The following is a 285,836-nucleotide window of genomic DNA, read 5'->3' on the forward strand; positions in this document are numbered from 1 at the left end:
CTGGATCATAAAGAGAGCTTTCTAATATTTGGATGTCATGTCAGGCTCAAGGCTCTTCTTTCTGATTGTATTTCCTGAATTGAATCATTTCTGCTTAGTCTGTGCAGCTGAGTGTTTTTCTATGTGGGGTTGGAATGATTTATTGTTTTTGTTTGTTTGTATTAATCTGTTCAGCACTTTGAGCTGCTTTGAGTGTGAAGGGTGCTTTATAAATAAGGTTGGTTGGTTGGTTGGTGTTACCAGTTGTCAGGATGCTTTGGGATATCTCAGTGGAACACAGATACTTTGGAGAAGAGAACTTAGTGAGAAAAAGAAGCAGATAAACTTAGTAAAATATTTGTTAATGTGTGAGTGTAAATAATGGGAAACAAACAAAGACTTATAAACGAGATATAAATGTCTGATTTAGAGTCCAACCATATATCATTCAAACTCCCAGAATATCTGCTCCTTAGTGAATTATTTACAGAAAAACGAGTCCTTTGTTTTATTGTCTATTTTCCATGTCTTTTATCTGATTTGCTGTACATGTTTGTGACTTGTCAGTTGTATCTTATTGCATAACCCTGTGAAGAACTTTGGTCTCCATGGGTGTGTAAAGTGATCTATAAATGAAGGTTGGTGATTGTTTTTCCCCTAATAACCATGTTCTTGGAAGATATAGTCTTTCTTCTCCTTAATAAACTTCTAACATCATTCATATAGAACTTTTCCAAAAACTCCTGTTTTTTTTCCAGTTATTCTTAAATTCACACGTTTTACCTCCACTTCCTCTGACGCATCATTTCCTGACACGTGACCGTGGACGAGCAGCTTGGCGCTCACAAATCCCGGTTGAATGGTGGGTCGGTTCAGGTGGACTGTAGAGGATTCCGGACTGAATGACAACGCAAACATCTAGGAAAGTAAGTACTTTTTATCAGCCTGGTCTGGTATAAGAACTTGACGTGTCCTAGTCACATCATTTAGAACTAAACAGGTAACACTTCAGTACGCCATCGGGAAAGCTCCACTGAAGTTTTCTTTTTCTCCCCAAGTGTTTATTAAGTGTTTATTGGAAATTGTGGGCAACCCCTGAACAGCGTCCATTGTGGATGAGAGCTGAATTTATCTCAAAGCTCAACTTGATCGTGCTTTGCTGAGCCTTGCTGAGCTTTTACCGGGTTTTCGGGGAATTCTAGACTCCCACCGGTTCTCCTTCAGAACTGACGGTTTTTATTTAAGGTAAGCTCATTGGTTGTCCTTCTTGTACAAATTTTGAAAGTAATGAAACTCCTATAATAACGCCGCGTTACAAATTAACGTATTTTCATATTAACTGCTGAGCAATTTCTGTCGGCAGATGTTAATGAACTGAAGGACCCTGTTTAGCTGCCCTCGTCGATGCCAATCTGTTCTGATATAAATAAAATAATTTATATCTGATATTGGGTTTTGTGTTTTGGTAACTGATGTAAAACGGTTTGGTAAACGTTGTGCTTTTAGGAGGAGTTTCAATGCAGGCTTGATCACCACAGTAATTTACAACTTTGATGTTATTCATCCTATGCTTCTCAAATATGCGGAAAGTTGCACAATAACTCCACTGAGTCTAATAAAAGGGATAAAATTGTCACGCAGTGACTACGTCTTAAGTGGAAACAAACTGGAATGTATTAATCTGAAAAATGGCGAAAGAACTCAGAAAAGCGGCTATCTAACCTGATGTTTATTCCAGTGACAGGATGTCCATGAGTTATACAGGTGAGGTGGGAGGTATGGCGGCATACCACTAGTCTAATGGTTTTATCAGCTCCATTATTAGGCCCGAGCAGCTAAGCGCTGCGAAGGCTTATTGTAATCGTGCTGTTTATTATTATTATTGTTATATTATAGTTCTTGTGCCAAATGAATTGGCTTTTTGGGGGCCCCGCCCCCTCAGAACAGGAAGTGCCTGTTTTTGACTTGTAAAGCTCCATCTATGGCTCTCTCAACCTAATCAAGATGATTCTGTGTTGGATGACAGATAACATGTTGGTCTCACTTGCTTTAAAGCGCCAAGAGTTTTCAGTAATGGGCGTGGCCGTGGCAGCGCGGCAAAGCAGAGGGAACGCCGCCGACATACGTTTGGCTCTAGATTCCACATGTTTCAGCCCAGCTGCACCAAACTCACTAGGATGCATCCTTATTCATCCCCGAACAGGAATCCATAACAGTCGTTGATGGGCGTGGCCTAGTTGCTCTACAGCGCCCCCTAGAATTTTTTAAATAATCAGCCCCAAGCCATTCTTTAACCTAGAATTATGAAACTTGGTACACATGTGTATAATGTCAGGACCTACAAAAAAGTCTCTTGGAGCCATGGTGCAAACCCAACAGGAAGTCGGCCATTTTGGATGAAAATCCGCCATTTCCTCTGTTTCATAGATGTCACATCTGATCTATCTCCTCCTACAGCTTTCAAGATACAGACTTCAAACTCAGTCAGCAGAGAGTTGAGACATTAAAGGTCCAAAGTTATCAGAGGAATTTTTGTATGTTAAAGCATGTGGGCGTGGCTTAGTCCCAAACTTTGACTATTCACCATTAATCATCAAAGTGACATAACATGCACATAAAAGGTCACAGCTGCATCAGACTTTCTATGTCTCATTATAAACCAGCCCTCATAACAGTTAGGTGGTCGATTGATGACATCACCTTAGCCCCGCCCACTTCCGACAGGAAGTCACCTGTTTTTTCTACTGTATGTCTTAGAGAAACACCTTTATTTCAAGATTTTTATGAGTCACAGTAAGGGGTGGTGCTCCTTCTGTCCAGCTTCCAATAGCAGCTGATGTGAAAATAATGCGACTCTTTTTAATTATGAGAAGAAACATTTTTAACACAATATTACAGCTAGAGGTCAAGCCTGGTTATGTGATTTTATATTTTTATTAAATTAGCAAAAAGTCTCAAACCTTTTTTCCACTTTATCATAATGGTGTATTTGTGTGTTTGATTTTTAGGAAAGAGATTCATGTAATACAATGAATGTTACAGACGTATTTGGAATAAGTCTAACAAAATGTATTGGAAAAGTGAAGCTCTCAGTCCTTTTCAGTTGCACAATACAATATTCAAGACAAACCCTATCATAAAAATCATTTATTTCAGTGTATTGTAATAATGCATAGTTGTTAATAATAACAATAATTCACTCCTTAAAACTAATTTTTATTGTTTGGCTTTTCATAAGGCCTGACATTGTAATTTACCTGTCTGTGTTTTATTCTTATGTCTTCTTTTAGTCTGTGGTTTATGAATACTGCAGAGCACTTTGGTGCAGTTAATAAAAGTGCTTTATAATAAAATTGACACTGACAATTCCATTGCATCAAAATGTGAATATTTTATTAAGGGTTTTCATTGTCAAACAAAGTAATTAAAATGTAAACTGTATTATAATATCAACAGCAGTCTTAGATCATATTGTAATTTTTGATGTAAATTCCTTTATAGATGTATTTTTACTGTTTTTTTTTATCGTCTAATTCAATCAAATTTGCCATTAAAAAATAACATATCAATGAATGTGATTTTTAGAAAAACAATGTAGCAGCAATTACAGGTAGCTGTGATCCCAATGGCTTCAAAAGTCACTTAACTCCTTACCTGCCATAAGGACACAGGGCCTCAAGGACCCATTGGATAACATGGAAGTGTTTTAACTTAAAGTGTTTTTTTAACAACAGTATTTCAGAATTCATCTTAAAAGGTTTTCACTGTTTTTTTTTTTTTTGCAGGCTTATCTGCGTCTAAGTGTTTGTTGTCCCTGAGTTACCATTTAATATACCAATATATTGGATGTATTAATGTCTGTTCCAGCAGAGCAGAATGAAGTGCTTTCATTTGAACACCTTATTAAAAAGGACTGGTACTGGTTTATATTTCAGACAGGTTGAAGTCTGGATGACCGAATGTGACTGGAGAAAGTGAAGGACAGTGGAGTATCTCCACTATTCAGTTGTAGGTGAATAAAAGGGGACTGGTTCAGATAAATGGATCCAAAACTCAAACACGGACCCTCAGACAGAAGGTGAGAAACTTCTAACCAAAATCCATTTTTATGCTACAAAACTTTCTGATTCTGTCTTTAAAGCCTCTGAAATTGTACAACACAAGTACACAACCTTTGTTTCCATCAGTTTCTTTATCAGTAACTGGTGGGATCTAGAAAGCAACATATTTGTGTTTCAGAGTGCAGAACCATGGCTGTTCCACAGGATCCATCAGTGTTTCTATGAAGAGTGACGTGTCCAAACGATCAAACCCATACTTCAGTAACGAACATGGACCATCAGACCCAAAGTAAGAAACCTGCCAACAAGAACACTGTCTGAATATCTGCAGCTGTTTCTCTATAGAGCTTTTTAAATGGTTTCCATCAGGGATGTGCAACTGTTTGATGTTGTAGTGTTTATTAGGGCTATTACACATTATCTAGGGTTTTCTGAAAACTTGCTTGTTTTTGAATGATTTATTTTTTTCCTATTAAACTATTTTTAATTTAATGAATCCAGGAGTTTTACTTCAGTGTTGTGATTAATTGACCATTGTATATGAGGAAAAATCAGACTGAGCTGCTAAATTAATTGTTTAAATCTATAATGTATCAAACTTACAGTTGAGTCCAGATGTTTCAGCTGTAAAAGATATAAACATTTAATTGCCACTGCCTTAAATTGGATCAGACCAAACATGTCTTATTTTAGGTTGGTTAGAATCATCAGAATTATTTCTATCTGCTAAATGCCAAATTATTATTATTTATTAATATTTTCAAACATATGATTCCTCCGTATTTAGCAGCATTGCTTTTCAACTATATGAACTATATCATTTATATCTTTGTGTCATATGTTAGCTCTGAGTGGGATGATGATAAAAAAAAGTAAGTCTTTGTCTCAAAAAGTGTGGGCACCCCTGACCTAGAAGGTTATACAGTGGGGAGAACAAGTATTTGATACACTGTTGATTTTTCAGGTTTTCCCACTTGCAAAGCTTGTAGAAGGACTGTAATTTTTATCATAGGTACTCTTCAGCTGTGAGTGATGGAATCTAAAACAAAAATCCAGAAAAATACAATGTATGATTTTAATAATACAATAACAAGGAAATGGCTTAATGGGGACCCATCAGCACTGTGGTCAGCCACAGTAAAAGAAATATATGAAATGAAAATGCTTAGTTTTCATTTCCAGGCTCCCAGAACTTAAAACCCCAAACCAAACTCAAACAACCCCATATCATAACAATATGAAGTAATTTCCTTGTTTTTTAATTCTGTCTTCATTTAATATTCTGTGTGGTAAATGTAGTTTGGTGTTGGGAAAATGGCAGAACTGATTGTGAGTCAAGTAGGTCATTGCCACCTTTTACCTTCCTGATAATTGAGTTCGTTAATCCATGTTAGAAGGATGGTCCCAAGGGACGCCTTCCCAGTCCTAATTTGTACTGATAGACCAACATCGGGGGTCCTTGTACTGAAAGCAAGTGTGTTTGAGCCAATGCCCCATCTCCTTCAGCATCTTAGCATTTTATCAAGGTTTATTGTAACCTGTTGCATTTCAGGGTTTTACTTTTTTTGATGCATCACCGTCTCCCTCTCTCAGTGACCCATGTGTTTGCTGTTCGACTAACTTCTATGTTGTGTTTTTCACAGTAATATAAAACTTTGATCAGTAAAGTTAAAAAAATAAATAGTTTTGTTAAATATAACTGACCTAAAACAAAAGAAACTTGATCCAATTTAACTTCAGACAGTGACAAAATATTTGTTTATTTTAATTCAGTGTATAATTATCTGGTTTCAAATGTATCTAAATATCAGTCTATTTTTGTTCCAGTATTCATAACCACAAACTTTCCCAAGGATCCAGCAGTCTTTCTATGAAGAGTGACTTATCCAAAGATGCTCCTCCAGACTTAAGTACCGACCAGGAACCATCAGAACAAAAGTAAGAAACCAGCACCTGATTTATTCCCCTGATCTTCATTGATTTTGCTGTTCATCAGGTCATTTCTATGCATTTCATTTCTTACAAACTTCACTTTTGTCTCGTTTCTTCTTTTGTTTTACTTAATTATTTTTAGGACCTTGGAGTGTTCAATTTTCTCTCTTCTAACTTGGTTGGTCAAAAATCCAAACTTGTTTTCCCCCAAGCATAAGTTATTACACGAACATTTGATATTTGTCTTTCACTTCTGGTATTTATGAAGTTATCTCAGTCATTTAACATTTTATTCACCATCCAGACACCAGCTATGTTATTGGAGAAATTGAGCAAATGTAATATGTCCTCTATTAGAAATGCAGATGGGCATGTGCTAAGAAAATCAATCTTAAATTGTTAATATTGAATTTCATCTCTTTAGTGTCAGGACTGACTGAGCTACCAGCTATTTTCATAAGGACTTTTTGCACTGCAGAACCCGGCCTTGGTCAGTCTGGCTGCCATTTTGTGCTCAGGATGTGTTTGCCTTGAGCAGATTGCCACATCAAAAGTAGCTGATGATGGCCATCAAAAACAAATTCCTTCTGAAGCTGCCAATGTTATCTTCTCAGAGACCAGAAAAGAATGACCTCACCTTTCCCAATAACTGAATGAACAAAAAAATTTCTTCTGAGCCGGGGTTGGTAACGGAACATTTTCAGTCTTTGACCGTTTTTTAAATGGTATGGAAAAGTCTGAAGCCCAGCTGTCACTTTAATGGATTACACATCAAACAGAACACATGGCGCAGATGCGCAGACATTTTCGACTTGCACATAGGGCAACATGGAGTTAACTAAATAAATCAATATAAAAGATTCCCATCTGAGTCTCATCTCTGAACTGGGCAATGAACTCCATGCATTCCCTCCTACCCTGAGGGTCAAATGAAACAATCACTGAAATCTGTCAGGTCCAGTTACGACCAAGAAGGAAGCACAGGATAAGTGCTCCTACGTCAAGATTTTAAAACCTTTCCTGCAAAATATTGAAGTCGCTCACTGACCTTACAGCAGCATGGCAAATGCAGGACAAGATGGAAATACGAGAGAGAAGCAAGAAATATTCTCCAGATATGAAGATATTGACAAAGCAAACCAAAGAATTAAAAAAAATCAAAGAGGGAATTTGCAGCGGAAACTAAGCTAGACATGATCAAGATAATTGTGAGAAACATGCTAAAAACCCAAATTCAAAACAAAGACAAACTGGTTGACCAAGAAGCAAGGAAGAATATACAGATTTTTAATGTACCGGAGAATGAGGAACAAGGCAAATCGATGAATGAATATGCTGACAAACGCAGAGAAACTGGACATTCCTGACTCCTGTGAACTCGGCATACAAATAACACAGATCAGGGGTCCCCAAGGTCAGTCCTCGAGGGCCGGCATCCTGCATGTTTTAGTTCCCTCCCTGGTTTTACACACCTGCATCAAATGATGGCTCATTAGAAGGCCTAAGAACATTGACTTGCTGAGGACGTTACTACTACCACTAGGGAGAGAACTAAAATATGCAGGTTGCCTCCAGGACCGACCTTGGGCACCACTGGCATATAACCCGAAACCAACAGGAGCAGCAAAACACAGATTGATTGAAGCCCAGTTCTTGCGGTACCGTACAGATTTACACCCCCCCGCGCACATTCACATCTCCGCAGATGCTCTGCGTGCTTTGATTGAGTTGGCAATTTTTCAAGATGGCTTCGGTCCTGAAAGGTTTCAAATGCAACAGTTCTGAAAATAAATGTACTGTTGGACCCAGTGTGAGCCAGCATCCTTTATTAATGTTCAATCAGCTAAACCAGGGTTTCCCCCAGTGAACCATACCACAAAGATGAAACCTTACCTGAATTTCTTTTATTTCTTTTTTTTTACATACGGCAACTGCAATTGTCTTTGCTGCGCTGAGCATTTTACTGGCAGAGCAGAATTGGAATCCTGACAGACGGGTTTGTAATGGATGCACTGAACAGGCATGAAGCTGGGAGCGTGCACCAATCATACCTCTGACCTCTGCGCTTTGGCCGCCTAACCACAAAACCTGAAATGGAAAATGACTTTAAAGCAGCACAAATTCTGTGGTGTGATCCAGAGTACGTTGCAAAGCAGAAGGAGATTAAATGCAGTATGTTTACAAACATTCCATTACAGGGAATAATGAGATGCTATTGTGGACCTGGACAATTATTGTTAAGTCTATTCTAACAGCATGGAAAGAAGCTGTAAAAACAAACCCTATAAAGAAATCAAGGTTCTAAGCTGGTTATGACGAAACCATACCACAGAAGCTTTCTGCATTTTCCAAAATGTAAAAGATAATAAAATGGAAAACTTCAATACATTACAAAAAAGGTATAATTTAGAAAAGGTTTTTTTTTTTATGTTTATTTTGACTACAAATAAGAAATTATTGTATCCGTGAAGTGAAACAAAACACAACCAATATAATCCACTGATTAAACTAAGATCTTATAAATCAAAACTCTCAGGAAAAATAATTTAGAAAATTATAAAACTTTAATACCTATTCATCACAATATAAATGACAGATAAATGGGAGTCTTATTATAACTTAGAAAAATGGGAACAAATATGTACATCACAAAGGAGGTCCACAGAATCTTATATTTGGAAATAATTTGGAAAAATACATAATGTTATTTCATCACTCCACATCAAAGTGCCCATAGCAGATGCTGGAGAAATTGTGGATGTCAGAATGCACATAATTACCATATTTTCTGGGAATGTCATATTCTCAGAAAATATTGGAATGATACAACCTATGAGGTTAACCATATCTTTCACGTCTATTTTCAGTCAACTTTCAAAACCATGTTTCTGGGTTTTAAAATCCACAAAATGCAATCAACAGATGGATACCTTTGGGATAAACTAGTAGTGGCTGGAAAACTACAGCTGCAAAAAAATAGATGGTACAACCGCCCAACAATGGGTTCATTCTTTGGATAGAAGCAGATATTTCCAAAATGGAAGAAGTAACCTTCATATTCAGCTAAAGATAAACTAAAGGTAGAGGAGACATTTGAGGCATTGTTGCACTGCAGAACATCTTGGGCGATCACAAAGCAAACACAGCTCCTCCTCCACAGGCCAAGCCACCAGCCCACTAATGCTCTGGCCCACTATGAAAGACAGGCACAGGGTTTCCCCCAGAAAATCTGCTAAGTCCTATGGTCGGGGCGCTAGGACAGTTCACCAGCAGCCCACGGTATTTTTGTATAAAAGAATGTTATGTTGATAGGAAATTTGTAAATATTACTGGGTAATTATGCTACTGGAGGACATTGTTGACAGTACTTAAACATACACCTATGATCTTAAAAACAACAAACAAAAAATAAAACTGTTCTTAACATTCTAGAGATTCTAACTATCTCTAGCTATTTCAACCTTTCACTCAGAAACTCTGTGTCAAGAAGAGTTGAATGGTTGGAAGCAACAATTTTCAGAAATCTAGACTTGGATTAAATTTTATCGGGATTATGGGTTTGCGACTCCTTCCTGTGGTAATTAAGAGGCATTGGTGCGTGTACCTTAATACTTCCACTCAATGTTAAAACTGTTTAGGGAATCATAAGGAACAATAAAATGTGGGTTCTTTTTTTGTGAATTTGATTCTTTAGATTGCCTCTAGTGGAGGAATTTCTCATCATCATCCAGTAGGAGTTATTTTACATGTAATCTGATTGTGTTGATCAGATCAACCTATTCCAAGTATTGTTGATCATAAAATTTCTTCACAGATGTAGGAAGAGAACTGGTGTCTGTGATAAAAAGGCACTTTCATGTTTTAGTTTGTTTCAGGAGGTCACAAAAGATCTTGTCAAAAACAACTGTGGACACTGGAACCAGTTTGCTGCATCAGGACCCTCCTCCTGTGTCCAGTGTGGAAAACGACCCAGAACCACATTTTTACAAGGTGAGATTTTTCTGTCCTTCTGTTTTAATTCAGAAATATGGTTATGTCGGTGTGCTGTGGTGGTGCAGGGGTTCAGCACAACCCACATATGGAGGCCTTAGTCCTCGACGCAGCTGTCGCAGGTTTGATTCCCTGCCTTGGCGACCTTTGCTGCATGTCTTCCCCCTTCTCTCATTACCCACTTTCCTGTAAATTAACTATCAAATAAAGGCCACTAGGGCCAAAAAAAAACTTAAAAAAAAGAAATATGGTTATCAATCAATCAATCAAATTTTATTTGTATAGCACATTTCAGCAGCAAGGCATTTCAAAGTGCTTTACATAATTTTAAACAATGAGAAAGAAAAAGAAAGTAATAAAAAGATAAAAAGAAAAGATAAAATCACAGCCTAACAGGACAAGGCCTCCAGCCTTGCAGCACCAGGCTCCGTCCGCCTGTTTCGCGAAAATTTTGCGCTAGGACTTTCGCTGTCCTACGCGGATTTTGTACATTAATTGGTTACCTGTTAGTCTAGAATTTACAGGGTTAAACAGTGAGAAAGAAAAAGAAAGTAATAAAAAGATAAAAAGAAAAGATAAAATCACAGCCTAACAGGACAAGGCCTCCAGCCTTGCAGCACCAGGCTCCGTCCGCCTGTTTCGCGAAAATTTTGCGCTAGGACTTTCGCTGTCCTACGCGGATTTTGTGCATTAATTGGTTACCTGTTAGTCTAGAATTTACAGGGTTTTATATACGCGCAATGACTCCCAGTCACTCGCAAATACATAGAAGGCATCAATTGCCATAAGCAACTGTAAACAGGTGGGTTTTAAGTTGAGATTTAAAGGCACCCAGTGTTTCAGCTGTTTTACAGTTTTCTGGAAGTTTGTTCCAAATCCGTGGTGCATAGAAACTGAATGCTGCTTCTCCTCGTTTGGTTCTGGTTCTGGGGATGCAGAGCAGACCAGAACCAGAAGATCTGAGGTGTCTAGACGGTTGGTACAGCAATAACAGATCTTTAATGTATTGTGGTGCTAAACCGTTCAGTGATTTATAAACTAACAACAGTATTTTAAAGTCTATTCTTTGAGCTACAGGGAGCCAGTGTAGGGACTTTAGAACTGGTGTTATGTGCTCTATCTTCCTGGTTCTAGGAAGATAGAGCATTTAATCTGTCAAGCAGATTAAATATTTCAGTTCATTATGAATATTTTCTTTAATTACCAACAAAAATGTTAGTTTTTGCTGCAGTATTCAGACATGCTCTGTGTCGTATCTTGATTTTTCTTTTTAACCTGTTTGGATTTCAGACAAAACCAAAAGGAAAGTATTGTCTTACTGCTAAAATTGGTGCAGTTTTAAAACACATAATCATTAAGACGCATCACATAATGGAGATTGCGATAACATTCTTTAGGAGATATTTTTATTCAAAGGCACTGTTATGTTCAAACCATATACAAATATAATAATAAGAGCACATTGCCAGGCCTCAGAGAATCGGTTACAAAAACATAGTTCCTTCAATGTCATGAATTAGTCATGATTGCAAAAATCACTGTTACGAAAATGACAGTGTCTAGTGTCTTAAGCTGAGTTCAATTGATCTTTTTTTACAGTCTTAAGGACCGAAAAATAATGTTAAAGAAAATGATCACATATCCAGGCTTCTTGGTATTGTTAAAGACAAAAAATAACAAAAATTAACCATGGCCACAGTAGCGCTTGAAAACTAGTAATAGTTTACATTTTAAAACCCTGTTTAGGACAACACAACATGGGATTCAGCACTTATTATCCAACAGTCAAAGTGGCACTTAAGTTTTAAGATGCACGGGAAGGTACAGTCGAGCTTTGAAAAATCTAAGAAAATATCAATTAGACCTAAATGATTTGGAAACAGAATTATTTCAAACAAACAAATGACATGAACTAACCTGAAATGACACTAAAAGTACATTAGGCTTTTGATTAGGGGAGAAACATGTGGATTCACTGGCTGCAGTTTCTTTTGGATCATTTTTCTGGACACCACCTTTCCATTGCTGGTCTTTGTGCCCCTTTCTAGGTTAATCTTAATGAAGAGCCTAAACAACACAATCCAACATAATAAAGACTTGTGGAAAACAGTCTGGCAATTTGAAGGCAGCAGATAAACGTAATATAAAAGTGTTCTTTACCTGATATGGAGAAATTATGCCATTTTTTAATATACAAGGATAAGAAGTCAATAAATTTACTGTTAATTATTATATACTTTATAGCTCTTAAATCTTATTGTATTTTACACATTGTAAAATGTGTCGTGACTGTCTCATCTCGATTTTGGGTGTTGAATAAGTAGAAAGTGGCAAATGCTGATGCAAATCTTGTTACAAATGTTGGCTGGACGCCCTCAAAGGTTACATGGCTTTCAACGCTGGCTATCCATCCAACTATAAGTATCTCATTCCCCTAAAGGCAGAGAGAGGTGTTCTGTTGTATTTTTCCTCAAACATTTTATAGACTATACTTTGACTCATCAAAGCTGAATAAATTTAAGGTCAACATGACAAAGCTATTCTATAATTGCTTTGTAATTATAGTAAGCAGAGTGCCTTCTTTAGCGGGCCGTGTTCTGGCCAGGTCATTATTTGTGTTGGGCAATGCTCTCACTTCTGCTCTAGTTTAAAAACCTACAAAAATTCAGTGCTTCAAACCTGGACAAAATTATTATTCACTAATAGCATGCCATTTAAAGCCTACTTTGTGAACCATAAAACCTTTATTTAATTTGTGAAAGTTTCTTAAAAGGTCATATTTTAAAAGGTCTGTATTTTTGCTCCTACACGTCACAGCTCCAGTCTGAAGAGCTGTCAAACTTTACCATCAACCTCATCAGCAGATGTCTGATTCTGGCTCAAAGTCACACTTTTAATTGTACTTATTTACACAAACGACTATTCAATCTCACATTCGCCAAGATATTGCTTCTGTAAAATAAAAAAACAACAACAACAATTTACAGTGGAAATATTAAAAACCCAAAATCATGCAATATATGGTCAATTAGCATTTTCAAGGAAAAATATAATGTGGTCTCAAAGATTAAGGTTACCACTCGGCTCTAAAACTGTGATTTCTAAGCCTTGACAAGTTTTCATCATAAAATGAAATACAATTTGATTAATATTAATAATTTCTATGAAACATAACTTTTGTTAGTATTTCAAAGATATTAAAGAATGCAGTTGTCTAAACTTCCTTTATGAGCAGGATAAATCTTGGTCACAAAGTACTGCATTTTAAACATCTCTACCTCTTGAATAAGTTTATCAGTGGAGCAGCAGCTGGCCCTTTGGCCAATGCTCTAGCCTATTGGGGGGGAATTCATGAGAAAACACACTGACCTTAAGTGTGGATATCTGTACAGCAGGCGTAATCACTTCTAGTCCTCAAGGACCAGTATCCTGCAACTTCTAAATGTGTCTCTACTTCAGCCTCATTCAACTATTACTACTGCTGATACTGAAGAGACAATTGTTGATTCAGGGACATGTATAAAAGTTTTTGACACCAGGCCTTAAGGACTGGAACTGATGTGGGCAGGAAGAATCAGTGACATGGCACAGAGTGCGACAGGGTTACATAAATATAAGAAGAGTAAATGATGACTGAAAACAGATTTACTTTTTCTGAAAACAAGGTGACTGTTTTTATGTTTTTGTGTGTTTCAGCAGATGTTGGTCTGCAGCAGGTTCTAGAGGAACACAAGATCAGTCTGAGGAGGAGATGTGAATGTGTGACTGAAGGAAGTGATGAAACAGGAAGTAGAACCCTGCTCAACAGGATCTACACTGATCTCTACATCACAGAGGGATGGAGTGAAGAGGTTAATACCCAACATGAGGTGAAGCAGCTGGAGAGAGCTTCCAAGATCCAGAACCTCCATGACTCTCCAATCAGGTGCCATGACATCTTTAAATCCTTCCCTGACCAACATGGAGCCATCAGAGTGGTTCTGACCAACGGCGTTGCTGGCGTTGGAAAAACCTTCTCAGTGCAGAAGTTCACTCTGGACTGGGCCGAGGGCTTGGAGAACCAGGATGTCAGTGTGGTGGTTCTGCTGTCGTTCAGGGAGCTGAACCTGATCAGAGATCAGCAGCACAGTCTTCTCTCGCTGCTCCATGTTTTCCATCCAACACTCCAGAAGCTCCCAGCAGAGCAGCTGGCTGTCTGCAAACTGCTCTTCATCTTTGATGGCCTGGATGAAAGCAGACTTTCACTGGACTTCAGCAGCAGTCAGCTGGTTTCTGCCGTCACACAGAAGTCATCAGTCAACGTTCTGCTGACAAACCTCATCAAGGGGAACCTGCTTCCCTCGGCTCTCATCTGGATAACTACCAGACCTGCTGCGGCCAATCAGATCCCTCCTTCCTGTGTTTCCAGGGCAACAGAAGTACGAGGCTTCACCGACGCCCAGAAGGAGGAGTACTTCAGGAGGAGGGTCGGTGATGAAAAGCTGTCCAGCAGAATCATCTCCCACATCCAGACCTGCAGGAGCCTCCACATCATGTGTGGAATCCCAGTCTTCTGCTGGATCACTGCTACGGTTCTGGAGAACATGTTGACCTCAGAGCAGAGAGGAGAGCTGCCCAAGACCATGACTGACATGTACTCACACTTCCTGCTGGTCCAGACAAAGAGGAAGAACAACAAGTACCATGGAGGACATGCAAGGACCTCACAGGAACTGACGAAGGCTGATAAGGAAGTTCTTCTGAAGCTGGGGAGGCTGGCATTTGAACATCTGGTGAAAGGAAACATCATGTTCTACCAAGAAGACCTGGAGCAGTGTGGTCTGGATGTCATAGAGGCCTCAGTTTACTCAGGAGTTTGTACAGAGATCTTCAAAAGAGAGAATCTGATCTTCCAGCAACCAGTTTACTGCTTTGTTCACCTGAGCATCCAGGAGTTTCTGGCTGCAGTTTACTGTTACACCCAAAGGAACACTGAGTTGCTAAGAAGCTTTCTGGGAAAAAACAAATCCAAATCTCTGGATGACTTCCTGAACCAAATCATGGTGAAATCCCTCAGCAGTAAAAATGGCCACCTGGACCTGTTTGTTCGCTTCCTTCATGGCCTCACTGTGGAGTCCAACCAGAACCTTCTAGGATCCCTGGTGGGTCAGAGAAAGACTGGTCCAACAACTCGTCAGAAAATCATAAAAAATCTGAAGGAGATGAACACTGATAAAATCTCTCCTGACAGAAGCATCAACATCTTCCACTGTCTGGTGGAGATAAATGATCTCTCAGTTTATCAGGAGATCCAAAAGTTTCTGAAATCCAAGAAGAAATCAGAGAAGAAGCTCTCAGAGATCCAGTGTTCAGCTCTCGCCTACATGCTACAGATGTCAGAGGAGATTATGGATGAGTTGGATCTGAAAAAGTACAGTACATCAAACGAGGGGCGTCTGAGACTGATCCCAGCTGTAAGGAACTGCAGAAAGGCTCGGTGAGTCCATATTTATCCATCTACTAAATCTGTTGGAGGTTAGAAGATCAGTTTTTAAAAATTTGTTATAAATCATAAATATCAAGCTCCCGGCTGTGAATCACATCTATCCCACTATAGCACAGCATAATTTGAAAATTTAGTTATTAATGACTCCCAGTAGGCAAGAAAGTACTCAAAACAGATGCTCACTCCTTTTTCGTAGACTCCATTGCACCCGGCCCGGTTCACCAGTGTTTCCACAATGTTCCCATACTGCACAAATATGGGAAGTGTGGAAGCCCCTACTGTATCAAATCGATATAGGAATAACAGAGTTGACCACTTAAGGTAACAACAAACAGCTTCCCGTCCAGGGGGGGCACAGCTGATTGTGGCAATACCCGCCCATGCCGCTGGGCCTGCGTTCCTTAGATCTGATGTAATCCAGTTATGAGGGTCGACAATATAAGAGAAGCTATAAAAACTGGGTATATTAAAAAAAATCTTTTATAGGCAGTACTGTCAAATAAACATGAGAGAGAGCAGGATAAGCTGTTCCTCCTTCAGGTGACAGAGTAAAAACCAACCACCATTAAAACAAAGAAGAAGCTGGTCACCTGGAGTGAATTTCACAGAATGATCAGATATCTGTGAGAAGGGAAGGATATACAGTAGTGTTTTGGACGCTGCAGCACCTGTATCCGTCATTTCATGGTTTTGCTCAGCAAAAAAAAAGATTTGAGCCATTGTTTTTAGTAAGCTGATTATATTTGTTTGGCCAAATCCAAAAAGGAGAAAGCTTTTAAGCAATTGTTTTATATCATTGGCATTTTGGTGTCATGAGTTGTGGTTGATGAGATGGTGAGAATGAACGCTGTGAACCTAGAAGATGAAGATGATGATTTAATGGTGAGAACAGCTCATACAGTTCAGGAGCAGGCAGCACAGTGAGCGGAGAATAATGCAAACACTGGTAGCGACTGACTTGAGAGCTGCAGCCAACACAGGACTTAACCAGTTCAACTGTGACAAACAAATTAATAATTGACTGACACACGACATGCAACAGTCAGACTTACGATAACAATCAACAAGGATCCGACAAGAGACAACAGGTGGACTTAAATACACATGGGGATAATCACAGGAACTAGACACACCTGGAACAATCAAGGGAGGATGGCACAGAGACTCACAGAAAATAGAACCTAGAAAATAAACACAGAAAACTAAAATCCCCACATTTGGTTTATATGACCAGTAAGATCTTTTATTGAATCATGTCTAGCCTTCGTCAGGGATTTCAATGTTAGTTGAACTTGATCAGATGCCATCTCCCCCACATGGGGGCACTCTGCCTTGAGCCAAAACATCCACAAACAATTGTAGTTCGACTGAAATTGGTCAGGTTCAAGTGTAAAGTAACTGTCCACTGTCATTTTGAAAATAAATTAAAGTCATGGCTGCTGACCGAAAACTACAAATTACTACAGGCAAAATAGTGGTGTCAAGCCACTGGATAATATTTCCAAATTAACTTAATTTTACTGATAAAGTATTGACATTTCAAAAAAGTATTTCCAGAGTTCACTGCTAATCAGTTTGTCCAATCCAGCAAAATAAGTGCTATCAAACACAGATTTAAAAAATAAGTAATCATATCCATTCAATCATTCTATGATTTTTGTCTAATTTAATGTCACCTAAATACCATTTTTCCGTAATTACAGATTTGTCAGATGTGAATTATCAGACACCCATTGTGAGGTTGTGGCTTCATCTTTGAGGGCCAACCCCTCCCATCTGACTGAACTAGACCTAAGTTGCAACAAACTGGGAGACTGTGGAGTGAAGCTTCTGTGTGATGGACTGGAGAGTTCAAACTGTAAGCTAGAAATCTTGAGGTCAGTACAGCTGTCTTTTGTTTTTCAGTTTGTATTGTACCTGATATTTTTTCAGCACTGATACTTTAAAATATGTTTTAATTATTTATTTTAATAACTATTCCTTAACTTGTGTATGGGTATGGTATTTTATTTGCCTCATAATTTTGACTGACATTTCATCCTCTGAATTTTGATGTGACCTGAAACCTGCCATTCATTCATTGTTACTCACTCATTTCTAAGTTGGGTTGTTCTGAAACAACAAATGGTGGTATTGATATCTTGCATTGTACGCAAGAGTTTCACAGTTTAAAATTTCAGGTTCATATCAGTGCTGTTGTAAACGATTATTTTATTAATTAATAAATCTATTAATTATTCTGATGATTAATTGAGTAATTGAATAAAAAATTGATAAATTAAAATACTAGTAAATACTGCCATAAATGCAGTAGGGGTATCAAGATCAGCCCAAATTCTTATATTTGAGCATCCCCAACAATTATTTTTCTGCAGTTTAGGAAATTAATCTGGGCTGAGTCGGAGTGAATGGCAGCAAAGAATCAGAAGTTATATTCAATTTAATAATAAATAAGCAGACTCACAGAAACACTTATAATAAACTGTATATACTCCAGTTTTTAATTTATGTATTCATCTTCAGTCAATTTAATAGATGAACTCTCACTTTGCCCAGCCATTTACAGCTTTTGTGTTTTGGCACCTTTGTCACAAACACAACCACATCTGCCAACTGTGTACCACCATGGAGCGCTCTGCAACCAAATGGTAGTAAACCTATTTTCACATTTGTCTGTAAACCTGTGCTAAGCAACAGGTACAGCACCCTGCTGTGTTCATTCTATATCTGCATGAGTCTCCACCCAACCCGTATGCATACACACGTCGCACCAACCCAGCCACTGGGTTGGTGCGACCAGGAGAAAGGCTTTCATATCCCCTGCATCGCGCCAGTCAATTTAATGCCTATTGGTCCCCAAAAAATTATAAAAACCTGGATGTTGTTATTAATCAGTGAAATCTCTCTTGATGCTCCAGACCGAACTTGAAAATTTGATTTGCTGTTAGAAATAAAGTTGTGCAACACATATAATTACCCAGCTGGAACAGTCAGGGGCGCTGCCAGGAATCTTAGGCCCCCTGACAAAAAATTACCCCCCCCCCCCCACACGCAGCTGCTGTTACAATTTCTTGAGTCTATCTGACCCATAAAAAGCGTCACAATTTTAACGGCTTGCAACTGCCTTGCTTTCTTTGGTTCAATACTGATAACTAGCACAATATTTACTGCTCATGAATTTAACATCCAACAGTCCACATCCAATATGCAAGTAGGTTGCTGAAATTTTTTCTACTAGCTTTAGATACTGAAATGTCTCTCCCTATGAGGAACAGTTATGTATATTTTGCAACATGCAAAATATACATAAAGCAATCCAGACTTCTCAAAAAATGCCATGTAGTTGCATTTTATTCAAGCTGCAGTATAACTTTAATAAAAAATGTTTTCTCCATATTTGTTAAAGCTGTCACCATGTTGTGACAGTTTATGAGACAGATAATCTGTGAAAACAATCTATCTCCTGCACCTTGTCCCTGAATTACTATTACTGGCTAAAGTAATGCACCGTTCTGACCAAAACAACCTATCAGAACCAAGAGGAGGGTCTTAACGGTGTCCATCAACCTCATTCACTCACTGCTAAATGTGCTAATGGTGGAGAAACAACTTATTGTTACAGGTAAATCATTTATCTGCTATCACTGGTAGCTATGCTAACTAGACTAAGCATTTACAACAGGCTATGCTAGCTGCAGAATAGCACAGAGCAAGGGGGAGGAAGGATGAGCCACATGAGATGGTGATTGACAGCACTAAACCTCTCCTGCCACTGACTGGTTGTTTCTAGCACTGGGAGAAGGCAGAGGAAATAGACTTTTCACAGATTACCTCTCATACCGTACTGTCACAACATAATGACAGTTTTAACAAATATGTGGAAAAAAATATATTTATATAAAAGTTACATACTGCAGTTTTCGTTTCACTTAGGAGAGGGCAGGCCAGGAGGGACGTGGGTTAGAGCTGCTTCTTACTGACTCATCTGTTGTTAAATGATAAAAGGTACATGGACAAGTTAAATATAGGAATATGTTTTTTCCCTTAATTTATTAAATGCTAGTGAAATGGAGGTAATCAGTAGTCTGTAGCTAAGCTAATTATGCCAAATGGTTGATAATCTCATACAGTCTACCCACGTCTCGGAGAAAAACTGAGCTATAACTTGTCACTCTTGCCTTTTTCTCTCTCCCTCTCTCTCCTTTTTTTTTTTGAAAACCTGATTTTATAACTTTTCTTAGCAGCATAGTAACTGTCACAGTCGTTCATGTCTTCCACTGACTGCTGCTAACAACGTCAATCTGAAGCGCTCCAAGCAGGAATTAACCATTTAACGAAGGGGGTCCAGGGCAAATATGGATGTGTGTTTTTTGGTCTGGGAGTGGGAACATTAAATTTTTACTGCTAAAAACAATCTTCGAAAATACAATATGATTAATTTTGTTATTGACAGGACCCCAATTTTTTTTAATTTTATTTCTATGAACAATAAATAAATTGTGGAGGGCCTCCTGTTGGTAAGGGCCCCTAGAATTGTCATCACTTTACCCTCTATACCGCGCCCCTGGGAACAAGATGCGCTAAATTATAAGACAGTTTAATGAAGCTTCAAGGCAGATCACTTCCCTCAAGGAATTTTGATAATCGAGGTACTCAAATCATTCAAGGAATCTAATGAAGAATATATTTAATACAAGGTTAAAAGTTGTTTTCAAAAGGCACATTTAATGATAAATGAGCCTCATCAGAAGCTGTATTGTAATTTATTGAATAGTACTCTAAATGTTGATATGAGTTAGAGATTTATACAGCATGGCATTAATATAACATTATGTGATTATTTAATGGAAAATGAATGGCATCTTCCTGGTGTTTTGCAAATAGCAGCAGAAGTAACTGTTATTACTGCTGTTATTAAAAGAAAATAGCAGTGCACACATTGCAGTTTTCAGGCTGATCACCAATATTTAAGAAGCCTGATTGATTTTGTCTTACACTGACTTATTTCTATACTACTTGTAGCAGAAAAGTTTCAAAGTTGGCAATAGTAAGACGACTATTGTTAAAAGCATCTCTCTCTCTCTCAGTGCCTTGTGGTGGTAGAAGAGATTGGTGGACAAGATTAGTTTCACATGTAACTATCAACAGATTGTTGATCATCCTAAATTGAAGAAATCGGGGCCAATCAATCTGAACACTCCTAAAAATTTGACCCTTTCTCCTTCAAAATTAAAGTCCATCACATTGGGCATTTATGGCAAAGGATTCTGTGCTGCAAGCTGGCCTCCTTCAGTCACTACTGTTAGTAGACAATATATCAAACACTTTACATTTGAGCAGATCAGATGCATTTTGTGTGGTCAGCTGTTTGAGGATGGTGGAAGTATTTCATACATTCATTGTGATTAAAGCTCTGCACATGTTAGAAGTTGGACCTAGTATTGTCTTTTCTGTAAAATGTACACCATACTTTGGAGTGCTTCTGCCACAATGGCACAGGGTTTCCCCTAGAAAACTTGCTAAGCCCGGTGGTCAGGGCGCCAGAGCGCCGTGTTGAGATGTTAAGTTGACAGGAATGATAAAGTATTACTGGGTAATTATATTTTACTGGAAAACACATAAAAACCCACAGTTCTCCTGCAGTGTTGGTTCTGTTGGACCTCAGTGTTGATCAGGACATTTTACTGAATCGACTGAAGAGTCGGGTCGGACTCTCTGGTCCAGTGCTCAACTGGTTTGAATCTTACATAAAGAACAGGGATTACTTTGTTTCAATCGGAAACTTCTCATTGGAGAGGTCAAAGGTCACATGTGGGGTACCCCAAGGTTCAATCCTAGGACCCCTTCTTTTCAATATCTATATGCTCCCACTGGCTCAGGTTATAACAGGAAATAATATTAGCTACCATAACTACATGGATGATACACCTGTAGTGTATCATCTATGTTACAATGTCACACTTTCTCCAGCTGAACAGAAACTAAACTGAAGTTATCTTTGCCCCTAAAGAGGAGCGATCTAGAGTCATATATCTAAAGTCATAGATCTAGAGTTATAGATCTAGAATCAATGCTCAGCTTCAGTTATTACAGCTGAAAACCAGCGATCAGCCTGAAACCTGGGAGTAGTGATGACCTCTGACCTGAACCTTCAGAGCCACATTAAGACAGTCACAAAGTCGGCCTTCTATCACCTGAAGAACATCTCCAGGATTAGAGGACTGATGTCTCACCAGGATCTAGAGAAACTCATCCATGCGTTTATCTTTAGCCGCATTGATTCCTGCAACATCGTCTTCACAGGTCTGACTAATAAATCAATCCTCCAGCTGCAGCTGATCCAGAAGCTGCTGCTGCTGTTCTCACTAAAACCAGGAAGATAGAGACATAACACCAGTTTTAAAGTCCCTACACTGGCTCCCTGTAGCTCAGAGGATAGACTTTAAAATACTGTTGTTAGTTTATAAAATTTGATTTGTTGACAATACTTAAACAGGAAAATAGCCTGAAAAACAACAAACAAAAATATGAACATATACTTTTTTGCACTTCTGTTAAATCCCAATTAAGACTGTAGTAAGTAACTTATAAAAAGTATTTTTTGCATATTTGTTGAAACTGTCACTATGTTGTGACAGTCTGTGTCAATCACATCTTTGTGCGGCGCTGCTCATCCCTCCTCCTATAGCGCTTTTGCTCTCTGGTACTGCTGCAGCTTTCGGCTGTCAGCAGGTTCTGTTGTGAATGCTATACCAGTTAGCATAAACTTTTATCAATTTTTAGCACAGACAGGGCCACACACTGGGCAGTGTGTTTGAGATGCCACACATAATTTATCTTTATCTTTTTATTCAAAAAGATAAAGGTAGAGTTTGCATGTCCTCCCCATGCATACATTGTTTTTATTTTTATAGTATACAAAACTTGCATGTGAGGTTACTTGGTCTCCCTAAAATAGACCTTAGGCTTGATTGTGTGTGTGAATAATTGTTTTTCCTGTTTCTGTGTTGCCCTGTCATTGACCAGCAACCTGTATGGTGTACTTAGTAACCAACGACTGTTGGAATAGGAGTCATAGATTTATAGGTGGTTTTCCATGTGATTTTTACTTGCATCGCTTTGGCTTTGGCTCATATGTTTCACTTTTTGTTTAGATTGGCAGACTGCAGTTTGTCTGAGACCAGTTGTGTTTCTCTGGTCTCGTCTATGAAGTCCAGCCCCTCCTATCTGACAGAATTGGATATAAGCAAGAACAAATTAACTGATGATGTTGTGAAGAAGCTTTGCAATTTCCTGAAGAACACTACCTACAAGCTGAAGACTCTTAGGTAAGACACACTTTTCTGGTTTTATGCTTAAAATAAGTTGATGCAAATTAGACCTTACTCTCAAATATTTTAACCACCCATCAATATTTTTGATATCTTTAGAATTAAAAAAAATAATCATGTTTTATTTTTATGTAGACTGTGGGGCTGCAGTTTGTCAGAGCGCAGCTGTACTCTTCTCGGTTCAGCTCTAAAGTCGAACCCATCACACCTGACAGAACTGGATCTGAGTCAGAACAAAGACCTGGGAAACGCTGGAGCGGATGAGCTGTTTGGCTTTCTAAAGAGTCCACTCTGTAAACTAAGCATATTAAAGTAAGACACCATTCTATGAATTTGCTCTGATATTAATATGAGGTGTGGTACAGTTAACACTAACCTGCTGACACATGGGCAATGATATTTTTATTGACAAATAGGATCTTCACTGTAGTTCAGTTTGTTTTCCTACTTAACATTTCATTGCTATTATTTTATACAGGTTTATTTTCACATGGGTTAATTCTAATAAGGTTGATTGGCAGTTTTGGTGTACAAGGTAGCCTTTTCTGCTGATGAAATTAAAAAAGTACTACTAAAATTGCTTAACACAACTAATACCAAAATGTTTTTTCCAAGTTCTGAGTAGCACTTGTTGACTCCTGTTTTTATGTTATTCAATTTCCTTAATGGATGACAAGTTTAGTATATGGCCTGATTTTATGTTATGATTTCATTTAAACATGATTTAAAGGCAGAAACCACCTTCTTACACCGTTCCAGACAAAACTTAAGTCCAATCCTCATGGGAAAATGTTTCCACCTTACCTGTATCCTTGTTTTTGTGTTTTGTAGCTGTCCTGTTTTGTTTTAGGTTTTGAAACATTGAGCATGGATAATGGCATTAATCTCTTTTTCTTACCAGAATCATAACTCTTAGTCCTTGACACTAAAAACATGGTATTGAAAATGAAAGGTTGTTAGATTGTCTGTAGGTTTTTTGACTACTTGGGTTTACTAGTCCAGGAACTCAACTGTCTGAAAAATAAGCGCAAGGGCTTTAATACCTGGATAACCACTTTACTACTAACATTACACTAAAAGAGAGGTGAGGCCAAAGAGTTGTATTAATTTAAAACAGAATGAAATAGATTGGTATAACTGAAGTTGAAATGTTGAAAGCCAAATGTATGAGCATAAAACTGTAAAACACTTCTGGCTACAGATGGGATTAATGTGTGGTGCTCATTCAGTAAAACAATAGGATGTCATAAAATGCATTTACAGGGTCATGAACAATAACATATAACCTATTGCAAAAACCCTGGGGAGCAACTCTAGGACACGTTATGTCCAGCATTCTTTCATTTACATGCGTTGGCCGGAGTCCGATTTTTATTTTATTTTTTTAAAGGTCATTCATACCAGTAATTTTATGGGACCAAAGTCAAACTTCTGTTTCACCAGTTTATGACTTCAAAGTGACCTGTATGTGTAGAAGGACGTAGACGTCCCACAGCAGTGCAGTTTATGGAAATAATTGATCCAGTGTCTTTGGATCAATTTTAAAGTTATTCAGTTTTACTGTTGCTAAATATTCCATTCCTGCATTGTACTCTGGAGAAAGCATGCAACTGCACAATAGTGTGGAGAATTCTCTTTTCTTTTATAGTATGTAACCTGACAGTAAATGTTATCTCCTTGTCAAGTATAGACCATTTGGTTGGGACCCATAAATGGACCTGGGCCAGGGATTTTATACCCAATGGGTCGTTACTGGTTTAAGTGGGGTAACGTGATGGTGATAAGTGGTTATGTGTTTCTTCAAAACCTTTATCTTACGGACCAAAACCAATAACAAAAACTGGTGAATAGTCATTAAGGCTATGATAATCAGCTGTCAGTTTCCTTTACATCTGGAAAAAGCTCAAATTTACTAATAAGATGAAATCAAAGACAAATTTACCATTTTAAAACTTCCCAAACTGGTATTTAAAGCAGTTTCAGAAGTTTTAATAGTGGTTTCCATATTACTTCAACTTATATAATTTTCAAAAAGCCAAAGTATTTTTGTCAGAAATGGGTGATTTTCTCTTGAATTGCTCTTACAGTCTCAGCATTTATATTGATGGAGCTGCAAGAGATTGACTGTAGTCAGCAGCCCTTAATTAAAGGAGCACCATGTTGTTATTGATGACTTTGCATTTGAAATGCCTTGTTGCTGAAAGGTGCTATACAGTACAGATAAAATTTAATTTTTAAAAATATTTTTACATGCTTTTTCTTAGTGTTTTGACCTGCACCCAGTTGACTTTACCCTCAGATATTTTAATATTTTTCTTTAGATTGAGGGGCTGCAGGTTGTCAGAGATCAGCTGTTCTTCTCTGGCCTCAGCTCTGAAGTCCAACCAACATCTGACTCAACTGGACCTGAGTGACAACAAAGACCTGAAAGATTCTGGAGTGAAGGAGCTCTGTGGTTTTCTACAAATGTCTGTCTGCAAACTACAGACATTGAAGTAAGAAACTATGCAGGATTTCTTCCAGTGTATTTATAAGCCTAACAGGGGGCTGGGCTTTATTTGCCCCCAACCAGCCAAATCACTGCCTGTTTTAGGAAAAAAAAGAAAAAGTTCATAATAGTTTTTTAATACACCAAGCCTGCCTGCATGTGTCTTTGCTGCACTGAGCATTTCATGGGAAGAGCAGAATTATTCCTTAAAGACGAGGTTCATAGTTGATGCATTGAACAAGGCACCCATCACACCGCTGGTACCTCTGCACGTTGGCCTCGCCTAGATGGCTGCTGCATCTCTCAAGTTTACCTCGGGGCGGTTTGCACCCTTCCTTTCATGAACCTGGACAATTTGGAAGGTGTTTCTGGAGAAAAGTTTCACCAGTATTGGGGTTTACATAAATGAGTGATGATTGCAAATTGCTGAGATAACAAAATATATACTCACCAATATATTAGATTTTTAAACAAACAGCTAAATTCAAATTCACACTTTTACAAAGTAACCTTGCCAGCTCCTTAAAATCTGAACTTTAAATACTATACAAAAAAAAGTTACATCTCTCCTTTCGGTCATAATACAATATTTAGTAAAACTTGTTCATGGACACACCGTCTGCTGTCAGAGAGCTGCTCAGTGCAGAGGATCGTAATTATGAGTTTAATTAGGGAAGCGAAAGGAACAAGATCGTTAAGTTTTGTAACGGAGTGAATTAGCAGCGCTGCTAGCAGCTCGTTTCTCTGAAGAGCTGAAAGGAATAAAGAGAAAAGCAGAGAAGCTGCTCAGAGTCTGAGCTGCTGTTTGCGCTGACGGTGTAAAACACCAGAACTACATAATATCAGCTGGTGTGATGTGAATTTTATTTTTCGTTTGAATTTAATTCATTGAATTCATTATGAGTGGGCCTGGAACATTTATTTATAAGACAAAATCAAAAATCTGGGATTATTTAGTCCATCACAACCAGAACCTCGAGGTTCTCCGTTGCTGAGTGTCGCTGCAAATCAGCGGAGAAATAACCGCAGCTGCTGCGCTCCAGACCGTAATACGGAGAATCTCCCCACTGGACCAGAACCGAACCGAATCACACATTAACCTGTCATAGACAGCAACTTACCACTGGAAAGAGCCGTAAGATGCCCTTGTGGAGCTCGGGGACTGTTGCACTGTTCGTGGCTGTTCTCTAATAATCAGATAAAGTTTAGTTTGTGGCAACATGTGTGTTTTGAACGAGCTCCCACAACAAAAGCGGTAGTTTTCATCGCCTACCGACAAAACAAAAGAACAAAAGAGAGATCCCAAAGTGCTTTATCAAGCATCATATCATTGAGTGAACAAAAAGCCACACGATGGCTTTTGCAACTGATTCAGTGAAGTAGCTAAATATGCTAGTGCGGGTTATTTGCGGCCATTTCTTCAAGTCGCCATCCCTCCCCGCATTAGCTGTAGGTAGCGGTAAAACAATATTGCCACATTTAAGATGTGATGGGTGGAATTCCCACATATTTTATAGCCTAAAACCTCTGAGGAAAGCCAGTTAGCGAGTTGCTAACATGTAAACAAATGGCGTTTCCGGTTAGCGGCGGAAGTCGCGCCCATAATTCACGCAAAGCCTCATGGGGGTTCGGAATAAGGTGGATACATTTTTGAAGTAATTAGGAGTTTTTGTGTACCAAAACAGCATTTTTTAGTTAATAGGCAACAGCCTCAGGAGTACTTAAGCCATCGCACCAGTCAATTTAAGAATACTTATCGTTTCCCCCAAAACGATAAAAACCTGGAAATTGTGATAATAAATACCCCTGTATTTTCCAGACCAAACCCAGAGGAAGTACTTACATTGTGCAACATATATAATTACCCAGCTGGATTATTTACTAAATAACAAAACATAATTTAATAAAGCTTTGAGGCAGATGATTTGCCTCAAGAAATTTTAATATTTGAGGTACTCAAATCTATCGAGGAATTGCAACAGTCCTAATTTAATATTTTCTTAACAAAAACATTTGATCAGTTCTCTACCTTAGATACAGGATATGGTGAATGACCTCTACTTGTTTAGTGCTTTATCAAGTCCTGAGGACTCTGGTGACACCATGAACAGTGTGTGTTGGGGCAGAATGACAATAGCTTGGCTGACATTCAGTCAGAGCTGCTTAGCCTTCTGATCGTTCCCAGCATGTAAAGGCTGGGAATGATCAGCCTACAACGCTGACGTGATGGAAAAGAGAATTTTTAACTTGCAACAGTATCAACCAATACCTTTTTTGCATTTCCACCCTTGTGTAAATAGTTCAGAAAATTCAGCTTAATAAAAATGTTTATAAGTTTATCTATAGACTGAGAACCAATATGAAGATTTCACCCTCTTTTGGATCTTTTTCACCAAACTGGTTACTTGGTACCAGTTCTGTGTGTGCAGCGCTGATGTTATCTGAAATGCAGGAAGCTGCACAAGTGTGGAGTAAACAGACAACTTCTCTCAAATATACAAGTTTTTTTTAAACAAAATGAGCTGTTAATAGTTAAAAGATTTTGTTCAACTAACTCGCTAAGCTAGTTACAAACAACTAAAAGTACTGAGAAAAAGATAAAATGATATTTTATCTGCAGTAAAATGATGCAGTGATGTAATAGTTCAGTATGAATTGTGACTATTGAGTACCCATATTTACTTCATGAGTAAGTTGGTTTGTTTTAATTTGTTTCAACTCATTCAGGTTTGTTTCTCAATTGCTTTTTGTTGTGGCCCCTCAGGGATCATACATTTTTTTTCTTGCCCTCTCCCGAACTGAAATAGCATTGCAAATCTGATAATATTTAATCATTTGTCTGTACAAACAACTGGCTCCAACATTGTATGACCTGATTACCAAAACAGCTGTTTTATTGTTCAAAGTCTCAAAACAATTTCCAGGTTCAATTTATTAACTCAATCAGTAACATTTAATCAAGACTACTCTAAAGAGAAAAAGTACAAATGATTCAGCGGGATTTTTAGACTTAACAGTAAAACTGTAAAACTTAGTTAGTAGCCAGGTGCTTATTGTTTAGAATGAATGAATAAAGAGAATTATAAAGTCCTGCTTCTCGGCTTTTGAGAAGTACTTTAGACCAACATTTATCTTCATACTTTTATCATCAGAGCAAAACTGAGAGAAACTCCTGTTTACTTAGCAACCCAGAACAAGAACCAACATTTGGCTTTATATTTAGCTTTAACTGGGTTAAGTTCTAGTAATTACTAAGAACTGGAACCAACATTTAGTTTTATACTTCTTGCCTTTCTTTCATTCTTTTGGTTTTGTTGTTTTGTTTGTATTTCCCTCTAATTTGAGTAAAGCACTTTCAGCTGCCTTGTTGCTGAAAATGTGCTATATAAATAAAGTTACCTTAACATCTTCTGTTTCATAGTTTCATGTTCAGTGACTGTTGCTCACATTTTGTTTTCTCAGATTGTGGGGCTGCAGGTTGTCAGAGATCAGCTGTTCTTCTCTGGCCTCAGCTCTGAAGTCCAACCAACATCTGACTCAACTGGACCTGAGTCAGAACAACCTGGAGGATCCAGATGTTCACCAGCTGAAGGATCTTGTAAAGACTTTAAAGTGAGTAGATGGTTGGAGTCCAACATGCATCCACATATTTGAATAAGACGATACTGTTCTGGGTAGCTTTGGAGAGGACGGGGCTGAGGACACAGCCTTGGGGCAAACCTGTGCTGAGTGTGACTACGGAGAAGGTAAGGGAGTCGATTTGGACCTTCTGGGGTCTGTTGGTTTAAAAATCTCTGATCCACCAGCACAGTCCTCCTCCTAGTACCAGGGACTCTAGCCTCTCCACCAACTTGTTAGGAGTTGATGGAGTTTAAAGCTGAGCTGTAATCCACATCCAGCATCCTTACAGAGGTGTTAAGTAATGTCAGCATACCTGTCAGGATAAGTCTTGCCATCACCTTTTAGTTTTTGAACAAGTTTCATTCCACCAATGATCCATGCAGACTTCTTCAATATCACCAACTGCTGACCCTGATTTCTCCAACTCTCTTGCAAGACAAACTTGTTCTGCAGTGAGTAAAAAACGAACAACATGAGACAAATAGACCAAGTGTATGACCCAACCTCTTTAATTTGAAGGTCTGTTCTTTGTTAAACTATTATGATACACCTGAGAAGATATTTATGTGCTTTCAAGGTGGATTTCTGAAGCTTGATAATGTCTTCAGGTTCTATTTTTTAAATTGTGTCATGGAGTGTTGTTGATGAGCCTTTTTCTAAATGCTCTCTTCTGAACTTTTTATAAGCTTCCTCTTTAGTATGGTGAGCTTGCAGCAAATCACTGGCTGTGTTTAGTGATGCAATGAATCCGGTGGACAGACTGATGCTGACTTAGAGCTTTTCTCCATAAGTTCTACATCTGCCCTGTTTCAGACTTCTGTGGATCGTAATGTCTCATACCTTCTGTTGGCTTGTTGTCCATCTTGTTCCTACGTTACCTTACATACTGAACTGGTTTTCAAAATGAAACCTTTGGTTCCTCCAGTTGTTTTACTTATCCTTATTTACAGACTCTTCAGTTGTTTGGTCCACTGGAATATTTCCAAATGGATTGAAGATTCTCAGCTGGTGAAGAACCTCATTTACGGTTGACAACTATATATCATTTGAAAATAGAATACAAGAAGTCAATCCCAATTCAAGGACTGCAACCCTAATTTCTAATGGTAAACTTTGCCTTAAGTAAATGGAAAATATTGAATGTTTAGGGCAAGGCTGTTCAACTAAAAGATCTGCAGTCATGGCCAAAAGTTTTGAGAATGACACAAATATTATATTTTCTCATGATCTGCTGCCCTCTGGTTTTCATGTGTGCGTCAGATGTTTTCATCACATACAGAAATACAATTGCAATCATATTATGAGTAACAAAAGCTTTTATTGACAGAATGAGTTAATGCAGCAAGTCAATATTTGCAGTGTTGACCCCTCGTCTTCAGGACCTCTGCAGTTCTCCCTGACATGCTCTCAGTCAACTTCTGGGCCAAATCCTGACTGACAGCAGTCCATTCTTGCACAATCAATGCTGCATTTTGTCAGAATTCCCTGGTTTTTGTTTGTCGACCCGTTTCTTGATGATTGACCACAAGTTTTCAATAGGATTAAGATCTGGGGAGTTTCCAGGCCATGGACCCAAAATCTCTATGTTTTGTTCCCTGAGCCAGTTAGTTATCACCTTTGCTTTATGGCAAGATGTTCCATCATGCTGGAAAAGGCATTGCTCATCACCAAACTGCTCTCGGACGGTTAGGAGAAGTTGCTCTCGGATGACATTCTGGTACCGTTCTTTATTCATGGCTGTGTTTTTAGGCCAGAGAGCCAACTCCCTTGGCTGAGAAGCAACCCCACAAATGAATGGTTTCAGGATGCTCTACAGTTGGCATGAGACAAGACTGGTGGCAGCGCTCACCTCGTCTTCTCTGAACAAGCTGTTTTCCAGATGTCCCAAACAATCGGAAAGGGGATTCATCAGAGAAAATGACTTTACCCCAGTCCTCAGCAGTCCACTCCCTGCACCTTTTGCAGAATATCAGTCTGTCCCTGATGTTTTTCCTGGAGAGAAGTGGCTTCTTTGCTGCCCTCCTTGAGACCAGGCCTTGCTCCAAGAGTCTCCGCCTCACAGTGCGTCCAGATGCACTCACACCTGCCTGCTGCCATTCCTGAGCAAGCTCTGCACTGCTGGTAGCCCGATCCCACAGCTGAAACACTTTTAAGAGACGGTCCTGGCGCTTGCTGGTCTTTCTTGGCACCCTGGAGCCTTTTTGGCAACAAGGGAACCTCTCCTTGAAGTTCTTGATGATGCGATAAATTGTTGACTGAGGTGAACAATCAAAACAAAAGCTGAAGCAGTAGACTTTGTAAAAATTAACATTTGAATCGTTCTCAAAACTTTTGGCCATGACTGTAGCCACCAAAGGGAGAAAATGAACAGCATACAAACAAAGGCAGTTCAACGCTTCTGTAAAATAGCAAATGACAAACATACATTTCCAAACCATTCTTAACTAGGAAATGTCATAATCATACCTGGTCATTTGCTCAAGTAAACAACTTTACATGTAGAAAGGAATAGTGGGATTCAATATTATAATGTGAATCTGACAGAGTGTTCACTCGTTACTCTTTCTTTGTTCCACATTTTAACAATATTCGTACAGAACAAACCTGGCAACAAATCTAGATTAAATATGAGAACATTTTGCAGTGTGTGGGAAGTATGTGGATAAAATGTTGACAACAATGTGTTAGTTTTACGCTTAACTTCCAATAATAATTTCCTGTTTAACTGTTAGTGCAAAGGCAGCTTAGTGGCAGCGAGAATTCAAAAGATAACAGGTAACGGAGCTCATAAAATGTATTTTGTTATTGACATCCCCTTTGATAGAGACACAAGGTGTGTTATACTGTAAATAAATGCATGTTTTAAATATGGTGACTTAAACTGTGCATTTATTTACTTTTATTCCAAAACAAAAGTTCTTTTAAGTTGTAAATGTTTTTTATGGCATTAAAAACCTACAAATTCCTCCTTAAATTGTCATCTTTCATTCAGAGGAGTATGCAAGAACTTACACGGCCTATTTGATTACAACACATCTGCTTCTTTATCTGCCATTTCTCTAATCCCCACAACAGACGCAATAGTCCTTTAAAGGTCTTTCTATCAAACTTATAACAGCAGTCTTCAGAAACATAAACAGGAATAATGCCCACATGGATAATTATGACATTTCTAATGGTATGTTCTACCCTCATAATATTGAAATAATAGTGGACTGAATAATAAAATTAATGGTATTTTAGTTAAGGGGTCTGCTTTTGTGAAATCGAGTCCAGGCTTAACCAGGAAATGTGGAAAATCCCTGCTTCATGAGCTTTCCTAGTTTTGTGAAACGGCCCTCAGGAAGCAGAGCTGATTCCAGCGTCCAGCCTTCCAACATGTCTACAGACAGTGTTCCTCATTCATGAAGCAGGGGTAGCATCAGATCTCATCTCAGTGTTTTTCTTTCAGTTCAATAGGAAACGACTGATCAGATTTTTGTTACAGCTCTAATCAGTCTGACTGCAGCTACCCTTTTTCAGAAAGCAAGGTTAACATCTCTGAATAGAATGTGGATACCCGGAGTAAACCTACTCACCTCTGATACTCAGGTTTTGGTTTCAGAACTGCAGGTATCTCCAAGGTTACTTGATTCTGAGTCAAGTCAACATGAGTTACGCTGAGGTGAGGCTGGGGACAGTTGGTGAAGGCTAGACCTGTCCGAATTCACAGCTTTTCTCTTCCGGTCATCGTTTATTCGCGGACTGTGAAGGACCCGTCCTGTGTAGACGGGTCCTTCACAGGATGCAGACTCTGAATACGGACACAGCTCCTGAGTTAAGCATGAGTGTTAGTATATAAAAATAGAAAAGAAGGCAGATAACATAAATCACCATGGCAATGGGAGAAAATGAGAAGCTAAAAGTGGCAACAGTTGATGCTGCAAAATGGCTAGAGTGGCAGAGACCAAGAAGTGAAAAGAAGCTGGCTCCACCCCATAGCTGCTGATGTCCTTCATGTTGTCTGGTGCTGATGGAGAGGCTGGAAACAATCACTGATCTCCTCTGTTGCTTCTTTTCATCTATGCAGGAAATGATCTTTGACAAAGACAGAAGTTGAGGCGTGTCCTGATGATCAGAGGCCGATACTGCAGCAGTTTGAAAATATGAAAAATGTTATATCTGTGGATTGGTCTGAAATTATTGAAGATATATGGTGGTGAAAGGGAAAAAAAGTTCAATGCTTATTAGAAACATATCAATCCATGAATATGAATGATGGACAGAAGAGTACAAAGTAAATTCTTTGGAGACGGGATGTAATCATCTCTGGCTATCACCAAGGCCAAATTCACTCATATATTGTTTAATTATTTCTGATGATTTCAGGGTTGATCTATAATTAGATCTTGTTTTCTTATCAAGAGATGGGTTTAGTACTGTATTAAAGTTCCCACCTATTATTATTTGACAATCTGAAAATTCTGAAAGAATTGTAAATAAATGTTTAAAAAATAATGGGCTATCTGTGTATATAGTATATATTTTTCTTTGTTGTTTTGATTTCTGTGTTGTTTTTGTTGGTTTATTGTTTTCTGTTTTTAATTTATGTATTTTTTTTATTGCTTTACATATTCATGATGTCGTTTATATTACAATTTCTGCTCACAAACTCGTATTCACACACATGCATACACAGTTAATGATACTTTCTGCAGCACCATACCCTCTGGTTTTTCTCTTTGTTAGCTCCGTTATGTTATTTTCCTTTCCTTATGTAATGTATTACACCATTTTTTTATTTTGATATTAAATAAATTTATTTAAATTTTAAAAAATTAAATCTGAAAAACTTTATATCTACTGTTTGGTATAATGTTGAAAAGATCAGCATTGTATGGTGAAAGTGGAACCAAATTAGACATTAGCTTTTTATTACAGTTTTTAGGAGGTACAATTTGGGACTTAAAAATAAAAAAAATGTATAATCATTTTAACTTTGACAAGCATCAAAGAGTGGGACTCTGAACTCTGAGTTGAAACATCCTGTTTATTTTCTCATGTCTGTCATTTAGTCTAATATTGTTTTTCTCTTCGGATCAATAAAGATTTTTCTAAGATTAATTCTAAGATCCCTTTAGTGAAGTTTTGATCGGAACTTGTTTCAACTGTAAAGTTGATCTTTTTTTCCTCATTGATTCATTTTCATTTTGTAACCAAGAAATATGAAATAAAGCTCAATTCAACAGTTTCTGGGCTGCATCTTTGCTTCAGTCTGATTCAGTTTTTGCATGTTTTGATAACATTTTAGATGTTAATGCAAATGTTCCATAAACTCGTCATTTTATCTGCTGCTGCTGCTAACAGCTCAGTGAGTTAATGAGGATTTGTTCAGTTAGAGAATTAAACTTTTTGGTAATTTTAAATAAAATATTTTTATTTCATTCTTCATAAAAGTTAAAATCTAAAACTCAGTAAAGAAAGTTTTATGTGCTCCAGAATCTCCCTTTTGTGAAAATGGCAAACACTTTTTAGAGCAGGTCCTGAAAGTGATTTTGATAAATTATGATAATGACTGATGATGATAAATGAGAAAAATAATGACCCTAAGTATAAATTCAACATAGGGACAATAGATTATCTTTGAAAATGATTTAAGTATCAAGTAGTTTGTCAATTGAGAAAACAAAGTCATTAGTATAACACTTTCATTTTGGCAGGCCTAAATTCGTGTGGCTTTTCTGTTACATTATTTAAATGTATTTTATAGCAGCTTTTGAAAACATGTATTAAATTGTTAAACTGCAGCTGATATTTAATATTAAAATATGTGAAAACAGCTTCAGATAATCCACCAACGGCTCAACGTTAATATTCTTCTTCTGTCAGGAGGAACCTTTGACAGGCGGAGAGAAGCCGCTGTTTCCGTCGAACTGTATTAAGGAACGGACCAAACACGGACTCCCTCCTGAATTTAAACCAGTGGAGTTAAAATCCCTCAAACTTTTTATTTTCAGGTTAAAATGAAGTTTCGGGGGAAAATAACCGACATCGCCTGTTTGAACCACTTCACTAGTGAGTCCGTTTAAACTGTTAGCATATTAGCTTGATGAAATGCTAATGAGTTAACTTGTTAGTGTGATAAGATGTGATAAAATTAACTTTCGATGAATAAAACGCGATTCAGCTCCGAGTTTATTCTCTAAAATATATATCTTGAACTAAAATGCTTCAAGTTGCTAAATATGATTATTAACTAATAAACCTCCGTGGGAAACAGATTCAGTTGCTCAATCCATTTAAGTTCAGTTGATTTTTGTTCAGAAATGTAACTCACCGTTTTTCAGTCTGTCTGGTTCGTTGGTTAGTGAACCTTAATGAATAAAACTGTTATTTAAATCCAACAGCAGTGGCTTTGTGTGAATTTTATCTGTGAAATAATTCCAGAGAATCTTCCCAGACATAAATACTGAATCCTTCAGGTTTCAGCATTTAGCCTGATCCTGAAATCAGCTGTGTGTCTGCGGATAAGGGCCTAACTAAAGCCTGGTCCTCTGTTCAGGAGTGGTGACCACCATCTCCAAGCTCACCAAGACCTGCGTCCTGCGGCTGACTCCGGACCATCTGTTCTTCATCCTGCCGGGAAAAGTGACCAACGGAGGAGTCGGCATGTGGTGCCAGCTGCTGCAGGTCCGATGGTTTTCATCCCGGATCATCTTCAGGCACAAACCGCTGCGTTAGTCTTTAGTCTCTGGCTGGAGGGAGTTTTTCCATCTGATGCAGGAAAATCTGGTGTTTCTGAAGATGATGCCTGATTCTGTGGCAGGACTTTGAACATAAAATAGGTTTAATCTGACTCTCTGTAATTAGATATCTAAAGTACAGTTTCATTAGTTACAACTACATTTTGACTAGTAAGAATAATAATTCAAGATATCTTCAGTTACATCTTGACAAGTCAAAATTCCTTTCAATATTATAATCCCAGATATCTAATTAAGCTTTGACTTATTATTTGATTTCATTATATCTGCTATTTAATTTTCACTAGTAAAATTTAACTACTATTTAAAAATACAAAAAGCGAGATATCTGGAACTTTCTTTATAACTAGTCATAATTTAATTGTCTGTATTTGAAATAGGTGTTTAAGATGATTGTAATTCATTGTGGATATAAAACTCAATGGTAAATCTGACCTCATTTATACTAGTCAGAATGTAATTAGAGAAATCTCAAAGATGTTTTGTCTATTCAGATTATTCACCAACTAATCAGAGATATATTAATTCTCTAATAAATCTAGTCATAAACCGGTTCCACTTACCTGGAATGTAAGTTTGTTGAAACTGATTTTATGCTAAAACTGCTTGCCATACCAATGGGACAAATAAAATCAGATTCTGACTCCAACCAGAGGAACCGCAGAGCTTTGAGCTGAACACGACCAGCAGATCATCAGAGTCTGGAAGGTTCTGGTAGAAACAACTGGGTCAGAGGCTTTCATCAGAGGTCAGAGGTCAAAGCTAAACAGTAAAGCTAAAGTTTTCTCCAAAGGATCAGAAACTGAGAGAAAACCTCGCACAGCCTGAAGCTGTTGACCGAGACGCTTCAGTGACCGGTTCTGTTCTGCTGCAGGCCAACTTCTTCCAGGAGTACCAGATGGAGGGTGTGACCTCTGAGGTCCAGGAGATCTGCCTGGAGGTGAGTCCAGAACCCTGGAGCCGGGCCCTGAAGACGGTCCAGTCCGCCAAGTCAGTGAAGCTGAAGCTGACCAGGAAGCACTGCGCCTGTCTGACCGTCGCTGCCGAGCTGGTGAGCAGAACTCTGGTTCAGTTCTGATGTTCTATGAGCATTTAGAGCCATCCAGAACCAGAACCAGAACCCCACAGGGACCCGTCAGCTGTCACTTCCTGCTCCTCAGGAACCCAATCATCTTCTAACTCTGGATTCAGCTTCTGACTGGCAGAGGTTCTGTGATGCTGCGGGCCAGAGGCTGGGGTAGACCCGACTCTGGGTCAGAAGTTAGTGCACCCCTCCTCTGTAGGTCAGAAGTTAGTGCACCCCTCCTCTGTAGGTCAGAAGTTAGTGCACCCCTCCTCTGTAGGTCAGAAGTTAGTGCACCCCTCCTCTGTAGGTCAGAAGTTAGTGCACCCCTCCTCTGTAGGTCAGAAGTTAGTGCACCCCTCCTCTGTAGGTCAGAAGTTAGTGCACCCCTCCTCTGTAGGTCAGAAGTTAGTGCACCCCTCCTCTGTTGGTCAGAAGTTAGTGCACCCCTCCTCTGTAGGTCAGAAGTTAGTGCACCCCTCCTCTGTTGGTCAGAAGTTAGTGCACCCCTCCTCTGTTGGTCAGAAGTTAGTGCACCCCTCCTCTGTTGGTCAGAAGTTAGTGCACCCCTCCTCTGTAGGTCAGAAGTTAGTGCACCCCTCCTCTGTAAGTCAGAAGTTAGTGCACCCCTCCTCTGTAGGTCAGAAGTTAGTGCACCCCTCCTCTGTAAGTCAGAAGTTAGTGCACCCCTCCTCTGTAGGTCAGAAGTTAGTGCACCCCTCCTCTGTTGGTCAGAAGTTAGTGCACCCCTCCTCTGTTGGTCAGAAGTTAGTGCACCCCTCCTCTGTAGGTCAGAAGTTAGTGCACCCCTCCTCTGTTGGTCAGAAGTTAGTGCACCCCTCCTCTGTTGGTCAGAAGTTAGTGCACCCCTCCTCTGTTGGTCAGAAGTTAGTGCACCCCTCCTCTGTAGGTCAGAAGTTAGTGCACCCCTCCTCTGTTGGTCAGAAGTTAGTGCACCCCTCCTCTGTTGGTCAGAAGTTAGTGCACCCCTCCTCTGTTGGTCAGAAGTTAGTGCACCCCTCCTCTGTTGGTCAGAAGTTAGTGCACCCCTCCTCTGTAAGTCAGAAGTTAGTGCACCCCTCCTCTGTTGGTCAGAAGTTAGTGCACCCCTCCTCTGTTGGTCAGAAGTTAGTGCACCCCTCCTCTGTAAGTCAGAAGTTAGTGCACCCCTCCTCTGTTGGTCAGAAGTTAGTGCACCCCTCCTCTGTAGGTCAGAAGTTAGTGCACCCCTCCTCTGTAAGTCAGAAGTTAGTGCACCCCTCCTCTGTTGGTCAGAAGTTAGTGCACCCCTCCTCTGTAAGTCAGAAGTTAGTGCACCCCTCCTCTGTTGGTCAGAAGTTAGTGCACCCCTCCTCTGTTGGTCAGAAGTTAGTGCACCCCTCCTCTGTAGGTCAGAAGTTAGTGCACCCCTCCTCTGTTGGTCAGAAGTTAGTGCACCCCTCCTCTGTTGGTCAGAAGTTAGTGCACCCCTCCTCTGTAGGTCAGAAGTTAGTGCACCCCTCCTCTGTAGGTCAGAAGTTAGTGCACCCCTCCTCTGTTGGTCAGAAGTTAGTGCACCCCTCCTCTGTTGGTCAGAAGTTAGTGCACCCCTCCTCTGTAGGTCAGAAGTTAGTGCACCCCTCCTCTGTTGGTCAGAAGTTAGTGCACCCCTCCTCTGTTGGTCAGAAGTTAGTGCACCCCTCCTCTGTAGGTCAGAAGTTAGTGCACCCCTCCTCTGTAGGTCAGAAGTTAGTGCACCCCTCCTCTGTTGGTCAGAAGTTAGTGCACCCCTCCTCTGTTGGTCAGAAGTTAGTGCACCCCTCCTCTGTAGGTCAGAAGTTAGTGCACCCCTCCTCTGTTGGTCAGAAGTTAGTGCACCCCTCCTCTGTTGGTCAGAAGTTAGTGCACCCCTCCTCTGTTGGTCAGAAGTTAGTGCACCCCTCCTCTGTTGGTCAGAAGTTAGTGCACCCCTCCTCTGTAAGTCAGAAGTTAGTGCACCCCTCCTCTGTTGGTCAGAAGTTAGTGCACCCCTCCTCTGTAAGTCAGAAGTTAGTGCACCCCTCCTCTGTTGGTCAGAAGTTAGTGCACCCCTCCTCTGTTGGTCAGAAGTTAGTGCACCCCTCCTCTGTAGGTCAGAAGTTAGTGCACCCCTCCTCTGTTGGTCAGAAGTTAGTGCACCCCTCCTCTGTTGGTCAGAAGTTAGTGCACCCCTCCTCTGTAGGTCAGAAGTTAGTGCACCCCTCCTCTGTAGGTCAGAAGTTAGTGCACCCCTCCTCTGTTGGTCAGAAGTTAGTGCACCCCTCCTCTGTTGGTCAGAAGTTAGTGCACCCCTCCTCTGTTGGTCAGAAGTTAGTGCACCCCTCCTCTGTTGGTCAGAAGTTAGTGCACCCCTCCTCTGTAGGTCAGAAGTTAGTGCACCCCTCCTCTGTAGGTCAGAAGTTAGTGCACCCCTCCTCTGTTGGTCAGAAGTTAGTGCACCCCTCCTCTGTTGGTCAGAAGTTAGTGCACCCCTCCTCTGTTGGTCAGAAGTTAGTGCACCCCTCCTCTGTTGGTCAGAAGTTAGTGCACCCCTCCTCTGTTGGTCAGAAGTTAGTGCACCCCTCCTCTGTTGGTCAGAAGTTAGTGCACCCCTCCTCTGTTGGTCAGAAGTTAGTGCACCCCTCCTCTGTTGGTCAGAAGTTAGTGCACCCCTCCTCTGTAGGTCAGAAGTTAGTGCACCCCTCCTCTGTTGGTCAGAAGTTAGTGCACCCCTCCTCTGTTGGTCAGAAGTTAGTGCACCCCTCCTCTGTTGGTCAGAAGTTAGTGCACCCCTCCTCTGTTGGTCAGAAGTTAGTGCACCCCTCCTCTGTTGGTCAGAAGTTAGTGCACCCCTCTGTAGGTCAGAAGTTAGTGCACCCCTCCTCTGTTGGTCAGAAGTTAGTGCACCCCTCCTCTGTTGGTCAGAAGTTAGTGCACCCCTCCTCTGTTGGTCAGAAGTTAGTGCACCCCTCCTCTGTTGGTCAGAAGTTAGTGCACCCCTCCTCTGTAGGTCAGAAGTTAGTGCACCCCTCCTCTGTAGGTCAGAAGTTAGTGCACCCCTCCTCTGTTGGTCAGAAGTTAGTGCACCCCTCCTCTGTCTCTTTCTTTGTAATTTGATGAATTGTTTCTTCAGAGTGAATGAAGTTCAGTGTTTTGTCCAATGACCTCTGACCCCTGACCTCCATGTATCCCATCAGCCCACCCTGTCCAGCGTCAGCAGAGTCGTCACTCACGACATTCCCGTCGACGTGATTCCTCGAAGGCTCTGGCAGGAATTCCAGGAAGCCGGCGTTCCGGACTTTGATGTGAGGATCTTGTGGGTCGTCTTTCAGTCCCAACGTCGTTGTTGTTGTTGTTGTTGTTCTTCTTCTTCTTCTTCTTCTTCTTCTTCTTCTTCTTCTTCGTGTGAGAGGAGGGTGAGTGGAGAGCGGAAGAAGAGCGAAAGAGAGAGCGAGTGATTAACTTCTATTTTTGGCTTTTTTCTTACTGTTTTTTCACTGGGTGTTTATGTTAATTGTTTAGTTGTATTTTTGTGTTAGTTTTGTCACGTTTTTAGGGGTTTTTGTTTGGGTTCGGGTGTGGCCGTCAGGCGTGCCTGACTGGCCGGCGTCTGACGACGCCATGGTTGTTGGTGGTGGGGCTTTCTCCGCGCTGACACGGAAGAACGGCGTCAAGGTGGGCGCTGGTTCTCCGTGCAGCGTGGAGGAAGTTTGTTTGGCTGTCGGTGAGGTGGTTGGACATGGGTCCATTAGATCGGCAGCTCGAATGAATGGAGCTGTTGTATTGTTCGTGGAGAAGGTCGAGCAGGCTCAACGGTTGGTAGAGGTGGGCGTTTCTGTGAACGGTTTGTTCCTTCAGGTGACGCCGCTAACATCGCCTGCTACTAAGGTAACACTTTCAAACGTACCTCCGTTTATCAGTGACGAGTTTTTGATTAGAGAATTGTCTCGACACGGTAAAGTGGTGTCACCGATGAGAAAAGTGCTGTCTGGGTGCAAGTCGCCACTGTTAAAACATGTTGTCTCCCATAGGAGACAACTGTTTATGATATTAAATCGACGTGACGAGGAGCTAAACTTGCGTTTTCATGTTAGAATAGATGATTTTGATTACATCTTGTTTGCTACATCCTCTAACATGAAGTGTTTTGGTTGTGGTCAGGAGGGGCACATTGTAAAAATGTGCCCCGACAGGGCCGGGCTGGAGCAGCGGAGGACCCCGCTGCCGCGGCGGGGGAGCCCGCTGTGGCGGTGGAGGAGCCCGCTGCAGAGGAGCAGGCGGAAGGTACTGTTGAGGTGTCAGGAGTGAAAAGTGTGGAAATGAGTGTAGATGTAGGAAAGGATGAGAGCACAGTGTTGTGTGGTGATGGGGTGAATGTCGGTGGTGATGGTATTAATGGTGGTGGTGATGGGGTGAATGGTGGTGAGGGTGAAAGTGAAGTGAGGGAGAGAGATGGTGTGCAGGGAGAGCAGCAGGTGGAGGTGAGGGGCGATGAAGAGCATTTAGGGTGTGGGGATCAGGGAGAGAAAGGAGAGGTGCAGGTGGAGGAACAGAACGGTGCAGAGTTGGTTTTTGGAACTGGAGTGGCAGGAGAGACAGAGGAGGTGATGGAGCTGGAGGCTTCAGCCCCGTTAAAGAGGCGAAGCAAAAGGAGGAATGTGGTGGCTGCTGTGGAGGCCAGCAAGCAGGCTTGCAAGCTGGCTGCAGAGAGGAAGGAGGTGTCGGACAGCAGCGACAATGAGAGCTGGTTCTCTGACAGCAGCGAAATATCTGTCAGTCAAACAAGTTGCAAAACACCAAGATACCCTGTAGAGTCTTTTAGAACTTTTTTAAAAGAAACTAAAGGATTCAGAGGAATAAAGATTGAAAGTTTCTTTCCTGATTTAAAACTGTTTTATTTCTCAGCAAGATATCACATCAGGAACAAAGAGGTATCAGGTTTTGCAGAAACAGAAGTTTTTAGATTAAAGAAAATAATGACTAAAGTTAGAAAACAACTTTGATTTTAAATGATGCACAGTAGTATTTTATTTCTTTTTATAGTCTTTTGGTATTTTGGTTTTAGCTTCTTACCCGACATGGATTCTTTTAAAATGGCATCATTGAACCTTAACGGGGCGAGGGAAGCTGAAAAACGAGCTTTGATTTATCAAATGCTGAACCAAAAGAAAATCGACGCAATTTACCTGCAAGAAACACACAGCGATCATTTAATAGAGACTGACTGGGTCAGAGAGTGGAGGGGGGAGGTCATTTTAAGTCATGGCACCTCCCAGAGTGCAGGGGTGGGCTTCCTCTTTTCCAGAGCGTTCACCCCAAACTCAACGGAAATCGAACATGTCATTCAGGGGAGGTGTCTTTTAGTTAAGACAAAGTTTGATAATTTTAGTATAGTTTTTATTAACATTTATGCTCCCACTACCAATGCAGAGAAAAGGCGTTTTTTTGAAGAAATTGAGGAACGGTTGGGTGATTGTGGGTCTGAGGATTATGTTTTTATAGGTGGGGATTTTAATTGCACTGAAAACGAGTTTTTAGACCGTAATCATGCAGAGCCGCATCCAGCAGCCCAACATGCTCTGCGGCGGCTGGTCTCGTCTCATGGCCTGGTGGATGTATGGAGAAGGATGCATGCAGGCTCCAGGCAGTACACATGGTCCCACATTAAAGAAAATAAAATCTCTTTAGCCCGTCTTGATCGTTTTTATTGTTTTAAACACCATTTTAATGTGTTTAAAACATGCCAGATTTTACCAGTGGCTTTTACAGATCACTCGTTGCTTTTAGGTAGTGTTTTTATCAAAAACATTTTACCTAGAAGCGCTTACTGGCATTTTAACTCAGCCTTAACTTATGATCGTGGTTTTAAGGAGGTTTTAAGTTATTTTTGGACTGGTTTTAGAAAAAGAAAGTCTGATTTTACTAGTCTTAAACAGTGGTGGGACTATGGAAAAGTACAGATAAAACTGCTGAGTCAACAGCACACTCTCAACGTCACCCGTGACATTACCAGATCTATCAGAGATCTGGAGATAAATATAGTGGAATTAGAACGACTTAGTGAATCCACAGGAAATCGAGAGCATATTGAAGCTCTCAAATCTAAAAGGCTAACTTTAGCAAACCTGCTGGAGAACAAAGTCCAAGGCGCATTGGTCAGGTCCCGGATCCAGAACATCACGGAGATGGATGCTCCCTCTAGCTTTTTCTTCAGCTTGGAGAGGAAGCACGGGCAGAGGAAGCTGATCCACTCCTTGCTGTCGGACACGGGGTGCCAACTGAGTGAACCAGGTGAGGTCAGGAGGAGGGCTGTGGAGTTTTATCGTTCTTTATTTCAAAGCGAATACAGAGAGAACGAGGAACTGTTTAGGGAGTTCTGTGATGAACTACCCCAGGTCTCCGAGGAGACCAACTCCGAGCTGGAGCGCCCCCTGGGGCTCCAAGAACTCCACACGGCCCTCCTCGGAATGCAGGGCCAGAAGTCCCCGGGCGTTGATGCGCTCACGGTGGAGTTCTACAAGGCCTACTGGGATCTTTTGGCAAAAGATCTGCTCGAGGTGTACAACGAGAGTTTGTCCACTGGTTCGCTCCCCTTGTCCTGCCGCAGGGCGGTCATAACCCTGCTGCCAAAAAAGGGCAACTTGCAGGACATTAAGAACTGGCGCCCCGTGTCCCTCCTCTGCACGGACTACAAGATCCTCTCCAAGGCCCTGGCCACCAGGCTAGGGAAGGCTATGGAGCAGGTCATCCACCGGGACCAGACCTAGTGCGTCCCCAGCAGGTCCATGGTAGATAACATCTACCTGATTCGGGATGTTTTGGAAGTCTCCGGTTCATTGGGTTTACAAACTGGCTTGATTTCATTAGATCAAGAAAAGGCATTTGACTGCGTTGAACACAGCTTCCTCTGGAAAACCATGAGGGGGTTTGGGTTCAGCGAGGGTCTCATTGCCAAGATCCAGGTTCTGTACAGTGACATTGAGAGTGTGCTGAAGATCAACGGCAGCCTGTGTGCTCCTTTTAGGGTGCGTAGAGGCGTCCGACAGGGCTGCGCGCTCTCGGGGATGCTCTACGCACTCTCCCTGGAACCCCTCCTCCAGAAAATACGCTCGAGTGTTTATGGTTTGGTTTTACCTGGTTTTAGTAACAATATTGTTTTATCTGCCTATGCTGATGATGTTGTTGTTTTTATAAAAGATCAGCAAGATGTCAGTGTCTTAACCAAGATCACAGAAAAGTTCTCTGTTTTGTCTGCTGCGAGGGTGAACTGGGGAAAGAGCGAAGCCCTGGCCGTCGGCGAGTGGTCTGCTGGGCTCCCAGTTCTCCCTCAAGGTCTTGTGTGGAAAAAAGACGGTTTTAAGTATCTTGGTGTGTTTTTAGGCAGTAAAGATATTGTAAATAAAAACTGGGAAAACGTCGAGCAGAAAATAAAAGACAAGTTGTTAAAGTGGAAGTGGCTCCACCCTCAGATGTCCTACAGGGACAGAGTGCTGGTTTTAAACAACCTGGTGGCATCGCAGCTGTGGCACAAACTCTCTGTTCTGGACCCACCACCTGGCTTGTTAGTCAAAGTACAGTCAGAGATGGTAAATTTCTTTTGGAACGGTCTACATTGGGTGCCACAGTCTGTGTTGTTTTTATCCAGAGAGGAGGGGGGCCAGGGCCTTGTCCACCTGGCCAGCAGAACAGCAACTTTTCGTTTACAGTTTTTACAGAAATACCTGACAGGATCTCCTGTGTGGAGGGATGTGGCCAGCTGTATCCTCAGACGTGTAAATTTTCTGGGGTTGGATGCTGCTCTGTTTTTAACTGATTTTAGTCTTTTAAAGTTAAAGGGGTTGCCTCAGTTTTATCAGGGTGTTTTTAAATCCTGTGCTCTTTTTAAATTGCAAAGGGCAGAAACGCATAATTCTCTGCATTGGCTTTTAGAAGAACCACTAGTGTGTGGAGCAAGGCTGGACGTCCACGACGGCAGCGTGCCAGGATTGTCCGAGGCACTATCCAGGTCCGGGACAGTGACCCTGTGGCGGCTGGTGCGGGTGGCGGGACCGGACTTCTCTGATGTCCAGGAGGTTGGCTCGCTGCTTGGAGTCCGGTCCGCCAGACTGGTACGGCGCTTCCTGGACCGGGTGAAAGAGAGGCTGTCAGCTGAGGAGAGGCGGCTCCTGCAGCTATACGCGACAGAAAAATGTCTGCCTGACCCGAATGACCCGTTTCCGGAGGTAGTCCTGGATCCAGTATTTGGGGAAGATGGTGGTCCCCTGCTGCAGAGCGTCGTTCAAGGGATGGATTTATGCAAGACGGGTCCAAAAGTACTATACAAACAATGTACAAAGATTTTTAACAGGAGAACTCTCCACAATAGGCCCAGCAGTGTCTGGAATGGCAAACTCGGAGGACAAAAACCGCAGTGGAGGACTTTGTACAAGCCTCCAATCAAGAAACGGACCGGTGACCTCCAGTGGAGGATTCTTCACGGAGCAATTGCTACAAACTCGTTTTTATCGGTCATCAGTCCTGGGGTTTTAAATGAGTGTCCTTTTTGCAGTTTGTCTGAGAGTGTTTTTCATGTTTTTATAGATTGTGTACGGTTGACCAGTTTTTTAAATTTTTTGATGAGAGTTTTTAGCCTTTTTGGCGTGGTTTTTACCAATTCTGTTTTTATCTACGGTGTGCATTACAGTCGAGCCACCAGTTTTAAATCCCGCATTTTAAACTATTTAATCGCAGAGGCCAAAATGGCAATTTACATAACTCGACGAGACAAAATGCAGGCTGGACCTCAATTTGATGCCGTGGCTCTGTGGAAGTGTAACATCAAAGCTAGACTAAGACTGGAATTTTGTTTCCACAGAGCCACCGGGGATTTAAATAGTTTTTTACAGTTGTGGGGTTTTAATAATGTATTGTGCACCGTTTCAAATCAAGGAGAACTAAATTTTAACAAACTGCTGATGTGAATATTTATTGTTTTTATTTAGTTTTCATTGACCTGATTATGTAAAAGTGTATTATTAAATTATTGTAAATAAATGTTTTGGTAAAAATCAAAAAAATCTTCTTCTTCTTCTTCTCTGGTGAAATCGTCTCGTCTTCTCTCTCCAGGTGAGCGTTTACCTTCCTCCTCTGAAGACGATGAAGAGTGTGGTGGACAGGATGAAGAACCTCTCTAACTTCCTGGTAGGACTCCCAGCTCTGGCTGGTCCAGGTCCAGTTAGAGCCCGGTTCTGTTCATCTGTCAGAACCTTCCCTCAAACTACCACCAGATGGCGCTGCAGCATCAGAGCTCTTCATGGAGCCTCAGTCTGGTTCGACTGGTTTAAACCAGTCGAATATGAATTCATATTGGTCTCCTAGACGACGTCCCAATAAAACCAGTACCTGCTGCTTCACATGTTATTATGGTCTGGATCAGTGGAGCTCAGCTCAGACCAGAACCAGAACCAGATCAGTTTCATTTCGTTCTGCAGCTTTAATATTTTGAACCAAACCTATAAAAGCAACACTTGTTCCTCCTTTTCTGTCTTTCTGACTCGTTTTATCCCAGATTATAATCCGAGTCTCTCCTCCTCATCCGGAGGTTCGATGAGGAGAAACAAACGTTTTCAGGAAAGTTTGTGTGTTTTCAGGTGATGGAGGCCAACCTGAACGGAGACATGAACCTGAAGATCCAGACCGACCTGGTTTCTGTCACCACTCACTTCAAAGACCTGGGGAACCCTGCATGGGGTAAAAGATGCCTTCTCCTCTCCAGACTGAATCCTGGTTCTGGTTCTGGTTTCTTCAGAACCTTCTGTCTTCAGGGTTAGATGTGATCTGATTGGATCAGAGAAGACAGAGACTGAGTGTCCCTGTGTCTCTGCAGGCGACGTCTCCTCCCAGGACGGAGGTCCGTCTCAGAGCAGAGACCCAGAGGTCATGGCAGAGGTCACGGTGGACATCAGGAAGCTGCAGCAGTTCCTCATGGGTCAGCAGGTCAACCCCAGCAAGGCCCTGTGCAGTGAGTCCCTCAGCCGTCCTCATGAAGACAAATTTATTTCTGAGTCCTTGTTCCAGGAACAGCAGCTAAACAGGAAGTGATGCGAAGGAGGCCAGCTGGTTCAGGAAACCAGGAAATGATGGAAGAACATAAACAACCTCATGAACATAAAGTTTTATCTGCAGCTCTGGGTTCATAAAACAGAACATAGAATAGAATAGAATAGAAACCGCCTCTATTGTCCTGCAAAGCAGTTAAAGTGTCCCTCCTTGTTGTCTCCTCAGATATTGTCCATCAGAACGTGGTCCACCTCGTCCTGCTGCATGAAGACGTTTCTCTGCAGTATTTCATCCCTGCTGTGGCCTGATCCTCTGCAGATATTCTGGTTCTGGTCAGGTTCAGAGAGCTGAAGCTGCTTTCTCTACCGGACCCGGAGGAGCAGATTCAGAACCTCCATCCAGACTTTATAAAGACTTTACCTGCTGAACTGAGCTGCTGCACTAATTATTAAATGTTTTATATTTATACAGAGATGAAGGATTCAGTGTCTGAATCATTTCTGATTAAATTCTGCAGATTTTAAATCTGCTGGATCCTAAAAACCTTCATGTGTTTCTGAATTGCCCTGTGAAGAACCGGTGACCCGTCCAGCGTGTTCTCCACCTCTCACCCAGTGACTGCTGGAGAGGCACCAGGCCTCCTCCACCGATTGAATTGCAATGGCATTACCAAGTAAATAGAACATACAAAAAAGATTCCATTGAGTCTGAATACAAACAATCATTAATAACGATTAAATAAGTTTTATTATTAAAATGATTAAAACAGAAAATTAAGTCATGTCATTTTTGAAAAACAAATCTTTTATAAAGAAACTTCTTATTTTTTCTGTTAATTTCCTCTGCAGCCCAGTAGGTGGCGGCTGAGTTGGTTTACCAACCGCCAATAAAACGAGAAGAAGAATGAAAGTGGTGAGAGCAGGAGGGGTTATTAGACAACTTATTTAACAAATACAAAAAAAAAAAAAATATATATATATATATATATATATATTTATATATATATATTTGATAACTAATGTGAATTAGTTTTATTTCTTCTGCAGTTTCCTTTCCACATTTCACTTCAGTAGGTGGCGGTATTGCACCGGTGTGGTTGATCTGCAAACCGCCGTTTTACACCATCAGAAGAAGAAGAAAGTTCCAGCCTCAGTTCATTAGCTGAACTCGTCCAAAGGTAGCCCACCATGCTAACGTTAGCTAGAGTAGAGATATTTGGCTGCTGAAGGATTCCCTCACTTCGGCTGGAGAAAACTGAAGTTCAGAGAAGATGTGAGTTTTTGGAGAAATGAACTTTCATTACAGCAGCTAAACAGTTGCTGGAGAATCACTAGCTAGTTTGCCTTCTAGCATGGCTGGAAAGCTGCTTCAGAGAAAGTTTCTCAGCAGCTGGAAGCCCAAAGTGTCGGAGCAGGAAGTTAAGTTAGCATGCTAGGCTAACAGGCGCGAAAATTACAGATTGTGTGAAATATGAAAGTAAGAATTGTCTGTCAGTGGTTCCTTTAGTTTGTCTTACAAACTATTGGAAACGTCATTAGATGGGTGCTGATGAAGTTCTGATGCTGTAGCTGTTTGGTGTGTCGTTTCCAGCCAGTTTCAACTAGATAACTTATTTAAGTTTTACATTTTTATTGTTTGACCCGTTAATAATACACCTTCACAAATTATAAACCTCAAGTGTCTTTACTTGACACTTTACTTGAGGATAGAGGTCATGTTAAATTAACTGAAGCATCTCTTAAAAAACAATTTCCACAGTGCATTCTTTACAGTATTCCAGGTTTATACAACACTGTACACTTTAATATATAAAACCCCAACATGAGACAGAAAATAAAAAACATACATATACAAAAAAGTATGACAAATGAAAATGCAAAAATCTGTTCACTTTACAGCTAAATAGCAGTGGTTTGGTTACCATGAGGTACTCAACCTGAATGTTTCCATGTGTTGTAAAAATGGCTGCCATGCCTAACTTAAGCATCTGCTAAACTTTTTATTTGTATGTTATCTAATGCCTGATAGGAAAGGTGCTGGTGTTGCTGCCATATTCTTGCATAGTTTATATTACAAAAATATGTATTACTTGGTTCCTCCTGTGCATTTGATTACTTAGCTTCTCCTGCAGTAATTAATGTTTATTAAGATTTAAAACTAGTTTTTCAATTGAATTTACTGAACCTTTTTCTAAAGGGACTATAGATTTTGATTCTGTTCTTGTTTCTGTTGATTTTAATATACATGTTGATATTGTGATTTTATGACTTATCAACATTTGACTTTGAACAGGTTATTGCTGGGCCAGATCTTGTTCAGACTCATGATTCTCCTCTAGAGAACTGTCTCAAAGTGCATTCTTGGTGTCGGTGTGTCTCACATGCTTTACCTTTTTTCAGTGTTGATACTGGGATCAGTTGGCTACCTCTTCACACATATTAGATGCCATACTTGTTCCTTCTTTCTTTTAACATAACTGTAACTGTACACATTCACACCAAGATATTCTAACTCCTTAATCAACCTGCAAACAAGACTTTTTCAGTATGGATTAAAGATTTAAGAAGCCGTAAAGAAAACTTTCATCCCATTGATCGGATCCACTCATGTTCTTGTCTTTGTCTCTACAGGAACATCAGAGCTGGAATGTACTGAAACCTCAGAACTTTCAGAACAACAACAAAAATACATCATTAAAGATCTGTAGCCGGTGTGGAAATCTGTTTCCTCTGCAAAGATCTTCAGAATGCAACAGAATAGTCACTCTGAGGTGAAACCATGCAGCTGTGAGAAGTGTGGGGAAGATTTCATCTCTTCCACTGACCTAAAAAAACATCAGCTGATCCATAGTGGGGTTAAGGCATTCACCTGTGAGACGTGTTCAGAGTCTTTCAGACTCAGAAGGGATTTAAAGACTCATGAACAAATCCACAGTGGGAATAAGTCATACAGCTGTTATGATTGTGGAAAAAGCTTCCGCACAGAAAAACAAGTCACAGCCCACAGTGTTGTCCACACTGGAGAAAAACCTTTCAGATGTGACCAGTGTGGAAAAATGTTCAGTCATAAATCAAGCATTTATTTCCATAAGCGAACCCACTCAGGAGACCCAGAAAAGCAGCTCCCCTGTGATCAGTGTGGAAAGACTTATAGAAATTCTCTAAACCTGAATGCCCATAAACGATTACACACTAAACCACAACGATACTCTTGCGATGAGTGTGGGAAAACCTTTGCAAATCGTCTTCACTTTGGAGACCACCAGATGGTTCACAGTGGATTAAACCCCTACAGATGTGACAAGTGTGGAAAATGTTTCATAGTAAGCACCTCTTTAAAGAAACATCTCCTCCTCCACATTGCTGAGAAGCCATTTGTCTGCGATGAATGTGGAAAAGGTTTTATTTTTAAGACTAACCTCAGAACCCATCAGCTTCTCCATGCTGGAGTTAAACCCCACAACTGTGAAGAATGTGGAAAGTGTTTCACAACAAGACACAAGTTAAAAACCCATCAGAGCTTTCATGTTCAGGGGAGATGCTTCATCTGCGAACAGTGTGGGAAGGCTTTCCACACCAAATCAAATCTCACAAGACATCAGAGGGTTCACACTGGAGTTAAATCATTTTGGTGTGGGGAGTGTGGAAAATCATTCAGTCATGAAGGAAACTTAAAAAGACACAGCTTCCTCCACACTGACAGAAGGTTCTCCTGTGATACATGTGGGGGAACCTTCACTGAGTGGGACCAGCTGAAAGCACATCAGATCATCCACAGGGGAGGAAGACCATACTGCTGTGGTCTCTGTGGGAAACTCTTCATCCGGAAAATATCCTTAGTGGCTCATCACCGCGTTCACACTGGAGATGAACCATACAAATGTGAGCAGTGTGGGAAAGTCTTCAGCCGAACTGACCGCCTCAGAGCCCACCAGAAGACCCACTCTGAGGAGAAACCATACAGCTGTGAGCAGTGTGGGAAGACTTTCAAACTGTCCCGTTATCTAAAACGACATAAGAAGACTCACAGCAGCAAACCAGCAGTCTAGAGGACATGGAGGATTCACTGTGAGGTTGGTGAAGATCTGGCTAGTTCTGAACTATAGAACCCTTTTTTCTGGATTATTTTATTATAACTCATGAATCTGAAGCTGTTCAGGATAGAAGTTCTCCTTAGCTGAGAGTTTTAGTCAAAAGTTAGTGCCATGACTGTAAAACGTTCCAGGAACCATGACTTCTTCTGTCTCTGTATGTTTGTGGCTTTTGAAGCAGAGCAGCACAAAAGGAGCTGCTTCTCAGCCCAGTGATGGTGGAGAACCAAACGGTTCTGGGAGAAAAGTCAACGAAGAAAAAGCTTCAAAGTTCCAAATGTGAGGTCAGTGAAGGCAACCTGAAGCTCAGCAGACTGAGGGGAAGGTTTCACTTTACCAGCTTCAGGAAACGTCCCTGAAGTCATCCTGAACATTCAAAACCTTCAGATCAGACTTCAGAGTTCACATTTCTAGTGTTAATCCTCCTTTTCCAGCAAACCCTGACCTTTGACCTTTAATGTCATGTTACCAGGGAGCATTCCCATCATTATGCTTCCTTTAAAAATCACTCAGCTGTTGCTGACATGTTTCATAATTAGAAGTTTCTGGTTCTCCCTGTTGATGCCATGTTTAGGTAGCTAGAGAGCTAACGGTAGCTAACACCAGAACTGGGTCAGCTGGTTCTGGAGGGGTGACCAACAGAACCAGCTTCAGATTCAGCAGAGATTTGTTACAATGGCTGCTGAAACAGAAGATTTTCCTCATGGAGAATATCTCTGAGTTTGTTAATGCAGCTCAAAGCTCTTACTTTGAAAGGTCTGAATCCCATTTCCCGATGCGTCCTCTATACCTGTGTCCATATTGGTCTCTATCTCTGTGTCCTTCACTCTAGTCCCAGACGCTTCATTAGTGTCCAAAGTCCTGGCACAGAAGCAGAACTTGTGAAGGACCCGTAAATGTTCTGGGAGCGATCATCAAGCAGCAGCAGATGTCTGTTCACATCGTTTTCTTCTGCTTAAGATTCAAACATGACCCATCAGAATCCATGACAACTGACACATCAGTGCTTTTTGCTCTTCTTGAGACAATCAAATATTTGACCAGAGAAATTAATCAGTTTCGCAATTTTCCATGTTTGAGAAGATCTGGCAATGAAATGAAAGAATATCAGACTAAACGTGGTTGTTTCTTGATTTAGAAATATTTAATTTATTTCTCGTGGATTTTATACATCAGAATGAACATCATGTTGGGCTGAAAGCTCTGCCCACTTCCATGTCTCAGTAAATAGTGGACCTTCCCACTTCTTGCTAATCCAGGGTAGAAAATGGGATTCAAACTTAATCTGTGCTCCAGGGTCTGAGTTGATGTCCCAGTTGGACTGTTGTTCTGGTCTCTTTGAGTTTCTGAGCTGCTTCCAGCTCCACGTTTGTGACGTTTGGATCCTGTTAATGGTTCTAAGTTCTGGATGGTTGAACAATGTTCCCTAATGTTGCAGATGATGATGGATATGCTGCCACTGGCAGAAAATGGACAGAACTGTTTGTGTCGTTCTCTGTTCAGCCACCAGATGGAGCCTCTTACTGAGCAGAGTTTGGAAATATTGCTCCTGAAAATATGTTGGTGAGGTTTTTTTTCCCGCTTTCAGCATTTGTTTTATTTCCCACCTGAACGGTTCAGTTTATTCTTATGAAATGTTGAAATAAAGAAAGTGGAACCTTCTGCTGGTGGAGACAATCAATCAGATTTTTACATCCGGGTCAAACTACACAGAACCAAATGGGCTTTTTCTTCATCTCTGCCTAGTTTTGTTGATCTGTGGATCAGTAGAACCCGTTAAGTAGAACCATCAGAACAAGGTTCTAACTCTAGAAACCGGGCCAACTTTCATCCATCCACTTCTCAAAGTCCAGCTGATCACCTGAAAGATCAGCTGCTGCTGTCCAGATCTGAGGAGACCAGATGGTTCCATCTTTGGACCCGACTATGGCAGCACTCCACAGGGACCGTTCCCATGGAAACAAGGACAAGTAGAAGTCTGGTATGGAGGGCTCAAAACCGGCCTTGACCTGTTTCTTTTCCAGGTCTTGGCCTCAGTCTTGGTCTTAGATTGTTATTCCTCCTTTGTCTCATTGAACAAACCGGATCAAGGCTGGTTCAAGACTCAATAGTTTTGGTCAAAATTACAAAAACTTAACTCTCCTTTACCTTCATGAAATCTTGTTGCATGTGAATGTTTACAACACCAGACAGCATTTGGTCCTTTGATTTGGACGAGCGCCTCCTTGTGTTCACTTCCAGCCAACACACATGTAACACGTGTCACATATTGTAAATTTTGCCCACTGGATGCAAAGTGAGCAGGACGATTTCTAGTTCACATCTACAGGGACAAGGAAAAGTAAGTAAAAATTCCTAATTTACTAACTAATCAGTCTTTGGGCAAAAGTGAGAACATAATGTAAAAACATCAACACCAGTGCAACACTGTCTTTAGAAGCAACTTTTTAAATTAAGGCACAATGAGGAGACCAGACACTGAAAACTCACTGCTGATGAATAAATAAGGCACATCAAGCCAAAACCATAAATTCAGTCCCGCCTTTAATGTTTTACCGTCATAATCTGTACTAGAGAAAATATTTCCACTTGGCTGCTGTAATCTGCGTCATCCCTGTTGGCTACATGATTTCTGTTAATCCCACTGATCTACTGGTTTTGATGGTTTTGGGATTCCCCCTTTGTGAGTCATACCATAAGCTAATAATAATAATTATTATTAGCCCACGTTAAATTGGGCAATGTTAAATTGTCTAATTTATTATTATGTCCAGGATGTGTTTTTAATATCTATGTTGATGAATGGCTTTTAATCAGATGATCTTATATAGAAAAAATATTTTTAAATGACAAATCTCTCACTACTTTCTTAAAGGCATTATACAATTATTATGCAGTGTGTAAGCAGATTAATTGTTAGAAAATGTATATGAATGCATGGCTCCATTTAGTAACTTTAGTAGTTTATTATGATGTTTCTTAGTTTAATACCAAGTGGTTTAGGTTGAGTAATTAACCGTCTTTCCATCAACTTTTCCATTTTGTGGTGAACAAAAAGTGATGTTCTGAAATATTTATCACAGTTCTCAACACTCGGTCTTGGTCTCAGAAGAGCAGGTCTTCATCCCTGGTAGAAATTGTCTCTTCATAAGAAGATCTGCCCTTCATCTTCTGGAGGATGATGAAGGTCTGCAGCAGATCCTCACCATCACTGGAGAAGCTGTGGATCATCAGACTGGGATCTCTGGAAGCTCTGGTCTGAACGTCTCCCAGCCTTCAGCCCTGGACTACAGCTGAACTAAAGTGATCAGATCTTCCCGTATTTCTGCTGATCAGTTCCTGGTTTATGGAGAACTAAACTCCTTCATGCAATAATATATTGACAGGAAAATTAGCTAAATATGGAGAAAAATCAGTTAAATATCAATCAAATATGATCTCAGTGTTTCATAGTTTGGCTGTTAATACAAAGGAAAGAAGATATTAAAGTGTATAAATCATCTTGACAGGGGGCGGAGCCTCAGGTGAGTCAGGTGTTCGATCAGGTGAAACAGGTTCAAATTCTATTTAGTACCAGAAGAGAACACAGGAGCATCTGGATCAGGGTGAGTGTTAACTTGTTCTCGTTTTCCTCTCCCTGGGTTTTCTCGATGTGGACCACAGAGGGAACCAGAACTCAGTCTGGTTCTCCTTCAGAACCAGACTCCTGGCTTCATGTAACTGTGGCTCCTGTCAGGTTCTGAGCTCCTGTTATGAGAAGAAACAAACTCAGGGTTTTTGTTTGGATCATTTATTTTGAGGAAAAACATGATCAGATATTTTAAACCACTTTAAATCTTTTCTTTTTTAGTTGACATCAACAGGTGCCAGTATTTTTATTGGCTCTGCTGCTGTTTTCTTCATGATGTTAGATAAAACTGATGTCAGAGATCCAGTTTTTTTTATGACTAATTGAAATTAATCAGTAAAACAGTTTTCCAAGATGAAAACAATGAACTCAGCAGATTCTGATTCAGCTGTTGGATAAAACCTAAAGACTAAATATCAGCTTTGGACCTTTATAGAAAATTTGTTTATGATGCAGTTTGTCTCATAGAAAACATCATATAGTCTGTATTTCTGCTACCACAAGCCCCTGATGACATTATAAAAGGTGACCAATCAGAGTCATTTAGAATATGGTCATTTGTAATTTTATTCTCCTTTTTCTACTCTTTTTGAATCAGATTCCTCCTTTCTATCATAACTGATGGCTGCATCAGTTATGATAGAAATGGGATCCGTGGGAAACTTGTCCTGCAGGGTTGGGTGTGTGGCCAGACCTCAGAGTGTCAAGATAAGAAACAGCATCTGTGTGTCACATATAAAATGTCTTATCCATAACAAAATGACAATGATTTATGCTGGCTGATATCTAATTTTCTTCTTTTATGTAGATTTACATAATTGAGTAAACATATGTAAATCTACAAATTGCCTTCAGAATCTATTTTCTACACTCAATTGTCAGACATTTACCCTCAGTTCTTGTATACCAAGAAAAGTTTTTCACCACTCTAACCTTTGCTCTATTTCAGAGTTTTACTCAATTTGTTTTAAACATTTGTTCATGAGAAAATGACTAATATCTGAATTGAATTTCTGCAATTGTTTACAAACACCTGCTAGTAAAGCTATTAATATATTTTACTTTTTAAGCAATGTGTCCATTCACAGTGATATTTCAAATGTTCATGTTTTACTCCCTTCAGTCTAAACCTGCTGAAGGTATATATTTTAGAGAAGTGTTTTATTTTCTCATTGGGGTTAAATGTCTGTGTTAGTGCATGTAAAGCCTCTCAATGCAGATCAGAACACAGCAAAGAGACAAAGCTGGGTCAGAGTGGTAACTCCAGATTCTTCTTCTTTCCTGTCAGTGGGTTTTGTTTCTGTGCACTTGGGAGGAAAGCAGAACTCAGTCTGGTTCATCTTCGACCAGAACTGACAGACAGCAAAGCAGAAAATTAATTAAGTTGTTCTGTGTGGGAATCTTGGACTGACCCGTTTGTCCTGATTCTTTAGCTGTGAGCTCACAGTCAGTGTTCCTGGTTCCTCTCAGACAGACTGAACCAATGTGAACTACAGCAGGAGGACAGATCACAGCAGTAATTAGGAATAGTTCTAATTCTTCTGGTTAGAAGGATGGTTCTGGAGTGATCTTCTTCCTACCCTCTCTGACCCAATACTTTGGATTTCAGTCCTGAGACTATGACTGCCTGAATCCTTTCATCCACCTGAGAATGAAACCAGGATGTTTGAAAACAGCATCTTCAGCCTTTCAGATGACACAAAGTAAAGATTTTAAATTGACCTGCTGAAGTTTCTATCTAAGGTGTAGCTGGTTCTGGGTCAGCATGTCCAGTTAGTGTCTCGTGTTTTGCTGTGATGTCATGCTACTGTTAGCAGGTAATGCTGTTGCTTTATGTTACCATGTTACTACTGCTAGTGAGTGATGCTGATGTTCAGATTGATGTTAAAATGTTAAATTTTTTACTGATTCATCTTGGTGATCTTGTCTGAGGTTCTGACTCAGACAAGCAGGAGGACTGGCAGACCATCTTCCTCTAAACCAGGTCTGGACCTGAAATGCTTCAGAACCACTTCTGTAACTGAAACCTCTCTAACAGGAGTCACTCCAACATGTGATGAAGTTGCTGTTCAGGACCAACACTACTGCAAAGGAAATGTTCACTCCTTCATTCATTACATCTGACTTCAGTTAAATGTTTCAAAAACAGTTTCACCTCTAATTTTCTTCATGGATTCAGGTTTTCCAGGGGGGGCTTGAAGAGATGACCTAACAGGCATCAGGAAGTAGCAAAAGAGAGAACAATTCAAACCCGGATGTTACCTGCTGAAATCAGGTTCCTCTGATCCTCTATACACCTGATGGGAGTCAATTTTCTCCTTTACAGGACAGTTAATGGAACTGGATCACTGGGAACTAACTGTTTCTGGTTTCACTCTCAGACTAACTAAAGTCCAGAAGATGGAAGATTATGATCTTAAGGAAGACGGAGAGAAACCTCCAAGATCTAACTGTCCATCTATGAAGAGGGACTTCTCCAAAGATTATCCTCCAGATCTCAGTAGTGAATCTGGATCCTCCAACAAAACGTAAGAAACCATTTACTAACTGATTCACGTGACTCAACTGAGGTATAATACATCTAATATTAACTGAGAAGTTTTTAGTGTGTGAATAAAAAGTAACTTAAATTTCTTTTAAGTTAAAGCTGAACAAATAAAAAGAATGTTAGTTAGAAAATCAGTAGTGTTTGAATGAAGGTCAGAGTGAATCAGTGGGTGAAAATGAGGAGCAACGATCCAGAGATCACAGAAGCTTCTACAGTGGTTCCCCCTCCAAACCTTTCTTGATTTGCTTTCCATTTCTTCTTGCATGTTTGTCACATGAAGTGTTTCAGAACATCAAACCACCTGAGCTCACTATCTCTGACCACACCCAGGTCTGATTACTGCCTTACCTATTCTAAACCAAGACATCAAGAACATGCCTGGCACCAAAATGTCCCCAAAAGCAAGACTTCATGCCGAGGTCCAAAGAAATTTAGTTACAAAAGAGGAAGAAAGTAATTGAGGTCTGTCAGTCTGGAAATGGTTACAAAGCCATTTCTTGTGAGAGCCATAATTCAGAAATGGCAAAAACATGGAAAAGTGGTGAAGCTCCAAGGTGAAAAGCACTGCTGAGCAAAATAGCTTTAAGGAATTTTTCCAGAACACATCTTGATGATCCCCATGACTTTTGGGAAATCCTTCTGTGGCTGACATGGCGAACATTGAAGTCTGGAAGGAGCATTTCCCTTCCAAAGATATGTATCTGGGTCTACATTTCTGGTGGTAGTGTGATGGTCAGGGGATTTTTTGCTGCTTCATGACCTGGAGGACTTTCTGTGGTAAATGGAATCAAGAATTTTGCCATCTACCAAAATCTGTCATGACCTCAAGCTGAAACTAATTTGGGTTCTGCAGCAGCACTACTCACATCAACAAGTCCACCTCTGAACAGCTGAAGAAAAACCAAAGGAAGACTTTGGAGTGCCCTAGTTAATGTCCTGACCTGAATCACTTGAAGATGCTGTGGCATGACATTAACGTCATTGTTCATGATTGAAAACCAATGTAGCTGAATGACAAAAATTCTGCAAAGATGAGTGGACTTAGATTCCTCCACAGCTCTGGAAAAGACTTATGTCAAGTTATCACAATTACAGTTCTTTGCAAAAGGTTGCCCAGTCAATTATTAAATTTATGGGGCCATCACTTTCTCACATAAAAAGTCCTTCAATTAAAAACTGCATTTTATATTTACTTGTGTTGTCTTTGATTAATATTTAAATAGGTTTGATGTTCTGAAACACTGAAGTATGACAAACATTTAATAAAATATTAATCAAGAAGGGGGTAAACTAATTTTCACCACTGTAGAAGCTCTTGAGTTTCCCTCAAATATGATACATTGCATTCATACAAGTTAATTCAATCTTTTCTCTCAGAGGGCATTTAAGTTATTTCCTCATTCTCACTGTCAGGTGTCTTTTGGCAAACACCAGATGGGGCAGAACAGGAACTGGACTGCTGACAGCCAGTCAGATCAGCTGTGTACCAGGTAAAACTGAATATCCACAGTCAGAGGCTCGTTATATCATCTCTGTTGAACCAATTCCATGTCTTTAGTCAGGATTTGGGGTCAATGTTTTTAAAAATTTCTTGCTAGTGTAAATGGAAGGTATGTGTTCAGCCCAATAACCTATTGGGTTTGCTTGGAAATTGATCTGTTTTCAGCACTTTGTACTCAATTCAATGAAATTTAACATTTCCTTAAAGCTAGTAGTCATTTTGTTGCACAAAGACAAAAAGATGGGAAAAGCAACATGCTGTACTGCTGCTTTTACAGAAAGAGGGAACGGAAGTCTGAGTGACGGAAACCTTTTTTTACTCCTGACAATATGCCGCAGGTTACAGTTTCTGAATTAGTATATCCAACTTGTGATAATTCTAACAATCTGACATTTACTTCTAAAGAGTCAAATCAGTCCCATATCATTTCAAATCTGTAATTGTTCTTCATAAACACCCAATCCAGGCTCTGACAGAGAAATGCGTAGTGTTTTAAATGTGAACAGTACCAGACTCAGTGAGCTGTTCTGGCAGATTTAAGTATTTCTTAGAGTTTTCTTTTATTAAGCTTGAAAAATGCTGGGAGGAAACATCTTTCTTTTTCTCTGCCTCTCCTGTAACTACTGTATTTGTGGGAGAAGGTCATATACAAATAGTAAAATGAGAGCAGGTGCTGCATTTAAGGGACATGTTTTTGTCAGCATTTATTAATCTCATCTACTTTGTGGATTAGAGCACAACTGAAAATAATACTGGCCACAAAACAGAAGCAGAAGTATGATGTATTATAATAGAGCAATGTTCTGGTTCTAAGGATGGAACCAACTGTTGAGCTTCACATCATGTGAAAACGGAGACATTATATTCATGACAACTTAATGTTCCAGATGGTTTTGTTCCAACTTAATAACACAAAATCATGTTTTTACTCCAATTTTTTCTTTTTGCTCCAGCAGATGTTGGTCTGCAGGAGGTTCTAGAGAAGCATAAGATCAGTCTGAGGAGGAGATGTGAATGTATGACTGAAGGAAGTGATGAAACAGGAGGTAGAACCCTCCTCAACAGGATCTACACTGATCTCTACATCACAGAGGGTCAGAGTGAAGAGGTTAATACCCAACATGAGGTGAAGCAGCTGGAGAGAGCTTCCAAGATCCAGAACCTCCATGACTCTCCCATCAGGTGCCATGACATCTTTAAATCCTTCCCTAACCAACATGGAGCCATCAGAGTGGTTCTGACCAACGGTGTCGCTGGTGTTGGAAAAACCTTCTCGGTGCAGAAGTTCACTCTGGACTGGGCCGAGGGCTTGGAGAACCAGGATGTCAGTGTGGTGGTTCTGCTGTCGTTCAGGGAGCTGAACCTGATCAGAGATCAGCAGCACAGTCTTCTCTCGCTGCTCCATGTTTTCCATCCAACACTCCAGAAGCTCCCAGCAGAGCAGCTGGCTGTCTGCAAACTGCTCTTCATCTTTGATGGCCTGGATGAAAGCAGACTTTCACTGGACTTCAACAGCAGGCAGCTGGTTTCTGACGTCACACAGAAGTCATCAGTCAACGTTCTGCTGACAAACCTCATCAGGGGGAACCTGCTTCCCTCGGCTCTCATCTGGATAACTACCAGACCTGCAGCGGCCAATCAGATCCCTCCTTCATGTGTTTCCAGGGTAACAGAAGTACGAGGCTTCACCGACGCCCAGAAGGAGGATTACTTCAGGAGGAGGTTCAGTGATGAAGAGCTGTCCAGCAGAATCATCTCCCACATCCAGACCTCCAGGAGCCTCCACATCATGTGTGGAATCCCAGTCTTCTGCTGGATCACTGCTACGGTTCTGGAGAACATGTTGACCTCAGAGCAGAGAGGAGAGCTGCCCAAGACCATGACTGACATGTACTCACACTTCCTGCTGGTCCAGACAAAGAGGAAGAACAACAAGTACCATGGAGGACATGAGACAAGTCCACAGGAGCTGATGGAGGCTGACAGGGAAGTTCTTCTGAAGCTGGGGAGGCTGGCGTTTGAACATCTGGAGAAAGGAAACATCATGTTCTACCAAGAAGACCTGGAGCAGTGTGGTCTGGATATCACAGAGGCCTCAGTGTACTCAGGAGTTTGTACAGAGATCTTCAAAAGAGAGAGTGTGATCTTCCAGAAACCAGTTTACTGTTTTGTTCACCTGAGCATCCAGGAGTTTCTGGCTGCAGTTTATATGTTCCACTGTTTCACCAGCAGGAAATCAGAGGTAATGGAGAACCTCCTGGGAGAAACATACAGTGAAACATTTCTGGAGGACTTCATGGAAAAAATGTTGGAGAAATCTCTTTTCAATAAAAATGGCCACCTGGATCTGTTTGTTTGCTTCCTTCATGGCCTCACTCTGGAGTCCAACCAGAGACTTTTAGGAGGCCTGCTGGGTCAGACAGAGAACAGTCCAGAAAGCATCCAGAGAGTCATTGACAATCTGAAGGAGATGCGCAGTGATTATATCTCCCCTGACAGAAGCATCAACATCTTCCACTGTCTGATGGAGATGAAAGATCTCTCAGTTTATCATGAGATCCAGCAGTTCCTGACATCAGAGAACAGATCAGAGAAGAAGCTCTCAGAGATCCAGTGTTCAGCTCTGGCCTACATGCTACAGATGTCAGAGGAGGTTCTGGATGAGTTGGACCTGGAAAAATTCAACACAACAGAGAAAGGACGAGGGAGACTGATTCCAGCTGTGAGAAACTGCAGAAAGGCTCGGTGAGTCCAGATGTTCAGATGTCCACAAAGCACATGTAGACTGGTTGGGCAAACTCCAAACCAGTCTAGCTTCCTGCTCAGGGTGTACAGTTGGTCCAGTTTTCCAGGGGCCAGGAAGAAAATCACACTGCTCTTCTTGTATCTGAGCTCAGCTAACCAACAAACCCTCCTCTCCAGAACCCCTGGATAAACCTCACCAGGGAGACTTAGATCCCCATGAGGTTGGAACACACTCTGCAGCACCCCTTTTTGAAGAGCTGTATCACCGCCCCAATCCTCCAGTCCAGGAGAGCTGCCCTTAATATCCACACAATATTTCTTTAAAATCATTTAATTGATAATTTTTTAATAACTAACCTGATATCGTGCTAATCATTTAAAATGAAATATATATGCCTTTAATGTGTTTAAATATTTTGAAAAAACATTTTCTCTACACCAGGCCTAGAACTGAAATGTGACCTAAAGCATGTTCACAACATGAATAAAGACCAGGACAATTACCCAAACCATAATCTGAACTGTAATCTTAACCATGATCTTAACTGTGAACTGAAGAGTTTCACTGTGTTATGTCTATGGAAATATTATATAAAGAGCAGGTATTTATCACATGATGACATAACATTGATATTTTAATCTGCATTAAATCTGCATCAGATTGTCTGATTTAATTACTGTACAACTGACTGTACTTGTTCTCTAATCACAGACTTGTTGGCTGTAGACTCTCGGAGGCCGAATGTAAAATTGTGGCCTCTGCTCTGAGGTCCAATCCCTCCCACCTGACTGAAGTGGAAATAAGGGAGATCTTTGGAGTGAGGACCTTTACAGACTCTGGCATAAAGCACCTGTGTGACATACTGGAGAGTTCGGTCTGTAAAGTCAAAATCCTGAGGTTTGTTTTTCTCTGTTGAACTAAACTCTTTCACCTACATTTTAATACTTATTTTAGTAATTCATTTTAATTCTTAACATTTTGCTTAAAGGGCATCTTTAAGTTCTTTTAAATGGCATAAAAACTTTATCTGAGGTGAAATAGAAGCTTTAAGGCGCTTCTCCTCTGGCGAGTTGTTCGCTAACCGGTTAATGTGTGGTTTGGATTTATCCCAGGCTTTTCCATTATACACTCTGTTCATTAGTACCATTAAAATGACTTCAGACTTTATGTAAATGTCCTCTCCATTATTTGAGCATTATGTAATGTAGCTCACAATAAAGGAGTCAAGACAGAAGCAGGAAAGTCCTTTAGAAAATAAACATAATTTATTCAGAAATGTTTTCCAAATATGATGAAAACTGGAAAAGGAATGTGTCTTATTAGCTTCACCTTTTAACAGACACAACATTGAGCTCTGAACTGTTGGCCTCCACCTAAATATCAATTCTGATGGTTGGGTGAAGAAATTAGATGTTTATTGTGAATTAGTTCTTGTTTCTTTGGTAAACAAACATCGATAGTAGATTGGTGTTTTTTGTAATGCAGCATCCTGTCTAACAATATAATATAGAATCATCTCTGTTTTTAGTCGTGCATTATGCTTCTATGTTGACTGAAATTAATTAATTTAATTAATCCTGTTGCTTCAGCTCACATCTTTTATTCTTTATTCAGTTTGAGTAACTGCAGCTTGTCAGAGATCAGCTGTTCTTCTCTGGCCTCAGCTCTGAAGTCCAACCCGTCCCATCTGACTGAACTGGACCTGAGTTACAACAACCTGGAAAATGCTGTAGTGAAGGAGCTCTGTGGTTTTCTAGAGACTCCTCTGTGTAAGCTGCAGAAACTGAGGTATAGCATCATGCTTTGATTTAGAGCTAATATTTAGGACATTAAAGTTGGGTTTACATTAATCGGCAGACATATTGATATTAAACTGCTCCACACTCAGGATGTTCATGGTAAAGTCTAGTTTGGTTGAGGTAAATTTTTTTCATTTTCAAAACTTCATGTGATTTCTTAAAAAAAAAAAACACAAAACAAATGCATGTGGGGTTCACATGCATAACTCCCATTCCCATCTATCTAATTGCTTATAAGAGCACAATGACTGTTGAAAGAGGAACATAGAAGAAATGAAAAATGCTGATTGGGCTTTTATTTTAATGTTTTGAATCAATTTACAACTTTAATATGATTGTGGGTTTTTTGTTCATTTTATACTGGATGACTTTAAAGTAGTTCATTTCTTATTTCTAGGTGATGGTGGTAGGAGTTCATGCCACCAGGTGGTGGTTAGCGCCACCAGGTGGTGGTAAGCACCACCAGGTGGTGGTTAGCGCCACCAGGTGGTGGTAAGCGCCACCAGGTGGTGGTGGTTAGCGCCACCAGGTGGTGGTTAGCGCCACCAGGTGGTGGTTAGCGCCACCAGGTGGTGGTTAGTGCCACCAGGTGGTGGTAAGCACCACCAGGTGGTGGTTAGCACCACCAGGTGGTGGTGGTTAGCGCCACCAGGTGGTGGTGGTAAGCGCCACCAGGTGGTGGTAAGCACCACCAGGTGGTGGTTAGCGCCACCAGGTGGTGGTGGTTAGCGCCACCAGGTGGTGGTTAGCGCCACCAGGTGGTGGTAAGCGCCACCAGGTGGTGGTTAGCGCCACCAGGTGGTGGTTAGCGCCACCACCTGCAGAAAAAGTGAATTTCAGCTCCTGTTATCCCTCTGACAGGAAATATATAAAACTCCTGATGTTGAATCATTTTGCAGACTAAGATACTCAGCATGTCACAGTAGGAGGTTCTGGTTCTGTGTGTCTCATCTGTTAAAGTTAGTTATGCAGTCAATATTTGCCATGATGTAATGATTTTATAGCTACAGAATAACTGTTAAATAGTTGAATTTATCCATATTTACTTCAACATTTGTCTTTTTTTTATTGTTTTCTATGAAATTTTTAAAAAATGGCTGGAGAACATGAGTTTGTATTGATGGAGCTCCTGTTGGAGATGAAGTCAACAGCAGCTTGTCACTTTTAATGTTAACAGCTCTTTAACTAGTCCTGTTGGACTGGTTAACCTGCATCCTGTTGGCTTCAGCTCACATGTTTTATTCTTTACTCAGATTGAACAACTGCAGCTTGTCAGAGATCAGCTGTTGTTCTCTGGCCTCAGCTCTGAAGTCCAAACCCTCCCATCTGACTGAACTGGAGCTGAGAGACAACAGCCTGAAGGAGTCAGATGTTCAGCAGCTGAAGGATCTTGTAGAAATTGTAAGGTCAGTAGATGGCTGGCATGGTTGATTCTAGACAGGCAAACAGGGGCCGATACCTCTAGAACTGGTCCTGGCCCCGGCTATGGCCCCTGTGCTGAAGGATGTAACAGACATGTCACCTGCACTTGTGTCTGTTCTCTCTGTCCTCTATACTTTTTTCAGCTGACAATGTTTAATCCTCTAACATATGGCAATCTTTTTTTCCAAGTCATTTTTAAACAAACCATTTTGTAGCATACATGCTACAGGATCAATTCTGAGCTCAGCAGATGGCTTCAGAGTTTCTCTGGTTTGAGTCTGTCATTTCCTCCTGCACCACGGATCAAACGTGAAGAAGGCTTCTGGCTGCTCAAGCTGGTTAATGCATTGAAAGACAGTTGGGTAACGCGACTGTAGACTGTTAGAAATACAGCCAAGTCTTCTCTGGCAAACCAAATTAATATGTTATTTATGATTTCTGAGGAAGGTAATATACTGCAGGCTTAGAGATCTTAATGCTGGGAGGATAGAGAGCTGGTTAGATTAGTTCTCAGAGTAAGGAGTGAGATGGGAGTGGGTCAGCACCTCACACAACAAGGAGTGTGAACTTGGAGCTCAGTGTGTTCACTGCAACACGTTAAGATGAGAGCAGAGAGGAAGCTGCTCTGAACTCGACTGAAGGCCCAGCTGCTCTTTCTACTGGATGTGCTGCGTCACTGACTGCTGCTGCTGGACAGAAGCTGGAAACTCACTGATCTGATCTCTGATTCTTTCTTCTCTCTGCAGGATCTGATGATCTCTGTAAAGAAGAGAATCGTCTCCGTTTCCTGCTGATCCTCAGAAGCTGCAGCAGTTTGAGTCTGAAGAGATTCTGATGAACTCTGAGATGAAAGATTTTCATCCTGTCCATTTTCTCATATCTTTTATTTTGTGTCTCATCTTTGGATCAGTGAAGATGTACTGGAAAGTTGATTCATTTTTGTCCTGTAATTAAAAAAAATAAAGCTCATTTCAGCAGTTTATATCCTGCATATTTGGTTTATTCTAATGAAGTTTTGTATTTTCTTTAAATTATATACTAAATATTTCCTGCAGATGTTTGAGCAGCTCTGGTCATTTTATCTGCTGCTTCAAACAGTTCAGTGAGGAAGTGATGGTTTCCTCCATTGGAGGATTGAAGTTTTTGTGATTTTAAATCAAATATTCCTCTATGCTTCTTTGAAAGGTTTAAACACCTGAAGTTTCATCTGCTCTACAGCCTCCTTTGGAGAACATTGGAAACACTTTCTTTACCAGCTCAGAGACTGTCAGATTTTGTTTGGGGGATTTTCTCTGTTCTTCTTGCAGAACGGTTCTGGTTCTGTTGGATCTGTGACTCCATTTGAAAATAATTCATCTCTACAGCAGCAACATGTGGAACCTCCTCCAGGTGCCAGGCTGGTAAAAACCAACCCCCTTATTTTAATGTTTTTACTGCCTGCTGTAAAGTGAATTGCTCCCTTGGTATCACAGAGATACTTTGGACCTTGAATATTGCAGTAGGAATGTTTACCTAGAAGGAGAGCACTCACTACACTCACTACACTCACTACACTCACTACTTCTTTCATGTTTTCTGAATATCAGCTCGGCTGACATTTTTCCATGTCAGTTGAGCTGTCAGTGTCACTCTGAAACATCTCAGTGTCTCTTTATAGAAGAAATCTCCTAAAATCAGACTGAACTAAACCTGCAGAGTCACAATGTATCCAAATCCACAAAGTCTGATATGACCTGTTTCTAAGTTAACAAGACAATTACTGGACCTGGGGCTCCGACTGAGATCTTCATCCAGTTTGGTTTTCAAACATAGCTACAAGTTTTACAATCAGAAAGTTAGTGGTTTACAGAGATAAAATATATATTTCCTGCAAATATAAATTGACTGTAAATTAGCTAAAAACAAAAAAATCAGAAAAACTGTTTAAATGTTTTATAGCTCTACTTTACTATTGATACAAAGGGAAGAATAATTGCAATAAAGATGTTTAAACAGGTAAATTCACTGTAAATGTACCTGTTTAAACAGGTAAATAAATGGGGGTGGAGTCTCAGGTGAGTCAGTTATAATCAGAAACTAGATCAGGAGTTCAGACTCCATTTAGTAAGAGAACAGAACAAAGAGAAGAATCTTAATCAAGGTGAGTGTTATCCACATTCTTCCTTTTTTACTTTCTACAGTTACTATGCAAGGCAGCTTCATTTAAATGGCATGTTTCAGCCAAAGGCAACTCAAAACATTTAAACATAAAGTTAAAGACAACATACATTAAGAAAAGGCATCAAATACATTAAAACTAAACAAGGTTTTAAAAATAAAGTTAAAAACGGTAAGCGTAAGCAACAACAAATATGAGTTTTTGAACTCATTTCAATAGAACTCGGGATGGAAGCATTCCAGATTTCTGGAGCATAAAAACTGAAGGCTGCTTCAGCAGATTTAGTTCTGACTCATGGAATGGTTACTGGGTTTGATTCAGATGGTCTTAATGGTTTTAATGTCTATAGCATTGGAGAAGATCAGAGGTGTAGACTAGGCTTTTAGTGAGAGCTTATAAACCCTTGAAACTGGACTGACATGCCCACCTTTTTGTTTTTTCTAACGATTCTCACAGCGGCATTCTGAAGAAACTGAAACTGTCATTAATATTTTCTGACAGTTCAGTGAAAACAGTGTTGCAGAAATCAAGTCTGCTCAAAACAAAGGCATAAACTAAATTTTTAGAATCTTGTTGGGATTAATCTAATTCTGACAATATTGTTTAGGTGGTAATATGCTTCCTTTATGATAAACTACAAAGTAATTACTAAAAACTCATTGTTACTAATTTCTCTCTCTCAGACTGACAATTAGATGATGGATGATTGTGAGTTAAAGAAAGACAAAGCAGAACCTTCAGGGTCCAGCTATCGTTGTATGAAAAATGATTGGTCCAAATCAAGACCTCCAGACTTCAGTAATGAGGCTGGCCCCTCCGACATCAAGTAAGAAATATATTTCTGTGTCAGAGACTCTACAGAGATAAACTATATATGATATTAGCTAGCTGGTTGGCATCTTACATGAACATATTGTGCGATTTTTAATTTAATCTGAAAGCTGAAAAGCAAAGAATATGAATCAGTACATCAATGTCTCAACCCACTGACAGAGTTTATGTTCAGAGCTTCTTTAGTGTTTTTTATCACTGTTTGTCACTGGTTAATGTGATCTGAATAACATGTTTGAGTTTCAGAGGTCAGAACCACAGAGAGATAGCAAAACCTCCAGGATCCACCTGTCTGTCTATGAGGAGTGACTGGTCAAAAGAACAAGCACTTTACTTCAGTAATGAACCTGGACCCTCAGACTCAGAGTAAGAAACCAGTTTCTAACTGATGCACAGCCAAAATGCCCAAAGCAAGTTAAAATACATAGAAAGTAAGTGAAAAGTTCTTCTAATGAAAATGATCCTTTTTATCAACATTCAAGAATGATTGACTTAAAACATGTTCATATATCTCAATGAAAAGTTATGAGTTATTTTTGTCTTATGTAAAAAGTACAAAGACATTTGTACTACAACCTAGAAAAAATATTCAACTTTCAACATTGGTTTTAGCTTCTACTAATCAGATGGACTGACTAGAGCCCTCTGAACCTTTGGTGGCAAATAAACCCAGAAGAGATCAGATCAAAATGGAAATTAGAACACAGAGCATAAAATGATATAGACCACTGTAATTAAGCAGGAATGAGGTTCATAAACATGGACATACAACTGTAAACAGCTTGACAATAAACTACAAAATGAGCAGAAGACCAAAGTCCAAAGGGTAATCATGAAGTCAAGTTTAGTAGAGCCAACTTTATCTGGCCAATAAAAGAACTGAACATTGTGAGATTTATGAGATGGAGTTCTGTTTATCCGTCTTTCTACAGTGGAATCAAGTGCTTAATCAGCTTTTGATCTCTTTGGGCAGTAAAGTAGTTTGGCCACACCCATTTTTGGTTCTACTGGAATCCAAAAATTTCACACGGTGGACAATTTTGGGTGAAGTTTGGTGAGTTTTTGAATATGTTAAGGCCTCCAAAAGGCTGTGTATTTTGTTGGAAAAATACAAATAGGAAATGTCGAGATTACAATCGGCCTTCTCAGTGCTGTCGCTGCTTGGGCCTAATCATTAATAACTGAACGTCCCTGAAATGTTTTGAAATGGACAAATACAATAAACAAAATATTAATCATAAAGCCAAATATAATGAAATGAAATACTTCAACCCAGAAATCCTTAATGTTCTGAGGTTCTGTTGCAAGCCAACGTTGGACCATTGTTGCATTGTAACTTCATGAACCTCTACAGCTTCAGTAGGACAGATCAACCTTATTGTTAGTGAATTATTTCAATGGAGAAATGTTTTCACAGATGGAGGGAGGGTAGCAGCGTTGGTGAGGAGGAGGAGCAGCCGTCCTGCTGTGCTTTGTGTCACAACATCTTGATGGATCCGGTCTCTACCAACTGTGGACACTGGTTCTGTAGCCAATGCATCACATCATACTGGGAACAGTTTGCTTCATCAGAATGCTCTTCCTGCCCCCTGTGTGGGAAAAGACCCAGAACATCAGCCAATCAGAGCAGCTGTGCTCCAGGTGAGATTGAACATCTACAACCAGAGCTTAATTCCATTCTTCAGGATTTGTCCCACAATTGGTGGGTTGCTGGTTCAATTCCTGTTCCATCCGTCTCTGTCGTGTCCTTGGGAAAGACACTTTACCTTCCTTGCCTGCTGGTGGTGGTCAAATTTAAACTAAATCTCTTTTATTTCCCCCTGGTGTAAACAAATGTGTTCAACCCAACAAGCTAAGAGATTTGCTTTGAAGTCGGTCTGTTTTTAGTCTGTTGTACTAATTGCATTAAGATTAAACATTTCCTTAAAGCTTCTGGTCATTTTGCTGAAAGAAAACAAAAGAGTGTAAAGCTGTGTAAAGCTGGCAAAGCTTTTGCAAAGAGAGGGAAGTAATTTGACCAGCAGAAAGTTAAAAAGCTTTACATGCTAAAAACAACATATTTTATTGGGAACAGCAAACAAGCAAATACAATTTGTTAAATGCCATCATCAAAATAGTTTTCATCAATAAATATGGGAAAGAAGAATTAATCAGTGTTCCAGCTATTAATGATGAAAGGCAACTCTAAATAAGGATTTTTATTTAGTGGAACTGAGTATTTGAACATCTTTGCAGTTTTCTGGAATGTGCTTCTAGATTTGTACTGCATAAAAGCCCAATAATAACACCTCCTAATGTTCCAAAGGGCTTTGTTCCAACTTAATCAAAAAATGTTTTTTGTTTTTTCCATTGTTTTCTTTTCTTCCTTTAGGAAGTGTTGGTCTGCAGGAGGTTCTAAAGGAACATAAGATCAGTCTGAGGAGGAGATGTGAATGTGTGACTGAAGGGAGTGATGTAACAAGAAGTAATGAAACAGGAAGTAGAACCCTCCTCAACAGGATCTACACTGATCTCTACATCACAGAGGGACAAAGTGACATAGTTAATACTCAACATGAGGTCATGCAATTAGAGAGAGCTTCCAAGATCCAGAACCTCCATGACTCTCCAATCAGGTGCCATGACATCTTTAAATCCTTCCCTGACCAACATGGAGCCATCAGAGTGGTTCTGACCAACGGCGTCGCTGGTGTTGGAAAAACCTTCTCGGTGCAGAAGTTCACTCTGGACTGGGCCGAGGGCTTGGAGAACCAGGATGTCAGTGTGGTGGTTCTGCTGTCGTTCAGGGAGCTGAACCTGATCAGAGATCAGCAGCACAGTCTTCTCTCGCTGCTCCATGTTTTCCATCCAACACTCCAGAAGCTCCCAGCAGAGCAGCTGGCTGTCTGCAAACTGCTCTTCATCTTTGATGGCCTGGATGAAAGCAGACTTTCACTGGACTTCAGCAGCAGTCAGCTGGTTTCTGATGTCACACAGAAGTCATCAGTCAACGTTCTGCTGACAAACCTCATCAGGGGGAACCTGCTTCCCTCGGCTCTCATCTGGATAACTACCAGACCTGCAGCGGCCAATCAGATCCCTCCTTCCTGTGTTTCCAGGGTAACAGAAGTACGAGGCTTCACCGACGCCCAGAAGGAAGAGTACTTCAGGAGGCGGTTCAGTGATGAAGAGCTATCCAGCAGAATCATCTCCCACATCCAGACCTGCAGGAGCCTCCACATCATGTGTGGAATCCCAGTCTTCTGCTGGATCACTGCTACGGTTCTGGAGAACATGTTGACCTCAGAGCAGAGAGGAGAGCTGCCCAAGACCATGACTGACATGTACTCACACTTCCTGCTGGTCCAGACAAAGAGGAAGAAGAACAAGTACCATGGAGGACATGAGACAAGTCCACAGGAGCTGATGGAGGCTGACAGGGAAGTTCTTCTGAAGCTGGGGAGGCTGGCGTTGGAACATCTGGAGAAAGGAAACATCATGTTCTACCAAGAAGACCTGGAGCAGTGTGGTCTGGATGTCACAGAGGCCTCAGTGTACTCAGGAGTTTGTACAGAGATCTTCAAAAGAGAGAGTCTGATCTTCCAGGAACCAGTTTACTGCTTTGTTCACCTGAGCATCCAGGAGTTTCTGGCTGCAGTTTACATGTTCCACTGTTTCACCAGCAGGAAAACAGAGGTGGTGGAGAAGTTCCTGGGACAAAAGTATTGTACAATATCTCTGGAGAGCTTCATGAAAAAAGTCTTTGAGAAATCCTTCAGCAGTAACAATGGCCACCTGGACCTGTTTGTTCGTTTCCTTCATGGTCTCACTCTGGAGTCCAACCAGAGTCTGTTAGGAGGCCTGCTGGGTCAGACAGAGATCCGTCCAGAAACCATCCAGAGAATCATCAACAATCTGAAGGAGATGAACTCTGATGATATCTCCCCTGACAGAAGCATTAACATTTTCCACTGTCTGTTGGAGATTAAGGATCTCTCAGTTTATCAGGAGGCCCAACAGTTCCTGAAATCAGAAAATAGATCAGGGAAGAAGCTCTCAGAGATCCAGTGTTCAGCCCTGGCCTACATTCTGCAGATGTCAGAGGAGGTTCTGGATGAGTTGGACCTGGAAAAGTACAACACATCAGAGAATGGACGACTGAGACTGATTCCAGCTGTGAGGAACTGCAGAAAGGCTCGGTGAGTCCAGATGTCTTTACTGTGTGAATGCTGATTCAGCATTACCACATCCTGTTTATTCGGCATTATTATTGCTTCATTCTTTGTAGTATTTTAATCATTAATATATCTAAATGCTGAGCTTCATGCAGATGTGTCCCTTGTCCAAATTAAATGTCAAAGCTGCCTAACTGGAATGCGTTCAAACTCCATAGATTTCTGCAGATGAGCAAATATTGGAGCCAGGTGTGCTGAACATAGAGACATCAAAAAGTTGCAGGACAGCGGACTTTAAGACCACTTATCTACAACATGTATAATGTCACCTGTCAGAAGTGAATATTAAAAAATGTTTTATCCCTTCTTATCTGTTTCCTAAAACGACATGTAAATACAAAACCATCAAATATACCACATATTTCTGCCTTATTGTTCAATAATTATTCACAATCACAGGTGAGCATTTTTATCACTCTGTCCTCTGCAAGTTGTTAATGATTTTTATGCTCATTCCTTTATGATCCAGGTGTTCTGGAACATTGACACATCTAAAATAGACAGGACAGGGGTCCCTGAGGACCGAAATTGAGAAGCACTGATGTATACCTTTCTTGCTAGTGACTTATACCCTGCTGTAAGATACTGGGTTGTTTCTGAGCCTCTTTGCACAACCTTCACCTGGAATCTTCCCTGGTGTGTGGCCTTTTTGTGCTTTATCACCATTGTGAATTACCTCTTTTGGCCAACCTAATATTTCAGCAGAGTATCTGATCACTGGCCATTCTTTTGTATTTGTTTGATTTGACAGGTGTAGGTATTTATTGTCAGAACTCCAGAAACGGAGTTCTGACAATGGACTTTCCACATTCCCCTGATTTTGGTTGACCTTCTCCTCCATGTCCATTCCACATCATTGCACTACAGCCTCTTACTGCTGCAGTGGGATGATGATGTACCTTACTGTAAGGTCTCTAACTGTAAGAGACCTTACAGCCTCATACAGTAAGGGGCTGTAAGGTAGCAGCAGTACACTGCTGCTGTGCTGTATATCACCTCGTTCATATTTTAGGGATTGTAAATCCCTAAAATACAAATAAATTCCCATTATCTAGGCGATCCTCAGGAGATACTTCACTCAACTTTGCTATCCAGAGTCAGATTTGACATGCACTCTACACAGTGCTTATTCCCCTTGCCAAGTATTGCATCTTCTGGAACACTGAGCTACAAGCTGTTTTGCTTTTACTTTAGACTGTTTACATACATATATTAAAGATGTGATCCAGACTGATCCATGACGTGAACTATGATTTGAGCTAAAGTATGATCCAAACTATGACCTGAACCATGATTAGTGACCCTAATCAGGACCCAAACCTCTAACTGAACCTGACCATTAGTCTACCAGGTTCCAAAAATGACCAGACCGTTACCTGAGTTAAGATCTTAATTACAACCCAATCCATGATCCAACTCAGGGCCTAAACTATGTCACAAAACATATCCTGAACCATGACCTGTATCAGATATTCACTGTCTTGCCATTATAGAGAAATTTGAAGAGCCAATGTACATCAGATGATGACATCAACACTTAGTCAATGGAGTACTTTTGTCTAATTACAGACTTGTTGGCTGTGGACTCTCAGAAACTGAATGTGAAGTTGTGGCCTCAGCTCTGAAGTCCAAACCCTGCCTCCTGACTGAAGTGGACATAAGTGTGATTCACAGAGTGCGAAACTCTGGAATGAAGCATCTGTGTGTGTTACTGGAGAGTTCAATCTGTAAACTACAGATCCTGAGGTTGGTTTTCTCCATTTTCCTCCTCCCACAAGTAAAATGATTAATTAATGCTTTGATTTTGATTTTAATTTTAAGATCCAACTTTTCAAGAAAATGTAAGCAAACAGGTATGAACTTTCAAGACAAAGTGAGAACCAATCAGGTCCTGGAGTTTCATTTGATGTTTCCTCAGAGGAGCAGGAGGATTGACTTTATGTTGACTGAGGAAACGTTCTGACTTTTGTCTGCTTATACACAGGAAAGAGTCAACGACTCCAACAGTGTCATGATGGTGGTCTCAATTTCTTATAAAAACCAACAAGTGTGTTCCAATTATTGAAGGTCACAGTTCTCACACTTCTTGTAAAATTTACTCAGCTAGGATTGCCCCTTGTAACCAGCCCCATTGATTTTGTTCACTATCAGGATCACAAGCCATGGTTGTGGAAACAAGGTTGTCTGGTTTGGGATCCTCAAACTCTCTGCTTTTTGCAGATGGTATGGCTCTGTTGGCTTCTTCAGGCCATGACCTCCAATGTTCACTGCAGGAGGTCACTGGTGAATGTGAAAAGGGAAGAGACAGTAACCTCCTGACCGTTTGAGGCCATTGCTCTCAACCAAAAAGAGATGGACTGTCTCTTTGAGTAGATCTCTGCCTCAAATAGGGGACTTTGAATATCTTGACAGGCACTCTACACTTGGTGTCTTATTCATGAGTGATTGTAGGCTACAACAGGAGGTAGACAAATGGATTTGGGTTTTATCTGTAGCAATACAGGTACTTTTTCAGACTGCTATAGTGAAGAAAGATTAGCCAAAAGCAAAGCCCTCAATTTACCAGTCTGTGTTATTGCTCTCACCTATGATGATGAGATATAGATTACGACTGAAGAAACAAAATCCCAGACACAAGAGAGCAAGGAACTTCATCTTTTAGGGGAGGTAAAAGGGCTGTTCCTTCTACAATTGAGGAGGCTGATTTAAATGATCAGAATTGCTCCAAGGCAGGGAGGAAACCTTGGGGAAGACCTGGACAGCATATATAGTCAACATATACATTCATTGTACTGTTTGCTGTCTGACCATCTCCTCATTCTGGATTACCCAGAATGAGTTGGTGGAGGAGGCTGGGGAAATACATTTCTGGGGTTTTCTCCTTCCCGCCTTGAATTGTTTTGGATAAGCAGACAGTGATTGATGGATGGAGTGACTGACTGACTTTAAATGTTTAGCGAGATAGTTGAGGAATATATTTAGGATTTACTTTGAAAATATTGAGAGAAAACATTAACACTATGAGAAAGGGAATCCAGGCAAACAGTAAGCAATTCTGTCTAGATTGTTTTCATTCATCAGCTTAGTCAACTTTGCTATTTTTCTGCTTGTTTTTACTCTTAAAATTAGTTTCACTAGAATAAATATTAGGAATCTGGTCATTCTTTTTGTGTGATGTTAACTAAAATGAATCTACATTTACCAGAAATGTGTTAGTATTTAGTTTTAACCTGCATCCTATTGGTTTTACTTTACATGTTTTATTTTTTATTCAGATTGAACCTCTGCAGTTTGTCAGAGATCAGCTGTTCTTCTCTGGTCTTAGCTCTGAAGTCCAACCCGTCCCATCTGACTGAACTGGACCTGAGCAGCAACAACAACCTGAAAGATTCTGGAGTGAAAGATTTATGCGGTTTTCTACAGAATCCACTCTGCCACCTACAGGCATTAATGTAAGACACTATGTTTTAGTTTAGTGCTGATATTTATGATGTGAAAGATGAGTTAACATTAAACCACAAGCATACAGCTGATCCTGAACTGATCATGGTAATCCTAAGTACTTTGGGTGAGTTAGTTTCTTTTTCTTAACCTCTTTTCATGATTTATCATGTAATAACCACACAATGTAAAACAATAAGTTAAATATTTAATGAAGGGTTACAGCTGTTATTTTTCATTCTAAGATATTGAATTTATTATTGAATGTTCAGTGACTTAAATATTTGTTGCTGACTATCATTGACAAAGTTTGCTTGAATGTGTGAATGGCTGGTGAAGGCTTTGTGGGCCTTTAGACGAACACCTGCTTTAATACACCTGACTAAGATGACTGCAGTTCTGTTTGTTTTAATTCATTAAATCAGTTTCATTTGACAAAATATTAGTTATAATATTAGACATTTCTTTATGTTTGTATGACTTGCATTCAGAAAATTTACATTTTATTTATTTGTTAATGTTTCAACTTTAATCTGCATCTAGACAGCCTCAGATCTCATGTTTTGTTCTTTAACCAGACTGGAGGGTTGCAGTTTGTCAGAGATCAGCTGTTCTTCACTCGTCTCAGCTCTGAAGTCCAATCCCTCCCATCTGACTCAACTGGACCTGAGCTGCAATGAACTGAAAGATTCTGGAGTGAAGGAGCTCTGTGGTTTTCTACAGAGTCCCATCTGCAAACTGCACAAATTGAAGTAAGACACCATGTATTAGTTTTGGGCTGAAATTTATGGTGTGAAAGCTGCTGAGGATCCTTATGATAAAGCTTGTTGTCTTCTTCACTGCTTTGTTTCAGTAAAAGATTCATTTTTCAAATTTCCTTTCATGATAACCAGACATCATGAAGAAGTCAGTTAAATTTCAATGTACAGTTGTATGTTGAACTTCTCAGACCAGTGAATTGAGATCTGATAATCCAGAAAGTTCACATTCCCATTTCTAGCAACATTATTTAATCATTTTGAGCCAACATACTCGGCATTTTGGAGAGGACGCATGGTCCTCCTGCTCTCCTTTGTACGTGGCTACGACCTTCCAGTGCTGCTGTGTCAAAGGGTTGATTGGTGTGGACTGGAAGGTGGAGCCACTGTCAGCTACTATGGTTGTAGCTCTAAATTTAGACTTTCATAAAGATTTTTTTTCTCCCATTTTAATTTCCTGTGGTCAAATGTTTTTTTGGCATTTATTAATAATCACTGCATAGGAAATAAGTACGAGAGTGAAGGTGGAAACATGCAGCAAACGGCTCGAGGCTGGGAATTGAACTCAGGACTAGATTCTCTGCACATGGTCCATGCAGCCGACCCACTGAGCTCCCAGCATCCCAGTCCAATGGTCTCATTAGATATAAGAAAAAAACTGCAGATAAAAAGTAAAATATAATTAAAAAAACACTGATTTGTCATTTACTTTAATATTTTCAATCTCTGAAAAACTTTAAGATTAGTTTTGTTTTGTTTTTTCATATTCTAACAGGATGTCGTTGGAAGAGCTTTGTTTCTGTTTCTGTTGTTTCACATAACTTGCCAGGGGGAAAAGTTCATATCTATTTTAATAAATATATTTCCTCAATTTGTCAGGACAGTTTTCTGTTTGTTTTGGTTTTTTCAGTAAAATTGAGCTTGAGCCCCTGGTCTTAGGTCAGCACAGGGCAGCATTTGGATCCTCAGTGTGTATAAATCCCCTCATGTGAAGCAAGAGAGACGGAGATTCAATTTTTTCAATTTACAAAAGTAAATTGATTGCAAATCACTTTTGTAAATGTGATTTGCAAAATCTGTCTGACAGGAACTAATATATAATCACTGATTGATGTTTCAGTACTTTTACAAGGCTCTGCCATCATTTCACTGACAAAAAAATCATAAACTACATGCAACTATCAGGTTCTAGATCTGTTTGTTTCAGCATTTAAAGTCAGTTTTACATTTAAAACTCTATCTTAAAACACATTTTTGTGGCTGTGGAATCTTCAACATTGGTTTATTTATCTGCTTTAATATACTTTGGTTCACATTTCCTCTAAATCTCATGTTTTCTTTGAAATTTGAGTTATTTAAATACACGATATTAGTTTGTATAGGTGGAGCTGGTAGAGTTTTAGGGTCAAGTCATCATGTTTACGTTAACATTAATAAAATCTCTTTACTTTTTCTGTTGTAGTATCTTAACCTGTAGCACATTGGCTTCAGCTCACATGTTTTATTCTTTATTCAGACTGGAGTGCTGCAGGTTGTCAGAGATCAGCTGTGAATCTTTGGTCTCAGCTCTGATGTCCAACCCGTCCCACCTGGCAGAACTGGACCTGAGCTGGAACAACCTGAAAGATGCTGGAGTGAAGGAACTTTGTGTTTTCCTGCAGACACCTTTCTGCAGCCTACAGAGATTGAAGTAAGGATCTTCACTAGAAAGTCTGTTTCTCACTGGTTTGTTCCAAAAACATTTATTTTTGGAACAAATAATTTCCACCCATGATTTAACAAAATGAAGAGAAATCATGCAATGAGTTTAATTTCTGTGCAAGGTTGCACTAATAATCCATAACTTCCCATAATCCAGTGAACTTAAAAACAATAAGTTAAGCAATTCACACTCTCACTTCCAGCAACATTATTTAAAAGTGTTTAACCAACATAAGGAGCAGAGTTTAATATTCCAGCAACTCTCTAAGATTTCAGTCCTGGAGAAAACACCTGGTACTCCTGCTCTCCTTCTCTGTAAAAGGCTGCAAGCTCCTGGTGTTGTTTCATTTCTCACATCTATAGAAGGTGGATTGATATGGATGCAAGCTGGAGCCACTGTAAGACTGCAGTGTTCCTGCCCATCAGCTAATGTTAGTAAACATGTTTAAAGTCTTATATAGAAAATTTCTCCATGTTTCATGGCCTATGATCAACTTATTTATCCCTTGACTTGAAATAAGTGTTCAATATTTTTCTATGAGTAATTAAATCTGACTTTCTGATCTAAGGAGAGAATATTGACAACATCAGGAATCCTGTTTTTAAACACAGGATTCTGTTTAAACATTAAATTCAATTGGATTAAATTCAGTCGAATTTTTTAATATTATGTTTAGCTCCTGACATCAGTCTGGCAATAACAAATATATACTAATATCTGTTTGGGACTTTAGCACTTTTTAAGGATCTGTAATGATTTAAATGACTGAAATATTGAACACATTTCCTTAATACTCTACATCAGGGGTGTCAAACTCAGTTTCACCGAGGGCCACTTCAGCATTTGGCCCCCCTCAACGGGCCACATTGACGGTACAGATCAGGAGTGCATCCCTGCTAAAACACCGCAGACAAAAGGTTGACTTCCCTCATTCAGTTCTGTAGAGGCTTATAATGAGTCAATGGTCCAGGTGTGTCAGAGAAGGAACCATCTAAAGCTGCAGATGGAAGCTCTGGAAAACTAGACTTGGGCACCTCTAGCATAAATGTATGAAAATACAATGTTAAAAATAAATTAAACACCTCATATTGTTAATAACTGATTTTATATATTGAAGTTTTAAATATTACATTTGAGTTTCCATGGATGTAAAATTACTGCTCAGTTTAAAAATTACAATATTTAAATCAGTGTTTAAAGGTGAGCAAACAAATAATAAAAACAAGTCACATGGGCAGACATTATAGACTTTAGGCATAGATTTAGTCTCAGGCAACTGAAACCAATTAATTAAAAAATCCTTTCTGAATATCATCTCATGGTCTCTGAACTAAATGCGTCTTTCTGACCGGAGCTGACAGCGAGTTGAAGAGTTATGGACCGGACGCTTTGGAGCGTCTGGTTAGGAAGCGCATTACAAACCTTTGGTTGAAATGTAGTTTGTAGTCAATTCATGCTCAAAACCTATTTTAAGTCAATCATCGGCCTATAAAATGCTGGGGGGCCACATGTGGCCCGCGGGCCTTGAGTTTGACATCTGCATTATGCCATAGAACTGCCAATTGGTAAATGAAGTAAAGTAGCTTGGATTTCAAAGAAGCCGACATTGAAGTCGATTGGCAAATGAACCATCACAAAAGAGGAAGGCTCTTGTTGTCTCACTGCACCCCAAGAGATGCAAAACCTACAAAAACAGTTTCTGTCTGGTTTCGAACCAGAGACCTTTTGTGTGTAAAGCAAACATGATAACCACTACACTACAGGAACTGAACTTCTCTGCTTTGTTTCAGTTTGAGGTTCTAAAGTTGATGATGTGAGATGCAACGCATAAAAATTTCAACTGAGGTTTGCACTCGGATGCCTGGATTCAGAGTACAGACCATGACACCACAGAACCCTTGTTGACCTTTAGTAAACACCTGTGATGAATAGAACATGCAAAATCTGTTTCTGTCTGGTTTCGAACCAGAGACCTTTTGCATGTAAAGCAAACATGATAACCACTACACTACAGAAACTCATGCTGTTTCCACTGTTCCTGGTAGATGATCCACATTTTGTTAGAGACTAATGTCAACAATGGGCATGGAACAATGTCAAATACTTAAACCACAGATCCTCTCAGAGAGCACAGTAACTTGGTGAACAAACTGTCAGACTTGTGCCTAATTTCACATTACAGTCCATAAACTAAGCTTGGGATCAACAAATTGTATTGAAGATGTCATTAGCAGAGACAAATGGTTCTACAGAGACTTGGCTAAATGGCTATAAAATAAAATCAATACGTACAAATAAAAAATGGTTTAAAAATAAAATTAACACATTAAAATAAAAATATCTCTGAAATACAATCAACACTTGAAAATTAAAAATGGTTCAAAACTAGAATCAACACTTCAAAATACAAAATATCTGGAAAATAAAATATTATGTGTTGTTTTGAAAAACATTAGAATATAAGCACTTTTATCAAATCTTCATTGTGGTAAGATCATGTAAGTTCTTCTTAAATCCATGGCAACTCAACAGTTTGTAAGGTAGGTGAGTTAGCTCAGCAGGTTAGAGCACCCTACTGGTAATGCTGAGGTCAGTGGTTCAAAGCCCATATGGGACAATTCATGTGTAAGGTCTTTCAGACAATCAACACTTCAAAATAAATAAGGGTTCAAAAATAAAATCAACACTTCACAATAAAAAAGGTTTCAAAAATAAAATCAACACTTTACAATAAAAAGGTTTCAAAAATAAAATCAACACTTCAAAATAAATAAGGGTTCAAAAATAAAATCAACACTTTACAATAAAAAAGGTTTCAAAAATAAAATCAACACTTTACAATAAAAAGGTTTCAAAAATAAAATCAACACTTCAAAATAAAAAATGGTTCAAAAATAAAATCAACACTTTACAATAAAAGGTTTCAAAAATAAAGTCTAAATAAAGACTTTATTTTTGAAACCTTTTTATTGTAATAAAAAGGTTTCAAAAATAAAGTCAACACTTCAAAATAAAAAGTGGTTCAAAAATAAAATCAACACTTTACATTAGAAAATGGTGCAGAAATAAAATCAACTGTTCAAAATGTATAATGGCAACTGTTTCTGTCTGTTCAGTCCATAAACTATAAAAACATAAATGGCTAACAAATAAAATCAATACTTACAAATAAAAAATGGTTAGGAAGCGCATTACAAACCTTTTGTTGAAATGACGGGTTAATTTCAAGTCTCCATTACAGACCAGAGACAACTAAAGAGAATGCAACCTTGTGTTAATCCATTTGAGGAGCCGGCAGTTTATCTTGAGGAAATAAATGACGATGCAGAAGTTAATTAGACTGTAAGAATTAGAAACCGCTGGAAGTAACTCATCCAGCGGATTTAACAAATGGAGCCTTCTGGGTTCATGTTACCCAGGAGAGCGGCGTTCTGGAGGAGCTGCAGACGTAACATCTGTCCGTTTCGGAGAAGCGAAACCACGCAAAATAAATAAAAAAAAATCCTGGTAAAAGCTCACACCGGACCGCGCAGGGTAAAACACTCAGAGTTCAGTTAATCTGTTTGGATCAGACAGATCCAACTGACTGATGAATTAGCGCAGATTTTTCTGCAGATGGGAACCAGGAGGAAGTTGTTCAGACCCCAGCAGGTGAAGTGATGCTAATTTAATTTAATTTATTAAAAGTTATTGGTGGTTTTTTGTCACTACGGAGAAAAATGTAGATGCATTTATCTGCTTAATCTGTGATGGGATCTGGATTCACGGTGAATATTAACTAAACCGCATAAAATGCGACTAAATAGCCGATGTTAATATTATTGTAATTTCACGGATAAAAATAGTACATGACTGATTTTTTTATGTTGCCGGTCAAGGTAACGGATAACAAAAAAAGTCTAGCGCGACCTGCCGCCCTGACACCAACTCACACATCTTCATTCACAGTCTTACTTGTAAATCGATTTTTCTTTTCTTGGACGTTTTGATGTTAGCTTGTCGATGTTTTATTCGCTGGGAAAACCAGTAAGCAGCTTGAGGTGACTCTGCTGCTCTCTAGTGGCGAGAAGCTGTAATGTTGGCTGGTAACAATCGGAATGCATTGTGGGAAATGTAGTTTGTAGTCAATTCGTGCTCAAAACCTATTTTAAGTCAATCGTCGGCCTATAAAATGCTGGGGGGGCCACATAAAATGACATGGCGGGCCACATATGGCCCGCGGGCCTTGAGTTTGACATGTGCTCTACATGATATAATTTGGTTTATATAGTTGCATTAGTGTACATTGGTTCATATTTAGTTGCAGAATATATTTATTGCTGTAGCTGCTGGTAGAACTGACAGATTTTAAGAGTAAAACTCAGCAGGTCTTTTGTCTTGACATTAATGTCAGCATGAGCTATGATTTGTTCTCTTGAACAGCTTATTTTTCAGTTCTTTGGTTTCAGCTGAAGTCCAATTCTTTATTCAGATTGAAGCTCTGCAGTTTGTCAGAGATCAGCTGTGTTTTGCTGGGCTCAGCTCTAAAGTCCAACTGCGTGACAGAACTGGACCTGAGCAGGAACAACATGAAGTATGACGACGTTCAGCCACTGAAGGACCTTCAGAAAAGTGCAAACTGCCATCTGGAGATTCTAAGGTCAGTGGGTGATTTGAGTGAGTCTAATTTGCTCTTAGATGCTGTATTTGAGTATTTTCCACATGACTGGATACAATGTCTGCTTGCACTTCCCTAAATAAGACACAACTGATGTGCTGCATCACTGACTGGTGCTGGAGAGAGGCTGCAAACAATCACTGATCTGCTCTGTTGCTCTTTGTTCTCTCTGCAGGTGGAACTGGGAATGATATTAGTAAATGAGAGAAACGTTTTTGTCCTGCTGTTGGGTCCTCATGTGTAGAAGCTGCAGCAATTTCAAAGTAAAGAGACTGACTGGATCAAGCTGAGTTTAAAGGTTTTGAACCTGTTTGACTTTAGCTTGCATGTTGCTTAGAGTCTGATAATTTTTTTGTCTCTTGATCAATAAAGATTCAAATTCAGCTCCATTTAGCAACTTACTGGAGTTTTGATCTGACCTTGGTTCATTTGGAAAGTTGATCTTTTTCTCATGGATTCATTTTCAGTCTCTAATCATGTCATATAAAATAAAGTTCACTTCAGACATTTTCAGGTTGCATGTTTGCTTTATTGGATTGGTGTTTTTTATATTTTATATTCTCAGAGTTTGAGTAGCTCTTGTCCCTTTGTCTACTGCTGCAAACAGCTCACTGAGCAAATGATGGATTCTTCAATTAGAGGATGAAGCTTTTCTTCATGATTTTTTTCTGAAGGTGAAATATAAAACTTTAAGTAAAGATGAAGTTTCATCTGCTCCAGAATCTCCTTGGAAACCTTTTCTGCAGCAGCTCAGAGACTTCCAGGTCTGGTTTGGAGGATTTTCTCTGGAATTGCTGCAGAACGGTTCTGGTTCTGTTGGATCTGTGGCTCATCATGAAGCTCTGCTTGGTGAGATCAGAACATTTAATCATGTTTAGGAACTGTAAAGTTAAAACTTTTACTCTCTCATTAAGTCCACTGTGAATGTTGAACAAGAATTAGATTTTCTATTTTCATCCTAAATTAAAACGTAATTTCCTTTTTTTCATGATTCCTGTTGTAACGTTTCAGACGTACCACAACTAGAAGCTGCTCTACAGAAAATCCTGTCACCCTTAATGATAAGATCAGTTCCTTAGTTTATCTACAACCATAAACGTAACAGTGGGCTACCTAATGATGTTTTCAATTCCAATATACTGAGCAAAATTATTGCTCAGTATATTGCAGATTTTATTTCCAACCAAAATTGTTGCCATGTGGTTTCCTCTGTTTACTTTATATTATTATGATTCTGATCAGATTTGTGAAGCATTTCTGTTTACATGTGTATATGACAATACTTTAGGTTGATCTGATCTCAGACTGAGAAAAAGGTTACATCTTAATACATAGTGCATGTAAACTTCTGTTTTTAAACTATATCAGAAAGTATTGATGTGATGAAAAGATATTAGATTAAAAACAGTCAGATCATTTGGAAAGCACATCAGGATAATCATGGAGCGATTTGACTCAGCTGGAACATGGAACATCTAAAGTGAGCCGACACAGAACCAGAACTGACATTCAGCAGTGGATGCAACTCAGCGCTTCTGAAATAAATACTTTCAAAAAGAATCGATAAGTACCCTGCCTTCAGCAGGCAGCTTGGTGCCTGCAGTCTGAGTTTTTACAGGAACAAGGCATATTTTTATGTTGCCTTTATGGCAGCTGTAACTTGGCAAATGCTACTTATTTTTACTACTGTTGGTTATAAAGTTACCTTTGTCCTTCTGTTTCCTCGTAAAATATGCTATAATCAACATTCTTCACTTTTAGGACTTTCAGATTCACTTTGAGTTACTTTTTTATGCCCCCTGAAATCATTAACTTTACCAGTAGTTGAACATCATGGATGGACAATGTGTTTTTAAAAATAGGAGGAGCAAATTGATGAGCAAATTGTTGCTGTAACACATGAAACTGAATCTTGGCTTGGAAGTTTCTGTTAATATAATTACAAGATAAAACCCAGCTTAAGTTAACATAAAACTTTAACTTTAGTTTGTACTTTTAAGGGATGAAATCCATTTTGTTCAGCAGACTTCAGCAAAACATGGAAATAAAAGTCACTGATAAACCCATGTACAGACCTTTCTTTCAGAGTTTATACTGTTACCAGGAAAGATATGTTTCCTTGTCAAATCAACGTTATGTAAAATAGATTAATATTTGTAATAGATAGAGGGGATCAAAGATAACTGTTCTTTAAAAGAATCAAAATAAATGATGATGATTCTCATGTCTTTAGTTACAGAAATGTGCTTGTAGAAGTATTTTTAGCTATTACTCATTCAATGCAGCTTTTCTTTAAAATTTAAATTCTTCTAATTAAACACAGCAAAGAGTTACAAACAATGGGTGTGAAATGCAAAACAGCAATTACCTTATTCATTCAGACTCACACCTACAGTTTGTTAATAACTCATTAATGTGCTCAGCCTGCTGTAGGTCAAGTAACTTGGTTTTTTCCCTCCGACTCTTTGGATAACTAATTTGTGTCTGGTTGTGTTGATGAGTAGATGGTGAAGGTTTCAATGAAACAAATGTGATGAAATAAAACTATAAGCAGTCTGGTGAACACAAAAAGAGGAACCAGTTACTTGAGAAAGATGACATGAGAAGAGGTGCATAAATACTGATTAGCTAATAATCAGAATAACCAGGCTGAGGAGAGAGATAATGTTACTCTGACTTATGCATCAGTCTCAGAAAGACTCTGTCTTTCACATGTAATTTTTGACCCTGAATTATCAATAAAACAGTTAAGACACTTTGTGTGTGTCAGTAATTGGAGCCATTTGGTCATATTTTATGTCTTTTACACATGTTGACAGTAGCTTGAACGCCAATGTGACTTTCATAAACAAGTCTTAGTTCATAATTTACATGATATAAAAAGAGGAAGGACATAAAAAGTTAGGCCAGCATGAATGACTGGTTCATTTTTATCATTGGAAAATATGAATACAAACTGCTCAGAAGTCAAGATTGGATTTTATTTTGACCCAAAAGGAAAAGGTGGTCAGAGGGTTTTCTAACTTTCATAGTGTGGTGGAAAAATTATTACCAAGCACGGTTCAGGTAAAATCACTCAATCAGGTTTATTCATATATTGTGCTCTATACAGAGAGCTTGGATGAAAAGCCCCCAGGGCGGAGTCGACACATGACTTTTATACTAAGATAAAGAACCCAAAATAAAAGAGTGAGACAGTCTGGTTCTCATGCATCTGTGGAACACGAGTCCCTTTACTGTTCTGTATTATTGTGACTTCATTGCTCATCTTAATCCAGAATTGTTTGTTCTTTTAAACATTAGCATCCCAGCTGTTTGACAAGTGCCAGGATTTTACTTTGATTTCAATAAATACACATATTCTAAACGATAAAGGAGCCTTTAACAATAATGGTGCATACTAAGTAAAAAAGAATGCAGATTATCTAGATTATTGCTCATGTATATCAATTCATGTGGCAGACTTTCCAAGGAATCAGTTTTAGGTTTTGACAGTTCAGAACCTAACAGTAGGACACCAGCAGAAACTGTTCAGCGTTTCTACTGGCTTGTTTTTGGTTTCTGAATTCTTCTTTTCTCTCTCAAACCAATTTGTGTTGAGATTCTGTATCACATATTTTAGAGGAAAAGTCACAATGCTTTACTGACGGTGAACATCTTCCAATAAGGCACAGTTTTGTGAAGATTAAGTTAGTTAAATTTAAGACCCTTTTAAAGACCGTTGTAATTTAAACTGAAGACCTACATAGATTAGAAAAATAATCTAAATCAATGAGACCTCTAGAAATAAAGATTTCACTGATTAATATATCACTAAAATATATTAATCTTAATTTAACATGACTTTTTGCAACATTTTTTTTTTCTAAAGATGGCATTTAAACGCATGTGGCAAAAAATGTAAAAATGCATAATTGAAAACTCATTCAGTTTTTTTTGCCAAAGTGAAGAACTTACATTTTGTGAGCAGAATTTTACATATTTGCTCTTAAAACCTGTAGTGATTGCCACCAAAATTCCTGCTCTGTATTAAGTTTTTCTCTTTGCAAAATAGTTTTCTCTGCACAGTTCAAAACTGCACTCAAAAGTCTCTCTTCCCTGCTTGCAAATTCTTTCCACTCTCTTAGAACAAGAGGTAGAGCAAATAGGTGAAATCCTGTAATCACATTAAAACGTAAGATGTAAATGTGAAAATACCCAGAAAAAACATACACACTTGGATATAATTTCATCAAACATTCTTTTTTTGTAGAAATGATCACAATTGAATTATGTGATTACCTCAGAAATCAGAATCGAATAACTTAGTGGTAGTTTTTTATTGGAATTGAGTGACTCCTTCATGTTACACAAATATCTGACTCACAGTGTTTGGATGTGATGTTTGGAGGAAATGATCAGCTTCAAAAGATTTATCCTTTTAAATGTATTTAGATGCTTATTTTGGTTGTCAACTGAGTCAGTTGAATCAGTGTCATAACACTCCCTCTACTGGCCAAAAACAGCAATACCACAGCAAACGTCCATCCATCATCCATTCATGTTCTTTACACCCGTTTCCCGTTGGGGTCAGGAGGTGCCTGTGCCTCTCCAGCTGTCAGTGGGTGAGAGATGGGTTCACCCTGGACAGATCGCCAGTCCATCAGAGCGAACACCTACAGTGAATCAGCCTCACTTTTAGTTCACTTGGCTTCTCCTCCCTTGTTTCGCCCTGTCAGACTGCTAAGGACATCGGTGGCTGCATGCAGTGGCTTGGCACCATCAGGGTGAGGAAATGAATGTACAAATCATTTGGGGTCCTGCCAACTTGAGCATTATACAAGTACAGGCCATTTGCTTTCATTTGTTTGTTGCTGTTTTACTGTTGTCAAATAAAGATAACAAAGCTGAAATAAAGAATGGTTTTAAATACAAAATAGATAAATGTATTCAATCTAGGAGATAAAACATCTGAAAAAGATTCTCCTGCTTTCACTCATTTAGCAGAGTAACAGATGTGTTTTTATTTGATTATTTATCAGAGACAGACAAGACATTTACAGACTGTTAGGGTCCCAGGTTGTTTGGTTGTGTTTTGATTATTTTTGTGTTTCTTAGTTCCTTTTTCAGTTTAGATCAGCAAAGTTCTTGTCTTAACCTTCAGAAGTAAATATACCAGAAATGGTCCTAAGAAGAATAGCTACACACACACACACACACGCACACACGCACACACACACACACACACACACACACACACACACACACACACACACACGTTTGTTTTGCTACCTTTGTGGGGACTTTCCATTGACTTCCATTCATTTCTACAGCCTAAACCACCTTTACCCTTTTCCTAACCCTAACCATCACATACCTAACCCTAACCAACCAAAACTCAATTCATACCTCAGCCCTAACTCTGACCCCTGACCCAAAAACAGGGTTTCTCCTCGTGGGGACCAGGCTCTGGTCCCCACGAGGACCAATTGGTCCCCACAACGTGGTATATGTCAGGAAAATCGTCCCCACAAGGTATTACAAACAAACGCGCACACACACGCACACACACGCACACACACACACACACACACACACACACACACACACACACACACACAGAAAGACAAAGTGCGAGGCAGTCATATGATTTCCTGATGAAATGAAAAGTGAAAGTGACACACAAAAACAAGAGATATCTTCGTGCTGCATTAAGGTGAGTATGACATAAAGATATATATTTTGCATTATTTTTATGTTTTTCAGGGAGTTTTTAGGTATCAGTCCAACCCCATTTGATTTTGATGTATTGTGCTATAATCCTGACAGGTTTTTTAAAATGCTAGGGGCTCCCAGGGGAAACGAGGGACAGATGGGAACAATAAAGGGGTAGATGCAACAACACAGGGACCAATAAACACACAGAAAACCAAATCCTCATAGTTTCCGTATTGACAAGTCCAGGGATAACATATTTTACAAGTACAGCTGATATTAATGTTATTTAATTTACTTTACTTCTAGAACTTTATTAAACTGTTTTCATGATTGTTGAAAAGGTATTTTGAATAAAGTATGTTTTATATCTGATTTTTTTTTGTGTGTGGGTTTCTCTGAAAAAAAATTTAAAAGTTAGAATGTGATGTGTGTAAGAGTCAAATTTAATTAACAAATTAAGTTAATCAACATTAGAATATTGTTACAGTATAAAGGTCTGAGCAGCTACAAAACTCCTGGCTGAAATCTTGGACTCATTCTGCTTGGTGTGTGTTCTGTCACATGTTTGACTTTGTAGCAAAGAAGAAAAAAGTAAGCAGACATTAACAATTTAAGCTTTTTATTTGAGTAATTTCTCTTTCTTCCAGTAATAGAACTTAATTACACAAATGTTGGTTTGAAGCCACTCTGTCTCTTGGAAAAACGTCATTAACACCTAAAGATCAATAATTGGTTGTTCCTTCTTTGGCAGTCAAAGCTGCCATCAAATGGTCCTAATAACTAGTAATGACTGTTTAACATCAATGTGGAGGAAGTTTTGTCCACTATGCTTTGCTGAATTGTTTTAATTCATTCAGCATGAATGAATTGCTCAATATCTGTCAGATTTAAGTCCAGTATTTGGAAAAAACACTCCAAAAAGTTGCATTTTTAGATCGTTTAGAGGTGGATGTGCCAATGTGCTTTGACCTTCTGCTGTAAAACTCAAGTGAGCTTGAGCTTAACTTTACTCAGCTGAGGCAGTGACGCCTGCAGAGCTTTACTTTTGATCAGTTGGCCTCTCCTGATGTCCACGACTGTTTTTGAATCTCCTTGGATCGGTGCACTGCGCTTTGCTTTGTGAGATATTTTATGATGTTGATGTTCAGTTGCTTTCCTTCAAAACTGGACAAATTTGATGTTTTTTCTTATGATGTTCAAGTGGCAAATTTTCATCTGTAAGACTACACCATGCAAACAGTAGCACACAAATGCTTTTATTATTAAAATTCACCCATACTGTTAAAGGAAAACTGTGATTATGGTCAAAAATCAAGATCTGGAAAGTTACATTTCTGAATACATTTCTAAATGTAAGCAATGGGTAAAAATGGATGGATTATTTGTACTTTGTAATGCAGATTGTTTAAAAAAAATGGCCAAATCACAAGGAGTAGGGTTATTGTTTGGTCCTTTGATCTGAAAGAACATATCTGTGTGTTCACATGCGGTGAGCACACATGTGACTGATATGTGACGTGTGGTCACATTTTCTGCAATATAACCAAAAAACTTATTACATTTGCTTTTCAAAACATGAAGAAATTCAAGAAAAGAAAGAGGAAAGTAAAAAACACAGAGAAACTGAAGCAAAACTGTCTTTACAACAAAATCATCACTGCTCAAAATTCACTGAACCAGCAGCCGATAAAGAGGACAAAAAAGACTCCATGTTTAACGGTCATAATCTGCACTAGAGAAAATATTTCCACTTGGTTCCTGTGATCTGTCTCATCCCTGTTGCCTACATAATTTCTGTTAATCCCACTGATTCTACTGATTTTGGGAATCCCCCCTTTTTGAGGGATTTGCGGGCCTTAATAATTTATTATTATGTCCAGGATGTGTTTTTATAATAAGTAGGCTTTTTAATATCTGATACTCTGATGAACTGCTTTTATTTAGATGATCTTATATAGAAAAATATTTTTAAATGACAAATCTCTCACTACTTTCTTAAAGGCATTATACAATTATTATGCAGTGTGTAAGCAGATTAATTGTTAGAAAATGTATATGAATGCATGGCTCCATTTAGTAACTTTAGTAGTTTATTATGATGTTTCTTAGTTTAATACCAAGTGGTTTAGGTTGAGTAATTAACCGTCTTTCCATCAACTTTTCCATTTTGTGGTGAACAAAAAGTGATGTTCTGAAATATTTATCACAGTTCTCAACACTCGGTCTTGGTCTCAGAAGAGCAGGTCTTCATCCCTGGTAGAAATTGTCTCTTCATAAGAAGATCTGCCCTTCATCTTCTGGAGGATGATGAAGGTCTGCAGCAGATCCTCACCATCACTGGAGAAGCTGTGGATCATCAGACTGGGATCTCTGGAAGCTCTGGTCTGAACGTCTCCCAGCCTTCAGCCCTGGACTTCCTCAGGGGAGAGCAGAGGTCAGAGGTCAGTTGACTCCTTCAGGCTGGCAGCAGCATGAAGGTCCATGAATTCAGTGAAGCTTCTTGTCAACCTACATCTGGTCTATGTGGACCAGAGGTGGAGAATCCATGAATTAAAGTAAAAAGTACAGCACAGTAAAAATACTCCTAAAGTATTTTCTCCCCAAAAAGTTACTCAAGTAAATGTAACTAGTGATTAGACAACACTGATCTGGACCAAAAGATCAGAGTTGGGTCCATTTCTGCTTCACTCCTCCATTAGTGAAGCAGTAATGGAGAAGATCCTCCAGGGGGCGCTCTAGGAGGTCAGTGTTAAGGTAGGTTACAGTCACAATTCCCAGATTCCTGAATCTTTTCCTGACTGCGTTCAGTTCAGAGGATCTTTTAGTTCCTTCCTGCAGAGATCTGAACTTTCCACCATGATTCATGTCTGATTCCAGCAGAGCAGCAGCACAGATGATGTTTTCCAGAACCAGACAGGAAGGGTTGATGGGTGCAGTTAGTTGGTTTGGACAGCAGATGGCGCTGCTGCAGGGAATACAGAGGAAGAGCAGCAGCTTCCTGTAGGGCAGTGTTTCTCAATTCCGGTCCTCACCGACCCCCGCCCTGCATGTTTTAGGTGTTGCCCTTCTGCCACACACCTGGATTGAATAGTCTGGTGATTAACAGGTTTCTGCAGCACTTGATGGTCATACAATTATTTGAATCAGCTGTTCTGGAGTAGAGGCTCATCTAAAACATGCAGAGCAGGGGGGCTGAGGACTGGAGTTGAGAAGCACTGCTGTAGGGACACATAGAGGCAAACATGAAGCTTTAACATGTCCTGAACTCTTCAGCTTCACTTTGCCTCAGATTTCCCCTGAAGCAGTTTTAAGGCAGCGGTCTCAAACTCAATTTATCCGGGAGCCGCTGGAGGCAGAGTCTGGGCCGCATGAAGGATTCCACAAAAAACATTTAAAATATCCTCAAATGTCATCAACATTTAATTATTTCTCAAATACATGAACTACAGGCTTTGGCTTTGACAAAGACATGATGAGGGTGTGACAAAGTTTAGGGTGCGTTCACACTGCAGCCTGAAGTGAATTCCGATTTTTTTGTCAAATCGGATTTTTTTCGCCAGGCCGTTCACACAGCCACACATATACAACCTGTATGTGTTCTGCAGTCTGAACGGGCAAACGACCTGAAAGTGTCCCGCATGCGCAGTAGAGGGCGCAAATAGCGTCAGCGTTCTCAGTAGAAGAAGTAGTGCCCAGTGTTTGCGGAAGTTAACATGGAGGCTAATGGTGGAGCTTAGTTTACATATTTGAAGTTGTTGTCCAACCGGAGCAGCATATTAGCAACTTAATCCTCATTATAGTCCGTCAAAGTTGTTTTTCTTTCCACTTACACGTATCAGGACGGAGAATTTGTTGAGTATCAGTGACGTTCAGTTCGGATGAATGCGGCCTGGACATTAGGTCGCATTTTAATCGGATATGGGTCGCATTCTTAAAGAATTCGACCTGTGCTGTTCAGACTGTCATGAAAAGATCAGATACAGGTCGCATTATGTCAAAAAAAAAAAAGGGTCACTTCAGGCTGCAGTGTGAACGCACCGTAAGTTTATTCCACTTGGCGTCGCTCTGGTTCTACGTTTTATAGAAGTCTTTAGCCAGCTAGCAACGTATGGAGAATGTCTCGATGCGTGACGTCATCACCGCTTCTACTTGTCAAACAGCGCGGCGGATGACGAGCAGCCCGGTAGCAGTCTCCTTTCTCTGCGTTTGGTCGTGGCATTAATGGTAAAAAGTACCGGAATGGCGACTGCAGGGAAGGGAAACTGGTACCGGACTGGTCCATCATCCACCGCTCTGTTGTTACAAGCGTAGTGTGCATGACGTCAGTGTAGCTTAGCCTAGCACCGAATGTCAGCCATGAGAGGAACGGTGGGCGGGACTTCCTTCAGAGGGCCCCTCACCCTGTGGGCCCCACTAATACTTTCATATCACGGTGGGGCAGTGAGAATGAGACCTCTGTTTTAAGGTGAAAAACTGCTGCACCTGGAGGAGATTCAGAAAAACCAACATGTAGCTTTGTTTTCTGGCCCCCTGCTCCACAGTAGAGCTGGTAGCTTGGAGCTGGATGTCGACCTGCAGCAGAGTCACATCCACCTGCTGTTTCCTTCCTGAACGTCTCCAACCAACACAGATCCTCAGCTGAGCTGCTGGAGGCTCTGGAACAACTCAGTGGGACACTTAGAGACACTTTGGAGAAGAAATTTCCTGAAATCAGACTCAACTATTTCTCCTAAAAGCCACAATATATCCACATCCACACAAATATGACGGGACCTGCTTCACAAAAAATTTATTGGACCTGGAGCTCTGCCTCAGATCTTCTTCAAGTTTGGTTTGAAATAAAAACAGAGAAAAGTTCAAGATGATTTCAAATAAACAGTCATACATCTAGAAATGAAGCAGAATGTGTTAGTGTCTAAATAAACAGAAAAATTAAAACTGAACTAAAGTTCTCCCAGCGTTTCTGCTGGAGAACTAAACTCCTTCATGCAATAATATGTTGACTGGAAATGAGTTTTAAACTGAACCAAACCCTGAAAAAGTTTAAATAAGAACTCAGTGTTTCACAGCTCAGTTCATTGTTGACACAAAGGGAAGAAAACATGACAGTACAGGAGCTTAAACTCAGGGGGCGGAGCCTCAGATAAGTCAGGTCTAGTCAGGTATCAGATCAGATGAAACAGGTTCAGACTCTAGTTAGTAACACATCAGATAAATCTGGATCAAGGTGAGTGTTAGGCTTTTGTTTTCTTCTGATTGATTTTTCAGAACCAGAATTTATTCTTGTTCTCCTTAGCCTTAAATCTTTATGTCTTCACAGAAAACAATGTTTTTATTTTCTGACAGACGCAAACTGAGAAACAGAAAGTTAAAGTATTTCGTTTTCTGAGTGGGAATCGTGGACCAGCCTGTCTGTCCTGATTTTGAGTTCACAATCAATGTTCCTCTCAGACTGACTGAAGCCACAAGATGGACGCCTGTGAGCAGGAGCAAGATGACAGAGCAGGACAGTCATAATGAAGACAAAAAATATCTTAGTAATAAAGAAGCACTGTTCTGATCTAACGCTCCAGATATGAAAACTAAAGATAAGCTCCGAAGTCAGAAGCTGCAGAATCTTCTTTTCTGCTGTTTTTACTTCTTTAGTCTGTTCTTTGGTTCTTCTTGCTTCTCTGACCCAACATCTGGACTTCAGGCCTGCTAATCTGACACTGACTGAACTCTTTCAACCATCTGAAGGTGAAGCCCAGTAACAGCAGCTTTAGCCTCTCAGAGATCACAAAAATAAGGTTTAAATGGATCTGCTGAAATTTTATCCTCAAGCTAAAGTGCAGCTGGTTCTGAGTTAACAGGTCCAGTTAGTTTCCTTTAAAACTAAATACTGTGAAGTTATGTGACTGTAAATAGGTAATGCTGTCTCACTACTACGTTACCATGGTAACAGTTGCTGATCACCTGCTCCTCGGGTGATGCTGATGTTCAGATTGATGTTAAAATATTAAAACAAGTTTTCATCGATTCCTCTCAGTGATTTTGTCTGAGGTTCTGACTCAGCAGGGAGACCAACAGACCATCTTCCTCTAAAAGAGGTCTGGACCTGAAATGTTTCAGAACCTCTGCTTTAACTGAAACCTCTCCAGCAGGAACCGCTCCAACATGTCAACAAGCTATTCAGGAGCAATGCATCACCATTTTGTAGGAAATGTCAGTTTCTCTGGATTTTTCTACAAACTTGGAACACGATTCCAGTTTAGACATGAAAAGGTTTGAAATTAATTTTCCTCTTACACTCAGAAGTTCTGCAGATGGTTCTGATGAAAGTCATGAAGTAGTGAAGGAGAGGATAATTCAAACTCAGATGTTACCAACTGGAATCAGGATCCTCTAAGCACATAATTGGACTCAGCTTTCTGCTTTACAGGACAATTACTGGGACTGGATCATTGGGAACTGACTGGTTCTGGTTTCTCTCTCAGGCTGACTGAAGTCCAGAAGATGGAAGGTTGGGATCTAAAGGAGGACAGAGCAGAACCTCCAGGATCCGTCTGTCCCTCTATGAGGAGTGACCGGTCCAGACAAGAACCTCCAGACTTCAGTAATGAACCTGGACCCTCAAATATAAAGTAAGAAAATAGTTTCTAACTGATTCTTGTGACGCCACAGAGATGTATAAACTGAATGATCTTCAGCAAATAAATAAAATGTAACTTATAAACTTATAGCTAAATAAACACAAAGTATGCTAGTCAGTAAATCAGTAGAATTGAGTCTGAGTGAGTATATGATGGATAAGACATTGCATCAAAACAGCCAAGACTGTGAGGATCAATAATTCTGAGACTGTATCTAAGAATTATACAATCCACTAAAAGAGGGAACCACAGGAGATGTTGTATTAGGAACGCTGGGCCCAGTTAGAAATGGGAACACAATGACCAGTTGGTCCCAACAGGCTAATCACCCGGCCACTTCCACCAAGTTTCCACCAACTCAAAACTAAAAAAATCAACACAAAGTATGACTAGAGGAACTGGGTTGTCACCTTTTTCTAATGTGATGTTTCCTGGTTGGTTCTGGTTTTTAATGACAACCTCGATATGTCTTCATACAAATTACAAAGAGATGAACTCAAGGGTTTGGATCTGACCAGCTGTGTATTCATAAGAAAAGCCCTAATCAGTGAGACTAACCCACTGATTAATTAATATCTTTAGTTTTGATATCAGGAACCAGGGGTCTCATTTATAAGATTGCATAGGATTCACACTAAAAGTGCACACGCATATACCCAAAAGGCAAAAATGGAATACATCAAATAAAATTAACAATCAGATTTATTAAACTATCCATTTGCACACAAGCACACACTTTTCCTTTATATATCACATCTGAACCTAAAAGTTTGCAAGATCATCTTCAGTGGGACGGCTCCAGCCTGTTGTTAGTGAACTATTTCAGTGATGAAGAAATGTCTTCACAGAGGGAGGAAGAGGAGCAGCGTTGGTGAGGAGGAGCAGCCGTCCTGCTGTGCTTTGTGTCAGGAGGTTCTGGTGGATCCGGTCTCTACCAGCTGTGGACACTGGCTCTGCAGACGGTGCATCAGGTCCTACTGGGACCAGTCTGCTCCATCTGGACCCTCCTCCTGCCCCCAGTGTGGAGAAAGACCCAGAACAGGAGCTGGACTGCTGACAGCCAATCAGAGCAGCTGTGCTCCAGGTGAGACTGAACACGTCCAATCAGAGCTTCTTCTGTTGTTTCTGTTTAAACAATTTCATGTCCTTTGATAGGACTGAAAATTCAAGTTTTTTAAAAAAATTCTGTGATCAGTTATTGAACTAAATCTGTTTTTTCCAGCTGTGCTAAATGGAACATATTACACATTATATATTTGTACAGTCTCTGGCCAAAATAAGTCTCAAACTGAATTTAACTGAACAAATAGATATGACCTTCCTATTGGATAGTTCTACATGAACATCCGTCTTCCAGCTGATCAGTGAGTAGGTACTCATTTCTTAACCATGTGAAAAACACTGGTTGTGGAAAATATGTTAGTCTGTTTTAAGATTGATCAAATCATTGACATTTATCAAGCAGAGAAAACATTGAAGAAGACTGCAGAAACGTCCGAAATTGGGTTGATAACTGTCCAACTTATCATTATAATCTGGAAAGATAATGGGGAACCATAATCTTTGAGGAAGAAATATCAAACAAGTGACCTGAATGACCATAATCAGTTATCACTTAAAAGCTAAGTGACATCAAATCAAAGATAAATAAAAGTAGAACTCTGAACTAATGAGTTTTACTGTTGTAGGGCAATATTAGGAATTTTCCAAATGCATAGTGCTATAAAACAGGACTATCAATGGAGGGGAGTCACATGGAAAGGGTGCTATGTGAGGTAAAAGTACTATTGGAGACTGCAGCTTGAAGGAGGAGCTGTGCAGAAAAGGCAATGCTCTGTGAGAGCAAGTGTTTTGCACCCCAAAATGACTGCCCCAAAAGATTAAAGGATTTTAAGGATCTTTCAAGCATGCATGAAAGTCAAAGCAACACTACAGATATGTTTTTAATGAGGGAATAACATGCTAACATAATGTAAAGTTCAAAAAGCCAACTTTATGTACCGTATTTTCTGCACTATAAGGTGCACCTTCAAGAAATGGCCTATTTTAAAACTTTTTTCACATATAAGGCGCACCGCATTATAAGGCGCATAGAATAGACGCTACAGTAGAGGCTGGAGTTACTTTATGCATCCACTAGATGAAGCTGCACTACAGGATGAATGTCAAAAGCCACTTTGTTGACATAAAGATTATCAACAAAACAGTCTGACTCCGGTCGGCGAGGAGAGCCTTCCTGGGCCAGGGCGTGGCCGGACGATGGTCACCCTTCTCTGTTCGCATACGGCATGTTGGTGGAGAACGTGGTGCTAAATGACCTGCAGACGACCTGATTCAAGACGGTCGGTAGGTAGATAGGTCAGTCAAACTTTACTAACAAACCAGCGTTCTGACAACTATCCCAGCATGCACCGCGCACTTCTTCTTCTACGGGCGAAAATGAAGTCGGCGGCTGCTTACCGTAGTTGCTAGACCTGTTGTGGCTCAATATTGGTCCATATATAAGGAGCATATTATAAGGCGCACTGTCGGCTTTTGAGGAAATTGAAGGTTTTTAGGTGCGCCTTATAGTACGGAAAATACAGTAATAATGTCCCTTCAATAGTGACAGTAAGAGCATTTTCACATGCACATTTTGAAGAGAACTCAAGGAACTGACCACCTGTGTATTCATAAGAAAAGCCTTAATCAGTGAGACTAACTCACTGATTAAGGACACAGTTTGCAAGAGAACACGCTGTCTGTCTGTCTAACAAGCATTTCCAATCATCTCTTTATTTTCTTGTTTTTTTTCTATTAGTTTTTTTTCTTTAAGATTAATTGTTTTATAAAATAATAAATCATGTTGTTTTATAATATGTAAAGTTCTTTTCTAAAAGCACCTTTAAAAGAAAAATTATTATTATAAATATTTATACTGCTACAAGCAAGTACCGTTGCCATCGTTATTGTTCACGTTGTGGCAATAACGTGAACAATAACGTTGCTTCAAATATTTGAAAATACATTTCAAATACATATTTGAAATGTATTTATGAGTGGTGAGGGGGCGACCAGCAGTTGTGCTCTTTATCCCACAAATTAGGATGTATAAAGGAAAGGTATGCAGGTATGTGGGTACTCACGGCTTTATACATCTGAATTTTTTTGTGTGAAAGCTGCATACTCTTTTATGCTTGAGGGCCCTGATGAGTCCAGATTTACTCTCTGTGATGGACACATCTGTGTAATAAGAGAGGCAGATGAAGTCATTCACCAACCATGCTTAGTGTGTAACATACAGGCCTGTGAGGGCAATGCTATGATCTGGAGTTGTTGCAGTGCTCAGTGTTTGGATTCTCCCATCATCAATATAAGAGCTTGGTGATAAAAAATTATGTATTATGGTATGGAGATGTAACTTGTCACATCACAGAGCCTTATTGAAAAAATGCCACAGCAAATATGTGCTATAATCAAATTTAAGGGTGGGCCAACAAAATATTAGTGTGTATTACCTTTTTGGAGACATTTTTGGCCACTTAGTAGTTAAAAACTTGGAATAATTGAATCAATCATGTCACTTCCAGTCTCTAAGTGTTCTATAAAAACATACAACCCAGTTTTAGACAGAAAAATGCCATATTTCTCTGTTGTCATTTTGTTCCAGCTTAATCAAAGAAAATCCTGTATTTTTTATTCAATTGTATTTTCTTCTTTGATTTAGAATATGTTGGTCTGCAGGAGGTTCTAGAGGAACACAAGATCAGTCTGAGGAGGAGATGTGAATGTGTGACTGAAGGAAGTGATGAAACAGGAAGTAGAACCCTGCTCAACAGGATCTACACTGATCTCTACATCACAGAGGGATGGAGTGAAGAGGTTAATACCCAACATGAGGTGAAGCAGCTGGAGAGAGCTTCCAAGATCCAGAACCTCCATGACTCTCCAATCAGGTGCCATGACATCTTTAAATCCTTCCCTGACCAACATGGAGCCATCAGAGTGGTTCTGACCAACGGCGTCGCTGGTGTTGGAAAAACCTTCTCGGTGCAGAAGTTCACTCTGGACTGGGCCGAGGGCTTGGAGAACCAGGATGTCAGTGTGGTGGTTCTGCTGTCGTTCAGGGAGCTGAACCTGATCAGAGATCAGCAGCACAGTCTTCTCTCGCTGCTCCATGTTTTCCATCCAACACTCCAGAAGCTCCCAGCAGAGCAGCTGGCTGTCTGCAAACTCCTCTTCATCTTTGATGGCCTGGATGAAAGCAGACTTTCACTGGACTTCAACAGCAGGCAGCTGGTTTCTGACGTCACACAGAAGTCATCAGTCAACGTTCTGCTGACAAACCTCATCAGGGGGAACCTGCTTCCCTCGGCTCTCATCTGGATAACTACCAGACCTGCAGCGGCCAATCAGATCCCTCCTTCATGTGTTTTCAGGGTAACAGAAGTACGAGGCTTCACCGACGCCCAGAAGGAGGAGTACTTCAGGAGGAGGTTCAGTGATGAAGAGCTGTCCAGCAGAATCATCTCCCACATCCAGACCTGCAGGAGCCTCCACATCATGTGTGGAATCCCAGTCTTCTGCTGGATCACTGCTACGGTTCTGGAGAACATGTTGACCTCAGAGCAGAGAGGAGAGCTGCCCAAGACCATGACTGACATGTACTCACACTTCCTGCTGGTCCAGACAAAGAGGAAGAACAACAAGTACCATGGAGGACATGAAACAAGTCCACAGGAGCTGATGGAGGCTGACAGGGAAGTTCTTCTGAAGCTAGGGAGGCTGGCGTTTGAACAGCTGGAGGAAGGAAACATCGTGTTCTACCAAGAAGATCTGGAGCAGTTTGGTCTGCATGTCACAGAGGCCTCAGTGTACTCAGGAGTTTGTACAGAGATCTTCAAAAGAGAGAATCTGATCTTCCAGAAACCAGTTTACTGCTTTGTTCACCTGAGCATCCAGGAGTTTCTGGCTGCAGTTTACATGTTCCACTGTTTCACCAGCAGGAAAACAGAGGTGGTGGAGAAGTTTCTGGGAGAACAAGACACTGACATGAAAATAGATGCGATGGAGAGAATCCTGCAACAAGAATATAGTGAAACATCTCTAGGGGATTTTTTTAAGAGAATCATGAAAAAATCCCTCAGCAGTAAAAATGGCCACCTGGATCTGTTTGTTCGTTTCCTTCATGGTCTCACTCTGGAGTCCAACCAGAGTCTGTTAGGAGGCCTGCTGGGTCAGACAGAGATCAGTCCAGCAACCATCCAGAGAATCATCAACAATCTGAAGGAGATGAACTCTGATGAAATCTCTCCTGACAGAAGCATCAACATCTTCTACTGTCTGATGGAAATGAACGACCTCTCAGTTTCTCAGGAGATTCAACAGTTCCTGGAATCAGAGAACGGATCAGGGAAGAAGCTCTCAGTGATCCAGTGTTCAGCTCTGGCCTACATTCTGCAGATGTCAGAGGAGGTTTTGGATGAGTTGGACCTAGAAAAGTACAACACAACAGAGAAGGGACGTCTGAGACTGATTCCAGCTGTGAGGAACTGCAGAAAGGCTCGGTGAGTCCAGATGTTGTCATGCTAATTCAGCACTATTATCCTAGTGGGTTTTCAGTTTGAACCTTAGCTACATGTGAATTTGTAGGCACATCTGCCTTACCTGCTAGTGGTTGTCAGAATATTGTAGTCTTGTCCCTGTTCCAGGACAGCTGTAGCTATAATGCAGCTTTACACCATCAGAGCATGAATGGGTCAATGATTGTAATGTAAACCACTTTGGAGTCTTCTGTACTACACAAAGACCATTGCAAGTGCATGCCATTTACTATTTGGGGGTAAAGTGCTTCCAGTTGTTTTTTAGGCCTTTACTTCCTCCATACTCTGTACTATCTCAACCATTCAAATATCTAAATGTTCAATTCTTTCAGGACAGCACTACTATAGCTTTTGATATTTAACAGTATTTATTTTTTTAGCCTCCTAAGCCTCATCCTTCTTCCAATTAAAATTATTTGCAAATAATCTTCATGAAGACATGCTGTGTATTGAGATTGTTCCTGCAGCACTCAGAGCTCAGGGTAAGAAACATGGAGGCTTAGTAATGGGCAGTAAAGGTTTTAGCTGCTGCTAAAACCTTCAGTGTTGTAATCTGAACATGAAGGATGAGGTGTTTTAACCTGTTACTCAGCTTCTGTTTCTCATGACCATGGTTGAATAGAGCTTACAAAATCATAGACAACTTAAGTCTGCAACCAAATCATAACCCAAATGATTACCAGAACTAGATCCACTGAAGACTGTCATGTCAAACATAGTAAACATGAGAGCACATGTTCATTAGATGACCACTTCACAGTTATCATTTTTAGCCTGTATGTTTAATATAAATGGTTTGATTTAATTAGAACTGACTTATTTTTCTCTAATCACAGACTTGGTGGCTGTAAACTCTCAGAGGCTGAATGTGAAGTCGTGGCCTCAGCTCTAAAGGCGAAGCCCTCCCATTTGACTGAACTGGAAATAAATGAGATCTATGGAGTGAGAGATGGTGGAATGAGACATCTGTGTGAGATACTGAAGAATCCAGTCTGCAAAGTGAAGATCCTGAGGTTTGACTTTTCTGTTTATCCAATTAAAAACAATTACTTAAATTTTAATACTTATTTCATTTAATAATTTTATTTTAGTACAATTTCTTTAAAAACAACCTCCTGTCTGAATTTGTAAAACCTTTTATCTTGTAAATATAATATAATGATTTTAGAATATTTTAGTTTTGCACACTTTAAAACAGTTTGGACTAAAATAAATTACATTTTAGAAACCAAGTCACAAGATGTTACTGGTTTCTTTGTTCATAATGAAGAAAATTCTGTTTAGTAAAGGAAAGATTTTGATCATACAAGATGAGATGAATTTGCTTTATGTCTGATATTTTTATTCACATCTTTATATCAAAAACTGAATATTAATAAATTAGCAGGACCACATACAGAAACACAAAGTTATGCTTAACTATGAAATCACATTTAAAAAAGTTGGAGCCAAATCTCTGAGCAGTGATCCTCCTTCAGGGAACTCATAAGAAGTTTTAGTACTGATTCAGATTTCCTCCATCTTGTTTCAAATCATCAGCTATAACCTGATATCAGTGCCCTGTGGCCTTGCTGCAGCAAACATCCGATTACCCTCCCATGCTCTTCTCTGTCATTGGTGTTCATTCGGTTTTGGGATGACTAAATGTCACCACTTAGATGGACAACCTTTAAAATATCATCCACATCTGTTTGTAGTTGAAGGATTGAATGGTTCTTACAGCAACATGTAGTTATCAAAAAGTATTGCATGCAGGAGTAGCTCCAAACAAACAATGTAGAGCAATGAGTAGGCATAGGCTGGTTTCAGGATAGATTGAGAGATGAAAAATTCATGGTTTCAAAACCACTTACATTTTCTGTCATACAGTTCCTGAAGCATTAGTGTTTTTTATGTCTGGTCAGAGATAAAGTGCTGGTCAAATCCCACTGGTGATGTGTAGCAGCAGTATCACACCCGTTCTGCACACTCCCCTGTGTAGTAGCTCCGCAAGTAAAGATCTGCCCACATTTAACCTCCTGTTATGTTGCAGGTCAAATTGACTTGTTTTAAAGTTGTTGTTTTTTAAAGTAGTTGGAAATATTTTTTCTGCATGAAACTTTTTCTACTTGTCTTAATGGGTACACTCTACATATAAATTGAAAATGGTTCATGTTAGACATCTACAATCCCCCACTACATATTACATAGATACTGTTTGGGTCAATTTGATCCGGCAGTCAAGTTGAAGGGTAAAAAGGGTCAAAAAATGTCCAATTCTATTCGTTTCCTTGCAACTATGAACCATATTTCACCCATGCACGCACACAAGCCCACTTTCTCATTATTCTCTTTACTTCACTAGGAAAGTGTGAGAAAGCAGGTGTTCATGCAACTTTTGACTGGAACCTTTTCCGTTCCTGTGGGCAAACTCCACCCACACTGAGTGGACCCTCAGCAGAAGTGGGGGAAACATAAATAATCTCTACATGACTCATTTGTCTTGGTTTTAATCAGCGGGTCAATTTGAGCCAGAACATGTCTCAAGTTCAATTATAAAGATCATCCCTTGGAAAAAAAAAATATATATATAATATAAAAAATCTACAAAAAATCAATTTCAATGATAATTATTGTTTTTTTTGTCAGCTGGTTTTTACTCACGAGTAAAAACCTTGCAACTATAAACCATATTTCACCAACACACGCACGCAGACACACACTCACACACATGGACTGCTGGATCAAATTGTTGTCATTGATCCTTTAATTGTGAGAAATAAAAAAAACATCATTGCACAAATATTGATTCAAATTGTTACTACTGGAGTTAATAATCAGATACAAAAAAATGTTTTGGAGGATTTTTTTGGTTTCTGACACTACTGCATGATTAAACACTCCATGGGTCAAATTGACCCAGGAACATTATTGCTGTACCTCAGAAACGAACGTAACAGGAGGGTTAAGAGGCTAATCTCCTGTGCACTCACATCAAGTAGATGCAACATAGCAAATTGTAGATCTGTAATCTACTTCAGTGATACTGTAAAACCATGATATTTTTGTCTTTGTCCATCATGAACATGCATTCAGAACAGCATCCTGTTGCTTCAGCTCACATGTTTTGTTCCTTATTCAGATTGTGGCACTGCAGGTTGTCAGAGATCAGCTGTTCTTCTCTGATCTCAGCTCTGAAGTCCAACCCGTCCCATCTGACTGAACTGAATCTCAGTGGGAACAAAATTCTGAAAGATTCTGGAGTGAAGGAGCTCTGTGGTTTTCTACAGGATCCTGAATGCAGACTGCAGATATTGAAGTGAGTTGTACTTTCTTGCTAATATTCATGATGTAAATTTTGTGTTGACTCTAAATTGAAAACATACAACTGATATTAATTTGATTGACACTTAGGATCTTCATGTTGAGATCTGTTTTCTTACTCACTGGTTTGCTCCAATTAAAGTTTCTATTTTCCTCCCATGATTTAATAAAAAAACAGAAAACATGAATCAAGGAGTTGAATTTCGGTGTGAACATCCTACTGTCCACAACCTCCAAAAATCCAATGAAATTAGAGCTGATAATGCTGGAAATTCCTGCTCCCATTCCCAGCGATAGCTATCTAATAACGTTGAGCCAACATCGGCAGCAATGTTGAATGCAGTAAGAATTCCAACAACCTTCTAAAACCTCTGTCCTGGTAAGGACACTCGGTGCTCCAGTTTCCTTCTAAATGAGGCTCTGAGCTCCCTGTGCTCATTAACATACACAGGACAAATTTATTAATATGCGACTGGCCAAAGCAATACCATCAATGATTTTATTTGGGTTATTTCAAGATTCTGAAAGTGTGGATTCTAAGCTTTCCCATGATTTCAGACCCACGGAAATAAAAAGAATAATTAAGAAGATGTGGCTATTTGAAAGTTGGCATTCAAAGAAGTTTCTGATAAAACATCTCTGAAAGTTTCTCCCCAATCATTCACTAAAACTGCTGAGCAACCAAGGGGAGTTTTTACCCTGGCGTGAAAATGAGCAGCAGCCACACAAACTTTTTCTGTGGACATCAAACCACAAAGACTCAAAACTCACTAAATACTGAAATCTGACGACATTCAGTTATTTAGACCAAGAATCATCAAACTGATGTTTGTTCACGATTTTAATATTTTATTGCTTAAACGTAAACGATTAAACTGAACTGCATTTATCTTCAGACAATAAGCTAACACACACACACACACACACACACACACACACACACACACACACACACACACACACACACACACACACACACACACACACACACACACACACACACACACACACACACACAATAAAGAAAACAAAAACAAAGGATGTGAAAACCTCACTAGGATGTAAATAATACTTTTCCTCAGTTTTTGTCTCATAAAGATGTAACTCATCGGTCTGAATGCATCTATGGGGTCATTTCATTCTCACTAAAATAAAACATGTTGGATCAGCAGATTAACTCCAACCTGCTGATTAAAATGAATCAACAGGTTTGATTATTTTTGAGGTGATCAGGTGTGTCTGCAATCACACGTATCAGTAGCTGATCAAGGTGAGCAGCTACCTGAGGAGCTTTGGCTCTGATGGAGATTCAGAGGGAGGATTGATCAGAGATCAGATTGATCTGATGGTTTATTAGTGTTTAGATTAATCCAGACTGATCATCACGAGGTGGCAGACTTCTGGGTATTTATACTAATTTATATTAATATGTATTCATGGAGGCGACAGGCCGACCAGCAGCTGCTTTATTTCCCGCCAATTATAATTTGTAAGGGAAAGGTGCAGAGCCACGCCCACAGATTTATGCATCCAGATTTTTTTGTGCACTGCACATTTCTAAATTTGTCTGTACTCCAAGTTTTAGTGTGAAAACTGTGCAGTCTTTTATGCATGAGGCCCCTGATCTATAGCAGCAGCATTTAGTCATTAAAAGCTCTTTGATTGGTTGTTGGCCTGTTTAAAGCTCACATGTTTTGTCTTTGCTTCAGACTGGAGGACTGCAGGTTGTCAGAGATCAGCTGTGCTGCTCTGGCCTCAGCTCTGCAGTCCAACCCCTCCCATCTCAGAGAACTGGATCTTAGCCTTAATGACTGCACAGATGCTGGAGCGAAGGAGCTCTGTGGTTTTCTACGGAATCCTCTCTGTAAATTACACACACTGAGGTAAGATAAGTTTTGGTTTCGTTCTGTTTTTATGATGTGAAACAGATTTTAAACTGCAGATGGATGACTGATATTTTACTGATCCTCTCTGAGGATCTTCATGGTAAAGTCTGTTTTCTTCTTGAATGATTGGTTCTGGTAATGTTTTTCTTTTTCATATTAAGTGAAGGGTTGCAGCTATTATCAGAAACGTTCTGGAATTCAATGAATTTAAAGCTGATAATGCAGGAAATTCCTATTCCCAGCAACATTATTTTAATAATGTTGAGATGAAATGGGCATCTGTGTGGAACAGAGAGAAAATACCAGAAACTCTTGAAGACTTCAGTCCTGGAGACACTTAGTGCTCCCGTTCTCCACAGAGGTGGAGAATCGGAAAGGTCTTGATGGTCAATTACTGTTTTGTCTTCCTGAAATCCTTTTTGTTTGTTTGGTTGTTGAGACAACTAATTAAACTCAGACTTGTGTGAAGAGTTTACAGCCCCAAAGTGACCTGCATGCACAGAAGAAGACTGTAGACATCACAGCACTATTTACAGAAGTGATAATGAAATCGGCCATCTATGGTCAGTTTTAGAGCTGTGGAGCTAATAGGAGCCGACAAAATGTCACAAGATCATAACAATACAAAGAAAGTCACTGAAAAAAGTTACATGTCACCACTTCAGCCACATTTCACTGCATCTGGCTTCTTTTGGTGCAGAATTAAGACTAATGTCACATAAATGACAAAAATGTCCATCCTCACTGCAGATGCTGTAAAAACTACCAGATGCATATCTGATTTAGGACCATGTGGAAGTGGCACAAGATGAAAAGACTGGAGACAGTTAGATCTCGGTCAGATGAAGGGATATGAGAGTTCTGGGCACTGAAACGGCATCTCTAAGTAAAACTGACAACAGATTTGGTTGATATAGACAACAATGTCAATGTCAAATTTATTTATATAGCACTTTAAAACAGGTATAAACTGCACCAAAGTGCTGTACAAAAACAACAACACAGAGTAAAAACAACACATCAATTAAATGCCAAAGAGTAAAAATGAGTTTTAAGAAGCGATTTAAAATGATCCAGGCTGTGGGCAGATCTAACCTGGAAAGGTAAGTAACTCCATAAAACAGGAGCAGCAACAGAAAAAGCTCGATCGAGTTCGAGGAACTGTCAGTAATAACTGATTATTTGATCATAAAGTTCTGGAGACAGACCGGAAATTTAAAAGGTCCTGAAGATAAGGGGGGGCTAACCCACTTAAAACTTTAAAAGTTAACAAAAGAATCTTAAAATCTATTCGGCAAAAGACGGGCAGCCAGTGTAAAGATGCCAGAGTTGGCCTTATATGGTCATGCTTCCTGGTTCCTGTGGCCTTATATGGTCATGCTTCCTGGTTCCTGTGGCCTTATATGGTCATGCTTCCTGGTTCCTGTGAGAAGCCGTGCTGCTGCGTTCTGGATCATTTGAAGTCGCTGAATCTGTGATTTTCCATCCCTCTATATAAAGAGTTGCAGTAATCCAGATGAGTTGTTATGAAGGCATGGATGAGTCCATCAAAGTCCTTGAAACAGAAATAAGATTTAACTTTTGCTAAAAGCCGAAGGTGGTAGAAACTCCATTTAACGACAGAAGGTCCATTTCAACCAACAGGAGGCATCGTTAGTGTGCTGACTCCATCATTATGGGTTGTTTAGTTTTCCAATGGTAAATTGTAAGTGAGACTATAGAGCCTTAGTGACACCTAGTGGACATTGTTCACGTATTGCAGACACTTTTGTTCCTTCGACACTATTTGTCTGTAAGTTCATTTCATTAATTGTAATTTCACTATTGTGTTATATTTTATGTTTCCCAACCAAAATGTAATCGTTAGCTGCTAATTGGTGATGGTTGGGAACCATCGGTTTGCTGTGGTCTAGTTCTGCATATTGTCTGTGGTTGATATGTACCTTTGTGCTTTGTTACAGTTTTACAGATATAGAAAAAGGAAACACCAACAAGAGTTGCAAAATAAAATCAAAACTATGAAGTGTTAGCTAGCTGTCTAGCTTTGTAAGTGCAACACATTGTGAGGGCAGAATAATTAGGATTTATTGTCCTGCCACATAGACTGCAGTGTTAGTCCTTGTATGATTTGATTTTCATCCAGAGAATCATTTTCTTGTTTTAATGGCCTGTCATCAAATGGCTTTATTAGAAATAAGCAGCGAAGCTGATGAACTTTAAAACATTCATTTCATATTTCTATGAATATTTACATCTTTCCCCTGAGAAGGAAATGTGTTGTATTTTATTTGAATGGATATCTGCCTCAGTTATTCCCTGGACCTACTCACTGATTGGTGGTTTAACAGTTTGTATGAGTCTGTAATGAGTTTAGTGACAAAGATACTCAAACTAGAGACGGTACCAGCTTTACTTTCTGTGTATTTAGGCTCTTAATGTCAGTTTTACTTCAGATATTCTCCATGACATGTTTTATGAATGTTGAAGAATTAAAATAGTTTAATTCATCAGCATTTTATTATATTTGTTCATATTTTTTCCTAAGTTCTTACTTATTTGTTTTTCTGTGAAACTTGACTCATTTGGCTGTAGAAGCTCAATTTGTGTTAATGGAGCTGACAGAGTTCAGGAGCTGAAGTCAGCAGGTCTTTAATGAAGCAGGTCATTAATATTCATGAGACTCTAACTGGTTCACCTGCATCCTGTTGCTTCACATCTTTTATTCTTTATCCAGGTTGAAGAGCTGCAGGTTGTCAGAGATCAGCTGTTCTTCTCTGGCCTCAGCTCTGAAGTCCAGCCAACATCTGACTCAGCTGAACCTGAGAGGAAACGGCCTGAAGGAGTCAGGAGTTCACCAGCTGGAGGATCTTTCAAAAAGTCCAGACAAACAAATCGATTATTTGTAAGTAAATGACTGGAGTGTGTCTTGCTGCCAACAGTGTTGAACTAAACCAGTTCCCATCAAAGCTCCAGTGTTCCCAGTAAAGCTGCAGCTTCTCAGTGGTTCAGGCTTCCTGATTGGACACAGAGACAGCAATCAGCCAATCAGAGCAGCAGCAGCTTGCTGTGTTCCTGTGTTTGTGTTGGTGTGAAGATGAGTGTTGTTGCTGTGTCCATGTCTCCAGGACGTCCAGCTGGACTCCAGCGTCCAGCCGTCCAGCATGTCTAGAGACAGTGGTCCTCATTCATCAAACTGTGGCAGCAGCAGATCTGATCTCAGATCTGTTTGTTCTCTCAGTTCAACAGGAAACAGCTGATCAGGTTGATGTTGGTCACAGCTCTGAGATCAGTCTGACTGCAGCCTGGAAACCACTGGAAACTCTGGTTTCACCAACCATCATTCATTTAGTCAGCAGCTGCTCTTCCTGCTGGATGTGCTGCGTCACTGACTGCTGCTGCTGGAGAGAAGCTGGAAACTCACTGATCTGATCTCTGATTCTTTCTTCTCTCTGCAGATTTTGGTGATTAACTTTGTAAAGAAGAGAATCGTCTCCGTTTCCTGCTGATCCTCAGAAGCTGCAGCAGTTTGAGTCTAAAGAGTCTCTGACTGGATCATGATGATTCTGAATTGAAAGATTTTGTTACAATTTCTTTTATCCTGTCTTGACATTTATTGTCTGTTTGTCTCTTTGGATAAATTTTGATCAAATTCAATCTAAGCTCCATTTAGTGGCTTAATTTGATCTGATCTTGATTCAACTGTATTTCTTTTCTTTTTTTTCATATTTCAATAAATATGAATAAAGTTAAATTCAGTCGGCTGCATTTTGCTTCATCCTGATGTTTCTGGATGTTTTTATATTTTAGGTGTTTTCTGCTGATTTGATCTGCTGCAAACAGCTCAGTGAGTCGATGATGGAGGAGAAACTTTCCTTGATTTTAATGAAATTATTATTTTCATTGTTTCTGAAGGTAAAATATTAAACTCCTCCTGAGTCCCAGAGCCTTAGAAGCCGATGTGAATAATTCTCGTTTCCTCTGACGCTCTGTCAGCTTCATGGTGTTGGATGGGTTCTGATGAAGTGATTAAAGGTCCAACAGTGGTCCAGACCTGCGTCACTGAAACTGATCAAAATTCATGTTAATCACAAACTCATAATTTACCAAGAGTGTAAATATATTATATTCACAATAAAACACCATCATTAGTTAAATATTCAAAGAATAAAACAAAAACACAACAAAACCTCAGTGCTTTATTTTCCTTCAAAACTGGACAAGTTGGATTTTATTCTTATCGTCTTCAAGTGGAACATTTTTATCTGTAAGACTACAGTACACAGGTATGAAACACAAATGCTTTAATTTAACCCCTACATTATGAAAATGTAATTATGATCAGAACCAAAGCTACATTTCTACATACAGTAATGAATAAAAATGCGTAATTATTTATACTTTACAGCATTAATAAAAATAATGCTGTCAGTTATTGAATCATCAAACTTTAAAGAAAACCAGAAGTTAGAGGGATCCGTCCAAACCTGATGGTACAAATATGAAAATCTACTAAAGTCTCTGCAGCAACAAACCATCTTATCTCGACTTTTATTTCCTAACAAAGAAATTCACTTTATTTTACTTCACGTTTCCTCATTTTTCAACATATTTAGGAACAAAACGTTCCACAAACTCATCCTGTCCAACATTTCAACTTCAACATGCAAATCAGTGAGAGCAGCTTGTGATAAACTAACACATTTCAATCAGACAGTAACACAAACAGAAATGACCAAATCCTGAATGTTCTGGAAACAGATCATCCCAGTGATTCCAGGAATCTGTTCTTGTCTCATTGTTCAGCCATGTTAAGGTGATTCCATCTGCTTGTTTGCTTCTCTCCACTGTTTCTACCATCAGACATCAGCAGACACATCATGCTCTCTCTGTGGTCCAAAGAAAACCGGCCAGCTGTCCTGTTTATGACAGCTGCTTCATGTCGTACATGGGCACCTCAGACTCGGCCGCCTTGGCCTCGTCTTCAGCCGGCCTGGCTGCTGCTGGGCTGCTCCTACGGCCTTTAGGAGGAGGAACTGGACCGGCTGCCTCTGCAGCTCCCTCTGCTCCTTCCTGACCCTCAGCCACAGTCCTCTCTTTCTTCAGGTTCAGCTTTGCGGGGACCGTCTTGGTGAAGGTCTCCTTCAGCTTCTCACCTGACTGCTTCAGCTTCTCACCTGACTGGCGGATCTTCTCGCGCCTTTCGGCCGTTACGATTCGCTCGCCGAGTTTGTTGACTTTGGTGCCCAGGTTCTCGCGGGTTTTGCTCATGTTCTCCTTGGAGAAGGTGGCTTTGAAGCTCTCGATGCGTGTCAAGCCTGTCTTCTTCATCCGACCGGCTGATGAGGAGTCTGCTTCCTCCACTACCATGTACTCTTCGTCCGACTCTGGAGGAAGCTCAAACTTGTCTGGTTCCACCTCAGGCCTTGCTGCAGCTGCACCGCTGGACTCTGCCGGCTCGTTGCCTGGTGTGATCGCTTTAACTTCCTGGTCACCCTGAGAAACAGTAACAGATCAAATATCAGCATCTAGACTGACTTTTTTCTCAGACAGTTTAATGATGATGTCAGGTTTAAATCTGTCGCTGGTCACAATGTGTCATCCAGACTTGGGGTGAGTGTGCAGGTCTTGATCCTGCCTCCAGAAATAAACTGCAGCACCTGTTCCTGCAGCTCAGCGCCGGGCTGCAGGAAGCTAAACATATCAGAGAGCTGCAGCTTCCAGCTGCATCACAGCGTGACTGTCGCCAACAGGTCAGGTTTCAGAGAAATGTTGAAGAATGAGCAGCAAACCGACTCAGACTGATGATTAAACAGACCTCAGTCGTTCATCCTGGGATCAGTGGAAAGGCCAGTAAACAGACTAAATGTTTGGATCGACCATGGTAGTTAAAATCACATCCCTAAATACCCAAACTAAAGGGTTGATGCAGCCAAATGTGACAGATGGACAGAATGAACTTTGGAGGCCATAAATCTTCTAAGCCTGAACCAAATCGACCCGTCAGGAAAAACCCTCTGAGATCATGGATGAAGTTTCTTTGTAAATATTATTGGAATATTGACCAAGTGAAATGTCATAAACCAGTAAATTGGAATCATGTTAATGGGAGAACCAGCATCTATGATTTCATGCATCACTGACACCTGATAGGCTGACATTTCCTGCCTGCCATAACTGAGCTGCACGGTGAGCCAACATGTAGCTTCAGCTGCTAACAAGCTGGCAGCTAGCAAAGTTAGGACATCTGCCCCTGCAGGCTGGATTACTGTTGGCTGATTGTCCAAAGAAAAACAACAATGATCTGCATCATGAAGGAAGATAAAGTATTAACTAAGGTTTAGTCAAGAACAAATGAAACCTGCAGGTTTCGGAGCATAATGTTCACCAACTGAGATAAAACTTAACAGGGAAATGGTCGTTTAACTCAGAGAACCAAGTCTGTCCTGCTAAATATCAAGAAATGTTAATCCAAGCAAATGCATAAAAACTTTCCCCAAGTGGTTCAACTGCAGGTAGCAGCTCAGAAACACTGATTGGCCAAAGGTTAGCAGGGATGAGCAGAGCGCTATATTAGGAGATGGTGGAGGCTCAGACTCAGAATAACTCGGCCCTCAGCTCTCAGCTGGCTCAGTCATTTATCTGCAGCAGCTCTGGGCTCAACACATGCTGCTCTCTGAACTGTAACTTTGGGACATTTATATTTGGCTACCAGCTCCTACCTTTAGGTCTGAGACTTGATGTGGGGATGCAGGAAAATCTCTGAATGGTTTTTCTGTAGGTCTTGGTTTACATGCATGACTGGATTTGAGCTCTTTTCTGTTCAAACGGCTTAATGAAAGGAAAACAAAGTAATTATAGGAAAGCTTTTGCTGAATAGTGTGCAGGTAACCAAAACTACATCCAAACCTCACACTGCTGTTATTTTCCTGTTCATTTTCAGGTGCAACATGCTGCCAATGAATGGTTTCAAAATGTAGTTGATTGATTTAAAGCAGCCAAAATGTTTTATTTCTCCAATAAACCATTAGTAGCTCAGATCTGAGCCTTCAGCAGGTTGACGTCTCTGCAGAACTAAAATAACCGAGACGCCGTCACGCTGGCAGCTGCTGACTGCGAAGGCCTGAGGAGTAAAATGAGGCCTGATGACCTTTGACCTCCAACATGTTAAATAAACTCAGATTTGGATTAAAAGAGACATAAAAACAAAGATAAATTTCCCAAAACCTTTTCTAAAACTGTAGAGATTAAATGAAATTCTGATGAAACAAACTTTGGTGTCAATAAAATGAGTTTCTTCAGCTTTCACTGGATGGAAAACTCTTCTGTATTTACATCCTTAAATGAATTATTCTCCTCTTAACATGACTAAGGTGATTTTTTTTCCATTAAAAACTTAAATTTGCTCGTCAACAGGTCTGACCTTCTGCTGCTGTGAGTTTCTAAAAGCAGTTTATAAACTTTTCACAGTTTGAACAGTGACGGTCCTGATTGACCCGATCAGTCGATGCTCCGATCATTTCCTACCTAAAGCTGTAAGACGGCCGTCCGATTTGGTAAGTCAGGAATGTAGCAGCTGAATTTATGCATCATGTTTTGGTTCAAATTCAGCCATGTCTCTTGAATCTGTTGATTGTTTTCCATGCAGCTGACATTAAGCTGCATGCAGAGTTTTAGGAGTTTTTCCAGAGCCAACAAACAGAATCACTGTAAATGTTGGTCCTGTGAGCCTCACCTGGTAAATGACCACCCTGAACTTGTTCTTGGCGAGCAGGTCTCCCTGGGTGGCCTCCACCTTCTTCACCCTGAGGTTCTGGTTCTCCACCCGCACCCTGACATCCTTGATGTGGCAGCTGACCTTGCGGGTCTTCTCCAGCAGCCGGCTGACCGTGGAGCTGGTGTTTGCGTGATCGTTGGTGAGTTTGACCACGTCGGCCTGGATGGTTTTCACTGTGTTCTCCAGCTCCAGCTGACGCTCCTCCATGCGCTGCTGTGTGGCCTGGACGTTGTCCATGAGGCCCGCCACGCGCTCCAGCAGCGCCATGATGCCGCCGGCATCATCTCCGCCTCCTGCTGGCAGCACCGGTTTGTCCGTCATTCTTGCTGGCTGGCTGGTCTTTTAACTGTCTGGTCAGTTGGTGGCTTGAATTCAATGATCCAAATGAAATGAAAGAAGTTAGAGGTGATAAAGAATCAAGAACCACAGCATGAGGGTTGAGGTAGTGGGATAGAGAAGAGACAGCGAGAAGGCAGAAGGACCAGCTCTCCCCTCTACAACTGGAGGTTGACCCTGATGGCGTTCGGATCAAGTTAAAGGCTCCACCCTGTTAGACCTGGAGGGAGGGCTGGAGGAGCTGAAGAAACCTGAGCCACAGAAACACCGAGAGGATGAATGAGCTGCACTGATATTCAGCCAATACCTTTACAATATATTTACAGATTTTAAAGAAACAAGACTCAAATATTGATCTTATGCCAAGTTTTTACTGGCATGAAGACTAAAATCGTCCGTCATCCTGGAGAAACTGACCAATCAGACAGAAAGTAAAGCCAGTCGTTCAGCCCAGTGATGATAAAGAGTGGCATGTTTCCCAGCGTTTCTCTGTTCTCCACTGCTAAAAATACAGCAGCGGTAAAGCGACTCCTCTGCTTGTTTCAGAGATCAGAGTATTAAAAGCTGGAAACCCCCACCATGTCTGTCATCCGACAACTTTTCACTTCTTCTGTCATAATCCTTCGCTCCAGGTTTAGACCTTCTTTCGCCTCCCACAGTTGGACAACTGACAGGTCAGGTTTCATTAAGGCGTTCTTCAGGCACATGCTGCCATGGCGGCCATCTTGGTAGAAAGCAGGTACTTAAAAATGGTCCAAATGGGGCGTGGCCTGTAGTGGGAGGAGCAAACAGTCCAGACGTCTTTTAACGAAACAGAAAATGAGTTTAAATATTTTACTATTTATTTAACAGAAACTGAAATTCTTGAGTTTGTTGATATGAATCAGACACGGAAAACTATGAAACACTGGAGCCTCTAGAGGCCAACAGTGGTACTGCACTCTACAACTCTAACATTAAATTACCTGATCAATATTTTACATATTGATCCATCAGAAAACTACAACTCTCATAGCCAACAGCTAAAAACTTCATCAGGTGTTTTTTCAGTTCCTTGAGCTGCTGTGCTATAATTATTAAGAATAAAGAGCATTTATAATGTCTTAATCAGCATTTCTGTAGATCAATACACGTTAGTGACAAAACCAATTCAAACCCAATTCAAAACTAAAAGCTGAGTGATAAACAGAGGAAAGATGATGAGAACAGGTGTGGAAAACAAGAGAAGAAGGAATCAGACAGTCGGGGACTCCCCACCAGCTGCTGCCTATAATTATCCTGATATATTTATCCCACCGGATTATTGGCACCGATTTTCACTTCTGATTCACTTCAGTTGTTTCAGTTTTACAGGCCAGCAGCCGATTGATTCAGTGAAGAAAAGGGAAAATTTCTACTTCAGATCAATAAAGTTATGATTGTTCCAGAGCCCAACATAACTAATAATGTGCATCATAAAGTTCCACTAATCTCACCAATTACCATATTGGTGCTTTCTATAGAACAAGTGTATTAATTGTATAAACATACAATGTTCTTCAGGTTTACAAATGAAAATCATTATCACCAATAATTAACTTTGTGTGTTTATGAATTATAATAATTACCTTCCTGCTGCAGAAATCACCTGACCATTTAATCTTCATGTTGGATCCTGTAAACATGTCCGTCCAACCGAAACTCTACAGAAAACTGAAAACATTTTGTTGAAGACTCTGACTGGCATTTTAAATATTATCCAACACTCCTGATCTGGACTGATTTACTTACTGAAACTCCTGTGAAGAACTTTTATTTTAGTGAACAGTCCTGGATTTAATATGCAGAATCAGAGAAAGAACGGAAAACCAAGACCCAGAGGTTCAAACATCATAATTTAATTCTAGTTCAGCTACAGCACAGTCTAAACAGCTTCACTGGTTCATGCAGGACGCAACATTACAGTAAAATCAGGCCCAGATCCTGCAGGATCCCCATCCCAGAGACCTCTGACCTCCGGTCAGCGAACATGGAGGACCATGTGGCCAGCTTATCGATCTACTCTTCCTACCACAGAAAAACACTTCGTACCATCGTTACAAATTATATATGAAAAACAAGAGTTTTAAATTATCCTCGGCTCGTCCAAACACGCACAAACACATCCGCCCCATAAACAATGGCGTCATCTGAAAATGAAGCAACAATTATAATAAAAATAATAACAACCTGTACACGTTAGCTTGTACCTCATTAATTATTAAGCAGTAGAAAAAACAGCATTTTGGTTTTCAGGTGCATCTCATCATAAACAGAATAAAGAACAAAATGTTACATTTTCAGTTTGTGACCCTGTGAGACGCAGCAAAACAGAAAACAAACAGCAGAGGGCGCCATTGGTCCCTGATCACCCTGGAGTCCAGGTACAGAGCGCCCCCTAGAGGGTGAAGGCCCAACAACACGCTCAGGAAAAAGTTGGGCCTGATGAAATGATTTACAGAATTAAACTAACAAATCCTTAATGTTAGAAAAAAAGACAAATCTGAGGTTTTATATCGCATTGAAAGGAAAAACTTTAAATATGGAACAAAAACATGATTTTACTTTCCAGAGAAACAATAATAATGTCAGATATAAAACCATAAACAAAATGCTTAGAAGATTAATCTGAAAACCAAATCCAGGCTCATTATTTCTGTTCCTGAGTTCAGCAGCTCAGGATCGCTCTGAAATGGAGAAGAAAAAACAAAACGCCTCGACACCAGATTTGGACGGATTACCAGCATATTCAGAACATCTCAGACATAAAGCAGCAGAAACGCACCGACCTGGACCGCTCCGCTCAGAGGAACCAAAACTTTAGGTGTTTCTGAAAACAATGAAATGTTTTAACTGCAGCTGATCATAATCTGAGATTATCAACCAGCTGCTGCCAGAGATCCGAACAAAGTTTAAATGTCAGGTTTTTAAATAAAAGGGTATTTTTAATAATTTGATGTGCAGGAGAGACACAGATCAGAGCCAGACGTCACCAGATCTTTATCTGAGTGGCTCTGAATATTAATCAGCAGGAAAAATACAGAAAAATGTTTTTCTCTGATCATTTAATGTTTTAAATTACAACCAGTTTTCAATCAGTTACATTTGTTTAGCAAAAATGAATCAATATTATGGAGGCAAATTATGAAGTATGAACCCATCATCCATCCATCCATCCATCATCCATCCATCATCCATCATCCATCCATCCATCCATCATCCATCCATCATCCATCATCCATCCATCCATCCATCATCCATCATCATCCATCCATCATCATCCATCCATCATCCATCCATCATCCATCCATCATCCATCCATCATCCATCCATCCATCCATCCATCATCCATCCATCATCCATCCATCATCCATCCATCATCCATCCATCATCCATCCATTCATCCATCCATCATCCATCCATTCATCCATCCTCCATCCATCATCCATCATCCATCCATCATCTATCATCCATCCATCCATCCATCATCCATCCATCAATCCATCATCCATCATCATCCATCCATCCATCATCCATCCATCCATCCATCCATCCATCATCCATCATCCATCCATCAATCCCTCCATCCATCCATCATCCATTCATCAATCCATCCATCCATCAATGCATCCATCCATCCATCCATCATCCATTCATCAATCCATCCATCCATCAACCCATCCATCCATCCATCATCCATCATCCATCCTTCAATCAATCCATCATCCATCCATCATCCACCCATCCATCATCCATCCTTCCATCCATCATCCATCATCCATCATCCATCCTTCCATCCATCATCCACCCATCCTCCATCCATCATCCATCCATCATCCATCCATCCTCCATCCATCCATCATCCATCCATTCATCATCCATCCATCATCTATCATCCATCCTTCAATCAATCCATCATCCATCCATCCTCCATCCATCCTCCATCCATCATCCATCCATCCATCATCCATCCATCCATCCATCCATCATCCATCCATCGGTCTGGAGTTGCTGGTGAGTATGAACTTATAATTCTCTATTTTTCAGTTAGATTTCAAAGATCAACATCATGTAAAATAACCTCCATCTTTCTTTATCCTTCATGTTTTGCCCTTAAAAACATTGAAATCAGTCAAAGAAACTAAAATCGGTGTCAGCTGGTCAGTTCATTTCTAACATGGATGGATTTTAAAAATGAAAACAGAAATGATGTCATCATAGTAATAAAACTGCTCTTGAATCAGATGTTGGAATGTTAAATATCCGACCTGAAGGCTGCAGCTTCAGAAAATCACCTGCAGGAAGAGACACAATGCAGCAGCAACAGAACCGATCGAATGTTGAAGCATCCAGAATATTTCAGATTTAACCGGATGACGTATGAAACAAGATTCTGGTTTAAAACCAAAGCAAACAGTAAAACAGAGTCGGGCTGCGTCCCACAGGGTGAGAACAAAAACAACCTGCATGACACCAGCCTGAAGGTGGCGCTGCAGCAACGATACAATCAGATAAATAAAGGTTCTGCTTCCTGTTGGATCCACAGTGTTCAGAAAGCAGCTGGACAGACAAACTGATCCGCACAAAACATAAAGGGAAGTCTGACAAATAAGGCCCCTCTAAGAAATCAGAAATAAAATACTTTAAAAAAGGGGGAAATAATAAAAGAGGCACCAGGAAGTCGATATAAAACTGCAGTCTGTGTGATACGAAAACCGGACCGGTTGGATTTATATAAAAACATGAGGAGGGAAAAACGGACGGCGGCTACATCATCCGAGAAGACGTTCCCGATGGGAAGTGGCCCAGATGCTGCTTCTGTCTGCGGCCACGCTTCGACTTGTTGCACCTCCTGCAGGACAGGAGAGGAAGTGCATGACAGCAAGCAGATGCAAAAAGCAGAACCTTGAATAAAGTGCAGCCAAAATAAACTTTACTTCAGAAAAACCAAAAGGAATTTAAAGATCAGACTAATTTACTTCTGGATGTTCCAGAGCAGCATCTTCATATTTAATATTGTTAAAATCCTTTTTGTAAATTATGTCCTTGATCTTCATCAGCTGTTCTGTTCAAAGGAAAATGTGTTTGCTGCCCCCTGCTGGCTGACATCTGGTACTGCATCCACCATCTTATTCTAACTGCCAGTTTCTCAGAAATGTTGACATGACCTCCAAACGTTTGTATTGAATGTGCAGCAGGTGTGCGTACCTGGTGAAGCACATCACCACGGCAACGATGACGGCGATCTGGACGGCTCCGATGATGGCAGCGATGAGAACGTAGTGCAGCTTCTGGCCGCTGGGGACCACATACAGGATGTTAAAGTCCAGCAGCTGGTCGCACCGGGGGCCGCCGTACGCAGCGTCACACCTGGCGCACACACACACACACACACACACACACACGCACAGGTTACCATGGTTACATGTACTGAAACAGCCTCTAACGACAGACATTTGGCTTTTATTTGGACAAAGCAACAGAACAGCTGAATGTATGAAATTAGTTGGAACATGCAGGGAGAATCGGACCAGATGGGACCGGTTGGGAGTTCTGGACCGGTTGGGAGTTCTGGACCAGGTTCTGGACGGGTTGGGAGTTCTGGACCAGGTTCTGGACGGGTTGGGTAAACCCAGACCGGCGGCTCTTACCTGCAGGTGGGCAGGTTGAGTCTCATCTCACACTGGCCGTGTTGGCAGGTCTCAGCGTCGTCTTCAGGGCAGGGCAGAGCGCCGTCCAGGAAGCCGTTCCCCTCGTCAGGCTTGGACGCCGCTGCATTAGAAAAGAGAAGAAGAAAATTCTGATTTCTGATTGGCTGTCGCAGCAAACAGAGGCAGCAGCAGCAGCTTACTGTAGATGTCTGGTTTCCCCTTGGAGCCGTCGTCTTTCCTGCTTTTATCTAAAACACAAAATAAAAAGAATCGTCTCCGTCTTTTAGCTCAGAGTAAAAATGCTTCTGCTCCTAATGACAGCAGAAAGATCAAAAAAGAAGAAAATAAATCAGGTTTATCGTTAGATTATTTAAATCTCTTCTCCTGAAGGAAATCTCTGCCATGATTGTTGGTGATTCCTAAACAGGTTGAATATCATGGATTTAATTTTTTTCTGTGACACATTGCAGTATTTTATTTCCAAAAGCTCCTTTCTGTCTGTTTCCTGTTTTGTTGAAGTTTCCATCTATTTGCTGCCTGATCCTCCAGTGGTCCAGGTTTCTGCTTCTCTTCCCTCAGGACAAACATGCAACTCTGAGTTTATCTTAATCTGATGGGATGGAAACGTTTACAGAGACGCTTCAGGGCGAAGACGCGTCTGCAGGAATGTCCTGATGATGATGATGATGAAGTGAAATCTCTAAACTCACTCTGAGGATGAGAAAAAGTTCATGAACTATTTATCAGAACTTTCATTAAAATGAATGAAAGTTCAGCTTCAGAGGTTTGATGAATGTTCAGAACATTAAAGACAGGAAAGCAGATCATTTATTAGAATTAACTGTGTGATTACATCAAACTCTGGCCTTTCATGTTTATGACATATTAATAATGTGATGTCACAGATAATCATAAAGCAAACACTCCTGCTGCTCTGAGGCAGATTGGAGTCCATCACTGTCCTCCTTCATGCTGCATGTTAGCTTAAGTAAAGTTAGCAAGAACAAAACACTGGATCACAAATGAGCAGGAATAAATATCAGCACTTTGACAGTCTGTCAGGTTTAGTTTCATACAAACTGCAGCTTAAAAAAATCTGATGTCTTCAGTTCAGACTGGGTACAATTTATATATAGGAATTATTTTTATTTTGTTTATTAATTATGTTTATTCTGGTCCTTAAGATGCCAACATTCCCACATCTTCAAATTACATCTGATGAAGTAATTTTAAATATTAAATGATTTATGTTCTTCTGTCGCCTTTTTACCAAACTTTTTGACTTTAATCATTTCTTGGACGGAAACTTTTTACTTTAACTTGAGTAAAAACGTGTCAAAGTCCTTCTGCTCTCACTTCAGTGAGATTTTTACTCTACTCATCTCGCCTAAAATGTGATTTTTTAATGATTAAAGTGTTAAAACCAGATTCATCCAGATCCATTTCAGCTCCAGTTTGTTTCCTGAAACCCATCAAAGTATCTGATTCTGATGCTGCTGCATCACGTCTGATGATGCTGCATCACGTCTGATGATGCTGCATCACGTCTGATGATGCTGCATCACGTCCGATGATGCTGCATCACGTCCGATGATGCTGCATCACGTCCGATGATGCTGCATCACGTCCGATGATGCTGCATCACGTCCGATGATGCTGCATCACGTCCGATGATGCTGCATCACGTCCGATGATGCTGCATCACGTCCGATGATGCTGCATCAGGTCCGATGATGCTGCATCACGTCCGATGATGCTGCATCAGGTCCGATGATGCTGCATCAGGTTTGATGATGCTGCATCAGGTCTGATGATGCTGCATCACGTCCGATGATGCTGCATCACGTCCGATGATGCTGCATCACGTCCGATGATGCTGCATCACGTCCGATGATGCTGCATCACGTCTGATGCTTCCAAACTGACTGAATTGTTGATCAACAGCAGCAGGAAGATCAGAGTTTTCAGATTCAGGTCGTCTCATTATTTAATATAAATGAACTGAAAACATGTTTCTACCTTTTCTTCTTCTCCCCTCTGACCTCCATCTATTCTCTATGATGTTCCTCCCTACTCTTCCATCCTCCTCCTCCTCTCTCACTCGCTCCGTGTTTTGGAGACGGTTACCTTGGCAACGGCCGACATGTTTGATGTCGATCTTGAGCTGCTTGAGGCAGGACGCCTCGCGGACGTGGCACGGTGTGTCGTAGGTCAGGCCGTCGCTGCCGCACACCGGGTTGTCGTTGTGGCCGTTGCAGACGATGTTACACATGCAGCTGAGGAAATGATAAAACCGTTTTAACGCATCCATGATGGCGGCGGAGGTCGTGTGAACGCGGATCAGAGGAAACTCACAGCAAGTCCTCAGAATCTTCGTCACATTCGGCTCCAAACTTGCAGTTTTTACATTTGGAGGCTTTTTTCCCTCGACCAGAACCTTCATCGTCTGGAAACACAGAAACTTCATCAGTTCATCTGCAGCAACAAACAACCAGGAGATGAAAAAATGATTTACCTCCATCTGCAGATCCAGAACCTCCATCTGACAAACGCAGAGAAAAGACCTGATGTTATCATCCATCATCCATCATCCATCCATCATCCATCATCCATCCATTTTTTACATTTTGAATTTTGCTCATTTCTTCCCATCTGGCTATAAAATCTCTTGAGTTTTTTGTGTCTTCAGTCCAAAGAAATAAAAATGTTTTTATCAGCAGAATGAAAACAATCAGATGATTTTATTTTGGTAGATCTGGCTTCATAGAACTTATAAATTTAAGATATTTGTAGATTTATTTTATTAAAATAAGAAGCTGTGTGAGGTGTGATAATTAATTGTTGAGCTTCGGCCCGTTTCCCTGACTGGACTTTCTGAAGCCGCAGAGAAAAGGATCGACTTGGCAGCAGAAAGCCGATGATCAGGTTCATGAATAATTTAGGAAGAGTGTAATTTCAGGCAAAACCTTCCAGTTTAAGTGCTGGATGTGAGAGGATGAGTGTTACCGTGGTAACAGGCTCCCTCCGACACAATACTGATGGCTCTCTGCTTCTTGCAGGCGGCTCTGCGGAGGAAACACTCGTTCTGGTACGTGTCTCCGTTGGAGCCGCACACGGGAACGTACTTCTTATTGCACTGAAACAGGAAACGAGACGATTTCAGAACCGAATGAAAACATCATCAGGATGGCTGTTTAACCCTCCGCTGCCAGCAGGGGGCACTGTCTGTGCTGCTGTGGGTGGGACTCACGTGGAACTGACAGACACATTTGATGTCGGCTCCGTTTTCGCGGCAGGTTCCTCCGAAGCGACACGTTCCGGCGTCGCACACGCGCAGATCGCTCTTCTTATCCGACAAATCTGAAAAACACGAATCAGTCGTTACTCAGGATCAGACTTTTAAAAATATTATTTTTTAACAAAGAAAACAAACATTGTGTCTCACTGCTATCCAGGCTTGTAATTTCCTGATGGCAGCTGATTGGCTGCTGGCATGCAGGCCGGCCAATCAGAGGCTGTAATTACAGGGGCCGTGACCTCAGCATGTCCTGTAATTAGTAAATACCACAGAGTGCTGAGCCAGCCACATCCACCTGCTATCTCATCACACACACACACACACACACACACACACACACACACACACACACACACACACACACACACACACACACACACACACACACACACACACACACACACACACACACGCCACTGTGTTTTCAGGAATCTGACTGAACTCAGTTTCCTGTCAGCCTGCCGTTCATTGCTGATAAATCTTCCTCACATCTTCATCTTCATCTGGGGAGTTTCAAACTCGTCCCTGAAGCCACAACTTCTCTAACGCTGCGCTGTTGCTATAGTAACCGCCGCCTCAGCAGATTGTTTACAGACTGTTTCAGGTCTGCAGAGACGCGGTGGAGAGAGAGAAGCTTCGGTGTTCAGAAACTGAATCAGGAGAGAAAAACCTCCAGATCGCCTCGCCTTTTCTCTTCATCAGCTTTTAAATTAATATTAACTCCATGGGATGAAGAACAGGGCTGAGTAAAAGCTGGATGTAGATCTAGCCTTTAACTAGGCCACTCCTGTATGGTGAAGCTCTGCTCCAGTCTCAGGTTCATCCTGGATTTCACTCTTTCTTCCCATCAACCCTGAAATAGTTTCTGAATGTAGAAAAGTCTACAGTTCGGTCTCCTCTGACTGGAGTCTCTCGCTGCAGCTCCTACCTGAGCTGTGGATCTCTGCAACTCCTCCAGAGTCACCATGACCCTCTAGGCTGCTGCTCTCCAGTCAGTCCATGTTTTGGTCAGCAGGTGGTTCATCCTCTCCTCCCTGACCTGCTGCTGGTTCCTCCGTCTCTGAGATGCTGCTGGGTTCGTGTGGTTTATGCTAAGCTAACAGCAGAAAGCATGTCTGTTGCTGGGTTTGTGTGGTTTATGCTAAGCTAACAGCAGAATGCATGTCTGTTTCTGGGTTCGTGTGGTTTATGCTAAGCTAACAGCAGAAAGCATGTCTGTTGCTGGGTTCGTGTGGTTTATGCTAAGCTAACAGCAGAAAGCATGTCTGTTGCTGGGTTCGTGTGGTTTATGCTAAGCTAACAGCAGAAAGCATGTCTGTTGCTGGGTTTGTGTGGTTTATGCTAAGCTAACAGCAGAATGCATGTCTGTTGCTGGGTTCGTGTGGTTTATGCTAAGCTAACAGCAGAAAGCATGTCTGTTGCTGGGTTTGTGTGGTTTATGCTAAGCTAACAGCAGAATGCATGTCTGTTTCTGGGTTCGTGTGGTTTATGCTAAGCTAACAGCAGAAAGCATGTCTGTTGCTGGGTTCGTGTGGTTTATGCTAAGCTAACAGCAGAAAGCATGTCTGTTGCTGGGTTCGTGTGGTTTATGCTAAGCTAACAGCAGAAAGCATGTCTGTTGCTGGGTTCGTGTGGTTTATGCTAAGCTAACAGCAGAATGGATGTCTGTTGCTGGGTTTGTGTGGTTTATGCTAAGCTAACAGCAGAAAGCATGTCTGTTTCTGGGTTCGTGTGGTTTATGCTAAGCTAACAGCAGAATGCATGTCTGTTGCTGGGTTCGTGTGGTTTATGCTAAGCTAACAGCAGAATGCATGTCTGTTGCTGGGTTTGTGTGGTTTATGCTAAGCTAACAGCAGAAAGCATGTCTGTTTCTGGGTTCGTGTGGTTTATGCTAAGCTAACAGCAGAATGCATGTCTGTTGCTGGGTTTGTGTGGTTTATGCTAAGCTAACAGCAGAAAGCATGTCTGTTGCTGGGTTTGTGTGGTTTATGCTAAGCTAACAGCAAATCATGTTACTGTTCCTGCATTTTAGGCAATAAAATGTTTATTTTTCATGTAAAAATGTAATTAATGTGTTTATTTGCAATTTTTAATCTAATTCTAATATTGTATAAAGATGTTAAGTGGTTAAATGAAAAATGCTCTTTTTTATCTGATTAATCATGGATAGTTTCAGTCATGAGTCAAAACTTCTTCACATCCTGATTCATCAGCAGGAAGCTGCAGCCGACATGTTCAGGTTAGAAAAACTGAACCAAGTCATTATTTAAATAAAGTTCTGCAGAAACTTCTGGTTCTCTGGAAGATCACAAAACTTCCCCTTGATGTTATTTGAGCTTGTAAATTGTTTGAAGATCAATAAAATTGTTTTAAATTTCTCATGAACCTAAAAATGATCAATTAGTTTCTTTCACAACCAACATTAGTCCCAGATAATAAAAACTTCACTAAAATCCTGTTATTCATTCTGAACTAAACGAGTTAAAATCTGAGGCCGAGTGGAGCATCTTGCAAGGAGAACATCTGTTCAGCCTTCAGCTCCTGGTTTCCACTTTTAGATCAAAGAAAATCCATCAAAGTGAAACTTTTCATCTGCAGAATCATGAAACTGGAAAATAACTAAAAATAATGGTTTTGTTTCCTGAGCAGCTGCAGCTTCTGCTGATCCGTCTGAGTGAAAACAGAACAAAGAAATGATGAAATGAAGAAATGATGTTGGTTCCTCCAGGATTTATCCAGTCACTGAACTGAAAGGTCCAGAAAAGTTCTTCAGATAAAAACCTTTCAAATGGTCAGAAACTTCATATTTTATAAACATTCAGTCAAAATGTCTGCTGAGAAAAACTATAACATTAAAAATGTTACATTTCAGAGTTTTAGGAGCTTTTGGTTCGTCACAAATTCAAAATAATCAGAGAAAATATTTGGATCAGAAGTTCAGGATCAACTGAGCCTCAAAGGAAAAACTGAAGAACATCAGATCAGATCAAAGCAGCAGATCAGTTCAGTTTATACGTTTCGTAACATTTGGCCTCATGAAGGACGGAGCTGGACTCTGGATCCACTCAGGAGTTAAAGATCCATTTATAAACCAGGAAGAGATTTTAAATCATAATCAGCCGGAGACGTAAAGCCGTTTCTGGTTTCATCCAGTAAAACTTTCATGTTGTTTGACTCCCAGTTTCAGATCCAGATATTTTTAAAACTGGACTTTCTGCCCATTTTCTGCTTCACCTGTTTGCTGAAGTTTATCTAGAATATTTTAAATAAAATGCAGCTTATAAAGCTGAAATACAGACACAGTGCTACATGCTGTTAGCATTTATAAAGCAGCCAATCCAGCAGCAGATTTATTTCCTTGGATCTGATTGGCTGAACCACAAAGAGCAAAGAGAAGGAAAATGTTCGTCTCCACTGTAATAATTCATATATTTGGTGTTTGGGTTGTTATAACAGGAAGTAAGAGTTTTTAGAGTGAATCTCAAGTCTTTGTGGATCTGAGCTGCTGATGCCCACAAACAGCAGCAGCCATTATTCATCCATTCATCCATTCATCCTTCACTGTTTACTCCAGACTGGACAGGTTGCGTACAGCCTGGGACTCCAGACGTAAATGTTTCACATTTATTCTTTAAATGTGACTAAAATACGCTCAGATAGAAAAAGTCACACATTTCCACCGTAGTGGAAAAGTTGAAATCTTCGGTCTGTGCATGAATCCTGCAGCCAAGTCAGAACAACGTCCAGTTTCTGAGGTTTTCACAGCATTAAAGCAGAAACGCAACTGAAACGTGTGAAATGAGGAGCTGCAGTGAAACTGGAGCCTGGAGAGACGAACAGCAGGTCTGGATAACACCGACGTCCTCTGGGCTTCAGAGCCGGAGATGTTTGATGGGTTCAGCAGTCAGAGCGTCTGAGTCGTTCATCAACACCTCAGTGATCCCAGATTATTCTTTAATCACTGGATTTCATCCCGTTCGCAGTAAATCTGCAGGTTTCAGAGGTTATGAGGCTGCAGCTGACTGACCCGCTGTAGCTCTCTGCCCTCCGGTCTCGGCGGTCAGATGCAGCTGAGGTTCTGTTTGAGGTCAGCTGCCGTAAATCTGAGCTGCGGTTTGATGAATCTGTCAGAAACGGGCCGACCTCGCCCAGTTCCTCCCAGCCTGTAATTAAACCCAGAATAGACCCGGCCTGAACTGAGGAGTGGTCACACACACACACACACACACACACACACACACACACACACACACACACACACACACACACACACACACACACACACACACACCACACACACACACACACATCTGTGGGTCTGACTGCATCAGGTGGTCTCATTAACCTGCTGAACCTCCTGTTATCCTTGAGATGCGCCTGGTTTCTCATCCTGCTCGGTCGTCATGACAACAGGGGATGACAACAGCTCAATCACGTGATCAGAGGGTCGAAACAATAAGGCTGCAGCCAGTGACCTCTGACCTGCAGGTTCAGGTGTGTGTGTTGTGTGTGTGTCTCACCTGGACACTCCGCGGCCTTCCCGGGGCCGCAGTCCGGGCTGCCGCCTCCTCCGCCGCGGGGGAACGAGCTCCGGGCTGCGGGGAGACCCAGCAGAACCAGCAGGCAGCAGAACCAGGAGACCCGGCGCAGAGGAGCCATGATGGACGGACAGAGAGGAGTGGAGGGGGCTGGGGGTAACGGAGAGATGCAGCTGAATGGAGGTTTGAGGAAAAAATGGGTGAAAAGAAGGAATCTGGGTTTTTCTGGCTCCTTCTTCTTCTAAACTGATCCGGAATGAGAGAGAGAGAGATCAGCCAAAAAATAAAATCCTTAAATCCTCTTTGTGTCCATGCGTCCTCCTGAAACTCCTCTGGGCTTCCAGGAGAATCACTTCCAGAGGAAATAGGCTGGAAAAGCCGAGGAGAAAGCCGGGAGGAGGGATAACAAAGCAGCAGAGGGCCCGGGGGGCTGCACACACCGACCCCCACACCTCACAGCCCGGACACAGCCTCCATCCCCCAGCCCCCGCTGCCAAGCGCTCAAACCGGCGGGGAGAAGAACCGACCGCGGGGCGCCGCGGAACTACCGATCCAGGTGGAGCTCCGGAGAGGCCGCAGCTGCAGCATCCAGGCCGAGCAGGAGCGTCTGTGCGCCGGGGAGGCTGGGCGGAAAGGCTCGGTGGGTCGGAGTCGGACCGGTACTTTTCTTTCTTTTCTCTCCGTGCTCCTGTTCTTTCTCCCCCGGATCACATCAACAAAGGCCCGGACCATGTGACCTGCAGGAGACCACTCCCACAGAGACGATCCCACAGCCCCACTCAGAAGCAGCACATCCCATAATAATCACAACAAATTGGGGTTAATTAGTGACGTTTTAATCCTGCAGGTGGGGAGTTTCAACTTCCTGTAGGTGGAAAAGGTCAAACTGCCTCCTGACCGAGTCTGAAACCAAAACGGACCCAAAGAAAATCTGAATCAATTCAGTTTCACTCTGAAAAAAACTGAAATCTTTTGGTTGTTTTAGTAAATTTTCACAATTTTACACCAAACATGAAGTAATCCACCGTACAGAAACCTGAAGCACCTTTAATTCTTTGATACTTTCTGTCCTGTGATCAGATATTTTCAGTGATTCTCATCAATAATTCTGTAGCATTTTTGGACTTTGGTTGGTTTTTCAGTTTTAGGTCTCAAAGCAAATTATGTAAAAATGTATGATGTGATATTGTCTCGACCAAATGGAAAGATTCAGAGCTAAAAACAAAAATCTCCACAGCATCCATCCATCCATCCATCCATCCATCCATCATCTATCCATCATCCGTCCATCATCCATCCGTCTGTCCGTCCATCCATCCATCCATCCATCCATCCATCCATCCATCCGTCCGTCCGTCCGTCCGTCCGTCCATCGTCCGTCCGTCCGTCCATCCATCCATCCATCATCCATCCATCATCCATCCATCCATCCATCCATCCATCATCCATCCATCCATCCGTCCGTCCGTCCGTCCGTCCGTCCATCGTCCGTCCGTCCGTCCATCCATCCATCCATCCATCCATCCATCCATCCGTCCGTCCGTCCGTCCGTCCGTCCATCGTCCGTCCGTCCGTCCATCCATCCATCCATCATCCATCCATCATCCATCCATCCATCCATCCATCCGTCCGTCCGTCCGTCCGTCCATCGTCCGTCCGTCCGTCCATCCATCCATCCATCCATCCATCCATCCATCCATCCATCCATCCATCCATCCATCCATCCATCCATCCATCCATCCATCCATCCATCTGACCAGCGCTCCACTCTGGATGTTTTATAAATCTCAAATTGTTTTAATTAGGAATGTGTCTTGATTTCCTGTTAAAACAATGAAACTCTGTAGTTTTGCTCTTCGGCGTCTGTATTCGGCTGCACTGAGCTGAATTTTCTTAGAGTTTATAAAAACAGACACTGGACCTCCAAATAACAAGTAGAAAACTTATTTATGGTGAAACTGGTGGCTCACTTGTTCAGAGTGCTGTTGTTGCCCCCAAACAATGCCGCCCTGGGTGGTGAGCCAGATTGCCCATAAGGAAAAGACTTAATCGTTTTTCATAAAGTTGCTGTTAAAAAAAAGCATTGAGATGAAAAAGGACAAGATGTTGAGTCAGGACTGCATCTGTTCAATGAAGCTCATTTCTGAAAGGTTCAGTGGAAACGCTGCCAGTCCGCAGCCAGCAGATGGCGCCACAGTGCAACAATCTATTACCTTCTACAGTGAAGAAATTCAGGAAGAACAAAACACAAAAACCGAAAAGAAAATAATCAAATTTTAATGGTGAAAAGGTTTAAATCAAATCTGACTTTGTTTAAATAAAAACTAAAACATTTAGCAGGAAACTGTCAGAAACCAACAAACACCTGAATCAGAACGTCGAACATGAAATGAGAATGAAGAAATAAAACTAAAACAAAAAATTTATAAAAACCAGAAACCAGGACTGAAGTCATAGAGCTGAAGTCAAACCTCAGAAATGCAGATTAAAACAGTTTTTCTGTTTTATTATCAGCTGGAGGTCGTCCTGCTTCATCCAGATTAAAGTTTATTACGGTTTAAAGCTTCATAACTATTAATTATGGAAATAAACCTTAAACTGTCTGCTGACTGTTTGTTTCACCTGGTTTAAAGTGACGGATCCTTTTATTTCTCTGGTTTTTACCCAGATGTCACCATAACGATAATCTGGATTATTTTAAAACTGGAAGGTTTTCTGACCTTCCTGTGAATTTAATTTAACTCCTGAAGAGAAAAACAAACTGAGCTGTAAGCAGAACATTTCTGTCCTTCTGGTTCTGCTCTGAGGCGCCAGAACCACCAAACAAGCTGCGAACATCAGAAATATTCATGGTTTCACAGTGAGAGAATAAAATGAAACTAATTTAAACATTTTATCTCTGTAGTTAATTTATCAGTGTTTAAAACGTCTGAACGTTTTATATTCACTGATTTTAACATGATGGTTTGAAACAACCTGATTCACAGGAAGGCAGCAGAAAAACAGAAACATAAAAACTGATTCAAAGTTCAGTTTATCTGTGGAGGTTTTTGGTTTGACTTGATCTAAAAACTCCAAACCTGAGTTCTGCTTTTATTTTTAATAAAAATAAATTTACAGCAGAGCCGTTTCACAGCCCTGATTCACATCTACAGCCTGTATTTATGGCATCATTTTAATTTCATAACTGGTTTTATTGTTGCTGAGAAACAGGAGCAGCTGAGTCCGAATGTGAACAGAACGAACCAAACATCAAACCAGCCAGAACCACTGAGATGTTCTGATCCTCCTTCATCCAGCAGAGGTTCTGCTGGGGTCCGATCGGATCCTCATCCAGACTGAGTTTACCACCTGAGGGCGTTCCCACTGATTACTGATCCAACACACTCAGATTAATCCTCCAGATCGTTAGTTATCAATCTGGTTCTTCTCTCGTTTACATATTTTACTTGTTTCTGTTTTTGGCTTTTTTCCTCTCGTGTTTTAATGTGACGTTATCGGCTCCACGTTTCCCAGTTTTCCTTTGAAGTTTTTCATGTTTTATCACGTTTCCACTCCAAACATGTTCTTTTAAACTTTATTCTTTATTCTAAATGTTTCTGAATCTAAAACGTTTCTCAGGTTTTCTTCCAGGAACGTTTTGATTTCCACACATTTCATCATCAACTCTGACCAGCTTCCAGTTTCTCCTCTGAGCCTGTAAAGTGTTTCTGTCTTTAGCATAATAAAAGTGTGATCAGCTCAGGAACTGAGCAGGTTTCTGTAAACCTGAACTGCAGGATTTCATCAGGTTGATGTTTCATCCGATGTGTCGCTGCAGCAGGGATTTCCTCACTGTTTCTACGAAGGCCTGCTGAGACAGTGAAGCAGTCACACTGATGAAACAACCAGGTGTGTGTGTGTAGGTGTGTGTCTTCCAGGGTGTCTAAATTCAAAGCTTTCCCAGAAACAAACCAAAAGGTTAAAGGTCAAATAACCCTGATGATCCAGTTGTTGTTTTCTTCTGTTTTTCTTCCTTTCATGCAGAAATCGCTGCAACGTTTTCAGTTTTCTAGAGTTTTCTTGGATTTCTGCTGGTTTTCTCTGACTTTCCCTCCAGCTCTTCCTTCATTGGTAGAAATGAAAACCTGCCATGAATTAGATTCACTTTTAGGACCAACTTGTTTGGTCACTGACGGGTTCAGAGCCGGTTCTGCCCGACTGGCTGTCAGCTGCTGTTAGAGACAAACGACCAACCAAAACCCATTAGTGTGTTTTTTCTTGCTTTGTTGGCATGAAGTGAAATGTTAGGTAAACACAAACAAGCAGAAAATGGATATTAATTATGAATGCAGCACATGTTGCTGCATTAAATCTGTGAAAACAGAAAGCAGGAAAAAAAACATCCTGCTGAGATTTAAACTATAAGCTTTTATTTTATAAAGTTTTTCAGAATAAAACCACAGAAATGTAAAAAGAAATCCAGAAAAACATTTAAATGAATATAAAACATTATTCCTGTTCAAATGGATTAAACTGAAGAAAATAAAGTTTGCATGTAACATTTCTAAAACAATAAAGTTATATTATTAAGAATGGATGGAAAATAAAAATAAACTAAAAAAAACATTTCAAACTGTATAAAATTCATCATTTAAAAAGTTTTTCCATCTTTGATGTGACATTAATTTTATTTCAACCTAAATAAAAAAGTTTGAACAAACTAAGAAACTAACCAGTTTGTTCTTAAACTTAAAGTCACTTTTGGAGGAAAATTTTAGGTTTTCAAACTGAGCAGCTGCTGGACATTTTCTGGCCTTTAGGTGGCGCTGTGGTCATCTGTTCATAAAGATGTTAAAAACTTTGTTGTTCAGTCTTTTGGCCTTCATTTTTATCTGGTTGTATAATTTTGTTATTTCATATTTTCTCTACTAGTTTTGTTCTCTGCATAAAAACATTTACTTCAACTTATTTCAACAGAAAATAAGTTTTATTTATGATCAAGCAAAGAGAAAGATTAGTATAAAAATAAATGAATGTGAATATTTTTGCATGTTCTTCATTGTATTTGTTGGTTTAATTAATAAAATTATATTTCAAAGTTAAATATATATGAGGCACCTTGGCTGAAGCCCAGGGCCCCACACCCTCCTAAATCTGGCCCTGCTCACCTTTTGGGTCCATCATTCTACACATCATGACAATCAGGTATTTATTCATCTTTTATATTTTTCCAGCCAGTGGAATAAAGTCCATTCCGTCCTCTAAACGTTCCCCACTGACAACTTTTAACCATTTTTTCCTGATTATTTTCCTCCAAATCTCTCACCGCAGCGCATGATGGGCCCTGTAACCGTCGTCCAGGTGAGGGGCGTTTACTTTGGGACAAACTACTGAACTGATTGACAGGTACCATCGTGTCACCTGACATTCAAAGTGCTCAACAGAGGTGACCAAACACCCCAAGGCTCCATGTCTAATGAATCCGGCGCTGCTGGCATGGAGCAGCAGTCCGACCGACTCATCTGACCTGCCGGACTCTAGTTTCTAACCGGACCGTCTCCATGGACTTCCTGCCCGGAGGAGCGGCGCTGCTGCTGCCCGGACCCGGACAGGAAGGGTGAGGCTGCGGCCGGTGGAGCTCCGGGTTCAAACTCTGGTCTGATCAGGAATTCATTTCTCTGACAGGTTCAGTTTCACTCAGTTCACATTTATTTCCACAAACATGCGAAAGTTCAGGAACTTATTGAAAAAGTCCTGTTTATATCTTCTGCTCAAATATGAAACATTTATTGCAATAAATTAAATGATTTGTAAAATTTCTCAAACTGAAAATCATTTCAGATCATCTTCAGTTCAGGACCAACATGATGATAAATCCTTTCAACATTTAAATGCCTCTGCAGTCATTCTGTTAACGGCAACGAAATGATTTGTGGAGTTTCTGGGTAATGATGCTTCATAAAAGCTCCAGGAACGGCATCAGTTCCCAGAACCTGTTTGGACCTAAACTTGTTTCTGGGTCTAAAGTCAGACTTCGGGTCAACATGTTCAGGTCTTGTTGACTCAGTTTGGGTTCATGGGTTGAGCGGCTCAGTGTGTCAAACAGGGAGGCTCAGTTCAGGCTGAACACAGAGAGCATGTTGAGGAATCATCAGCTGGTCGACTCCTGATAATCCAATCGTCCTGACAAACACACGTCTGTCTGAGCCCAGAATTTCCTTCAGCAGAACCAAAACAGGAGTGTTGCAATGAGGAGGGACAGATGAAGAGAATCTCTCAGGTCCAGTTCCATCATGTCTGTCGGTTCTGATTCATCCCTGGTTTGTCTGAGGATCGGACTTGTACCAACAACAACTTCATGTTTCAGTTTAAGTTGAAGGAAATCAGAACCAAAAGACGAAAACATGTTGGATAAGTCTGAGTCAGTTCATCTGACCAATTCTGCAGATTATTAGTTTATGGTTTGTAAAATTTGTTCTTGTTTTAATTATATAAAAACCAACATACAAATAAAACTACAACTAAATCAGATCAAATAATTTAAGTTTTCTTCAGTTTTTATATAAATTCCAACAAAATATTCCAGTAATATTTCCTGTTTTGGTTCAGAAAGAGAAACAGGAAGAAGGGATGAAAACAGACAGGAAGGAAATGAATGAAAGAGTGAAAATGAATGGAAAACCTGGAGAAAACAGAGGATCAGGATACATGATAAAAGGAGTGTAGAAGTTTGATGCTGCAGTAAATTTCTCACTAAATTATTCTGACTCAGTTTTTAATCCTGCAGCAGATTAAAACTGAATCTTTTCCTTAATCTCTGTGTTGCCATGGTCACCAGGGAAACAGCACAACTCAGTGGCAGGTAGAGGAACTGCAGGGGATGAGCAACCAGCTGACCATGCTGGACAACATGAGCATCACTACCACGTCATGAAGAAGATGTACTCCGGCTGCAACGTGGTTCTGGAGACGGACACTCTGATCTGGAAATATGCGGATAAGATGGGCCAATGCCAGCCGTGCCATCAGAACTGCACCCAAGGGTAAAACCTCTTCCTGAGACTTCATCATGAAAGGTCTGAGAAGTTCAAACCAGCAGAGAAAAGAACTGAAGGTTTATTTTACTGTCTGTGTCTGCAGGTGTTCTGGTCCTGGACTGTCTGGATGCAAAGGGTAAAACTACAAATAAAAATCACAAACATACAGCAAAACATGAACACAAAAACAACAACAATGCTGAGTTTATTTGCCAGTCGACTGGTTGGTGATCTGTTCTGTGACTGAACCACCTGAACTAACAGGATCTGTTGTGAACTTACCAACTTCTACCAAATTCAGTAGCAATGCTCTGCCCAAACATAGCATCAGTCTGTTGGGTTAGCTTAGCCGTCTTCACACCAGTCGACCTTCCTGTGAGTATTTGGGCTGGATTCAATCAGGTAACTACGTGGTGACAGAGGCGCCTGTGTCGCTCCCGCAGAGCAGGAATGCATGAGGTAGAAGAGAAACGGAGCTGCAAGCCATGCGATGGAGTCTGTCCAAAGGCAGACCGACAGCCTCCTCCTGCTCGGACACATTCTTCTTCATCAGGCCTGGTCTGGGGTTCGAAACTCCAAACTACGTCTCTCTAAATTTCCGTTTAGTTCTCAGGGAAACAAAGGTTAGATGAAGATGATTGAATTTTCTCATTTCATTATTTCTGCTACTGAATTAAGCTGTACTCTACTGCTAAAATTATACCAATAAATGTTTAGCATGAAGAAAAATCTAAAAGATATTGTAGACATTCAATTAATGTGTCGCCTCAAAGTTCTTTGATGGCTGTAAAACAGCAGTGATGCTTCATTCAGGAGAGAAAAAGGTGGAACAGGTTTTGATCGGTTGCTTTAGCCAATAAATTATGAAATGAAACAACAACTTGTTGTCCAAGTCACTAAAACTGAACCTGAATCTGTAATGACAGCTCGTTGTAAAAAGGAGAAGAGCCGCAGTTAACAAACGTGGTCTGTAGGAGCTAATTTAGGCTTAAATTAGCCTAAGAAGTGAAGACGTTAGGATGTAGGATGAATTTAGGAGTGTCTGCTCAAATTATCCAGCTAAAACGATCCCCCATGAAACCTGCTGTGGGTAACTGGATCAGGTATTAACTCTCCTCATGAGAAGCAAGAAGATACCTGCCACAAACCTCAACAGAGGGAGGGACGGGGCCCGAACAAATCCTTGGGTGGGAATGAGCTACAAATAGGAAGAGTTCCTGACTGGTCACTAGTGAAGGTAATCTGAAAGGGAGTAGGATTAACCTGTGGCTGTCCGAGAAAAGACCCCAGTCACACTTTCGCCGAACTGCATGGTGTGTAGGACGAGAGAGGAGAGCTTCAAGGGGAAACTGACCAGACCCCGACCGAAGTTATGCTGCATCCGCAACCGATGTGCTAAGGGCGACTTGCGGGGGAGACAACTTGAACCATCAGAGATGGATGAAGGGGAGGAAAATCTGGGAAAGAAACCGGAGAAAGCCGGCCGCAATGATGCCCTGGAAAATGAGACCTCACCAGATCTGCATCAGCTTTCCACACATTTCCTCTGTCATGGAGGGGGTCACAACACATGGGAACTCTTCACATGACAGATAAACACAGTAGAGTCATGACTATAATGGATCCTATGATGAGGCCACAGTAAAAGCTGATCTACCATCAGCTACCATCACATTTTAAGGAAAATCCAGTGTACTGCTGCAACAAAGTATCCCACAGAAACCAGCTGGTGGTAAAACACTTGGAGACTCTAAAGATGCCGATAAAAGAAATTGGACTATAAGGCCCATTAACAAACCCTAAAGCCACAGCTGCAGAAAGGCACAGTGACTGTTAGACCTGCAGCAATTGGAGAAGTTTAGAACCAAGAATGAGGAACTGATGTATCAGCCCCCGACACAGAAAGTTTGGCTCAATCATGATGGCTAAAAAAGGACTGGATATGAACAGCCACTCATCAAAACCACCAGGAACACCTGGGGACATCCATCCAGGAAGCTGTGAGATGGAGCCAAGAGGCCTTCACAGCTGTGAAGACGAAGATCCTGTGATAAAAGCGAACAATGAAAACGGGGGGCTTGTCACACCGTGGAGCTTCACTAACGAATGTGGAAAAGAAATACCCCAAAAAGGGGAAAAAGGTTTGGCTGCTTTGACTAAATATTGGAGTACAAGACCTGGTACAAAGCCAATCAAAGTCATCACAGAGTCAAATGAGAAAAGCAACACTTGAAAACACAGGAGCCACAAACACAGGATATCCTGTTGGACCTCCTCAGCCTGCCAGCAGAAAATCAACAGTGGAACCCCTGATGGAGAAAACCCCCAGGAGTGGGTTCTGTACACACATGGCTTAAAGAAAGGACCGGATCAGACGGCTTATTGGGGTTCAGACTCGCACAAAATGATGAAGATTGGACTGTAAGGCCTATTAACAAACCCTACAGACCCTGCAGACTCAGAGGCAGAACACCTGGCAGAGTCAGGAGAGGTGGCAGCAACACTGGGAGGGCTGCTGGAAATCATGAAAAGAATTAAAAATACAAAAATAGTCACAAACAACTACTACTGTGCGCGGGCCTGTCAGACGACTTATCCATTTGGGAACCACATGGATGTGGAAGAGCAAAAGAAAAACGAGAGGCTCATTACGATCGATGGAAAAACTGAGGCTCAGCCTGGAATATGAGTTGGAGCAGCAGAGGGTCACAGAGCCCAGTGAGGGGCAAAGGTGAAGTAGGTCACTTCATGCAACTGAGAAATATGGTCTCTGCCAGGGTCAAGGTGGGACACAACACCTGCAGACGGACCAAGTGGTAAGAAGTGTTCATGAGGCTCGGACACTTACAAGTGATTACAGTAACTAGAACTCACAATAACAGCAGCTCTAGGTTCACCAGTTCTAGGCTACAGGAGTAGAGAAATGTGTAGATATATTAATGACCACAGACCAGAAAATAAGTTTAAACTCCAGGCTTATCATATGTTGAAAAGAAAAGAAACAATATTACAAACACTTGAGTACATTTAACACCAAATACAACCCAAAATAGTTTGTCTGTTTTTATCAGAATATTTTATTTAATCCCTGTTTTGAAACTTAAAGCTAATATTAAAATATACTATTTATTTAACCTAGGTTATAGTTCTATTTAAGTCCAAGTCAATTCTGTTAATCTAATTTGATTTATAGTTTTTTATCTTTTAAATATATTTTAGTTCCTAAGTATTTTTCAAAAGGTTACGGCTTTTAATTTCCTCTTTTAACTATTTCTTGTTTCCATTTTAAACCCAACAGAAGTTCAATGAATACTGAATGTGGTTTGAGGAAAAACAACAATAAAACACAACAGAAAACAATCCAGCAAAAGACTGAATGAGCTGTGCTTCAATTTAATGTCTTTTCTCTCTGATGGGCCTGAAGGTTTATCCGTTTCTCTGAATTAGCTGCTATTTCAGCAGGAAACATGGTAATGATTCACAGCGTCCAGCAGAGGGCGCAGCTCCTGGGTTGCGGCTCGCCATTTTGTTTCTCACTCATCTAATCCAACCCGGAAACCAACTCGGAATTCCCCGGTCCAATTTTCCAGCAGAACCTCAGAGGCCTGATTTAATAACCAACAAAACAAAAGTTCGTTTAGCTTCGCTTCGGACTGAATACAGTAAAATACTAGCAGATTTCATCCCAGCTCTTCCGTTACATCCGCGGTTTTTAACATAGAACAACTTCAATATGCTACTTTAGCTTTCTGTTCACTGAAATAAAAATATCTTACAAAGAACTTTCTTTACAGGAAATAAAATACACTTTTTAACTCACCACGTCCAGTTCTGTGACATATAAAACTGTCCCGAACGCAGTCAGGTTGAAAAACATGGAAAACAATTCCTCCAAAAAACTGAGGAAAAAACCTTTTAGACAGCAGGTAGACTCTGATCATCGATTTATCTGATTTTTCCTCTTTTTCACAGTTCAACTCTGTTAGCTTCTTCTTCTTCTTCTTCTTCTTCTTCTTCTTCTTCTTCTAGCGCCAGGGAACACAACAACCCGATTGGCTGGAGCTAGTCACGTGGGCTACACAGCAAAGTGACCCTTCAGAATAAGAGATTTCACCCACACTTAACCATTTTAACTGCTGACAAAATAAAACTCTGTTTTTTAAGTTTTTAACCAAATAAAATATTATAACATGAAAAATATCATTTCTAGTGTTTAAATGATTTTTCTGTATTATTTAAAACTATTCTAAAACCTATTCATTCTCTTATTTATTTATTAAATACAGACAAAGATGTTTATTTTTTTATACTTACAGAGTTTTCATAAAAATATTTACATACTTTGAAGTTTTTCATGTTTTATCACGTTTCCACTCCAAACATGTTCTTTTAAACTTTATTCTTTATTCTAAATGTTTCTGAATCTAAAATGTTTCTCAGGTTTTCTTCCAGGAACGTTTTGATTTCCACACATTTCATCATCAACTCTGACCAGCTTCCAGTTTCTCCTCTGAGCCTGTAAAGTGTTTCTGTCTTTAGGATAATAAAAGTGTGATCAGCTCAGGAACTGAGCAGGTTTCTGTAAACCTGAACTGCAGGATTTCATCAGGTTGATGTTTCATCCGATGTGTCGCTGCAGCAGGGATTTCCTCACTGTGTTTCTACCAAGGCATGCTGAGACAGTGAAGCAGTCACACTGATGAAACAACCAGGTGTGTGTGTGTAGGTGTGTGTCTTCCAGGGTGTCTAAATTCAAAGCTTTCCCAGAAACAAACCAAAAGGTTAAAGGTCAAATAACCCTGATGATCCAGTTGTTGTTTTCTTCTGTTTTTCTTCCTTTCATGCAGAAATCGCTGCAACGTTTTCAGTTTTCTAGAGTTTTCTTGGATTTCTGCTGGTTTTCTCTGACTTTCCCTCCAGCTCTTCCTTCATTGGTAGAAATGAAAACCTGCCATGAATTAGATTCACTTTTAGGACCAACTTGTTTGGTCACTGACGGGTTCAGAGCCGGTTCTGCCCGACTGGCTGTCAGCTGCTGTTAGAGACAAACGACCAACCAAAACCCATTAGTGTGTTTTTTCTTGCTTTGTTGGCATGAAGTGAAATGTTAGGTAAACACAAACAAGCAGAAAATGGATATTAATTATGAATGCAGCACATGTTGCTGCATTAAATCTGTGAAAACAGAAAGCAGGAAAAAAAACATCCTGCTGAGATTTAAACTATAAGCTTTTATTTTATAAAGTTTTTCAGAATAAAACCACAGAAAGTGAAAAACTTTCTCCTGAAGGTTTTTGTCAACAATACGAAATAAAAGAATTATGAGTAAATATTTTATATTTTGTTGCGACTATTTTAGTGTGAATTTTAATTTAAAATTTGAAACATTTCTGAATACAACTAAAAATGACAATAGATCAAATTTAATAGTTTTCATAAATGCATCTAATAATAAATTCAAAGCTTTATTTGATCATTTCTGACTCAAACCGACTTTCCAAGCTGGAAGCTGCTCAGTGAAGAGACTTTAAATGTTTCTCTGAGGTGATGAACCGGTGGATGTTTCTGCTGCTCTGCATGAAGAACTAAATGTTCTGCTTTGACTTCCTGCAGTCGCTCCTTCTGACCGTAAAACCAAAAGATTAAACCTGATCAACTAAATCATCACATTAATAAACTTTTACTTCCAGTTCAGCAGAAAACCAAACCAAACCTCTGCTTTCTGCTCACCTGAGACGCAGTCATTGCTGCAGCTGCTGCAGCTCCTGCTGCAGCTTGGTTCTGATCCGACCGTCAGGCTGATGGTTTTGGGTTTGGCTGATCAGTCGGATTATTTGTGCAGCAGGTGGAGCAGCTCAGGTTTCATCCTTTTCTCTGGAACAGATGAAGAATATAAAGGTCATAAATGTCTCAGGTTGGTGGAGGACGGCGTCGTCCTGCTCCTCGTTTAGATTTACCACAAAAAGAACATCTTCAAAAGCAAACAAGTACAAATATTAAATGTATCAACAGTTCAGTTTATGAAACAATGTTGAGCGAAACAGAAGCATTAAATCACATCTGATTATTACTGCAATGAATATAGTTTTAAACATTTAATCAGTTAAAAAATCTCAAAGATAATTAAACTATGAAAATAAAAAATGATTGAAGTTATGCAACAAAAACAACTGAATGAGCGAAGAAGAGAGAATATCTGATGTTATTTTAGTTCTGCAGTTCAGAGAAAATCAAAATTCAGCTTTAAAATGTTACATAACTTTATTTTCAGAAATGAATATTTTTCAGTCAGTGTCATTAAAATCACTATATGAATTTAAACAACATAAAATAAAACAATAAATCATCTGTCACTGTAAGACATGCTGCTGATTATTATGAAAACTTGACCTGTTGCATCACTGAAAACAGTGATGCAACAGGTCAAGTTTTCATAATGTTATAAAATAAATGTTAAAACAAAAGAAAAAACAAACAAAATATTAAAAACATAAAAACTTTGTTTTTCTCCTAATCTAATAGAAAATGAATAATAAGCATGTTTTGATCCAGAAGGGAAATTAAATATTATTCTGACTCTTATCAAAGTTTCTGTAAAGTTAGGGCTCCTGTAGCAGTCTGTGTCACAGCGGCTCTAAAGAAAATTCATCATTTAAAAAGTTTTTCCATCTTTGATGTGACATTAATTTTATTTCAACCTAAATAAAAAAGTTTGAACAAACTAAGAAACTAACCAGTTTGTTCTTAAACTTAAAGTCACTTTTGGAGGAAAATTTTAAGTTTTCAAACTGAGCAGCTGCTGGACATTTTCTGGCCTTTAGGTGGCGCTGTGGTCATCTGTTCATAAAGATGTTAAAAACTTTGTTGTTCAGTCTTTTGGCCTTCATTTTTGTCTGGTTGTGTATTTTTTATTTATTAATGAAATATTTATAAATATTTATTTTATAAAATGATTATATTCATAATAAAATATTTTATAACATATAAAAAGAATTTGATATTTTTTCTCTGCAATTATTTGTTACTTTTGACTTCTGAATAAAAATATTTACTTATTTCAACAATTAATGTGATTTTTATGTTTTATTTTTGCATGTTTTGGTTGTATTTGTTGGCTTTATTAATAAATTAATATTTCAGGTTTGTTCTTTGCAGAATGTTTATATGAGTAAAAACATGAAAATCATGTTGAAGTTTCTGTTGAACTAAATGTTTCTCAGTCCAGCTGCTTGGTGGCGTTTAGATTTTTTCATGTTTCCTTTAAACTTTTTGCTTTTGTTCTGTTTGTCTTCCTGTTCTGAACTTTCTGGGAAACGTTTGACTCTGATCTGCTCAAACAAACTGATCTGCACGTCATTAAGACCAAATCAACCGGAAGAGGAGGAGGTGTGTGTTGGAGGAGGTGTGTGTTGGAGGAGGTGTGTGTGTGTTGGGCTGAGCCCTGGATGTGTTCTGACCCGTCATTCAGCTTCAGCTTCCCTCCCGGATCGGATCGGATCGGATCGGATCGGTCGGCGCATGGAGCAGCAGTCCGACAGACTCATCTGACCTGCCGGACTCTAGTTTCGAACCGGACCGTCTCCATGGACTTCCTGCCCGGAGGAGCGGCGCTGCTGCCGCTGCTGCTGCTCAGCATCGGCCGCTGCTGCTGCACCGACCCGGACAGAAAGGGTGAGGCTGCGGCCGGTGGAGCTCCGGAGCTCCGGGTTCAAACTCCGGTCTGATCGTGAATTTATTTCTCTGACAGGTTCAGTTTCACTCAGTTCACATTTATTTCCACAAACCTGCGAAAGTTCAGGAACTTATTGAGAAAAATCCTCTTTAATCTTCTTTATTTCTCCTTTTTCTGCTAATATTAAACATTTATTTCAATAAATTAAATGATTTGTAAAATAATTTCTCTAAAACTCAGAATGATTTCAGATCATGTTATGTTCAGGACCAACATGAGACTAAATGTTTATAATATCATAAAGTTGCTCCTGCTGACATGAGGAAATGTTCTGTTCTGATCAGATCTTAAAAGCTTCAGTCAGAACCGACTCAGTTTGACTCGTTTCTGTTTGTTCTGATCCAGATGTGAAGAATCTGGACAAACTGCAGCTTCGCTCTTTATTTGGATTCTCAGATATTTTTCTTCTTCTGCTGAAATGAAAGTTTCTCCTGAGAAACTGGAAGATTCGGTTTGTTGTTTCTGGTTGATGAAGTTTATCTGCAGGTTGTTGTGGAAGTTTATCAGTTATTATTACTGACCCAGGTTTAAGTCCTGACCTCCAGACTGTGAAGCTTTTATTCTGAATACATGAACATTTTTATTTAATGATATAAATAAACAGATTATTTCTGAGTTTGTCACTCAGTCTGACATGAAACTTCCTGAAACCATTTCTGACTTCATTTCCTCTGCAGTTGGTCTGTTTCTGCTCTGATTTCCAGAGGAGATGAAAATCATCTTTTCTGCGGTTCTCCAGGTTCTGATGAACTAAACCAACAGAACCCGACCCGCAGCGGTTCTGACTGGGTCCAGTTTAAACAACCCAGTGGGTCTGATGGAGGATCAGATATCAGAGAACAAAACAGATTTAAATGAAATCTGAGGAAGTTTCAGTTTTTCTCCATTTGAGTTAAAATGTTGAAAGAAAAATCAGATCTGGACATTTTCTGGTTTCATCATAATATAAATATAAATACATCATGAAACATCAGGACAAAACGTCTCGGCTCCCTTCAGACTTCAGTAAAACGTTTAGTGATGATGATGATGATCATTTTAGTGATGCAGATTTTGAGTGAATAATTAAAACCAAGTGAATTTAATCTGTTTGTTTCTGTGAGTTCAGGAGGAATTTGATGGTTTTGACAGAAACATTTAGTTATTATTGATGAGTTTCTGCAGCTTTCATCTGTTTTTATATTTAATATCTTTGATTTTAGATGATTTCTGGGTTTGAACTAAATTTAAACAGAAAATCAGGATAAAACATTTTTGGTCTGAAATCCTGAGTTGATTTATTGAGGAGCGACTGATTCATCTTTTCTCTGACCAAAGCAAAGTTTAGAGTAACTCAAACGTGTTTTTTGATATTTATTTTGTTTGCATATTTAGATTTTAAGGTCAATTCTTCCTGACCAGGAATAATTTTCAGTCTTTTTCTTTATCAGTTGATTTGATGTAAAGTAAAAAGTTTGTTTTCTGGTTGATCAGTTTTATTTTGATCTTTTTAGTTCAGGATGAATCTGTGGATGAATCTGGTCTCTCAGCTTCAGGGTTTGGATCAGAACCGGGTTTTCCTCCAGTACTTCAACGTTCTGACCTTTTGGCCTCTCTGGGTCCAGATCGTCTGTTGGGTTGGTTCTGGACTCAGCGGGTTTCTGGTTAAACTCACAGCGTTTATAACATCCATGTTTCATTTCTGGAAAGCTGAAATGATCAAAGATCATTTTAATGCTTCAACATCAGAGAAAGAAAAATCGACTTCCTGTCTCAACATGAGAGGAAGATGGAGGGAATCATTACTGTCATCCTCACCTGGTCGAGTCTGAAATCAGGGAGAAATGTGGATCGTTGAGCTCGGCTGTTTGGGAAGCAGCTGACAGGACGGAGTCTTTGTCTGGCAGATGTTCAGTTAGCAGGACGGTTCTGGTTCTGAATGGACCGCTGGCTGCGTTTCCTCCAGGACGGCCAGGTCCGCCTGGAGGAAGATGGTTTTAAGTTAAACTGTCGGCTAAAATCTTCGCTGATCAACAAGCAGCAGAACGTCTGGAAAGTTCAGAACATTTTACAGAAACTTCTGGTCGTCCAGGAATGAAATAAAAGTTATTTTAACCTGTTGAGGTTTTACAGGACGCTGGACGTTTTCTGGGCATTTTGAAGGAGTTCAGACTAAAGAAAGTTTTCACACCCATAGATCATTGCATGTTTGGTTACAATCAGAAGGTTTTGCTTATTTACTAAGATCTTAGGACACGGAGCAACACAGATGCCTTTAGATGCATGAAAGAAAATATAGTTGTAAATAGTTTTTCATTGTAAACATTTGAGAATCGATTCTGTTTTAACCTCCAGATCCAGATGTAACTTTTGCCCATTTTTCTTTGTAAAGCTTCATAAACTCAGTCAGATCGGATGGAGGTTGTCTGTTAATGTCTGTTTTAAAGTTTTGAGACAGATTTTCATCTGGATTTGTGCCTAAACTTTGACTAGGCCGTTCTAGCACATGGGCCTGGTGTGTTCCGGTTTGGTCTGTGAAGGTTCTGGATCAGGTGCAGAAATGACCCAGAAGCTGCAGGAGTTTGGCTCTGAAGGGTCAGACTGACTCAGACTGAGATCCTCCTTCCAGAACAGCTTCTTAAAGGGACGGCGCAGATTTACATCAACTCAGAAACATTAAAATAATTAACAATAAACCCTCTGAAATATGACCAGACATCTGATTCATTTAGAGAAACACTCGTCATGCTTAGTTTGCTGTCCAGAACGTAGTGTGACGCAATGCATGCTGGGAGTCTGAGGTAAACAGGGATTCACCTGAAATATAAAACCTGAAGTGGCTCAACGACCCGGAACGATTCTTTAATTAAATACAGCAAAAAGAGAGAAAACTGTGACGTCATGGAGACGGATCTGGTTTGATTATGTTAGTGAAAATGTTCAGTGTTTCCCTGAGAGGCTTTAATAACCTTCACTCTCCTTCATCCTGAGACTCAGAACCGTTTCTGCTTCTTATCAGGATTTTAGTTTTTTGTTCCTGGACTTCAGTAAAACGTCTGATTGTTGAGACTGAAGATCCAAGGTTCAGACAGGCCTGTGTGTGTGTGTGTGTGTGTGTGTGTGTGTGTGTGTGTGTGTGTGTGTGTGTGTGCGTGTGTGTGTGTGTGTGTGTGTGTGTGTGTGTGTGTGTGTTGACTCTCTGGAAGGACCTTGGCTTCTTGTGTGTGTGTGTGTGTGTGCTTGTTTTTCATTGGGGCCGCTGTCAGCTGAAACACAGACACATACTGAGAGGCTTAAATGGTAACCATAGCAACGCTGTTGGCATAATGAGCAGGACTTTTTAACTGAAAGTGAAAAAGAAAAACCATCAGCTGATCTGAGAGCAGTGGTGGATCCTGGAGATCTGATTGGCTCGTGGCTCAGAAGGGGCGGGGCTTAGTGAACTTTGGTAATTGAATTTGTCTGTCAGCTGATCAGTCTGAGGAAAAGTTTATCAGCTAATATGGATCATTGGTCCTCTGGGCTGAAGTTTTATTTTTAAAACTTTGTGTTTAATTTAGTTTCTCCTGGATTCGAGTTTCTTTCTGACTTTCTTTCGTTCCACATTGACACATTTTGTCTTTTAGTTTTTTGTGTCTTTCTCCTGTTTGGTCCAGTTTGTTACCTTGTGGTTTTTCTTTGATGTTTTCTGGATCTTCTGTTCCTCCTCTCTGATCTTCATGTTTCTCTTTGTGTCGTGTTGCAGCGTTTCTGAACAAAAACAGATTCAGATTAAAAACCAGGAAGATGATCTTCAGCTAACGAAGCTGAAGATCTGGTGGGATTATTTTATGTGTGGCTCAGAGTGGAGGCTGAACCAGAACCAGAACCAGAACCAGTCCCAGTGGGCTCAGGGCTCGGTGTTGGTTGGTTCCTGACGGTTTGTCGCCGTCTGATGAAGCTCGAGGGATTTTCCTGGCAGGAATGTGAGGAATGCCAGTAATGGAGCTGGGAAAAGGTCCGCAGGATTTAACAGGCGGCTCTGCAACATGCAGACGGTTGGTTTGGAACCGGACCCGGTTAGAACAACCTGCAGTCACTGTGGGATCAGACCCAGGAGGTCAAAGGTGACTCAGAGCTGCTGGCTGGACGGCAGCGTCTGTTTTCACACCTGCAGCTGCAGAGTTCTGCTCTCAGAGCCGCTTCTGGTTCTGAACATGAACCAGACACTCAAAATATTAACAGAATAATAAACAGAGAAAAACAGAAATAAACAAACCTGTTTGTATTTGTTTGCTAAATAACTTTATTTTTTGTTATATTTCCCGCCTTCATCTCTCATTTTTAATCTTTAGTTTTTCTGGATGAATATTTCTGCTGACTCAGGAAACTAAACGTGTTTCAGCGAAACACAGAGACATAAAAACTCTGATAATCATTTAAACTGTTAAAGCAGATGAATTATTAAAATGATGATTTGACAGATTTATTTGATCAGGATTTAAACTCTGGATGTTTGGAGTCCAGCAAACATCTGGACGGGTCAGAACAGAAACCAGAAAATGTTTCAGGATTCAGAGTTTCTTCGTTATTCCTGAAACTCCATCAATCACTGCTGCAGCATCTTCACTGCTGCAGCATCTTCACTCTGCTGCAGCATCTTCACTCTGCTGCAGCATCTTCACTCAGCTGCAGCACCGTCACTGCTGCAGCATCTTCACTCTGCTGCAGCATCTTCACTCAGCTGCAGCACCGTCACTGCTGCAGCACCTTCACTCAGCTGCAGCATCTTCACTCTGCTGCAGCATCTTCACTCAGCTGCAGCACCGTCACTGCTGCAGCACCTTCACTCTGCTGCAGCATCTTCACTGCTGCAGCATCTTCACTCTGCTGCAGCATCTTCACTCAGCTGCAGCATCTTCACTCTGCTGCAGCATCTTCACTCAGCTGCAGCACCGTCACTGCTGCAGCACCTTCACTCAGCTGCAGCATCTTCACTCAGCTGCAGAACCGTCACTCTGCTGCAGCATCTTCACTCTGCTGCAGCACCGTCACTGCTGCACCATCGTCACTCAGCTGCAGCACCGTCACTGCTGCACCATCGTCACTCAGCTGCAGCATCTTCACTCAGCTGCAGCACCGTCACTGCTGCACCATCGTCACTCAGCTGCAGCATCTTCACTCAGCTGCAGCACCGTCACTGCTGCACCATCGTCACTCAGCTGCAGCACCGTCACTCTGCTGCAGCATCTTCACTCTGCTGCAGCACCGTCACTGCTGCACCATCGTCACTCAGCTGCAGCACCGTCACTGCTGCACCATCGTCACTCAGCTGCAGCATCTTCACTCAGCTGCAGCACCGTCACTGCTGCACCATCGTCACTCAGCTGCAGCATCTTCACTCAGCTGCAGCACCGTCACTGCTGCACCATCGTCACTCAGCTGCAGCACCGTCACTGCTGCACCATCTTCACTCAGCTGCAGCACCGTCACTGCTGCACCATCTTCACTCAGCTGCAGCACCGTCACTGCTGCACCATCGTCACTCAGCTGCAGCATCTTCACTGCTGCAGCATCGTCACTGCGCAGCATCTTCACTCTGCTGCAGCACTGTCACTGCTGCAGCACTGTCACTGCTGCAGCATCTTCACTCAGCTGCAGCACCGTCACTGCTGCAGCATCTTCACTCAGCTGCAGCACCGTCACTGCTGCACCATCGTCACTCAGCTGCAGCATCTTCACTGCTGCAGCATCGTCACTGCGCAGCATCTTCACTCTGCTGCAGCACCGTCACTGCTGCAGCACTGTCACTGCTGCAGCATCTTCACTCAGCTGCAGCACTGTCACTGCTGCACCATCGTCACTCAGCTGCAGCATCTTCACTCAGCTGCAGCACCGTCACTGCTGCAGCACCGTCACTGCTGCAGCACCTTCACTCAGCTGCACCATCTTCACTCTGCTGCAGCACCGACACTGTGCTGCAGCTTCCAGTTCTCTGTTTTCTGCTCTTTACTCACATTTTCTGCCTTCAGACGTGGAATAAATCTTCACCAGCAGGTCAATCACAGCCATGATGATGATGATGATGATGATGATGATGGCTCTGAGGAATTCACTGAAACCTCGGTGTTATCTTAAAGCTGCGGTCGTCATGGAAACCTGAGCCCTGCACAGTTTTCTTCCTCAGCCGTGACCGCGGAGCTTTTCAGGATCCATGTTGCCTCGACACGCAACGGGTCAGAGGTCACGGCTGCTAATCCACCTGCAGCAGAACCCTGACCCGGTTCTTCTGCAGAACCCGGTGCTGCAGCAGTTAACGGGAAGCCGCCACCGTGTTCGGGAAACGCAGCTTTACGGTTAACTGTCAGGATGAGACCGACGCTGGAATTTTCCTTTAAGAGCCGCAGAGAGACGGAGCTGCAGGCCGAGGACAAGCAGCGTCTCGCTCTGAGCCGCGCAGCGCTGCAGGCGAGGCACACACACACACACACACACACACACACACACTCCCTGCTAACACACACTGCTCAAGTCAAACTCGATCTGCACAGGGAAGATTTAGTGATTAGCTGCTGGTGTTCCAGCAGGTTCTCTTCTGCCCGGTTCAGGTTCTGTTCAGGGAAATCGACCCATTTCCTGTTCAGTCTGCTGTGACCTTCAGAAGCAAAGGTCACAGAGCTGCAGCTTCCATCCTGCAGGATGAAGCGGCTCTGAGCGTTTTCACTCAGACTTTCTGGGTCGGATCAGCTGAGACTGAATCTGCTGACTTTGCAGATTCTCAACTGGTTGATCAGAGCAGCATCTCCAACACCGAGGGACCTGCTGCAGGTCAGAGGTCAAGGTCACCAACCTGCAGGCTGAGGATGACGACATGCAGCCGTTATTTTATCCCAATAAGAGTCACTTTATGAATGTCATATTAAACATCCATCCATTTTCCTTGTCCCTAACGGGGTCAGGAGGGTCACTGGTGCATCTCCAGCTAACCAGGCGAGAGGCGGGGCCAGATACAATAACATGGTGTATTATTATTATTATTATTATTATTATTATTATTATTATTATTAGCAGCTCTTTCTGTTCTCCCCTCATCAGTTGTTTATATTTTTCGTTCATTTTGTGGCTGGAAAATGTGTCGAGGATTCAGCTGAACTCATTGTCCTATTTAAAGTAAGAGGAATGTCTGTGAGCTCCATGAGGACGTAAAGACCACGAAGAAAATCATGATTTATTTTAGTCCATATTCAAACCACAATGAACTCGATTATTCAGTGACTTTAAAAACCTGCTGCTGATTTTTTTGAGGTTCACAGGAAACATTTTATTCAGTTAAATTGATTTTTGTAGTTTTTGGGCAGCAGGTTGGGCTGATCTGGAACCAGCTCAGAGTCCAGTTTCTCTGGATTTGTTCGGATTTTCCTGGATTTCCTTTGGCTTCCTTTTCAGTTCATGAACATTTTTAGAAAAATGTTTTAAACACAATAAACTGATGAGTCTGTCGGTCCTAAACTCCAGGAATGATCCGTTTTTATCGGATCTCCAGCAGATTGTCACAAAGCCAAATGTGTTCCTGTCGCTTTAACTGAATGAAAATAAAAAACCTGATCATTTTGTGTTTGATAAAAAGTATCTAGTTAAAAGTTGGGCTGCAGCAGCTGATCAGACCAGCTTCTGTTTTCCTGCAGATGTTTTCAGGACTGGATGTTGATTCTTATCAGTTTTTACAGCCTCAGCCGTTTTAATCTGGACCAGAAATGAGTAAAAACTTTCCAAAATTCTGCTGGTGGATTTTAAAGATGCTTATGGAATCGGTTCATCTGGAAGGTCAGAGCTGAGTTCAGTCGATCTGCCTCTCATATGAATCAATAAAAGCTTTTAACTGCAGTTTAAAACCAGAACGATTTGAAGTGGAACGACAAACGTTTCCATTGACTGGAGCTGCAGGCGTTCAGAGCGGAAAACTGTCGATTCCGTGTCAGCAAACTTTCATTAGAGACACTGTTAAGGTTTCCAGTCACAAATAATCTGCTGCCATCGAGCCGCTTTACGCTTCGCGCTCCATCAAACAGGACTGGATGGAAAAGCTGCGAAGTCGATGAGCAGGAAGGAAAACGGAGACAGAAGCACGGAGCTGCAGGTCCAGGCAGGCCGGCAGCTTCACTGATTCCATCTGAAAAACAAACAGGATCCACTGAGGAGGTTTCTGCTCATCACAGGTTCAACCTGACAGACGAGGCGCACAGATTGTTTATTACAGACAGAGGTCTTCCTCTGCAGGGGGACTCAGACTGCTTGTTGCAAAGATCAATTAATCATTTTTATATTTCAGAAACATGTACCACAGAAAAGCAGAGACTTTTCAAATCCTACAAAGTTTAGAAAAAAAAACGACTTTACAGGTAAAATCTGCTGGTTTCTTTCACATCTAAAGGTTTTTCTGGTTGTTTCTTCAACCTGAAGATTCAGTTTGGTTTCATGGATTAATTATCCTGCAGTGTGAAAGACTGTTTCTCATTAATGAAGAGTTTGTTTTTATTTGTTTCTGTTCTGACCTGCATCCTTAAAGTTTGAATAGTTTCAGGTTTTCAGTCAGAATGAGAGGTGAAGACAAACGTCTGCAGGTCCAGTCGTCTTGCTTTGGTTGAATTTGGTGAAAGTGATGGATTTATTGAATTAGCTCTCACATTTGGTGGATCAGTTGTTGTTACTGATGCCTTCAGCAGGAAGGTTGTGGGTTTGAATCCCAGCCTGGAGTTTGCATTTTCTCTCTGTGCATGTAAAGGTTTCCTCCTGGGACTCCTCAGATCCACACTCAGTAGTTTAACTGAGAGAATCCATCGTTGTTTGTCGTTTTGTCTGGAATCATAAGTTTAGAAACATATGAGGAATGAAAAGCGTCTGGTGATGAAGGTTAAAATCCTGAGGAATTTATCCTAAAATCAGGAAAGGAGCTGAGAAAAGCTACGATCTCCAGGAACGGCATCAGTTCCCAGAACCTGTTTGGACCTAAACTTGTTTCTGGGTCTAAAGTCAGACTTCGGGTCAACATGTTCAGGTCTTGTTGACTCAGTTTGGGTTCATGGGTTGAGCGGCTCAGTGTGTCAAACAGGGAGGCTCAGTTCAGGCTGAACACAGAGAGCATGTTGAGGAATCATCAGCTGGTCGACTCCTGATAATCCAATCGTCCTGACAAACACACGTCTGTCTGAGCCCAGAATTTCCTTCAGCAGAACCAAAACAGGAGTGTTGCAATGAGAGAAACAATGTGGCGTGCAGGTTCCAGATGTGTGTGTGTGTGTGTGTGTGTGGGTGTGTGTGTGACTCTTATCTCTACCTCCATCTCCTGTTTTTTGAGAAAAAGGCTGAACTGTCCTCCGTCTGAGCTCTGATTGGCCGGCGCTGTGATTGTGATCTGCTGCAGGAACATTCATTTCCACTAAACTGACGGCAGCGAGTAAAACAAGCAGAGATTCACTTGTGATAACAGAACGGAGTTCGTTAAACCAACACGTGACGGGTTCTGATCCGTCTGCCTCACTTCATGGAAAATTTGGACTTTTAGGGCTTAGAAAAGAGGAATGAGTTTAAAAAGTTTCATTTTGCAGCACAGACATAAAAACTGTTCATATGAAGTTCAGCTGACCAAAAGAAAACCATCAAGATTTCTTATTTACACATCAGATGAAATGTTGAGCTGAGCTTTGGGATATTCCAGTGATATTTCCTGTTCTGACACATCAGCTTCATTGTTTTTATAACTGTGCATAATTACATTAAAATGGACCAGAGGGTGAAACTGAAGGCCAACTGTGTTGCATCACAGCGTCATATTGTCTAAGTAATTCTATAATGATCCTCTGCATCATGCATGACGGGTACTAAAGTATTTGCATTAGAAACTAGACAAAACACTGAATGTTTAGTGTTTTTGCACTAATGGAGCTGAACATGAATATGAACTCTGGTTTGTGACATGAATTTTGTCGTCATTTGTTTCTATCTTTAACTCTCAGCTTCACCTGCGTCGGGTTTCAGTGGAGCTGCTGAAGACGCAGACAGGCCCGACCTGTTCCTGAGCAAACAAACCGTCTGTTTCCGTCACGTCACCTTCCACAGAGTTTTCTATTAAAACCAGAGAAACGGGGAACTTTCTGCTGCAGCTGCTCGGACTCTGAGTTATCTGGGACTTCATGGTATTTACAGCCACTCAGAACAATGAGGAAAAATCACACTGTAGGGAATAAAGCAGCAAATATAGAAAACAGGAAGGAAAGAAGTTTTTGTTGTTTCCATGTGACTCAGTGTGTGTGGAACCATCCCGGACCTGGAAGCTGACGGGTCGCCTTGTTAAAATGTTCAGTTTGTCGTTTTACATCCACAGATGAAAACATGCAGGAATTTATGGCATTTTGTTCCCTGACTGAGGATTTACATGATCAGATTCATCGTCTTTCAGAATATTTTAGCTTGTTGCCACATTTGCTTTGGCACATTTTTAAAATGTTTTTTTAATTCATTTTTATTTATTTATGTTTCAGTTATTTTAGAAATATCCACAAAAGAATAACCATAATAATAATTAGTTGTGTTTTTGTGTTGGTTTAGTTTGCCGTGCAGGAAGCCGACCGGGTTCTGCTCATGTCCGTTTCACGGCTCATGTTTCTCTGAGCTCATCAATCTCGTCCCGTCATGTTTTGGTCGAGTTCTGGTCCGGTTCTGTTCTGGTTGTGATTCTGTAAAGAACCGTGTGAAATCAACACAAACTGGACCGAACAGCTGCATGCAGCCTGGATGAGCCGATTCCTCTGGAATAACTGAACGAGTCGGCAGGAGGGAATTCTGATGAACAGGTTTGAGATCCGAGCGGTTTGGAGAGGAGACTCTGAGAAATGAGGAATGAGGAATGAATGCATTCCTCATGTTGAGGAGAGAAGGAAAACAAGGATGTTTGGGAATCTTCGATGCAGGGATGGGAATAAACGAGTGGGAGAGAAGAGACACCTGGGAGGAGTGGGAGGACGGAAGGAGGGATGGAGATGCAGACTGAGGACAGAGACACCGGAAGAAGGGAAGAAAACAGACAGGAAGGAAAAGAATGAAGGAGTGAAAATAGATGGAAAACCTGGAGAAAACAGAATCAGGATACATGAAGGAGGGATGGAGATGGAAAGAAAGGAATAAATAAGAAAAGTCATTACATCTGAGTCCAGATGTGGAGCATTCCCCATGAGGCTCCAGCCAATGGGACGGCCCCTCAGCCAGCCGGCAGCCAATCAGGATCACTCCCAGCTCAGCTGTGTTGGTTCTGTGACATCACAGCAGGAAGTCAGCCAATCGGAGATCAGCCAGAGACTCAGAGTTCGGAGGAAAGACTTCATCAGTTCATCAGCAGAGGGAGAAGCATCTGCATGTCAGGGAGTCCGAACAAACCGCCGTTCATCTCTGAGCTGTTGGTGTTGGACACACGTTGGTTCATCTGGTGGACGGTCCGTCCAGGGCCGGCCCAAAGGTCAGCGGGGCCCCAGGAGAACTCCACCTGGGGCCCATCAGCTCCGATCAGCCTCCAGTCATCAATAACTCCTCCTTCAGCCTGAACAGACCATCATTCAGTTCATTTATTTGTCCTTTAGGTTTAGTTACAGCAGCTGTGGTGTGAACTTTCCCAGCAGAAACGGATCAACTTGTCTGATTTCCAGTTTTCTTTGAGGTCTGACTGCTTAGAAATGTCATTTTGAAACCAAATGGGAAAAAAATGAAGCAAAAGTTTCTCACCTGCATCTGATTTTTACTTTCAGCTTATGGATAGGATTGGTGGAAGTTTTTGTTTTAATGCTTTTAACAAGTTTCAAAAAAATTTACTGCTGATTCCAGTTCAGAGCTGATAAAAGTAAAACCCTTTGATTCTGATTTCTGGCCTTTTGATTGGTTCTGACTGTCATCAGGATGCTGAGTCTGATGATGTTCCAACATGGCTTCCTTCCTGAAATGGTTTGATCTGATCTGTGTGGCTGAATGAGAGCAGCAGGAAAACCAGCCTGCTGTCTCAGGCTCATTCTGCTCAGAGACAGGAACTGATTCAGTTCACATTTCAGAAGCAGAACCTGCTCAGAGATCTTACCGACCCTTGACCTCTGACTCCTGAGCTGCCGGTTTGTTTCTAACAGAGACGTGAGCCTGCAGAGCTTCATTCCTCGCTGGCTTGTTCAGCCTTTGCTGCTGGGATGTGCCACTCCTCTGGCCTCCTCTCTTTATGCTCCTTTAAGTGTTTGAGTGGAAACTTCACCTGAACAACTCAGAGGGTGTAACCGTAAAACATCGGCACGCGTCTGAAGAATGAGGAAGAGTGAGAATGAATTGGGTGATATATTTGAATTCCCTTAGTAAAGAGAAGTTTTATTTGTTTGATATCAATGTTGGGTTTTTAACCAAAAATAATTAATTTTAAAATCTGTAAGGGAGCGAATACTTTTAAGGCTCTGAATTATCAGCCGTCTGTAATTTTCTAAGAGCAGAAGTTTGATGCTGCAGTAAATTTCTCACCAAATTATTCTGACTCAGTTTTTAATCTTGCAGCAGATTAAAACTGAATCTTTTCTCCTTAAACTCTGTGTTGCCATGGTCACCGGGGACACAGCACAACTCAGTGGCAGGGAGAGGAACTGCAGTGAACTCTCTGTGTGTCTCCTTTCAGTGTGCCAGGGGATGAGCAACCAGCTGACCATGCTGGACAATCATGAGCATCACTACCACGTCATGAAGAAGATGTACTCCGGCTGCAACGTGGTTCTGGAGAACCTGGAGATCACCTACACCCAGGAGCACCAGGACCTGTCCTTCCTCCAGGTGAGTCCGGTCCGTGTCACGCTACGTCAGGCGCTGCTGGTTCTCCCTCCAGACGGACATGATTCTGATCAAACTCCTGATAAAGTTTTTAAAGATGTTGCAACACCTGACATGTCAAACTGATCATGTCACTTTCAGCTCTTTGTTCTTTCAAGGTTTACATTTTTATCTTCTGAAAGGTTTTGACTCGCAAACAAAGCTCCTGATCCAGACATCGTCTCTGTTTTTGTTCTAACCAGATTTTCCTGTGATCTTTGTTCAGTAGTTCATCTGTTCTTCGAATGAATAATCATTCAGGCAAAAAAGGCTCCTAAACTCAAGAAACGATCTTTTGTGATAAAACCTCTTTTAAATTTGATCATTAATTTGGGATTTGAGCTGCCAGTTGTTTCTCATAAAATATTGAACTGACTTGTTAATGTAAACCCTGTCGTAATGCCTCGGCTGAAGGTTATTGGATAGTTTCAGGTCTTCAGCTCTTTCTCTCCGTCTCCTCAGTCCATCCAGGAAGTTGGGGGTTACGTCCTGATTGCCATGAACGAGGTGTCCACCATCCCACTGGTCAATCTGCGTCTGATCCGGGGACAGAACCTCCATGAGGGCAAGTACGCCCTGCTGGTCATGTCCAACTACTTCAGGAACCTGTCGTCGTCAGTGGTTTACCAGGTTGGCCTGAAGCAGCTGCAGCTCAGCAACCTGACCGGTGGGTGCAGCATCTGGATGATGTTATAAACACAAGCAAGTGTCACCAATCAGAAGGAGAAGGGTCGACATTACAGAAGCGACCCAAACCAACAAAACCGCAGAGAAAGTCTGTAGTTGAGGGAATATTAGCTGATGTGTCAGAAAAGTGTAGGACAAGGCATTCTTGTCCTACACTTTAGAGGAGCTTTAAAACCCACAGGATTGCGCAAATAAAGGTTTGTCAGTTGGAGTTCTTGGCAGCTGGTTGAGTGGGTGGAGCTGCAGGATCGTTTAAAAGCCTTCTTTCAACAGAACATTGAGATCTGACAGCAGGAAACAGACCGCACCTTGGCAATTTGGGCCTGATGACGTATGACGTTCAGCTTAATTGGTTTGGTTGAGTCACGCCTCTGCTGTGAACACATGGCTTCATAATGCTGGACTGGTTTAGTGGCTGGTTAATCAATTTATGCTTTTTACCACAAAACGGTTTACAGAAGCAGAAACGTTTAGTGAAAAAGGAAAAGCTCCAGTCAGAAATGTCACATCTATGAATAACCTCCAGATTATTCAGGTTCTTCTTGTCAGGATTAAAACGTTCAAGGATGGAAACATCTACTCAGCATCTAATCTAACGTCTGCTGTCATGTTTCTGATTTCATGTTCAGTCTCTTGTTGATCCTCATTGTATTTTTAAAGTTGCTGAAATGCATCATGAACAATTTGTCAGTTGATGAGTGAAACCTGTATTTTTACAGACATTCATTGTTACACTTTGTTTGCCTCCAACAGAGATTGTGTCAGGAGGAGTGAAGGTCAGCCACAACCCTCTGCTGTGCAACATGGAAACCATCAACTGGTGGGATATCGTGGATAAAACCAGCAATCTCTCCATGTACCTCCCACCACACACGTTTGAACGCCAATGTATGGAAAACATTTCTAAAATATTCATTAATGTTCTCATCCTGGCTGAACATTGTTAGTAACATGGATGTGTTTGCAGGTCAGAAGTGTGACCCCAGCTGTGTTAACGGGTCGTGTTGGGCACCCGGACCGGGTCACTGCCAGAAATGTAAAGTCTTCCACTGTTTCTTTTACCTTCCACCATCCTGGCTCTTTGTGTCGAGTTAGTTTATGAATCTGCCTCTGCCCCCATTAGTCACCAAGCTGCTGTGTGCTGAGCAGTGCAGCAGGAGGTGCCGCGGCCCCAAACCCATCGACTGCTGCAACGAACACTGTGCTGCGGGCTGCACCGGACCCAGAGCCACAGACTGTCTGGTCCGTATCAGATGATCATAATCACATTTAATGTAAAAGTACTATTGACTTCAATGACTTTTTTCATGAATGTTGCTACTGATCACCACATAAACTAATATTCTTAATTTCCATAATTACTTTTATGGAAAAGCTTGGGAATTCAGCCAACCAGTCTACAGGTGCTTTGTGGACTTGGAGGTGTTCAGCTGTGAGGTCACTGCAGGAGGGTGAGGTCACAGGTCCTTTGATTCAGGCTGTTAGGTTTAGACTGGTGCAAGCGCTGGCAGAGGTTAAAAAGACTTGTTTCCAGTGAGAGTTGCCCCTTGTAACTGTCCTGTTCACAACTTCTATGGACCAGTTTTTTAGGCACAACCAGGATCTTAAGGATCCATTGTGGTGGTCTGACATTCAGATCTCTGCTTTTTGTAAACGAGGTGGTTCTTCTGCCTTCATCAAACCGTAATCTCCAGGTTTCACTGGAGGGATTTGCAACCGAGTGTTGACCATGGTCTTGAGCCAGAAAAGGGTAGAGTGTCTTTTCCAGATCAGGGACAATGTCCTGTCCCAAGTGGAGGAGCTGAAGTATCTCGAGGTCTTGTTCACAAACGAGGGAAAATGGAGCAAGAGACTGATGGGTGGATTGGTGCTGCGTCTGCAGTGAAGCCAGTGCTGTACCGGTCTGTTGTGGTGAAAAGAGAGCTGAATCAAAAGACGAAAGTCTTGATTTACTAGTTGATCCACGTTCCTACTCCATCTCTGGCCACAAAGAGGAGCTGACTCCAGTGACAGGCAGAGGGAAGTCTGGGCTTCACCCCAGGTTAAGGAGAAGATTATTCCATGTTATATTCAATATGTTAGCTAAAAAAGTGTAAACCATGTATTTTGGTCTACAAGTTACAAGCCATAAATATAAAGAACATTGACGATCATCATGTAGGTAGTGAGTGGTTTTCACCATCTGGGCTTTGGACTGAACTTTTCTTTATCTCCGGTGGAAATTCATTGAGATTTTTATAAATTTCTTTCTGCTCAGACATAACCTTTGCAACAGTTCCAAAGAGTTTTGCTTCCTGTGGCTCACAAAGATCCGCTCTACTGTTTAGTTAACAGACGTACGGCTCATGTCCAGTCTTTGTTTCATTTGGTTTCTATAGGCCTGTAGGGACTTCAATGATGATGGGACCTGTAAGGACACCTGTCCTCCGCCGAAAATCTATGACCGTGCCAGCCACCAGGTGGTGGACAACCCCAACACCAAGTACACTTTCGGAGCCGCTTGTGTCAAGGAATGCCCTAGTAAGTATAAAAAGTGTTACATGTAGAAATAGCTCACTTCAGATGAAGAACTGATTATGTGACGATGTTTGAGGTTCCTGGAAATGCAGCTTTAGATCTGTCCTGCAGCTGGTAAACATCTGTCAGTAAGTTGCCCGTTGTTTCGTCTCTGATGTTGTCTTAACGTTTGTCTTTATTCACAGGTAACTACGTAGTGACAGAGGGCGCATGTGTTCGCTCTTGCGGTGCAGGAATGCATGAGGTAGATGAGAATGGCAAACGGAGCTGCAAGCCATGCGACGGAGTCTGTCCCAAAGGTAAGACCAAGGCACATACACGCACGCACACACACATACACACACACACATATACACACACAGCAGATTCCCAGAGTTGTTCTTGTTCTTCCTGCAGTGTGCGATGGAATTGGAATCGGGTCTCTAACCAACACTATTGCTGTCAACTCAACCAACATTGGGTCCTTCAGGAACTGCACCAAGATCAACGGCGACATCATCCTCAACAAGAACTCCTTTGAAGGGTGAGAACGTCTTCATCTTTTCTTCTTACATTTCTGTCCTTCCATCATCCATCATGCTGGCCCTCTGTGGGGTCATGAAGGGGCCTGGTGCCGATCTGCAAGGGTCAACCTGGACAGGTCACCAACGGCAACACAGACTCTTAAATTTGCTCCTTGAAAATTAAAGCTCCTTCCTACTGATTAATGCAGGCATATGGATTCAGTAAGTTATTATTCTGAATGCAGGTGAGCCACTGATCAGTGTTTGGGTTCAGAAAATTAGACTCCATACAGAGTCCAAAAGCTCTCAGGTCCAGTTCAACAGGATGATCCAAGTTTTTTCATGCTTCACAAACGAATGTTTGATTAATGCCAACATGCGAAACAATGTAAGATCCATAAATCCAGAGTTTAATTGTCCAAACTGAAAGCTGTGCCTGGTTTTATGTATTGACTGTTATTGTCTCTGAAACTGATTCTAGTTGAATGTTCTGCTCTGATGTCGGTGATTATGTAACGGCTGTTCTTCCAGGGATCCGCATTACAACATCGGGCCGATGGATCCTGAGCATCTGTGGAACCTGACGACAGTGAAGGAAATCACTGGTAGGTTTTCTTGTTAGCTTTGCCATTAGATCAGAAACATGTCTGCAGAAACCAGCCTTGGAGTTCAGCTTGTTGGTGTCGCAGGTTACCTAGTGATCATGTGGTGGCCTGAAAACATGACGTCTCTGTCGGTGTTCGAGAACCTGGAAATTATCAGAGGAAGAACTACGTTTTCCAGGTGAGTTTCTGGGTTTCTTTCTGCATGTAGTTTTCCCAGCTGTGGACCAACTGAATGTTTTCCTCCCAGAGGGTTCAGCTTTGTGGTGGTTCAGGTGAATCACTTGCAGTGGCTCGGTCTGCGCTCCTTGAAGGAGGTGAGCGCTGGGAATGTGATCCTGAAGAACATGCCAGAGCTGCGCTACACCAACACCATCAACTGGAGGCGCTTGTTCCGATCTGAGGACCAGGTCATAAAGAATGAAGCCAGCAGTGAGAATCAAACCTGCAACCACGAGTGCTCAAAGGACGGCTGCTGGGGCCCGGGGCCCACAATGTGTGTCTCCTGTCTCCATGTGGACAGAGGGGGGCGCTGTGTGGCATCCTGCAACCTGCTTCAGGGGTGAGAGACCTGCAGTCTGCACATCAGCTATAGTTCTGATTTAATTTTACTTGATTGATTTCATTTTCTTGGTGCAGTGAACCCAGAGAGGCCCAGGTGGACGGCAGGTGTGTTCAGTGTCACCAGGAGTGTTTGCTGCAGACTGACAGCCTGACCTGCTATGGTCCAGTGAGTTCACATCAACTCAACCAATGTCTGAAAGATTATAGCTTTTACATTTTAATTCGGAATCCATTTTACTCACAGGAGAAACACTGCAGATCCAAAAAGTATCCCACATCTTCTTCTGAGATGAAACTCTCTTTGATTCCATAAACTGACCTTTTGCCATAATTTGTTGCAATTTGAATTAAATACTTTGCATGAATTTCTGTTATCTCTGAGTATTAAACCCTTTTTTGTGCAGGGGCCAGCCAACTGCTCCAAGTGTGCGCACTTTCAAGATGGCCCCCAATGCATCCCTCGCTGCCCGCACGGCATGATGGGAGACGGAGACACTCTGATCTGGAAATATGCGGATAAGATGGGCCAATGCCAGCCGTGCCATCAGAACTGCACCCAAGGGTAAAACCTCTTCCTGAGACTTCATCATGAAAGGTCTGAGAAGTTCAAACCAGCAGAGAAAAGAACTGAAGGTTTATTTTACTGTCTGTGTCTGCAGGTGTTCTGGTCCTGGACTGTCTGGATGCAAAGGGTAAAACTACAAATAAAAATCACAAACATACAGCAAAACATGAACACATGAACACAAAAACAACAACAATGCTGAGTTTATTTGCCAGTCGACTGGTTGGTGAACTGTTCTGTGACTGAACCACCTGAACTAACAGGATCTGTTGTGAACTTACCAACTTCTTTGCAGAGAAAATAGAAAAAAATAAATAATTTACACATCAACACCAAATTCAGTAGCAATGCTCTGCCCAAACATAGCATCAATCTGTTGGGTTAGCTTAGCCGTCTTCACACCAGTCAACCTTCCTGTGAGTCATTGGGCGGGATAGAAATAATGACATCATATTGATCAGGAATTAATCTGATTATGTCGATGTAAATGCCCCTGGAAGTTCACATGATGATTTCTTTCAGTTTGGATCAGAAGGTGTATAAACCGGACCGTTTTTTGACTCATCTGTTTTTTGGTCTCTTTGTTTCCCACCAGTGGTAGCAGACACTCCTCTCTGGCAGTGGGTGTGGTCAGTGGACTCCTGATCACTGTAATTGTGTCGCTGCTCATCCTGGTTCTGCTGCGGCGCCGGCGAATCAAACGGAAGAGGACAATACGGCGCCTGCTCCAAGAGAAGGAGGTGAGCATCACTCGAAGCACAACTCTGGCTTTGGAAGTGATTTGAGAACGTCAGAGACAAACTCTCTGAGTCCGAAGCTGGTTGTGCCTGATGTTGTCGGACACGTTGCAGCTGGTGGAGCCGTTAACTCCGAGCGGTCAGGCTCCCAACCAGGCCTTCCTGAGAATCCTGAAGGAGACGGAGTTCAAGAAGGACCGAGTTCTGGGCTCCGGGGCCTTTGGGACGGTCTATAAGGTGCCAACACTAACTGAAAGCAGAAAACCTCGTTAGAAACTCTTTCCTCCTGAGATGATGAAATAACTCACTTCATGCCTCCCTGTTCAGGGTTTGTGGAACCCTGACGGAGAAAACATCCGGATCCCAGTCGCCATCAAAGTTCTGAGAGAGGCTACGTCACCAAAAGTCAACCAGGAAGTTCTGGACGTAAGGCTTTGCTTCTCCTCTGGTTCGGTGGTGGGACTCCCACCTTCATCTTGTCTTGTGTTTTACATCTTTAACTGTGTTGGCTCTTCTGAACAGAAAGAATAAGGCTCAGTACGGTGTTGGGTTTGTTCCCTTTGGACAGCACCAGTATTTATTAGGATTACTGTCTCCGTTTCTGCCCAGATTTTCTCATGGTTAATCACAAACCAATCCTGAGCTTACCGCTGATCCCACAGGCCGAAGTGATTCATTAGCAGAGAAACATTAATGGATTTACATTCTTTCTGGGATTCAACAGTTTCCTGTTGGTATCCTGATGGACTCTCCTGCCTCCGTCCTTCAGTTCTTCATTTCAAACCTTCAGAGATCATGTTGCACATCACTGTAGGACTCATCCATGCAGTACATCTCCAAGAGCTGCTGTTTCCTACCATATGTGACAATATGCTGCATATGTATCATTCACAGTTAAAGGTGATTGATGGGAATGGACGTTAAGCCACAATACGTTACACTGGACAATAATACAAAGAAAATACAGAAAATTCTGTCACAAAACAGAAGGTGAGCGTAGCAGTGAACATTTGGATAAACTGAGATTTGGATTGAAATGTTTTCAGAATGAATATTAAGTTCAAAAGTAAACAGTCAGAAAATGTTAGCAAGTGAAAACATTTACATGTAAAGGAAACTCATGTAGGACAAATTTCACTTGATAAATTAAAAAATCAAAGGATGAAAAAAGGGCAAAAAGATAAATAAAATGTATATTTGAATTAAATAATGCAGTATTTATTAGTTTTTGGAACAAACATTCCACATCACATAGCTATAAATGAGTTTATCATTTATAAATGAGTTTTTAATTAACTAAATATATCTGACCAGCTAAATATCTGCAGTCCTTCTGTTTATCGACTATTAATGTAACTAAAACAGTTCATACTTTTGTATTTCTCTGCATAGTTATATACACCGATAGTTAATTATTAATTAAGTGAATTTGACTCTTACAGCATCAAACCGTGTTTTATTTTATAAAGTAATTATTTACGTTGCCCTGCGACAGACTGGCGACCTGTCCAGGTGACCCCGCCTCTCGCCCGGAACGTTGGCTGGAGAGGCAGCAGCTCCTGACCCCATTAGGGACCAGGGTGTTAGAAAATGGATGGATGGATGGAAGTAATTCTTTATTAAAGATGACCAGATGATATTTCTGACCTGCTCTGCCGTGTCGTTGTGTTTATGGACCGTTGGTGTTTCTGACGCTGCAGGTTTTAATTCTTTATTAAAGATGACCTGCAGGTCATGAATGTGTGATATTCATGGACCGTTGGTGTTTGTGACTCTGCGGGTTTCCCTGCAGGAGGCGTACGTGATGGCGAGCGTGGACCATCCTCACGTCTGCCGCCTGCTGGGCATCTGCCTGACGTCGGCCGTGCAGCTGGTGACGCAGCTGATGCCGTACGGCTGCCTGCTGGACTACGTCCGGCAGCACCAGGAGCGGATCTGCGGCCAGTGGCTGCTGAACTGGTGTGTTCAGATCGCCAAGGTGAGCCAGGAACCTCGGCGCTCGGTAATCCTGCTGAGGCTCGTTAACCTGAACGCATCAGGATGAAGGAGTGTTAATCTCTTCAGTCCCATCTGAAATGTTTAGATGCTGGGAAACTGTAAATGAGATTAGAGTGAATTTGGGTTGTTCTGGATCACACGGTCTGGGGAACTTTTCCCAACATTGACTTAAAGTTAAAACCAACATTTCATGGTAACCTGGACAAAATAATGGAATTCAAATATTTATTTATGTTTTTACTGGTGAGTTCTGGTTTGTTAAATGACACGCTGCGCCCTGCTGGTTCAGGGGATGAACTACCTGGAAGAGCGCCACCTGGTGCACCGCGACCTGGCAGCCAGGAACGTCCTGCTGAAAAACCCGAACCACGTCAAGATCACAGACTTCGGTCTGTCCAAGCTGCTGACGGCTGACGAGAAGGAATACCACGCCGACGGAGGAAAGGTGCCCTGGCAACGCCTGTTGGCTTCTGTTCGGACTGAAAACATGTCAGAGATGAATCACTGCTGTATCTCTGTGGACAGGTTCCCATTAAGTGGATGGCTTTGGAGTCGATCCTCCAGTGGACCTACACCCATCAGAGCGACGTGTGGAGCTACGGTGAGGAATCGTCCCCACAGCGCCCCCTACCTGCCTTCACCCTCTGCCTCCTGTTAGCCGGTTTAAACATCTGAAACTGGATCAATACTGAATAAGATATTTTTTGATTGCACGTTATCATCTCTTGTTCAAAATGTTAAATGCTTGAGACTCAAAGCAGAGTGAGATTTTTGTACACTGAACCGATACTGAACATCAGTGTTGGCATGTAATCCTGATTATATTGATTTATTCCTGATTGTATTTAGTCTGATCGTGGAAATCTTACCAGTTTTCCTGTTTGCATCTAGAATGAGTGATTTGTGTTACTAAAAGTTAAAACTTAGGGCTCTTAGTTTAGCTGAAATCCCATCTTGCGTTGAAAGGATGTGGTTTATGGAGCTCAGGACGTTTCTCCAGTAGCAGTCAGTCAAGCCACAAATCTGAAGAAGGCTCTGACTGGAGACTGTTGCAGCCCAACAGCTCAACATCCAGGCACCAGAAACATTAGTAACACAGCAACACATCCTGATGACTCCATCAATTAGCATGCTCTGCTAATCCGCCTCGTTTGCTTTTGCTGCTCCTCTTTAAACCCCCGGTTGGCCGTGAGGTCAGAAAGATGTTGGAGTAGGGGATATGATCGATGGAACTTGAACTTCTTCCTTCTCTCTCTGTTCTGCATCTATGAAGCTTCCTTTCTACCTCCTCTGGGATTTGGGGTCAAAGTTCAGGTGATATTTTATCTACCCGAGATCCACAAATCGGGTAGAAGAATCCGTTGACAGGACAGCTACGAGTCATTCTAGCTATAAATGGCTTTCCTGCAGAAAATAAGGAAATTGTTCTTTTTCTGTTTATGCGGTGTTATTGCTAGGCTAGGCTAGGCTAACGTAGCTAAAGCCACTCCTGTCTCTGCAGGTGTGACGGTTTGGGAGTTGATGACGTTCGGATCCAAACCGTACGACGGCATCCCGGCCAAGGAGATCGCCTCGGTGCTGGAGAACGGAGAGCGGCTGCCGCAGCCTCCCATCTGCACCATCGAAGTCTACATGATCATCCTGAAGTGTAAGCGCTGACCCTGCAGGTGGCGCTGCAGGCTGGCTGGGGCTGCTTCCTCATGGTAGTGTGTTGTCCCCGTCTGCCTGCAGGCTGGATGATCGACCCGTCCAGCAGACCCAGGTTCAGAGAGCTGGTGGGCGAGTTCTCCCAGATGGCCCGGGACCCGTCCAGGTACCTGGTCATACAGGTACGCCACCAACCCCACCTGCTCCACCAACCCCACCCGCTCCACCTGATCCTACTATAAAACACTAACAGAACAACTTTACTTTTAAAATATAAATGATTTTCATTCAGTAGCCGAACATTAAGAAGTGAATCTAATCAGATTTGGGATAATAAACTATATTTGATGGCCTCTGACTTGTTTCCCAGGGCAACCTGCCAAGTCCGTCCGACCGGAGGCTTTTCTCCCGCCTGCTGAGCTCTGATGACGACGTCGTCGACGCCGATGAATACCTGCTGCCGTACAAACGGATAAACCGCCAGGGCAGCGAGCCCTGCATCCCGGCGGTAAAAACTCTGACGCTAACCCAACAGCAGCCTGAAAAGGTCCTGGGGTTTTCAGTCCGAGGTTCCTCACCGGCTACATGGCCGCCGCTCATACAGACAGCTGACAAGATTTTCATCTGAATGTGTCTCAATAAACTGATCCTTATAAAACCATAAGATCGGTTAATAAAACTGTTAACACAAAATTAAATTACATAGATCAGGATTTCTGAGTAGTCTGGAAAAATCAGGACTTAAACTTCAGTAACATTCCAGGTCAGAAGAACGGAGGATGTTGAATTTGAAACCTCTTTTCCATTTGGTCATGTTTTATGTTCTTCCTTCTTTCCTGTTACTTCCTGGTATACTTCCTTGTGTCCTTCCATCCTTCATTGTCTACTTGTCTCATTGAGTAAGAGAAACGAGGAACTTTTATTTATTTATCCTTCCTTCCTTCCTTCCTTCCTGTCTGTCTGTCTGTCTGTCTGTCTGTCTGTCTGTCTGTCTGTCTGTCTGTCTGTCTGTCTGTCTGTCTGTCTGTCTGTCTGTCTGTCTGTCTGTCTGTCTGTCTGTCTGTCTGTCTGTCTGTCTGTCTGTCTGTCTCTCTCTCTCTCTCTCTCTCTCTCTCTCTCTCTCTCTGGTTTTTGCAGCTTAGATATTTAAAACATTAATTTTGTTCACATATTTGCCATAAATGTTGTTTTGTGTTTTATATTTAACTGGTTTTGAAATTTACAAAACAGAGCCGGTTCTGTTGGTGTTTTAGCCGTAGTAAACAACAGACGCCTGATGAACTGCTCTCACCTGTCGTCGCTGATCATCTGTGCTGCAGTGAATCCGTCTCTCCTTAAAGACATTTCCTATTTCTTCCTCACATCGTGTCTTTAAGAAACCTTCAAAATAAAAGCAGATTTGGTATCTTACTTCTGACAAAGTGAAAGAATTACATATAACTAATATACTTTGCCACCTGTGTAATATTTACTTTTGAATGTTATAACACATGATATCAGAATATTTATAATTATATGTAATATTGTTTTATTCTAAGGTAGCGCTCTTGTGTCGGATAATCTAAATCAATGTTAGGGAATAATTCAAACTTTTTTCAAATTTACAGAATCTCAGATATCCTCCATAGCGGGGCTGAACCTCAGTAATACACTGTAGCTAATACTAGCTGGCATTTCGCTGGTGGACATAAATACAGTAAAGTAATATTTACTTACAAAACAGAAACAATATTATGTTCATCTTACTTGGGAAACGTTTCCCCCTGAGCTCTCACGTAAATAGTCCGTCGATCTGAACAAAAATATCCGGCAGTGCTGAGGCTTCTTCTTCTGCTGTTTTGGTTTAGCCAAGCAGGAGGGACGACCGTTCCAAGATGGCCGCCATGTTTCCTGCACCAGAGCAGCCAATGCGGGTCTACTCTTATTATGTCTGATTTCAGCACACATGACCTGTTACTGCTGACCACAAGGGGGCAGAACAATACGTAAAGTGAAATAATGGAAATGTTTATCCAACATGGACACTGATCCGTCTGACATGTGTGTTTTTTTAGAATGGCCATCCGGTGAGAGAGAACAGCATCGCTCTCCGGTACATCTCCGACCCGACCCAGAACGCGCTGGACAAAGACCTGGATGGTCACGGTAGGTTCTGATCAGCGATCACTTCCTGCAAGAAATCAGGAAGTGATCGCAATAATGGAGTCAAACAGGATATGAGTCAGATGCATTTTGGATATTTTGCTAATTGAAACGAAGAGTTTCACCAAAGCAGCTGAGTCCAGGATCCAAATAAATCTTCCTGATGTTTGTGTTCCAGAGTACGTTAACCAGCCTGGGAGTGAAACCAGCAGCAGGCTGTCCGATATCTACAATCCCAACTACGAGGACCTGACGGAGGGCTGGGGCCCCGTGTCGCTGTCCTCCCAGGAGGCGGAGACCAACTTCTCCAGACCGGAGTACCTGAACACCAACCAAAACTCGCTCCCCCTGGTGTCCAGTGGCAGCATGGATGACCCCGACTACCAGGCCAACTACCAGGCTGCCTTCCCGCCGCAGACTGGAGCGCTCACTGGGAACAGCATGTTCCTCCCTGCAGCAGAGAACCTGGAGTACCTGGGACTGGGAGGCGCACTGTACACTCCTGTCCGCTAGGGGGCAGCAGCGCTCAGATAGACTGGAGATGTGGCTTTGCTCAGATAAACTGTGGTCTGTTTTAAATTGGACCGATAACTGGATTTAACTCGGACGGTTTGTTGTCGGTTCTCCAGAGGAACCGAAACACAACAAGAACTTCCTGTTCCTTCAGGCAAAGGTCCAATCTGTTGCTCTCAGCTGATTGGAAGAACCCATCTGGAAAATGGAGCCAAACATTACTCAGATGAACTGTAAAAACATAAGCTAATTCAGGTTCTATTAAAAAAGACTTGCTCAACTCTCCTGCTCTTACATGTGGGTTTGGATGCTGCAGGACGATGCAGATGTTTTAATCCTGGCGCTTCTGTTTCCACATTTACAGTCGTGAACTGAAAATATTTCAGTTTTGTGAAAATATGCTTTTATTGTCAGTCAACATGATGTTTGTAACCTTAAATCTTTCAGAAAAAGAAAAAAACGGGTTGAAACTGGATTCTCAGGTCACACTGCTCTACTCCACATATTTATAACTGCCATATTGTAAAAAAAACTGCATTTACACAGTCTGTTGGTTTCTTATCAAAACAATTTTATACAAGTCCTGCAAAAGCAGGTGGGAATAAAATTAAGCTTACTAAAATTTAAATTTTGTAGAAGACAACGTTGGGTGAACAAAATAACACAAACGGTTCTGTTTTGTAGGTTGTAGAAGGACGGAGGAGGACATGTCCAACATGTTCCTTAATCCTCTTTGGACATCACGTTACCACAGATACACCTCAGGTGGAGTGTTTTTAAAAATCTCACCAAAATCTAAGTTTGCATGTGAACAGGAGGTGCAGACGAAGTGGGAAAATATAAATTTTATTAAACATCAGAGTTGGTGGGAAGATTTTAAGAGTTTACTAATTTTTAAAGATTATTCAGTAGTCTGGAATAATCTAAACTTGTTTTAAATATAGGAAGGAGATGGAAAATGTGAACAAATCTAACGACTTGTGTTGTCAAGATGGACAGGGACAGTAGGGGGCAGTGTTCACCGTGTTGTGTTCATGCTGCGTTTTGGAAGTTCTAACTCGGGTTTTTGAGAGACATTGCATTCAGCTCAGCGCTTTTCTGAGCTGAAAATTCACTTGTTCTTCTCCGTCTCTAGGCTAGCTTCTGTTAGCAAAACAGGCTAATTATTTCCCGGTGACAGGTTTACAATGAGTTACACGATGTGTTTGACGGATTTGATTTGAAATTCGTTACTGTGACTTTTACTGTGGCTTAGTGAGGTGACAGCCATATTGGATTTTGACATGCTAAGTCAAAATTCCGACTTAAAAGAAGAATTGTTCAAGTTAGTTCATTTAGAAATTAATAAGGCAAATGGAAAGCAGGCAGAACCGCTCCCCCTGCTGGTACTGCCAGGGTTCTACAAAAAACACCACTTCCACAAAGAATAGGTCAGTTTCTTGTAAATTACATTTTTCTTGTACTATTATTGTGAATAAATGTACTATGTTGTGTCTGTAATGTAACTTTAAATGTGTTCAAAATGAGAACGCGTGTGTAACTCAGTGAATTTTAAGTTCAGCTCTGGACGGGAACCAGAGCAGAACCTGTCGGCCGGTCCTCACTGAGGAACACGGCTCAGCTAAACTTCACGGAACCATTTCAGTCCAAACTGTAGCACAAAGAGAACCTCCTCTTGTTGTCTGACTTGAAATACTCACTCTTGATTGTTTGTGTTGTTGGATTTTTGAGGTCCAAGAAAGTTTTCTTTACTTGACACAAATGAGCCAAACCCTGACGTCCTGCTGCTGAATATTACTGCTGGTCTCTGTTTGTCCTTAATGTTTACTGATAAAAAACAAAATTAAGTTTCTGACTGTTGCTGTGGGTTTTTATTCTCATATATATATAAACACTTAAGGTTTACATAACATCTGTGTAGCCTGTCCGGTTAACTACGTCAGGCATTATGGTGAACACATAAATGATTCAACTTACCTTTGAAGTTTTTTCTGAAGTTTGACACATCCAGCTTAAATCCTTTGTCGTTGTTGGAGCTTTTAAGGACGTATGAATAATTCTATAAGCATCCTTAATAGTTCTGCAGCGACCAAGGAGCCACTGCTAACATATTGTTGCTGCGCACCGGAAGTGTCTATGTGGCTAAAAAATGCGGAAGAGCTTAAACGGAATCCATAAAATAAGAATTACTTATAATACTAATTTTAAGTACAATTACTATTTTACTTAAATATTAAAATAGTGTTTTAGTATTTTTAATGTCGTAATTCTTAACATTGTTTTAAGTCATTACTTAATGCTATCGCTAACAACAAGCTAACCCATGTTATTTCTATGTGCTTGGAGCTACTGGTAAATTATTTATTTAGCTTCTGTAAACCCAAATTCGTGCTTAAGTTGTTAATGTTAAGTCGTAATGCATTTCTACACTGTAGGTCAACCACTCGCAGAGAGCTACAGAAACATCATTAAAAACAGTTCATGATGCTTGTCTTTCTATATCTGAAAGTACAATTTAAACGATGCGATTCTTACCTAAATGTGTAAGCTATGCTCACCCGTTAGCATCCATGTTTACTTCCGGAAACACTGAGCACTTCTTCTTTTTAAGGCGGTTGGCAGAACACTGAGAACGCTGACTATTGCGCCCTCTACTGCGCATGCGGGACACTTTCAGGTCTTTGGCCCGTTCACACTGGAGAACACATACAGGTCGCGTTTATTTGGAGACTCTTCCTGGACTGTAACCGGCAAAAAAGAAAAAAAAAAAAAAATTGAGTCACTTCATTGTGAACGCAGCATTAGGGCTGCATTTACATCATGACCCCATATTTTTGCGTGATGTCGGTACTACGTCATCTGCAACTCAGCAATTTTTGTTATCTTTTAAAGTCTTGTGTTTTCCTCCAGATTTAGGACGATGATCACTGGTTCTGTTGGTTTGGGTCACCATGTTTTCTGCTGGTTCTGGTCCACTGTGGTTTCAGGAGGACTTCATGGTTCCTTCTACTCACCAGCTATGGAGATAATTTCACTTTCCAGCAGGACCTGGTACCGGTCCACACTGCCAACAGTACCAACATCAGCTTGAGTAACCATGGTAACACCAGCAAACAGGCCTGACCAGAACCAGATAGAGAATCTATGGGGCATCGTCCACAGGAAGGCGAGAGACGACCCAAAGCTCAAGTGAACTCAGCTGGTGCTTGTGCGTCCAATAAATGAATTCAAACAGACCAAAGATCTAAAATGTTTGAGAATTAAAATTTAAGTCTTATTTGGTTTCAGAATCCATAAATTAACTATTTTAACATTTAAAATAACTGGAAAGTTTGTAAAAATGTTATTAAAAAGTGTGATTGTGTTACCATGGTTACAATCAGCCGAGCTTCAGTTTGAATAAACATGTCAGTGTAACAGAGAGAAGAGCTCGTGTGTCTGTGTGAGTTTTGATCGAAATGATTATAGTGATGGTTGTATGTATTTTTGATTTTGTTTGGAGCCACCTAGTGGTGTGATGAGTGACTGCATGCAACGGGTCCGTCAGGCACTCTCGCGGCTTCCTCCACCAGAATTCTGAGGAGCGCTGGTGGAGGTAGGTGCGAGAGAGGCAGCTCTTCACTTCTTTTTTTACTTAGGGTCATATTTTTCTAGTTCAACTATTAACAAGGTACTGTAAGAATATTTAACATTTATAAATATAATTTGTAAAGTTTTCTTGTGGTTGGGCTGGAAAAATGTGACCCTATGAGTGGGAGCTGCGCCGGTTGGTGTTCGTGGCTGACCACTCAGTCACGGCGCTAACTGTGTCTTTTATTTTTCAGCCTGTCGGACCACTTGGCTGCAGTCAATCACATTGTGAGGAGTTTTACATCTTTTGTTGTGCTAGGTGGGTTCAGACAGTGAATTTGTTGATAAAAATGTTTGAGTGTTTTGACTGTTAATTGATGTAGCTGTTGTCTGTTATTTTACTGTTTATTGCTGTTGATGTTATTTTTGATTGATTCATTGCATAAGAATGTTTTGTTTTAGTTTTGAAAATTTGTTAACAGTTGTAAGTGTTGTTAAACTATACGATCACATCTAAAAAAAAAAAAAAAAAAAAGAAATAAAAGAATTCTGAGGAGCGCTGGTGGAGCCTGTCGGACCACTTGGCTGCAGTCAATCACATTGTGAGGAGTTTTACATCTTTTGTTGTGCTAGGTGACCAACAACACAATAAGAAGAGTTACACTGGTGCCGTGACTCTGTGATTCCTGATCAGCTTGATGCTGTTCGCCCGGGTTGCTGTGTCATCTACCTACAAGTTACCTCTTTAAGACGTGTCAAGACACCTGAGCCACAAGGTTAAAGGACTGAAGGCAGAATATTGGCTTCATTGCCAATAAGTGACTGATTTTTTTTATTTGAGTCTGTTTTATTTTCAGTCTTCCATTTTGAAATGGCAGAGAGATTCCAACCAAATGTTAAAAATGTGAACAGTCAACCCTCCTTTGGGAGAGGCAGAGGTGTAATGGGTCTCACTTTTCAGTCAGGTGTGGCAGTTGGGTCAGACTTTTGTGCCTCACCCATGTTACCTGCAAGTAATAGGCCTCAGGGATTAGCTTTCTATCCAGCTGAGACACCTATAGGGCAGATGTCGTTTGGGGGCCCGAGCCACTCTACATCTACTGGCCATGACTTACACTTATTAAGTGACATGATTTATCAGTTAGGTTCACAGATTGGAGAGTCCATTGCAAATAAACTGTGTTCTTCTGGTGTTGCTGGGGAAAAAGAAACCCAAAATGCCTCCTGTTTGAAACAAGATGGTGCCCATATTGAAGACACTTCTGTCTTTGATAGTCAAAAATGCAACATCATCGTAACATCAGAAACAGCACCTCCAATTTTTAGAGGTGAAAACTCTGACAAATATACTGTTACTGAGTGGGTTGAAATGATGAGAGGTTACCTTAGAAGGCAGAACTATGATAGTTCCACTCAAGCAGAGGAGATTATGGGGAGGCTAATGGGCAGAGCCAGAGATGTGGTTAAGATTGGTCTTAAAAGTAACCCTGGTTTAAATGCTACATGCTCCCCAGATGTGATTTATAACATGCTGATACAATACTTCAGTCACACATCCTCCTGCCTGCCGCTGCAAGACTTCTACTCCACACTGCCATTTCAAAAAGAGGATGCGTTTGACTATTGGATTCGGCTCAACAAAGCTGCAGATATGGCTGAAGAAGGTTTAAAGCGTCAAGGAAAACAAACTGATGATATGAGCAGTGAAATTGCTAAAATGTTTGTAAAACACTGCCCTGATTCAGAACTGGCTTCAGTATTTAAGTACAAGCAAATACATGAATGGACCTCAAAAGACATCCAGGAGAGGCTAGATGAGCACCAGAGAGAGTGTGTGTCCAGGATCAAAACACCAATCCACAAACCATCTGCAACCCCACTGTTCTGCTATGACACACACATTGAATCCCAAGTCCCTGGTGGTGCACAAAGATCAAATAATGTTTTGTGCTCTTACAATGTACAACCTGCCTCTGAGGCGCCACCAAATTCATGTTCCCCTGTGATGGTACAGAACCAGCAGCTGGCCGCTACATTAGATTCCCCTTTTCCACAGTCTTACCTCCCTGTCCTGCAACCTGCAAAGCAGCACTGCCAGTTCTCACAAGTGCAGTGCCAACCTTTTGCTCCAGTCCCACAAAGTCAGCAGCTCAGTCTCCCACAAGAAGGAGCCATGCTTGGAGAGATGATGTCTATGCTCAGGCAGGTACTTGATAAAGTTCAGGTTGGTGGCCAGGTATCATCTGCTCGTCACAAGCGCACATGGGGTCGAGCCAGACCTGTTATAAATTGCCGCATATGCAATGATGACAAGCACACGACAGAAGCCCACTGCCGTTCAGACCGCCTTTGTTTCACATGTTTCAGTCCTGACCACACAAGGCGGTCTTGCCCAAACAGAGCTGTCCCAACAGACAATGTGCAGGGAAACTAAGCGACCTGTGCCTGGAGGGAGGCCGCATGGGTCAAAGTGATTCCTCCCACATATTTGATGCTGCTGAACTGTATCAAAATATTCAAAGACTAAATGAGTCTGGAAATATAATTATACAAGACACACAAAAAGTCAAGAAAAGTGACAGTTTATTCTACACAAATGTCAAAGTTAATGACAAATTAACTCTTGGTGCCATGCTAGATAGTGGTTCAATGGCATGCTCATTGAGCGACGTAGCCCTACAGTCACTGATTAACGCCGGTGTTGTAATCTCTCACCAGGAGGCCACTGACATTGTATTTGTAGGATGTGGTGGTTCCAGAGTAAGACCGACTTCAATAGTAGATCTGAACATGGAGATCTATGGATGCCAGTTGTCAGTCCCCACCTTTGTTGTAAAAAACCAACAGACTGATCTGCTTCTGGGCTCCAATGTCATCAGGCGACTGTTACACCTATTAAAGAAAGACTCCTCTTACTGGGCAGCAGTTTCCACACCTCGCAAAGGTCTCCCAGAACTCGAGGAGTTCCTCTCCCTTCTTGCTGGCCTGGACCGCTGGTCTGGAGAGAATGTCCCAGACAAAGTTGGCACGGTGAGATGTAACACAGCTGTTACACTGGAAGCTGGCACTGAGTATCTTGTATGGGGCAAACTTCCCAAGGGCACAAAGTTGTCACCTGGTTTGACTGTGATGTCTGAGCCCACATCGTCACATTCTGCTCCCCGTGGCATTTTGGTGGCGAGAGCTGTAATACCGCTCTGGGGAGATGGGTTAGTCCCTCTCAAGATTTTAAATGCTTCCAGTGGTCCTGTCACCATACGCAAGAACGCTAGACTGGCTGATATATACACCTGCCTTGCTATGGAGGACCTAGATATACAAGATGTAACATGCTCATATCAAACCACCTCTGTCAAACACACTAATGTTGATTCTGCAATAGAAAACAATGACAATATACAGGAAAAACTGAGAAGTGCTGGTCTAGGGGATCTGGACCTACAGTCTTGTGATGTGTCAGATGATTGGCGGAGAAAGCTGGCAGATCTGGTGATCAGTTATGAGGATGTCTTCTCCCGCCACCACTTAGACTGTGGAGAAGCAAAAGAATTTATACACAGGATCCGGCTCACTGATGAGAGACCGTTTCGGCTGCCCTATCGCCGCGTGCCTCCTGCTGAGTATCAGAAGCTCCGTCAAGTCCTGAATGAGATGGAGGAGAAAGAAATTATACGGAAATCGACAAGTGAATTTGCCTCACCTCTTGTTCTCGTTTGGAAAAAGAACGGTGACTTACGGATTTGCACAGACTTCAGATGGCTCAACAGACGGACCCTGAAGGATGCTCATCCCCTACCACATCAGGCTGACTGCTTGGCTGCCTTGGGAGGAAACATGTTCTTCAGCACAATGGACCTCACGTCTGGCTTTTACAACATGCCACTCCATGAAGATGACCGTAAATACTCCGCCTTTACGACACCCATGGGGTTGTATGAATACAACAGACTTCCCCAAGGCCTGTGCAACAGCCCAGCCAGTTTTATGAGGATGATGACCTCAATATTCGGTGACCAGAACTTTCTCAGCCTGCTATGTTACCTCGATGATTTGCTGGTGTTTGGACCATCTGAGGAAGTAGCTCTCGAGAGGTTGGAGATGGTGTTTGGTCGTCTCCGTTACCATAACCTCAAACTGGCTCCAAAGAAATGCTGGTTGCTGAGAAGATCTGTGAAGTTTCTTGGTCACATAATTGACAAGTCTGGTGTTTCTACAGATCCTTCTAAAGTAGAGTCCATCAGCAACATGCTCACTACAGATCTCATGGAGCCAGATGGTATCACTCCATCTCATTCCCGCATTCGATCATTTCTCGGCATGGTCAACTACTACCAACATTTCATTCCAAACTATTCTGCAATTGCCAGACCATTGTTTGACCTACTGGCTGGTGCAAAACAGAAACGCAAACCAAAGATACTCACCAAGCGAAAACTCCAGTTCCGCAAATTGACTCCAGCTGATTGGACAGACGAGCATCTCTCTGCATTCATGGAGCTTAAAGCAGCTTTGGTTAACTCCGTAATTCTGGCCCACCCAGACTTTAACCGCCCATTTGTCCTGTCTACTGATGCATCGCTAGATGGTTTGGGTGCAGTCCTCTCACAAGTTCAGGAGGGTGAAAGTGTGGCTCGTCCAATAGCATTTGCTAGCAAGTCTCTCACACGTGCTCAAAAGAAATATCCAGCCCACCGTCTCGAGTTTTTAGCACTGAAATGGTCGGTGTGCGACAAATTTAGCCACTGGCTAAAAGGGCATGTATTTACAGTGTGGACAGACAACAACCCACTCACCCACATTCTCACAAAGCCACGTCTGGACGCCTGTGAACAGCGATGGGTGGCAAAGCTGGCTTCTTACGTCTTTGATATTAAATATATTCCTGGCTCTAAAAATGTGGTGGCAGATGCCTTAAGTCGCCATCCCTTCGTCAAATCTGCTGTGGGAAGGAGACTGTTGCAAAGCCCATACAGCCAGCTACTTAATGAGGCCCTCCCTGTTTCACCTGGTTCAGTACAGGAGGCTTTCAGACAGTCAAATGCCAAAGACCAGGACTCCAACATGTTGCACTCACCTGACAGCACAAAATTTCAGTCCTTCACAAAAGAGGATGTTCATGCTCTTCTTGAGACACAGAGTGCATGGGAGTCTGCTGTTAGAGTACGAGCTGTTGACACCCTTGAACATCTGCCCCAACTGATCCTCCCATCTCAAGATGATCAACCTGTGTTTTCAGAAACTGTATTGAGAGAAAAACAGCATAACGATCCTGTGTTATCAAGAGTGTTACATTATGTTGACCGTGGCCGTCGTCCTTCAAGAAGAGAAAGATCGAATGAACAAACAATGGTCATTAAGTACCTCAAACACTGGGAGAAGTTTGCTGTGTCTAATGACATCCTCTATAGACTATCTAAAGACCAAGTTACCCGTAAGAGACGCTACCAGTTCGTGGTCCCCGATTCCCTCAAGTCTGACGTTCTCAAAGGGATTCACGACAACGCTGGTCATCAAGGGCAGTTCAGAAGTTTGGCTATTGCTCGTCAGAGGTTCTTCTGGCCCCATATTGACCGTGATGTCAAAGAGTATGTCCGTCAGTGTCCCAGATGTGTCGTCGCAAAGTCCCCTGATCCAGATGGTCGAGCACCTCTTGAGAGTATAAAAACATCTGCACCACTGGAGATTGTGTGTATAGACTTTTGGACCGCGGAGGATTCTAACAACAGATCCATTGATGTACTGGTTGTAACTGACCATTTTACACGGCTCGCTCAGGCCTTTCCTTGCCGTGACCAATCTGCAAAACAAGTGGCAAAGCAGCTTTGGGACAAGTACTTTTGCATCTATGGTTTCCCTGAGAGAATCCATTCTGACCAAGGTCCATCCTTTGAAAGTCAGCTCATAAGCGAACTGTTGAAAGTTGCTGGTGTGAGAAAATCCCATACGACCCCCTACCATCCAATGGGTAATGGCAGCGTGGAACGTTTCAACAGAACCCTGGGAAACATGATAAGAGCACTTGCACCAGATGCAAAACAGAATTGGCCAAAACAACTTCAGACATTGACCTTCATGTACAACTGCACAGTCCATGAAACCACAGGCTATGCCCCTTTTTATCTGATGTATGGGAGAGTGCCACGCCTCCCTGTTGATGTGCTTTTCAAGAACATCCTCCAAGATCCTGAAATTGGTGGATATGACAAGTATGTACTGTCCCTGACTAAAGATCTTCAAGAAGCAATGGCCATAGCTCAAAATCATGCTAACAAGGAACAAGATCGACAGGCTGGTCTCTACAATCGCCATACTAAAGGGAAATCTATTGGGGTCGGCGACCGTGTTTTAGTATCAAACAAGCGTGAAAGAGGCAAACGCAAAACTGCTGACCGCTGGGAGTCTACAGTGTACACCGTTGTGGACATGAACCCTACAACTCACACATACCAAATAAAACACCCCACCACCGGTCAAGTTCGAGTTGTGCATCGTAACCTCTTGATGCTAGTGAACTTCTTGCCTGTTGATGCATCCGGTGAGCCTGTCGACTCTGCTGCCGTCACACCTGAAAGCTCTGACATTAACACTATTTCAGATGCCCTGGGATCAGTTATTCAGGAAAATGATTCAAAAATCAGAACACAAGAATGGGTCAGCTCCCTATCTGATAAGCCCCATGATGTTACCCCTGTGAATGACTTTGTTGGAGACGTTGTCTCTGCAGCACAGGCAGACGGGGGATCTCCATTGGTCCCTAGTGAGATGGACTGTGACAATAATTCCTCAGATGCATCAGTTGACAAACAGAGTGTTTGTCCACACACTTCACTAGTTGCTCAGTCTGTTACTGACACTGAGCCTGACACTACTTACACAGTTAGAACCCGTGTTGGTAGAATAGTCAAGCCTGTCAATAGACTGATCCAGGTGATGACCAACATGGCTGCTAATGATGATGCTAGTCAGCTTTTTGACAGGGTTTCTAACTCAGTGTTTCAAATGTTCCAGCAAAGACATTTATAGTAATAGATTATTTTCTAATCTGACTTTTCCTTGTCCTGAGTTTTGTTTTGTTTTTGTAGTGTATATTACCATTGTTGGTACAGTTCCAGGGTTAGGGACTGACCTCTTTTAGTTTTGGGCATGGATTATGTGGGATGTAGGCTGCATCCTGCTTCCAGGAGCTGGCAAGGAAATAAGGCGCCATTTTCTTGCCACTTCATCCTTTGTAAAGGATACTACTTCAGTTGGACCTTGTATATTCATGACAGCCAATTCATGTGATTTATTTATTCATTTATTTTCCATTATGGTGATAATTATACACTTTAATCATTTTGGTCAAAATTCAGCAGGGGTGGGTGTAACAGAGAGAAGAGCTCGTGTGTCTGTGTGAGTTTTGATCGAAATGATTATAGTGATGGTTGTATGTATTTTTGATTTTGTTTGGAGCCACCTAGTGGTGTGATGAGTGACTGCATGCAACGGGTCCGTCAGGCACTCTCGCGGCTTCCTCCACCAGAATTCTGAGGAGCGCTGGTGGAGGTAGGTGCGAGAGAGGCAGCTCTTCACTTCTTTTTTTACTTAGGGTCATATTTTTCTAGTTCAACTATTAACAAGGTACTGTAAGAATATTTAACATTTATAAATATAATTTGTAAAGTTTTCTTGTGGTTGGGCTGGAAAAATGTGACCCTATGAGTGGGAGCTGCGCCGGTTGGTGTTCGTGGCTGACCACTCAGTCACGGCGCTAACTGTGTCTTTTATTTTTCAGCCTGTCGGACCACTTGGCTGCAGTCAATCACATTGTGAGGAGTTTTACATCTTTTGTTGTGCTAGGTGGGTTCAGACAGTGAATTTGTTGATAAAAATGTTTGAGTGTTTTGACTGTTAATTGATGTAGCTGTTGTCTGTTATTTTACTGTTTATTGCTGTTGATGTTATTTTTGATTGATTCATTGCATAAGAATGTTTTGTTTTAGTTTTGAAAATTTGTTAACAGTTGTAAGTGTTGTTAAACTATACGATCACATCTAAAAAAAAAAAAAAAAAAAGAAATAAAAGAATTCTGAGGAGCGCTGGTGGAGCCTGTCGGACCACTTGGCTGCAGTCAATCACATTGTGAGGAGTTTTACATCTTTTGTTGTGCTAGGTGACCAACAACACAATAAGAAGAGTTACATCAGCAAATAACCAATTATTTAAGCTCCGCCCCCTTTTCCCAGATTCCACCAGGATTAAAACTGCGTGGTGCTGATGTTCTGAACACAACGGACCAACATTTCAGTGATATCCCAATTTATTCACATGTTCGTTTATGAAATACTGCATGGATGAAATCCTGGAAACCACAAAATGGCCGATGATGTATTTACAAAAAGCCTTCAAATAAAAGGTTATAGTAAATAATTTCTTCCAGCCCTTAAACAAATAAAGTTTTCACTTTCCAGGTTGATCTTTCAATTCTAGCAACTTGTCCTAAAATCTATTTTGGTCAATAAAAAAATGTAAATTTTATGAAAAACAATGTAGCGACATCTGGTGGCAAATTGAAGGATTGCAAACTGAATATTCGTCTGACACACATGGCTATTGAAATAAAATGGCACTGAAGTGACGTCTGAAAAAATAAAGTATCATTTGTAGGTTGTTCAATAAAAAAACTTATGAAAACTGGAGCAAAAATGATGTGATTTTTACACAACGAAAGTGAAAAGAAACAGAAGCAGTTTTACAGCAAATCATCAGTTTATTTTCTGCATCTTCAAAAGCAAATCAAAGAAAAAGCTTGAAACTGAATGAAGTCAGTCCAGGAAGAGCCGAGTCTCCGCCGTTTGTTCGATTCTTCACAGTAAAGTTCAAATTAACAGAATCCAACAAACAGCCTCTGAACTGCAAACACCGCCCCCCGGTGGTGAGTCAAAGACAACAGAAGCCCCGCCCATTTAAGACCAAACTGGAATAAATTAGCCGCTTTATTTTCCAGAAACCAGTGCTTCCAGTTCAACGTCTTCCCGACCCAATGGCCGCTTGGACAGAAACCGTTCAACAGGTTTTAACTGGACCGTTACTCAGAAAAACATCCAGAACACCTCTACAGGAGCCCAGCCTCATGAAACAAAACATAAAATACCTGATGACCCTGAACGCATCACCACAAGCAGCTGCAGACCTTTTTAATTCACCAGGCTGCAGATTTAACCTGTTTTTATTCTGGATTAATCCAGATTTCAGGGAGAAATCATTAACGGCATAAAAATGAACTTTAATCAATCAAATTTAGAGGTTTTCTGATCAGATATCAGGATGTTTGGTGAAATAAATGTGAGAGAGAAAGGTAAGATTTTCCAACATAAAAAACTAAAAGATTGACAGAAAGTTTGAAAAATTCAAAGTGATCCAAATGTTGACAGCGCTCCACATTTCAGATTCAAACCCTGAAACTAAAGAAAAGCAGGCGAGTGGAGAGCAGGAGATGGAAGTTCATCTGAAGAGGAACCGGGTCAGAGCTGCGACTAACCAACCAGTGTTTAACCTGCCGAGTCGACAGAAGCTGCTCCCACAAACATCCTGAAGCTGAAAGTGAAACATGAGGCAGAGCAGAGAGGAAACGGCAGGCAGCGCCGCCTCCAGGCAACGACAGCAGTTTATCACTACGGCTTAAAAAACAAAACAAATCATCTCCTCTGGTTAGAAAAAACAAAACAACCTTTAACTGAAAAGCAGTGGAGTCGTGTGTGTGTGTGTGTTTGTGTGTGTGTGTGTTCGACAGTCTTTAAGCTGAAAGTGGAGCCAGTCGTCGCTGTGCTTGGCACTGGTTCAAGTTCCTCAGCAGACAGACGGACTGAGCGCGCTCAGACGGCCCTCAGTCCTCCTCTTCCTCCCGTCATGGCGGACAGATGAAGGGTTGCCATGGCGCCCGTCACTCGTCTGAGCCGGCCGAGCGTTTCTGGTTCCGCTTGCGAGGAGATCGTCTGGGAGAAGCTTTGTCTGGAGAACAAAACGAGAATCCGGCTCAACATCCAAACATCAGCTGGAAACGCTCAGCGTGAACGGACTGCCAGGCTGCGGGTCCGCCGCCAGGGTGCACAGGCTGCGGGTCCGCCGCCAGGCTGCACAAGCTGCGGGTCCGCCGCCAGGCTGCGGGTCCGCCGCCAGGCTGCACAAGCTGCGGGTCCGCCGCCAGGCTGCGGGTCCGCCGCCAGGCTGCGGGTCCGCCGCCAGGCTGCGGGGTCGCCGCCAGGCTGCGGGGTCGCCGCCAGGCTTCGGGGTCGCCGCCAGGCTGCGGGTCCGCCGCCAGGCTTCGGGGTCGCCGCCAGGCTGCGGGTCCGCCGCCAGGCTTCGGGGTCGCCGCCAGGCTGCGGGTCCGCCGCCAGGCTTCGGGGTCGCCGCCAGGCTGCGGGTCCGCCGCCAGGCTGAGGGGGTCGCCGCCAGGCTGAGGGGGTCGCCGCCAGGCTGCGGGTCCGCCGCCAGGCTGAGGGGGTCGCCGCCAGGCTGCGGGTCCGCCGCCAGGCTGCGGGGTTCGCCGCCAGGCTGCGGGGTCGCCGCCAGGCTGCGGGGTTCGCCGCCAGGCTGCGGGGTCGCCTGCGGGTTCGCCGCCAGGCTGCACAAGCTGCGGGTCCGCCGCCAGGCTGCGGGTCCGCCGCCAGGCTGCACAAGCTGCGGGTCCGCCGCCAGGCTGCGGGTCCGCCGCCAGGCTGCGGGGTCGCCGCCAGGCTGCGGGGTCGCCGCCAGGCTTCGGGGTCGCCGCCAGGCTGCGGGTCCGCCGCCAGGCTTCGGGGTCGCCGCCAGGCTGCGGGTCCGCCGCCAGGCTTCGGGGTCGCCGCCAGGCTGCGGGTCCGCCGCCAGGCTGAGGGGGTCGCCGCCAGGCTGAGGGGGTCGCCGCCAGGCTGCGGGTCCGCCGCCAGGCTGAGGGGGTCGCCGCCAGGCTGCGGGTCCGCCGCCAGGCTGCGGGGTTCGCCGCCAGGCTGCGGGGTCGCCGCCAGGCTGCGGGGTTCGCCGCCAGGCTGCGGGGTCGCCTGCGGGTTCGCCGCCAGGCTGAGGGGGTCGCCGCCAGGCTGCGGGGTTCGCCGCCAGGCTGCGGGGTCGCCTGCGGGTTCGCCGCCACATGAAGCTGACTGAACTAGTTTATAGTTCTAGATTTAACAATGGAATGAAAACTAAACCCAGTTTTCAGGTTTAAATCCCAAATCAACATTGTTTTGAAGATAAATTATCCAAATGTATTGTTAAAGAATTTTAATTCTAATGGATCCACTGGATTCCTATAAACTCCAGTTTGACAGGAAACAGGATTTTAGTCCCTGAAGGATGAAGAAGCTCTCAGGTTTTTATAGACTTTCTGGAGAAAATGTTTTATCAGTCGTTTAAACAAAGTTTCTCTGATTCTGAAGGATCAAGTAGAAAAAGGGAGAAATGTTGACAAGCAGCAGAGAAACTGAAGGAATCCAGGAGAGAAAGAGATCCAGAGCAGATTGGAATCAACTGGATCATAGAGCTGCAGAAGTAGAATCAGCTTCCTGTCTGTCTCTCACACACACACACACACACACACACACACACACACACACACACACACACACACACACACACACACACACACACACACACACACACAAGGACAGAAGCATGCAGCAGCCTCACCTCTGCGGCTCTGCACTGAAGACGCAGGAAAACACGACAGCAAGGAAAGAGAGAGACAGAGGAAGGTAAGTGAACCACAAGCTCTGGGGGTTCAAAGGTCATTGTGGGGGTGGCCTTGGACTAGACCACCTGTCCAGCAGCAGTAGAGTGGTACGTACTGATCTGGTTGAGCGTCTCCTGAGGGATCCAGCTCAGATCCACGTCGTTGTGGCTCGATGTTCCCGTTTCCACCTTAGGAGCCGGGCGCCGCCTCTGCAGGCAGACAGAGGTCAAGAGGTTAACGCAGAGTCAGCAGGTGTTACATCGTTTATCATCAGAAACTTTACATGGTAAGAATTTTCATTTATCAGCCTCACAATAAATTCTAATGAATGTTTGAGAACTCAAAGCGTCCTCATTGTTGATGGTTTTACTATTTTCTCCACTATCAGTTCAATAAAGTTTTGTTCCGGTAATTATTGTGATAAACAATATTGTTGTTTAGAGACCATTTTCATCTAATACACTGATGATGGCATAATAAGATCAATAAACTGTAAAGAACATTTAACACAAACCGATATTTCAAATATCAAAGACAAAAAACAACCAAAACCAATAAAACAGAAATAAAAACCATAAATAAAATACATTATTATGTTTCTGTAAACAAAACCTCCCTTCATTAAATATTGATCATCAGAATGAAAATGACTGATTTCATTTTATTGATCATGTGATCAGTTGATTCGTTGCTCAGTGACAGGAATGTTTCTCAACAGCAGCTTTTGTGTCAGTGGGACAGTAATGACTGTGACACTCAGTCACAACCAGCAGGAAAACCTGAGGGGATAAAATGTTACCCAACCTTTGAACACAGAGTTCAAAGGTTAAAGGTGAACGCTACAGAAGTTCTTCTCGATGTCTAAACAGGAAGTGAAACTTTATTTTGGACTCATTAATCTGTCACAATAAATTTACATAATTTATCATTTTTCTTTTTCTATCAAAAACTGGATGATAAAAGTCTTCAGTCTGGTGTTTTCGTCTCAACTGGACAGTTTTGTTTACAGATTCTTCAGAATTCTTTTTATAAATTATAAATTTGTTTTGTTTGTTTATTTTGGATATTAAAATATCTTCCAGCTCCAGAGTTTAATGATCATTAGAGTTTAAAGTTTATTGATCTTTCAGAATCTGTTCTTCCATCACTATGACATTAGTGTTATATCAGTTGAAAACAATATTATAGTTAATCTCTATAACTTTCAGTTGTTGGTCCAGCAGCTTTAGTCATGGCAGGTCTACTGCTCAGCAGCCTGACCTCTGACCCCTGACCGTCTCTGACCTTTCTGGACTCCAGCAGCTGATGAAGGCCGACGATGACGAGCAGACCCAGACCGGACAGGAAGACGTACATGAAGATCCTGGAAGCAACAGAGAGAAGTTAGACCGGCTGGAACAGAACCAGAACAACACCGGATCCAGAAATCCAGAACCAGAACTCTGCAGTGTTTACGTTTCTCCGTCCAGCCCGTCCTCCTTCTCAGTGATGGTGACGGTCTGGTTGAAGACGGCGTCCTGGAAGACGTTTCCCTGCAGGAGGAAGAGGAGGAGAGGTCAGAGGTCAGCAGCAGGTTCTGGTCCGGTCGGCCCGGCGGGTCCTTACGCTGCTGTCCTTGTAGTTGAGGTTGATGACGAGTCCAAACGGCCGGCCTCCCATCGGCTCGGCCGGGATGAAGGAGTACTCGAAGGTGGCCTGGCGGCCCGGAGGAACCACGGTGCCCAGCTGCAGCGCCGTGAAGTTCTGGATGTAGAACTGGTAGTCCTGGCAACAACACAACCAGGTCAGATCACAGGGTAACCGGGCCGGGTTCTACCGGGTTGGGTTCTACCGGGCCGGGTTCTACCAGTACCTGAGGGTAACGGAAGGAGGCGTCCAGAGACTCCACCATGAAGTTCTCTCCTCCCTTGTTGGTGAAACCCAGAAGGAATTTCACGATGTTGTTGGCCGGGAAGTCTGGGAGAGAGAACCGGGTCAGAGAGAACCGGGGTTAGAAAGAACCGGGTCAGAGAGAACCGAGGTTAGAGCAGAACCGGGTCAGAGAGAACCGAGGTTAGAGCAGAACCAGAGAACCGGGCCGGGGAACCAGACCAGAACAACCATCACCTTCTCCTTTGACGAACAGGATGGTGGTGTCGGCGTTGGGCGAAGCCTTCACCTCTCCCACCAGCGCCTCCTCTTCCTCATCTTTCTCCTCCGTCTGAACAGAAACAGGAAGTGAGGTCACAACTAAACCAGCTGACTAATAATAACTAAAATCCACATTTTATGAAACATTTGACGTGTTTAATGTCTCTAAAAGGACCAAGCATAGAGGCTGAGGTCCAAACCTCACCAGTTCTGTGTTTTCATCGTCTTCTACTTCAGCTTCATCATCCTCATCTTCAGCTGTCACATCATCCACAACATCTTCATCCACAGCCTCAGCCTCCTCATCCTCCGTCAGATCCTGGGCGCTCACCACCGGGCCTGAAGATCACACAGAGAAGAACTGATGAAACTTTTTAAAACTGTTTTAGTGTCTCAGAGTTTCTGGAAACTAAAGCAGAACCAAGATGATGAAGATTATGATGGTGATGAAGATGATTAACATCAGATCCAGACAGTTGGAGGCGTTTTCCTCACATCATACAGTCAGATTATCATTATTATCATTATATGATACAGTTAAACTCGTTCAGTTTGTCCTCAACTCTTTCAGAGACAATAAGGACTCGTCCACCCTGGGACGTTACTATAGCAACCAACTTTTGATTCACAGCTGCCATGGAAACGCTGGATCCAGTTTCACAGACAAAAATAAAAAAAAAATTCTGTATAATCTGTTTAAAGGTCCAAACTGGGATCAAATCAAAAGTCAATGTAAATTAAAGCCGACACAAATATTAATTATATACATTAGATTTAAAGAAGAGGAACAAAAAGGAAGAAGGAAATAAGACGGGTTATTTAGTGACCGAGAAACAAAGAGGATTCCTTAAAATTGATAGAAACAGAGATCAATATAAATAATGCGACAAAAATTATAACTGAACTTTGGTTTTGATTATATAGCAAACAATTAGCAGAAACTTCCAATTATGGACAAAACACAGAAACGTAGTTAATTTACATTCACTCAGACAAAAACAACAACAAAATAAAAATGTTGGTAAAATACATAAGTTTATCACATTCAATGATAATTAGAAATGAAGTGAACTATGCTGATTTATTATGGTGCATTATTTTTCTGGGCTCAGTGTCAAACCGGATGTGAACTTCAGTATTGGTCTCACAGCTTTAGCTCTTAGTTTAGACCAAATAATCACACCTAGACTGTAAATCAATAGAAAACGGAGAATAAACTTAAACCACTTCATTCTGAGATTACTTCCTAAATGACCAGCTCGGGACAAACTGACCCGTCTTAAACTAATGACGCCTTTAAGCGGCGTTTCCTGCTTTCTGCTGCTAACAGACACATTACTGACCTCACATGTAGTCTAATTAGTTTAGTGTTAAATTAATATCTGAGGAGGCGACTTTCAACATGTTCGCTCTCCGGCTAACAGCTAACACTAAGGACACGTCAGTCTAAACACGAGCAGCAACTGCTTTCATGACAGCTGAAATTAATATGTTAAATGTAAAATTACCAACAATTACTGACCAGCAAAGATACGGATGCCATATCAAACCCTTTACATTTTCAGAAATACGCATTTCATGTAAAACTCTTGGTTTTATTGCAGTTATCAACCTGCGTACGGCCTAGCTCTCATTAGCTAGTTAGCTCCACTGCTAACACTAGCATGCTGGGATAACCTCCGTCTAAACCTCAAAACAGACAACTTAAAAACTCACCTTTGATGAGAATGGTCACCGGGAAGGCTAACAGCAGGAGCAGCAACAGTTTAGGCAGAAACTTCATCATTTTCAAACAGGAATCAGTGCGTTCTCATTCAATGTCGGTCAGACTGCAAGGCTGAAGCGCCTCCGTTCCCAGGTGACTTCTTCTGCTGCGGCACTAGAGCAGGAGGAACGGATTGGCGCGAACACCTGCTGCCCCCTGCCGTCCGAGCGCATGTATTACAATCTGAATACACTGAACGGCCAAATAAATAAATAAATAAATAAATAAATAAATAAATAAATAAATAAATAAATAAATAAATAAATAAATGTATTTTGAGCTAAACTGATCTAATAATTCATCAAGAAAAATATCTCAACGTCAAATTTCCTGATAAAAATGTACATATTTTTACACCTTTTATTATTAGGAAGAAATGTAAGTCATGTAGAATTGGGCTGGAAAATTTCAGACCAAACATCAGTAAATTTAATGGCAGACCCAGAAAGTATACATCTCTAAAGAATAACGAGGCTGTTAATTTTTCATTTTATTAATTTTTTATTTCATGGAACAGTTATGATAAAAACTGAAAAGAGTGACTGATCATTCCAAATAAAATCTAAATAAGTTGATTATAACCTGTGTTAACTTACAGACTATTAATGACATATAACTAATAATACAGAGAATGCCAAAAATCCTCAAAGCAAAATCAAAAAAAGTCTCAAAGTGTTTCTTTCAAAAATTAACACACAGATATATTCTGCAAATCATACCAGCTATTTTCTAGAAAACCAAACATTATAAATGTTCTCCAGCTTTAGTGATGCATATATTCAGAACATGATCAGATGCATTCATCACAGCAAGACAACAAATCCATAAAAATACGACATACTGGAGACAAATTCAAATATTCATGTCCAAAATCAGGAGTGAAGATATTCAGACAGACAGAAAAGTTTCATGTTCTCACGCAGCTTCAGTCCAAACACATGAAAAATTCAGTTTTCTGCACATGAAAATGTTAAAAATAAAAAACACACAGAGGTTAGTGTGGCTGTTTCTGACTGAAACTGAGACTTTTTCATCTCTGTAGAAATTATTAAACACAGAAATTACAAAAACTAAACTAGTTATCAAACAAACTGAGGATGAACTCGTTTATCTGTTCTCCATTCCTTCAGCTAATCACTTCAAAATAAAAGAGCCAAAAAGAAAATGTGGAATTTTTTACATCTTTCTTTGTTTTTGTTTTTCTCCCAACAAAATGTCTGCAGTTTCTGCTGTGAAATCACCATCTGGGGGTAAATTATAGCTTTATTGCTCTGTGGGTGAAACTGAAAATAAAAATCTCAGCTTTACTGCGATAAAGTCCATAAACGACCCCATGAAGGTCATGAGAAGCCGCGTTTTATTGGCTGACTTTAACACGGACCTACCTGAAACGGTTAAATATGGCCACCGTTAAATAACCAACATATTGCATATTCAGTTTGTCATTTAGAGAAACAACTGATCCTGTTGAACCTGAAGATATTTTGATTTTATCAGGAAAAATGTAGAAAAGGAAATATTAAACTTCATGTCCAAAGAGAAAAACTCAACTGGTTTCATCACTGGGAACCAGTAGGTCCATTAAATACAGCCTCACTGGTTTGTCATTGACTAAACCCAAACTAAACTGTCCTCAATGCACTGTAAAAATATGTAGGGTTTTATTAAATATATGTTTAATTTCAGGAAACATGACTGATAATGTTTTTATTTGCTTCTGTTGCAGACGCATAAAATCCTGCAGCAGCAGAAAATCCATCATTTATCCAGAAGACACAATCTTATTTTAATAAACTCTTGTTTCTAACAGAATCCTTTGTGTCTCTCTTTCTGTCCTCTAACGTTTCTAATCTCTCAGATCATCCAGAGTTCTTCCTTCTCTTCAGGTTCAGTTCGGATCAAGCAGCTGCAGCCGATCAGTGAATCTGTCCGAATTTATTCTCTTGTTTTTCCCGTTTTGAATAAAAGCCAAGATAAATAATGGGCTAATCTGTTACATAATATTTATAACTTTAGTAACAGAGGAGGCATCTTTATACAGGACGCGAATAATTAAAATGAATTTATAAATATTAATAAAACAAAAATAATAAACATTAAGTTGTCAGTTACTTAAACTTGAGACACTAACTCACATAAAAATCAGATAAATCTGTGTGAAATGCTCCCTTCATTTTTAAATACATGAATAAAAGTTTTGAGAAAAACAGCCAATAAAACGTAAATGTGTTAATTACTAAATATTAAATAAGATAAAATAATCTGGGATTATAATCCAGTGTCAGAGTGGATGTAGCTTTGTTTGCTAACAGCAGCTTCAGGATGGAAACTTTTTCTTTCAGTTCGTTCTGATCATGAAACTTTCTGCTTCCTTTCACTTTGTCAGAAAGTTTAGTGGAAGGAAAATCATCCAGATTAGATTTGAGTGAATTAGTGTGGACAGCAATGTGTGGAGACAGAGACAGAGAAAAACAACAACAAAAAAACAGACATAGAGGAAGAAATATCACATAACTTCAACCTGAAACTTGGACTAGACCACCTCTTTCAGTTAACCATCAGAGCTCTTTTTACCCTCCAACTAATTTTCTTTCCTGTGGTTGATCAGAACCTCAGCCTCTCACACACATCCTCCTCTTCCTCAGTGAACTTCCAAGCGTCTGACTGGCTGATGACTAAAAGGTTCAGCAGAGAACATGTTGGACGTCATTTCTGCAGCTGGTGGAACATAAAGGACCCTGAAATAAAAACATCACCAGCATCTGAGAGCGTTGAAAGTTTTCACCCTGAAGGACGCCGGCTCTTCCTCCTCCTCCTCTTCCTCCCTGTTCAGTTGCAACACTCCACGTAGTTTGCGGGCAGCATGCCGGACTTGCCGGTCCGCTGCACGGTGCCGTACATCCAGCCCTCGTCGATGGGCTGGGTGTTGACGATGACGTCTCCGTCCCTGAAGGACACCTCGTCGTGGTCCTGGGCCGCGTAGTCGTACAGCGCCCGGTAAACTCGCTGCAGGGGACGGAGAAAACCTCAGCCTGGTTCAGCCGCTCAGAGAGGACGGAAAATCATTTCAGCTCTCCTAAACGTTTTCAGACGTATTCAGCATTTGGTTCAGTCAGAATCACTGATTTTCTGTTGCTACTTTAGGATTTTGTGATTTTTATTAAACTGTTTCCAAAATGTACAAATAGAAAAAAAAACAAGCAGACAGATTGGCCTTGTTTTGATTGACCAAACATTTTAATTCTTTATAAAACCTCAACAGCTCGATGTTTACTTGGCATCAAGTCATGCTGAGTCAGCAGTGGAGTAGCAGTAAGAAACACTGCCACCTGCAGGCTGGAGTCAGTATCACTTCAAACCAATGTTTTCACCATTGTTTCAGGAACTTTTCAACAAACTTGAAGTTATAAATTAGTGGGTAAAAAAATGCAGGGTTCTGTTCATTTTGAGTGAATTTCTATGAAAAACTGGAAGGACTGAATAAACATAGTTTGGTCTGACTCAGCGTTATGGACTGAGGGCCAAACGGCCGTTTGGAGGCTGCAGACCTTCTGATCCAAACATCCCATATCTCAGGCTGCTGTTGTCCAGTCCAGGCTCAGCTCTTCTGCTGGTTACTAACTGGTTTTCATCCATAACCAGATCTGAAAAGTGCGTAGCTACATTTTTGCTGAAACAAAACAACTTTTTACGTATAAAACCTTTAAGAATCGTTTTGTTGTGGTCAGCATCTTGATCAGGGGTGTGAATACTTTATGGAGGTGTGTGTGAGTGTGTGAGTGTGTGATGCGCGGTGCTCAGCGGCGTACCGATGTGGCAGAGTGCGGCGGTGAGGTGACGGATCGGACCGACGACATGCTGGTCTGATGCATGTAGCCGTGGAACTGCGGCTGCTGCTGGACGCCCTGATGATGATGATGGTGGTGGTACGCACCGGGCAGGACGGGAGCTGTACACACACACACACACACACACACACACACACACACACACACACACACACACACACACACACACACACACACACACACACACACACACAGAGAGAGAGAGAAGGTCAGCATCCCGCAGCATCCCATCCTGTCCTCTGAGGAAGACGAAGGTGAGTCTGTCTGAGGAAGACTCGGGTCAAAGGTTAGAAATCAGGTTTTCTCTGATGGGAGGCCACAGATACCAGGAGTGCTGCTGCCGCTGCAGTCCCAGAGGTCAGAGGTCACAGAGCTGGCAGACTGCTGGGACAGCTGGCTGCTCAGCCTGCGGCCGGCGCGCTCTGCCAGGCGGCCGCCACCAGGTGGCAGCGCAGAGCAAGAGGAGAGAAAAAGGAAAAAATAATTCAAATTTATGGTTTTTAAAAACAGCCGTTAGTCGGGTTAATATGAAGGAACACGATTATTAATTATTTAAAGACCTGGATGTTAACGGAATATTCAGGTTTTAAAGGAATAGTTCAGTTATTGATCAGTTATTGAATATAAAACAGAACAACTGGTTATGTTTGAACCGGAAAGAAACTGGTGATTTTATTTCACAGTTTCTGTTTCTTTTTCCACAATAAACATATTTTATTTCAGAATATATTGAAATGTTCTAGTTAGGCTGTTTTTATTATTTTTCTCTTTGGTGCTTCACTGAATCTGTAAAATATATGAGTCCTGAGTTCAAAATGCTTAAATATAAATGTATAAGTTATTACATCACAGCTGAATTTTAACTGAATCTAAATAACTCAGATTATAAATTAACTTTGATAAAACAGCTGCTTGTTTTCCAGTCTGAACTTTAAGATTTTATTTTTAAGGTTTGATTATTATAAGTATAAAAATATAGTTTTTTAAAACCAAAACATTTAATCTGGGAGTCTTGTTTCAACCATTTTCCTACCGCTACTCCTCACTTGCTTCAGTTTTTTCTTTTGTACTAAATAAATAAATTTTTCAGATTGTTTTCACACATAATGACATTTTATTTCCATCGTTTTTGTGGCTCTATAATTATCTGTTTTTGTTCTATAAATGGCATTGACATATTTTCCATTTTGGTAATTATAATGAAGCAAACAGAACAACAACATGCAGATAACATGCTGATTTATCGGTGATGTTTCTAAATCCAGTCGTGTTTTAAACTGTGAAACATTTTGATCAGTCAGCAGGTGGCGTGTTGGTGAATTAAAATTAAATCACGTTAAATAATAAACGTGTTTTTAGTTGTTCTGAACACGAGGCTTAAACGTTCGCTCATCTACCCGACATCCTGCGCAGACTTTTGGACTGAATGTTGTCCTCTACAGGGTCAAAATCAAAGATGGAGCCTGGATCTGCCCTCCACACCTTCAGGTCTTCACAGGGAGAGAAACATATTCAGTCCATAAACCACATTAGTCTGAGTTACAACTGCAATAAAACCAGAATAAACAGAAAAATGTTCCAGTTTCTGCTGAATGATCCTGAAAACAGATAAAATATTTAGAAAGCAGAAGAATCAGATTTTACAGTAAAATGTGTAAAGATCCAAGAATGAAAACTTCTCCCTAAAACCTCAACAGAAAAAACACATAAAAATGATTTTATATCCAAAATATTCAATCTGAAGATGGAAGGAGAACGATATGAAGTCAGTGGCAACAGGAACATTTCACTGGTAGGAAGAAAAAATTAAATATGAAAACTGTTAATGTAGAAATGGTTGTTGAAAAGCTATAAAAAAATCAACAACTTTTGTCTGTTGAGGCAAAGCATTTTAGAAACTAAAAGAAACAGCTTATAGTTTCCAGTTCTGAAGGAAATATCACAAACTATACTAAACCAACTCAGTCTTTGTATCTCCTTATAATTTCCAGGAAGAAGGAAGAAAGAAAGCTGATTTTTGAGTCATTTTGGGGGTAATAGCGCCATCTGCTGACAGTTTTGGTTGTGTCTTTGCCATGTTGATTCTAACAGGTTAAACTAAAGGACCTATTTTTACATGTTTTCGTCTCCTGCTACTTTTCATTTGCCCACCAACAGAAATCACACCCTGAACACACAGTTAAATATTTCCAGTCCGTTTTCCTCCACCAGCCTCAGGCAGAAGGATTCGTCTGAATTCGTTCTTCAGACTCGGCGTCTCGCTCCTTCACTGACCTACGATGATGCCTCCGGGCCGCCGGTCCATCTCCACCGCCTGGGGGTGGATCCCCTTGGCGTAGGCCGCCTCCCCCATCATCTGATTGGCTCTCTGGTAGCGCTCCATGCTGGGATCGTCCAATCCCGGCGTGAAGCCCCGACCGCGGGTCCGCTCAAAGTCCTCATGGTACTTAGCCTGGAGGAGCAAACGGAGAGACGCTGGTGACCTGAAGAGGAGGGAACACACACCAATACACACACCAACACACACTCCAACACACACGCAGCTCAGGGTGCATTTGGTCAGTGAGCAGATAAAACCCAAACAGGTTGTTAAATGAAAACACTCCTCTGTGTTTCCGTTACTATGGTGACCTCGTTCCCTGCAGGTGGGGGTTAGTGTCCGTGCAGCGGCCCCACGCTCTGTGCCACGACACTCGGGTTGCCACGGCAACCGGACTGCTACCATGGAGACCGAGTCCTGGGTCCGCCTGACCCGCCGGTACTCGGGCGTGTCCAGCTCGCTGAGGCTCCGCCCCCTCAGCTCCTGCAGGCCGCGCTGGTACTGGACCTGTTCAGACACACAGGTTACCAAGGAGCAAAGGTTTATGGGTCAGGGGTCGCCCATAAACGAGCTTCCTGTGACAGAAATCAAACCGCTGGTCAGTAAACAGGCAGGAATCAGAGAACCAACATGGCGCCCGACGTTACCTTCCTGTTACCAGGTGGGACCCAAAGGTTCTGGATGTTTTACTTTAGAACGGACGGATACGTAATGGAGGCAGAGTATGTGTGTGTGTGTGTCTTGCCGAGCTGATGTTCTGCTGGTTCTGTTTGACCCGCTCCAGTTCTGGAGTCACTCCCACGCTGCAGGCCTTGGCGCTCTGCCTGTACTTCACCTGATGAGATTCAGGAAACAGATTCTAATGTACGGAACATTTTTCTCCTATCAGCTCATCTCTCTGTGTCGGATCTCTGCGGTTCCACCAGAACCAGTGCTTCTGGACCTCCTACTCACTGAGCTGATGTTCTCCTGGTTCCGTCGGACTCGCTCCATCTCAGGTGTGTCCATGACTGGAGTACCATGACCCACTTCCTCTCTGTACTGGACCTGAACAGAACCAGAGGTCAGCCAGCCGCTGCACACACACCGAGTTTACTAACCAGTTCTGATCCATTTCTGATTCCTTCTTATTTACATGATCTGGACCAAACATCCTGAAAAACCTTTTGGATTTTTCAGGTTTCAGTCGATTTATGCTTGAAAAATAATTAATGTTTAAAAATAAAAAAGGAGATAAAGAGGGAAACTAGAAAACAAACAAAGATTCATCAGGAGTAAAGAAAAAATGGAAACATCCTTAAAAAATAGAAAAATAACTCCTGAAACTATCAAATTAAAAGTACTAAAATATTACAAATCTGATGAATAACAATTTTATTATAAAAATGATCAGTTTATCAGTTTCATGTTTTGGTTCATTTTATCTAATTCAGCTCTTTTGTCACTTTTTACAGTAAATTTTTTTGTTTGTGTTTTGTGCACTGACTAGAAAATCTGCAGTTTAAGCGTGTTAAACAACAAGCTGTGTGTGTGTGTGTGTGTGTGTGTCTGTGTGTGTGTGCATGCGTGTGTGTGTGTGCATGCGTGTGGGTGTGTGTGTGTGTGTGTGTGTGTGTGCATGCGTGTGGGTGTGTGTGTGTGTGCGTGCGTGTGGGTGTGTGCGCGTGTGTATTTTTGTGTGTGTGTTTGTGTGTGTGTGCATGCGTGTGTGTGGGTGTGTGTGTGTGTGTGTGTGTGTGTGTGTGTGTGCATGCGTGTGGGTGTGTGTGTGTGTGTGTGTGCATGCGTGTGGGTGTGTGTGTGTGTGTGTGTGTGTGTGCGTGCGTGTGGGTGTGTGCGCGTGTGTATTTTTGTGTGTGTGTGTGTGTGTGTGTGCATGCGTGTGGGTGTGTGTGTGTGTGTGTGTGTGAGTGTACATCGCTGATCTTCTTGGCGTTCTCTCTGGCGAGGACGATCTCCGGCGTCTCGGCGACCGACGCCGTCAGGCCTCTCATCAGCTTAGAGTCCCAGCAGTACTGCAGCTAGGTGGCGACAGAGAGCCGGTCAGAGGACAGGAAGTGATGCGCATGGGGCCGTCAGGTTCTGGTTCTCACAGAGCTGATGTGTCTCTGGTTGGCTCGGACCCGCTCCATCTCGGGGGTTTCTGACACCAGGCAGTACCGACCCTTCAGCTGCTCCGCCTCGTCCTTATACTTCTTCTACAGAAACACAGAATGGAGCCGTTTTATTAAATATCATCATTATTATTATTAAAGTGTCTAAGGGCGGTGAAACGATCTGTGAAGTAGAGTTTTAGTGAGAATAGGATTAACAACACAAGAGGCAGAGATGCAGACGGTTGGAAGGTGGCGCCCCCTGCAGGGAGCAGACGGAAGTGCGTGTCTGCAGGCGGACCTGGCTGTAGACGTCTTTGAGGTAGGAGGCGTGCAGCAGCTCCGGCGTGTCGGTCAACGTCCCGTACGAGTTCTCCCTCAGCTGCTCCGTCTGTTTGTACGATATCTGCAGAACATCAACACAGTTATGATAAAATATGATGATCTGCAGGCGCGTCACAAATCCCAGCTCTGCTTCACATCAGGTCAGAACGGGAAATAAAGCTAATTAAAAACTAATTAGCTTAGTTAAGTTTCTGTTTGAGTTTTTAATTCATTTGGTTTTTAAGTTCATGGGAAAAAAACAATTTAAAGATGAATAAATCCTAATAAATATATTATCAGTTACCTTGTTACACTGTTTGAACACTTGGTGAAATGTTACGAACTTTACTGTAAAATGTCTGGTGGTGCCTGTTCTTGTTTGGCTGATTTAATAATATTTACTCTAAATAAATATTTAGAGAAAAGAAAACCACACAGAAAGCCTCCAAACATCAGGGAATCTGATGTCACAGATTTTACATTAAACATGATTGTCGTTCCATATTGCTGTTATTGTGATTCTTCTTGCATTTATTTGTTGTGGACTGCTTTGGATTGCAGCCTAACTGAGTTTAAAAGACCCAGAGCTGTCCCGTTTCTGCCTGCAGCCTGTGTGAACGATGCCCTGAAATAAAACTATGGACGTTTTAAAGTCAGTAGACATGAAGATCGTCCAGATTTTCAGTTTAAAATTTAATACTTTGGTTGATTTTACCAACAGTTTTATCTTTAAAAGCTGATGCCAGGGTTTAGACCTCTGTAATCCTGCTGATGACTCTTAAACCCGTCAGCGCCTGGTGGTTCGGTACCTGGCTCTGGACCTGCGAGGCCCGGGTGGCTCTCTGGATCTCCAGGACGTCGGCGCTCAGCTCCATCCCTTTCCCTATGATCTCCGTCTCCAGATCCCGCCGGTATTCCTTCTGCAGAGACAAAACCCTGCACTCAGACTCACAGCGTTTTATTTCCTGGTTTTGGTTCTGGTCGGTCTCACCTGGTTCAGAATCTGACTGGCTTTCTTCACCCTCAGAAGCTCGGGCGTTTCCTCCAGGCCGACCCCAGATAAGCCCCGCCCCTTCACTTCCTGCTCCAGGTCCTTCCTGTACGCCTTCTGCAGAAACGACTCCTGGTTAGTGAGTTCAGATCCAGATCATAAACCGTTAATCATTTTTCATTTGATTAAGAAATTAACTAAAATCTATTTTTACTTCTTCCTTCTGATCAACTAATTTCACTTTAAATCTGAACGGTTGATTAAACTGGAATAAATTGGTCTGATTGGAAGTGAATTTTATAAAACTGAATATGGAAAGTTTAACTACTTGAAATGAAATAAATATATTAATTAAATTATTTTTTAAATGTACAAATATTTGACTTCCTGTTTCCTTTAAACATTACTTCAACAATTATTTGTTAAAACATTTCCACTAATAAATGAATATCTGTCTACAAAATTCACCTGCAAAAATAAAATCTAATGAATAAATTTTACCTTTAGTAAAAACATTAATGATTTATCTTTAAAGTATATACAAGTCTAAACACATTTAACTTAATATTTCCTCAGTTAGTGAAGCAGTTCCTCGTGAATTTATTTAATTTTATTATCTTCTCATTTATAATTAGATTTTTTTTAATTGTTGCACATCTTCAGCCAGTAGGGGGCAGTATAAGAAAAGCCATGTGGTGACGGTCCATGTGACGCATCATCTATTTCTAACGGCAAACATTCAGAAAACCTTCATTAACATTTAGAACATTTATATTCTCAGGCATCTGAAAATCCTCAAATTAAATAAAAATATTTTCAGTTTGATTCCAGCTGATTCCCATGGAGGAGATGAAAGCTGGGATACGAACATGGAGTCCATCAGGCTGTAATGTTCGGTACCTCGCTCAGCAGGCTGCTGGCGTTCCGGGCCGCCAGGAATCCTGGAGTCTGATCCGCTTCCAGCAAAGCTTTGCCCTTCACCTGCTCCTCAAAGTCCCTGCGGTATTCCCTCTGAAACACAAAACATTCCTGATTCCCTCTGAAACACAAACATTCCTGATTCCCTCTGAAACACAAAACATTCCTGATTCCCTCTGAAACACAAACATTCCTGATTCCCTCTGAAACACAAAACATTCCTGATTCCCTCTGAAACACAAACATTCCTGATTCCCTCTGAAACACAAAACATTCCTGATTCCCTCTGAAACACAAAACATTCCTGATTCCCTCTAAAACATAAAACATTCCTGATTCCCTCTGAAACACAAACATTCCTGATTCCCTCTGAAACACAAACATTCCTGATTCCCTCTGAAACACAAACATTCCTGAAACACAAACATTCCTGATTCCCTCTGAAACACAAACATTCCTGAAACACAAACATTCCTGATTCCCTCTGAAACACAAACATTCCTGAAACACAAACATTCCTGATTCCCTCTGAAACACAAACATTCCTGATTCCCTCTGAAACACAAACATTCCTGATTCCCTCTGAAACACAAACATTCCTGATTCCCTCTAAAACATAAAACATTCCTGAATCCATCTCTGATCATTTCTCCTTTAAGTTCTTCCAAACATTTAAATCTTTGATTAAACACAGTGAAACTCAGTTAGCTGCATTCTGCTGTTTGACCACTAGGAGGTGACGTTCAGCTTGTTACCTCGCTCTGCATCTTCTGAGCCTCTTTAGATACTTTATAGCTCTGAGTTTCTCCAAACTCCATCAGAGAGCGTCCTTTGCTCTTCTCATACTCCTCCTTGTACTTCACCTAAAAACAGCAGCATGTTAGAAGCCAGTAAAGCCATAGAAACCAGTAAAGCCATAGAAACCAGTAAAGCCATAGAAACCAGTCTGGCTCAGTGTGACTGGTACCTGGCTGTGCAGCACGGCGTTCTCCCGGTGGTGCTGCTGCTCCGCCGTATCCACGGCGATGTGGTAGTGGGCCTTGGTTTGCTCGTACTTCTTCTTGTACTCCAGCTGAGGAAACAGGAAGTTCATTATCTCTGAGGATCATTGGATGATAATCAGCCACTGATATGAAATCAAAGAATCAATGAGGTTTGTGGGTTTCTCTACGTTGCTCTGCAGCTTGCTGGCCTGCAGGGCGTGCTCCAGCTGCAGCAGGTTGGGCAGGTCCGACGAGCCTTCAGGCCTCTGGTTCTGGTTGGTTTTATACTTCACCTGGAGCAAACAGGACCGGTTACAGAGAGGAGCTGGAGGTTTTATCTGAGGACAATTTATGAAGTAAAGAACGACAAACACCAGGAAACGTTCAGAAGTTTAAAACGTAGAGAAGAAAAACGCTGAGGTGTTCTTCAGCATCACATCAGAGATTCATTATTACTTTGAGAAAATGTAAAAAGTTTTACATTTTCATTTTACAATCCAGAACTTGCTGCGTATTTGACCAAACTGGGACTTTCAAAGCTTTACTGGTAATTTTTCTTTCCTTAATGTAAGGAAAGAAAATTAATCAGTAAATTTTGGGAAAATTCTAGAAAGTATCAGGTGATTTCCAAATACTCAGTCATTTCTTTTTAAAGTACAGGGAAGATTAAATAAATAAATGCAGCAAATTCAGAAACAAAGACAAAAACAAATAACATCCTAAGAAAGAACTGGTTTTGTTTTGTCCAGATATTTTATTAAGTCAGACTCCAGAAGCTTTCCTGGTTTTAAAACCATCTTGATGTTTAACTGAGAAACGTGAAGGTTTAGTTCACCATCCACAGAATCTCCTGTAGAGAATCAAAACCTTTCAGGGCGATCTGCCTTTATAGTCCAGATTTTTAAAGAAAAACATGCTTTCTTCTCTAATTTCCCATAAATCTATCAAAAAGTAACAAAACCAGTAAATGATTATAATTGAACCAATAATCTGGTTTTAATGTCCTGAACCTCCAGGAGACGACCTTTCATTCCTGTAAAGGTTTTCCTGTCCGGCTGCCAGCGCAGCTCCAACTGGAGCCAACCTGCTGAAACCAGTAAACCAGTAAACCAGTAAACAATCTGCTGGTCTCCTTTCAGATTCACTGAAAAGCTTCTGCAGCGATCTGAACACAACAACGGGCCGTTATGTAACGCAGCGTGGGCGCCAGACCGGGCCGAGTGTGAGGGAGCATCACACTCACTGTGTGTGTGTGTGTGTCACTGTGCGTGTGTGTGTGTGTGTGTGTGTGCATGTGTGTGTGTGTGGAGACGCGTTTACATCAACGATAAGATGGGAGATCAGATCAGGACCCGATCTGGGGTCAGAGGTCAGCTCCAACAGTTTTTGTCTTGTTTGTGTGTGTCTGCCTGTAACCTCTTCACCTCCTCCCACTTTTCATCGCTCAGCGCCTCTCTGTTCGCTTTAAAAAGGGGTTGCCATGGTTACGCCCACTCAACAGACTGGATCTCAGAGAGCGAACAACACCAACAGACACAGCCTGTTCCTGCTGGGCTTGTTTATCTCTGAGGCTGCAGAGAAACGGAGAGAAAGAGTCTGGAGGAAAACCAACGACCAGAGAGATCAGAGGGATCAGAAGGATCTGAGAGATCAGAGAGATCTGAGGGATCAGAGAGATCAGAGGGATCTGAGAGACCAAAGAGATCAGAGATCCCTCAGAGATCCCTCTGATCACTCTGATCAGAGGGATCAGAGTGATCTGAGAGATCAGAGGTATCAAAGGGATCAGAGAGATCAGAGGGATCTGAGAGACCAGAGAGATCAAAGGGATCAAAGGGATCTGAGAGACCAGAGAGATCAAAGGGATCAAAGGGATCTGAGAGACCTGAGATACCAGAGAGATCAGAGGGATCTGAGAAATCAGAGGGATCAAAGGATCTGAGAGACTAGAGAGATCTGAGAGACCAGACAGACCAGAGAGATCAGAGGGATCTGAGGGATCAGAGAGATCAGAGGGATCTGAGAGATTAGAGGGATCAAAGGGATCTGAGAGACCAGAGAGATCAAAGGGATCAGAGGGATCTGAGCGACCAGAGGGATCTGAGAGACCAAAGAGATCAAAGGGATCAAAGGGATCTGAGAGACCAAAGAGATCAGAGGGATCAGAGGGATCTGAGAGATCAGAGGGATCTGAGAGACCAGAGAGATCAAAGGGATCAAAGGGATCTGAGAGACCAAAGAGATCAGAGGGATCTGAGAGACAGAGAGATCAGAGGGATCTGAGAGATCAGAGGGATCTGAGAGACCAAAGAGATCAGAGTGATCAGAGGGATCTGAGAGACCAGAGAGATCAGAGGGATCAAAGGGATCTGAGAGACCAAAGAGATCAGAGGGATCAGAGGGATCTGAGAGACCAGAGAGATCAGAGGGATCTGAGAGATCAGAGGGATCTGAGAGACCAGAGAGATCAAAGGGATCTGAGAGACCAGAGAGATCAAAGGGATCTGAGAGACTAGAGGGATCAGAGGGATCTGAGAGACCAGAGAGATCAGAGGGATCAAAGGGATCTGAGGGATCTGCCCTCTTTAGGATCTTCTTCCTGTCATAAAAACACAACTGACTCTGGAAGTGAAGCAGCGTCATGTTCAGGTTCTTATCAGACTCTCGTCTATTTTCAGATGTTTTCTGTGGAGAATATTTAAAATATTTAAAATAAATGCATTTTGAGAAGCTCAACACGCTATTGGCTGATGTTTGGAGCGGTCTCCAGTCCGCTTGGTGTTCACATTGAAACCGAACCCAGACTGAGGTTTGGAGGACAAGAGTTAACTTAGCGTTCACACTTCACCAACCAAACCGGACTTTGACTAGGCAGACAGACCGATTAAAGCAGCTGAAAAGCTGTGACCTCTGACCCCCGTCCACGGTGTAATGAAAACTCACAGCTCAGCAGTGAGACATGGCGCCCCCACCTGACTGGCCAGAGCAGCTGCAGCCTGTGTGTGTTTGAAGGAGACGCAGTCCATGGGGTTGTAGCGCGGCCGCTGGCCCTTTAAGAGCCGGTCGAAGCTCTCCTTGTACTTCACCTGCAGGACAGAGAGGTGAGCGCCCCCTGCAGGTGAGTCAGGTCAGGTGTAGGCTCTGTGTGTTACCTGGCTGGCCAACCTGGAGGCCTGCTTGGCCTGCAGGATGTCGGTTCTGTCCAGGACGGATCCATCGCTGTAGACCGGCTGCTTGGAGCTGCGCTTATAGGCAACCTGTGGATCACAGCAGGTTCTGACCCGGTTCTGACTCGGTTCTGGTTCCCTCCAGGCAGAGAGACTCTGCTGTTTTAATCTTTCTACAGGATTCCTGAGGGTCTGCTTCAGACTGATTCTGTTTGATTTCCAGTAGGTTCAACATCAGGCCCTACAGATCTGATATCGCCGAGTTTAAGGCTGACGGCTTGGAAAGGAAAATATATTCATAAAACATAAATAAATTCATGAATATCTGTTATTATAGCACAAAAACAGAAGAATTAGTTTTCATTCCATCTTGTTCTGCTCCAGTTGGTTAAACTCCTCCATCAGGTGTTCAGGCACCTGGACACCTGGACACCTGGACGCCTGGACACCTGAACACCTGGACACCTGAAGACCTGAACACCTGGACACCTGGACACCTGAAGACCTGAACACCTGGACACCTGAATACCTGGACACCTGGACACCTGAACAACTGAACACCTGAACACCTGGACACCTGAACACCTGGACACCTGAACACCTGAATACCTGGACACCTGGACACCTGAACACCTAAACACCTGGACACCTGGACACCTGAAGACCTGAAGACCTGAACACCTGGACACCTGAATACCTGGACACCTGGACACCTGAATACCTGGACACCTGAATACCTGGACACCTGGACACCTGAATACCTGGACACCTGAATACCTGGACACCTGGACACCTGAACACCTGGACACCTGGACACCTGAATACCTGGACACCTGAATACCTGGACACCTAGACACCCGGACACCCGAACACCTGAACACCTGGACACCCGAACACCTGGACACCCGAACACCTGGACACCTGAATACCTGGACACCTGGACACCCGAACACCTGAACACCTGGACACCCGAACACCTGGACACCTGAATACCTGGACACCTGGACACCTGAACACCTCCCGGCTGGCTGATGGCTCAAACAAATCCTGAGTTAAAGCTGCTGAACTCACATCTGTCCTGTAAAACATTCATGGACTCATTTAAAGCGAACACGAGTTCGCCTTCAGCGTCTTCTATAATTAATCTTCACCCCCAGAGGACGGCTGCTAACACGGCTGTTGTCATGGAAACTGATGTAGAGCATGATGGGACGTGTAGCGGACTCACGTCGCTGGCCAACCTGGCTGCGTTGGCGGCGCTGATGATGTCGGGCCGGTCGGGCGCCGGGTTGTAGCGCTGCAGCTCCTCTCTGCCTGACCTGTAGCTGACCTGAGATCAGAGTCACAGGCAGGTGAAGGAGTTAAAATAATCTGTGTGAATATCATCCAGGCTGCAACATATCGGCCCAGGTTGTGTTTGTGTTGCCGTGGAAACGGCGTGTTTACATGGCTCTGCTTCTTGGCGACCTCCATGGCGTGCTCCACCTCCGGCAGCGTCTTCATGCTGCTGTAGTCGCTCCTCCCCTTCTCACGGTTGAACTTCTCCTTGTAGGATTTCTGCAGACGCAGAATGAGACGCAGTCACTGATTGGCTGATATTTGGCTCAAGTGGAGAGAGACGACACAGTTTAACCGCCTGGAGACGCAGACGGACGGAGGCTCTGATGCTACGCTCCAGTTGGTGAGGCATTGCTCAGTCAGGTGACCTGAAACCAGCAAAGCATCAGGCCTCCGTCCCAGTTCACCCAGTTCACCCACAGCAACCAGACCGTCATCATGTGTGGAGCTGCAGCTCAGACCAGTTTTAACATGATTCACCTGGAAACAATCAGAGCAACTAAAAGAATCACAGCAAAGAGTTTTACTGCTGCAGGAAAACAAGGAAAGAATGAAAAGAAGATTTTAAGGTTTTTATTTATTATGAGCCAAAATAAAGTCATATGAGAAAATTATTATTATTTAATGATGTTCAGGCTTTATTTGGATCCAGTGCAGCTAGTTAGCATTTTTTGTAGCCACTTCCTGACTTGAGATCGTCACACCTGCCTCAGGTGAATTAGATGTTCTGCTGCTTTTCCCATTTTGAAGAATCGATAAATAAAATGTATGTCTGTCACAGGAAGTAATAAATTATCACTTCAAATCTCAGACTGATCAACTTATAGAATACTGTTGTTTTATTTTATGTAGATTGGTAGAGATGCCATCTGTTTTTATTTTAAAATGCGATTTTCTTCCTCATCAAAACATTAATTAAATGTTTTGATTTTTCTATATTTTAAATAAATGATTTAGTGTCTTTTTTACGCTCAATAAAACTAAAACCTATCATTAATATCTGAGCCTGAGGCCGCTGCGCCGTGTTTCTGGTTTGGGGTCAGTAGGTCAGTCTGAGCCTCCAGGCAGCAGCTGCTGCAGATAAAACAGCAGAGCTCCCATCACACCCCCACCGGGGCAGAGGGGCAAATAAACCCTCCATCTGCTCCACAGCATCCCCACATTTTACCACTGAGACTCTGTCAACTCGCTTCCTGTCAGGTGATGCTGGTCCCCCAGGTGGCGCTAACGAGGCGAGGAGGTGGAGGAAGGGTGTAGCTCAGGTTTAATTAGGAAAAGATTCAGAGACCTTCAGGTTTGGTTTGATCTGCTAACATCCAGTCATGTTGATGTGGAGAAGATCTGCTACATCAGGTCCTTCAGACCAGTAAATCAGGAATAATAATAATAATAATAATAATAATAATAATAATAATAATAATAATAATCATAATAATAATAATAATCATAATAACCAACAGAGAACCCGGTGTTTATCTGATCCAGCAAAGTGAATCCTGCTTTAATAAAGAGTTTAAATCATAAATGTTTCTTGTTTCTGGCCTTACGTCGCTCAGCGTCTTGGTCACCTCCTTGGCGAAAACGGTTTCGATGGTTTGGGGCATCTGGGCGTACAGACAGCGACCCGCTTCCTTCCTGCCCTCCTCCCTGTACGCTTTCTGCAACAAGACAAGAAGAAACTAACGGAGCTGAAAGATGCAGAACGGTTCAGAGGAGCAGGTTTAATTTTCTCCTCGTTGAAATAAGAGACATTAAGCGGTGAATGAAGCCAGATGACATGAGCCTCGGGGTGAGCTGGACGTACGTCGCTGCACAGCTGAGTTTGCTCCTTCGCATGCTGAGTTTCTTTGGTTTCAGGAAGCTGAGAGTACAGAGATTTAACCAGCTCCTTCCTACTGGCCTCCTTGTACTTATTCTGGAAAAATAAAATGAAACTAATATTACCTTGCTTTAGGTTACAGCAGCTTTAAAGACTTTGAACATTAAAACATTCTGTATTACAGTCTGTAGTCATATTTCCTAACCAATATAATCAGAATGAATGTAGAAACAATATCTCAGTAAAACGACCAGGTTTTTGCTGTAATCTGATCTAAATGGTTTTTCTTCGCTGCAATAACTCAGATTGTTCCTGAACTCGCCTCGCTGTGCGTCTCGGCCATTTCTTTAACAAACTGTGTCTGCAGAGTTTCAGGCAGCAGAGAGAACAGAGAGCTGGGCAGATCCTCCAGGTCCTTCTTATACTGACGATGACAGAAACACAAATAATAAATATGAATAAATATACCGTTACTGCATTCTGTGAAAACTCATTAAAATGTCAGACTGTCTCACTTCACTGTGTATTTCTGAGAGCTGCTTGACGAACTCCGTCTCTTTGGTTTCAGGCATTTGGTGGAAAGCGGAGCTGCTGATCTCCTGTCTGCCTTTCTGCTTGTATTTATTCTGGAACAAAATAAAGTTATACTGATGATTAAACAAGTTTAAACATATTTAAACTTTGAGCTGCTCTCCCTGACCCTCACCTCGCTCTGCAGCTCCATCACAGCTTTGGCGAACTTCATCTCATCGGTCTCCGGCAGCAGAGAGAACAGGCTGCAGCTCAGCTGCTTCCTGCCGTCTCTGTATTTCACCTGCAGATCAGAAACAAATTTGGCTGCAAAGTTTGATACAAAATCTGTTTAAAAATATATCCAAACCCCTTCGTTCTCAATGTTTTCTTATTTTGATTTCAGACTTTGGGTTTGCCTCCTGACTGAGTTGGTTCCTGTGAATGATTCTGTGACGGAACCAGAGGAGGAATCTGAAGAATCTCTACAGCACATGTGTCAAACTCAAGGCCCGCGGGCCACATGCGGCCCACCATGTCTTTTTATGTGGCCCCCCAAGCATTTTATAGGACGATGATTTACTTAAAATAGGTTTTGAGGACGAATTGACTACAAACTACATCTCCCATAATGCATTCCGATTGTTACCAGCCAACATTACAGCTTCTCGCCACTAGAGAGCAGCAGAGTCACCTCAAACTGCTTATTGGTTTTCCCAGCGAATAAAACATCGACAAGCTAACATCAAAACGTCCAAGAAAAGAAAAATCGATTTACAAGTAAGACTGTGAATGAAGATGTGTGAGTTGGTGTCAGGGCGGCAGGTGGCGCTAGACTTTTTTTGTTATCCATTATCTTGACCGACAACATAAAAAATCGGTCATGTACTATTTTTATCCGTGAAATTACAATCATATTAACATCGGCTATTTAGCCGCATGCAGTTTAGTTAATATTCACCGTGAATCCAGATCCCATCACAGATTAAGCAGATAAATGCATCTACATTTTTCTCCGTAGTGACAAAAACCACTGACTGAGGCCCCAATAACTTTTAATAAATTAAATTAAGCGACTTCACTTAAATTAGCATCACTTCACCCGCTGGGGTCTGAACAACTTCCTCCTGGTTCCCATCTGCAGAAAAATCTGCGCCAATTCATCAGTCAGTTGGATCTGTCTGATCCAAACAGATCAACTGAACTCTGAGTGTTTTACCCTGAGCGGTCCGGTGTGCGCTTCTACCAGGATTTATTATTTTTTTTTTTTTGCGTGGTTTCGCTTCTCCGAAACGGACAGATGTCACGTCTGCAGCTCCTCCAGAGCGGCTCTCCTGGGTAACGTGAACCCAGAAGGCTCCATTTGTTAAATCCGCTGGATGAGTTTCTCCCAGCGGTTTCTAAGTCTTCGCAGTCCGCAGTGGTTGAGCAGCGGACTGCGCATGTTACAGTCTAATTAACTTCTGCGTCGTCATTTATTTCCTCAAGATAAACTACCGGCTCCTCAGATGGATTAACACAACGTTTCATTCTCTTTAGTTTTATCTGGTCTGTAATGGAGACTTGAATTTAACGCGTCATTTCAACAAAAGGTTTGTAATGCGCTTTCTAACCATTTTTTAGTATTGATTTTATTTGTTAGCCAAGTCTCTGTAGAACCACTTGTCGCAGGCTTATTTTATGGACTGAACAGACAGAAACAGTTACCATGATACATTTTGAACCATTTTTTATTTTTGAACCCTTATTTATTGTAAAGGGTTGATTTTATTTTTGAAACCCTTTTTGTTGTAAAGTGTTGATTTTATTTTTGAACCCTTATTTATTTTGAAGTGTTGATTTTATTTTTGAAACCCTTTTTATTGTAAAGTGTTGATTTTATTTTGAAGTGTTGATTTTATTTTTGAACCATTTTTTATTGTAAAGTGTTGATTTTATTTTTGAAACCCTTTTTATTGTAAAGTGTTGATTTTATTTTGAAGTGTTGATTTTATTTTTGAACCCTTATTTATTTTGAAGTGTTGATTGCCTGAAGGACCTTACACATGAATTGCCCCATATGGGGTTTGAACCGACGACCTCAGCATTACCAGCACGGTGCTCTAACCTGCTGAGCTAACTCACCTACCTTACAAACTGTTGGGTTTCCATGGATTTAAGAAGAACTTACATGATCTTACCACATTGAAGATTTGATAAAATGCTTATATTCTAATGTTTTTCAAAACAACATACATAATATTTTATTTTCCAGAGATTTTGTATTTTGAAGTGTTGATTCTAGTTTTGAACCATTTTTAATTTTCAAGTGTTGATTTTATTTCACAGATATTTTTTATTTTAATGTGTTAATTTTATTTTTGAACCATCTTTTATTTGTAAGTATTGATTTTATTTTATAGCCATTTAGCCAAGTCTCTGTAGAACCATTTGTCTCTGCTAATGACATCTTCAATACAATTTGTTGATCCCAGGCTTAGTTTATGGACTGTAATGTGAAATTAGGCACAAGTATAAGTCTGACAGTTTGTTCACCAAGTTACTGTGCTCTCTGAGAGGATCTGTAAGTATTTGACATTGTTTCATGCCCATCGTTGACATTAGTCTCTAACAAAATGTGGATCATCTACCAGGAACACTGCAAACAGCCTGAGTTTCTGTAGTGTAGTGGTTATCATGTTTGCTTTACACGCAAATGGTCTCTGGTTCGAAACCAGACAGAAACAGATTTTGCATGTTCTCTTCATCACAGGTGTTTACTAAAGGTCAACAAGGGTCTGTGGTGTCATGGTCTGTACTCTGAATCCAGGCATCTGAGTGCAAGCCTCAGTTGACATTTTCATGCGTTGCATCTCACATCATCAACTTTGGAACCTCAAACTGAAACAAAGCAGACAAGTTCAGTTCCTGTAGTGTAGTGGTTATCACGTTTGCTTTACACGCAAAAGGTCTCTGGTTCGAAACCAGACAGAAACTGTTTTTGTAGGTTTTGCATCTCTTGGGGTGCAGTGAGACAACAAGAGCCTTCCTCTTTGGTGATGGTTCATTTGCCAATCGACTTCAATGTCGGCTTCTTTGAAATCGAAGCTACTTTACTTCAATTACCAATTGGCAGTTCTATGGCGTAATGCACATGTGTCAAACTCAAGGCCCGCGGGCCACATGTGGCCCCCCAGCATTTTATAGGCTGATGATTGACGTAAAATATGTTTTGAGCATGAATTGACTACAAACTACATTTCAACCAAAGGTTTGTAATGCGCTTCCTAACCAGACGCTCCAAAGCGTCCGGTCCATAACTCTTCAACTCGCTGTCAGCTCCGGTCAGAAAGACGCATTTAGTTCAGAGACCATGAGATGATATTCAGAAAGGATTTTTAAATTAATTGATTTCAGTTGCCTCTGAGACTAAATCTATGCGTAAAGTCTATAATGTCTGCCCATGTGACTTGTTTTTATTATTCGTTTGCTTACCTTTAAACACTGATTTAAATATTGTAATTTTTAAACTGAGCAGTAATTTTACATCCATGGAAACTCAAATGTAATATTTAAAACTTTAATACATAAAATCAGTTATTTAACTATATGAGGTGTTTAATTTATTTTTAACATTGTATTTTTATACATTTATGCTGGGGCTGCCCAAGTCTAGTTTTCCAGAGCTTCCATCTGCAGCTTTAGATGCATTCCTTCTCTAACACACCTGGACCATTGACTCATTATAAGCCTCTACAGAACTGAATGAGGGAAGTCAACCTTTTGTCTGGGGTGTTTTAGCAGGGATGCACTCCTGATCTGTACCGTCAATGTGGCCCGTTGAGGGGGGCCAATATGCTGCAGTGGCCCTCGGTGAAACTGAGTTTGACACCCCTGGTTTACAGGATCTGAACCGGATCAGACGCAGCAGCTCAGCAGCTAAACAACCAAACCAGAGATTGAACGTCACGCCTCATCGGATGAGGAGGAGCTGCAGCTCAGTTCAGACACGGTTTAGATCAGGGGTCAAAGTGGAGGGGAAAGAACGACCTTTGACCTTTTCTCCTGATCAAATGGAGGTCAAGGAATTATGACCTCTGGACTCCAACAGTTCAGCTCTGAGCTGAATAAATGTCTTCAGGCTGATGACAGTGAATCCAGGAGGAAGAGGAGTTTGGTTCCAGATCAGAACCTCAGGAGGCTCAGCTCGTTTGGACCAGTACCGGTCCTCAGATCCGTACCTTGTGTGTTGTTTGGTTTGGACCGGTACCGGTCCTCAGATCCGTACCTTGTGTGTTTTTTGGTTTGGACCGGTACCGGTCCTCAGATCCGTACCTCGGTTTGGACCGGTACCGGTCCTCAGATCCGTACCTCGGTTTGGACCGGTACCGGTCCTCAGATCCGTACCTCACTCTGCAGCTCCGTTGCTTCCTTCGCGTGCTGCGTCTCCAGAGTCTCGGCCAGCCGGTGGTACCGGCTTCGGCCCGCCTCCTTCCTGCTGGCCTCCTTGTATTTAGCCTGAACAAACCATCATCAGCCAAACGTTCAGACAGGAAGTGGGTTTGGACCGGTACCGGTCTGAGCGGTCCTCACCTCGCTCTGCAGCTCAGAAACAGTTTTAGCGAAGTTGATCTCGGTGGTTTCCGGCAGCTGGGAGTACAGGCTGTGGCAGCGGCTCTTCATGCCGTCCTCTTTGTATTTGTTCTGCAGGAAAAGACGAAACGATGCAGTCAGGACGATCACAGGAACCTTTTCCACCCAGCAAACAGGATGTGACCTTCCACCTCGCTCAGCAGGTCGGCCATCTTGGCGGCGAGCTCCGTCTCTGCAGTCTGGGGCAGCTGAGCGTAGAAACTAGACGACAGGAACTTCTTCCCGCTCTGCTTGTATTTATTCTGCAGCACAAACAGCCGAGTTCGTTAAGATCTGGACTTTAACTAAACACATTTACTGACTTTAGGAACCAAACTGGATCCATTTAAACACGTTAATGAGACCGAAACAGTTTGACACGGAGCTGACCTCCGACCTCTGGGTTTAACTTTATTAAACCCAGCAGGATAAAATGCTGGAGGTTATTCTCAGCCGTACTCTGTGTTAAAACCAGATGAGTCAAGAATTATTTGTTAATGCATGAAACTGCAGCAGCTTACAGAGGGATTGTTCAGGTTATTTCTCTGTTTGCTTCTGGTTTTTCTCCAGAATCTGATTTTTAATACATAAAAGCTCCAGATGTTCGGTTCTGGTTCAGTTCTTCTCACAAACTGTAGAGAAATGAAATGATTCTGACATTAAAGTTTGTCTGCAGCTCCAGCTTCACTTAGAGAAAAATCTGAACTTTGTTTTTAAACCAGAGAACAGCTGAGCTCTGCATAAGGATGGCGGGAACGAGCCGCTCTGATGTTTGATGCTGAAATATTCAGGGCTGAAAAGTGGAGGGGTGAATAATTCATGTGTTCACCTGGCTCTGCAGCTCAGTAACGTGTTTAACGCGCTGCGTCTCCAGCGTGTCGGGCAGCCGGTGGAACAGAGCGCGGCTGCTGTCCGTCCTGCTGGCCTCCCGGTATCTAACCTGCAGAGACGGACAGAGACCTTCAGCCGCCTCCAGACAAACAGCAAATAAAGCATCCAGAGAAAATATTCAGGCTTTACATGAAGTGAAACTAACACAAATACATGAGTTTACTGACTGACAAAGAAACAAGTTGTTTCTGTAACTAAACTCTGTCTGGGGAAACAAAAAGACATTCATCTAAAATGAACACATGAAGTGAAAACATGAATAAAAACATTTCTGCCTCGCCTCGCTGTGCGTCTCGGCCATTTCTTTAACAAACTGCGTCTGCAGAGTTTCAGGCAGCAGAGAGAACAGAGAGCTGGGCAGATCCTCCAGGTCCTTCCTGTACTTTGACTAGGACAGAAAAATAACATAAATATATTTAATTAACCTCTGATATCGGCTGTATGAGGACACAAACAAATGAAGATTCATTAACTATTAATGTTGAAAAACATTTTTATGTCAAAATTTAAAACATTTCATCCATCAACAGACAGACACACACACAGACAGACACACACACAGACAGACAGACAGACAGACAGGCAGGCAGACAGACACGCAGACAGACAGACACACACACAGACAGACACACACACAGACAGACAGACAGACAGACAGGCAGGCAGACAGACAGACAGACAGACAGACAGACAGACAGACAGACAGACAGACAGACAGACACACAGACAGACAGGCAGACAGACACACAGACAGAAGACAGACAGACAGACAGACAGACAGACAGACAGACAGATGCTGAGTGATGCGTTCAGGGTCCTTCATCACCTGGCTCTGGATCTCGGCCGTCTCTCTGGCCCGCTGCGTCTCCTCCGTCTCCGGGAGGCGGGAGTAAAGGCTCCTGCTCAGCTCCTTCTGTCCCTCCTCTCTGTACTTCACCTGGGGGAATCAACCAATCGCAGCTGACTGCAGCGTCTCCATGGCGACGCCACGGTGACCCGGCTGAGGGTTTACCTGGCTGTAAACGTCTCTCAGCTCCTTGGCCAGCTGCGTCTCTGTCGTCTCAGGCAGGCGGTGGAACAGAGAGACGCTGAGCGGCTGCTTGTACTTCACCTGGAAACACAAACTGACATCAGAGAGGAAGAGGAGCGATGAAGATGAGGGATGAAGATGCGTACCTGGCTCTGCAGCTGCGTAGCGTCTTTAGCGTGCTGCGTCTCCAGAGTCTCAGGAAGCTTCGAGTACAAACTGCTGGACGTTTCTTTTTTTCCTGACTCTTTATATTTCACCTGAAACGCGACAGCAGGATTTAAAGAGACAGACACACATTTCAGCTTCAGAGTTTGGTCCCCGAAAACTTTTGGTTTTACCTCACTTTGGATTTCAGAGACGTTTTTAGCAAACTGGGTCTGGTTGGTTTCTGGGAGCTGAGAGTAAACGCTGAGCGTCTGGACCTTCTTCCCTCCTTCCTTATATTTGTTCTGGAGATTTAAAACCAGAAAGAAAAATATTTTATCTATCAGCTACATCTTTAAACTACGTTACAGTTCAGGAAGGAGCAAACTTCAAAATGTGCACATCAGACCCATAAGGGAAACCCGGAGGCTCCTCAACCTGCAGCTCATTCTGGGTTCTGGACCCGGGTTCTGTTCACACCAGACGGTCCGTTTGTTTGATCCGAACCAAAACTGAACTTTATTTCCTTCTTTTGCTCCAGTTTGCTTTCACATTGTGCTTTTTGATAGTCTGTAAACTGAGCCATGCAGGTGATGATATTTTGTCCCATTAGGCAGAAATGTCGGGTCAGAACAGAACACAGACCCAGAAACTGAACTAACATGGAGATATTTTGTGCTGCATTTCTGTTGTTCACATTTGTGCCGCTTCACAAGCAGATCATTCAAAATGTTTCATGTTGAGATTTTTCTCATTTTGGAATTAGATAAATCTGAATTAGTGTCAGTAAATTCTGCTGCAGCTGAATGAGACAAGATGTTCTGCATGTTCTGACCCACAACCTGCTGCTGGCGTCGCTAAGCAGAAAACAGGGCCAGGTACCATCCAGTCCAATCAGAACCTGCAGCAGCAGCACTGAAAGGCTCATGGTCACCATGACGCCCAGCTACGGTGGCTCATGAAGTCCAAAGAGACGTAAATGTCCTGTTTGGATCCAGGCTGGACTGTGTTCACACCAGAACTGGACCAGCAGACCGAGACCAGCCCAGGTTCTGGTTGTTTGGTTTGAACCAGGATTCGGGTCAGAGTTCAGACCAACGGAGGAAACGAACTGAAGTCCGTTTACAGAGAACCAAACATGTTTTCAGAGTCCATTTCAGCCGTTTGGATCCAGAACCACAGATGGAGGTCAGAATGAATCCAGACCTCTACAGACGGGACCAGAACCATCAGAGATCCGTCCGTCTCTGGTGACATCAGCCCACCTCTTCTGGCTGAAGGTCGTGACCTCCAGACCGGATCGTAACCAAACTGAAACCTGATCAGCATGAGGAAGGTCTGAACCGTACCTCACTCTGGATTTCTGTCACCTCTCTGGCAAACTGAGTTTCTGCCGTTTCAGCCAGCTGGGCGTACAGTGGGCAGCTCATCTCCTTCCTTCCTTCTTCTGAGTATTTTTTCTGTTGAGACGAAGGTCCAGAGCGACGCAGTCAGTTCATTTATCTGCTGGTGGAGTCAGACTGGAGGAACAGGAAGGACAGAAACTCACCTGGCTCTGCAGCGCCGCAGCGTCTTTAGCGCGTCGCGTCTCCAGGGTTTCAGGCAGCGAGGAGTAAAGAGGAGACGCCGTCTGCTCCTTCGCCGCCTGCTTGTACTTCACCTGACAGGAGAGACGGACCAGTCAGCCTCCTTATCACCTCTGACCTCTATCTGCTGCTGGAGCGTTCTCTGACTTCATTGGTCAGATTTATCAGCAGCAGACCAATCAGACGTCAGCATGTTTGGAGCTTTAAATGTATTTTTAAATCTTATCTGATGTTAAGCTGCAGGTTTTCACCTCGCTGTGCGTCTCGGCCATTTCTTTAGCAAACTGTGTCTGTAAGGTTTCAGGCAGCAGAGAGAACAGAGAGCAGGGCAGATCCTCCAGGTCCTTCCGGTACTTTGACTAGGACACAGAAAAATAACAAATATATTTAATAAATCCCTGAAACTGTTCCTGTACTTCACCTGCAGAACAGGAGCAGCTGAGCAGAGAGACAGAGAGGAAGAGAGACAGAGAGGAGGAGAGACAGAGAGGAAGAGAGACAGAGAGGAAGAGAGCAGATAGAAAGAGAGGAAGAGAGAGAGAGGAAGAGAGAAAGAGAGGAAGAGAGACAGAGAGGAAGAGAGACAGAGAGGAAGAGAGACAGAGAGGAAGAGAGACAGAGAGGAAAAGAGAGAGAGAGGAAGAGACAGAGAGGAAGAGAGCAGAGAGAAAGAGAGAGAGAGAGGAAGAGAGACAGAGAGGAAAAGAGAGAGAGGAAGAGACAGAGAGGAAGAGAGACAGAGAGGAAAAGAGAGAGAGAGGAAGAGACAGAGAGGAAGAGAGACAGAGAGGAAAAGAGAGAGAGAGGAAGAGACAGAGAGGAAGAGAGCAGAGAGAAAGAGAGGAGAGAGGAAGAGAGAGAGAGGAAGAGAGAAAGAGAGGAAGAGAGACAGAGAGGAAGAGAGACAGAGAGGAAAAGAGAGAGAGAGGAAGAGACAGAGAGGAAGAGAGCAGAGAGAAAGAGAGGAGAGAGGAAGAGAGACAGAGAGGAAGAGAGACAGAGGAAAAGAGAGAGAGAGAGGAAGAGAGACAGAGAGGAAAAGAGAGAGAGGAAGAGAGACAGAGAGGAAGAGAGACAGAGAGGAAGAGAGACAGAGGAAGAGAGAGAGAGGAAGAGAGAGAGAGAGAGAGGAAGAGAGACAGAGAGGAAAAGAGAGAGAGGAAGAGACAGAGAGGAAGAGAGACAGAGGAAAAGAGAGAGAGGAAGAGAGAGAAAGAGGAAGAGAGACAGAGAGGAAAAGAGAGAGAGGAAGAGAGGAGAGAGGAAGAGACAGAGAGGAAAAGAGAGAGAGAGGAAGAGACAGAGAGGAAGAGAGCAGAGAGAAAGAGAGGAGAGAGGAAGAGAGAGAGAGGAAGAGAGAAAGAGAGGAAGAGAGACAGAGAGGAAGAGAGACAGAGAGGAAAAGAGAGAAAGGAAGAGAGCAGCAGCAGGTTTCAGAGAGCCGAGTCACACCTCGCTCTGGACCTCCATCACCTGCCGGCTCAGCTGCGTCTCCGGCGTCTCACAGAGCAGCTGGTACAGAGACGATGAATCCTTCTGACTGCCCTCCTTATACTTCACCTGCAGCAGCAACAGGGTAACACTGAGCTCATCTAATGAATGTCTAGCATTAAATAAATCATAAAAGCTGTGAGATTCTGTACATTTAAGGGAAAAAAAAGACATGTCATGAAAAACTCGAGATGAACCAATAATCTCTAAGTATTTATTTTAATGTATAAGAAGTAAAGCCTTGTTAAACCATGACAGCTGATTATGGGGATAAATCACTGAACTAATATAAATAAAGTTATTCTGGTGAATAGTTGGAATCTGTTTCTCAGAGCCAGAACAGAAAGTCCAGTATTTACCTGATGCTGCCATCTTTATGTTTATTATAATGATCTGACAGTTTACAGTAAATAACTTTTAAATCTCTCCACAGGGTGTCGGTTTGCTGAGTCTTCATGTTTCCTGAACTCTAAACATTTCTCCTCTAATCCTTCATTTTATGACGTCATGTAGTGAATTCATCCTGAGTATTAGCTGTAGCTTCTTCTGCTGCTTTCTTACACTTTTTAACATATTTCTCTATGTTGGACATGAAAATGAATAAAAGTGTCTTCAGCTACAAACATGAACATGAATAAAAAGGAAAAGTTGAAAAGATTAAAGTATCAGTTTGAGGTTGTTGGTGATAAATTCATCTGAACTTTAAAACACCATGAAGTCATTTCATCATCTGGTTCATCCAGATGATATTTTCATATCTTTCTATTTTCATTCTCTGCTGTTTTACCTGCAGACCGGCCAGCTGCTCACCTGGCTCTGCAGGTCAGTCACTTCTTTGGCCCGTTGGGTCTGCAGCGTCTCAGGAAGGCTGGAGAACAAACTGGACTGCAGCTGCTTCAGGTCCGATTTATATTTCACCTGACAGACGAAGAAACGAGCAGCAGGTAGAAACAGCAGGAAACTCAGGCAGCAGCTGGTCCATCCAGCACCACCGGCTGCTGTTAGAGTCACAGCTAAAAACTAAACATCTCGTTATGGAAACTGATAAAAAAATAATCAATTATAATAAGACAGCTGAGTCAGCAACACATTACTGTAAAACCAGAACAAGAAGGTTCTCTCTGGTACTGCAGCTTCCTCTAAGGCTAAGATATGAGGGTTAGTTAGCCTCTCTCAGCGTGTGTGTGTGTGTGTGTGTGTGTGTGTGTACCTGGCTCTGCATCTCAGAAACCTGCTTGGCATGTTGAGTCTCCAGAGTTTCTGGCATCCCAGAGAAGAAGCTGCTGCCGTCCTGCTGCCGGCCAGACGACCTGTACTTGACCTGAAACAGAGATGAACCGTTTGAACCTGCAGCAGCGTCAGCTCTTCATCATCAGCTCTTCATCATCAGCTCTTCTGATTTGTGATGAAGAGGACCCAGAGGTTTCTGCTCTCACCTCGCTCTGCAGCTCAGAAGCAGCTTTAGCCGACTTGATGTCGCTGGTTTCTGGCAGCTGAGAGAAAACGCTCTGAGAGAGAAGCTGCTTCCCCTCGGCTGTGTATCTGTGCTACAGTCAGAGGAACATTATTATTATTATCATTTTTATTATTATTATTATTATTATCATTATTATCATTATTATTATTATTATTATTATTATCATTATTAAATGCAGGACCAGCTGTCATCCTGAAGATGTTGTCTCTCTTTTCCTCCAAACTTTCTGCCTCATTATTGTTTAATTTCCATCTGTAGTTTGAGGAAACTAAACCTTAAAACAACTTCTGGAAAAAAAAAAATTCTCACATTTTAGTCAGAAACAGACAAAATAGTGAAGAAATATTCCATAATTTTATGCAGATAGTTTTTACCAGTTTGGATCAGTAAAAATGCAACAGCAAATAGAAATATAAAATCAGAAGATAAATTTGCTGATCCATAAAACCTAAGACAGTTTCCACTGTGTGTATTAAAGCATATTTAGGTTTATTTGTTGTTTGTTGAATTTGGATCCTGAACAGATTCAGATTTTTACCATAAATTAAAGGTTAATATGGATTTTAAAAACTTTTATACTAAATGTTATCCATCTGGGATCCATGTTGAACGTTTCCTGTGTTCCTGCTGGATGTTAGTCTGTCACTTTAAGCTCCTCCCCCTCTGTTTGCCTCTACCTGTAACCAGGTGTCCTTAAGCTCCTCCCCCTCTGTTTGCCTCTACCTGTAACCAGGTGTCCTTAAGCTCCTCCCCCTCTGTTTGCTCGTACCTGTAACCAGGTGACTTTAAGCTCCTCCCCCTCTGTTTGCTCGTACCTGTAACCAGGTGTCCTTAAGCTCCTCCCCCTCTGTTTGCTCGTACCTGTAACCAGGTGACTTTAAGCTCCTCCCCCTCTGTTTGCTCGTACCTGTAACCAGGTGACTTTAAGCTCCTCCACCTCTGTTTGCTCGTACCTGTAACCAGGTGACTTTAAGCTCCTCCCCCTCTGTTTGCTTGTACCTGTAACCAGGTGACTTTAAGCTCCTCCCCCTCTGTTTGCTCGTACCTGGCTCTGCATGTGGCCGACCTCGCGGGCGAACTGCGTCTCCAGAGTTTCAGGAAGCTGGTGGTAAGCCGGACTCTGCAGCTCCTTCTTCACTCCTTCTTTATAAAGCAGCTAAAAGAGACGAAGTTAGCCAACATAGCAGTGATCATCAAGCAGCTGGTCCCTTTAATTCAACCCAAAGTTCTACCAGAAAACCCAACGTTGTCATCAGGAGCTGCAGACCGAGTCTCTGCCGTCGTACCTGGCTCTGCAGCCGCGTCGCCTCCTTGGCGTGTTGCGTCTCCAGAGTTTCAGGCAGTCGGTGGTACAGAGACGATGAACTCTGCTTCTTACTGGCCTCTTTGTATTTGGCCTGAAGAGTAAAAACAGTTTCAGCTCAACGGTTCTCCTCTGAACCATCTTTAGTTTTTACTCCTGTTGCCTCAGACTAAAACAGAACTGAGCCATTAGCATGTTTAATGCAGCTGCCTTCAGCTGTGAGAAACGATGAGTTTCCTCTGATGTCGGCTCAGAGGAGGTGATGTTCCCACCTGGCTCTGCAGCTCCTGCAGCTCTTTGGCTCTCTGACTGTCCAGAGTCTCAGGAAGCAGCGAGAAAAGGCTGAGGCTCAGATCCTTCATCCCGTCTGCTTTGTACTTCACCTGGTCAGGAAACAGAGAGACAGCAGAGAGAATCATTCATGACTTTAACCAGCAGCACCGAGCAGAGAGAGCCACGGCTTAAAGACAGGAAGTGGAGGGGAGCAGACAGGAAGTGGAGGGGAGCAGACAGGAAGTGGAGGGGAGCAGACAGGAAGTAAAGGGGAGCAGACAGGAAGTGGAGGGGAGCAGACAGGAAGTAAAGGGGAGCAGACAGGAAGTGGAGGGGAGCAGACAGGAAGTAGAGCAGAGCAGACAGGAAGTGGAGGGGAGCAGACAGGAAGTGGAGGGGAGCAGACAGGAAGTGGTGGGGAGCAGACAGGAAGTGGAGGGGAGCAGACAGGAAGTGGAGGGGAGCAGACAGGAAGTAAAGGGGAGCAGACAGGAAGTGGAGGGGAGCAGACAGGAAGTAAAGGGGAGCAGACAGGAAGTGGAGGGGAGCAGACAGGAAGTAGAGCGGAGCAGACAGGAAGTGGAGGGGAGCAGACAGGAAGTGGAGGGGAGCAGACAGGAAGTGGTGGGGAGCAGACAGGAAGTGGAGGGGAGCAGACAGGAAGTGGAGGGGAGCAGACAGGAAGTGGAGGGGAGCAGACAGGAAGTGGTGGGGAGCAGACAGGAAGTGGTGGGGAGCAGACAGGAAGTGGTACCTCACTCAGCATCTCCGTCTGCTGCCGGACAAACTGCGTGTCGATGGTTTCTGGCATCAGGTGGTAAAGGCTGGATCCAACCGTCTGGTTCTGTTTGTATGTCAGCTGGAGGAGCAACACACACACACACACACACACACACACACACACACACACACACGCACACGCACACACACACACACCAACAGGCTGCAGTGAAACCAGACGTTTGTCCAGTAAATTCTCCAGTGAGGCCATCTGTCTGTAGATTCCCTCAAACTGGGTCATCAATGGTCACAAACAGCAAACAAATGTTGCAAATGGTCCAGTCAAAGTTCAGACCTCGACCTTATAATTCTGTTGGGAACAGAATTTCTATAAATGGAAATTAAACAAATGAACTGAAGTAATAATGGAAATAAAAACAGATGATGATGTGAGACAGAAACAGTCAGACAGGAAGCAGCTTCTACAGCGCTTCCTGCTAAACGTGGTTCTATAAGTTGCTGGAGGTCAGAGGTCGCGTTGGTTCATGCGTTGTGCCGGAGGAGCAGGTTACCTGGCTCTGCAGCTGCGTCGCCTCCTTCGCGCGCTGCGTCTCCAGAGTCTCCGGTAGAGTCGAGTACAGAGAGGTCACCGATTCTTTCTTTCCTGATTCTTTATACTTCATCTGATTATGAACAAAAAGAATCAGTTCTCCATGAGATTCATCGAGTTCATCTGAAACACGTCTGTCATCTCTGCCTTCATTCTGTTCCTTATTCATCTGAGCCATTTGGATGTGATGAACGTTAAAGGCGGAGCTCTGATTACCTCGCTCTGCAGCTCAGAGACGGTTTTAGCAAACTGAGTCTCTGCCGTTTCTGGAAGCTGAGAGTAGAAACTCTGAGACTGATTCCTCTTCCCGTCCTCTTTGTATTTGTTCTGAAAACAAAATGAAAATAAAAGTCAAACTCATAAATCTAACAATACAAACCTGATGAGTCTTTGATCTGATTAAATCTGATTTATTTTACTGTAAATAAAATGAATCTACAAACTACAAGCAAATCCAGCAGCAACAAATAATCCAGAGAAGCAGAGGAAAACATAATCCCACGTTCTGGGATTTATTTTACCTCACTCAGTAGGTCAGTCATGTCTCTGGCGAAGCTGGTTTCCAGAGTGTCGGGGAGAGTCGAGTACAAAGAGCCGCACATTTCCTTCTTCCCACTTTCTTTGTATTTAATCTGTTAAAAGAAATAAACGTGTTAAATAATATGAATCTGTTAAAACACCGCAGCATGTCTAACATTAAACACATTATCAGCTGGTGTTCCACAAGGTTCACCACTCGGTACCATTACTTTCACTTTTGTCACAAATGTATATTCTTTTCATTTAAACACATAAAATGACATCATCTTTTCAACATAATTCACATGCAGCAGTAAATATTGTTCTGTACTTTAAGATCAAACACTAGAAACTTAATAATCCTTTTCTTTATAAGGTTTTTGACAGAATCGGCTCCTGCCACACATCCATGGCAGAGAAATAATTATTATATAGTAAACTAGGAGAAATACAGCAGCTTTATTTCACTGTCAAATCTAAAAATAACCTTTATATAAATTATCACCACAAATCAATTCTTGCTCTTATCTCATGTCTATTAATTATTAATCTAAACAGGATCAGATCATTTCAGGAACATATTTTTATAGTCAGTTCATTAATGAATCATAACCTTCATCCTCCTCATCCTCACCTCGCTCAGCAGATCTGCCGCTTCCTTCGCTCTCTGCGTCTCCATGGTGTTGGGAAGCTGAGAGTAAATGTTGGCCCTCATCTCCTTCCTTCCAGCTTCTTTGTATTTATTCTGGAAGTTTAAACCAGAAATCCTCCATTAACCAGATTTTAATGTCTGTTTTGTTCAAGACTTTCCAGGCTCATTTACCAAGTTCTGGAAAAGTTATTTATAGGATATGATCTGATTATTTTATAACTTTACAGACTGAAATGAAATGCCGTCATGTTCGTACGTCGCTCTGCAGCTCTGACAGATGTTTGGCCATCTGGGTTTCCGTAGTTTCAGGCAGCCGATGGTACAAACTGCTCTGCATCTCCTTCACTCCTTCTTTATATTTCACCTGCAAGAAATGACGACACGTTACAAAACCTAAATAAAATTTACATGGATGCTTTCCATTGTTTTACTTTTCTTTAACATTAAAAGTTGAAAAGGAAAAACTGATTGAAGAAAAATCAGAAAATAACTCAGTCAATAAATTAACAAGCAACTGATCAACATGATCACCAAATGGAAAATTTAGTCATGAAATTTATTTTCATTTAAAATATAATAAATGTAAGTAAAAACAGCCATGTTAGTTATTACCTAAAACAATGTTTTTTAATCAGTTTTGGGTTTTATTTGTGTTTCTGTTCTGGACTTTATTATTTCCTGCTGTTTTATTAATTTATTCTGCTGTTTGATCAGCGTTACTCTGCTGTCCTAGTCAAAGTCTCTGTGTTAAAACCGTACGTCACTCTGCAGCTCCGACGCCTCCTTGGCGTGTTGCGTGTCGATGGTTTCAGGCATCACAGAGTAAAGATTCACATTCATCTCCTTCTTACCGTCTTCTTTATATTTAACCTGAAAAACAATGAAATTAAAGGATGATGAGATTCACATCTTCATCCTGCAGAAAGGAAAACACAGATTCAGGTTTCAGTGAGTCATTTCTGCTGAAACCTCGCTCAGCAGGTCGGAGACTTCCTTGGCATGGAGCGTCTGCAGCGTCTCTGGCAGCTGGTGGAAAAGGCTGCAGCTCAGATCTTTCCTCACAGAGTCTCTGTATTTCCTCTGGAGGGAAAAACAAACATAACAAAAACGTCAGTTAAATTAACTACGGTGTCCCACAGGGCTCAGTACTCAGCCCACTGTTTAAACTACAGTTAGAATCTAGTTTTATGGATCTTATACATGTAGATGGTGATTTGTAGAAAGACATTTTACTGTTTGGGTTCTAGTGATTTATGACAATAAATGAAACGAGTGAACTTGTCCTGAGACGTTTCAGTAGAAACGTTCGTTACCTCATTGATCAGATCAGAAACCTCCTTGGCCTGAATCGTCTCCAGAGTCTCAGGCAGCGTGGAAAACAGCGAGCGACTCGCTTCCTTCCTGTCCTGCTTATATTTCATCTACAGCCACAACAGCAAAGAGTCAAAGACCAAAACTCAATAAATTAAAAAACAAAACATTCAAAAGGAGCTTTAAACCTTTATTCATTTTAATCATATATACAGACGAGCTATGAACCTTTGATTTTAATATAAGAGTCAAAATATTCACACTTTTATGGGAATCTTGTCTGTATTTATATAATACCAACATTTTTATGTGTAAGTAATTTTTAAATAAAACGTCCAGATTTCCATCGGCTTTCAGGACATTTTCTAGTAAAACCTGTGAAAGCATCAGATCCGTGTTGTGGAAATGAATTAAATCATGTTTTGGCTGAGTGTCTCAGATTCTGTCCTGGTTCTGCAGCCCGACCCGGTTGGTTCTGCTCACCTCGCTCTGCAGCTCAGAAACGTCTTTAACAAACTTCATCTGGGCCGGTTCTGGCAGCCGACTGTAGAGGCTCTGAGAGACGCTCTTCATCCCGTCCTCCTTATATTTAACCTTCAACATGAAACAGGAGATTAATAATCCAGATTAATAATTAATAATCCAGATTATCATAATGAGCATAAACGTGTGTCTGTTCCTCTGTCCTTCCAGAACATTTTCCGGCGGATCGGGCCGATGCTGAGCAGAACCTCGTTAACTCGCCGTATCGCCTCATCAGCATTAAAAAGCTTTGATCGTCTTTGTGATGCTAATTAGACCCGATGATTCACAGAGACGTCAGAAAGGCTCAGTTTTAAACACAACATAAAATAAATAGATGTGAGAAAAAGAGCTGGTAAGATTATTACCACTGATGAACAGAAGCAGCTGATGGATTTGCTCTCTAATAATCTCTAGTGTTGATTTCTCTGATATCTGGAGTTAATGCGGAGCCAGGATTTCTTCAGAAAACAGTTTAAGGAAAGTCTCTTAAAATGAAATATTTGTGTTTTATGTTTGTCCTCTAACTTTTACTGTAAGAATTAAATACTAATCCTAATTATGGGAAATGTTTCTGACATTCACCTTACTGCCAGGAGTATTAACATTATTGGATAATTGGATCATGAAATCAATGCTGCATCTGTACAGATTCCTCCTACAATCATCAGGATGTCAGTGAATTCCTGTTTTCATTATGAGTCCAATCAGGAAAATTCATCTCCACTAAATATTTCACTGTCGCCTGTTTTTATATGGAAATTGGAAAAGATTGGAGATGACAGAAATGTGTTCCTGAAATCTTTTAGAGCGCAGAGGAAAAGCAGAGGAAGAACAGAATCACAACATGTTCAACTGATGACGATGAAAATGTAAGAAACTGTTTGGTTTTGGCTGCATGTTAAGAACTGAGCTGTTCTGAAGTCTAAATAAAGAAGGAATGTAATTTATTCAGAAGGAGGTCAGGCTGGTGATGCTAACATTATTAGCATATGAAACATTAGCTACAGCACTCAGAAGAATGATGATGCACAGAGTCATTATTCCACAGAACATTTACTGATTTTCTCTGAAAATCCATTTCTAACACTAAACCAAATGTGAGCTGAAGAGATGAAGAGTCTAACAGGAAGGTTAAAGGTTAAACGCCTTCCTGTTGAGGAAGAGTTTCAGGCCGACATGGAGGATCTGATTGGGTCTGGTGGGTCACATGATGCTGCTTACCTCACTCTGCAGGTCGCTCATTTCTCTGGCGAAGCTGGTCTCTGACGTCTCCGGCATGGTGGCATAATGGCTGCTGGACATTTCCTTCCTGCTGCTCTCCTGGTACTTCAGCTGCTCAGATTTCACAGGAAACAAACGTGTTAGTGTGATTACTCTGAGTGATCAGAGTAATCTGATTACTGTGAGTGATCAGAGTAATCTGATTACTCTGATCACTCAGAGTAATCTGATTACTCTGAGTAATCTGATTACTCTGATTACTCTGAGTGATCAGAGTAATCTGATTACTCCCACCTGGCTCAGCTGCTCTGTCGTCTCTTTGGCGTGTTGCGTCTCCAGAGTCGCAGGCAGCAGAGAGTAAAGGCAGCTGCTGATCTGCTTCTTTCCTGCTTCTCTGTATTTAGTCTGAACAACAGAAATACGTTTAGCTCATTTACAGAGATCATCCAGCCTGTTTTTATTTTATCTGCTCATTATTATCTTGTTTGTTATTCAAACATTCAGTGTATTTCTGCAGAACCGAATGTAAAACTTTCTGTTATCCATAAAGGTTTTTATTCGTACGTCGCTCTGCAGCTCTGACAGATGTTTGGCCATCTGAGTTTCCGTAGTTTCAGGCATCTGATGGTACAAACTGCTCTGAATCTTCTCCTTCACACCTTCCTTATATTTCACCTGCAGGAAATGATGATATACGTTAAACAACAGACATAAAATACATTTTTCATTCAGAAACAGGAGATGTCAGCTCTCTGCTCTCACTCTGATCGTCTGGGTTTGAATGAAGTGACATTCATGTTTTAACGTCCATCCATGTTATCATATATTTAACTTTAAAACAGAAAATCTCTAAAACATGTTTACTTTAAAAATCAGCACAGTTGGAAATATGTTTGAAGGAAACTAGAAGTGGCCCAGTCAAAGCCTTGAGGAATCCCATAAATAACTCAAAGTACCAGATGTTATCAGGTTATTATAAATTCAGTGTAAAACGTATAAAATGTGACATCTTGGTGTTTCCAGGCCGACGCTCGGCGGCGGACCTGGCTCTGCAGGCTGGACGCCTCCTTCGCGCGCTGCGTTTCCATGGTTTCCGGCAGAACGGCGTACAGGCTGACGCTCGCATCCTTCCTGCCTTCTTCTTTATACTTCAGCTGGAACCCAGAGAGCAGAACGTAAAGGTCCAGAAGGTTCTGATATGAACAACGAGCTACAGTAACACATTTCTATCCAGTCTGATGTCTGTGGAGAATCTCTCTACTTCCTGGTTCGGTGTGAAGCTGGCGGTGTTTTACCTCGCTGCATAGCTCAGAAACCTCTTTGGCTCGGACCGTTTCTATCGTCTCCGGCAGCAGAGAGTACAGACTGCAGCTCACGCCTTTCCTCCCCGATTCCTTATATCTGGTCTGAAATCAAACGGTTTCAGTCTGCAGCGTTTCCAGAACAGCTGCAGGTTGCCATGTTTTCTCACCTGACTCTGCAGATCAGAAACACTTTTAGCAAACTGAGTTTCTGCTGTTTCTGGCAGCTGAGAGTAGAAACTCTGAGAGACGCTCTTCCTGCCGCCCTCCTTGTATTTACTCTGAGACGAAATACAAAAACATTACTTTAAATAGGCCAGAAGGAAGATCCATGCTGATTGATTTAGATGTGTTGATTTAAATAAAACATCTGATTTCATTTTAAACTTCTGATTAAAATTTTAAGCTTAAAACTCCTAAACACCGAGTTAATGTTCCTGATCTCATTTTTTACATTTTGAATTCAAGCTTTAGGAGTTTATCAAATAATATTAAATGATATTATTATTCCAACGTTTCCAAGAGTTAAAAAGCAGCAAAAGTTTGAAGAAAACGTCAGAAACTCTGGAGAAACAGGAACTCTGGAAGATCAGTGGACAAATATATAAAGAATTACTGATATTTAATAAATCAGGACTTTTTCCAGATGTCCTGCTGTGTGTGTGTGTGTGTGTGTGTGTGTGTGTGTGTGTGTGTGTGTGTGTGTGTGTGTGTGTGTGTGTGTGGTACCTCACTGTGCAGCTCCGTCATCTCCCGGGCGAACTGGATCTCTGTGGTGTCGGGCAGCTGGGAGTACAGAGAGGCAGCAGCTCGTCTCCCCGGCAGCTTGGAGCGATAAATCACCTGGAAACGAGACGAAACGACTCAGAAACCGAATCCTGCAGCTGATCTGATCAGAGATATGAGGAAGGATGGAGGAAGGATGGAGGACAGGATGGAGGAAGGATGGAGGACAGGATGGAGGACAGGATGGAGGAAGGATGGAGGACAGGATGGAGGAAGGATGGAGGACAGGATGAGGGACAGGATGGAGGACAGGATGAGGGACAGGATGGAGGACAGGATGAGGGACAGGATGGAGGACAGGATGAGGGACAGGATGGAGGACATGATGGAGGACAGGATGAGGGACAGGATGAGGGACAGGATGGAGGACAGGATGAGGGACAGGATGAGGGACAGGATGGAGGACATGATGGAGGACAGGATGGAGGACATGATGGAGGACAGGATGGAGGACAGGATGGAGGACATGATGGAGGACAGGATGGAGGACAGGATGGAGGACATGATGGAGGACAGGATGGAGGACATGATGGAGGACAGGATGGAGGACAGGATGGAGGACAGGATGGAGGACAGGATGGAGGACAGGATGAGGGACAGGATGGAGGACATGATGGAGGACAGGATGGAGGACAGGATGAGGGACAGGATGGAGGACAGGATGGAGGACATGATGGAGGACAGGATGGAGGACAGGATGGAGGACAGGATGGAGGAAGGATGGAGGACAGGATGAGGGACAATAACGGATAAATGAAGACATGGTTTTAGGTCTGGACCAGGACCAGACCGAGGTCCAGCAGGACCAGAACCGGACCGAGGCCCGGTGTTTGCGTACGTCGCTCTGCAGCTGGGAAACCTCCAGCGCGTGTTGGATCTCCGGCGTGTCTGGCAGCTGGGAGTACAGCGACACGGACGCCTTCCTCCTCCCGTCTTCTTGGTACTTTTTCTGAAACAGATCAGAAACAATCTGCATGTCTGAACGGAAACTGTAAAATTAAAGAAGGAAGAAGGAAGAACTGATCTGAAGACGGAATCAGACGGTTTCAGCTGCATAACGTTACCAGCTGTCTGTCTCTGAGATGTTTAGGTCGGACAGAAAGACGTTTAACAGGAAGAAGGTTTTCCACCACATGCTGAGAGATTCTGAGGTTCATTCAGAGAGACCCAGACTTTCACCTGCTAACAGGAAGGCTGAAGGTTTTACATCAGCTCTAATTTAAGGATCTGCATCTGCCAACCAGACAGGCAGCCCCAGGTCTGTGGTTCTGGTTCGGTCCGATACCTGGCTCTGGAGGTCCTGGACGGTCCGGGCCAGCTGCGTCTGGCTGGTTTCAGGAAGCTGAGAGAACAAACTGCTGCTCATCTCCTTCCTGCCTTCCTCCTTGTATTTGTTCTGCAGATCAGACAGAGGATCGTTGGTGAATTATTGGTGAATTATCAGTTACATATGAACATTTGACCCAATCTGGACCGGCACCAGAACCAGGCGGACCTCGCTCTGCATCTCCGTCAGCTCTCTGACAAACTGGGTCTCTGTGGTTTCAGGCAGCAGAGAGTAAAGAGAGGAAGAAATCTCCGTCTTCATATTCCCTTTGTATCTGATCTAAAATCAGACGAAATAAAAATTATTCCTCCAATAAAACCAACATGATTCCTGACCGGCGCTCAGGTTCGGTCCTGAGGATCTGCTGACTGACTGAAGACCAACAGCTGCAGCTTCAGGTTCTGCTGAGGCTCATTAAACCGTCGGATCGATCGGCTTGGAAACATCCAATCAGCAGGACGAAGAGCGGCCAGCACTTTAAAACACACGGCGTTGGATTAAGATGAAAGAAACACAGGAAGGATCTGGCTGCTGCCTGGTAACATGGTTTTATTATCTGGTGTTTAAGAGCCAACTGGAATAATTTAGTGATGTTGAAGATTTAATGACAATAAAGTAAAGCAGCTCAATGCTCCTCAGTTTTCTAGTTTCTAATGAATCTTCTGTAACTTCAGGGTTTAAATGCAGGTTAGTGGTCAGTGATACTATCTGTGACTGATGCAGTGATTCTCTGGTTCTCGGGTCTCAGTGGAGACGTTGGACCTCGCTCTGCAGCTCTGAAGCTTCCTTGGCTCGCTGCGTCTCTGGAGTCTCAGGCAGGACGGAGTACAGGGACAGATTCGCCTCCTTCTTCCCGTCCTCCTTGTACTTGGACTGGAAACAGAGAGCGTCAGGCTAACAGGAAGCAGACGAGGTCATGTGACCTTCGGTGGTGAGTTCAGACCTCAGAGATCACAGCGCTGATGTTCCTGGAGTGGATGAGTTCGGCTCCAGGGACAAACAGGCTCTGACCCTTCATCTTCTCAAAGTCCTCCTTATAGTGAACCTGCAGCACAGCAGATCTAGCGTTAGCATTAGCATTAGCAAACCTGCAGCTGGACAAGATAAAAATCATCATTTATTACTATCAGTCTGATTATTTCCACTGGAAGCCAAACTGAATTTATATAATATAACAAAATCTCATCAACACCAGAGCCGCTGCAACACTGACTGCTACTGGAGATCCATCCACTTTGACTCTTAGAAGAGTTATAGCAACATTTAATTTGCTTTCTGGGATAAATAAAAGATTTGAATTAAATTGGAGACAGTTGTTGAGTTTTCTCATAAAAATTACAGAAACAGAACAGAAGAGTTTTCAAAAGGCAGATTTCCTCCTCCAGCTGTTTTTCCTGATGGAAAATGAAATGACTGACGTTTCCATGGAAACAGCACTATTTTGGGGTTGAGTCTCCTTCAGGGTGGCTGTTAGCATCAGATCCAGAGGATCCAGACATCAGGCTGATCCTGCAGAGAGGAGAAACCTGATGGAGGAGGAGCTGCAGCAGTGAGAGAAACGGCCTATTTAAAGCACCGTGACCGCCGGTCTTTATCTGCTGAGCCTGAATCAACAGCAGCTCCTCCCACATCCTGCATCTCACTCAGCCGAGCTGCAGCCGCAACCGAGAGAGAACATTTTACCATCTGAACCGAACCGACAGAACCAGAACCTCCTGACAATGGACCCGGGTCACCAGAACCTCCTAACAATGAACCCGGGTCACCAGGGTCACTAGAACCTCCTGACAATGGACCCGGGTCACCAGAACCTCCTGACAATGGACCGTGTCACCAGGGTCACCAGAACCTCCTGACAATGGACCAGCAGGAAATCCCTGCTCAGATTCTTCCTGCTAAATGAAGATCATTTAAAAACCTTTAAACGTTGTAAACTCACATCGCTGAGGATCAAACTGCATCTGCGGTTAAACTGAGGATCCGGCAGCGGAGGCTTCAGGTCTGCAGCAGCCTGGAGGGACAGGAGGAGAAAAGCCATGAAGAAGAAACTGGAGCGTGACGGCGACTTCATCAGGAAACGTTCATCCTCTCACTCAGGAAACCCTGAATGAACGGATGAAATCAGAGCCTGACAACGACACGATTCACCTGATCAGCTGCTGATCTGAGCCGCCATGACAGGCAACGCGACACGCTAAGGGCAACGCGACACGCTAAGGGCAACGCGACACGCTAAGGGCAACGCGACACGCTAAGGGCAACGCGACACGCTAAGGTCAACGCGACACGCTAAGGGCATCGCGACACGCTAAAGTCAACGCGACACGCTAAGGGCAACGCGACACGCTAAGGTCAACGCGACACGCTAAGGGCATCGCGACACGCTAAAGTCAACGCGACACGCTAAGGGCAACGCGACACGCTAAGGTCAACGCGACACGCTAAGGGCATCGCGACACGCTAAAGTCAACGCGACACGCTAAGGGCAACGCGACACGCTAAGGTCAACGCGACACGCCAAGGGCAACGCGACACGCTAAGGGCAACGCGACACGCCAAGGGCAACGCGACACGCTAAGGTCAACACAACACGCTATGGTCAACGCAACACGCTAAGGGCAATGCGACACGCTAAGGTCAACGCGACACGCTAAGGTCAACGCGACACGCTAAGGGCAACGCGACATGCTAAGGGCAACACAACACGCCAAGGTCAATGCGACACGCTACGGGCAACGCAACATGCTATTGTCAACGCGACATGCTAAGGTCAACGCAGCACACAAAGGGCAACGCGACATGCTATGGGCAACGCGACATGCTAAGGGCAACGCGACATGCTAAGGGCAACGCGACATGCTAAGGGCAACACAACATACTAAGGTCAATGCGACACGCTAAGGGCAATGCGACATGCTATTGTCAACGCGACATGCTAAGGTCAACGCAGCACACAAAGGGCAACGCGACATGCTAAGGTCAATGCGACACGCTAAGGGCAATGCGACATGCTATTGTCAACGCGACATGCTAAGGTCAACGCAGCACACAAAGGGCAACGCGACATGCTAAGGTCAATGCGACACGCTAAGGGCAATGCGACATGCTATTGTCAACGCGACATGCTAAGGTCAACGCAGCACACAAAGGGCAACGCGACATGCTAAGGGCAATGCGACATGCTATTGTCAACGCGACATGCTAAGGTCAATGCGACACGCTAAGGGCAATGCGACATGCTATTGTCAACGCGACATGCTAAGGTCAACGCAGCACACAAAGGGCAACGCGACATGCTATGGGCAATGCGACACGCTAAGGGCAACATGGCGCAGTCTGTGTCGACCTTCCTGTTCTCTATCGTCGGCGAACAGGAAGGTCAATCAGATCATCGGCGGTGTTCAGCAGAACCGGACCGCTGGAGGTTCTGCTGCCTGGTTCTGACTCTCCTATCAGGGATTCTGATTAAATTCTTCTCCTGTCTTAATTATAATCGATCATTTTTACTAAATTAACATATTTAAACAAACTTACACAACTTTATTCAACCTTCAGTAAAAGTTAAAGTCGTAAAGCTGCAGATCAGATTCTCACCTCCGATTCCCAAAGTCCCAAATCTTTCTTTGTATTTGTCTCTCCATCTTTTCCATCCTTCTCTTCCTCCTTTTCATCGTCTTCCTCCTTTTCATCCTCCATTTTCTCCTCTGTCTCCTGTAGAATCTTTTCTTTCTCTCCCTCCACTGTTTCCAGTTGTTCTTTCTCTCCGTCTGTCGCCGATGCAGTCGAGTCGTTTTCTGCAGTCGAGTCGTTTTCTGCCTCCATTCTGGTCTCTTCTGAGGAAAAACATCAGTTTATTATAAATGTTTATTATTCTGTTTTTTTTAACTCAATAAAAACTTAACAGTGGGTTCAGTGATGAAGAGGAGAACGCTGCTTAATTATTTACAGATTATATGTGATCCACATGTTCAGCTCTTAGAACAAAATGAAGTTTAATTAAGAAAAACTGAATCATGTCATGATTTTTCTGCTGTTATTGAGATTTTCAAGGTCACAGTTTGACCTTGTTGGCCTCCATGTTGATTCCCATCAGGGATCGTTTTCCTCTAATTTTTCTCTTTTACCTGTAAAATTTCTTCCATCTGAACTGAATCTTGTTCCTGAACTGACCTTTGACCTCCGGCTGTCCCTCCATGTCCAGCAGAGTCTTCCTCGCCTCCAGTCGTCCTCTCAGTTCTTCAGGAAACGATTTAAAGTCCCGACTTTTCCTCTGAGTTTTCCAGGATCCAAACTTCTGCAGATCCTTCAGGTTTTACCTTGAAGAAATGGGTTCTTGGTTTTGATATTTAAAAACCTTCCAGGATGCTGATTCACCTGTAACTTGTCCTGACTGAGCCTGAACGCCTCGCAGTGAACCGCCTGACGGCTCAGCGCCGGTTCGTCTTATCACCGCCGGCTTCCACATTTAGCCCAACACTTCAGAGCTTATCTGGACCAGGCCTTCATCGGAAACACTGTGTGTGTGTGTGTGTGTGTGTGTGTGTGTGTCTGTGTGTGTAGGTGTGTGTGTGCGTGAGTGTGTGTAGGTGTGTGTGTGTAGGAGTGTGTGCAGTGCTGAAGCTCATCTGGTGGGAGGAACGTAACAAACTGTCCCTGCAGTGAGATTTGACCTGATAACTGAACAAAACCTGTTTAGTTAAATAAATAATAAAACTGTTAATATGTGATTTTGTTCACCTGGAGTTAGATGTAATATAAAGATCTTGGTTGAATTAAACCTGAGAACTTGTTTAAATCTGACATCATTTCCTCCAGATCTGAACAGAAATCCATCATGTTTCCTGCAGCCATCATGTCTGACAGACAGACAGGAAACGTTGCTGCAGATTGAGGATTTATTTCTGCTCCACCTCAGGGATCAGAGCGACTCCCGCAGGTATCCTGGCAGCGGTACCGGCCCGTCAGATGGTTCTGGTCGTAAACATGAAGGAGTGACCAGAACCAGACGACCATCTGCTGCAGGAAGAACTAAAAACCAAAAACAGAAAACTGACATCGCTCTGAGTTCACGTCCAAACAGAGATGGAAAATATTTTAACATGATTTAGAGTTTAACACGACTCCATGGAAACGGTTTCAGAGGTGTGCGGTGATGTCATCACTCACTCAGGTAAACATGGGGAACATCAAACAGATTGCTGAAAATAATAAGAAAATTATAAAACTGAGATATTTATGAAATGAGCTGCAGAGGAATAAAATGTTCATGATGGAAGATCAGAAGATTTTCCTGCTTTTATTGTTTTCTAAATAAAAATAATGTTTATTGTAAAACATCAGGCAATAAAGTTTCAACAAATATGATAGAAAACAAGAAAATAAAACTCCTCCATTAGCTGAGAAAAAACTTTTCTTCAGTAAAACTCCAAAAATCAATAAAAAATATCCAGCAGGATTAATATAAAAACTTTATGAACATCTGAGAATCCTGCAGAGTTTTATTTTCTCTGATGTTTAGAATAAAATCAGCTTTTTTTAATGTTTGATACAGAGCGATGTGTGTGAAATAAACGTAAATCAATATACTTCACCAGGATGTCGTCATCTGGACTGACGAGTGGAGCATCTGTCTGCATAAACACTTTTTGTCTCAAAACAAGAAAAATCACAGATTCATTTGATTCAGTAAAAAACTTTTCTGTTTGTCTTCAGGAGACAAAAACATTATTTCAGTCTGAAAATCATATTTCAGTCACAAATTGTTGAAAAAGTTTGAATATTTAGAGAAAAATCCTGAAATGAAACGGAAACATTGAAGACTGAAGCAGGAAGCCTGTACAGAGCTCACTGACCAGAATGCACCGCACCGAACACACACACACACACACACACACACACACACACACACACACACACACACACACACACACACACACACACACACACACACACACACACACACAGTGCATCTCCATACGTTACTGATCTGCTCCTGAGTCCGTCTGAGTCTCTGCATCTCTGGCGTGTCGGTCATCATGCTGACCCCGCGACCTTTACTCTCCTCAAAGTCCTTCTTATATTTCACCTGCAGGGAGGAAAAACACACACGGCTCTGGTTTAGTTTATCATCAACCAGTTTAGTTTCCATTTCATATTAAACCGTTTTAACTGAAACGGTCAGATTTAATATTCAGGATCTAAAAAACATTCAGTGAGAAGAAAATCAGCTCCTGGTGTGTAAATATGATGACGATGTTTTATTTTGAAAGTCTGACGTCTCCATGGTGCATCGACCTGCAGGTGCAATTTGGAGGTGTGTGTTTGGAGTTTCCTTTATATCACAGGCAGAACAGTGCAGCTGTAGTTGGGATGTGAAGGACGAAGTTTTGTTTTCACAGATCAGAGCAGTGATCTGTAAAAATCAGATCTTTTTTTCTTTAGCAGGAAGAACAAATAAAAGACAAACTGTGGGAGAGAAACAGTCACCCAGCTGGAGGGCTGCCAGCCTGGTGGGAGTGAGGAGGCTGTTAGCTTGGCATCAGGCCTGATTTATATTCCTGATGACCAGCCCACACACACACACACACACACACACACACACACACACACACACACACACCGTACTTCAGAGCCCGACCGGCTCCACTAACCTGCGAGGTTTAAAAATCCTTTTCAACATTTGAACTTTTCCTGGTTGGATCAGGATCCTGGAGTTTCACTGTAAAAACTTTAAACTCAGCTGAGAAAAAATGTTTTTGTTGTTTTGTTGGATCTGGACTAAACAGTTTGTTTCTGTCGTTCTTCTGCATGCAGATGATTTATAGAACGTTGATCCTCTGAAGCTCAACAACAGAGAAATTATTTAAACATGTTTACATATTACAGTTTGATTAAAAACATCCATTAATTCATTTAATGATAAACTTTGAATATTTTCTATATTCTCCTTACCTTCTCACGGGTAGTTTCAGAAAAATTTATAGACATTTTTCCATCTACTTGCAAATTTAATAATCAGAATAAAACCAGGTTTATTTGCCAAGTTCTGGGAATTTTATATATTCAGAATATAGAAGCTAATTTTCCTTTATTGTCAGCTACGTAACAGTCAGATGATAATCTGGTTCCATTATCATCTGGAACCAGATTATCATTTTATATGAAAAAGAGAAAATAAGACAAAATTGTGTGGATGTTTATTTACAGTATTTTTAAAAAGGACGAAGATAAAGTTGATTAAATTTGATGATAATCTATCAGAGAAACAGTCTGGGGGAAGAGTTTCTCTGCAGCGCCGCCCTGAAGGTAAATGTCTAAAGAGTTTGTGTCCAGCATGTGTGGGGTCTGCAGAGATGTTAGCTGCCTTTTCGTGACCTTTGACCTGTAGAAGTTCTGGATGGATAGAAGGTCATTAGAGGTTCCCAGTAACTGGAAGTGATTATCAGAACCAGAACCACCAGAGGTTTATGGAAAACCTTCATCTGATCAAACATGATGTTGATTCTGGTCCGTTTTTAAAACCGTCAACGTTCTGACAGACAGCTGATGTCAAAGTGAATCCTTCATTCTGGAACCTGAAGGAACAGGAAGTTGAATCTGGAGGAACAACTTCCTGTCACATGAAGGAACCTGCAGCAGAACCAGGTCCAAATCTTCCAGGAGGAAACTTTAGGAAATCCTGTAAACTACAGATTAAAACTAACAGATTAAAACCTGTTCAAATGTTCAGATCGTCTGGATCAGGATTGATCAGGATTGATCAGGATTCCTGCCTGCAGCTGAAGCATCAAACAGTTTCTATTAACCCTTCATGGTTCAGTAAAACCTCAATAAACATCAGCTGCTTCATCAGAACCAGCAGACAGAGGAAGATTCACGGCTCAGTTAAAGCACCAGAACAGAGACGGGCGACGGTGACCTTCAGTTTGACCTTCAGTTTGACCTTCAGGGGAAACGTAATGTCCCCGCTGGCGACATCAGTCACCAGCAACGACCCATTAAGCCCAGCAGCAGACTGGGACCAGGCCGTAAACTAAACCCAGAGCTGCTGAACAGAACCAGATTCACTGAACAGAACCTCAGCTGGTTCTGATGTTTAAACTGAATCTGTTTCATGTTTTCATTCACATCTAAAGAAATAATCTGGATTCTGTTTCTCTGAAGGATGAAACTCAAACATCATCAGGTCACATGACCAGGTGACATCATCGCTCAGAAGTGGGTCGCTGCTGAACAGACGTGTGTTTTCACACACACATCAGGTTTGGTCCTGCTGCCGTCGGCTCCTCCAGGAGAAAAGCTTTAATGTGAAGAGACAGAATGAAGACGTTCTGACTCGGAGGAGCAGCAGGACGGGTCAGAGAGCAGACTTTAACTAGACCACAGCAAAGAACTAAAACATGTTTAGAACAAGAATCTAAAATCTTTTAGACTCTGGTGACAGTATTAGTATAACTACTAGTATAATACTCATCCTAATAAGTATTATACTAGAGGGAAGGAACCAGCTAAGATATCAGAAATGATCTAATAGAAGCAAAAGCTGCTGCTCAGCAATCTGGGAAGGGTCATAAGGTCATCTCCAAATCACCTGAAGTCTTTTTTTTTCTGCAGAGAGAAAAAATATTCCCAAAAGGAGAACATCTCAGACAGGAGAGCTCAGTTGTTGTTCGGTTTCCTAAATTGTTGCATTTTTGGTCCCATATTTTATTCTGAATTTTCTTTATTTCCATGTTTTGTTTGCCGTTTGAATCAAAGTGACTGTTTGTAGCTGCAGATCATTTCAGAGCAGGACAGACTCAGCATGTCCTGCTCAGACTGCTGAGTGGACATCTGTCCCTGTGTGTCAGCCTGCTGGCTGATGACGGCATATGGCCGCAGCGACTCAGAGCGGCGCAGCGCCCCCTGAGGCGGCGGGGGGAACGGCAGCCTGGATCTGGATACATCCACAGGTTCTGATCCAGGATGAAACCCAGCAGGAATTTAACCTGAATCAGAACCAAACTCTGTTCACCAGCTGGATGTTTTCATTCCTACCTGATTATTTATCATACGGCTGAAACGATTAATCATGAGGAATCGATTATTGAATAACCTGCAATTTATTTAGAAATCAATTCATCCTTAACTGAAGACAAAAAACCTTTATGTGAATCTGATCCACAGAATCATCAGTTTGAGCTTCACCTGCTTCAAAACCTGGGAAAAAATCACACTGAGCATATTTACTGCAATTGTTAACTGATTAATCAAAAATCACCAGATCAACCTGCATTGGTTCTAAATGATCAGTTATCATTGGCATTAATCCCTGAAACCGAAACTCAAATATTATAGATTCATCACTCAAACCTTTAAACCTTTCAGTCATTGACAGCAAATCACAGAGAAATAAATTCAGTGTCTCAGAAAACATCAATATTCCATTAGATCAACTGAAATATTTACATATTTGGTTGGGGCTCCTTTTGCCTGAATTGCTGAACCAACAGATCCGTTTCCTCCTGACTCTGAGACGAAGATTTCTAAATGAAAATCTGCTTTTATGTTTAGTTTCCTATTTATCTTTAAAGCCGTTTATTCAGTTGATAAAAGGATGAATTTAGCTGTGAGCTGAGAATAAAACTGTAAATGTGTGAACTTGTTTAGTTTAGACAATGTGATGGAAAAGTGTTGGGAAATCTGTACATCGTTATTGAAATCGTTACCATGGTTACAGCTTCCTGTAGAGAACCTGTGTTGGATTCAAGCTGTTATTCATAACTTTAAATGTGTGAAAACATATCAGAGCAGAAGGAAACACTGAACTACATGATGCTCATACTGTAGCATGGTTCTTTTATGTCAAAACCTGCTGAATGAATGAATGAATGAATGAATGAATGAATGAATGATGAGTGTCGCCCCCTGCAGGTCGGAGCGGGGATCTGCTCACCTGGCTCTGCAGCTCGCTCTGCTGCCGCAGCCGCAGATTCTCCGGCGTGTCGGTCACGATGGTGAACGACGTCTTGGGGTAATGTCTGCAAAACACAGGAACAGGTTTAATCTGGTTTAATCTGGTTTAATCTGGTTTAATCTGAATCAGATGGTTTTGGAGACCAGAACAAACTTTATTGTTCTGCAGAATAAAAGTTGTTCATATTTTCAACCCGAGGCTGTTTGCTGTTTCATCCTTTGTTTGCAGCCATTCTTAAAACAAATGTTCTGCTCAGTTTGTTGATTAAAGGAACAGGAAGTGAAACGTCAGAGCCGTTTCCATGGTGACGGAGTAACTTTAATGAGCCGCCAGACGGATGACAGTGACGCGTTCAAAACTCCTGAAGCTACAGAGCAACACGCTGCTGCTGAGCCTGCCTTCATTAAAACACCCACTGTCTACATCATATAGATCTATACTAGATGAGCCGCAAACATCTGAGATTCACAAGTTTAATGTTTGACATCAAGCCAGTCAGAAGGGAGGCGAGCTGTGAACAAAGATGAAAAACTGAAACTTTAACCTCTGAAGGTCTGGAACAAAACACTGAAAAAAGTTTTAAAAACTATTTCTGTTCATTGTAATCCATTAAATTATGGACAATATGTACTGTTTCTCTATGCTGTGAGCAGCAATGCATTCTGGGAATGACGTCGGGTTTAATGGTTGCAGCAGAAGAGAGAAAATCACCAAGATGTGGAAGCAAATGTTTCATCATCACTGGGAAGGTCAAAGGTCATTTTGTTATGAACCACAGGAGTTTGATCTTTATTTATTGATCAGAAATGAGAATATTGGAATATCAATAGAAAGTATAAAATAACTGTATAAATTAAATACAGGTTCCATTTGGGGTGAGACCTGATCTGAACTGGAAGCAGCTTCAGGAGCTGATGGTCAGACTGGGAGCTGTGGGTTTTATCCTGAGGCTCCGTTGGCTCCGTGTGAGCCGCTTGATTCAGACTGAGTGAATCATCCTCATCTTCATCATCATCATGGTTTCAAGCCCTGCTCTCCTCCCACTCAGCAGCTTCAGGTCTTTTATTCTCATGCTTCCATTAAAACTCGCCTGGAAAATGAAAGTTGGGTTTTATTTAGAATCGTTTCTTTGTTCGGTTCTGTTGGACTAAATCTCTTTTATCTTTTCTCCACATTCCCAGGCTCTTCGGGCTGAGAGTCACTGGAATCCATCTGAACTGAAAAACTCTGATAAGCATCACTAATAATAAACTAATGCATTGATAACAACGTCAGAACCAAACAGGTTCATGTTTAAGGTTCAGTTTGGTACATAAAGAAAAACAAAACAAACCCAACCAGGAGGAGGTAAAAAAGGAAAGATTTAGATTTATAAGAAAATATCTGGATAAAATCTGTCAAAATAAATTCACCATAACAGGGAAAATGTTGGATAATAATCTACTAATGAACCAGTAGTTTTCATCAATATTAAGAAATTATTTACGTAAAACAAGCTTCCTCTATTTACCGAGAAGCTACTCTGAGTTAGTTTGTCTTATTTATAACCAAATATTTGCTCTAAAACTCGTTTTTTGTTTTTGTGATGTTTGCTCTGATAGGACAATGATGGTTTTTGCATCCAAATGAAAATGATACAAAATAAATCAGAAATGTTTTTAAAAATGAGGAGCGTTTAGTTTAAGCTGCATAAACATAAAACTAAACATGTTTAGTTGAGATAATTTCATATATTTTTGTGATGTGATGAAGATGATGTGATGAAGATGATGTGATGAAGATGATGTGATGAAGATCAGCAGCAGAGAAACCAGAGTGACCAGTCAGTAACCAAGTCCAGGTTGAAGACCTCACACAGACCAACAACATCCTTCAGGTTTCACTTCACCTGCTCCTGTTGCCATGACAACCACAGACGCTTTGCTCACTGGTGGTTGTCATGGCAACCCGATGGTTTCAGACAAAGAGCAGCTCTAAGTCACTGTAAGCAGAAAACTGAGCCAACAATTTAAAGAGACAGAAACACAGTTCTTTTTTAAAGTTTGGTTCTGTAGAGTCAACATCTGTAGTCAGTATCTAATCTGCAGTGAGGAAGAATAGCCAAAGTTATTGAAACGCCACTTTCTGGCCCCGAGCCGCAGGTTGTGAACCTCTGGTTCCTAATATGTCACTGAATCAAACAGAAACTCTTTATTTTCCTTCTGAGAGTCAAACAAACTGGATGGATTATTTTCTGTTGCTTTGATTAATTTCAAACTGCAGATTTCATTTCTATTTCTGAAACACCAACAGTGTTTCTTAATGAGCTGAGCTGTCACTGCCTTTAATCTGTTAATTTAATCCATTAATCCATTTATTAATCTGCAGAATAATCCGTTGCTCAGCTCCTGTGGATGACCGCCTGCTGTGGGTCAGAAAAGAGAAACTTTGATTAGGCCGTGGCCCTCATGATGCCGGCAGGCGGCAAAGTTAAGATGATTACAGGAAGGAAGTTTGTCCTGCAGAGCCGAGATAAAGAAACAAGAAACAAAACCAGGTGGAGAAACTGAAAGGAAACAGTTTCAGAGCGACACCATCTACGAAACGACAGCTAATTATACCAACAGGAACCAACACACACACACACACACACACACACACACACACACACACACACACACACACACACACATGTTTGTTTTGCTATCTTTGTGGGGACTTTCCATTGACTTCCATTCATTTCTACAGCCTAAGCCTTACCTTTACCCTTTTCCTAACCCTAACCATCACATACCTAACCCTAACCCCACCCAAAACTCAATTCATACCTTAGCCCTAACTCTGACCCCTGACCCAAAAACAGGGTTTACCTTCGTGGGGACCAGGCTCCGGTCCCCACAAGGAGCAATTGGTCCCCACAACGTAGTATATGTCAGGAAAATCGTCCCCACAAGGTATTACAAACAAACGCACACACACACACACACACACACACACACACACACACACACACACACACACACACACACACGCTGTCCTTTAGCTGGTTTCCCTCAGTCACTTCCTGCCTTTCTGTCGGTTTGTTATGATTCATATTTAGATCCTTATTGTCTCTGATTCTGGTGACATTTTCCAAACAGCTGCAGCCTCCAGACTCCGAGCCGCGACGACGCAGTCAGAGGAACCAATGCAGCAGTTTGACCCAAACAATGAAAACATTTTTCTGCTCCATTAACTGATCCAATGACATCATAAGGAGTCAGTTAGTTTATGATTTAATGTGGATCAAAGTTACAGGTGGAAAAGAGCCATTTATTGTTTAAAAACAGCCGATCACAGATGAAGCATCTGATTGATCCATTTATGGTTTAAACTTCTGCAGCTCAACAAGTGAAGAATAAAAGTCCAGGAAATAACATCAACAGAACGACGTTTGTTTCCAGTTCAGCAGAAATATGATTTCATTTTTAACCCCAAACTGTTGAGAAACATCAGGTTCAGGTACGATAATCCAGATCTAGATAATCCAGATCTAGATTATCCAGATCTAGATAATCCAGATCTAGATTATCCAGATCTAGATTATCCAGATCTAGATTATCCAGATCTAGATGATCCAGATCTTAAACTCTTTTTCAAACTCATCTGAATTATTCCAGTGAATATTATCTGAAAAAGCTGAAATGAGGTAAAGTAGAAAAGATGAGGGCTGAGGATTCATCCTGTGGTTCGCATCACAATGTAGTCTGATAAAAACATTTTCATTCAATCTGTAAAACTGTAATAAACTGAAGCTGAGTTGTTATTCCTACCCCAGACTGTAGAGGGAGTTTTTCCAGTTCTTGCTACATGTTAACTGATTTTTTTTCTAGTTGTAAATAAAACAGAAACATGAAAACATTTAAAGTTTCTGTTGACTAAAAGGGTCTCAGTATAAACTTGATCAAGGTTCATTATTTTGTTTGAAGTAGAAAAACTTTAGTAAAAGGAGAGCGGCCATGTTTGATACCGGAGGAAACCAAAGCTAACAAACGACACAAAAACATGGAGGAGAAACAGATTCATCAGAAACGGAGCGAAACGAGAGCGACTGCTGGATGGATCAGGAGAGGAGGAGGAGGAGGAGGAGGAGGAGGAGGAAGAGGAGGAGGAATAGAGGAGGAAGAGGAAGAAGGAAGGGGAGGGGGAGGAAGAGGAGGAGGGGGAGGGGATCTGAAGACTATCGGACAGATCAGAGGACAGGAGGACAGATGAACAGATGAGAGAAGAAACAATGGAGGAAAAGGTCTTAAAATTTTAATTTAGAGGCTCTAATATGAAACAAGGAGGAAAACCTGATGATGAACAATCAGGATGGAGAGAATCAAGAATCAGACTGAAGAATGACGGCAGAGGATTAACGATAAAAGAAGAGAAACTTTAGTGGAAAACAGAAAAACGTAAATGTTAGAAAAAAGGGAAGAGAGAAAGAAAAGTCTGAATATGAATCAAAAACAAAAAACAGATCTGAAAGCTGAAACTGGGGCGCGGCGGTGGAACAGAGGGCGACGTCACAGGTTCAAGTCCCGACCTGATGACCTTTACTGCATGTTTCCTCCTCTCCTGACAACCTACTGCAAGATAAAGACCAAATAATCCTTAAACTAAAGAAAGAGAAACTTTCAAACAGCAGGAAGTAAAGAGAAACTCTGTTAGCTTTAAATCAGCCAAACGCAGTGAAAACAGACCAATCAGGACGGATCACAGCCAGTCAGAGCCAATCAGATCACTCCTCTCTGTCTTCACCCAGCCAGTCAGAGCCAATCAGATCGCTCCTCTCTGTCTTCACCCAGCCAGTCAGAGCCAATCAGATCGCTCCTCTCTGTCTTCACTCATTCATGCAGAAAAATCTCAGCTGCCTCCAAAAGCAGCTCATCCCTCTGCCTGCTGCTCCTGTTTTCTCACGCTGCTGATCGACCCACTGTGGCACACACACACACACACACACACACACACACACACACACACACACACACACACACACACACACACACACACACACACACACACACACACACACACACCATCTGAGGCAGTGTAGAGAGGATTACATAACTGTTGGTCCTTCACATCGTTCCTGTTTCTCTCAGGCTGATTTATTCCTCTTTGATCATTTCTTCCAGATTTTCACCGTCTGGGATTCAGTCTGATAACGAGCTGCTGCAGCTGCTTCACCTGCTGCAGCCGCTTCACCTGCTGCAGCCGCTTCACCTGCTGCAACTGCTTCACCTGCTGCAGTTGCTTCACCTGCTGCAGCCGCTTCACCTGCTGCAACCGCTTCACCTGCTGCAACCGCTTCACCTGCTGCAGCCGCTTCACCTGCTGCAGCTGCTTCACCTGCTGCAGCTGCTTCACCTGCTGCAGCTCTCTGCTGTTCACATGATGCTTCACTTAAAACACACTTTAAGGGATCTGACCAGAAAAAGACACTTTAAAAAGGTGAAAATGCTAAAAAAGAAAAGAAAGACTCACATTCAGATGAGGAAACAAACTAAATTAGATCAATATTTAAATTAGAGAAACATTTTAACTTTGATTTGGTTGTTTGTTGTTTTGTTGAATCAAAGTTTTCACTTCATAACTTCATGTTGAAGAAGTCGGTTTGCTTCCAGCTTCTTGTTTCATCTCAGCAGAAATGAAACTTTAATCCATAAATATTTAAGGTCTGATGCTCTAATGGTTGTTGTTTCAGCTTGAAGTGAATCTTCTCTATATTTCAGTTTTCTGAGTTTCCTGCAGACAAACTGTTTCCCTCCATCACAAACAGAAACAATCAGACGTCCAGAAGCTGCTGGATCTGAATCAGGAGGAGAAACAAGAAATATATAGAAAATCATCTGCTGGTGGCAGAAATGGATATTTAGAGTTTTATTTTTATTTTTTAAAGATTTACTGTTGTAACTCTTTAACATGCTTAAATATCCAATACTTAAATGAAATGTAGTTACATTTTTAATGTTATTATAACTCCATAGTTTCTGATTTCGTCTGGCCGCTCTGCTCTCTGACCCGGAGCAGGTTCTGGTTCTGTTCTGCATCCAGAACCAGAACCAAACACTGAGGTGCAGCATTCAGCTTCTATGCACCACAGATCTGGACAAACTTCCAGCTGAAAGCCTGAGTTCCTTTAAATCCAGACTAAAACCAGCTGATAGAATAATTTATGGACCAGAATAAATGTTTCAGCATCTCTGATGTATTAATGATTTTAGTGACGCCACATGGAAAATGTAATGTCTGCTCTGGTTTTAACAAATGTTGATAGTATTATATGTTCAGATTTGTTTGTTTTTATGACATAAAACACTTTAAACTGCTGTGTTGCTGAAATATGTTGTACAAATAAACTTAATTGATTATTGATGTAATAAATTGCACATGAAATCTTTGTGGATTTCCTGCAGCACAGCCTCTAATTGCACCTGGATTTCTTTTGTACAAGCAGATTAGCACTTCTTATTTTAACCTTTTAAGCACCAGACCCTGCAGCAGGTGGAGCTTCATGCCATCATGAGCTCAGCTGGTCAGACCTGAAGCTGATCAGACCTGAAGCTGATCTTCAGACCTGAAGCTGATCTTCAGATCTGAAGCTGATCAGACCTGAAGCTGATCTTCAGACCTGAAGCTGATCAGATCTGAAGCTGATCTTCAGACCTGAAGCTGATCAGACCTGAAGCTGATCTTCAGACCTGAAGCTGATCTTCAGACCTGAAGCTGATCTTCAGATCTGAAGCTGATCTTCAGATCTGAAGCTGATCAGACCTGAAGCTGATCTTCAGATCTGAAGCTGATCAGATCTGAAGCTGATCTTCAGATCTGAAGCTGATCAGACCTGAAGCTGATCTTCAGATCTGAAGCTGATCAGACCTGAAGCTGATCTTCAGACCTGAAGCTGATCAGATCTGAAGCTGATCTTCAGACCTGAAGCTGATCAGATCTGAAGCTGATCTTCAGACCTGAAGCTGATCTTGTTCGTCTCGTTGCTCCTCAGAGAAGCAGCCGTTCCTCTGACGTTCTGCTCCCAGCAGCAGATCTGGGTCATGTGGGCCGATCCGTTACATAACCATCAGTCTCTCTTCAGGCTCACAGAGGAACTTTATTTACCTTCATGTTCCAGCGAACAGCAGCTCTTCCGTTACATAATCAGATTTTATTGGAGCTCATTTGCATAAAGAAAACCTTCAGTAAAACAGAACCTCAGTCAGTTTCATGTTTCTGAGCAGAACCAAACAATCTGCTGCTTCCTGATGAACCTGACAGATTTACAGGAAACGTCTCAGCCTGATTATGAACCAACTAACATGATGTAGAAAAGCAGCTGATTGACCCCACCGTCTGGGGGTGGGGTCAATCACCCCCAGACGGTGATTGACCCCACCGTCTGGTTCATGGTGTAAATGAACTTTGATAATAATCCAATGCATGTCAGATTTAAAATAACTCAGCTCTCCTTAAAGCGTTTTTAGCTATATTTTAATGTGTGATTTTCAGATATTAAACAGATGAAGATACTAATAAACAAAGTAGTTAGTTTAGCTCTATAATTAATATGCAGATTAAGCCATTCAACAGAATCTCCACTCTTATTCCAGTAAAATAATCCCACAGTGAATAAATACTTTTATTGGGTTTCTTCATTATTTAGATCAAATAAATGTAAGTGAAACATTTCTGCTCCTTAGAGCTGTTTCTGGTCAGTACCTGCCGTCCTGAACAGAAACACTTGTCTCATGTTTAGTACGGCAGAGGATGTGTGATGCTGTGGGCCAGAGCTGGGAGGAAAGTAACTACAAATACTTCATTACTTAGTAGCTTTTCCAGGTAGCTGTATTTCACTTTGGGACTCATTTTGGGTGTATTTTTTACTTTTATTAGCTACATTTGAGCAAAAACTTCTGGACTTTCTGTTTCTTTTATAAATATCTATGAAGATGACACTTAAAGGTTGAGGGAAAACTATCTGCTGCTGGAGAAAAGTTTAGGAAATATAAAAACATCACCAGCAGAATGAATTATTGAGTTAACTGCAGAGTCTGTAATTAAATAATCACAGATTAATCGCTAAGCAACGTGAACAAATCAAAAACTGTTTCTGCTGCTAAGCAGATGAATAAGTTTCCATCTGAGCTCAACAAAAGAGACAATTAGTTTTTAATCTGATCTTCAACCTGCAGATTAAAATGTTATTCTATCATTTCATCCTGAAGCTTCCTTAGAAATGTGACTGTGGACGCTAACATTAGCATTAGCTGCTACATGTTTAGCACTGAGATGCTATTTTAGGCTGAATAGTTTCACTATTACTCCTTCTAACACAACAGTCGTGTTTTCCAGCGTCCAATCAGATCTTTAGAAGCAGGAATTAAAACCCAGTGGGACCAAAACAAACGGCTTCATCTTCCATCGCTGCTGTTAGCTGATTTTATCGATTTTATCAGAGTACCAGAAACATGCAAATACAGCGGTTCTGGCCCGGACCTTCTGTTTGCAAAAACATAAAAATAAAGTTGATTAACTGCACAAAAGTTTTTTAAATCTATGCAATTAATTAATAAAATGAACGAGTTTGAGTCCTGGCCCTTTCGGCCATTTCTACAGAGACTCACATTGAGCCTGGTGGTGTTGTAGGTTTGCATCATGAAGAGTTAAACTGTTTCTGTGGACAGACGTCCTGCAGAGCCCCTCCAGGGCCACAGGGGGCGACATTCCCAGCAGGAATCTGCAGGCTTGGTTTCAGTGACAGCCTGAGGTTTTCCTGGTTGGATCGTTTCACTGTTAAACTCATGAAGCTGTGTGTTAAAGTGTCTAAAGCTCTCATGTGCTTTTTAATCCCTACATTATCTGCCCCCCTCATCCTGCAGGCAGCCGGGCTTGAAGGAGCACCAGCATTAAACCTCACACAGTCTCACTCTCCTCTCAGCACTGGGATCAGCTAAAGATCCAAACCCATCCAGAACACGAGTCCTGCTGCCAAAGAAAATGACTGAAGGATTATTTATCTCTTTCAACAAAATTTACCCAAATTTCACCAAACACAGCGAGAGCCCTGGGCCAGAAATAAACCTTCCTGCAGTAATGTTCCCATGGCAACAAGAGAGAGGAAGAGGAATTATTTTACAGGAAGTGATGAAATTGACTAATTAAAGTACTAACTAGTGCCTTAGTGATGGATGTCTGAGAGGTAGAATCACTAAAAGACATCATAAAAAGTACCAACGAAGAAGAAAGCGCTCACAGAGCAACATGCAGAACCTGAAACAGACAGATCCACTGTAAGGCACAGAGGAGGACCTGTGATGCTGTGGGTCTGTGGTTGGTTCTGATGGGGAAACAATGTGGGTTTGTTTGAAGAAATATTTTTTCAGTTCCTCACTTCATTAGTTATTGATTAAACAGAAACGTTTCAGGTTTTATATTTAATATTAAGAGGAAAAAAGTAAAATACCAAAGTGTCTTTGGATGTAAATTTTTTCTGCCCTCATATTAAGTTAAATCAGATTGTTTTTTTTTTTCCAAACTTCCCAATTAAAGTGTGAAGACAAACACTGGTTCTTAGTTCTCTTCATGTCTTCTGACCCGTTTCAGCAGCTTTCTACCAACCGGGCGTGAAGTGAAGCTGCTGTTTTCGCTGCAGCCACAGATCAACAACGAGCCAAGAAAAGCTGAACCGATCCGTCCTGCAGCTCTAAAAACAGGCAGCGCCGCGGCTTCAGAGACGCTTTAATTACAGGACGCCGTTTCTGAGCGCCACTTCAACACCGAGCTGCAAAAACAAAACCAACAGAGGCGGGAAACGCTGCAGGAATGCTGCTGTGCAGGGTAAACAACCAGCAAACTGGGAACAAGCTAACAGCTGCTGGAGTCAGGCTGCAAACTGATGTAGTTCAGAGAAACATTTTAAGTTTCAATCTGGATGTGGTGAAATCTGGACGGATTTATTTGGAATCATTTTTAATTAGTTATTATCTGCTGATATGTTTTTATTAACAAACCAAAACTCAAAGAAAACATTAATAGCATCAGATTGAAGTGTGAGCACAATTAAGCTAACTGGCTAATGCGCTCATAGCTTAGCTAATTTCTCTATTTAGCATTTCTTCGAGCTTTGAAAACAGAATTAGCTTCTCCTAAATTAATTTCTCCAGTTAAATTCTGAATTTATTCAGATGTTTAATAAACTTTTAGTTAAATAAAGTTGAAGTTTTGTCTCAGAGCAATAAGTTTGGACAGCAGTTATCTGAACTAAACGCTGTTTCAGTTCATTTACAGAAGGAAAACGGACCTGAAACAAAGATTCTGTGTTCAACCAGCTGAAGGGAAGCAGCTTTTTAACCCAGAGGGGTCAGAGGTCATGTAGCCTCTCAGCCATTAAAGCCACTGTTTGAGATGTGATGTCAGAACAAAGACGGCTTCCATGTTTGGACTGAAATGATTCTTCCAGATTAGAGCAGAAGAATAAAACCTCTTCATGACCTTCTGATGTTCAGGAACCAGAAAAACCTGGAAAAACCTGGAAACTTTAAAAACTCCAGCAGAGCCGCTTTCTACAGCCAACACAGAAACCAGATCAACATGACAACCAGCTCACCGTTACAAGCTAACGGGTCAGAACCACAGGCCCCGCCCCAAAACACCAGCTGTAATTCATCCAATCATCCGTCACACGCCGCTGGAAGCTCCGCCCCCTTTCAGGTTCATCATCTCCATGTTTTCATGGTCCAATAAGCAGCAGAACCACTGAATCCAGCACCGATAGAAAAACCTACAGGACTCCGATAATAGCCGCGGCTCAGACAGCGGTGGGCGGAGCTTAGCAGTCAGGACGCATCATCATCACCATCAGCAGCCATGATGGATCCATCAGAGAACGCGGCTCTACTCACGCGTTGCAGTACGGCTTCTTATCGTAGCCTTTGTAGTTCTTCATGTTCAGGGTCATCTTGCAGACTTCACAGTGGAAACATCCTTTATGCCAGTTCTGATGGAAAAACACAAACAGTCACATTATGTCTGATTATTGATCAGCTCTGATCTAAAATCCTCCTGAACCAAAACCAGCCGAGTCCAACAGTCGGATCGAGTCTTTCTGAGTCACACAGACTTTCTTCTGAAAACTTAAAGTCCTGCTCATCAACATTTCTCTGGTTTTCTGGAGGTCAGACATGATTTGTTCACAGTTATTGGATGAAAAGTATCACATTAACCTCAGTTTGACAGAAAACAGGATCTTTAATGACGTTTTCACTTTGTCTCAGTAGAAACAGGAATATCTGTGGATACTTGGTGTTTTTCTCTCCACTTTTCTATTTTATCACAATTTTCTAGAACCAACAAGATCCTGAAATGTTTCAAAGTGTCGGTCTGGACGGGGAAATATTCCACCATCTTGGAGCCCCGCTGGCATCCTTCAGCTGGAAGCTGCAGCTCCGAGTCGCCTTCAGCAACCGAACCGTCTCCATGACAACCGGTCACTAATCTGCAGCTACAGGAGGCTAACAGATGCTAACAGCTGCTAGTTTCTGTGATTTCTGGTATTTTTGAAGTGTGGCTATCAGTGTAAATGTAGTTTCTGCCAACAGGAGTTCCTGGATTTAAATAGATTTGCTCAGACTGGAACAGCAGCGGCTGCTCAGTCAGCTCCTTTGGCTCTGGCAGCATTCAGCTCAGATCTTCCTCCATCTGCTCCGGATCAGGATTATTCAAATCCTTAGAAAGTGACTCAGTTCTGTGTTGGAGATGTTAACACAGAGCTTTGACTGGTGGATTCATCCTCAGCTGACAGTCAGAGACGCTTTGGAAACAAAAAGTGATCAGAAATATTTCCTCAGATTATTTATCGTGTTTCTCTTCTGGACGTTTTCTCTCCAAGCAGCCAAAGTTTCTGTTAAAGTCTCTTGGTCAAAACGTCTCCAGACTCCTGAAGATCTCCTCCAGCTTCTTCTCTTGCTGCTCATTTTAAACCCTGACTGCTCCTGTTTCATGCTCCAGGCTCTATTATCCTGCTGATCAAATCATGTTAAAAAGCATAAAGAATCTCCCAATGCGGGTCAGAACCTCCAGACATCAGCAGACACCAGAACTCTCCAGGTTGGACTCGGACATGTCTCTGGTTCTTCAGTCATCAGTCGTCTCAGTGATTCAGCCTGGAGCAGCAGGGAAACCCAGACATCTGACACTCTGACGGGATTCCTCTGCTTCTCATGGACCGGTCCTGGAGCCAGACGGTCCTGCAGAAGGTTCTGGGTCTGTCAGTGGAACCTCCAGAGGAAAAGGTCCAGAAGGTTCTGATTCCAGACTCTGATGGATCAGGAGACCTTGTTGGTTCCTCTGTGATCCACTCTTCTTCTGCTGTCAGCTTCAGGAGGGTTTTTAAGAAAATAACAAAATCAGCAGTTAACCTTTTACTGCCCCCAGTGGGCATTAATGGAACTGCAGCTGCTGCCAACACATTTCTCCTCCTACATAAATCTCCCCTTCAACTGGAAATCACTCAGAGCGCCGAGCATCTTAATAACCGGACAGATGAATTGTTTTCTGCTGGGATCTGAAGAGAGACGAAGCGCTGAAGATGATCTGATCTGGAGGTTTTCTGACAGAAGGATCTGATTCTTTCCTCACTTTGACTCACCTGGTTTCTCTGCAGCCTCCTCTTTAAATCTCTGCCTCCAACAATCATTCATCTCAGAAAACAAGAGATTCATCTCCTCATTTCAGACACTCCTGGCTCCAAAAGGCTCTGCCCAGTGAATCCATGTTGAACCAGTTCAGACTGGTTTGTTCTGCTGGTCCCAGTAGGAACCAGGAGATGTTTGTTGGTTTGAGGATGAAAGTTGGAGGAATTATTCTGAGCGGCGCCGACATGCTGCTGTGTCATCTGAGCCTCAGAACAGACAGAGAACATGAAGCTGCTGAGATCAATTCATAATTTAACATCGTTATGCAAGAAGCTGCAGAAAAGTGTTGCACTGTAAAAACTAATTCAGAGTCTGTGATGTTTGGTGGTTTCTGCAGATATAATAATAAATCAACAGATTTAGTTACAAATTAATAATATTGTTCTTTATTACATATGAAAACTTTAATGATTTAAATGTAAAGTGATAAATGTGAACGTTATTGTAGATTTTCCAGAAAGGATAAATAATGGATGTTTACTTTCTGAAAACTTTAAAAATCTGGCAGGAATAAACATAAATTTCTTAATTTGAAAATCAAAAGTGCCAAATTTTCACGTTACAACCACAAATACCAAGTTTTAGTTTATTGCTGCTTTACCCCATGTATTAAATTCAATTATATTAATTTCCTTTAATTAATTTTTTCAACTCTTGAACTTCATTTTCTTCAGATCAAAATTTAACCTATATTGACGGAAATTTTCCCTTCACGTTTTTGTTTCCTCTTCAAAATGAACTAAAATGAACTTTTAACGGTTGATAATCTAATGTAATGTTTTAAACATCATTATTACTCCGTAGAGTCTCCAGCTCCCACCTTGTCCAGGCAGCTGACTTTCTCCGTGGGATAGACGATCTTCCCGCAGCGGGCGCACGGCGGGTTCATCCTCCGGACCTCCTCTGGACTCTCCGGCCGATAAAAGTCCGTTTGTTCCGCAGAGACGGAAAGAGAAAAAGCCGCTCCAGCTGGAGCGGAACCGTTTTTAAAGAAACGGAGCCGCTGAGAGAGAAGAGAGAGGAAGTGAGGCTGTTTTCTCTGAGCGGAGCTCCGAGGCTGGATGCTGCTCACACTGAGCTCAGGAGTCAAGCTGGAGACAACCAGCCGGAAGGAAGCCGGGCCCGGTCCTTTCAAAATAAGAGCGGAACCAAAGCCATTAAATGGAAGGAGAAAAATAAGCTAATTTACCAATGAATAAGTGGAATACAAATGACATATCAAAACACAGGTAAAGCTGTTTTTATGACTTTATTTACAAGTAATGTATAATAGTAGATCAGCTCAATTAAAACCAAAAACTGTCTAATAATATACAGTTTATTAGATAATTCACTGTCTCATAAACAGTAACTGAAAGTGTTCAAACGTTTTTTTCTGAAATTATGACATTTGATCAACAGCCTGGACTCTATGAGAGAATATTAACAATAAATGTTCATGTTTTCTCTTTTCACTCATCCAAATAAACTGTAAAACAGTTTCAATAAGTTTCACTGCAAACTGGGTCAAGCCTGAATTCTCCTCTATCAAGTCACAATAAATAATAATTAATAACTTTAAGAGGATTACAGTTCTTGCTAATATACTTTTAAAAATAATTTAAATAAATAAAGGATCAGCTGCAGCTGATCAGATTTAGACACATCACAGCGCTGTCGTCTAAGTGAAGATATTTTATGATTCACTAAACAAATGATTACCATCTCAACAATAAGTTTATTTTTCTTGCTACAATCTATTATATTATAAATTAAGCTACAATTTCAGGATAACAGGGAGATTTGTTAGTAACTTAAACTAACCTGAATATTTAAAAGTCTCTCATCTGTCTAACATAAAGTTTCAACCAGAGTTTTAATAGTTTTGGGCTTTTAATTATAGTTGAGTTTTATTTCATTGTGTCTTTTTATTTGTCTAATTCAATTTTAATTAGTTTTTTAGAGTTTACTAGTTTTTATTAGTTAAATATTGTTTAGTTCTAGTTCTAGTTATAGATTCAGTTTTTTTTTTTTTTTACTTTCGGTAAATTTTTCGGCGCAGAATCAAAAAGGTCAAATTATTTTACTGTGACTATGCAAACATGAATTGGGTAATGAAAGCTCAGCAGAAAATAGGAAATGAAAATATTAGATTTAAAATCATCAGTAACAGTTTGATTGCATCATTTCCTCACTGAGTCGTTTCCAGCAGCAGATAGAAAGACCAGAGCTGCACAAACATCAGAAACTGGATCCAAATGAAGCAACATGCAGCCTGGAAACGGCTGAACTGAAACATGGTTCATATTTCAGGATGAAAATGAATCAGAGAAAAATGATCAACTTTAAAAACTGAACCAAGTTCAGATCAAAACTCCATGAAGCCTCGAAATGGAGCCGAGTTACAATTTCATCTTCATCCATCCAAAGAGAAAAACATCAGATACAAAATGACAGACAGGAGGAAATAAACAGGATGGAAACCATTCAGGTCAAAGGTCATCATGATCCAGTCAGAGTCTCTTTAGACTCAAACTGCTGCAGCTTCTGAGGATCAGCAGGAAACGGAGACGATTCTCTTCTTTACAGAGATCATCAGATCCTGCAGAGAGAAGAAAGAATCAGAGATCAGATCAGTGAGTTTCCAGCTTCTCTCCAGCAGCAGCAGTCAGTGACGCAGCACATCCAGTAGAAAGAGCAGCAGGCCTTCAGTCGTGTTCAGAGCAGCTTCCTCTCTGCTCTCATCTTAACGTGTTGCAGTGAACACACTGAGCTCCAAGCTCACACACCTACACACACTTTCAGCATCCAGTCTGCTTCCTCTGCAGGTTCCACTCAAGTCCACAGTGGAAACAAACTGCTGAGAGCCTGAAGGTTCACTGCTGCTCCAACACTGGAGGGATGGATTTGCTGCTGCTGCATTTAGACACAAACTGCTGCTGATGAACAAACATCTGCTGCTGGACATCAGCTGACTGAGCAGCATGGAGGCTGTCTGTCCCTGAACACATCTGGATGAGACTGAGGACAGGAGGACACATGTCCACATGTGAGGACTGGACTGGAGCAGGAAGAGCAGCTGCTGACTAAATGAGTGATGGTTTGTGAAACCAGAGTTTCCAGTGGTTTCCAGGCTGCAGTCAGACTGATCTCAGAGCTGTGACCAACATCAACCTGATCAGCTGTTTCCTGTTGAACTGAGAGAACAAACAGATCTGAGATCAGATCTGCTGCTGCCACAGTTTGATGAATGAGGACCACTGTCTCTAGACATGCTGGACGGCTGGACGCTGGAGTCCAGCTGGACGTCCTGGAGACGTGGACACAGCAACAACACTCATCTTCACACCAACACAAACACAGGAACACAGCAAGCTGCTGCTGCTCTGATTGGCTGATTGCTGTCTCTGTGTCCAATCAGGAAGCCTGAACCACCGAGAAGCTGCAGCTTTACTGGGAACACTGGAGCTTTGATGGGAACTGGTTTAGTTCAACATGCTGACAGCAGCAGGACTCACTGATAACATTTACTTACTTTACATCATGTTTCAGCTGCTGAACATCTGATCTCTTCAGGTAGTCATTGTAGCTCAGGTCCAGTTCAGTCAGATGTTGGTTGGACTTCAGAGCTGAGGCCAGAGAAGAACAGCTGATCTCTGACAAACTGCAGTTCCTCAATCTGAATAAAGAATAAAAGATGTGAGCTGAAGCAACAGGATGCAGGTTAAAACTGAAATATGAACAAATTAATGATAAAAATGAAGAAAATTAATTTGACTGAATGTAAAAGAAACATGATGAACTGATGTTTAATATCTGATCCAGTAAAACTGGTTTATAGAGTCCAAACCAGCAGAACCAGAACATGTTATTATGACGTGTTGTTAGAATATTTCAGTCGGGCCTTCAGTGGTTCTGGTCGGGAATTAAAATGGACTTTCAGAACCAAAGTGAGACATTAGAGCTGTTAATGAAGCTGCAGTGGTGCTACTGTGTTCTAGTGGTGGGATAAGTATGTCAGACATGCATTCATTTTTTTTCACGGCTAATTTAAAACGCTGGGGTTAAAGTGGAGGGCACACTTGGCAGGCCCCTTAAAATTTCTGTGGAATTTTCTAGTTTTATTTTGTATAACACTCGTATTTTACAACTTCAATATGTTCTGCTGTTTAAAAGATTCACTAATTCCTAATTTTATTTAGTTTATACTTTAAAAGTTCATTATTGCACACAAACAGATCACCTTTATTTGCTAGTGTAGCAGAGTTATTTTTATTTATTTATTTTATTTTTCTTTATGAACCTTCTCAAAACTAATTTTCTTTGAATTGACATGTCTGTTATATATTATTTCTGTTTTATTTTGCTTTCATTTTTGGTTCATAGTGTGTAAAAAGCCATCCTCATCTATGAATATTTGTTTTCCTTTGTTTTTTAATTGTATTTTATTTTGGTGGGGAAGCTTTTATTTTCTTACTTCCTGCTTTTGCGTTATATCCGCTGCCCTCCTCAGTTCGCGCCAAGCTGCGCTGGGGAGAGGTAAGTGTACAGAGTTGTCTTTCATTTGTGTATTAAAATATTGAAAACGTTCTAGAAAATATGTTGTAAACTCGCATGTTATATATATTTAACTGTTTAACTGTTCATGTTTAGCGCAGCACTGTGCTGGGCATTTGTCTCCCACATTGGTGACAACCATCAAGTTTTCTGTATCAACGTGGTTATTTATTTTTTTTTCTTTAGGTTGGTTAGGGTGTTTGTGGAGAATCCGGAGCCCAGGAGCTGCTGTGTTTAAAATGTTCTTGTTTTGAACAGGAATAAAATTATCCTGAATCCTGATTCCGGTGTGGTTCTGACTTCCTGTTACCAACCGGTACACTAGTGCTACTGTCATGGTTGGTTCCACAGTTAATCATTAATTAGGTTAACTAATAACTAAGTTGTGCTCACTTTGGTATACATTTCTCTCATGACATATAAATGAGTCATAGCCTTATGTTACAGCAGTGGTTCCCAAACTTTTTCTGAGCCCCCCCCCCTTACAAACAGCTGTCTGGTTGAACGATGTGTGGGAGCGAAGGGGGGAGGATTCTTAGAGACCTCCTGTTATACTCAGCCCCGGTTCAAGACGAACAAGGGGGGAATCAACTTCTTTGAATCGTAGCTGAACACAGACAACACCAGTAGCCTACAGGCTACTTGTTAACAAGCTTAAGGTTCTGTATTGATATTAGCTAGTCATCCTTTAGCTAACATTACCTGCATCCAGCAGCTTTACTCAACTCAGTCGGTTAGTTTGGAGGGAAAAACTGTGAAAAGTTCTTTGCGTTTTGCTGGTTTGCTGCCGTGATTCTAACACAAACCTACACATTGATTCTACGTGGCCCCACATGGGCATGCCATTTAGGGCCCATGTGGAGCCATCGTGGAACCCGCGGACAAACCCATATGGGACCCATATATCAGCCCTCCTTTCCCCCACATGGGGCCAACCTAGGCATGCTGGCTGGGAGAGGACACAGATATGGGAAGTGTGGAAGCCTCTACTGTATCAAATTGACATAGGAATAACAGAGAGTTGGCCATTCTAAGGTAAAAACCCAGAACATACAGCGTTCATGTTTTTGTTTTTTTTTTCATCCAGACGGCTTCCTGTGGCCCCCCTGCAATGGCACGGCGGACCCCTAAGGGGCGCGCCCCACAGTTTGGGAACCTCTGTGTTACAGCAATATATATAGTCAGCAACGTTTCTTCCTTTCAAATAAATGTATTTTGTGTATCTAAACACTTCCTTGATCCGCCCTTAAGTTCAGTAAAATGAAGCCCAACTGCTAAGGAACCCGATGAGAAACGGCCGATAGAGCCGTGGAGCCCCGACAAGCCGCTGTGGGCGGAACTTTTATCCGATAGAAAAGTAGAAAAAGCTCCAGAGACCCGAAAGAGACACGGAGGAACATGGAGCTGCAACACTTACCTCTATTAACAAGACAAGGTTTTCCTGTCCATCTCAAAACGGAGTCTGAGCTGAAGGAGAACAAAGTTAGTTTCAGTTTCTATTTCAGTCACGTGACTTGTGAGTTTTCATGACTAACCGGAAGCGTCTAGAATCAAAGTTTGATTCGTGTGAATAAATATTTACTGTTAACAGTTCAGATAGATTTTATAGACCTAAAGAAAACAAAGCTAAAGTTTAAAAACCTTCATTATTTCTGTTTTAAAAGGTTCTGTAGTCAGAACAGTTAAACTACAGTTCCCATGAGCCTCTACGGGCATAACAAACCTGTTCAACATGGGCTCTTTGCACCTCAGCTTCCGCGTTCGGGGTAAAGCGGCTCGATTGTTTCCGATCCAATACAAATATCATTTACATTAGGTGCTTGCAGGGCTTGGCCAAGGTTTGTACATCGATCCGAAGCCCCAACAAGTCAGCTGGAGAAAGGTTTTAAGATGTTCGCCTCGTTATACATTCACTGACACGAAGGTGAGTTTTACTTAAACTTTGTGGCTAACATTAACGTTAGCTTATGCTAGTAGGCAATATTCTCGGACATTGTTCTTGTAAAATGTGCTATTTAAGTATCTAAACATTCTAACGGACAATGTATTTATCTTATTTTCAAGTATATTATGTGTGTTTATTGTCGTTAGTGTCACAGACTAACGGGGTTCGGTTACGGTTCGGACTTTTTACTTCCGAAGCCTGACGGAGCTCAACAAGCCTCATAGCTTGACAGTAGCGCAGCTCTGGTGTCAGAGATCTGGTTCAGCTGTTCAGGTTCAAAGTTGTTGCTTTTAGAAAAATATGACCGTGTTGCTTCATGTCTCCGTGTTATTTCGTTTTATTACCTTTGCATGTTTCTTGTGAAGAGCTCAGATAGGACGGTGTTTACAGCAGGATGTACAGGCGGATCAGTTGCTCGGCTGTCTGGCTCTGGTCTGCTCTCTCGTTCCCATAAACTCTTTCAGGCTGAATATAGAAGTGATTCCATGGAAATAACTCAGGGAGGCTCCTTTATTTACCATCCGTATCCCCGGTAGTTTTAGGCTGATCCGGAGTGAAGTGAAGGCTGCAAACTTTGCTGTGCGGCGTTAGCTGGTAGCGACAGATATTTACAAGCCATCTTCTTAATTCAGGATCGCTTGGAAATTAACGAAAACTTAAAAGCCCATTATATTAGGAAGACAACAATGTTAATAGTATTGTTTTTTTGCATCTGAAATACGACTTAGTCTTTTCTACCAGTCATGGTAACTGAAAGCGGAAAAAAGTGAGCCGCATTAGCTCCTGGAGATGTGACGTCAACGCCTTAGGTGCAAAGAGCCCATTGAGCAAATGGTAAGAAAGTGACAGTCACAATAGTTTTGCACAAAGAAAATAATAGTATGAATTGTGACATGTGCCAGAGAGCCTCATGTTAAAGTAAATGACCAATAAATCATCCAAAATTTGGGGTTTATCACGTTTTAAATTAACCACTGTAGAGGATAGTTGGTGCTGATTCCTTTCTGTACATTTTCTTACTTGTTCATAAAAATTCTTACTGTGTGTGGAGCTGCACAGTGGCTCAGATGGGCAGTTGTAGTGGTGTCTTGTAGCAAGAAGGTTCTGGGTTCGATTCCCCAGCCCGGTCTTTCTGCATGGAATTTGCATGTTCTCCCTGTGCATGGTGGGTTTCCTCCACAGTCCAAAAACATGACTGTCAGGTTAATTGGTGTGAGTGTGTGTGCATGGTTGTTTGTCCCGTCTGTCTCTGTGTTGGATAGATGGATGTTTGTGTGTGATATATTGACACGAAAACATCTACAAAGTACTACAAGGAGTGGAGCGGTCCACCCCCACCATTTACATGAGTGGGATGGCCCAACCACACAGCTTGTTGGCAAAAGATGTTAATTCAAATTAAAGTTGTTTCACCTGGAGCCCAAGGAGGAGGGGAGGAGAGTCAATATATCACAGTGTTACTAAAAATGTGATAATAAATAGTAATAAAATGCTCAGAGCTCTGGGTCAACATTGATCAGACGTTGATCAGACATCGGCATTTCAGTCATTAGATTTCAACCACAGAACAACATTGATTCAACGACAGTTTCAACGTAAGTTAATTGGTTAGAGTTTGATGGTTGATCCACCATCAGTTGTTGACTTTAGCCAAACATCAACCATTCTGACTATAATTCAACATTGATTTAACATTGTGTGCAATCTGGGAAGTGATTTGGGAGCAGCCAGGTACATTTACAGGACATGTTAATATGAAAGCGATTCCAGTAAGGTTCAACCACAGAGGTCAGAGGTCACGTCCTTTTGAAACGGGGATCCAATTGATTTATTATTGTTACGAGGAAAAAGTTAAGACATGTTTTACCAACAGGAGAATGTATGGGAGATAAAATGGGAGAATGATACCTCCTCTTGGCTTCTGCCTGAAGAACATACAAATGCCTGTAGAAACGGCACCAAACACTTTTGCATTTGAGAGACAGAAAAATGAAACTTAGAGCGAAATTCCTCATAATTCAGCAACAAGCCATCACTGTCATACAATTGGTCAGAATAATGTTACGAGTAAACCAGGAATGGATGGAAATTTAGAAAAAATATGGAAAGGTATAATATTCCAGAAAGATGCATTAAAAAATTGATGGATATAATTAATTTTAAAGTATTATTCAAAATAGAGGAAGCTAAACAGTTTTCATGTGAATTAATTAGAGTAGATTTTTTAATATAGTGAGTTATTTTTCCACACAAAATTAAATAGCAGTTTGTCAGTTTCTTCCTCGCAGCATAAATGAGTCTAGAGGCCTTCAGCCTTCGTATAGAGAAACATCTCTAACCAACCACTGATTAAGTCTTTTTTAGTCCTTAGAATTAGCAGGTCAAAATTTAGAGAGCTTCTCTTTTTTATCCTTTGTTTATTTATTCCTAAATAAACTCATTTTTAACTGATATGCCTTCAGTTGAGGCTATGGAGCAGTCCTTAACGGCCATTATTTCACATTTTTTAAGGTTAAGATAAAGACCGGAGGCTTTGGAGAAAGTGCCAATTTCCTAAAGAGCTGAAGAGATTTGGCTGTCATCCTTTAAAAATAAAGTAGTATCATCTGCTAGTTGTGTTAAAGTCACCACTTTGTCAGCAACAGTGATCCCTTTTAAAGGACTAGTTTTAATCTGATGGGCCAGAAGCTGGAACAGATGTGGGGAGACGGGACTGTCTGATTCCTCTGAGAGGCTGAATCTAGGAGAGGAGCCATTTCTTAATTTGATGGAGCTTTTACTGTTTTGGTACAAGGTTTTAATGATTGAATGGTCCATCACCATGGATGGAGTGATAAACTACCAAGATGGCTTAAATGAATAGACAGGCCTGATGATGTCACATCCGGGATTAGAGGAAGTACAATTATTTATCAATCCTTTTAAATATTATTAATACCAATATTAATATTTGTAATAAGACCAATCGCCTCGTGACCAGGATGTTAATGCTACTGCCTTAGCATTAGCATATCTTTAGCATTAGCAGCTGAGATGACAGTTCTAGCCTCAGGTTCTCTGTGTTTAATTGGCTTTGAATGTTTTTTTCATTTGTTGTAAACTGGTGTTACATCAATAAAGTAGCAAAACAAGTCAGGAAGATCAAATTATCCAATAAATAACTGTTTCTAAATAAGCGAAAACATGAACCTTAAAATATTACAACACAGAAACTTAAATTAATTCCAACCAGTTCACACAATTTCACAATAAGAGTCCACTAGCAGACTCTGCAGAACCGGTTCTGAAATCCCATCGATGATTCTGGTCCGGGTTTCCTTCAGCTGCTCGTCAGAAGGCAGACCCGGTTTCACTCTGTGAGCTAAAAGACAAACACGTCTCTCCCAAGCGCAGCAGGAGGTTTCCTTCTCCTTCACGCTCAGCTTAATGTTTCCAGTGATGCTGCTGAAAATCACCTGGATGGAGGTGAAGTAGCTGCTGTAGGATTCTGGGTCAAACTCTGCTTCTGTGGGCTGAACCAGAACCGATTCTCCTGCAGGACTGGTGGACAGAGAGTAGGTCTCCTCTGGACGCAGTTTGCAGTGTGGAGGAGCATCTATGAACGTCTCCAGTCCAAATAATTTCTTCCTGCTCCGCTTCAAATCCCGGATCACAACATTCCCTGGAAGAAGCAACAGATTGAGGAAGGAAGTGACATCAGGATCTGCTGGAGGTTTGTAGAACAGCAGAACCAAGGCTCGGACCGGGTCAGGAGGAGAATCTTCATCCTTGACGTTCCCAAAAGCAGAAAACCCTGTGATGCTGATGACGACGTGAGTCTCTGTGATCCTCTCAGGCCTGATAAACTCCACGCCTTCATCATGGAGGTGAGCGACTGACAGGAAGTGACATCGTCCTGTGGAGCGGACCTCACAGTGAGGCAGATGAAGCCGAGCCACAGACCGCTGCTGGCAGCTGATGTCAAACAGAGGTCCTGCAGGCTTCTTGCCATGTGGGCTCAGTAAGCTCCTGTTCCAGGGAACGACCCTGTAAAACACGTCTCCTCCTCCCATCATGTCAAACACCAGGCCGCTCACTCTGCACTGGTACCGGCCTGGACCGGAGCACTGGAACCAGCAGGTTTCATCATCTGGATCCCCACAGAAACCAGGAGTGAACTCCTCAGAGCTGCTTTGGAGCTTCATGGTGGGTAAACTAGCAGCTCTGGGTAAGATACTGACGTCTAACGGAGGATCCTGATGAACCAGAGAACAGAGGAGAGAAGGAGACGAGTTACTGCGGCCTCTTCTTCTCAAACCGGATCCTGAAGTCTGGGGAAGGTCAGTAGAGGCTGATCTGTTTGGGTCGGAGTCGCTCACATGTCCAACCGACTCCATTATTTCATCTTGGTAGTTTCTTGCTGTATCTGGTCTGCTGTATAGTAAGTAAGGCTGTAGCATGTCAGGAAGTGGTGGAGGCCTTTCTGTGGAAACGTTCTGACTTATTGGGTTTAAGGTGGAGATATTAAAATCCCCTGATGGCTGCCTAACTGTCCTGGAAGATCCCACATACAGACTTTGTGGTTCATCTTGATGAGAAGGAGAGAAGTCGAGTCTCAGCGAAGACGTATCTGCAGTGGATGGATAGGTTACAGTTGGAGGTGATACGTTGGTGAGCTGAATGACAGGGACGGATTGACTTAAATCTTGAAACATTTCTTCTAAATCTGCTTCAGGTTCCTCAGTTAATGGATTAAACATTCCTTGGTTGAAGGTTTCAGCAGAGGAAGTATCTGAGAGCAAAGTGTCAGGGTCAGTGAAGCTGAAGCTGTCGTGAACCATGTGAGGGTCACTGGAACAGAATGAAGTAAAACCATCGCTGCCTCCTCCTCTGTTTATCATAGAAACAGACCCGACTGGCTCGGTATCAGACTGTCTTGTTCCCTCATTGGTTTCTGTTATTTCCTCAGTTCCACTTCCTGAGAACTGATGGGCAAATGAAACACCAGGTAATTCTACTGCTGCCTGGGATTCATGAGATGCTTTAAGAGAAGACGGTTCGCCCAGGTCTGAGGATTCATCCCTCCTTCTTTCCACTGGACTGCAAATCTCAGACGTTCCCAACAATGTTTTAAAATTAAATTGACTTTTTTGATCTTGTGGTTCATGTTTAGATGTTTCTTCATCTTTTTTCATTGAATCTGGTGAATTGTCTTTAGCTGAAGCTTTTCGTCTTCGTTTCATCTTAACCTGTTTAGTGACTTCTTTCTAAAACCTGATGAGATTCTGGTCCCTTGTTTTCTTTTTCAAGCCTCAGATTTTGTTCATCCTAAAATATCAAAAACAGAAATAATGATGAGGGGGGAAATAGTTTTAAAAACATTTAAATGCAAAACAAGGAGGAGGCAAAACTCCATCAAGGAGAAATTTAGAGGTTTTTCTAAGAATAAAATAAAATGATTGTATTTAAACAGTTTTTTTTGCTTCTGATAAAATGTTCTAGTAAATGCTCTGCATGCATTTCACCTCAGTTAAACCTAATTTTCCAAAGCAGTGAGAAAATTGGCAACATTATTTACTGAACATGAACATCAGCATCGCAGAAACATAAAGACATTTGCAGAGATTTGGAAAACTCTTCTCACAAAAACCTCCATAAATGTCCTTTAATGTGACGAAGCTGAATGGAGTTGTGACGTAGTGGGGACCCGGATCTTAAAGAGACAGCAGCAGATGTGAAGAGCGCTCAGAGATCGTCTACAAACTGTGATGCTTCACTTCACGGTTTAATGAAGGCAGTAATAGCCTGTAGAGTCATCCCGGGTAATAAATCCCAGACAGTTTTCTTCTAATTATAAATTTAAAATGTTTTATAGCTTTTGGTGACATTTTTCCTTTCGGGAGCGTCACTTTACAGACGGTCCCTAACTGTGAACGCAACTTTGTTTCTACAGCCCAAAGTTTTTAAAATTCTCTTTATTATTAATTTGTAGCGTCTCGTTTATCTTCTGTGGTTGGAATCAGGAGAAATTAGAGATTCAACAAGAAGTTTTAGATCCTGGAAGGAAGAATCTGCCCAACACAGCCGAACCTTTAACTTCCCGTTTTTTCTGAACTGTCCGTTTAAAAAACTCCGTCCTCCTTTTACTGAAGCTGAGTTCTGATAGAACCGAACCGAGAGTCCGGACCGGTACTGAGAGAATCAGACATTTCTCTAAGCAAACAGCTGATAACAGTAATAATACTCACCGACATTACAGTCCCACATCCAGTGTCTCCACCATCAACTCCACGGCCCCTCCTCCTGTTTACAGTTTTTACTCTTTTCTTCCTTTCCCCCCTAACTTTTTTAATTTAACATCCTCTGATAGGTACTTTTTCTCGAACCTATATTAAAGAACCACAGACAACATATATGAATTTTAAGGCAAGGCTTTTGCAAAAGGAGAAATCTCCGCCAACAGCTTCTCCAGGCTGTTCACAGAGAGTTCTGATCTGCTTCCGCGTGAGCCCCTGTTTTATTGTCACAAGCAGAACAGTCAGGAAAACAACAGAGGTCATAAAACATTTAACCCAAACAAACCAGCAACTCAGTTCCAGGTGTGATATCTGATCTACGGTCTGAGCCCGGTTCAACTCTAGGTCAAACTGTCAATAAAGAAGAAGATTAACATCTTAAGTTAGGAGGTATTCTGGTTAAGAATTTAAGGTCTGAGAAACACAGAGTTAACTGTCTCACATGAAAATGAACAGACAGTTGTGACCTCCAGGTCAGTTTATACACACATAAGGAAGAGAACACTTTAGACTAAAAATCTTAACATTAGACTGAATATGAACAAAATGATAACAAAATGATAATACCAAAAATCTCTATCATCCTCTTTTTTTAATCAAATATCAATCAAGTCTCCACCTTCAATTAAAAAGCAAAACAATTTTAAGGAACTGTTTCATCTTCAAGCTGTATCTTTACAGTTTAAAACTATAAGCCTCAGTGGGACTTTTTAAAATTTTCCTTTAAACTTTTTTTTTTCTTTCACCTTCGCCAAATCAAAGCCATGTTGGTATTTAAAAATCTGGAAGAACGTTCTGCAGATCTGAAGTGTTGAGTCAGAATTGAATTTTTTGACTTTCCTCCTGACAACATTAACTGTTAACTTTAAAGTCACAACATGTTTTACTGGTTATAACAGAGATAATTTAGTGTGGAAATGTAGCTTTCTTTGGTTAGATGTAATGAAATACCTTTTCCATCCCTTGGTTCTTATGTCTTCCACTAGACCTCCACTGGTCTAGTCAAATCATGAATAAAGACATGAGACACATGAACAGGTCAGACTCTCAGTCTGACCTGTTCATGTGTTTTAATGTGGTTATTTATTCATAAAGACAGGAGCAGCTCTAAATATATTATCCAATAAATCTGATATTTAATGTAACAATGGCAGATTAAAATTTTAATCAGTTGATGAAATGTTACGGACAGTTCTAAGAAAATGAAGAACAAATTATAAAACATTAGTCTGAACTGTGAAATCTGCAGAACTAGATTATTTAACACCAGAGCTGTTTAAACTGAGGTTTAATTATGTTAACAGACACAGAAAAAGACGTAAAAACATTTTTAGATTTATTTCAACAGATCTGCCTCTGCGGTTGTTGAAACTAAAACACAGTGAACAGGTCAGAGGTCAGAGGTCAGCTAACATATTCCGTCCAACAATGAGCCGACTCTTCATTTATGTGATTAATTATATTTTTTATGTTCATAAGAAGTTACAGTCAGTTGCTGATCATTTTCTCTGTTTCTAATAAAAGCTAAAGTAAATATCAGTGTTTTGATTCGTTCTAAAGAAGTGAAATCAGCTGCTGAACCTTCTGGTTGATAAAATCCAGCAGAGGTTCTTCTTCACATCAGACCCAGATGTTCAGAGAGAAACGGGTCGAGCTCACAGAGGAACCGGATCATCTCAGAACTCGCAGCGGCTCCTTTCCTCCTCACCGTGTCGATTAAAACTCGACCTTTGTCTCCTCTGACCTTCTCCGCCTCCACCGCCTCCCTCTCAGAATCACTCAGGACTTTTTCCTTCAGCAGATTATCCATCAGACTCTGCAGAACCGGTCCAGATACTCCATCCATAAAACTGATCCTTATCTCCATCAGCTGCTCCTGTGGACTGAGGTTCTGTCGGGTCGGTCCACAGGATCTTCTGACTCCAGCAGCAGAAAGACAAACCCGTCTCTCCCAGACGATGCTGGAGCTGCTGTCCCTCAGAGACAGTCTGATGAGTTTCATCATCTCCTCATAAACCACCTGGAACTTTGTGAAGTAATTGTCATAGGATTCTGCATCAAACTCTGCCTCTTTGGGCTGAACCAGAACCGAGTCGCCTCCAGGGGAGGCAGACAGAGAGTAAACCTGATTCGGCTGCAGTTTGCAGTCTGGAGGCGTCTTCAGGAAAATTTCATTATCGTCTAATTTCTTCCTGAAATGCAGCACTTTGCTAAAACCAACGTTCTTTGGCAGCATCAACACATTAATCTCATGTTCTGACTCAGGATCAGCTGGAGGTTTGTAGAACAGCAGAACCAAGGCTCGGACCGGGTCAGGAGGAGAATCTTCATCCTTGACGTTCCCAAAAGCAGAAAACCCTGTGATGCTGATGACGATGTGAGTCTCTGTGATCCTCTCAGGCCTGATAAACTCCACGCCTTCATCATGGAGGTGAGCGACTGACAGGAAGTGACATCGTCCTGTGGAGCGGACCTCACAGTGAGGCAGATGAAGCCGAGCCACAGACCGCTGCTGGCAGCTGATGTCAAACAGAGGTCCTGCAGGCTTCTTGCCATGTGGGCTCAGTAAGCTCCTGTTCCAGGGAACGACCCTGTAAAACACGTCTCCTCCTCCCGTCATGTCAAACACCAGGCCGCTCACTCTGCACTGGTACCGGCCTGGACCGGAGCACTGGAACCAGCAGGTTTCATCATCTGGATCCCCACAGAAACCAGGAGTGAACTCCTCAGAGCTGCTTTGGAGCTTCATGGTGGGTAAACTAGCAGCTCTGGGTAAGATACTGACGTCTAACGGAGGATCCTGACTGCATGAGGGACAGCTCTGAGACAAACAGGAGGAGGATTTTATCCTCTCATTTATCTCTAGGTGTTGTAGCTGTTCATGGAGGTCGGCCGTCTGGGTTTCAGCAGGTTTGATGTTTTCTGATCTGATCAGAGGTTCAGTTACATCAGGGAGAGTTTGATCAGCAGCTGGTTCGATCTCCACAACTTCACTGTCTAATGTGGTTCTGCTGCTGATCTCAGGAAATGGATCCTTTTGCCGGTCACTGATTAAGTCAGTATCAGATAGCATGGTTAAACAAGGCAAAGCTCTGGGCTCATGGTTTTTCAAAGATCTGAGTTCAAACTGAGAACCTGGACTCATCCAAGCCATTCTAGAACGGGATCTCCTTTTATTCAGAGTTCCTCTACATATTGGTCGTTCAGAATCATCTCCATCATAAATCCATGATGGAGATGGAAAAGATGATTCTCCATCCAAACGTCTTGGAGGAATTGAGTTATAATGTGCATTATAAGACTCATAATACGTTTCAGTCATCCTGTCTGGTTCTGTTGCCGTTTTGCAGCAACAGAACCAGGAGAACCTGTTTCCACGTTTGTCTTTGGTTTTAGGCATTTCTGTTTTCCTTTGAAAGTCCAATCAGTGAATCCAGATGAATATGAATTTATTTTTAAAATTATTTTTTAAATGATTCTTTCATCTTCTTTCTGGCTCCTCTGTTAACGGACCTGGGGAAAGAAAACAACATAAATCATCTTTGTCCAAATTAATATTTTCATCGTGTCATTTCCACATCCAGATGGTCAGAAGACAAAATATAAGAAAATAAAATCTAATTTTAAGTTTAATGAGTGAATTATTGCTTATTTATGTAGAAGAAGAACAGATTTGGAAATCCTGCATCTTTGTCCAAATGTGTCCATCTGTCCTCTCTGGGACTTTGATATGATGAGACAAACTGAAAATGTTCTCCAGGAATCAAAAACATTTAATGTTTTACATCTTATTACAGAATCTGGACCACATTTAACATCTTGAGTTCAAAACTTCTAACACCAAGAATAATCAAATATTTTTCTTCAGCGTTAAACAAAAGGAAAAAAAAAATTATTCTTTAGTTTCCACCAGAGGGGTCAAAGGTCACGTTAACCAAATTAGATGAAGAAACTGCTGGTTTGAACTGCAAGTTCCTGAATAGGATTTATTTTAACAAATGACTGTTCACTTTCATAATAAACACTTTAAATACTTTTTCTTACGCAAAAATCCATTTGTGTTAAAAACCAGACAGAAAGGTTCAAAGACCTTTTTACATCGTTTACAAATGTATTAAATTTGAGTTTTTTGGGAAAATGCTGCAACCAAAATTAAGTGTCTTGGTTTTGATTTGTATTTTCTTGATGTTTTACTGTGAATTTAGTTTTTTTTTTAAATAAAACTTAATTTTATTTCCTTATTAATCTTCCTGTGATTTTCTGATTGTTATGAAGCACTTTGGTCAGCTGAGGTTGTTGTAAATGTACTTACAACAACTTGTCTTACATAAAATAAATAAACAAAGACAAACTCAAATATGCATTATGAGGTGAGAAGAGGCCTGCACCAAACATATCGGGAGCCGTTTGGTGCATGCCGTTTGGTGCATTTGGTGATGCACCAAACGGCTCCTGATGCACCAAACGCACCAGGAGCCGTTTGGTGCTTCCTGTTGCACCAAACGCACCAGGAGCCGTTTGATGCCTCCTGTTGCACCAAATGCATCAGGAGCCGTTTGGTGCATGCCGTTTGGTGCATTTGGTGCATGCAGTTTGGTGCATTTGGTGAGGCACCAAACGGCTCCTGGTGCACCAAAAGCATCAGGAGGCAGAGAGTGAACATGAAGAACGAGGACGGAAGGAAGAAACAGAAACTTTCTAAACTCTGTGCTCTAGATCTGCAACACCTGCACAGAGGAGCTCAGGCAGAAAATATGAGGTCTAAACATTAAATCTGTCAACAGCTGACAGAGAATCAGACCCAAAACTGTGAAAATAAACAAACTAATGTTTAACTCTGAACAAACAGCAGGCTACATTCAATCAAGCTGAGCTTTTCTGATCGACTAGATGCCAGACAGCGGAGGCCTTCCTGCCTAAAAGAAACAAAACACAATGGCAGTGAAACAGGATCAAATAATCACAGGTACAACCCAGAAATCATGAGGACTTAACCCTGTCCTGCTGGAACCACCACAGGAAGCAATCCAATCTGAGTGTTGCACTGAGAGGTGTGGAAGGAAAACTCATCAAAGTTGGCTGTACCATAAATAAAGGTGATTTAATAGGCCTCCTTCAGCACAGCATCGTTCCCTCATGAGACAAAATGGCAGATTTCCCATCAGTCTTTTAGTCTTTCAGTCTCCAAGCTAGCAGTCTCTATACTGTTGTCCCCGCCTTCTTTATTAACTGCCCAGCCAATCAAACTCCAGCAAACATGACTCCTTCTATTAAGAGCTGGGTTTGAGACGGGCCTCCTCCTTAGTAGGTTCCAAGATGGCTGCCACAAGGACACACCCAAAAAGGTAACAAACATTTCACAAACAAAAGGATCACATACACACATTCTAGAACTTAAACGTTTAAGAAAATCTTGTTGCTTCTTAACACTGAGTCAGGACTCATAAAAACCTAACAGATGAATGTTCAAAGATCTGAGTCAGCAAACAAAACTTCAGCTCCTCCTTGTCCAACATGGCGTCTGAAGGGCCGTCTGACCCGCAAACATCAAGATACCAACCAGACGTCAACATCATAACAGCTGCAGAAACTAGAAAGGCAACAGGAGCATCAGCATTGTTAGCCATTTAAAAAAGAAAACATTTATTCAGAGCAGCATTAGCATTATGCTAACCAGAGCAACGTAACCATCAAGTAAACCACAAAGTTCAGAACTGATCAGAACATCATGAACAGAGGAAGTAACTAGAAAAGAGCAGAGCAATATGGAAACTAAAAGTGGTAAAACACAGAAGCTGAGCAGCCAGCTGCAAAATCCTCTGTTTTGTCAAACAAGATGGAAAATTCGGTCTTTCCCTTGTTCGCCATTATCAACTTCATCACCATAGTGATACAGACTTCCTGTCATTGGTAGATAAAATATTTCCAGCCGCCAAAAGCAATGAACTCAGCAATGCTGATTGGCCAAATGTTTGTTTTTTCCCCATAAACCTCAAAACCAGAGCCACTTAACATAAATATACAGATTTATGTTCAGATTCATGTATCTATACTCAGCATCCTCCTTCGTTCTTATTGCTCATCTATTTTTACCTTTAGCATCTTCCTCTAAGGCGTTCTCCCACACCGCAGCCTCCATCACTCCGTAACTCCATCAATCCGTAACTCCATCAATCTGTAACTCCATCAATCCGTTACTCCATCAATCTGTAACTCCATCAATCCGTAACTCCATCAATCCGTAACTCCATCAATCCGTAACTCCATCAATCCGTAACTCCATCAATCCGTAACTCCATCAATCCGTAACTCCATCAATCCGTAACTCCATCAATCTGTAACTCCATCAATCCGTAACTCCATCAATCCGTAACTCCATCAATCCGTAACTCCATCAATCCGTAACTCCATCAATCCGTAACTCCATCAATCCGTAATTCCATCAATCCGTAACTCCATCAATCTGCTCTTGGTTGATGTTTCTGAGGGAAGGAACAGGATTCAGCCCGGGAACCTGTGAGAACGAAGCCATTTGCTCTGCCGCCCTTCAGTAAGTCACCTGACTGTAATCACCTTCCTGTTTTTCTGAAACCTGAGTTGTTTCTCTGTTCACCATCATGACAGCTTCCTGTTCACCCAGAAGCTTTATACAGGTCAGGCTGCATATGAACTGTTTCTAGACTCATCATAATAAAACAAACAAAACAAAAAAAAAACAGTCTTAAACTCTGAGGGTCTTTCTAACGGTTGGTCTCTGACTGACCTGAAGGAAAACTTTATCTCCTTAATCCTCCTGATTTTTATATAAACTGTGAGGTTCATTGGTGGCTTTTAAATGGTTTTCAGAGTTTTGGTGTTTGTAGCTTATAAATGTTATTTTCATGTAAAGACTTAAAAATCCTGTTTGTATTTTAACTGGACCTGTGCTGCGTATGGTTTATGCTCTAACATGGAGTTAGTAATTATCATTTATGGCTCAAATTTAATTTCATGTTTTAGTAAAACATGAATCATTTAACAACATTTTACTAAAACACAACAAATTAAACTAATTTTCATTTGTTGTGTTTTAGTATTGCTCATCTATTTGTACCTTCAGCATCTTCCTCTAACAGAATCCAATGGAGTTAAATACATGAAGTTGCTTCTTTAGTGATTTTTAAACATACAGTATTTATATGTGCAGGTACTTTAAGACCACCAGAGGGCGGTAGTGTGTTGAAAACATTTAACAGATTTTATGATTTAATCTTCCAGTAAAATCATAATAAAACTGATTTAGGTGAAGTTTAGAATTTATTTTAATGCTTATGTGACACATTATTAAAAACTGAATTACTTTACTTCTGTATTTTGTTTCAGTTAGTTGAATTTCCCCCATGAAATCTTTCATATTTTTCTTTTTCTTTTATTTCTTGTTTACTTTAGATTTCACTGTGAGCCAATCAGATTTGACGGTTGATACGTACTTCCTCTCTGCCTCCATTTCATGAGGAAGCTACTGAAGCTACAAACTGTATATTAAACTAATGTTACTGAAAACAGGGAACCAGGAATAAAAACAAAACAGTTTTCCTTCCTTCAAATCTCGTTTCTGAGACCCAACATCCACGTCTGTCTTGAAAAACAGATTATTAATCTCTGAGTCGTTCCTGAAAAGGTCAGCTTGGTAAAGTGTGTTTTAAATATTTAAAAATGAATGTGAATCATTTTTACTGTAATGTCAAATGAATGACAAAAACGTCTAAATCATTAATAAATCAACAAAGTTTCATGTTATTGTTATGAATGTTGGAGAATCTAATAAAACGGATCTACGTTGGTCTGAACATGAGAGTTTGGTGGAAGATCCAGTTCTCATAAAGTGGATCTGCCTTTCTGATCCACCAGAACCACTGAAGCGGTTCTGCTTCAGCCCGTTTGAAGGAGGTGGATCCTGTCCACTGTCGCCACATGCTTTCTGCCATCGTTTCCAGTTTGAACAAATGAACTGGTCGTCAAACACACCAGTACACCAGGATCCAACGTCTTCGGTAATTTAAATAACCAACCGAGTCTGATCTTGCATTGTTGATTTGATGAACTTGGACTATACCGTTTTATTCTCCCTGTTTTATAAGCTGACTTTTGTTTTGGTCCTATCGTCGAGGTGTGGAACATCTGGATCCACATCAGCCTGATGGAGCCTGAACTTCTGCTGTAACTCACATTTTCTTTAAATAAAAAACTTATGAAACTTTAACAGAAACTGCAGGTGTGTCTGTGTCTGGTGATTTTTTTATTAAAATATGTTTATTTTTCATTCAGAGATAGAAAATACAGAGATTTTACTCAAGAAGAGTAGAAATACTTCAAAAGTAAAATTACTCAAGTAAAAGTAAAAAGTACAGCGCAATAAAATGCTTCTGAAAGTACAATTTTTCAAAAAAGTTACTCAAGTAAATGTAAGTAGTTGCTGCCCACAGACAGCAGCAGAAATACTTTAATTAGAAAATGTAACTGGTTCAGAGGATCCGTTTGAATTCAGTGGGTTTGGAGACATTCAGAGTAAAAATACAATCAAGGAAAAGGTCAACATTTAAAACACACAAAGCTTTGAAAAACACCGTATAGGATCAGAGGTGGAGAGTAGATCTACTTCCACGAGTTTTTAAATAAGTCATCCAGGGCATTAATAACAAGTTTTTAAAAATATTTGGTAAAAATGCCTTTCAAGTGCTGAGAAACTGATCAGAATGTCTGATTTAATATTTCTAAATGACGTCACACTAAAAGTTGTGTAGAGTTTAGACAAAATAATTTATTTTCATAAAAGTAAGAAAATTACAAAACAGGTCAAAATAAAAACTTGGATCAAACATTAACTCTGGATTTGTTTCCTTTAAGAAGTGATTGAAGTTTCTTAAAGTTCCCCCTGATCATTTCAGACCCAGTAAATCAGCCTGAGGTTTCCCTGTTTACTGGACCTACTGGTTTCTGTTTGACCCGACCCGGTTCTGGAAAACCTCCTGCTGGCTCAGTGCTCAACAGAACCAGCTCCACTGGGCTTTTCCAGTGACATGAACAGACGGTTCAGGTTCATTTATCTTCAGTTTGTTGTCGGATCAGAACCTCAACATTTCTCCGGGTCCAACCAGCCTCTCTTTACTCCGACGGACTCGTCTGGACCTTCAGTCCGCCTGACGGTGAAGAGTCTCTTCATGTTCATTCATTCAAATTCCTCACATTGTTGTAAACCAGGATTTTACTTCCAGGTGAAACGAACTGATCCTTGTTCACATGTTCCAGCAAACAGCTGATCTGCACATGTTTCTGTCTCTACGCCTTCCTGTTGAAATATTATGATTGAAGTCAAATTTAGCTTTAATTATAACGTTTTCTGACCAGATTCTGTTTAATTTAGTTATCTTTGCACATTTTTAGCAGACAAGATGTACTCATTGTCTTTAAATGAGTTTATAACGTCCCACACAGCTTCATTCAGCGCTGCCTCTCTAACAGACGGAGTCGTCACGTTCAGGACGAGGCCAACAGTCCAGCTCACTTCCTCTGTTCTCCACTTTATGAGGAAACTACAGAAACTACCAAAGATATATTAAATAATTTTACTGAAACATTTGAGACTGGATGTGAATAAAGACTCATTTTCACTTAAATCATGTTTATGAGGCTTTTCCTCCAATCAGATTTATTTTTACATGAAAAATAACCTTAGTAACCAAAATCATTTTATAAGACTTTATAAATATGAATCATTTCATTACATATCACCCCTCATTGTTGATTTAATAAAGTTATTCCCCTAACTGTTTACAGAATATAAAAATCTGAATGATTTAGATTAAAAACCAGGTTTTGATGCTCAGAGTCTCAATCTGACATAAAACAAACATCATGGCTGAATTTAGGAAAATCAAATAAAAACAGTTTTACTTTGGTCTGAACATGAAGAGTGTTTGGTTGTAGGTCCAGTTCTGTTGGCTCATAAAGTGGATCCATCTTTCTGATCCACCAGCAGGTTCTGCTGGAGGCTCCAACCCGTTTAATGGAGGTTGTTCTGTCCACTGTCGCCACATGCTTGCTGAATTGTTTTCACTTTGGACTGAAACGTTCTAAAATGTTTTTACTGCAGGACTGACCAGTTGGACTAAGTTATTTGTTCTCCTGGTTTTAAGTTGACTTTTCCTTTGATCGAATCCTGAGACAGAAACATCTGGACCCACATCAGCCTGCTGGAGCCTGAACATCCACTGTAACAAAAGTGTACAATAAATCCTTCCTAATCTCCCTGACTGTATAACTCAGAGAATTAATCCCATCTGTGTCCATATTAAGGTACGTTTCTGTCAGTTTCTGAACACTATTTGGGTTTGGATCGTTGTGAGAATCTCTCCCATGTTTTATCATCTTGTACCTTCCAGTCACAGAGTCTGGTCTGGAGATGAACATCCCTCTGTAAGAGAGCCGCTGCGACAGGTCGTCGTCTTCACCCCCCCAACCCCAGAACGTGTTTGAAAAGCCGTTGACTTTCAGGAACTGCTGTTTGGACAACGCTGAGACTCCGCCGAAGATGGTGGCGTAGGGCAGGATGAAGTTAAATTTATCTACAGCCACTGATAAATGTCTGGGATGGTCAGAACATCTGTAGAGGTTCCTATCATCGAGAGGCACCAGGTCTACATCCGAAAAGACAAAACAGTCGTAATCGTACTCCTTCAGTGATTCATTAAATCCGATGTTCATCAGCTTGGCCCGGTTGAACGCTCCGTCTCCGTCCTGGTTGATGACGTACACACCGTAGTCCAGCTGCTGCCGCATCAGGACCGGATGGAGGTAGTAGAGCCAGTGGTTCAGGTGTTGAGACCGGTTTCTGAACGGGACGATGACGGCCACCTAACGGAGGGACGTAAAATAAAATACTGAATCTGTGCAGAATTATCTGAGTTATAAACCCAACTGTCATTACAGGATTTAAATTGAAGCTTGGTCTGCTGTAGCACAGACGGTTCATTCAGCATCTAGAAAAGTATCAAAATGTTTACCAAAATTTTGCTGGTGAAGTTTTATTTCAATTCATAAGCGTGATACTTCTAGCTGCTTCCGTTCACTAGCTTGTGGTTGTTAGAGTCCAGTCTGTGCAGGACGGTGTGTTGGGCATCACTTCAAATCAAATGATGGTTCATTCATTAGCAGAACTTTATAACAGGCTGGACCATTTGAATCAGCTGTTCTGAGCAGAGACATTAAAACCGGCCGGTCCAAACCGTTCGGGTCTGGAGGTTCTACAGCAGGGGTGTCAAACTCCAGTCCTCAAGGGCCGCTGTCCTGCAGTGTTTAGATGTGCCACAGGTAAAAAACAGTGGAATAAAATGGCTTAATTACCTCCTCCCTGTGTAGATCGGTTCTCCTGAGCCTTGCTAATGACCTAATTATTCTTTTCAGGTGTGGTGCAGCAGAGGCACATCTAAAAGTTGCAGGACAGCGGCCCTGGAGGACTGGAGTTTGACACCCCTGTTCTACAGGGTTCTGCTGATCACCTCACTGTTTCATCCAGGCGAGATGAAGCAGAGATCAACCCATAACGACTTAGACTCCCTGTTTTAAATGAACGGCTCACTTAAAAGAAATCTAAAACTCAACACATAATAAAAGTGCAGTTTAATGACATGTAGACATAAATATATTGACTATGAACGTTTTACTTCATCCTTCTACCTTTGAACTTTTCACATTTTTATGTCAAAATGTTTGTCTTGTTTTCTCAGATAAATAAATCGGGAAGAAGGGATGAAACAGTGACCCCTGGCGGCAAAAAATGCCTCTACAATAACCAGTTTTAACTTTAATCTCTGTCCATTTCTGACTTTTTTGGTCATAATCTAATAAATTTCTAAACATCTGAGGGTAACACTTTATTTGAAGAGGGTTGAATAAGACTGTCATGACACTGTCATAAACATGACATAACACCTGTCATAAACATGACATAACACCTGTCATAAACATGAATAAGCCTTCATGAATATTTATGACTGTTGTCATAAAGTGTCATTCGGTAAATTATGACACTTTTGATACAAAGTTGACATTATTCAAAATGTCTTTGTTATGACAACTTGACATTAACCAAGAAATCATTACTGATATAAATTTGTTATAAAAGTATTACTGATTGCACTTTAAAAATTAGGTAACTTTATGTTATTAAAGGTAAAGTTTAAACAGTGATGATTTCCTGGTTAATGTCAAGCTGTCATAACAAAGACATTTTGAATAATGTCAACTTTGTATTAAAAGTGTCATAATTTACCGAATGACGCTTTATGACAACAGTCATAAATATTCATGAAGGCTTACTCATGTTCATGACATGTGTTATGACATGTTTATGACAGGTGTTATGTCATGTTTATGACAGTGTCATGACAGTCTTATTCACCCCCCTTCAAATAAAGTGTTACCCATCTGAGTTTATTTGTGTTTTGGAGGATACATTTTCTTTTATCTTCGTCAAATTTCTATCTCTCAAATCTCAGAGAACATTCTACTTTAGTTCTCATCATTCTGACTTTAATGTCAGAGGAAATAAAAATTTTTCCCTGTAAATATAATATTTCGAATTTTTAAAAGACATACTTTAATTTAATTTTTTAGAAATGTTTTGAATTAAACGGATCAAAACTTTATTTCATGAACTTTGCGCCGTTTCAAAACAAACATTTCAAGTTCAAGTCTCAATTTCAGATGTTTTTTTTATTTAAAATATTAATTCATTTATTCTTTTCATTTTATTTATTACTTTATTTTTGCACCGACGACATATAAAAGTTTCAAAGGTGATTTAAATTAAATTCAGTATTTTGCATGTATTTACCAACCTTTTGCTTCGCCCTGCAGCTGGTTGGTCGGTACCGGCCTCCCTGCTGAATGAGCGGGCCGACGTGGTTCCGGACGTCCTGCAGGGTCCGGTTGGTTCTGAACTCCACATGCAGAACTCCCCGGAGGTTCGGAGGGACGTCGGGACACGGATCCAGAGACCTTCCTGGACTTTCTGTCGGATTTGGTCGGACTGTCGGTTCTGCAGATTCCTCTGGTTTAGTTTCTCTGTTTAATGCTGAGAAGAAAAATAATTTTCTGTCCTCGGTGAAAAACAGAATCACGCAAAAGCCTCCGAGGCTGAAGGCAGCGAGACACACCAACAGGATAAAAAACTTTTTCAGCATTTTAGTTCAACCTGGTTTGTTCTGCAGGTGATCAGCGCAGCAGACTCTTCTTCTTCTTCTGGTTTTTGTTTGTGTGTTTTAGCCTGGCTCTGTTTCCTCTGTTAGATTTTCTTGTCAGACATCGAGGTTCAGCTTAATAAAGGTTTAATTATAGAAAATCCACATCAGATCTCTAACCTCCCGGACCTGTTAAAGCATCGATGATCCGCTTTAATTGTTAATCAGAAACCGGATCCTCTGGTTTATCACCTCTCTCTCTCTCTCTCTCTCTCTCTCTTCACTTCTCAGGAAAACGTTTCTTGGAAAATTAAACATGAAAAGTCTCGGGGTTTTTTATATCTTTTAATTTGCATGGAATGAAAATGAGGAACATGAAGGTTTACATTTTAAGTTTGAACCGTATCGACTTTACTTCTGTTAAAAACTGTAATTATAACCAAACAAAATGAAATAAACAACTCAAAGCAACTTTAATTTATTTATATTGGTGTTCTTTGTAACTAAGCTCTTGATAATTACGCAGAAATTAATTTTACATTTTGTAAAGTAAATATGTATTAAACTGCGTTTAGATTCAGCTTTACTGCAGTAATTATTTCAGTCTATTTCTCTCACACGAAGAAAATAACACAATACAGTGTTCAAAATGTGTTTAATCTGAATTCACATATTTATTAGATTTCAAAAGACAAATTTAAACAAGTAAAAAAAATCAAAGGTTTTGGTAACGTTTTCAAAAAATGTAACATTTTATTTGAAGGCTGGTTTCCTTCATGCCAGAGGAGCCACAACCACAGCACTCACTTCATAGAAATTAGAAAACTTTTCAGAAGCCTGACATTTCTGTTTAATAAATTATAATTTTATTGATAAGATTAATGAGTTAAAATACTCTGAGTTTGCCTAAAATTGGCCAAAATTACAAGAAGTAAAGGCTTGAAATATTTCCCTCCATGTGAGAGGAAAGTGGTTCACTTTCTGACATTAATGACAAGGATATTATTTTTAATAATCTCTCATTTTACACCTTCCTAACATGAGATCCAGTTTATCTGGTGCAGGTTTTCCAGCCGGTTCTGATTCCCTTCGCTGGACTTTATTCTGAATCAGACTTTTGCAATAATATTGGAGTAAATTTCTCTCCATTTGATGCATTAATAACCTGTAAACACATTAGAGAAGAAGCTGCATTTCTGCTGGAAAAATCTTTTAATAATCCTGCAGAGCGACAGAAACTGATTATGTGGAAAAAAGTGAGACTTACACAAACGCTGGATGTCAAAAATATAGGAGGACATTTCTGACAGTTCAGTTCTGGACAGATTATAACATCCTTTTATTTTAATGTTCTGAATTAAAGTTTTAACCAGTTGAATAAATCTGTATGTCATGAACTCTGATTCTTTACAGTTTCTACTTTAATCATTCGTAGACGTAATTAGAAACATACCATCATGTTTTCAGCTTCCAGTCGATTATTTTCTGCCTGTTTTTGTTTTTCCAAAAGACAAAAAGACTTTGAGGAAAATTTACTTGAGAAATATTAATCTTATATAATTTTATTTATATAAAACTTTAAAACGGCACATCGGAGCAACATTAAGTTGAGAAAACAATGTTGGAATCAGTGTTAAAATGAAATGTCGTCTGGATCTGATGACTGGAGTCCTCTACATCAAAACTGTCTTAATTTATACAGAAGCATAAAATTATAAATCATCTTATTTGTTGTTGAATCACAAAAGTTCAGAAAGTTTTTATTACACAAAGTGAGAAAAGTGTCCAACATTTCAGTCTGGGGTTGTTTGAAAAACAGAAAGTTTGTTTCATCATCAACCTGAACATTTAATTTTTATCATTTATCTGACAGAAATACTGACATGACGCCGTGGCAACAGGCGGCCATTCAGGGCTGGAGGAAGAATCGATGGTCCAGACATTAGAGCTCACACACATTTGGGTTTTACCAAGAATATGTAAATTGGTCATACTGGGAAAACTCTTCAGCAAGAACTTCCTGATGTTCTTCACTTCCTGGTCAGACGGACTGGAAACGTCCAGCTTCTGATGGACGATGAAGTCTCAGTCCGATGGCGTCTGATGGCGTCCGATGGGGTCCAATGGGGTCCAATGGGGTCCGATGGGGTCCGATGGCGTCTGATGGCGTCCGATGGGGTCCAATGGGGTCCGATGGGGTCCGATGGCGTCTGATGGCGTCTGATGGCGTCTGATGGCGATCCAACACAAACACACCAATCTGCAGAGCCTCTCCTCCTCTGCTCTGTCCTCTCTGTGACTCACTGCATGGATTTCAGATTAAATTCATTCATATTCCTTTAAAATGCCCTAAACAGAAAAGCCTGGGTAACATTTGATCTGCGTGAGGCTGATAGTCATAAACATGAAGCAGTTCATCCTCAGAGGTGATGAACTCCACCAGGTGAGACTCCAGATGAGCTGTGGGATCCGAGTCTGTCCAGAATCAAAACCTGCTCCATAAAGTCCAGATTGCAACTCATTTAATTCAAAGTTATGCATCAGCTGCATTTTTCTAAAACCAAACTTAATAAACTATTTCCCTGCATCTCACCAACATGTGACCAAGGTAAATGAGATGATGGGACTTTTTCTGTTTTGCTCCCTAAACTTATGGACTTCTGGTGCAGGATATTTACATTTTATAGAAACACTTATGGCCGCTTCTGTCTCCGGACAAACATTTGATCATTTCCCATGTCTCTGCAGCAGATTCTAATGTTTGGTTTACTGGTTGAAAAACGGGTTATTCTGCAGGAACAGAAATCCTCCACCCTCCCTGTTTTAAGAAGTGGAGTCCTGCCTTGAAGAAATTCAATACTCTGTCAGACAACCATCATAAGTTCCTTGAGTCCTTTCAACAGATACATACAAATTAATGGGCTAACATGGCTGCTGTACTCATCTGGACCTGTATTTTTCTTCTTTATTATTATTAGTGTCATTTATTGCTTTCATCTGTCATGGTTTCATGCAATTTTCAAACCCACATGCAGAAAACACTCCGAGGTGTAGAAAAAGGTTTCTTATATTTATTGCAAAAACAAAACTGACAATGAAAAGAGGTTCAGGAGCGGAGAACTGCCTGGCTGGGTCTCAGGGGATTTATAGGAGTGGGTCCAGGTCTTGAAGGGGGGGAATAAGAGGCTCCGGGATCGGCGGACTGAGTTGGCGGCGGAGGAGGGCGGACAGGTAGGTTGGGTCTTCGGAGGAGCTGGGACAGGTGGAGCTTGCCGGCTGGAGGACTTGGAAGAGTTGGATCAAATGTCTTTGGAAAACGGTGCCCACGTCTCTTTCAGCACAGGGATAATCTGAAGATACGCACAAGGGAAGATGCAGTCACTGAGGTTTCTCAAATAATTCTACACAAGAGAATTCACAGAGGCCGAAAGTACCGTTACTGATCAACAATCTGGCGTCGAAGTACCGGCAGCTCCCTGCTGATATACCCCTCCACTGATAGGGATATGCTGCAGGTGCGTGCAGTATCGGCATGGACACACCCTCCAGGAGAAAACGCCTGTCAGCCCCCTCTGGTGGACAAAGAATGGAAGAACAACCCCAGAACCCCAACATCATCTTTATGGTGAACTGTTTGATACAATGTCTGATTGATTAGCTCTCCAGACTGATGTGCTCATATTTTATCCTCTTTTATCAGTTCTGCAGTAAACTGACGAGGTTTTGACTGTTTTTTGTTTTTGATGCATTTGTTTACTTTCTGCTGTTTGTTTTTCTTCTGTCTTGGCTGTTTAACTTTGAAAAATTATAAATACATTTATTTTAAAAACATGAAGGAGTGTCTATGTTTGTTGTCATGAAGTGTCATTCAGTAAATAACACTTTTAATACAAAGTTGCTCTGAAGTTGCATTGAAAGTCCATTAAAATGTCAACTTTGTATTAAATTGTCATTATTTACAAAATCATGCAAAGTTGGCACTTTTAGTTGACTTTTGATGCAACTTTGTATTAAATGTGTCATTGTTCACTGAATGCAGTCATTAAAACTCCTTCATGCTCATGACTGTGTCATAAACACACCGTCAAATAAAGTTACCAAAACAGTTTTGATTTTATCTGAATTTAATATCAAATCTTGAGTCGTAGTTTTCCACACACACTCCCTGCTGTGTCTCCATGATGCTGTTTGTTCTCACTACTTTCACTTAAAATCCCAATGAAATAATCAAACTTAATACCTGACCTTATTGGATAAGCTGCTACAAGGCCAAACATGTTTTCAGTCTTAATTTAAGATTTAAAAATGAACATTTTCTGCACTTCCAGTTTTCAGGGAGTTTGAGGAACAAAGAAATTTATTTCTGCTTCCCTTTGTTCAGGTTTGGACTCTGAGGAACCTGAGTGGTCCACAACGCTCAGCTGATTTTAGATTGTTTCCTCTGTTAGGATTCTGGCAGCATCAAAAAAAAAATAAAAATCCCAGGATCGAATTGTGGCCTGGTTTTTCTTCCTGCTCGTTTTTCTGTTTGTTTATGAAAAGTTTACACAGCCAAACATTGGGAGGTAAAACCTGGATCCATTACTTCCATGAATTATCTGAATGCTTTTATGCAACTTTCAGTTTTTCTCAGAAAGATGATACAATCAGAGTTTATTAAAGTTCGTCATGTTCCTTAATACCAGGAAGTAAATGATCGTCTGAGGCTTCACCTCACCTGTTTCTTGGTAAAAGCCTGGAGCCTGAGGTGGAAATACTGGTTTTTACTAAACTTCCGTGATACTTTCATAGAAAACACAGATGAACATAATTCTTAGAAAAACCTGAAAAAAGGAAGTGAGGTGACTGGATTCTTTCTGGTCATTGATCATTACAGACATAAAAATATCAGACAATTTAATGATGTAATAAGGAGATTAAGGCAAATTCATGCATCCGATTATTCATCCATAATTCAAATCAGGGCCAGATTATTTTCAGATTGTCACTATTTCCACCCAAACCACGATGTTTTTGCTTGTGCAACCTGACTGACCTTTAGTAGCGACGAACTCATCATGAATTAAATGTTTACTCTCAATAGACCTGAGAGTAAATATGAGCAATGTTTGTTTTTGTTAGCCTGCATCCTGAGGGTAATGTTAGATGATCTTCCCTCGACGTGTCACGCTGTGATAAAGAAAAGATGAGACACACACATCAAGCTTCCTTTAGCATCGAACAGGAAGATTTATTCTTCTCTGTAATGAACATACTTCTTATGCAATACTTCAGGTATCAAATAACTTAAGTATCACTGAGTAACTGTAATAGCTAGCACTTAGACCGAGTATATCACTAATGGCTATAATATCCCTTTAAACCAAACGATAATTCTGTTAACATGCTCCATTTAACATTATGAATTTTATCAAATGACACAATCAATTCAAAGATGGCTTTCAATTCTCTAAGCAATATTAATTTATTAGGTAGTGCTTTAACTCAAATACCCTTTTCTCAGACCATTTGTATTTCTAACAATCAAAATAAAACGAATCTGCTTGTAACTATTTACCATTTACAATCTTTATTCTACACAAATAAAATATACTTTAATATTTAAGCATTTTAGCTTTCAACTGTTTTAACAGAATAACAGCATTTCATCCCTTACACAAAATATTCTACAAAACAGATTAACTGGTTCATATTTGACCAGCATGTAGACCTGATGCCTTTTGACTGTTTTATTAGATGATCTCATCTAGAAACTATTGAAATAGTCCAACCTACCAAAATAAAACCATGAACCGGTTTTATTTCTGCTTTGGCTGGAACAATTCTGGGACTTTAAAGACCTGTTGTATCAGTGTATCATATTTGTCAGCAGTACTGTCTGACATGTAGCCTAGCAGGTGTGTTTACTGCTCCATCCTGTTTAAAGGGGTTTGACCTCAGGCTCACTGACAACCATCATAATGTGAGTTTTGTTCAGACCTCCCATCTGAAATGTGAGCTGGAGAAGGAAGCTGCTCTAAAAAAAGGCAGGATCTTGTTACAGAGACAGAAAGCAAAGCTGTGAAACTTTAGTGAGCCTAAAGTTTAACATCAGAGACATGAAGGAGAAGATCCGCAGCGTTCTGGCGCTTTCTGCCTTATTCACTCTGACGTGTTTCGCCGTGTTTTTACTCCACACCAAAGACACTTCTTTGGTTTTTCCTTCGGTGCCACAGCAGGTGGTGAAAAGCTACAGGAGCGTTTTTGGAGCGATGATGGATCATGTTTGGGTAATGAAGACCCCAGACGTCTCCATGGAAACAGCAGCGACCTCTGAGCCTCTGGGTCCGTGTCCCGACACGCCTCCGTCTCTGGTGGGTCCACTTCTGGTCGAGTTTGAGACCAAACGAAGTCTGGAGCTGGTCAGGAAGCAGGTGGGGTCTCTGCTGCAGCAGGGAGGACGGTACAGACCCCCGAACTGCACCGCAAGGCAGAAGGTAGGCAGGAGATGTTGGCGGAGAAACGTTTGTGGAGAGCAAATGAAATATAAATGAAAACATGGAAAACATGCAGAGGGAACCGGAGGAGGGAACTCGAGTTTCTGACTCATTAAAAGTTAATCGATAACTTTTTATAGTTTCTGAAGGTCAAATAAACTTTTTCTCAATACATTCATGACTTCCGGGTCAGATTTACCTCTAATCCAAACTGTATTTTCTGAAGCCTAAAACATACAATAAACATTGATTAGTTATTATTATTAAATCTATTAATTTTCACTTAAAACATGTGACTTTTAACATTTAATTCAGCTTTCAAAAAACCCACAAAAGGCTGATTTATATTACTTTGAAATGTATAAAACTGTAATATTGCACCTCTAAAAATATGAAGATACTTCATACTAATAATAATCACGAACATTAAACACTTTTAATTTTGAATTTCTGGAATGTTACAGGTTTTTACATATTTACTTGGACTTTTTAATGTACTTCCTTTAGACTGCATAACAAATCAGAAAGTATTATTAAAAGACAGAACAACCTGAAAATATGACAAGAATATAAGGTGAAGAAGAAACTTTAAGATAGTTTAAACCAACGTCAGCGTATTGTAGAGCCGTCCTCCTTCCTGTTTCATGTTTTATGTAAAGTTCAGTTTTCTTCTCAGAAACTGACAGCATGAATTTATCTGGGAAACAAACAAAACTTCCAGAAAACATAACATCAATATCAGGATCCAAATTTACCTTAATGACTTAAAATAGTAACATATAAAAAATACTTCTTCAGGAAACGTGTGAATAACTGGTGACAGGCTGTGTTTAACCACTGAATTATGCAAATTAGAATAACAAAACCAAATTAACTTAATGGCAAAAGAAATCAGCTGCAGTGGAGACACATTTATCGCCCACAGATGTTCCTGCTGGGTCAGGAGAAGCAGGAAGTGGCAGGAGGATCGCCCCGTTTCATGTTTTTAATGATTTATCGCCTGAACAAACTTATTCATTTATGATTTCAATGCCGTTTCTTCTTTGTCTGTAATGGAGACGCAGCTACTGGTTTATTTTTCAGTGCAGATTAAAATCTTATTCTGTTGTAAGAGAATCAGTTTTAATGGCTGCATTTCCATTACAGATGGACTCAAAACTTTGTTCTTCATTCTGCTAATGTTGAAAAAGCAAAACTTCCAGTGATTCCATAAAATAAGAAATCCAGTTAAAATGTGAATCAGTTTGTTGAGGCGATGGCACAAAAGGAAAATGCTGCGTCGTCGTCCTGCCGTCTTCATGTCTGGTTGTTGAACATGAGAAATGCTTTGATACCAACAACAAAATAATACCACCTCATCCTACTGCCAAGACTTTTTAAAACCAAAAACTGAGTTTTTGGTTTCCACTAATCAAATTTACTTTCTAAATGTCAGCTATTGATGGTGAATGGAAACACAGACAGTCATCGCACTAATGTCTCTGGTTCTGCCGATCCAAACCTCCGTCAGGTGGCCGTCATCGTCCCGTTCAGAAACCGGTCTCAACACCTGAACCACTGGCTCTACTACCTCCATCCGGTCCTGATGCGTCAGCAGCTGGACTACGGTGTGTACGTCATCAACCAGGACGGAGACGGAGCGTTCAACCGGGCCAAGCTGATGAACATCGGATTTAATGAATCACTGAAGGAGTACGATTACGACTGTTTTGCCTTTTCGGATGTAGACCTGGTGCCAATAGACGACAGGAACCTCTACAGATGTTCTGACCATCCCAGACATTTATCAGTGGCTATAGACAAATTTAACTACATCTTATCCTCAAAAACTGCCTTTGGTGGCGTCTCCCTGCTGACACAGCAGCAGTTCCTGAAGGTCAACGGTTTCTCAAACACGTTCTGGGGCTGGGGTGGCGAGGACGACGACCTGTACAACAGGATCATCCACAGAGGGATGTCCATAACTCGGCCGGACGCTCAGATTGCAAAATACAAAATGATCAAACATGGAAGAGACTTGCACAATGAGGTGAATCCAGAAAACGCTGTGAAAACACAAAAAACAGCAGAGAATATCGACACTGATGGACTAAATTCACTCAACTTTACTGTCAAAGAGATTATGAAGGATGTACTGTACACTTTAATCTCTGTGGATGTTCGGTCGCCATGACGATGAACGCCAGAAATGAATGTTAAAGTGGAACGGCTGTATTTACAGCTGTGCTTTTAGACGTGTGTGTTTTCCTAAACACTGCACAGGTTAAATTTATGAGCTTTGTTTAACTAATATCACAGGTAGTTTTTACTTAACAAACAGGATATTATTTGATACTTCAGCATCTGCCAGCATTTTTCCTTCCGGAAGAAAAAACTGTTTGTCCAACAAGTTAGTTTTACTCTAATCTTCCCTTTTCTCTTTGTCTCTGTTAAATAATGTGTTTGAATCTTTGGAGTGTAGTTTTGTATTTATCAGAGTAGTTCCTGTATTTCCTGAGCTGCTCAGCACCAAATGTTTACAAAGTGAAGGAGTTAACTGAAGGAGAGCTTTCTGTCTGTCACCTTTATGTCGATATAAAACTCATGATTCTTGGTAAAACGTGGGCCAAGAAAGGAAAACATCTGTTCAAAAAGACCAAAATGATCCTGCTGATAATAAAAATATGGTTACATCCGTTTATCAATTCAAAGTTTTTTGTTTCTTTTTGTAATTTTAAGGCATGTTTTTAAAAACAATTTTCATGTAACATCATGGAAAAATCTAAAGAAATTCACAAAGACCTGAGAATAATAATTGTGAACTTCCAAGAAGCCATTAAAACGAGATAAAAAGCTGAGTTAAACTTTACATTACAGGATATAACCTGATAAACCTGATGTGCCAACAGTCACTCGTACAACTTGTTTAGTTTTCAAACAGTGTGGCTACCGACAAAAACAGACTGAAACAAAAAATAACAAGCATTTTAGTCACATTTTAACATGAGTCAAGATAACACGATTTCGTATTAACTTGCTAAGCTGCTGCCTGATTGTGTGAATAAGATGCTTCTGAGAACTGTATGATTTATTTGGTTTTATAAGAATTAAAACTCTATATTTGGACACAGATAAAGAGAAAACTCCATAGTAAAATATATGCAAACCTGCATGAGGGATGTTTCTTTGGTTTTAGAGTTATAATGTGTCAGTTTAAAGAACCTCACTGTTTATTCATGCTGCAGCTTTTTGAATGGGTTGAATGCAAGTGGGGGCTCGTCCAGGATTATGTTGATTGTTGCACAATTTGATGTTTGCAGAAAAAACCGTTTGCAAAAAAATATATCCTACAATATTAATGTCACTAAATCTACTATAAAAACCGAAATAAAATCTAATTTATTGTGGTTTAGCTGATAAATGTTTTTTTTTTTTTTAGGTTTGTTGGCTCTAGTGGCCTTTATTTGAAAGTAGTTTGACAGGAAACGGGGCAATGCGAGAGGAGAGGAGGAAGACATGTAGAGAATGTCACCAGGCCGGGAATCGAACCAGTGACCACCGCCACGAGGACTGAGGCCTCCACATGAGAGTCCTGCTTTGCCCCTGCCCCACCACAGCGCCCCCTGTTGATAAATGTGTTTTTAAAAATTGATACTCCGAGCGGTTTACGAGTAAGTTTTAATTTTACCAACATGTTGCTGCTTTCTGGAAGAAACATTTTGGAGCAACACATCCAGAGCTCTGACCTGAAGCTGGAAGATAAAACAAAATTTATGATATTTGGAAATAATAAAAAACAGGAAAATAATCCAATTAAAATATCAATTGACAGTGTTGATTCAGAACAAGTACACAAAATAAAATTCTTAGGTGTCATATTAGACGATAAATTTAGCTGGAAACCACAGATCAGCCTAGTAAAATCTAAAATAGCCAAAAGTGTTGCTGTTCTAAGAGGAATTACTTTTGTCCTGGACTATAAATTTCTGTTTATTCTATATAATACACTCATTGTACCACATTTAACATATTGGGTGGAAATGTGGGGGAATACATACAAAACAAATTTACAGCCATTATATGTCTTACAAAAACAATTAATCCAAATACTTCATAAAGTGGGATATTGGGAACACAAACCGGCTATTTATCAAATCAAATCTACTAAAATTCTGGGACCTTGTAACATTTAAAACTTTACAATTCATGTTTAAGGTCAGAAGTAAAAACTTCCACACAATATACAGGAAATGTTTGGTGACAGAGAGGAGGGTTATAATTTAAGAGGTGAAGGATATTTTAAAAAGCAATATATTAGAACAACTAGGAAGAGTTTTTGTTTATCTGTGTGTGGAGTAAATGTCTGGAATGGATTGAATGAAGAGTTAAAAAAAGTACAAATGTAAACCAATTTAAAAAACTCGTTAAAACAGAGCTTATTTCAAAATATGATATATAAGATGATTATTTAATAGTCTGTAATGTAATTGATGATATAAATAGTATTTAAAATAATT

At 41.5% G+C, this 285,836-nt stretch overlaps 16 protein-coding genes, 2 long non-coding RNA genes and 2 other non-coding genes across 25 annotated transcripts; 10 read left to right on the plus strand and 10 right to left on the minus strand.

The window, feature by feature from the left end:
- The first annotated feature begins 809 nt into the window (after positions 1–809).
- On the plus strand, positions 810–15,442 carry LOC106916029 (NLR family CARD domain-containing protein 3-like). The gene is made up of 6 exons (XM_088013338.1): positions 810–905; positions 3,915–4,057; positions 4,219–4,329; positions 5,868–5,978; positions 9,838–10,057; positions 13,655–15,442. Exons 2-6 carry the CDS (start codon positions 4,020–4,022, stop codon positions 15,440–15,442), a joined length of 2,268 nt encoding a protein of 755 aa, XP_087869464.1. The 5' UTR covers positions 810–905; positions 3,915–4,019.
- Positions 15,443–34,591: 19,149 nt separating this feature from the next.
- Positions 34,592–47,200, plus strand: hus1 (HUS1 checkpoint clamp component). Its single transcript, XM_014984038.2, has 8 exons — positions 34,592–34,941; positions 35,429–35,556; positions 36,505–36,681; positions 39,888–39,995; positions 45,796–45,870; positions 46,320–46,419; positions 46,556–46,690; positions 46,954–47,200. The coding sequence occupies exons 1-8, from the start codon at positions 34,890–34,892 to the stop codon at positions 47,034–47,036; spliced, it is 858 nt and encodes a 285-aa protein (XP_014839524.2). The 5' UTR covers positions 34,592–34,889; the 3' UTR covers positions 47,037–47,200.
- On the plus strand, positions 40,066–41,862 carry LOC148155216 (uncharacterized). The gene has a single exon (XM_088013323.1). The coding sequence runs from the start codon at positions 41,010–41,012 to the stop codon at positions 41,691–41,693; it is 684 nt and encodes a 227-aa protein (XP_087869449.1). The 5' UTR covers positions 40,066–41,009; the 3' UTR covers positions 41,694–41,862.
- Positions 47,201–47,843: 643 nt separating the features above from the next.
- LOC106909224 (uncharacterized) lies at positions 47,844–52,480 on the plus strand. Of its 3 annotated transcripts, none has more exons than XM_014975547.2 (3): positions 47,844–48,000; positions 49,359–50,800; positions 50,997–52,480. In XM_014975547.2, exon 2 carries the CDS (start codon positions 49,475–49,477, stop codon positions 50,774–50,776), a length of 1,302 nt encoding a protein of 433 aa, XP_014831033.2. In that variant the 5' UTR covers positions 47,844–48,000; positions 49,359–49,474; the 3' UTR covers positions 50,777–50,800; positions 50,997–52,480. The 3 variants fall into 3 exon arrangements, with proteins under 3 accessions (XP_014831033.2, XP_014831034.2, XP_087869431.1); XM_014975548.2 differs by having other exon boundaries at positions 51,000–52,480; XM_088013305.1 differs by having other exon boundaries at positions 49,359–52,480.
- Positions 52,481–56,818: 4,338 nt separating this feature from the next.
- On the plus strand, positions 56,819–61,244 carry LOC148155217 (NLR family CARD domain-containing protein 3-like). The gene is made up of 3 exons (XM_088013341.1): positions 56,819–56,974; positions 58,408–58,484; positions 59,437–61,244. The coding sequence occupies exons 1-3, from the start codon at positions 56,847–56,849 to the stop codon at positions 61,242–61,244; spliced, it is 2,013 nt and encodes a 670-aa protein (XP_087869467.1). The 5' UTR covers positions 56,819–56,846.
- Positions 61,245–67,792: 6,548 nt separating this feature from the next.
- On the plus strand, positions 67,793–77,558 carry LOC106934207 (protein NLRC3-like). Its single transcript, XM_088013342.1, has 6 exons — positions 67,793–67,817; positions 69,823–71,629; positions 73,235–73,411; positions 74,941–75,117; positions 75,685–75,858; positions 77,381–77,558. The coding sequence occupies exons 1-6, from the start codon at positions 67,793–67,795 to the stop codon at positions 77,556–77,558; spliced, it is 2,538 nt and encodes an 845-aa protein (XP_087869468.1).
- Positions 77,559–79,511: 1,953 nt separating this feature from the next.
- Positions 79,512–79,584, minus strand: trnav-uac (transfer RNA valine (anticodon UAC)). The gene has a single exon. It is a non-coding gene; the product is annotated as a tRNA-Val (tRNA).
- An 8,317-nt stretch (positions 79,585–87,901) lies between these two features.
- LOC106909226 (NACHT, LRR and PYD domains-containing protein 12-like) lies at positions 87,902–109,088 on the plus strand. Of its 4 annotated transcripts, XM_088013265.1 has the most exons (10): positions 87,902–87,918; positions 90,130–90,354; positions 94,397–94,543; positions 95,401–95,636; positions 98,259–100,098; positions 100,971–101,147; positions 103,256–103,432; positions 105,147–105,320; positions 108,058–108,225; positions 108,779–109,088. In XM_088013265.1, exons 3-10 carry the CDS (start codon positions 94,416–94,418, stop codon positions 108,786–108,788), a joined length of 2,910 nt encoding a protein of 969 aa, XP_087869391.1. In that variant the 5' UTR covers positions 87,902–87,918; positions 90,130–90,354; positions 94,397–94,415; the 3' UTR covers positions 108,789–109,088. The 4 variants fall into 4 exon arrangements, with proteins under 4 accessions (XP_087869391.1, XP_087869390.1, XP_087869389.1 ...); XM_088013264.1 differs by lacking the exon at positions 87,902–87,918 and having other exon boundaries at positions 90,272–90,361; XM_088013263.1 differs by lacking the exons at positions 87,902–87,918; positions 90,130–90,354 and adding an exon at positions 93,035–93,147.
- Positions 109,089–109,499: 411 nt separating this feature from the next.
- Positions 109,500–113,825, minus strand: LOC106909228 (caveolae-associated protein 4a-like). The gene is made up of 2 exons (XM_014975554.2): positions 113,056–113,825; positions 109,500–110,816 (listed from the first exon to the last, which is right to left on the minus strand). The coding sequence occupies exons 1-2, from the start codon at positions 113,416–113,418 to the stop codon at positions 110,244–110,246; spliced, it is 936 nt and encodes a 311-aa protein (XP_014831040.2). The 5' UTR covers positions 113,419–113,825; the 3' UTR covers positions 109,500–110,243.
- Positions 113,826–115,294: 1,469 nt separating this feature from the next.
- On the minus strand, positions 115,295–127,683 carry LOC106909225 (tomoregulin-1-like). The gene is made up of 10 exons (XM_088013314.1): positions 126,921–127,683; positions 122,353–122,462; positions 122,109–122,238; positions 121,618–121,644; positions 121,458–121,548; positions 121,230–121,378; positions 119,303–119,350; positions 119,103–119,223; positions 118,660–118,821; positions 115,295–118,303 (listed from the first exon to the last, which is right to left on the minus strand). Exons 1-10 carry the CDS (start codon positions 127,057–127,059, stop codon positions 118,219–118,221), a joined length of 1,062 nt encoding a protein of 353 aa, XP_087869440.1. The 5' UTR covers positions 127,060–127,683; the 3' UTR covers positions 115,295–118,218.
- Positions 127,684–137,334: 9,651 nt separating this feature from the next.
- LOC148155219 (uncharacterized) lies at positions 137,335–138,638 on the minus strand. Its single transcript, XR_015765511.1, has 2 exons — positions 137,778–138,638; positions 137,335–137,562 (listed from the first exon to the last, which is right to left on the minus strand). It is a non-coding gene; the product is annotated as an uncharacterized LOC148155219 (long non-coding RNA).
- A 2,749-nt stretch (positions 138,639–141,387) lies between these two features.
- LOC106903456 (melanoma receptor tyrosine-protein kinase) lies at positions 141,388–168,861 on the plus strand. Its single transcript, XM_014967301.2, has 26 exons — positions 141,388–141,628; positions 154,339–154,490; positions 154,989–155,193; positions 155,967–156,101; positions 156,181–156,249; positions 156,337–156,455; positions 157,592–157,733; positions 157,916–158,029; positions 158,127–158,253; positions 158,765–158,838; positions 158,923–159,016; positions 159,086–159,397; positions 159,475–159,565; positions 159,804–159,961; positions 160,059–160,091; positions 160,560–160,704; positions 160,816–160,938; positions 161,029–161,127; positions 162,494–162,679; positions 162,989–163,144; positions 163,225–163,300; positions 164,201–164,347; positions 164,431–164,528; positions 164,717–164,854; positions 166,401–166,491; positions 166,667–168,861. The coding sequence occupies exons 1-26, from the start codon at positions 141,403–141,405 to the stop codon at positions 166,999–167,001; spliced, it is 3,645 nt and encodes a 1,214-aa protein (XP_014822787.2). The 5' UTR covers positions 141,388–141,402; the 3' UTR covers positions 167,002–168,861.
- Positions 168,862–179,300: 10,439 nt separating this feature from the next.
- Positions 179,301–186,284, minus strand: ssr1 (signal sequence receptor, alpha). Its single transcript, XM_014967299.2, has 9 exons — positions 186,104–186,284; positions 184,593–184,726; positions 184,364–184,457; positions 184,110–184,213; positions 183,863–184,021; positions 183,713–183,789; positions 183,542–183,620; positions 182,373–182,466; positions 179,301–180,561 (listed from the first exon to the last, which is right to left on the minus strand). Exons 1-9 carry the CDS (start codon positions 186,171–186,173, stop codon positions 180,494–180,496), a joined length of 879 nt encoding a protein of 292 aa, XP_014822785.2. The 5' UTR covers positions 186,174–186,284; the 3' UTR covers positions 179,301–180,493.
- Positions 186,285–186,633: 349 nt separating this feature from the next.
- LOC106903449 (uncharacterized) lies at positions 186,634–230,770 on the minus strand. The gene is made up of 69 exons (XM_088013326.1): positions 230,412–230,770; positions 229,836–230,074; positions 228,181–228,252; positions 227,185–227,286; positions 227,004–227,114; positions 226,410–226,520; positions 226,200–226,310; positions 225,753–225,863; positions 224,858–224,971; positions 224,299–224,409; positions 224,123–224,233; positions 223,871–223,981; positions 223,392–223,502; positions 223,122–223,232; positions 222,828–222,938; positions 221,565–221,675; positions 221,084–221,191; positions 220,740–220,850; positions 220,530–220,640; positions 220,027–220,134; positions 219,753–219,863; positions 219,121–219,231; positions 218,816–218,926; positions 218,562–218,672; positions 218,024–218,128; positions 217,269–217,379; positions 216,980–217,090; positions 216,739–216,849; positions 215,653–215,763; positions 215,427–215,537; positions 215,027–215,134; positions 214,178–214,285; positions 212,977–213,084; positions 212,689–212,799; positions 212,489–212,599; positions 211,334–211,444; positions 211,142–211,252; positions 210,978–211,076; positions 210,792–210,902; positions 210,246–210,353; positions 209,904–210,014; positions 209,227–209,337; positions 209,036–209,146; positions 208,850–208,960; positions 204,660–204,767; positions 204,469–204,579; positions 204,276–204,377; positions 203,939–204,049; positions 203,682–203,792; positions 202,243–202,353; positions 202,025–202,126; positions 200,782–200,886; positions 200,602–200,715; positions 197,818–197,922; positions 197,614–197,718; positions 197,402–197,509; positions 196,629–196,739; positions 195,729–195,845; positions 195,547–195,657; positions 194,715–194,819; positions 194,414–194,518; positions 194,237–194,341; positions 193,275–193,367; positions 193,066–193,155; positions 192,275–192,827; positions 191,398–191,490; positions 190,327–190,422; positions 189,962–190,101; positions 186,634–189,158 (listed from the first exon to the last, which is right to left on the minus strand). Exons 1-69 carry the CDS (start codon positions 230,434–230,436, stop codon positions 188,982–188,984), a joined length of 8,034 nt encoding a protein of 2,677 aa, XP_087869452.1. The 5' UTR covers positions 230,437–230,770; the 3' UTR covers positions 186,634–188,981.
- On the plus strand, positions 207,117–207,189 carry trnav-uac (transfer RNA valine (anticodon UAC)). Its single transcript has one exon. It is a non-coding gene; the product is annotated as a tRNA-Val (tRNA).
- A 19,348-nt stretch (positions 230,771–250,118) lies between the features above and the next one.
- LOC148155221 (uncharacterized) lies at positions 250,119–254,925 on the minus strand. Its single transcript, XR_015765503.1, has 3 exons — positions 254,842–254,925; positions 252,403–252,546; positions 250,119–251,469 (listed from the first exon to the last, which is right to left on the minus strand). It is a non-coding gene; the product is annotated as an uncharacterized LOC148155221 (long non-coding RNA).
- Positions 254,926–258,422: 3,497 nt separating this feature from the next.
- LOC106910872 (uncharacterized) lies at positions 258,423–261,701 on the minus strand. The gene is made up of 2 exons (XM_088013282.1): positions 261,597–261,701; positions 258,423–260,676 (listed from the first exon to the last, which is right to left on the minus strand). The coding sequence occupies exon 2, from the start codon at positions 260,589–260,591 to the stop codon at positions 258,603–258,605; it is 1,989 nt and encodes a 662-aa protein (XP_087869408.1). The 5' UTR covers positions 260,592–260,676; positions 261,597–261,701; the 3' UTR covers positions 258,423–258,602.
- Positions 261,702–261,763: 62 nt separating this feature from the next.
- LOC148155222 (caspase recruitment domain-containing protein 8-like) lies at positions 261,764–264,867 on the minus strand. Its single transcript, XM_088013292.1, has one exon. The coding sequence runs from the start codon at positions 264,796–264,798 to the stop codon at positions 263,260–263,262; it is 1,539 nt and encodes a 512-aa protein (XP_087869418.1). The 5' UTR covers positions 264,799–264,867; the 3' UTR covers positions 261,764–263,259.
- A 6,433-nt stretch (positions 264,868–271,300) lies between these two features.
- LOC106910870 (beta-1,4-galactosyltransferase 2-like) lies at positions 271,301–275,143 on the minus strand. The gene is made up of 2 exons (XM_014977571.2): positions 274,523–275,143; positions 271,301–272,537 (listed from the first exon to the last, which is right to left on the minus strand). The coding sequence occupies exons 1-2, from the start codon at positions 274,865–274,867 to the stop codon at positions 271,869–271,871; spliced, it is 1,014 nt and encodes a 337-aa protein (XP_014833057.2). The 5' UTR covers positions 274,868–275,143; the 3' UTR covers positions 271,301–271,868.
- Positions 275,144–280,758: 5,615 nt separating this feature from the next.
- Positions 280,759–284,030, plus strand: LOC106910871 (beta-1,4-galactosyltransferase 1-like). The gene is made up of 2 exons (XM_014977572.2): positions 280,759–281,340; positions 282,851–284,030. Exons 1-2 carry the CDS (start codon positions 280,963–280,965, stop codon positions 283,511–283,513), a joined length of 1,041 nt encoding a protein of 346 aa, XP_014833058.2. The 5' UTR covers positions 280,759–280,962; the 3' UTR covers positions 283,514–284,030.
- The last annotated feature ends 1,806 nt before the right edge of the window (positions 284,031–285,836 follow it).

This window comes from Poecilia mexicana, unplaced genomic scaffold, assembly GCF_051168715.1.
Source record: "Poecilia mexicana isolate PSO_F unplaced genomic scaffold, ASM5116871v1 scaffold_15, whole genome shotgun sequence".
In the NCBI taxonomy this organism is placed as follows: Eukaryota; Metazoa; Chordata; class Actinopteri; order Cyprinodontiformes; family Poeciliidae; genus Poecilia; species Poecilia mexicana.

Coding starts and splice junctions, on each gene's coding strand:
- LOC148155216 (XM_088013323.1), top strand. CDS start 41,010: ATGAGTGTAGATGTAGGAAAGGATGAGAGCACAGTGTTGTGTGGTGAT.
- LOC106909228 (XM_014975554.2), bottom strand. CDS start 113,418: ATGACGGACAAACCGGTGCTGCCAGCAGGAGGCGGAGATGATGCCGGC. Junction 110,817..113,055: donor TCAGGGTGGTCATTTACCAG/GTGAGGCTCACA, acceptor ACTGTTTCTCAG/GGTGACCAGGAAGTTAAAGC.
- LOC106910870 (XM_014977571.2), bottom strand. CDS start 274,867: ATGCTGAAAAAGTTTTTTATCCTGTTGGTGTGTCTCGCTGCCTTCAGC. Junction 272,538..274,522: donor GCTGCAGGGCGAAGCAAAAG/GTTGGTAAATAC, acceptor TCCCTCCGTTAG/GTGGCCGTCATCGTCCCGTT.
- LOC106909225 (XM_088013314.1), bottom strand. CDS start 127,059: ATGGCTCCTCTGCGCCGGGTCTCCTGGTTCTGCTGCCTGCTGGTTCTG. Junction 122,463..126,920: donor GAAGGCCGCGGAGTGTCCAG/GTGAGACACACA, acceptor CGTGTTTTTCAG/ATTTGTCGGATAAGAAGAGC. Junction 118,304..118,659: donor GTGGTGATGTGCTTCACCAG/GTACGCACACCT, acceptor CCTGTCCTGCAG/GAGGTGCAACAAGTCGAAGC.
- LOC106909224 (XM_088013305.1), top strand. CDS start 49,475: ATGCAACAGAATAGTCACTCTGAGGTGAAACCATGCAGCTGTGAGAAG.
- ssr1 (XM_014967299.2), bottom strand. CDS start 186,173: ATGATGAAGTTTCTGCCTAAACTGTTGCTGCTCCTGCTGTTAGCCTTC. Junction 184,214..184,363: donor CCTGTTCGTCAAAGGAGAAG/GTGATGGTTGTT, acceptor TCTCTCTCCCAG/ACTTCCCGGCCAACAACATC. Junction 180,562..182,372: donor GGAGACGCTCAACCAGATCA/GTACGTACCACT, acceptor TTTGTTCTCCAG/ACAAAGCTTCTCCCAGACGA.
- LOC106934207 (XM_088013342.1), top strand. CDS start 67,793: ATGAACCTGGACCCTCAGACTCAGA. Junction 73,412..74,940: donor TGTAAACTACAGATCCTGAG/GTTGGTTTTCTC, acceptor TTTTTTATTCAG/ATTGAACCTCTGCAGTTTGT. Junction 75,859..77,380: donor TGCAAACTGCACAAATTGAA/GTAAGACACCAT, acceptor TTCTTTATTCAG/ACTGGAGTGCTGCAGGTTGT.
- LOC106916029 (XM_088013338.1), top strand. CDS start 4,020: ATGGATCCAAAACTCAAACACGGACCCTCAGACAGAAG. Junction 4,058..4,218: donor CACGGACCCTCAGACAGAAG/GTGAGAAACTTC, acceptor TTTGTGTTTCAG/AGTGCAGAACCATGGCTGTT. Junction 4,330..5,867: donor CATGGACCATCAGACCCAAA/GTAAGAAACCTG, acceptor TTTTTGTTCCAG/TATTCATAACCACAAACTTT.
- LOC148155217 (XM_088013341.1), top strand. CDS start 56,847: ATGGAAGATTATGATCTTAAGGAAGACGGAGAGAAACCTCCAAGATCT. Junction 56,975..58,407: donor TCTGGATCCTCCAACAAAAC/GTAAGAAACCAT, acceptor TCTCACTGTCAG/GTGTCTTTTGGCAAACACCA. Junction 58,485..59,436: donor TCAGATCAGCTGTGTACCAG/GTAAAACTGAAT, acceptor TCCAATTTTTTC/TTTTTGCTCCAGCAGATGTT.
- LOC106909226 (XM_088013263.1), top strand. CDS start 93,095: ATGAAACAGGTTCAGACTCTAGTTAGTAACACATCAGATAAATCTGGA. Junction 100,099..100,970: donor AGGAACTGCAGAAAGGCTCG/GTGAGTCCAGAT, acceptor CTCTAATCACAG/ACTTGGTGGCTGTAAACTCT. Junction 105,321..108,057: donor TGTAAATTACACACACTGAG/GTAAGATAAGTT, acceptor TTCTTTATCCAG/GTTGAAGAGCTGCAGGTTGT.
- LOC106910872 (XM_088013282.1), bottom strand. CDS start 260,591: ATGAAACGAAGACGAAAAGCTTCAGCTAAAGACAATTCACCAGATTCA.
- LOC148155222 (XM_088013292.1), bottom strand. CDS start 264,798: ATGGCTTGGATGAGTCCAGGTTCTCAGTTTGAACTCAGATCTTTGAAA.
- LOC106910871 (XM_014977572.2), top strand. CDS start 280,963: ATGAAGGAGAAGATCCGCAGCGTTCTGGCGCTTTCTGCCTTATTCACT. Junction 281,341..282,850: donor ACTGCACCGCAAGGCAGAAG/GTAGGCAGGAGA, acceptor AACCTCCGTCAG/GTGGCCGTCATCGTCCCGTT.
- LOC106903449 (XM_088013326.1), bottom strand. CDS start 230,436: ATGGAGGGACAGCCGGAGGTCAAAG. Junction 221,192..221,564: donor TTTCTGAGCTGCAGAGCGAG/GTGAGCAGAACC, acceptor TTGTGGCTGTAG/ATGAAATATAAGCAGGACAG. Junction 192,828..193,065: donor ACCAGCAGAACATCAGCTCG/GCAAGACACACA, acceptor GTGTCTGAACAG/GTCCAGTACCAGCGCGGCCT.
- hus1 (XM_014984038.2), top strand. CDS start 34,890: ATGAAGTTTCGGGGGAAAATAACCGACATCGCCTGTTTGAACCACTTC. Junction 36,682..39,887: donor TGACCGTCGCTGCCGAGCTG/GTGAGCAGAACT, acceptor GTATCCCATCAG/CCCACCCTGTCCAGCGTCAG. Junction 45,871..46,319: donor AGAACCTCTCTAACTTCCTG/GTAGGACTCCCA, acceptor GTGTGTTTTCAG/GTGATGGAGGCCAACCTGAA.
- LOC106903456 (XM_014967301.2), top strand. CDS start 141,403: ATGTGTTCTGACCCGTCATTCAGCTTCAGCTTCCCTCCCGGATCGGAT. Junction 141,629..154,338: donor CACCGACCCGGACAGAAAGG/GTGAGGCTGCGG, acceptor GTCTCCTTTCAG/TGTGCCAGGGGATGAGCAAC. Junction 159,566..159,803: donor GCCTGACCTGCTATGGTCCA/GTGAGTTCACAT, acceptor TTTTTTGTGCAG/GGGCCAGCCAACTGCTCCAA.